Here is a 288358-nt window from a genome sequence, read left to right on the forward strand (position 1 = left end):
GAGTATCTGAGACTGGATAATTTATAAAGAAACGAGGTTTATTTAGCTCACAGTTCTGCAGGCTGTACAAGCATGGCACCAGCATCTGCTCAGCTTCTGGCGTGGCCTCACCAGGGGAAGCTTACAATTATGGTGGAAAGCAAATGAGGGGCCAGAGTATCACAAGGTGAGAGGGAGCAAGAGAGAGGGAGGAGGTTCCAGCCTCTTTTAAACACTTAGATCTTGTGTGGATTCACAGAGTGGGAACTCACTCATTACTGCAAGGACAGTCCCAAGTCCTTCATGAGGGATACTCCCCCCTGACCCAAACACCTCCCATTAGGACCACCTCCAACATAGGAGTTCACATTTCAACATCAGATCTGGAGGGTGAAAAACATCCAAACCCTATCAAACAGCCTTTGACTTTGGATAATAGTAGTATGAACGTTCCTTTGTCTAGACTCAACAGTCTTATTTTGATTACACAAAATAATTGTAGTTTATATAAATAAATAAAAATCCAGAGTTTAACCAATGAAAGCAAAGAAATGGACATTTACAACATTGTACTAGATATCAATGCACATGAGTTCTGTGTGGTAGATAATGTCAGTTTGTTCACATCTCTCTAACTCCCTCCCTTGGGTAGCCACCTCCCTCTCTGACTCTCTGCTTGGCTGTGGGACTATACACATTGTGACTCAAGTAGCGGGTTGAAAAATGCATGTGCATTGAGACTTGCCTTCTCTTGCTGCAGGGAACTCTGGCCACTGTGGGAAAGAGCTTGGGCTAGTCTGCTGGGTCATGAAACTTATGTGGCCATTGCCTAGCTGACATGGAACCAACATTTGTATCTATAAAGGAGGTTCCCCCTTGACTACCTAGCCTGTTATGTCCAGCATATGAGTGAGGCCATCCTGAATCACCAGCCCCATCCTAAACAGCCAAGACTAAGACAACTATTCAGAGATTGTTTTAAATAGCTCTGTTTTGGGGTGGTTCATTAGGCAGCAAAAGCAAACTAATAAAGTCTGCAATATGCATAAAGATTCATTTAGAAAATACAGCTAAGTAAATCTTAGAGATTTTTTTTTTTTTTTTTTTTTTTTGAGACGGAGTCTTGCTCTGCCGCCCAGGCTGGAGTGCAGTGGCCGGCTCTCAGCTCACTGCAAGCTCCGCCTCCCGGGTTCACGCCATTCTCCTGCCTCAGCCTCCCGAGTAGCTGGAACTACAGGCGCCCGCCTCATCGCCCGGCTAGTTTTTTTTTTGTATTTTTTAGTAGAGACGGGGTTTCACCGTATTAGCCAGGATGGTCTCGATCTCCTGACCTCGTGATCCGCCCGTCTCGGCCTCCCAAAGTGCTGGGATTACAGGCTTGAGCCACCGCGCCCGGCCGAGATATTTTAGAAGTTTCTCTTTCACTTAATATGGGGCAGATAGCTTTCCTATCTGTAGAATTACCTCAGTTTTTTAAATGGTCTCATTATATTCCGTGGTAACATGATTTAACATTCACTACTTGATGTATATTGGTTTTATAATTTAAGAGGAATAACCCTGTGTTAAATGTCCCTTAAACCAAAAGCATCCTATATTAAGTTCCTTTCCAGGATAATAAGGAGTGCTAACAATGATTAGCTCACTGCCAGCTCCCCAGTAGGCTCAGTTATGTCTGAATTTCTTGATCACATTTGCAAGCAACATGTTCTCCATACTTCATCAAACCCCTAGCTCTTAAGTTGACTTATTAAAGTTTGTTTCCTCTTATATCCTTACGTTGTACCAGGCCCTTTTTCACTCCAAAACTGCTCCCATCGTTTCCAAAATAGACATATATTCAGGATTCAACTTCAATATTGAGGATTCAATCAAATAGCCAAATTTTGGGCACTGAGCCTTATGATAGCTATAGAACCTAAAAAAGCCATTTCCACATGAAACATCCACCCACACCAGTGTCATCAATTTATTTCCTTGTTTGTTAAACAAGAAAGAACAAGAACAGATGACTCACCTACATGTCATTATTTCTTCAACTGATGATGAAAATTGATCAGTTCTGAACAGAATTTATAGGTTAAAGGAAAGAGAAATTTTCCTTAATTCCCATCTTGCCTCATGTTAAGGAGATATATATCCTGTTTATTTGTATGGCAGTTAAACATTATGTCTTATATCTTACATGAAACTAAATAAAGTGTAGCTGCCCAACTTAAAGGGGCCTGTTTCTTGGCCACTGAGAAGTAGCTTAAACTTTGCTTGATCAGATGGTGCCAGAGAATGTGAAAATATAAATTTTTAGAATTTTTTTCCTCTTTTAACATGTTCCTCTACTTCTAGAAATTCAGCTTCATCGTCATGAGACCATGTGTCACTTTGGAGGAGACAGCGCCTAAATTCATCTCTCTTCTAAGAAAAAAGGAAATGAAGCAGCACAGAAGAAAACTTCTGTTTGCCCCCTCATGTAACACTATATGCAAGAAAATTTTAATTTGAGGGACTGCTGATTTATTTTTACTTCAGAGCCAAAAAGCACAAGAGTTACATCTTTTTTAAATGACACGTGGAGAAAATCAAGCATTCTGAATCATTTTCTTTTAAAGTCTCTTCTGGAGACTTTAAACCAACTGTCAAAGTAGCAACACTTTCTGGTGGATCCTGAAGTTCAGAATCCTATACAGATCACTACTTTTCTCCTCTGGGCTCTGCACAATGGACGATTGTGAAGAGGAATATGTGAGGACAAAGACATAGCTGTCACTGGGACCCAACTGTGGTCAAACAGACCTAGAGTTTATTTAGTTGGAGGTTTACCAACCAGGGAAGGCTCTTGGTTGTTGATACCAATTTTGTTTTTAGCTTATCTGCTTGATTGGAGGTTTTTAATCAACCTCAGGGGCCTATAAGACAATTTTGCTAAAAGTTTTGCTAAAGAAGAGTAGAGTTGGCCAGGCACGGTGGCTCACGCCTGTAATCCCAACACTTTGGGAGGCCGAGGCAGACGGATCACCTGAGGTCGGGAGTTCAAGACCAGCCTGACCAACATGGAGAAATCCTGTCTCTACTAAAAATACAAAATTAGCCAGGCATGGTGTCACATGCTTGTAATCCCAGCTACCCTGGGAGGCTGAGGCAGGATAATTGCTTGAATCCGGGGGCGGAGGTTGTGGTGAGCCAAGATCGCACCATTGCACTCCAGCCTGGGTAACAAGAGCAAAACTCCGTCTCAAATAAAAAAAAAAAAAGAGTTAGAAAGGTTATTTCATGAAGCCCTTTTTCTTGAAAGTGGCAGTTAAATAAGGAAACCCTCCTGAAAGCTCTGAGAGCTCTGAGCAGTGTAGCTCCACCTGAGAGTGGAGGGTGGGGAAGGAAGAGTCAATGTAATAAGGGAAGGAATTCCTCTCTTAGTCTTCACTCGGGCAACTCATTCCACACCACCTTATAAATGATGCCCTTTTCTACATCTTCAACAACTGATATGGACTGAATGATTGTGTCCCTCCAAAGTTCACATGCTGAAATCTAATCCCCAATGTGATGGAAGCCCCACCTCCAGAACTAATCCTCATTCTGAAGGTGGGGCCTTTGGGAGATAATTAGGTCATGAGGGTGAAGCCCTCAGGATTGGGATTAGTGCCCTTATAAGAAGAGGCTGGAGGCTGGGTGCGGTGGCTCACGCCTGTAATCCCAGCACTTCGGGAGGCCGAGGTGGGCAGATTATGAGGTCAGGAGATCCAGACCATCCTGGTTAACACAGTGAAACCCCATCTCTACTAAAGAATACAAAAAATTAGCCGGGCGTAGTGGCGAGCGCCTACAGTCCTAGCTACTCGGGAGGCTGAGGCAGGAGAATGGCGTGAACTCAGGGGGCGGAGGTTGCAGTGAGCCCAGATTGCACCACTGCACTTCAGCCTGGGTGACAGAGCGAGACTCCGTCTCAAAAAAAAAAAAAAAAAAAAGGAAGAGGCTGGAGAGCTAGTTCACTCTCTTTCTACTATGTGAAGATAAAAGAAGTTGGCTGTCTGTAACCTGGAAGAGGGCTCTGACCCCATCCTGGGGCCCTCATCTCAAACTTCCAGCCTCTGGAACTGTGAGAAATAAATTTCTGTTGTTTATAAGCCACCCAGACTACAGTACTTTGTTACAGTCACTTGAATAGATTATGGTAAACATATTTTCAATTGATCATAATTCCAACTTCTTATTTCTTTTTTTTTTTTTTTTTTTTTTTTTTTTTGAGACAGAGTCTTGCTCTGTCGCCCAGGCTGGAGTGCAGTGGCCGGATCTCAGCTCACTGCAAGCTCCGCCTCCCAGGTTCACGCCATTCTCCTGCCTCAGGCTCCCAAGTAGCTGGGACTACAGGCGCCCGCCACTGCGCCCGGCTAGTTTTTTTTTGTATTTTTTAGTAGAGACGGGGTTTCACCGTGTTAGCCAGGATGGTCTCGATCTCCTGACCTCGTGATCCGCCCGTCTCGGCCTCCCAAAGTGCTGGGATTACAGGCTTGAGCCACGGCACCCGGCCCCAACTTCTTATTTCTAAGTGATATTCTGTCTCCTATGCTCACCGCTTCTAAAATACAAGGAATTCCTTTTTTTCTTTTTTTGAGATGGAGTCTTGCTCTGTTGTTGTACAGGCTAGAGTACAGTGGCACAGTCTCAGCTCACTGCAAATTCCGACTCCTGGGTTCAAGCGATTCCCCTGCCTCAGCCTCCCAAGTAGCTGGGATTGCAGGCATGCGCCACCACACCTGGCTAATTTTTGTATTTTTAGTAGACACAGTATTTCACCACGTTGGCCAGACTGGTCTCCAACTCCTGACTTCAGGTGATCCGCCCGCCTCAGTCTCCCAAAGTGCTAGCATTAGAGGCATGAGCCACTGCGCCCAGCTGAAACACAAGGATCTTTAGGACTTTTGCCTAAAATTAAACCTTTTCTCTGTATGTTCCCTCTAAGCAACCTCATCCATTACAAAGGTGTCAGCTACCAGTACTTGGTGGTGTAAGTAGAAGGTTCTCTTAACAGAATTTTTCTGAGTCCCAGACTAAATTACATCAAGTAGATCTAAATTTAAACCAGTAACTTTCTCACCAAATCTGACTTTCTGTTTCTATTTCCTATCTCCTGAGTGGTAACACCAACTACCTACATCACTTAAGCCAGAAAAGCCTAGAATAAGGCCACATTCGCCTTCAACGACATACCCAATATTTCAGAAGTCCAGTGATTTCTTTTTTTATCTTCTCAAGTTCTCTTGTTTGTCACATTTTTATCTCCTCTACTACTGCCACAGTTTAGTCCCGAAATTATTCCTCACTTGGATTTCCAACATAACCTCCTAAGTGATTTTCTTTTATCTTTTCCTAGTCTACCTCTTGGATATAAATCAAGTCCACTCCTTGTAATCACCAAACCCTGCAGCACTTGTAGCCAAATTTCATCATCACGCATACATAGCAGTTCTTCAAAAGCTCAATGGACCCCTGAAATTTTATACAAGAGTATGTATAAATCATAAAATTAAAAATCAGTACACATATAAAAACTATGATCTTTTTAACTCTTCCACTACCACTATGTATCAGGTTCCAGTCTTATTAGAGTTGCTGAAATGAACTGAAATGAACACATTTCTTTTTTTTTTTTTTTGAGATGGAGTCTCGCTCTGTTGCCCAGGCTGGAGTGCAGGGGCGCAAGTGCCGCTCACTGCAAGCTCCATCTCCCAGGTTCAAGCGATTCTCCTGCCTCAGCCTAGAAGTAGCTGGGACTACAGGCGCCCACCACCACGCCTGGCTAAATTTTGTATTTTTAGTAGAGATGTGGTTTCTCCATGTTGGCCAGGCTGATCTCGAACTCCTGACCTGAGGTGATCCACCCGCCTCTGCCTCCCAAAGTGCTGGGATTAGAGGCGTGAGCCACCATGCCCGGCCAAACACATTTCTCTCATTTTTATGCTTTGTGTGCACAGTTCCCTATAACAAAATACCCTCAACTTCTTATCCAAAACACTACTTAGTTCCAGGACGTCCCGTCTGGGATATTTTCGTTCTTATTCTGGTACCCAAAGAACAGCCTGATACCTTCTGCGGATTCTCATAGCACCTATGGCTGTCGTATTATACAATCCGAATATCCCTTACTTGAAATACTTGGGACAATTAGTGTTTCTGATCTCAGATTTTTTTTTTTCTGATTTTGGAATATTTGTATTATATACTTACTGGTTGAGCATCCCTAATCCAAAAATGTTAATCTAAAATGCTCCAATGAGCATTTTTTTCTTTCCTTCTCTCTCTTTTTTTTTTTTTTTTTTTTTTTTTGGTAAGACAAAGTCTCCCTCTGTCACCCAGGCTGGAGAGCAGCGGCGCGATCTCGGCTCACTGCAAGCTCCACCTTCCGGGTTTATGCCATTCTCCTGCCTCAGCCTCCCTAGTAGCTGGGACTACAGGCGCCCACCACCACACCCAGCTGTTTTTTGTATTTTTAGTAGAGAACGGGGTTTCACTGTGTTAGCCAGGATGGTTTCGATCTCCTGACCTCATGACCCTCTCGCCTCGGCCTCTCAAAGTGCTGGGATTACAGGTGTGAGCCACCGTGCCCGGCCATCCAATGAGCATTTCTTTTCAACATTGTGTTGGTGCCCAAAAAGTTTAATATTTTGGAAGCATTTCAGATTTCATGTTTTTGGAATAGGGATACTCCACTGTATAAATCCTCCAAGATTGAGTTGTCTGAAGATAAGGATTTTATCTTCGTGTGAAAGATAAAATAATAGCCTCCCAAAGATGTCTCATGTCTTAGTCTCTGGAGCTGTGAATATGTTACCTTGCATGACAAAATAAACTTTGCCAATGTGACTAACAGAGGTTGGAGTGAGGCAAGGAAGGGGTCCTACACCAGAGAATGAAGGCAGTGTCTAGAAGCTTGAAAAGGCACAAGAACACATGCTCCCTTAGAGCCTCAAGAAGCCTGTTGATGCCTTAAATTTAGAACTTTTGTCCTCCACCTGTAATCGCAGCACTTTGGGAGGCTGAGGTGTGTGGATCACGAGGTCAGGAGTTCAAGACCAGCCTGGCCAACATGGTGAAACCCCATCTCCACTAAAAGTACAAAAAAAATTAGCCTGGCATGGTGGTGGGCACCTGTAATCCCAGCTACTCAGCAGGCTGAGGTAGAGAACTGCTTGAACCTGGGAGGCAGAGGTTGCAGTGAGCTAAGATTGCGCCACTGCACTCCAGCCTGGGTGACAGAGTGAGACTCTGTCTCAAAAAAAACAAAACAAACAGCAAAAAAAAACCTTTGATCCTCTAGAACTGTAAAATACATCTGTCTTAAATCACTACGTTTGTGGCATCAGTAGTAAAATTAATATGCTTAACAATCTTTTTCTTCTAGAACCAACCAGAATACTAAGTTTAGAATAAGTAAACAACCTTGGTCTGGGAGAATTTTTCTCTAAAGCTAAATGTGGCTAAATTTTGACCCACGTCAGTTATTTACTTTATGACTAAACTTGGCCAACTGTAGTAGCTCACGCCTGTAATCCCAGCACTTTGGGATGCCTAGGTGGGGGGATCACCTGAGGTAGGGAGTTCGAGACCAGCCTGGCCAACATACTGAAACTCTGTCTCTACTAAAAATACAAAAATTAGCTAGGTGTGGTGGTGCATGCCTGAAATCCCAGCTACTCGGGAGGCTGAGGCACGAAAATCTCTTGAACTCGGGAAGTGAAGTTGCAGTGAGCTGAGATCCCGCCATTGCAGTCCAGCCTGGGCGACAGAGTGAGACTCTGTCTCAAAGAAAAAAAAAAAAAGAAGCCTAAACTCAGTAGCCACTTAAGTGATTGATAATTTTATCAGTCATCTACTTTTTTCTAATTAATAACAATCTATTCTTGACCCTCTTGGGAGGCAGGAGAGCATTAAGGATGGATTAAGAAAATTGGTGAACTGTGATTCTTTCTCTGAGAAATTGATGTTTAAGGTCTGAACTATAAACAACTTTTAACTAAGCAAAAAGGAAGATTCCTTTCCTAACCCTTTTCCTAATATAACGATTCCTTTATATTAACTCAGCCACTGGAAGTAAAGAGAAGGCTGGTTAATACAAAGGAATAAAAAGAAAGCCAGTTTAGCTGAAGGCTAGAGAGCAAAGAAGAGACAGGATGAGACACTGGAGATACAGTAGATGAAGACCAGGCCCTTAAAGGTCTTGTACGGAGGGATCCCCTTGGCTGAGAACAATGGGAAAGCTTTGAAGGATTTTAGCAAGGGGTGGATTGGGATGGAGAATGACAAGACCAGATTCCACTTTTGAGAAGAGCCCTCTAGCTTTACTTTAAAATGTGAGTGTTGAATTGGGGCAGATGTGCACTGAAGTGAGGGGATCTGAGGAGTTGCTTCTTTGTCTTCAGATTTTTTAATCGAATAAAATAAATGAGCTCAGGTTAAAAAAAAAAAAAATTCTACCTCACCACACCTATGACTGACATTTCAATCAGTAGCCTAAGTAAAAGGACGCATGGATATGACACAATCTTATGAAGGTTCAAGTAGAACACAAAGGTGGAAAGAGGGCAAATTCTTTCTCTTCTTGAGCTGGGACATCAATTTTTTTCTTGCCCTCTCACCTTCCCACAACCTTTTCTAGACTGGGAGTTACACCATCCGTTCCCTTGGCTCTCCAGCCTGAGAATGGAGATTGAGTCTCACCAGATATCCTGGTTCTTCAGCTGGCAGACAGCACATTGTGGGACTTCTTGGTCACCATTATTGTATGAGCCAACTCCCATAATAAATCTCTTTTTGCATATTTACATATGTCCTATTGTTTCTCTGGGGAACCCTGACTAATACGTATAGTTATGTCAAAAACTACATCCATTCAATCCTGGAAGCAAGTGGAGATGGTGATGATGGGAGTGTGCCTAAGAAGTGACAAAATTATAAAACACCTAGGAATAGGTCGGGCGCGGTGGCTCAAGCCTGTAATCCCAGCACTTTGGGAGGCCGAGGCGGGCGGATCACGAGGTCAGGAGATCGAGACCATCCTGGCTAACACTGTGAAACCCCGTCTCTACTAAAAAATACAAAAAACTAGCCGGGCGAGGTGGCGGGCGCCTGTAGTCCCAGCTACTGGGGAGGCTGAGGCAGGAGAATGGCGGGAACCCGGGAGGTGGAGCTTGCAGTGAGCTGAGATCCGGCCACTGCACTCCAGCCCGGGCGACAGAGCAAGACTCCGTCTCAAAAAAAAAAAAAAAAAAAAAAATACCTAGGAATAAATTTAACCAAAGAAGTTAAAGATATCTATGAGAAAAACTATAAAACACTGATGAAATAAATTGAAGAGAAGTGACAACATTAATGTTGGAAGAGGAGGGTAAATCACTATGCATTACAATAAACTTGATGTTTATACTGTTCATCACCATTTTTTTTTTGAGATGGAGTTTCCCTCTTTGTTGCCCAGGCTGGAGGGCAACAGCGCGATCTCAGCTCACCGAAACCTCTGTCTCTTAGGTTCAAGTGATTCTCCTGCCTCAGCCTCCCGAGTAGCTGGGATTACAGGCATGCAAAACCACAACTGGCTAATTTTGTATTTTTAGTGGAGATGGGGTTTCTCCATGTTGGTCAGGCTGGTCTTGAACTCCCGACCTCAGATGATCCGCCCGCCTCGGCCTCCCAAAGCGCTGGGATTACAGGCATGAGCCACCGCACCCGGCCTTCATCACCATTTTTAAAAACTACATTATTTAAGGCCAGGTACGGTGGCTCATGCCTGTAATCCTAGCACTTTGGGAGGCCAAGGTGGGCAGACTACCTGTTGAGAGTTCAAGACCAGCCTAGCCAACATGGTGAAACCAGGTCTCTACTAAAATACAAAAATTAGCCGGGTGTGGTGGTGGGCGCCAGTAATCCCAGCTACTTGGGCTAAGGCAGGAGAATCGCTTGAACCCAGGAGGCAGAGGTTGCAGAGATCACGCCACTGCACTCCAGCCTGGACAACAGAGCGAGACTTCATCTCAAAAGAAAAACAACAACAAAAAAACCCCACTATCTTATCTATATTCTGGCTTATTTTACTGTCTTACTCCATTTATCCTAATCAATGTATTTACCAATTGATATGTCATTTTTCTGAATTTGATTAAATTAGTTGCTACAATATTCCCATGAAAAGTTTTAAAACATGTTCTCATTATAAATCTATTAACCATTATTTAGTTTCAAATGTATTTTATTGAAAAATATAATTTAAAAAATCAGCCAGGTATGGTGGCTCACGCCTGTATTCCTAACACTGTGGGAAGCCAAGAGGGAAGATCATTTGAGGCTAGGAGTCTGAGACCAGCGTTGGAAACACAAGTGAGACCCCGTCAGTATAAGAAAAAATACGAAAATTAGCTAGGTGTGGTGGTGCGTTCCTGTAGTCCTAGCTACTTGGGAGGCTGAGACAGGATTGTTTGAGCCCAGGATTTCAGGCTACAGCGAGCTATGACTACACCATTGCACTCCAGCCGGGGTGACAGAGCCAGACCCCATCTCTAAAAAATGAAATAGGCCTGGCGCAGTGGCTCACACCTGTAATCCTAGCACTTTGGGAGGCCGAGGCGGGCGGATCATGAGATCAAGCATTGGAGACCAGCCTGACCAACATGGTGAAACCCTGTCTCTACTAAAAATACAAAAGTTAGCCAGGAATGGTGGTGCATATCTGTAATCCCAGCTACACAGAAGGCTGAGTCAGGAGAATTGCTTGAACCCAGCAGGCAGAGGTTGTAGTGAGCCGAGATTGCGCCACTGCACTCCAGCCTGGTTGACAGAGCGAGACTCCATCCCAAAAAGACAAAAAATAAAATAAAATAAAATAAAACAACCAGTTATAAGATACAGGAAAAAATAAATATCTATGTACATGTGTGCATATGTATTTACATACATACATATACATATCTATATACTGCAAAAAAATTTTAACATAACAATTTACACAAATACATTCATAGAATACTTCTAAAAATCATAAATGACAATTAGAAAAACACAGGAAGGTATAACATATTCTTGGAAGGAAGACTCCAAGACCTAAACATGTCAAATCTCTCCAAGTTTATCTATTATTTTGATGTTGACCCAATAAGAACTCCCAAAGAATTTTTTTTCTCCTGGGAAGTAACAATTTGATTTCAAAGTTTATATGTAAAAATGGACTAAGTAATAGCTGGGGAAGATATTTTTTTAAATGGATCAGTAAAGGAAAATAGCCCTATTAGATACTTAAATTAATTATTCTTGTTATTATTATTATTTTGAGACAGAGTTTCGCTTTTGTTGCCCAGGCTGCAGTGCAATGGCGCATTCTCAGCTCACCGCGTGTTCTCTGCCTCCCGGGTTCAAGCAATTCTCCTGCCTCAGCCTCCCAAGTAGCTGGGATTACAGCCATGTGCCACCACCCCCGGCTAATTTTGTATTTTTAGTAGAGACGGGGTTTCTCCATGTTGGTCAGGCTGGTCATGAACTCCTGACCTCAGGTGATCTGCTCACCTCAGCTTCCCATACTGCTGGGATTACAGGCATAAGACACTGCACCCAGCCTAAAATTAATTACATATTTATATTAAAAGAACGCCAACTAATGAATATTCACACAAATCAACAGAACAGAATAGAAAGCCCAGATATAGACCCAAACACACAGATGCATTCTGAATATGATAAAAGTAGCATTTCAACTCAGAGTAGAAAAGAGGGATTATTTAAAATGCTGTTGGAGCAGGTGCAGTTGCTCACCCCTGTAATCCCAGCACTCTGGGAGGCCAAGGTGGGAGGAACACTTGAGCCGCAGGGTACGGTGAGCTATGATCATGCCACTGCACTCCAGCCTGGTGACAGAGTGAGATCCTGTCTCTTAATAATATAAATGAAATAAATAAACGTTTTTAAATTATTTATTTATTTATATAGTTTTGGTGTCATGACTTGGATATGAACCAAGAAGTCTCTCTTATAAAGCCTTAGCCCCAGTCACGATGCAGAGTGGGGGGACCTCGTGGCCTAATCGCCTCTCAAAGGCCCCACCTCTTAATACAATCACATTGGCATCAATTTGGCAACACCTGAATTTTAGAAGGGACACATTCAAACCTTAGCAACAATTAATGTTGCTGAGATCCTGGAAGAGAAAAAGTGCAGGTAAAAACTAAAGATATCTGAATAAAGTATGAACCGCAGATAATATATCAACATTGGTTCATTAATTGTAATAAATCTATCACACTAATGTAAGATGTTAATAAGGGAAATTGGGCACAGGGCATATGAAAACTCTGTACTATTTTCACAATATTTTTGTAAATCTAAAACTGCAATAAAAAAGTAAAGTTTATTTTAAAGGAAAAAATCTTATACAAATATGCCATTTCCAATAATTAGAATAACAATGCATACAACTTTATTTTATACTCATTTGATGAGACTGTGAAGAAACAAGCCTTCTTTTTCTTTTTTTTGAGACAGAGTCTTGCTCTGTTGCCCAAGCTGGAATGCAGTGGCGCAATCTCAGCTCATTGCAACTTCCGCCTCCCGGGTTCAAGTGATTCTCTTGCCTCAGCCTCCTGAGTAGCTGGGATTACAGGTGTGCACCACCACACCTGGCTAAATTTTTGCATTTTTAGTAGAGACGGGGTTTCACGATGTTGGTCGGGCTGGTCTCGAACTCCTGACCTTGTGATCCACCCACCTCAGCCTCCCAAAGTGCTGGGATTACAGGCGTGAGCCACTGTACCAGGCTAGAAATAGGCCTTCTTAATCATCATGGGATGCATAGGAATACACACTGAACTAATCTCTATGGAGGGCAATTTGGCAAAAATTTTTCTGTCTGTTGCTCAGGTTGGAGTGCAGTGGTGTGATCATGGCTCACTGTAGTGTCGACCTCCTGGGCACAAGTGGTCTTCCTGCCTCAGCCTCTCAAGTAGCTGGGACTACAGGCACACACTATCACACCTGGCTAACTTTTTTATTTTTTGTAGAGATTGGGGTCTTGCTACATTGCCCAGGCTGGTATTGAACCCTTGGCCTCAAGCAATTGTCCAACCTCAGCCTCTCAAAGTGTTGGGATTACAGGCGTGAGCCACCACACCTAGCCATAAAAAGTTTCAATGACTAATATCCATATTTTGCTTAGCAATTTCATTTCTTGGAATTTATAATAAAAATAGGCTCAGCCGGGTACAGTGGCTCACGCTTGTAATCCCACACTTTGGGAAGCTGATGCAGGCAGATCACCTGAGGTCAGGAGTTCGAGACCAGCCTAACATGGAGAAACCCCATCTCTACTAAAAATACAAAAATTAGCTGGGCATAGTGGTGCATGCCTGTAATCCCAGCTACTCAGGAGGCTGAGGCAGGAGAATCACTTGAACCTGGGAGGCGGAGGTTACAGTGAGCTGAGATCGCACCATCGCACTCCAACTTGGGGAACAAGAGCGAAACTCAGTCTCAAAAAAAAAAAATAGACTCACGGTAGTGCAAAAACACAATACTATTTACTGCATCATTTTCATAAGAATGAAAGATTGAAATAAATTTTCCTAAACATGCATATATTTGATGGGATACACACACAAAAAAACCCTTAAATCCTCATATCCTGAAGGAAGGAGACAAGGAGAAACAGTATACCCTTTCTATAACTCATGAATTTTGAATCACATTATTTCATTATGCACATATACACTCCCAATCTTCAAATAAAATTATGAAAAACGTTCTCATATTTTCTTTCAATGTTTCAGTTATTTTATGTAATATGTTCTGTCCAACATAACCCTAATGATGTAAAATTTATCCCTAATTCTCTTACCTGTACTTTCATTCGTTGTCTCCCTAACCCAAATTGTCTAGTATGTTCATCAGATTTGAAAGCAGATTTCTTCTAGAATATGATTGTTATATAGCCTTTAATGTTCTACTTTTTAATCTATAAAAAGCTAAATATTTCAAATGCATCAATTCAATAATAATTGATTAAATGTCTTACTATGTGTTAGATTTAAGATAGCGTGATAAAAATATAGCCTCTGGGCTGGGTGCGGTGGCTCATGCCTGTAATCCCAACATTTTGGGAGGCCGAGGCGGGTGGATCACCTGAGGTCAGGAGTTCGAGACCAGCTTGACCAACAAGGTGAAACCGCATTTCTACTAAAAATACAAAAATTAGCTGGGCATGGTGGCAGGCGCCTGTAGTCCCAGCTACTCTGGAGGCTGAGACAGAATTGCTCAAACCTGGGAGGTAGAAGTTGCAGTGAGCCGAGATTCAGTCACTGCTTTCCAGCCTGGGCGACGGAGCAGACTCCATCTCTCTCTCTATATATAGCCTCTGGCCTCAAGAAATTTGCTTTCTAGGAAACTGTTAACAATTAAAGAGAACTTATGATTTCTTGAAATCAGGACAACTTAAATTCTGTATTCTAAAAGTATTTTTTCTCTTTGCTTAGGCAAATTATTAGTCTCACTGAATCTGTTTTCTGAATGGCTCCTTTTTCGAGTTCAGATGTGACTTTATTCAGAAAGTCTTTCCCTTACCACACAATGGTAGAAGCACCCCTCTAGTACTGCTTCTTTTTGGCTCCTTGTCTCTTTCTTTGTAAATGTTGGATCTCCGTAGGTACACTGTATAGTATCAGTCTTCCTTACCATCCTTTACATTATATAAGGGCAGGGGCCATTTTCTATTTTTTTTTTTTCACCCACTTCTAACCCAGCCCCTGGCACATAGAAACCACTAACAGATGTAGACGGTTTTTCTTCTCACCCTGGTCTCTAGGGTTAAGTCTAGACAGACCCATTTACTCTTGTCCCTTCCTTGCTTGAGTCTGGCACCTCTCCCTTATCTGTCCTGTCTACAGTGCTTCTCATTTGTGTGTCCCCAACAACAGTCAGTTTGTAACATCAGAGACAGTCTGATTTCTTGATGGATCCTTAACACACACTGAATGAATACAAGGCCAATTGCAGTGACTTTATTTTAATGGGTTTTCAGACTTACAGAAAGGGGTTCTTTAGATGGGGCTGGGTCACTAGTCAACCATCTTCACTGTGGAGTCCTAGTCACTATGATTTTGTTTTGTAGATGATGAGGATTCATTCAGATTGTCTCCTCTTCCATTCCTTCATAATAGGTTACATGGTCTGAAAGTACATCCCTCCTTTAGTACCTAGAAGCAAATTTGAAATGGTATATTTAAGAGCAGCTTTGAGCTATACGCAGAGTTTGGGGTCAAAAGAGTTAGGGTGTTTTAATAGAGAAAGAATGGCAGATGGAAATACTAGACAATAGTGTATAGACAGAACTGGTTTCCTCTGGGTTACTGAATTAGACCCCTTCCTAGTTATTTCAAAGACTAATTATATCATGTTTTCCATTCCTGTGTTGGTCTTCAGGCCAGTCTTTAGACAAGACATGTTTTTACTAGAAGACCACTGATTAGTGATACTTTCAGAAGACAGATGTTATAGCATTTTGCTCTAACTCTATTTTGACCTGAAAGCCTAACTAAGCAGTCAACTGGGATGGCTTCCACGTGGAAATTTTTCTGTTCTATTCTCCCTTAAGTTTGGGCTCATTCTAAAACAGTCTGCCTACCGGACAACTGTGCCATTAGCCATCAATAGGCTGAGTTCAGGATACCTTCGTTGTAATTCCACTGAATATACTGCAGGTTACAAGCACACATATTCTCAAGCTCTCAGAGTTCTAAATGTAAGCAGTTAAGTGTAAAGGGTGAGCTTAAGTGCTTACTTGGACCGTAACATCTTCCTAAACTGTCCTTCTTCCCTTTCTGCACAGAGCTGAAAACTAAGAGGATAAAATTACTAAATTAGCCTTGATTGAGAAGGTTCTGTAAAAAAACTGTTTATTGGCCAGGAACAGTGGCTCACACCTGTAATCTCAGCACTTTGGGAAGCCGAGGTGGGCAGATCACGAGGCCAGGAGTTCAAGAATAGCCTGGCCAATATGGTGAAACCCTGTCTCTACTAAAAATACAAAATTAGTTGGGCATGGTGGCGCATGCCTGTAATCCCAGCTACTTGGGAGGCTGAGGCAAGATAATTGCTTGAACCCAGGAGGCGGAGGTTGCGGTGAGTCAAGAATGAACCACTGTATACCAGCCTGGACAACAAGAGCAAAGCTCCATCTCAAAAAAAAAAAAAAAAACTGTTTATTAGTTTTGATACAAATGTCATAGGTTTTGAAAGCTATTGCCAAATTCAATTCAAATTGAGAACTCCATTCGTTGATCCGTTATAATAATTAAATAATTGTTCACATTAATATTTTAAGTAACAAAATTAAGATTGTTTCCATTTTGTATTTGTACAATTTTCTTTTTGGAGTAAGAACAAATTATTGGCCGGGTGCAGTGGCTCACGCCTGTAATCCCAGCACTGTGGGAGGCTGAGGCAGGCAGATCACCTGTGGTCAGGAGTTCGAGACCAGCCTGGCCAACATGGGGAAACCTCATCTCTACTAAAAGTACAATCGTCTCTACTAAAAATACAGGTGCCCGCCACCACGCCCAGCTAATTTTTGTATTTTTAGTAGAGGTGGGAGTCTCACCGTGTTGGCCAGGCTGGTCTCAAACTCCTGACTTCAAATGATCCACCCACCTCGGTCTCTCAAAGTGCTGGGATTACAGGTGTGAGCCACCATGCCAGGCCCCTGGTTTTCTTTTATACAAGTCTGATTTATAAACATATACATATATGTATATATCTAAATGTATATATCTATATACATAGATACAATATCTATATTTATATATAGATATATAGAGACAAATAGCATATATATACACACACACACAAATATATATAGAGAGAGAAAGAGACAAAAAGCATGATTTGAAGACAAAGGAAGCATCAGATCCCGACTAAGATATGACAGAGACGTCGGAATTACCAGACCAGGCATTTAAAACAGTGTTGATTAATATGCTAAGGGCTCTAACAGAAAAAGTGGACAAGATACAAAACAGATGAGTAATGCAAGTGGGAAGATGGAAATTCTAAGAATCAAAATAAACTGATAGAAATTAGAAGAAAATACTGACAGAAATGAAAACTGCCTTCATGGACTCATCTACAGCTGGACTGCCAACAAAAGAATCAGAGGGCTTAATAAGTATCAATAGGAACCTCCAAAACTGAAAAAGCAAAGTGAAAAAATTTTTCAAAAAGACAGAACTGAATATCTAACATGTGAGGCAATTACAGAAAGGCTTCAACATGTAATGAAAACACCAGAAGAGAGAAAGGAATAGAAAGTTGTGAAGCAATGACTGAAAATATCCCAAAATTAATGACATACAAAACCACAGATCCAGGAGGCTCAGAGACAGGAAGTAGGATAAACACCAAAAATTCAACACGAAGGTATATCATACTCAAACTGCAGAAAAACAAAGACACATAGAAAATCTTTAAGTAAGAGAAAAAAACACCTTAATTGTAAAGGAACAAAGGTGAGAATTACATTGGACTTCTCTTCAGAGACCTTACAAACAAGAAGAGAGTAAAGTGACATTTAAAGAGAAGGAAAGAAAGCCAGACGAGGTGGCTCACGCCTGCAATCCCAGCACTGTGGGAGGCTGAGGCAGATGGATCACCTGAGCTCAGGAGTTTGAGACCAGCCTGACCAACACGGAGAAACACTGTCTCTACTAAGAATAGAAAAATTAGCTGGGCGTGGTGGCACATGCGTGTAATCCCAGCTACTTGGGAGGCTGAGACAGGAGAATTGTTTGAACCCAGGAGGCAGAGGTTGCGGTAAGCCAAGATCGTGCCATTGCACTCCAGTCTGGAAAACAAGAGCAAAAACTCTGTTGTCTCAAAAGTAGGAAAGAAATGAGAAAATTATCTGCCAAAGATATATCTGATAGAGGACTGTTACTCAAAATATACAAAGGCCTCTTAAAACTCAGTAATAAAACAACCCAATTAAAAAATGTGCAAACTGGCCAGGCACGGTGGCTCAAGCCTGTAATCCCAGCACTTTGGGAGGCCGAGACAGGTGGATCACAAGGTCAGGAGATCGAGACCCTCCTGGCTAACACGGTGAAACCCCGTCTCTACTAAAAATACAAACAATTAGCCGGGCGAGGTGGCGGCGCCTGTAGTCCCAGCTACTCGGGAGGCTGAGGCAGGAGAATGGCGGGAACCCGGGAGGCGGAGCTTGCAGTGAGCTGAGATCCGGCCACTGCACTCCAGCCTGGGCGACAGAGCAAGACTCCATCTCAAAAAAAAAAAAAAAAAAAAAAGTGCAAACTGAGGCCTGGCGCGGTGGCTCAAGCCTGTAATCCCAGCACTTTGGGAGGCCGAGACGGGCGGATCACGAGGTCAGGAGATTGAGACCATCCTGGCTAACATGGTGAAACCCCGTCTCTACTAAAAAATACAAAAAAAAAAAACTAGCTGGGTGAGGTGGCGGGCGCCTGTAGTCCCAGCTACTCGGGAGGCTGAAGCAGGAGATTCACTTGAACCCAGGAGGCAAAGGTTGCAGTGAGCTGAGATCGCGCCACTGCACTCCAGCCTGGGCAATTGCACTCTCTGGGAGACTCTGTCTCAATAAAAAAACAAAAAACACCACTATGGCACACCTATTAGAATGGCTAAAATCCAAACAATATGAAATACTAACAAGGATATGGTGCAACAAGAGCTCTCATTCATTGCTGGTAGGAATGCAAAATGCTACAGCCACTTTTACAGTTTGGCAGAAATGAGCTATCAGGCCATGACAACACATGGAGGAAATCTTCACTACATATTGCTATGTGAAAGCCAATATGAAAAGGCTACACACTGTAAAATTCCAACTATACACAACATTCTGGAAATGGCAAAGCTATGATGGGCCAGGCACACTGGCTCATGCCTATAATCCCAGCACTGTGGGAGGCTAAGGCAGAAGGATGGCTTGAGGCCAGAAGTTTGAGACTAGTCTCGCCAACACAGTGAAACCCATCTCTACCAAAAATTAAAAAACAAAACTAGCTAGGTACAGTGGCACACACCTGTAGTCCCAGTGTCTGGGAAGGCTGGGCCAGGAGGATCCCTTGAGCCTAGGAGTTCAAGGCTGCAATGAGCTACGATTGCACCATTGTACTCCAGCCTGGGTGACTGAGCCAAAAAAAAAAAAAAGGCAATGCTATGGCAACAATAAAAGATCTGTGGTTTCCAGTGTATGGGCCTGGGGGGAGGGATGAATTGGTACAACACAAGGGATTTCTAAGGTAGTGAAATTATTCTGTATGATACTATGTTGGATAAATGTCATTTTACATTTGGCAAAACCATAGAATGTACAACATGAATAATAAAACCTAATATGAACTATAGAGTTTAGTTAATAATAAGGTATCCGCTGGGTGTAGAGGTTCCCATCTGTAATCCCAGAACTCGGGGAGCCTGAGGTGGGAGGACTGCTGGAACCCAGCAGTTTGACCAGCCTGGGAAACATGGTGAGACCCCATCTCTATAAAAAAATAATAAAAGAGCCAGGCGTGGTAGCTCACGCCTGTAATCCCAGCCCTTCGGGAAGCCAAGGTGGGTGAATCACAAAGTCAGGAGCTCAAGACCAGCCTGGTCAACATGGTGAAACCCCATCTCTACCAGAAAAATACAAAAAATTAGCTGGGCCTAGTGGCAGACGCCTGTAATCCCAGCTACTCAGGAGGCTGAGGCAGGAGAATCGCTTGAACCTGGAGGCGGAGGTTGCAGTGAGCTGAGATCGGCGCCACTGTACTCCAGCCCGGTGATAGAGTAAGACTGTGTGTGAAAAAAAAAAATAATAATAATAATAATAAAGTAGCCAGGCACAGTGGCTCATGCCTGTAATCCCTGCACTCTGGAAGGCTGAGGCGGATGGATTGCTTGAGCTCAGGAGTTCAATGGTCTTGAACCAGGCTGTTTGCCTGAGCAACATGGTGAAACTCGGCCTCTACCAAAAGTTAAAAAAAATTAGCCAGCCATGATGGTGTATGTCTGTAGTCCCAGCTACTTGGGATGCTGAGGTGAGAGGATGGCTTGAACACGGAAGGTGGAAGTTGCAGTGAGCTGAGATCGTGCCACTGCACTCCAGCCTGGGTGACAGAGGCAGATGCTGTCTCAAAAATAAACGAATTTAAAAAAAAGAAAAAGAGGCCAGGCACGGTGGCTCATGCCTATAATCCCAGCACTGGGAGGCTGAGGCAGGAGGCCTGAGGTCAGGAGTTCGAGACAAGCCTGGCCAAAATGGTGAAACCCTGACTCTACTAAACATACAAAAAAAAAAAAAAATATGCCGGGCGCGGTGGCTCAAGCCTGTAATCCCAGCACTTTGGGAGGCTGAGACGGGCGGATCACGAGGTCAGGAGATCGAGACCATCCTGGCTAACACAGTGAAACCCCGTCTCTACTAAAAATACAAAAAACTAGCCGGGCGAGGTGGCGGGCGCCTGTAGTCCCAGCTACTCCGGAGGCTGAGGCAGGAGAATGGCGTAAACCCGGGAGGCGGAGCGTGCAGTGAGCTGAGATCCGGCCACTGCACTCCAGCCTGGGTGACAGAGCCAGACTCCGTCTCAAAAAAAAAAAAAAAAAAAAAAATATTGGCTGGGGGTCGGGTGTGGTGGCTCACGCCTGTAATCCCAGCACTTTGGGACACCGAGGCGGGTGGATCCCAAAGATTAGGAGTTCAAGACAAGCCTGGCCAATATGGTAAAACCCCGTCTCTACTAAAAATACAAAAAAATTAGCTGGGTATGGTGGCACATGCTTGTAATCTGAGCTACTCGGGAAGCTGAAGCAGAATTGCTTGTACCCGGGAGGCGGAGGTTGCAGTCAGCTGAGATCACCCCACTGCACTCCAGCCTGGGCAACAAAGTGAGACTGTCTCAAAAAAAAAAAAAAAATTTAGCTGGGTGTGGTGGTGTGCACCTGTAATCCCAGCTACTTGGGAGGCTGAGGCAGGAGAACTGCTTGAACCTGGAAGGCAGGAGTTGCAGTGAGCCAAGATCTCATCATTATACTCCAGCCTGGGTGACAAGAATGAGACCCCATCTCAAAAAAAAAAAAAAAAGATAAAGATAAAGTAAAAAGAATATTGTATCAATATTGACTCATTAGTGTTTTTTTTGTTTTTTTGTTTTTTTTTGAGACAGATTTTCGCTCTTGTTGCCCAGGCTGGAATGCAATGGCATGATCTCGGCTCACCGCAACCTCCGCCTCCTGGGTTCAAGCAATTCTCATGCCTCAGCCTCCGGAGTAGCTGGGATTACAGGCATGTGCCACCACACCCAGCTAATTTTGTATTTTTAGTACAGATGGGGTTTCTCCATGTTGCTCAGGCTAGTCTCAAACTTCCTACCTCAGGTGATCTGCCCGCCTCAGCCTCCCAAAGTGCTGGGATTACAGGCGTGAATTTTTTTTTTTTTTTTTTTTGAGACAGAATCTCGCTCTGTCGCCCAGGCTGGAGTGCAGTGGCGCAATCTCAGCTCACTGCAAGCTCTGCTTCGTGGGTTCACACCATTCTCCTGCCTCAGCCTTCCGTGTAGCTGGGTCTACAGGTGCCCGCCACCGCACCCGGCTAATTTTTTGTATTTTTAGTAGAGACGGGGTTTCACCGTGTTAGCCAGGATGGTCTCGATCTCCTGACCTTGTGATCCGCCCATCTCGGCCTCCCAAAGTGCTGGGATTACAGGCGTGAGCCACCGCGCCCGGCCCCCTTTTTTTTTTTTTTTTTTTTTTTTTGAGACTATGTTGCGCAGGCTGGAGTGCAGTGGCAATTCACAGGTGTGGTCACAGAGCACTACAACCTTGAACTCCTCCTGGGTGCAAGTGATCCTCCTGACTTAGCTTCCCAGGGAGCTGGGACTACAGGTGACCACCACCATGCCCAGCCCTGCCTCATCAATTGTAAAAAATGTAGCACACTAATGCAAGTTAGTAACAGAGGAAACTGGAGGGGGTGTGAAGCACCGTGTACATGGGAATGCATGGGAACTCTATACTTTTCACTCAAGTTTTCATTTATATTAATTAAAACAAAACCAAATTGTATTCTGTACAGCTAAATATTTAGTAAGTCAGTACTTAAGGCATTGGGAGGTACCAAGGATGGTCAGGACACAGCACAGCAATGATTGGGATACAAGTCATCTACAGGTGTGCCACCATTTGTGCTTCCTGGTAGACAGCGGACAAGGGACCTTGATACATTTATGTCCTGTTTTTTAGTGAATAGTGGGAAGGCAGAGAGTTTCTCTTGTATGTGACTCTTTTCAACTGCCTTCAAATCAAAATAATACTTATTTTGAGCTGGCATATTCTGGTCTCTTACACTGTATTCAAACAGGTTGCTGCTACTTCTCTACTGTCATTAATCTTCTCATCATCTTCTTATTCCTGTAAGGCAAGTAGAAAAGAACTGTGAAAAATTGCTACAGTAAGATAAACCATTCCACACCAATCCCTTTAAAATGACTAATAAAATAAAGAATGCACTTCTGGGCCGGGCGTGGTGGCTCACGCCTATAATCCCAGCACTATGGGAGGCCGAGGAGGGTGGATCACCTGAGGTCAGGAGTTCAAGACCAGCCTGACCAATATGGTGAAACCCCGTCTCTGCTGAAAATACAAAAATTAGCTGGGTGTGGTGGAACACATCTGTAGTTCTAGCTACTCAGGAGGCCGGGACAGGAGAATTGCTTGAACCTGGGAGGCAGAGGTTGCAGTGAGCTGAGATCATGCCACTGAACTTCAGCCTGGGCAACAGAGCAAGATCAGTCTCAAAGAAAAAAAAAAAAAGAATGCACTTCTGGAGTTCCTGAGTCACTTGCCCTAAAACCTAGGAATGGTGCATAAAAAGACTTTATGTAGTAAATAAAGGAAAAGGGTTGTTCACTTATTCTCAGGGCTCACATTCCACATATTGCAATGGATCTCACTTCTTTTTTTTTTTTTCTGCCCAAGCTGGAGTGCAGTGGTACTATCACAGTTCACTGCAGCCTTGACTTCTAGGGCTGAAGCGATCCTCCCACCTCAGTCTCCCTAGTAGCTGGGACCACAGGTGCATGCCACCACACCTAGCTGATTTTTTTTTTGTAGAGACAGGGTTTCACCATGTTTCTCAGGCCGGTCTCAAACTCCTGAGCTCAAGTGATCCGTCCACCTTGGCCTCCCTAAGTGCTAGGATTGCAGCGTGAGCCACTATGCCCAGCTTCCTTCACCTTTACACTCTCTATTCCCCTCTCTTCATGCAGCTTCTCCCCATTCATAAATGCTTATGGTTTTTTCATTTAAAAAAATTTAAGGCCGGGTGCAGTGGCTCACTCCTGTAATCCTAGCACTTTGGGAGGCCAAGGCGGGTGGATCACTTGAGATCCGGAGTTCCAGACCAGCCTGGCAACATGGTGAAACCCTGTCTCCACTAAAAATACAAAAATTAGCTGGGCGTGGTGGTGCATCCTGTAATCCCAGCTACTCCAGAGGCTGAGGCAGGAGGATTGCTTGAACCTGGGAGGCAGAGGTTGCAGTGAGTGGAGAGAATATAATGAAAACTACATGCTCTCCATGAAAATATACATACACATAAACACTGCTTTAGACTATATAATTGCCGATGTCAGCTTTTGTTGATAAAATTGGGTGGAAGTGAGATGAGAGAGGTGTGGAGAGAAAATAAGTTTTTTTGTTTTTTTTTTTTTTTTTTTTTTTTTGTAAGTGGCCTAAATAGGCTCACGCCTGTAATCCCAGTACTTTGGGAGGCCGAGGCAGGCAGATCATGATCTCAGGAGTTTGACAGCAGCCTGACCAACATGATGAAACCCTGTCTCTACTAAAAATACAAAAATTGGCCGGGCGTGGTGGCATGAGCCTGTAATCCCAGCTACTCGGGAGGCTGAGGCAGGAGAATCGCTTGAATCCGGGAGGCAGAGGTTGCAGTGAGCCGAGATCGCAACACTGCACTCCAGCTTGGGCAACAAGAGTGAAACTCCGTCTCAAAAAAAAAAAAAAAAAAAGAAAGAAAGTGGGCTAAATCTCGTAACAGAATAGATGGGAGTATAAATAAGAGATTAGTAATTCAGGAAAGAGAGAATTCATTACAAGGACAAAGCATTTAAGGAGGAATGAGACAAATGTAAGATGTAGGAGTAAAGAGAACAAGATGCTGTCTTAGAAGTGGGGGAAACATAGAAGTCCTATTCAGTGGAGAAGAATCTATGGTATTTGGGACATGTTCTAGAGTTCTGAGAGAAGTATGAGTTAGACCTAAACATCTTTGGGAGTCATCAGCACATACATGGTGGATAAGAGTGTGTAGGAAGGAACTGAAGGAGGAACCCTAAAGATAATCAGCATATCAGTGGAAGGTGGACAGTGAAGACAGAACACAGAGGTTAGCAGATGAGTGAGTAAAGGGAGCAATGGACAGAGTCTTAGAAGGAAGAAATGGTTGGCAGTGAGATGGTCATGTCAGGTAATGAGGAATGTGGTGCTCTTAGACTGGCTGTTTAGGATACCGCTGATGGCCTTTTTGAGAGCAGATTGAGAGGATCAGTAAAACCCAAAATATGATTGCAGTAACTTAGAGTAGAACATGTGCAGAACTAGAAGCAGGATATATTGATCACCTTCATTAGCTGAGCCTGGCAGGAAGAGAGAGCAGTTAGTTGAGGCAGTAACCTCAAGGGAGGTTCCTTTCTTTTCTGTCTCTCTCTGTCTCTTTCTTTCTTTTCTCTCCCACATTAACTCTCTTCATTCTTCCCTCCTTTTTTCTTCCTTCTTTTTGTTTAAAAAAAATTTTTTTTGAGACGGAGTCTGGCTCTGTCACCCAGGCTGGAGTGTGTCCCAAAAGTTACAGGCATGGTGGCTCATGCCTGTAATACCAGTACTTTGGGAGGCCAAGGTGGGTGGATCACCTGAAGTCAGAAGTTCAAGACCAACCTGGCCAACATACTGAAACCCTGTCTCTATTAAAAATACAAAAATTAGCTGGGCACGGTGGCTCACGCCTGTTATCCCAACACTCTGGGAGGTCGAGGCGGCTGGATCACGAGGTCAGGAGTTTGAAACCAGCCTAACATGGTGAAACCCTGTCTCTACTAAAAATACAAAAATTAGCTGGGCATGGTGGTGTGTGCCTGTAATCCTAGCTACTCAGGAGACTGAGGCAGGAGAATCGCTTGAACCCAGGAGGCAGAGGTTGCAGTGAGCCAAGATCATGCCACTGCACTCCAGCCTGGGTGACAAGAGCAAAACTCCATTTCAAAAAAAAAAAAAAGAACTAGCCACATTTATTGAGTTGTAATCCACTAGTGAGTTCTTTTTGTGTCCTATTTTTGCCTGATCTATGTGGCAAATTAAGAAGACAGCATGTTTGCCCTCTGCTTTCTACTGTTAAATTATTTAGAAATCCATCTATACACCTACTTTTCTTTCTTTTTTTTTTTTTTTTTGAGACGGAGTCTTGCTCTGTCGCCCAGACTGGAGTGCAGTGGCACTATCTCGGCTCACTGCAAGCTCCGCCTCCCAGGTTCACGCCATTCTCCTGCCTCAGCCTCTCGAGAAGCTGGGACTACAGGCACTCGCCACCACGCCTGGCTAAATTTTTGTATTTTTAGTAGAGACGGGGTTTCACCGTGTTAGCCAGGATGGTCTCGATCTCCTAACCTCGTGACCGCCCACCTCAGCCTCCCAAAGTGCTGGGATTACAGGCGTGAGCCACCACGCCCGGCTTATACACCTACTTTTCTGTGTGCCATGCTTAACAAGATACATAAGGGTTACCTCTTAGCACAGTCGGGGCATAACATATTATCTTCTACGCCTGGGGATGGGAAAATGCAGGCAGGTAACAAGAAGAGAGAAATCATCCTCCTGCGAGTGGTAGGCACCCAGGCCTGACCTGCATGAAACTGCAGGCGTACCCAACCCTTTGTGTCTGCCGAGAGAAGTCTGCCATGGACCACACACCACCTGACGCCTGGAAAGGAAAAACAAACACAGACAGCAAAAATCAAGGTAGCACCCCAACACAACCTCTCAGCAAGTCACTCTTGAATTTGCTTTTATATTCTGCTCACAAATCAATTGAATGAGATGCATGAAAATGTAGACCACATGACACTATGATCTAATTTCACAAGTTACATAACACAAAGAATAACTGTTGCCAGCTGGGCATGGTGGCTCACACCTGTAATCTCAGCACTTTGGGAGGCTGAGGCAGGAGGATCACCTGAGATCGGAAGTTCGAGAGCAGCCTGACCAACATGGAGAAACCTCATCTCTACTAAAAATACAAAATTAGCTAGGCGTGGTGGTGCATGCCTGTAATCCCAGCTACTCGGGAGGCTGAGGCACGATAATCGCTTGAACCCGGAAGGCGGAGGTTGTGGTGAGCCGAGATCACACCACTGCACTCCAGCCTGGGTGACGAGAGCAAAACTCCATCTCAAAAAATAAATAAATAAATAAACAAAAAATAATGGTTGCCATTTTGAAATGCTTGCTTTGTGTCCAGTATTTTGCTAGGTGGTTTATATGTATTAATACATTTACTTTTTTTTTTTTTTTTTTTTGAGACGGAGTCTTGCTCTGTCGCCCAGGCTGGAGTGCAGTGGCCGGATCTCAGCTCACGGCAAGCTCCGCCTCCCGGGTTTACGCCATTCTCCTGCCTCAGCCTCCCGAGTAGCTGGGACTACAGGCGCCAGCCACCTCGCCTGGCTAGCTTTTTTTGTATTTTTTAGTAGAGACGGGGTTTCACCGTGTTAGCCAGGATGGTCTCGAACTCCTGACCTCGTGATCCGCCTGTCTCGGCCTCCCAAAGTGCTGGGATTACAGGCTTGAGCCACCGCGCCCGGCCAATACATTTACTATTAAGCTCACTATTAATATTTACCTTCTATTTGCTTTTCTTATCATTTCTTATTCACAGGTGAGATAACTGAAGCTTATGGTGTTAAATATCATACGTTACCCAGAGCCAAGTCATGGATCCAGGTATTCTGACTGACTTGTATTTTTTAGTAGAGACGGGGTTTCACCGTGTTAGCCAGGATGGTCTCGAACTCCTGACCTCGTGATCCGCCTGTCTCAGCCTCCCAAAGTGCTGGGATTACAGGTGTGAGCCACCATACCCGGCCCTCCTCAAGATTTCTTAGAGGGCACTGGGTGCAGTGGCTCATACCTGTAATCCCAGCACTTTAGGAGGCTGAGGCAGGCGGATCACCTAAGGTTGGGAGTTCGAGACCAGCCTGACTAACGTGGAGAAACCTCGTCTCTACTGGGAAAAAAAAAAAAAATTAGCCAGGCGTGGTGGCGCATGACTGTAATCCCAGCTACTCAGGAGGCTGAGGCAGGAGAATCACTTGAACCTGGGAGGCAGAGGTTGCGGTGAGCCAAGATTATGCCATTGCACTCTAGCCTGGGCAACAAGAGTGAAACTCCGTCTCAAAAACAAAAAACAAAAAAAAAAAAAACGCTTTCTTAGAGGGTCAGGTGCAGTGACTCACGCCTGTTATCCCAACACTTTGGAAGGGTGGATCACTTGAGGTCAGGAGTTTGAGACCAGCCTGGCCAACATGGTGAAACCCAATCTCTACTAATAATACAAAAATTAGCCGGGCATGATGGCGTGTGCCTGTAATCCCAGCTACTCAGGAGGCTGAGGCACAAGAATCGCTTGACTACGGGAGGCAGAGGTTGCCGTCAGCCAAGATCGTGCCACTGTACTCTAGCCTGACCAACATGGCAGTGGCTCATGCCTATAATCCCAGCACTTTGGAAGGCCGAGGCGGGCAGATAACAAGATCAGGAGATCGAGACCATCCTGGCTAACACAGTGAAACCCATCTCTACTAAAAATACAAAAATTAGCTGGGCGTGGTGTCTTTGAAACTGTGTCGCAAAAAAGATCTCTTAGAGGACAAGGACCCTAAACTGTTTAATTATTATTGCCTGCTTCCAACATGCCAAGTTCTGTGTCTCATATAAATGTCACGACTTTTTTTTTTTTTTTTTTTGAGATGGAGTTTTGCTCTTGCTGCCCAGGCTGGAATGTGGTGGCACCATCTCAGCTCACTGCAACCTCCGCCTCCTGGGTTCAAGCGATTCTCCTGCCTCAGCCTCCTGAGTAGCTGGGATTACAGCCACCTGCCACCACACCCGGCTAATTTTTGTATTTTTAGTAGAGACGCGGTTTCATCATGTTGGCCAGGCCGATCTTAAACTCCTGACCTCAGGTGATTCACGTTCCTTGGCATCTCAAAGTGCTGGGATTACAGGCATGAGCCAGTGCACCTGGCCAACATTTTTTTTTTTTTTAAAGACAGGGTCTGGATCTGTCTGTCAGGCCAGAGTGCCATGGCACAATCTCAGCTCACCGCAACCTCCACCTTCTGGACTCAAGCCACTCTCCCACACCAGCCTCCTGAGAAGCTGGGACTACAGGCACACACCACCATGCCCAGCTTTTATTTATTTTTTGTATTTTTTGTAGAGAAGGGATTTCGCCATGTTATCCAGGCTGGTCTCTTAACTCATGAGCTCTAGCAATCTTCCCACCTTGGCCTTCCAAAGTGCTGGGCCCGTAGTGAGCCACGACACTCAGCCACTACTATTCTATGACATAGGTATATCTTCATTTTGTAGAATAGAATACTTGGCTGGGAGCAGTGGCTCACGCTTGTAATCCCAGCACTTTGGGAGGCCGAGGCCAGTGGATCGCCTGAGGTCAGGAGTTCGAGATCAGCCTGGCCAACATAGTGAAACCCCGTCTCTACTAAAAATACAAAAAATTAGCTGGGCATGGTGGCAGGTGCCTGTAATCCCAGCTACTTGGGAGGCTGAGGCAGAATTGCTTGAACCTGGGAAGCAGAGGTTGCAGTGAGCCAAGATCGCACCGTTGCATTCCAGCCTGGCCAACAAGAGTGAAACTCCATCTCAAAACAAACAAACAAACAAACAGGATATTAAGGCTTAAAGTAGGTAACTTGCCAATGTCACATATCCAGGAAATGGTAAAGCAAGAATTTGAACCAACACATTCCTCTTACTCACTATGTCATAAATGCCTTAAGGAAGAGAGAAAGAAAAGGGGAAGACCTCAGACTGTTGTCCAAGATTATCGGGTTATGCTTTCTTCTCACCTTGGAATTCTGCTTAGTGATGGAAAAGGGCCACTACTTAGTCACCTGACTTAGAGACCCATCCAGACAAAACATGACTATCCATCAATATGATGGATGAAAGAGAGATGTCCTATGTGAATCCAATTTCTAATCTTCAGATATTTTAGCAAACGCCTTCCCTTTGACCACGTTTCAGTCTTGGACTGATAAAAGTTAACCTTATCCTCTGGAGTGGGACTCACACTTTAAGGTTGATCTTACCAGAAGCTTGCATCAAAAAGGCCTCAACAGAAACAGGAATGGAACATGAATTCAAAGCCTTAGGCTGAACAGCTCTTGCAGCAATTCTTGCCCATGATGCCAACATGGCTCCTGGTGCTGAAGTTATCACTTCAACTGTATTAGTCTCTTCTGCTCTCTCATTCACCTTGTAACATTTCTGAAGCCTTGCTCTCTTGGTCACTGCCTTGCGTTTCCTCGAACATCGCTGTAATCTGGTCTCTTGTGACATTTCAGGCATATCCTGCAAATGAAATTCATGATGAGTATTCAGTAAACCGCTAGGGCTGTAAGGACTTTTGGGTCAATTTTATTATTCTTTTTTTTATTTTTATTTTTAAGACGGAGCTTCGCTCTTGTTGCCCAGGCTGAAGTGCAACGGCACGATCTTGGCTCACTGCAATCTCTACCTCCCAGGTTCAAGCGAGTCTCCTGCCTCAGCCTCCAGAGTAGCTGGGATTATAGGCATATGCCACGATGTCTGGCTAATTTTGTATTTTTAGTAGAAATGGGGTTTCCCCATGTTGGTCAGGCTGGTCTCAAACTCCCAACCTCAGGTAATCTACCCACCTCAGCCTCCCAAAGTGCTGGGATTACAGGCGTGAGCCACTGCACCCAGCCAATTTTAGTATTCTTTGTACTGACCTGAACATGTATGTCAATGTGGAAAGGGTTTAGGAATATTAGTTCCCATAAATCGCAAATTCTCCACTGGGAGAAATTTTTGGTTGTTGAACCTGTGCAGGGGGAGGAAAGGTTGCTACTGACATCCAGTTGGTAGAGGCTGGGGATGCTGCAAAACATCCAACAATGTACAGAGCAGGCCCCAAAACAAACAAAAAATTATTTGTTCCGAAATGTCAATAATGCCACAGTTAAGAAACCCTGCCTTAGGCCGGGCGCGGTGGCTCAAGCCTGTAATCCCAGCACTTTGGGAGGCCGAGACGGGCAGATCACGAGGTCAGGAGATCGAAACCATCCTGCCTAATACGGTGAAACCCTGTCTCTACTTAAAAATACAAAAAACTAGCCGGGCGACGAGGCAGGCGCCTGTAGTCCCAGCTACTCGGGAGGCTGAGGCAGGAGAATGGCGTAAACCCGGGAGGCGGAGCTTGCAGTGAGCTGAGATCCGGCCACTGCACTCCAGCCTGGGCGACAGAGCGGGACTCCGTCTCAAAAAAAAAAAAAAAAAAAAGAAAAAAGAAACCCTGCCTTAGAGGTACGACATACAGAAATGGTGCCTGGGTAGGGACCGGAAAAATCATGATCAGAACCCACCTTCACACCATCAACACACTCATTACTCACTTGCTGTTGTTCAGGGTAAGCATGCCTATGGAGCCTCAGATAAACTTCGATTTTCTTAGGAAATGAAGAGAGAAATAAAGTTAAAAGTTAACCAAGATTCCCACAGTTTTTCCCAGCAGCAGATATTCACCCAAGTGTACTAACCTTGCCATTAGTACTCAAACCGAGTTGTTGACACCAGTCCCGCAAGGTGTCCCGACACACCTTATTAATGGGAGGCAAAATGGTTGGCAAGGGAGGGGCTGGTGTTTTGCATCTAGCTTTTTGTGGAGCTGTAAATTGTTCATTTGTTTGAAGTAGATGACCTAAGAAAAGAATGGAACCAAAGTAGTAATAATTTAAAGTTGGCAAGATTCTTTTAAAATTTTACAAATATCTTTTCACATTTCTCACAACCCAATTTGCATACATACATATCAAATTTTATTTCTCACATTAAAAATGAGGTAACAAGGCCGGGTAACAGGCTCACGCCTATAATCCCAGAACTTTGGGAGGCTGTGAATCACAAGTGATTCGCCCAAATCACTTGAGGTCAGGAGATCGAGACCAGCCTGGCCAACATGGTAAAACCCCATCTCTACTAAAAACAGAAAAGTTAGCTAGGCATGGTGGTGCACCCCTACAATCCCAGCTACTCAGGAGGCTGAGGCAGGAGAATTGCTTGAACCCAGGAGGCGGACGCAGCAGTGAGGTGAGATCGCGCCACTGCACTCCAGCCTGGGAAACACAGTGAGACTCTGTCTCAAAAAAAAAATGAGGTAACAGATTCAGGTATTTAAAGACTTGCCCATTACAACAGCAGACTTGGGACTCAAACCTATGTTTTCTTTTTGTTTTGTTGTTGGTGGTTTTTCTTTGAGATGGAGTCTCGCTCTGTTGCCCAGGCTGGAGTGCAGCGGCACGATCTCAACTCACTGCAATCTCCGCCTCCCAGGTTCAAGCAATTCTCCTGCCTCAGCCTCCCAAGTAGGTGGGACTACAGGCACGCAACACCATGCCCAGCTAATTTTTGTATTTTTAGTAGAGACAGTGTTTCACTATATTGGCCAGGCTGGCCTCAAACTCCTGACCTCAGGTGATCCACCCGCCTTGGCCTCCCAAAGTGCTGGGATTACAGGCGTGAGCCCCTGTGACCAGCCCAAATAAGTATTTTCAGAAGGATTTTATCTTCTGGGTCGATAATGAGGATTTCAAGATGAAGTAAATAATGATGTGTTAGAGCTAAGCAGAGTGAGGTGAGATGGGGGGCTATAGAAAAAAATGATTCAGGCCGACAGAATGATGTGGACCATTGTTGACTGGGGATAGACAACGTGGTGGTTTCTTTGTTTTCTATAGGGAGAGCTGATATTTTGTGGTCCAAAATCTAGACATTTTGGAGGATAAATCCGACATAACGTTCTATTCAGTTGGTTGTTGAGGGCAACAGAAAATAACAGGCTGCTGTATGTAGCATAAAAGAAACATGGAATTTAGAATCCAAACATAGGTTTGAGGCCGGGCGTGATGGCTTACACCGACAATCCCAGTGCTTTGGGAGGCAGAGGAGGGCTGATCACTTGAGGCCAGGAGTTCAAGACCAACCTGGCCAACATGGAGAAACCCTGTCTCTACAAAAAATATAAACATTATCCAGGCACAGTGGCATATGCCTGTAGTCCCAGCTACTCAGGAGGCTGAGGCATGATAATCACTTGAACCTGGGAGGTGGAAGTTGCTGTGAGCTGAGATCGCACCACTGCACTCCAGCCTGGGTGACAGAGCGAGACCCTGTCTCAAAACAAAACAAAACAAGCCATGGGCGCGGTGGCTCATGCCTGTAATCCCAGCACTTTGGGAGGCTAAGGCGGGTGGATCACAAGGTCAAGTGTTTGAGACCAGCCTGGCCAACATAGTGAAACACTGTCTCTACTAAAAATACAAAAATTAGCTGGGCGGCCGGGCGCGGTGGCTCAAGCCTGTAATCCCAGCACTTTGGGAGGCCAAGACGGGTGGATCACGAGGTCAAGAGATCGAGACCATCCTGGCTAACACGGTGAAACCCCGTCTCTACTAAAGAATACAAAAAACTAGCCGGGCGAGGTGGCAGCGCCTGTAGTCCCAGCTACTCGGGAGGCGGAGGCAGGAGAATGGCGTAAACCCGGGAGGCGGAGCTTGCAGTGAGCTGAGATCCGGCCACTGCACTCCAGCCTGGGCGACAGAGCAAGACTCCATCTCAAAAAAAAAAAAAAAAAAAAAAAAATTAGCTGGGCGTGGTGGTGGGTGCCTGTAATCCCAGGTACTAGGGAGGCTGAGGCAGGAGAATCGCATGAACCCAGGAGGCGGAGGTTGCAGTGAGCCAAGACCACACCATTGCATTCCAGCCTGGGCAACAAGAACGAAACCCCATCTCCAGAAAAATTTTAAAAAAAAGAAAGAAAATACTTATTTGATACTTTTATAGGAAGCACTGAGACACTGAGCACAGATACAAAGGGTCATGATTTTAAGAGCTTATATATATATATATATACATATTTGATTCGTAATTACTTGCTAAGCAAAATACCAGACATTTTTCAAAATTATTTAATCTTCGTAGGAGGCAAATATGTATTAATCTCGTTTTTACAGAAGAGGAGATTGAGCTTCATGTGTTGGGAATATGAACTCATGTTGAGCTAGTCCAGAAGAGCACTCTCTGCCCAAAGCGCTCCCCATGCTTATTTTGTGTCTTAAAAATAAGGCAGAACAGGCCAAGTGTGGTGGCTCATGCCTGTAATCACAGCACTTTGGGAGGCTGAGGCGGGCAGATTAACTGAGGTCAGGAATTCGAGACCAGCCTGGCCAACATGGTGAAGGCCCATCTCTACTAAAAATACAAAAATTAGCCGGGCTTGGCGGCCCACGCCTGTAATCCCAGCGACTTGGAAGGTTGAGGCAGGAGAATCGCTTGAACTCGGCAGGCAGAAGTTGCAGTGAGCCAAGATTGCGCCACTGCACTCCAACCTGGGTGACACAGTGAGACTCCATCTCCAATAAATAAAAGTATGGCAGTACAACGGGCTCAGCAAGCGAGAAGTATGAGAGTTTGCACAATTTCTTAACACAGAATAACAAGGTGAGATTTAAGCTGGGTGTTGTACAGTCAGAGGATAGGAAAGACAAACCTTACTTTTTCCTGGGCTTCCCAGAGTTACAGGCGGAACTAACTGAGCAATCCCTGTACCCATACCTTGAGTGTATTTCTTAGGCTTCTCCAGTTTGACATCAGAAGTTGAAGAAACACTTGGTTCCATTTGTTCCATATTTGCGTCATCTTTAACTGGCACCAGTGTCAAAATCACACTTTCCTCATCATCTACTTCCTCCTCAAAGAAATTCTGGAAAGAGAAGTCAGTCACTGATTCTCATTTGATGCAGTACAACTGAACTGCTTGCTTTCAAGGCAAACAAATGAATAAGGAACTGAGAAGACAGTAAGGTGGATGGAGAAAAGAATTACTGAGATTCCTTGAATGTGATGTTGACTAGCAGACCCTTTATTAAATAAAGGAAATATGGGGGAAAAAAATTGGGCAAAAGTCAATTTACATGTAGGTGTTAATGAAAGAGAAAATAGAAGGGTAGGGCTTGGGTTTAGAGAATTATTTCCCTCAGGGCCTTCCTCCTCATCAGTCAAAACACAAAATACTTTCATTAACTCCTAAATCTGTATGGAATGTGTTCCTGGCTTTCCATCTTCTATCACATGATTCCCAAGATTCCCAATTCCCATATCAAATTTCACAGCACAAGCAATAACCTCCTGTTATCCCCAAATCCACTGTAACTCTGCTATTTCTGCACCAATTGTTCCATGCTTGTCAAAAATTCTTCAATGGCTTGTCATTGTTATTCTGGTTAATGACAAAACTCGAATTAGCTCACAGAGCTGTGTAGCTTACAAATTCTCCAACAGTCTGGTCCCTGCCTGCCTCTCCAGCTCATGACCTCCGAGCTTTCTGAGCTCCAGCCACACTGGGCTCATTTCAGCTCCAAGACCTGAGGGGAGGGTATCTGTTTTACTCTCTGATGCCTTCACAGAAACACAGCACCCAACACAGAGTAGGCATTCAATGTTGTTTTTATGATCTGATGAATGAAAGATAAAGTAGGAAAGCAGGTGGACAGAAAGAAACTAACATTTACTGGTTCTCTACAGTACACAGGCACTATGCTAGGTGCTTTCTGTATTTCTCAAATTTAATTCTCATGGTATACTTGTAGTAATTTATTAATTTTCCTGCTTTACAAATGAGAAAACTAAATGAGCAATGCCATAGAGTAACACAGGTTTGAGTATGGTTCTGAAGTTAGCTTTTCTTCTCAAATCCAAGGGTGAATAAACTCCATTCCAGTACTATTGTAATATTCTCTTCTAGTGCTGATGCCACACTCCCGTCTCCTATTTAACCTCTTCAATGACTTCCCATTACTCTTAGTTTACTTCAAAATAACACTGACATTATTTAGGAACATTACTGTATTATAGAGAAAAAAGCAGGGGCTCAAAGCAGCTATGTGACTTCCCCATAATTATATAGCTAATATTGGCCAATTCAGTCCTTTAGCCAGAGGACTGGCACAGTGGCGACTGTAAATACACTATGACACCTTCTCTAGTTTCTCATAGGGCCAGGACTACCCAAGCCTAATCTGGAAACTCATTTGGTACTAAGGCCACTGGGAGTACATTATTTCCTACTCCAAGAGAAAGTAACCAATTGGTCACTTTTATGACTTTATCCACATTACCGCCTTCACTTTCATTTTACTTTAGCTTTTAAAAAAAATTATTTTTTATTTTTAATTATGTTTTCTCTAATATTATTATCCATGCCATATTTATTTACCATTTTTATCTTGTCCAGCTATAGCACTTCTCGTCTTTCCTACCAGAGAAATATTTTCCTTTGGACTAGGTGGAGAAAATCTCACTTTTTACTCTCATCCAAATGCACATAAAAGCATAATCATATGAAAGAAAACTAACAATCCATTTGCAAAGAGGAGGAGGTTTCAAGATGGAGGTTTCTTACATCTAGGAATAAAGATTTGTGGCAAAAGAGCAACAAGGGAGACCTAGAAAGACGTTGAAAAGGGACTGTGAGAAAAGTAAGTCTATTAGAACAAAACTTACCTTCTTGCTGCTATCCAAATTTGCGTCTGACATTTTCAGCAACACCCTGGGGTAGGCAAGGACAGCAATGTTAAGGATATGGTAGTTTACTTCTCTTAACCTGCTTTCTCCTTTTATAAGCAAATGTCTCCTTCTACTTCCTGTTACCCAGATGAGCTCTGTTTTCCTTTCCTCCTCTTTTCCCCCTCCCTCATTTTCTGGTAATGGGATAATTTTATCAATTTTATACCCTGTCTTGTCCATTCGGTGATAATGTTTTTTTAAAAATTAGGCGGGGCGCAATGACTCATGCCTGTAATCCCAGCACTTTGGGAGGCCCAGGGGGACGGATCGCTTGAGTCCAGGAGTTCGAGATCAGCCTGAGAAACATGGCGAGACCCCCGTCTCTACGAAAAAACACAAAAATTAGGCGGCCGTTGTAGCGCGCCTGTAATCCCACCTACTCGGGAGGGGGTGGTGGGAGGACTGTTTGAGCCCAGGAGACGCAGGCTACAGCGATCCGAGATCGCGCCACTGCACTCCAACTTCGCGAGACTCTGTCTCAAAAAGTGAAAGAAGGAAAGAAAGAAGAAAAAAAAAATAGGTGAAACTTGAAAGAAAACTGAAAATGACAAACCCTGTTGACAAGTTCCAATGGAATGAACAGAATGTTTGAGAACAGTTATAGGACGATATTGGTAATAAATTACTTACTATGAAGGGAATGGAAAAAAGATTCAGAGCATTTTAGGCAAGTATTTTATACCTGATTTATGCCTGTGGGTATATTACTCACTGAAAGACCCCAGATTTAAACTGTGGGGGTTGGATAACATAATCTCTTTGATCTAGTTCTACATACAAATATTAAGCCTGCAATAATATTGAGCTGGTTAGAGGAGAAGGATTTGACTGTTCAGAATAGTAACAAGAACCAAAACACTAAGGCAAGTGGTGGAGTAATGAAGGCAGATGGAACGGATGCACTTAGGAATTGCTGGAGCCTAATGTTGGACGCAGAATGTGGCAAAATATGACGCAGATGTTCTCAGAGGTCACTCTAAGAAGCCAGAGCAACTAAAAGAAATTTCATTCACAAATAATATGGCAGCACTGACAACCAAGTACTTCACAATGGGCTTTCTCTGTCCCTGGGAAAATGATTTGGTCCATTAATCTCAGGGCCCAGGGTGACCATGGTCCGTTTTAGTAGTATAATACATTCAAAATATAGTCTGGACCTGGCGTGGTGGCTTACGCCTGTCATCCTTTGGGAGGCCTTTGGGAGGCATAGGAAGGAGGATCACTTGAGTCCAGAAGTTCGAGACCAGCCTGGGCAAAATAGTGAGACTTCGTCTCTATGAAAAAAAAAAAGTAAATAATTTTAAAAAAGAAAAAAAGTGTAGCCTGAAAAGGCTCAGCTTTAGTTTATTGAGGAACTGATTGGAAAAATAAATTATGAGGCCCTACCCCTCCACAGGAGACAACCTGAATCAGATCCTGGAGGGTGTGGCTGAGCAGCTGAGGAATCTGTGCTTCCACAAGCCCTCCACGTAATTTTTTCTTTTTTTCTTTTTTAGACACGCTCCGTAGCCCAGCCTGGAGTGCGGTGGCGCGATCATAGCTCACTGCAGCCTCCACCTCCTCGACTCAAGCGATCTTCCCACCTCAGTCCATGGCGTCCCACCCCTGCCCCTTCCCCCACACTCCAGTAGTTGGAATTACAGGCCCGCGCCACCACGCCCCGCTAACATTTAAATGTTTTGTAGAGATGAGACCTGGGGCGGAAGGGGATTGCGGGGACAGAGAGGATGTGGGTAGGGGGCCTCACTGTGTTGCCCAGACTAGTCTTGAATTCCTGCCTGAGTTCCCAGACTCGAGCAATCCTCCCTCCGCAGCCTTCGGAGTGGGTGGGACTACAGGCCTGCACCACCACGCCCAGCCCTCTGGATGATTCTTGAAGTCTGGAAGCGTTAGCTAGATCAGGATATAAACAAAGGGCTTTGGAGACAGGCAGTCAACGGCAGATAATGATTGGAATTCCGGCTCCTCCCTTCCAGGATGGAACCTGAATGCAGCCCTCTAAGATGCAGCCAGAAAAGCACTCCGCCTACCCGGTTGGGTGTGGCCCCTGTTGCTTTTAATGGGCAATTTAGAGGAAAGCTGACCTAATGGCCTGAGTTGATCCTAATGCCTTAGGTGGAGACAGGATTCCAAGTGGAAAGACCATTTCATTACCATGTTTTCTTTTCTTCATTGCATTTTTTACAATATAATCATCTTAGGCCGGGCGCGTTGGCTCACGCCTGTAATCCCAGCATTTTGGGAGGCTGAGGCAGACAGAACATCTGAGGTCAGGAGTTCAAGACCAGCCTGGCTAACTTGGCAAAACTCCGTCTCTACTAAAAATACAGAAATTCGCCGGGGCATGGTGGTGCATGTCTGTAATTTTAGCTACTCGGGAGTCTGAGGCATGAGAATCGCTTGAACCCAGGAGGTGAAGGTTGCAGTGAGCCAGGATCAAGCCACTGCACTCCAGCCTGGGCGACAGAGAGAGACTGTCACATAAACAAAAACAAAAGACATCTTATTTGTTTTCCTGGGTTTTTTTTCCAGCTTTTTGAGAATGTTTTAGTATGGGAAAGTTCGAACATGTACAAAAGTAGACAATAATAATTTACTTATAGCCAATCTGGTTTCATCTAAATTGCCGTGCATTCCTTTTCCATGGGTTATTTTGAAACAAATAGCAGATCGCCTATGATTTCATTCATAAATTCAGGGAAAAGGCCGGCGCGGTGACTCACACCTGTAATCTCAGCAGGTCAGGAGGCCGAGGTGGCAGGAACACTTGAGCCTGAGAGTATGAAACCAGCCTGGGCAACATAGTGAGATCTCATTGTTACCAAAAAGAAAAAGAAAAGAAAAATAAAATAACCGGGCGTGTGGATGTGGTGGGACATGACTGTGGTCCTAGTTACTCAGGGGGCTGAAGTCAGAGGATCCCTTCAACCTAGGAGCCCGAGGCTGCAGTGAGGCTGTCTCAATAAATAAATACATAAATCCGGAGGGGGAAATACTTTGTTCCTATTATAACTACGATATCCTTTTTACATCTAAACATAATTTTAAAAATCATTATTTAATATTATCAAAGTATTCAAATATATGTTATGTTCAAATATCCAGCAGTAGTCAAAACTCCCATTACTTCCATCCTTTAGAAAACTCGTTTTACTTTTTATTACCAAGATTAGCAATTCTTATACTCTTCTGCAGGACTTGTGATAACACATTGCTGAACCACACCCTGTGTCATTCAGTAGGTCTGAGATGGAGTAACATGCATTTCAAAGTTCCAGACTAATATGGATGCTCCTGGTTTGAGAACTAAATGAGAATCACTCACATTTTATGGAAAACTTAACTTTTTTTTTTTTTTTTTTTGAGGTGGAGCTTCGCTATTTTTGCCCAGGCTGGAGTGCAATGGTGGGATCTTGGCTAACTGCAACCTGCGCCTCCTGGGCTCAAGCGAGTCTCCTGCCTCAGCCTCCCAAGTAGCTGGGATTACAAGTGTGTGCCACCACGCCCGGCTAGTTTGTATTTTTGGTAGAGACAGAGTTTCACCATGTTAGCTAGGCTGGTCTCAAACTCCGGATCTCAGGTGATCCGACCCCTGGGCCTCCCAAATTACTGGGATTACAGGTGTGTGCCACCGCACCTGGCCCTTTTTGTGTGTGTGTGGGACAGAGTCTCACTCTATTGCCCAGGCTGGAGTGCAGAGGCACAATCTTGGCTCACCGCAACCTTCGCCTCCCAGGTTCAAGCGATTCGCCTGCCTCAGCCTCCTAAGTAGCTGGGATTATAGGCATGCGCTACCACGCCCAGCTAATGTTTTTGTTTTTGTTTTGAGGTGGAGTTTTGCTTTTGTTGCCCAGGATGGAGTGCAATGGCATGATCGTGGCTCACCACAACCTCTGCCTCCCAGGTTCAAGCGATTATCCTGCCTCTGCCTCCCGAGTAGCTGGAATTACAGGCATGTGCCACCACGTCCAGCTAATTTTTGTGTTTTTAGTAGAGACAGGGTTTCTCCATGTTGGTCAGGCTGGCCTTGAACTCCCAACCTCAGGTGATCTGCCCCCGCCAGACTCCCAAAATACTGGGATTACAGGCGTGAGCCACCGTGCCTGGCCTAATTTTGTATTTTTAATAGAGACAAGGTTTCACCATGTTGCTCAGGCTGGCCTCGAACTCTTCCTGACCTCAGGTGATCCACACCGCCTGGCCTTTCAAAGTGCTAGGATTACAGGCGTGAGCCACCACACCCGGCCAATTTTAACTTTATTTGAATACAGAGATTGTCCTCTTGTTACTTAACTTTCTTTCCAGACTTTTTTTTTTTTTTTTGAGGCAGGGTCTCTGCTCTGCTGCCCAGGCTGGAAGGGCAGTGGTGCAATCACGACTCACTGCAGCCTCGACCTCCAGCTCAAGCAATCCGGCCATTTTGGCCACCCCAGTAGCTGAGACTACTGGCCACAGGCCGCCACAGCTGGCTAATTTTTGTATTTTGATGAAAGGGTTTCAACATGTTGCCCAGGCTGGTCTTGAACTCCTCAGCTGAAGTCATCTGCCAGCCTCAGTCTCCCAAGTGTTGGGATTACAGGTATGAGCCACCGCCCCTGGCCCCTGTGGCTCTTCACAACTGGCTATGTCTAAGTGTCATTCAAAGCAAGGTAGATTCAATTAGCCTGAGACAACAGGTGTAATCCGGACTAATTGTTTCCTCATGATTAGATTTACATTATCTTTTTGGCAATGATATTGTGTACTTCCCATTGTTTATCAGAAAAGACATTTTAGTTTGTAACATTCCTGGTGGTGCTAAGTTGGAATCCTTGGTTAAGGTAGCTGTAGCTAAACTCCAATTTTTGTGTCCATAAACCCCATCGTGCCTAAATGTAGAAATTGTCTTTGCATCAGCAATGTGTTCAGAGGCCCTGACCAACATTTACCCTTGGAAGCTGCCATGTCCCTTTGGTGCCAAGAGAAATTTGGGAGGCTGGCTCCAGGTTTCCCACACCAGTTACAACGTGGGCACAGACCTATTTGTACAAATGTTACCTTAACATCCAGATGGGAAACTGGGAATACAAACTTCTCTCAGCTCCCCCACAAAACAGCAAGATGTCATGCCTCTGCCAGGGAACTCATCTGAGACACAGGGAGTTTATAGCTCCAACTGTCTTCCTCTTAGTATTCTGGGAGTATAGCAGGCAGACAGGGAGTGGGGAAATGAATGTGGTGATAGGAACTTTGGGGGAGGCCTGTGAAAATAAGGGTGATTTGGCGAGTTATGTAACTTTAAGGTTTTATCTTGCCGGGGCAAGAAGGATGAGTAAATAAACTGTCTTACTGGTAGACTCCAATTATTAATTTATTTTATATAGAGAGAAATTTAAGTTTATTGAAATGTGTTAGAAACAGGGAGGTATCTACAAGCAGAATAATAAAGCAAAGGAAATTTCCAAATTAATAGAAAGGAAGGAAATGGAATAGAAACTTGACCCATCCAAAGAAAGTATAAGTTTAAAAAGGAAACAAAATTAAAACGAACAATACACATAGTATAAGAAAAAATGTTTATTATTTATTACACTAAACAATTCTGACCACCAACAACCAATGGGGTCCAGGAGAGAAGAACATCTTGCTTCTCAACAAACTTTCCTCCCTTGCTTTAACATTTTTGAGGATTCTTTCCCAAACCTATTACATCTGAATTATGATGGTTACAAATTTTCCAACTCTGCCACTCCTTCCAGTGCATTATTTTTAGTGTCTTCATTAAAGGGGCAAAATAAAATAAAATAAAAATAATAAAGATTCCGTACTTGTAATAACAAAACAATGTTGGAAACTGTCATTAAATCAGGACAAGTGAAAAACAGATCTGTTCCCAGACTCACTGGACTATAAATTTAGGAAGTACACAAAAAAATTAAAAATCAATTATACTCAATAGGATACATTAAATATGTACAGTTTTTGTATGTCAATCATACCTAAGTAGTTTTAAAAACAAATGATCCGGCCCATACTGCCAACTAATAAAGAACAAACAAATGAGTCATACAAAAGAAAAATCACACATTTTGGTTTACTCCTACTTTTGAGTTAAGAACACTAACAATAAAATTTGCATGCAACGAATACGGTTCCCTAAACACAACAGATGAATTATTTTATATACACATCTTATTTTTATTTATGGAGAATCGGTTAATAAACACATTTTAAGTTCAACGTATTATGTATTTATGAGTGAGAAGCAACCTTAAACCTTTTAAACACCAGAAATATACAAAACAATTATAAGTGAACTAATACAAAGTCCCTTGTGTTTTGATCCTGGAGTCAAACCATAGAAATCTCAGGTTAAGAGAACTTTGAAAAATATTGTTTCGAATATTAAAAATCATGTGTTTGAGGGAGGGAGAGAACGGCCTTTCTTTGCCTTAAAATACTTTACGTTTTATGAAATTGCAATTGGAATGAAGCAGCTCCTAAAGTAGTCAGTGTTCAGAGGAAGAGAAAATTGAGCACAAGAGCCAACTACCGTTTTACTCAACTCGTTCACAATGCTCAGCTGAAGAACTTCTCACTTGAAAGACCTGTTGAAGGTCAGGCACAGTGGCTCACGTCCATAATCCCAGCATTTTGGGAGGCCAAGGCGGGTGGATCACTTGAGTCCAGGCGTTTGAGACTAGCCTGGCCAAACATGGGGAAACCCCATCTCTACTAAAAAAAAAAAAAAAAAAAAAAAAAAAGCTGGGTGTGGTGGCAGGTGCCTGTAACCCCAGCTACTTGGAAGGCTGAGGTAGGAGAATCACTTGAACTCAGGAGGCAGAGATTGCACTGAACTGAGATTGCACCAAGTGCACTCCGGCCTGGGCAACAGAGTGAGACACTGTCTCAAAAGACAAAACAAAACAAAAAAGAGCTGCTGCTGAAGTCATGTCTATTTTAGAAAAGTAGTATCAATGAGTTTTCTACATATTAACTACAATTTCTGGTAATTTGCGAAATGTTTTTCCCATTTTTAAATCTGAGAGTCTCTATCTCCACTCACAAAGCAACAGGCACTGCTAGGGCTCTTAGGCTAACATCTGCCACCCCACTAATCTGCATGGTCCATAAACAGGTGTGCAGAGGACCAGAGTTCACCAGTCAGCAGCCCCGCGGAATCCAACTCTCCAGACTTTCTGCCATTAATTACCATAGATGTGGCCTTTTTCCTGATATTCTATTCCCATTGGAGGCTTTTTATTAAGACCTTGTTCCTATAAAGCAAATAAAATGTTTATTTTCAAAAAGGTAAGAATCAAGAAATATCAAAAATAGCCAAGAAACCCGCTGCTGGAATGCTGTTGAAATTGCCCTTACAACTTTAAGATCATAGGTAACAAGATTGTGACGCTGTCATTCGAGAATGAAGATCATCAGCCAAGTTATCATGCCTCTGAAATATGTTCCCTGACTTGTGCGAACCATGGACAAGAGGCCTTGGAGGGGCTCTTTGCATCACTTTCCCAAAAACCCAAGTATGTCATTAGAGGACTACCCAAAGTGACCTCCTCACTTCTATTCAACTTGCTTGGCATAGAGAGATTATCAAAATACAGCAAAAAGCAGGATATCCCAAAGGAAAAGCCAATCACACATTCACCCACTTCCTCCTGTGGGAGATGGTCTTGCTATGTTTCCCTGGCTGAGAAATTACGGATCCCTCCTTTCCATCTAGTCCATTCTTCCCTTAACTTAAGGAATCTCTTCTTTGATACTCATCATGTTATTCCAGGTGTTTGTATGTGCACCATCCCTGTTTAGACTGTAGGCTACTTAAAGGAAGAGCTTTTTTACTAGTCATTATTTCTGTGTAGGGCATACACTTTGAATGTAGTAATTACATAATGTTTGTTGCTCCCAGAATTCTGTGTCTCCAGGTAGAAGCGTTAAACCTTGACACAGTTTCTGTTTCCTGGGGATAAACTTAGTTTAACTGAGTAATGATTTTCCTGAAACTCTTTACTGACAATTTGAGCCTGAAATACATGGCTATATAAGATTAATGTATATCTTGACTTTCTGCAATTAAAAATGCAGCATCCACTTTTAGTTTGTAGAAAAGCATCAGGTAATTACCTGTGAACACATTTGGGGCACAACATATTGTCTTCAAGATGCGGGGGTGGAAAATTTGAGGCAGGAAGCAAGAAGAGTGCACTCACTCTCCCTTCTTGCTTTTCTGGAACCCAGGCTTGACCAGCATGAAACTGCAGGTGAACCCAACCATCTGTGTCTGCAGGGAGACTTTTCCCATGGACCACACACCACCTGACACCTGGCGAAGGAGAGAGACAGGTATCCACACACCAGGATGACATACCGATGTAAGACTGCATTATGGCCCATCACCCTTGATTGACCAACTCCAAGATGTGAACCCTGAAATCCTAACTTAACCTCTTCTCTATTCTATTCTCCTTTAGAAAAGCATACAAGACAGTTCCTATTAAAACTTAAAAATCTAGGCGGGACGTGGTGGCTCATGCCTGTAATCCGAGCACTTTGGGAGGCCAAGGCGGGCGGATCATGAGGTCAGGAGATTGAGACCATCCTGGCTAACACGGTGAAACCCCGCCTCTACTAAAAATACAAAAAATTAGCCGGGTGTGGTGGCGGGTGCCTGTAGTCCCAGCTACTTGGGAGGCTGAGGCAGGAGAATGGCGTGAACCCGGGAGGCGGAGCTTGCAGTGAGCCATGATCACGCCACTGCGCTACAGCCTGGGTGACAGAGCAAGACTCTGTCTCAAATAAATAAATAAATCTAGTTGGAAGTAGTATAGTTGTAGGTGGGCAGATGGTAGAAAGACTAACCCAGAGTGTCTGGAAAGGGCTTCATGAAATAAGCTCAGGGGCCTCAGCTCTGAACACACACTGGATTGTACTGAACAGTTTATTGTCTTCTTTTGTTGTAATTTTCTGTAATTCTTACATGTAAGGTAGGTATCACCCATTTTACAATGAAAACACTGGGAAATATTTTAAATAACTTATTAATGCCATTCTGGGGCTCAGCTGCAGGCACTTAATTTTAGATCTTACTTTTAATTTAAATTGCTTAAAGGGAAAAGAAAGAAAACCAAACTGCTATCCCCTTCTGATGCCATCAATCATTTAAAGCAGTGGTTCTCAAACTGTGGTCCCCAGACCAGCATCCTTAGTGCTGCCCGGAAAACTTAGAAATGCAAACTCTCGGCCGGGCGCGGTGGCTCAAGCCTGTAATCCCAGCACTTTGGGAGGCCGAGACGGGCGGATCACGAGGTCAGGAGATCGAGACCATCCTGGCTAACACGGTGAAACCCCGTCTCTACTAAAAAAAAAAATACAAAAAACTAGCCGGGCATGGTGACGGGCGCCTGTAGTCCCAGCTACTCGGGAGGCTGAGGCAGGAGAATAGCGGGAACCCGGGAGGTGGAGCTTGCAGTGAGCTGAGATCCAGCCACAGCACTCCAGCCTGGGCGACAGAGCGAGACTCTGTCTCAAAAAAAAAAAAAAAAAAAAAAAAAAAAGAAATGCAAACTCTCGCCGGGTGTGGTGGCTCACACCTGTAATCCCAGCACTCTGGGAGGCCGAGGCAGGCAGATCATCTGAGGTCGGGAACTTGAGACCAGCCTGACCAACGTGGAGAAAACCTGTCTCCACTAAAAATACAAAACTGGCCGGGCATGGTTGTGCCTGCCTCTAATGGCAGCTACTCAGGAAGGCGGAATGAAGGAGGCGAATCGCTTGAACCCAGGAGGTTGAGGTTGTGGTGAGCCAAGATCGCGCCACTGCACTCTAGCCTGGGAAGTAAGAACGAAACTCTGTCTCAAAAAAAAAAAGAAAAAAGAAAGAAAGAAATGTAAATGCTCAGGTCCTGTCCTAGACCTGAATTAGAAACTCTGTGGGCAGAGTCCAGGAATCGCCGGCCCTCAAAAGCATTTTGATATACCCTAAAATGTATCAGGCATTAATCTCTACTAAGCTTATTTCTCCACTGGACCAGAATAAGCTCTTCATGTTGGGCTTACCACAGGCCTCTTGTGGAGATTCCACTGCCTCTGGCGTCCTCGCCCTGGCCGAAATTCTCGCCCAGGAGGCCAGCAAAGCCTCTGGGGCAGAAGTTGTCACCACAACTGTATTAACTCCCTCAAGCAGAGCAGTGGAATCTTCCAGGGCAGGCGGCCCCTCCGCAGGGGGAAGGGCCACTTCAGGAGGATGTGTCTCAGAACTTTGCAGGGACGTTTCCCCTTTTTCCACCTTTACTTTTTTTTGCAATGATTTCCGGATTTTGGCCTCTTTTGCTGTGCTAGGAAAATCCTACAGAAAGGGTTAAATAATAAAGATAAAAATAAAGATTAAAATTCTAACAAAAATGGCCTCAGAGTTAAGGAGCTCTCGATCAAATGCAAAGTTTCACTTAGGAGGTCTAGGTTCAAGAGATCCATTGTACAACTTGGTAACTATACATAGTTAATAACAATGTACTGTCTTCTTGAAAATTGCTCAGTTGGCTGCACATGGCTCAGGTCTGTAATCCCAGCACTTTGGGAGGCCAAGGTTGGTAAAACACTTGAGGTCAGGAGTTTGAGACCAGCCTGGCCAACGTGGTGAAACCGCGTCTCTACTAAAAATACAAAAATTATCCAGGCGTGGTGGCTCATGCCTGCAATCCCAGCTACTCAGGGGGCTAAGACTGGGATATCACTTGAACCAGGGAGGCCGAGGTTGCAGTGAGCCTGCACTCCAGCTTAGGTGACAGAGGGAGACTGTCTTAAAAAACAAACAAACAAACAAACAAAAAAGTAAGAAAATTGCTGGCCGGGCACAGTGGCTCACACCTGTAATCTCAGCATTTTGGGAGACCAAGGCGAGTGGATCATGAGGTCAGGAGTTCTAGACCAGCCTGGCCAACATGGTGAAACCCTGTCTCTACTAAAAATACAAACATCAGCCAGGCGTGGTGGCCGGTGACTGTAATCCCAGCTACTCTGGAGGCTGAGGCAGGAGAATAGCTTGAACCGAGGAGGTGGAGGCTGCAGTGAGCTGAGATTGCACCACTGCACTCCAGCCTGAGCAACAAGAGCGAAACTTCGTCTTTAAAAAAAAAAAGAAAGAAAGAGAATCTGGGCACGGTGGGGCTCACGCCTGTAATCTCAGCACTTTGGGAGGGGGAGGTGGGGAGGTCACCTGAGGTCAGGAGTTCGAGACCAGCCTGACCAACATGGAGAAATGCCGTCTCTACTAAAAATCCAAATTAGCCAGGTGTGGTGGTGCATACCTGTAATCTCAGCTACTCAGGAGGCTAAGGCAGGAGAATCGTCTGAACCCGGGAGGCAGCAGATGCGTGGAGCGAAATTCTGTCTCAATAATTATAATAATAATGTAGTATGTAAAGTGATGTATGTATTAATTAGCTTGAGTTAGCCATTCCACAATGTATACGTATTTCAAAGCCATGTGCTGTACATGATAAAAATATACAATTTTTGTCAATTAAAAATATTTAAGTGCTGCCTCTTTTTATTTTTTTATTTTTTATTTTATTTTTTTACTAGGTTAGAGTATATATATATTTTTTATTTTATTTATTTTTTTATTATACTTTAAGTTCTAGGGTACATGTGCATAACGTGCAGGTCTGTTACATATGTATACTTGTGCCATGTTGGTGTACTGCACCCATCAACTCGTCAGCACCCATCAATTCATCATTTATATCATGTATAACTCCCAATGCAATCCCTCCCCCCCTTTTTATTTATTTAATTAATTAATTAATTAATTTATTTATTTATTTTTTTGAGACGGAGTCTTGCTCTGCCACCCAGGCTGGAGTGCAGTGGCCGGATCTCGGCTCACTGCAAGCTCCGCCTCCCGGGTTTACGCCATTCTCCTGCCTCAGCCTCCCGAGTAGCTGGCACTACAGGCGCCCGCCTCGTCGCCCTGCTAGTTTTTTGTATTTTTAAGTAGAGGCAGGGTTTCACCGTATTAGCCAGGATGGTCTCGATCTCCTGACCTCGTGATCTGCCCGTCTCGGCCTCCCAAAGTGCTGGGATTACAGGCTTGAGCCACCGCGCCCGGCCCCCCTCTTTTTATTTTTGAGACAGCGTTTCACTCTTGTGCCCAGGCTGGAGTGCAATGGTGCATCTCGGCTCACGGAAACCTCTGCCTCCTGGTTTCAAGCAATTCTCCTGCCTCAGCCTCCTGAATAACTGGGATTACAAGCATGCACCACCACACCTGGCTAATTTTTGTATTTTTAGTAGAGACAGGATTTCACCATGTTGGCCAGGCTGGGCTGCCTCATTTTTATTATTCTTTGCAGACTTGGTGAGAAGTAGGGATGGAAGGCCAGGCACGGTGGCTCACACCTGTAATCCCAGCACTTTGGGAGGCCAAGGTGGGCAGACCACGAGGTCAGGAGTACAAGACCAGCCTGATCAAAATAGTGAAACCCCACCTCTACTAAAAATACAAAAAATTAGCTGGGCGTGGTGGCGGGCGCTTGTAATCTCAGCTACTTGGGAGGCTGAGGTAGGAGAACTGCTTGAATTCGGGAGGTGGAGGTTGCAGTGAGCTGAGGTGGTGCCACAGCACTCCAGTCTGGGTGACAGTGCGAGACTCCATCTCAAGAAAAAAAAAAGGAAAGTAGGCATGGGAAATACTTTGGGAAAGAACATGGTAAGTTCTTTCTTAGAATTAGGGGTGGAGGGACAAGCAGAGGCTACGACAGTTCCTTTACTCACTTTTGAAGCTACAATAGGTAATTAGGATAAGCACTGAAACATACATCCTTTAAAAAGTTACCTTTTGATTTGGGTAGGCAAAGGCACACAGGCGCTTATACGCATCCAATTTCTAAGACAACAGAAAACTGAGTTAGTAAGGCAAGTAAGGTTCCTACCCTTCCTCCCAGCAGTACCATCCCCAGCCTAGGCCCTCACCTGGCCTTTGGAGCTCAGCTTCAATTGCTGGCACCAGGCCCGCAGAATGTCCCGGTGAATCAGATTAACAGGTGGCAGTTTAGAGGGTAATGGAGGGATTGGTATCTTCTTCTGAGGTCTGGGGTTGTCACTGTACTCTGCCTTCTTCTTAGGACAGAGCACTGAAGGAGAATGGAATCAAATTAGTAGTAATTAAGTTTGTGTACCTTTTCAGAATTTCAAAAGTAAAATCACTTTTTTTTTTTTTGGAGAGAGTCTTGCTTTGTCGCCCGACTGGAGTGCAGTGGCGCGATCTTGGCTCCCTGTAACCTCCGCCTCCTGGGTTCAAGCGATTCTCCTGCCTCAGCCTCCTGAGTAGCTGGGATTACAGATGCCCACCACCACGCCCGGCTAATTTTTTTCTATATTTAGTGGAGGTGAAGTTTCACCATGTTGGCCAAGCTGGTCTCAAACTCCTGAACTTGTGATCTGCCCACCTAGGCCTTCCAAAGTGCTGGGATTACAGGCCTAAGCCACCACGCCCAGCCTAAAATCAGTTTTAGTTATTAATAGTTCAATCCCTCTCAAACCTAGGACTTACCACTTCTAAATCCCAGTTTTATTCCTAGATCTCCCCACTACTCAAGTACACGTGCTCCTTTGTGAACCCTTTAATCGACAGAACCCAGGTGGTGGCACCAGAGATGGCACTTCCATCCCAGGGGAATTACCGCTGTCTTAGACTTGAGATAATACTCAGTGGTGTCCTCTATCCACAAAGCAAACTCAACACCTGACAATGCTACACAGGCAACCACTAATATCCCTAATTCTGCCAGCCCACCCTACTCAGGGCAGCACTCTGGTTTCATAGCAGGTATGCTTCCTTAGCTGTGCTGTTTCTGTTCATCCTTCATTCAGTAAAGATATTTGGCCAGGCGCAGTGGCTCACACTGTAATCCCAGCACTCTGGGAGGCCGAGGTGAGGGGATAACCTGAGGTCAGGAGTTTGAGACCAGCATGGCCAACATGGTGAAATGCCGTCTCTACTAAAAAAAAAAAAAAATTCGCTGGGCGTGATGGCACATGCCTGTAATCCCAGTTACTTGGGAGGCTGAGGCTGGATAACTGTTTGAACCCAGGAAGCAGAGGTTTTAGTGGGCCAGGATCGTGCCAAAAAAATGTCTAAGGCTGGGTCTGGTGGCTCACACCTGTAATCCCAGCACTTCAGGAGGCCAAGGCAGATGGGTCACTTGAGGCAAAGAGTTCACAACCAGCCTGGCCAATATGGTAAAACCCCATCTCTACTAAAAATACAAAAATCAGCCAGGCATGGTGGCACACGCCTGCAATCCTAGCTAACTTGGGAGGCTAAGACAGGACAATCTCTTGAACCAGGGAGGCAGAGGTTGCAGGGAACTGAGATGGTGCCACCACACTCCAGCCTGGATGACAGAGCAACACCCTGTCTTGGTGTCTCAAAAAAAAAGACACAGCCTGTAATGACACTTACAGTTAGTAGGGTTTACTCTGTACATATTACGTCTTAGGCATAGTCTAAGTACTTCACTTAATTATTCTATGTACATTTTAACACTCCATTCCCACACCCAAATAAAGGTAGATATTGTTCAAACTTATTTTTAGAATAGGAAGTCCAGTTTCAAGAATGGGTCTTCAAATTTACAGCTGTCTGTTCCCAAATCATTGCACATTGAAATTCTTAACTCCAAGTAGCAAGTGAAGGAAAAAATGATCAACAGAACCAAATATGCTGTGGAAGTCTGAAGATAGGAGGGGATCGGTTAGGGCAATGGTGACCAAAAGATGCTTCAGGAAGGTGCAATTTAAGCTAGACTTCCATGAACTATAGGATTTGCACAATATATGATGGAAATTTCTTCCCTGGCTTTTCTTCTTCAGAAAACTTCCTCAGCTTCTAAGACCTGAGAAAGTGGGATTTGAGGATTTGAAGACCTCTTACCTTTATTGCCTTTGACAGACATTTTTTCTTTGGTTCCCTTTGCTGATGTTCCTGGCAAAGCAATCATGTTTGGTTGATTAGAAGCCTGCTGATCCTCTTCCCTCGACTTCTCTGTGAAGGTCTACTGGGAACAGAGGAGCTGGTCAGTCATTCCTCTAGTGTCCAAACCACACATACACTACCTGCCTCAAGATAACTCGCTTCTGAGGCACCAAGGCAGTCACTGGACTCCACTGGCAGTGTGAATTCTCCTCTGGGTATCATCTTAATACACAGTGTCATGCAGGCCAGGCGTGGTGGCTCATGTCTGTAATCCAAGTGCTTTAGGAGGCCAAGGCAAGAGGATCGCTTGAGTCCAGTAATTGGATACCAGCCTGAGCAACAAGTGAAACCTTGCCTCTACAAAAAGCAAACAAGATTCGCTGAGCATGGTGGTACATGCCTGTAGCCCAAGCTACTCAAGAGACTGAGGTAGGAGAATCACTTGAGCCAGGGAGGTAGGTAGAGGCTGCACTGCTGCACTCCAACCTGGGTGATAAAATGAGACTGTCTCAAAAAAAAAAAAAAAGAAAGAAAGAAAGAAAGAAAGGCCCTTAACTCACCTACTGTATTCCATCATCTCTCACCTGGAAGAATTTTTTCCCCCAATCCTTTATTCTTGACCCCTTCCAAATAAATTATTTTCTAACACTGTTGGCAGAGTGACACTATGAAGTTTACATCGTTTCAGTGGTTTATTGCTCTCAGCATAAAAATAATTGTCTTTAACATTACCTACCAGACTCTTACCTCCTATTTCACACTGCTCTCCCTACCCAAGCTCCAGCCACGTAATTCCTTTCCTTTCCAAAGTTGTTACACATTCCTCAGCCCCAACCTCCACCCTACTTCTGTTTACACTTTAAAATCTTATACCTTAAAACTCTTCCTCTTTTAAGAGTCTCACCTCAAGTGTTATTCGACCTGGGAACCCCCTCTAGTCCTTCCAGACAAATCTACTACATACTGTCTCATTTCTACTACTTGTTAATTGCAATTAAATTGGTTTGTGTGATTTGATTAATGATTGACACTCCTCTTGACTATAAGCTCCACAAGGATAGCATTTCTTTCCTTTTCATCATAGGCACTCAATAAATACTGGTTAATTGAATCAAAGGAAGCAAAGTGGGAGTGGAGAAAAGTTGTTTAATCCAGAGACAGTAACATATATTGATCCCGTCTCATACCAGGCATTCGCTTTGATATGTTCCTTATTTTCATTCTTTTTTTAAAAAATATTTATTTATTAAAGAAAAAGGCTTGCTCTGTCGCCCAGGCTGGAATGCAGTGGCAGGACGGTCACTCGGATCTCTACCTCCTCAAGTGATCCTTTGCCTCAGTCTCCTGAGTAGCTGGGACTACAGGCACCACCACGCCTGGCTAATGTTTTGTAGAGATGGGGTGTTGGGGTTAAAGGCGTGAGCCACCGCGCCCAAGGGCTCCCTATATTCTTTTTATTTGAGAGAAGTCTCGCTCTGTCGTCCAGGCTGGAGCGCAGTGGCACAATCTCAGCTCACTGCAACCTCCACCTCCCAGGTTCAAGCAATTCTCTGCCTCGGCCTCCCAAAGTGCTGGGATTACAGGCATGTGCCACTGTGCCTGGTCTTGGCCTTCCTTATTTTCATTCATTTAATTCTCATAGCAATCTGGCAACAATTTACTTCTCAGACACAAACTGTGGATCAGAGGTAACAAAGACACACAGATTAAGAGTACGTTAGATATAAATGAAAATTTAAATATCAAGGCTAGGCTCCGTGGCTCACGCCTGTAATCCCAGCACTTCGGGAGGCCGAGGTGGGCTGACTGATGGAGGTCAGGAGTTCCAGACCAGCCTGGCCAACATATCGAAACTCAATCACTACCAAAAATACCAAAACTACCTGGGCGTGGTGGTGCGCGCCTGCAATCTCAGCTAATCCGGTGGCTGAGTCAGGAGAGTCGCTTGAACCCGGGAGGCAGAGGCTGCAGTGAGCTGAGATCGGCTACTGCACTCCAGCCTGGGCAACAGAGTGAAACTCGATTCATTAAAAAAAAAAACCACAATAGTAAAATTTCTCCTAAATCTAAATCTTTTTCAGGGTGGATTACTGGACAAATTAACATTTGTATGGCATTTTTACATCTCTACAGAAGTTCTACATTTGGATTTGAAATTTACATTTGCATAACCCTGACATAAAGTCTCACTTTGGACCTCACAAATGACCTAAAACCGAGACGGTTAAAAATGACCCGGTTCAAATCAAGAGGACCTGAGAGCGCTCGGATATGGCCGTTCAGGGCCTGTGCAACGTCTCAAAGCCTCCCTTCCTTCACTTTCTGTCTGCGTTGCTGTCAATGTCTGGCTTCTGATTACTCCTAGGTCCAGGTCCTAAGGACGCTGGGAAAACGGGACGAATTCAGTCTCAGGACCTTTGGTTTGGGATCTGTGTCCGTCTAAAGGAAGTTAAGGGGTTTCATTCTTTTCCAGCCTCAGCTCAATTACTTCTTCCTACCACCCTTTTCTCCCGTTACCATTTCCCTCTAGCCCCGATATTCAATTAATTCTTTCTGACAGGACAAAGCCTCTTCAAAACAGAAAACCCGGCCGGGAGCAGCGGCGCGCGCCTGTAGTCCCAGCAGCACTTTGGAAGGCCAAGGTGGGAAGATCGCTTGAGCCTGGGAGGTCGAGGTTGCAGTGAGCAGTGATGGTGCCACTGCACTCCAGCCCGAGAGACAAAGTGAGAGACCCTGTTCCAAAACTAACCTGAAAGCCTAATTTTTTAACTTTTTCTTTTGAGATAGAGTTTCGCTCTTGTTGCCCAAGCTGGGGGTGCAATGGCGCGATCTCGGCTAACCGCAACCTCCGCCTCCCGGGTTCAAGCGATTCTCCTGCTTCAGCCTCCCGAGTAGCTGGGATTACAGGTGTGCGTCACCACACTCAGCTAATTTTGTATTTTTAGTAGAGACGGGGTTTCTCCATGGTGGTCAGGCTGGTCTCGAACTCCCGACCTCAGGTGATCCGCCCGCCTCGGCTGCCCAAAGTGCTGGGATTACAGGCCTGAGCCACCGCGCCCGGCCTCTTTTTTTCCCCCTATCTTTTGATACCCTCAACCTCCTCAACTAACCCTAGAAAACCTCATTTCTTGTCTCCTCACTCCAATATACCAGGCTGCAATCATGTTCTTGGGCTTTACTCTTAAAAAAAAAAAAAAAAAGTCAAGAGACAATTCGAAGGCACATTCTTTTCTCCTCAAAAGAAAAATCAAGAGTGCCCAGGGAAGACAGAAACACGAAGACAAAGATAGAAAACAAATCCACTAAAACTATACTGACCTCCTTGCCTTTCGCCTTCTCCATACTTGTAGAAGCGGAGCCTCGCAAATGCTTCCAAAATGGCCCCAGCCCTAAGATTGCTGTTTGCAAAGTCTCCTCCCACTTCCTGCCGCCCGAAGACCCTTTTTCTCCCCTCCTCACCTCTTTTTTTCTTCTCCCCGTCTGTTCCCTCCCCCACAATTTGTAAATGCTAAAATTGCATTCTTTCTTATTCATGGGGTGACCTTTGGGTTGAATTACTAATACCATTCCTGGCGCTTTTCTGTGCACTTTAAATGTAATTATCCAAAGTATGGTTCCGGAGACTTTGGGAGGTTCAGGACTCCTTCAGAACGATTCTACCGGGAGAAAAAAAAATGTGGCCAGAGACTTGAGCAGGATGTGTGAAGGGATTTAATAATGGGACTTGTGTAAACAGTAGACTTCAGGGACCAGGCTGGCGGCTTGAAGAAAGCTATTTTCTTGTACCAAATACATTCCATTTCCTAAGTAAATCACTCAACCAACTAAAACTCCAGGTTTCTCTGTACTAATACCGAGCATCATTTCATCTGCCAACGAACTAATAATAGTAGCTTTTAAAGTCTATAGAGTATTTGTTATTTATTTATTTTGTAGAAGGCAAGTTGGATGTGGGTGGGGAATCTCGCTATTTTGACCAGGCTGGTCTCGAACTCCTGCCCTCAAGTGATTTTCCAGCCTTGTCCTCCCAAAGTGTTGGGATTACAGGCGTGAGCCACCACTCCCAGCCCAAGTATTTTTTTATATCTCAAATTGAGGGTTTAAAACTCAGTCATTATTATTCCCTATTTTATATATGACTAAAGTTTGGTATTAAATTTTATTGGTAACTTTTCCAATAGCACAGTAAGTGAACCCCTAACCTACTGACTCCCAAAGAAGTTCAAGTTTTTCTCCTTAAAATAATTTGAAAAATCCTTCCTCAGATCAATGCTCCCTGTCAGGTTGTCAAGAGATGTGAAGTGAAGGAAGCAGTGGCTGTGCGACTGAAATCCTCCCTTGTCAGGGTCCAAAGTCTCCTTCGTTCTTTGGTTTACTTTGTTGTATTTTTTTCCTACATCTCATTGCTTGTCCTAAAATGATAAATAAGAGACCATCTTTAATCCAAATGGTGTTAGTAATCTGCTCACAGGCTAGAAATCCACAGACAGAGAAAGTAAGTAAACGGAGCACAGGAATGGAGAAGGAAGTGCAGGTTGTGGACTGGGCAACCCCCAAGACGGCAAAGAGGAAACCAGGTGAGTTGAGGTCATCGGGGAGATATTAGGGCTTTGATTTAACAATTCTTTACCACAGCCTTTGATAACCACCAGTATGACTTACTAGTTAAGGTTTGTGTATAGAGTGTATAATTGAATCATCTTTCTTTTCTCAGTGTAATTGAATGCAACTTTCAGAATAATTGGAGTTCTGGGCTGGGCGTGGTGGCTCACGCCTGTAATCCCAGCACTTTGGGTGGCTGAGGTGGGCAGGTCACTTGAGTTCAGGAGTTCGAGACCAGCCTGGCCAACAATGGAGAACCCGTTCTCTACTAAAAATACAAAAATTAGCTGGGCATGGTGGTGCGTGCCTGTAATCCCAGCTAGTGAGGAGGCTGAGGCAGGAAAATTGCTTGAGCTGGAGAGGCAGAGGTTGCAGTGAGTCCAGATGGTGCCCCCACACTCCAGCTTGGGTGACAGAGCGACACTCCGTCTCAAAACAAACAAACAAACAAACAGAATAATTGGAGTTCTGAATTTAAAATAAACTGAGGCACTGAAACATCTAATTCTGGGCAAGGTACAAACTAATTTGGTATGAACAGATGGAGTGTATACTGGGATTAATCACTTATAAATTATTGGGTCCACTACTATTTCTGGGAACGCAATTCTAAAAGAATTACACCAACCATTTAAAACATGGGTTAGCTGGCATCCTATACATAAAATAAATTAGTACAATTTAATTTAAAATGTTTGGAAATAACTGGAAATAATATTACTGAGTTCTGGAAATAAGCAAAAAGCCACATATGTTCGGCTCCTGCCTGTAATCTAAGCATTTAGGGGGGCTGAGGTAGAAGGACTGCCAGAACCCGGGAGTTTAAGACCAGCCTGGGCAATTTAGTGAAATCCTGTCTCTACAAAAAATAGAAAAAGAAATTAGCTGGGTGTGGTGGCACGTGCCTGTAGTTCCATCAGGAGACTAAGGTAGAAGGATCACTTGAACCCAGGAATTTGAGGCTGCAGTGAGCTGTGATGATGCCACTGCACCCTAGCCTGGGCAATAGAGCCAGACCTTGTCCCTTCTCCTCATGAAAAAGCAAAAAAAAAAAAAAAAAAAAAAAAGTCAAATATCTTTTTGTCAGGTTTGTTGGAGCTGTAATTTATAGGAAGTTTGGAGCAGAGTGCAACCTATTTGTGCACTGGTTTTTCAAATGTAAAGTAGGAATAACTCCAAGTTTATTGTGTTTTCTGAGAAATAACTAATTTTGTGTGTAAAATTTCCTACAAATATTTGGTAGTCAAAAGAAAAACTTTACTGCTATTTTTAATGTTATAATTCCAGTGCCTACACTTCTATCTTGATTTCAAAAAGTATTCATAATTGAACAACCGAATCTCCCATTCACTTATTGAATAAAAATGTATTAAGTGCAATTTTTTTTTTTTTTTTTGAGAGGAAGTCTCGCTTTGTCACCCAGGCTGGAGTGCAGTGGCACTGCAGCCTCCACCTCCTGTATTTAAGCGATTCTCATGCCTCAGCCTCCAGAGTAGCTGGGACCACTGGCTCATGCCACCACACTCATCTAATTTTTGTACTTTTAGTGGAGATGGGGTTTCCCCATGTTAACCAAGCACTTGAACTCCTGACCTCAAGTGCTCCGCCTGCCTCAGCCTCCCAAAGTGCTGGGATTACAGGCATGAGCCACCACGCCCGGCCCACATGCTTTCAAAATATATTTTATTTATATGTATAATCAAAACAAATGCAAACTGTTCAATTATGACCCTTGCAAAGCAGGATAATTCCCTATGTATGACAGCCTACAATAGAGGTTTTTATTTTGTTTTGTTTATAGAGATAAGGTCTCACTGTTGCCCAGGCTGGTCTCGAATCCCTGGGTTTAAGTGAGCCTCCCTCCTTGGCCTCCCAAAGTGCTTGTATTATAGGCGTGAGCCCCTTGCCCTGCCCTGCAACAGGAGTTTTCAAGTCAGAAAAGTATCAGATCTAAAGGAGGTGGGGAACTGAACTAACTGAATAGGGGAAGGGAAGGATGAGCTCTGGGGAGAAGGCACCCCACTCCTGAGGCAGCTCAGCATGATCAGGGACTGAAAGAAGAGCAGTGGGGCTGGAGCTCAGAGAGGGAGGGGTTAAGTGTGAGCTGAGTAGAATAGGTAGGCCTTCTGATCTTTAGGTTGAGGACCACAGGGAAGCTACTGAAATATTCAAGGTGTGGGTAAGGATGGGCTGACTCTGATGAGCATTTTGTAAAGCTCTCTCAACTTCAATGAGAAAGAAGTGGGGATGATCAGAGGACACAGAGGTGAGTTAGGAGGCTACTGAGCAGCCTTGAGACTGGAGAGGAAGTATGGACTGTGTTTAAGAGCACAGACACCAGGGCCGGGCATGGTGGCTCACGCCTGTAATCTCAGCACTTTGGGAGGCCAAGGCAGGTGGATCACGAGGTCAGGAGTTCAAGACCAGCCTGGCCAATATGGTGAAGCCACGTCTCTACTAAAAATACAAAAATTAGCTGGGCGTGGTGGCACATGTCTGTAATCCCAGCTACTCCGGAGGCTGAGGCAGGAGAATTGCTTGAGCCCAGGAGGTGGAGGTTGCCGTGAGGGGAGATTGCGCCATTGTACTCCAGCCTGGGCGACAGTGTGAGACTCCATCTCAAAATAAAAAATAAAATAAAAATAAAACATAGACGGGCGCAGTGGCTCACGCCTGTAATCCCAGCACTTTGGGAGGCCGAGGCGCACGGATCACGAGGTCAGGAGATCGAGGCCATTCTGGCTAACACGGTGAAACCCCCATCTCTGTTAAAAATACAAAAAATTAGTCGGGCGTGGTAGTGGGCGCCTGTAGTCCCAGCTACTCGGGAGGCTGAGGCAGGAGAATGGCATGAATCCGGGAGGCAGGGTTTGTAGTGAGCCGAGATCGCGCCACTGCACTCCAGCCTGGGCAACAGAGCGAGACTCTGTCTCAAAAAAATAAAAATAAAAATAAAAAATAAAACATAAAAGCACAGACACCAAATCCAGGCCAGACTGACTGATTTTTAAATGTAAGGCTTTAGCAGCTAGCCAGACAGGATTTAAACCCCTGTCTCCCCTTCACTAGCTGTGTGACCTGGGCAATAAACTTTAGGTCTCTTTCTTTTCTCATCTGTAAAATGAGGCTGATGAAAATAATAGCTTTTACTTAGAGGGTTGTGGGCGTGTCTGGAGAACACAGTGTCTGGCACAGCACATGTTGGGATCAGAAGAGCGGGGCGTGGTGGCTTTAGTGGCTCATGCCAGTAATCCCAGCACTTTGGGAGGCAGGAGAATCGCTTGAGCTTAGTTCGAGACCAGCCTGGGCAATATAGTGAAACCCCATTTCTACCAAAAATACAAAAAATTACCAGGCGTGGTGGCACACGCACGGGTGCCAGCTCCTCCAGAGGCTGAAGTGGGAGTATGGCTTGAGTCCAAGAGGTGGAGATTGCAGTGAGCCGAGATCGTGCCACTGTACTCCAGTCTGGGTAACATAGTGAGACCCTGTTTCAAAAAAAAAAAAAAGACCGAAAAAAAGAGAGAGAGAGAAATTTGAAGAGGAATGAATTTGAGAGATGTAGGGGTATTGTGGCTGGGTTGTCTTTCATTTTTCCTTTTCCTTTTTTTTTTTTTTTAAGAGGTCTCCCTATATTGCCCAGGCTGGTCCCAGATGAAACTCCTGGTCTCACGTGATCCTCCCACTTTAGCCTCCCGAGTAGCTAGTTGGGTCTAAAGGCCAATACCCCTAAACCCAGCTTTTTCGTTTTGCTTTTTTTTTTCCTAAAAAAAGTTTTAATTGAATAAAATGAGCTGAATTAATGTGTCCTTTAGTTTACCCGGAGGCAGTGAGTCTTCCAAAATCATTAATCTGCATCTACAGAAAATAAACCAGCATTGATTCATATGTAACACTGTTTCCTGTCTGACTGAATGGAGAGAGGGGGCAGGAGGTGTGGCTGTGGGGAGGAAGGGAACCCTTGTCTGTATCTCTCTGCTGTGTATTCCAGAAGCGCTGAGTCAAAAGCTGGGTTTATTTAATATTTATATAGAGTTCACCAATTTATAACAGTGCATGAAAATACCTCTTTTCCCATGTCCAAGAGACTAGTATTTTAACAAGTACACTAGAACTTGACACACCTAATTTATAATAATTCCACCTTGTAGTATCTCCTATAGTGGATAATCATTGCTGTTTTAGTGGTTATTTTACTTTAGGAAATAAAAAGGAAATAGGTGAGTCAGTTAAAATTAAATTTAGGGAGTAAGACAGACCATGAGGTTAGTTAGTAACTTTTGTTTAAAAAGGGAAAAGTTGTAGGTAGATGATAGAGCTGGTATCATCAAAAACAACAAGAAAACCCAAACCTATTTGTTTATAAACAATTTCCCTCCGTCCCTCCTTTCCTCCCTTCCTTCATACCTTATTTTTATTTTTTTTGAGACAGAGTCTCGCTCTACAGCCTGGGCTGGAGTGCAGTGCCGCGACCTCAGCTCACTGCAGCCTCTGCCTCCTGGGGTTAAGCGATTCTTGTGCCTCAGCTTCCCAAATAGCTGGGATTACAGGCGCCAGCCACCACGCCCGGCCAATTTTTTTTTTTTTTTTTTAATGTTGTGAGACGGAGTTTCGCTCTTGTTGCCCATGCTGGAGTGCAATGGCAAGATACCGGCTCACCGCAACCTCCACCTCCCTGGTTCAAGCGAGTCTCCTGCTTCACCCTCCCGAGTAGCTGGGATTACAGGCATGCGCCACCACACCCGGCTAATTTTTTGTATTTTTAGTAGAGACGGGGTTTCACTCTGTTAGCTAGGGTGGTCTCCATCTCCCGACCTCAAGTGACCCGCCCTCCTCGGCTTCCCAAAGTGTTGGGATTATAGGTATGAGCCACGGCGCCCGGCCATATCTTAAGCACTAAAAAGAAGAAGGTGAGTCTGGGTGTGGTGGCTCACGCCTCTAATCCCAGCACTTTGGGAGGCCGAGGCAGGCGGATCACTCGAGGTCAGGAGTTTGAGACCAGCCTGGCCGACATGGCAAAACTCCGTCTCAACTAAAAATACAAAAAAACAGCCAGGCATGGTAGCGCGTTCCTGTAATCCCAGCTACTCCGGAGGCTGAGGCAGGAGAATTGCTTGAACCTGGGAGGCGGAGTTGAGGTGAGCCAAGATCATGCCATTGGACTCCAGCCTGGGGGACAGAGTGAGACTCCATAAAAAAAAGGTGGCTTTGGTCCTTAATTACCATGAAAATGCCAGTAAACAGTATCATTGACTCAAATACTTGTTTTCTGTAGGCATCCTCTTTTTTTAAAATAAAATAAAATATTGGAGGTGGTTGGGTTGATCTCCTTACATTCCTCCGGCTGGTCTCAAACTCCTGAACTCCAGGAATCAAAAGATCCTCCTGCTTTAGCCTTCTGAGTAGTTAGTTACAGGTGTGCACCACCACATCCTGTTTAGACATTTACTTTAAAGAACAGGACTTTCTAACCAGGGGACAGATTTACCGTGAAGCTAATTAAGTTTCAGGTCCTTTACTTGCACTGGCCCATTCCAAGTTGCTGTCAGGGCCCTGGCAAGCTTGCATTCATAATTACATGTATCTATTTTTTTCTTATAGAGGGACCACCAGAACTGTATAACCTTCAGACCCCACAGATCGGCTTCAGTGACAATGCTTACACTTTGAAATGTTCGTTTAAAACGGTAACACAGGCTGGGTGTGATGGCTCACGCCTGTAATCCCAGGACTTTGGTTGGCTCAGGCAGGCGGATCACTTGAGGTCAGGAGTTTGAGACCAGCCTGGCTAACATGGTGAAACCCCGTCCCTACTAAAAATACAAAAATTAGCCTGGCGTGATGGCGCACGCCTGTCATCTCTGCTACTCAGGAGGCAGGAGAATTGCTTGAACCTGGGAGGAAGAGATTGCAGTGAGCTGAGATTGTGCAATACTCCAACCTAGGTGAAAGAGCCAGACTCCCTCTCAAAACAAAACAAAACAAAAACAGTAATACATCTAGGAAATCCCCTAATATGCTTTCCTTTTTCTTCCGCTACTAGTGCCACGCTCTGAACCCCCAATTAATTGTGCTCCAGCAGGATCATTTCTCGGTTATTAGGTTTTCACTTTTTGACTCTCTTCCTATGCTAAGTGCCAAATGAATTGTGTCCTAGGGCCATCATTAGCACATATGAAATTTTGTATACATTTAAAAAAAAAAAACACTTTGGGACTGACAAACTGCAAAAAGACTTAAGCGCACCAATTAGAAAAAAGTTGCCACTTCCTCCAGGCTGTTGCAATTTGTGAGTGAGGTCACAGAGCTTGGCAAATGGCTCCTGAGCTTTATTTCAGCCCAATTCTTGGCCTTTCTCAAGTCCCTCTCTGAGAGACTACAATCTGTACAACCACTGGGGCAGCCCTGTGTCCCTAGTTTATTTTATTTTATTTTTATTTTGAGACAGAGTCTCGCCCTGTCGCCCAGGCTGGAGTGCAGTGGCGCGGTCTCGGCTCACTGCAAGCTCCGCCTCCCGGGTTCAGGCCATTCTCCTGCCTCAGCCGCCCGAGTAGCTGGAACTACAGGCGCCCGCCACCTCGCCCGGCAAATTTTTTGTATTTTTAGTAGAGACGGGGTTTCACCGTGTTAGCCAGGATGGTCTCGATCTCCTGACCTCGTGATCCGCCCGCCTGGGCCTCCCAAAGTGCTGGGATTACAGGCGTGAGCCACTGCACCCGGCTCTAGTTTATTTCAAGTTTGTTAAACAGATTCAAATGCTTTTTTAAAAATCCATTTTATGGCCGGCCACAATGGCTAACGCCTGTAATCCCAGCACTTTGGGAGGCTGAGGCGGGCAGATCATGAGGTCAGGAGATCGAGAGCATCCTGGCTAATACGGTGAAACCCCGTCTCTACTAAAAATACAAAAACAATTAGCCGGGCGTGGTGGTGGCACCTGTAGTCCCAGCTACTTAGGAGGTTGGGGCAGGAGAATGGTGTGAACCCGGGAGGTGGAGCTTGCAGTGAGCTGAGATGGTACCACTGCACTCAAGGCTGGGCGACAGAGGGAGACTCCATCTAAAACAAACAAACAAACAAAAAATCCATTTTATTATTATTATTATTATTTTTTTTTTTTTTTGAGACGGAGTCTCGCTCTGTCACCCAGGCTGGAGTGCTGTGGCCGGATCTCAGCTCACTGCAAGCTCCGCCTCCTGGGTTCACGCCATTCTCCTGCCTCAGCCTCCCGGGTAGCTGGGACTACAGGCGCCGCCAAGTCGCCCGGCTAGTTTTTTGTAGTTTTTCGTAGAGACGGGGTTTCACGGTGTTAGCCAGGATGGTCGTGATCTCCTGACCTCGTGATCCGCCCGTCTCGGCCTCCCAAAGTGCGGGATTACAGGCTTGAGCCACCGCGCCCGGCCTATTATTATTTTTAATTGACACACAGTAATTACACATATTTATGGGGTACATTGTGATATTTTCATACATGTGTACAACATGTAATGATCAAATCAGGGTGATTATTATAGTATATTTACTGCCTCAAACATTTATCATTTCTTTGTTTTTGTTTTTGTTTTTAGAGACAGGGTCTCCGTCTGTTACCCAGGCTGAAGAGCAATGGGATGATCATAACTCACTGCAGCCTCAGACTCCTGGGCTCAAGTGATGCTCCCACCTCAGCCTCCCAAGTAGCTGGACCTATAGACATGCACCGTCATGCCTGGGTAATTTTTCAAATTTTTGTGGAAATGAGGTCTCACTATCAGTCCAGGCAGGTCTCAGATTCCCGGCCTCACACTATCCTTCTGTCTTAGCCTCCCAAAGCGCTGGGATTATAGGAATGTACCACCACACCTGGCCCTTATCATTTATTTGGGTTGCAAACATTCAAAATTCTCTCTTCCAGCTATTTAAAAATATATGATAAACTGTTGTTAATTATAGTCACCCTGCCCGGTGCGGTGTCCCTTGCCTGTCATCCTAGCACTTTGGGAGACTGAGGAGGGATAATATGATAGAGCCCAGGAGTTTGAGACCAGCCTGGGCAAAATAGTGAGACTTGGACTGCAGCAGCGCCATCACAGCTCACTGCAGCCTAGGCTCAAGCGATCCTCCCACCTCAGCCTTCCAACTAGCTAGGACTCCAGGTGCGTGTCCCGCAAATTTGTTTGCCCATTTTTAATTGCGATTTTTTTTTCTCTTGAGTATTTTGGGTCCTTGTATATTCTAGATATTAGTCCCCTCTTTTTTTTTTTAAGATGGAGTTGCACTCTTGTTGCCCCGGCTGGAGTACAATGGTGCGATCTCGGCTCACCACAACCTCCGCCTCCCGGATTCAAGCGATTCTCCTGCCTCAGCCTCCTGAGTAGCTGGGATTACAAGCGCCTGCCACCACACCCAGCTAACTTTGTATTTTTAATAGAGATGGGATTTCTCCAAGTTGGTCAGGCTTGTCTCGAACTCCTGACTTCAGGTGATTTGCCCACCTTGGCCTCCCAAACTGCTGGGATTACACGCCAGAGCCACCACGCCTGGCCTATTTAGTCCCTTTTTTTGGATAAATTTTGGGTTGTTTCCTGTGCTTTTGAGATCCTATCCATAAAATCTTTGCCCAAACCAGTGTCCTGAAGCAATTCTCTTATGTTTTCTTCCAGTAGTTTTATAATTTCAGTTCTTACATTTAAGCCTTCAATCTATTTAGAGTCAGTTTTTATATAGGGTGACAGATGGCGGTCTAGTGTCATTCTGCCGCATATGCATATCCGGTTTTCCCAGCACCATTTATCGAAGACTGTCCGTTTCCCAGTGTGTGTTCTTGTCACCTTTGTCAAAAGCCAACTGGCTATAAATATGTGGATTAATTCAAGGTTATCTATTCTGTTCTGTTGTTCTATATCTGTTTTTATGCCAGACCATGCTGTTTTGGTTACTATAACTTCTATTTTCTTTTATCTGACAGGGTCTTGCTCTATCACCCAGGCTAGGGTGCAATGGCAAGATCTCAGCTCACTGCAACTTTCACCTCCCAAGTTCAAGCAGTTCTCCTGCCTCAGCCTCCCGAGTAGCTGGGATTACAGGTGCGCACCACCACACCTGGGTAATTTTTGTATTTTCAGTAGAGATGGGGTTTCACCATGTTCGCCAGCCTGGTCTTGAACTCCTGGCCTCCATTGGTCCGCCCGCCTCAGCCTGCCAGAGTGCTGGGATTCCAGGCATGACCCGCTGCACTCAGCCGACTATAGCTTTATTGTATATTTTGTTGATTTTATTTTATTTTATTTTTTTGAGACAGAGTCTTGCTCTCTTGCTCACCCTGGAGGGCAGTGGTGCGATCTTGGTTCGCTGCAACCTCCGCCTCCTGGGTTCAGGTGATTCTCCCACCTCAGCCTCCTGAGTAGCTGGGGCTACAGGCCTGCGCAACCATGCCTGGCTAATTTTTGTATTTTTAGTAGAGATGGGCTTTTGCTATGTTGGCCAGGGAGGTCTTGTATGTTGATTTTGTATCCCACAACTTACTGAATTTGTGTATCAGCTCTAAGAGTTTTTTGGTGACATCTTTAGGTTTTTCCAAATATAAGATCATTTCCAAATCATATATGATTGAAAATTACAACAGTGCAATTTCCTTATTCCTGACAGTTTCCCGTCTCATTTCCAAATGGTCTTGTATTTGACTGGGGCAGTTTGACTTCCTCCTTTCCAATTTGGACACCCTTAAATTTTTCCTCTTGCCTAATTGCTCCAGCTAGGATTTCTTTATGTGCTTTTTTTTTTTTTTTTTTTTTTTTTTTTTTTTTTTTTTTGAGACGGAGTCTCGCTCTGTCGCCTGGGCTGGAGTGCAGTGGCCGGTTCTCAGCTCACTGCAAGCTCTGCCTCCCAGGTTTACGCCATTCTCCTGCCTCAGCCTCCGGAGTAGCTGGGACTACAGGCGCACGCCACCTCGCCCGGCAAATTTTTTGTATTTGTGGTAGAGACGGGGTTTCACCGTGTTAGCCAGGATGGTCTCGATCTCCTGACCTCAAGATCCGCCCGTCTCGGCCTCCCAAAGTGCTGGTATTACAGGCTTGAGCCACCACGCCCGGCTCTTTATGTGCTTTTGAAGCCAAGATATATTACTGTGTATTTATCAACATTCAAGGAGTGTTGTAGAGGACATTGGTAAGTTTCCCAAAGTGTGTTTTTCACCAAGACAACTTTTAGTGTCTGTAGATTGATTAGTGTTGATTTCCCAAGTCATTTGCTGGTACATTGCTGGGGAAGAGAGGCAGTTGTGAGACTGCAGGCCCTAATGAACCGATTTCAGTTGAAAACAGGCTGGCTCTGAACTATTCTTTGTGATCATAAGAACCCACTGAAATATAATGACCTACTTTGAAGTAAAGGAAGGAGCACACAAAGATTTAGGTAAGATGCAGTGACTGAGATAATTTTTTCAGTTCCCTCCGTCAGCATCCTTACTTCCTTCTCCCTGTTACCAGTCAAGCGCTAATGAATCTACTTCCTAAATGTTTCTCAGGGCTGATTCTTCGTTTTCACCCTCTAGGACTATCTGCATTCAGGATCTCATTTCATCTCACCTGCATCATTGTGGTAGCTTCCTTATTGATGCTTTTGTCTTCATCTGGTCTCTCCTTTCAAATCATCCTCCACATGAGCCTGGCTGTGGAAGGCTGTTCTGCCCATCTCTAGGGAACACAGCTCTGGTGTGAATGGCACCCCCTGGAGTTCTTTCATTTCTTGTATCCCAACAACTTGGGGAACAGAAAACATGAGTACATGAGGCTTTTTTACATAGATAATCATCCCAAGGAATTTATGAGTGAGAGTTTCTAAAAGCAGGCTAATTTAATTCTGCAGGATGTTTGCACTTTTGCTCAAAAGCCTTAACTCTTGTTAAATATAATTCATTTTCCTGTGGCTTTAAATTTTACCCAGCTCTGAAATAAGGTGGCTTTTATGATAACAATTGCTTTCCTCCTGAGCTTGAAGCACAGCCATGCATAGAACAGTAAGACTAACTTAAATGAGAATGATTACTAAATAACTGTGGCTTCAAAGAGAAGATAGGTAATAATACTTTGCATTCACACAAGCCTGCCTTTCATCTGAGTATCTCAAAGGAAAGCAAAATGTAGCTGATGTTATGTTATGGTTGAAAATTACAACTGTGCAATTTCCTTATTCCTGTTTCCCCTCTCAAATATTATACTGAGTTAAAGCATCTCTAGAATTCAATGTGTATTGATTTTGAACACAGGCTTTTTCTCTCTTGTTTTCTACCCCTTTAACATCAACCACAAGTTGCAAAGGCATCAGTGAACCACATGCTTTTGTGGTTTTGAAGCATTTACTGTCATTGGAGAAAAATACAATAATAAAGGATAGAAGAAGTTCTTACTCAGCTGTTCTAAACTTACGGTGGAAAAATAAAGAGATGAAGATAGAGACAGAATATTCTCTGCACCCCCAGAATCAATTCATTCATGGTACTAACAAACACTTCAAGAATGTGCCAGAGAACTGGCCTGATTCACTTTACTGAAAGGCAAGATTCACAAGGTATGCTTAGTGGTATAAATGGTAACTGTTTCCATTAAGGCCCTGAATTACAATACTGGGAATGTTCTGAATATTGATAGATCTAGAAATCCCAGAAGTGTATTGGTAGGGACCCTCTTTACATACTTCCTCTTGTGAGGTTGTAAACTTTTTTTTGGAGACGGGATTTCTCCAAGTTCGTCAGGCTGGTCTAGAACTCCCGACCTCAGGTGATCTGCCCGCCTCAGTCTCCCAAAGTGCTGGGATTACAGCCGTGAGCCACTGCACCCAGCCCATAAATCTTTCTTTTTTTTTTTTTTTTTTTTGAGACGAAGTCTCGCTCTGTCACCCAGGCTGGAGTGTAGTGGCCGGATCTCAGCTCACTGCAAGCTCTGCCTCCCGGGTTTACACCATTCTCCTGCCTCGGCCTCCCGAGTAGCTGGGACTACAGGCGCCCGCCACCTCGCCCGGCTAGTTTTTTGTATTTTTTTAGTAGAGAAGGGGTTTCACTGGGTTAGCCAGGATGGTCTCGATCTCCTGACCTTGTGATCCGCCCATCTCGGCCTCCCAAAGTGCTGGGATTATAGGCTTGAGCCACCACGCCCGGCTAAATCTTTCATCTTTTACTAAAACTAAAGATTTTTTTTTGGAGAGGAACAATTCCGAGTTCTTAACCTAATTTTTTTTTGAGGCCCTGCATTTGCAGGGCTACTAAAATATAAAATAAATAAGTAAAACAGGCATATCATATCTCTTTATAGGCACATCTTTTTTTTTTTTTTTGAGACAAGAATCTTGCTCTGTTGCCCAGGCTGGAGTGCAGTGGCAAGAGCTCGGTTCACTGCAACCTCCACCTCCCAGGTTCAAGCGATTCTCCAGCCTCAGCCTCCCGAGTAGCTGGGATTACAGGTGTGCACCACCACATCTGGCTAATTTTTGTGTTTAGCCACTGCACCTGGCCAGCACATCCATTTTTGACCCTTAACATATGGGAAGTTAAACAACTAGCCTGTAAATCTTTAAATAGATAGGAAAAGAAAAACTTTTTTTTTTTTTTTTTTTTTTTTTTTTTTTTGAGACGGAGTCTCGCTCTGTCACCCAGACTGGAGTGCAGTGGCCAGATCTCAGCTCACTGCAAGCTCCGCCTCCCGGGTTCACGCCATTCTCCTGCCTCAGCCTCCCGAGTAGCTGGGACTACAGGCGCCACCACCTCGCCCGGCTAGTTTTTTGTCTTTTTAGTAGAGACGGGGTTTCACCGTGTTAGCCAGGATGGTCTCGATCACCTGACCTCGTGATCCGCCCGTCTCGGCCTCCCAAAGTGCTGGGATTACAGGCTTGAGCCACCGCGCCCGGCCGAAAAACTTTTTTTGATGGTTCATCACTCACAGAAAAAAATTACCCAGACAAAAGATAAATAATATGTTTTTCCCCACCACGGTGAATAAAATTATCAAGAAAAGTAACACCACAGCCTGCCACAAAGAGACCCAGGCTTCACATTCTCAAACAGCCTCACATTGAGATATTTAAAATTATCTCCAGGCTGGGCATGGTGGCTCATGCCTGTAATTCCAGCACTTTGCCATGCCCAGCTAATTTTTACGTTTTTAGTAGAGACGGGATTTCACCATGTTGGCCAGGATGGTCTCAATCGCTTGACCTCATGATCCGCCTGCCTTGGCCTCCCAAAGTGCTGGGATTACAGGTGTGAGCCATCACTCCCGGCTGGGGTACTCATTCTTTCTAGGCAAATGTTCACTGGTAACCAATTTATAATTGTAATTAAATAATTTAATTTGTTGCGGGGCACGGTGGCTCACGCCTGTAATCCCAGCACTTTGTGAGGCCAACGCGGGCTGATCACAAGGTCAGGAGATCGAGACCATCCTGGCTAACACGGTGAAACCTCGTTTGTACTAAAAATACAAAAAACTTAGCCTGGCGTGGTGGCGGGCACCTGTAGTCCCAGCTACTCAGGAGGCTGAGGCAGGAGAATGGCATGAACCCCGGAAGCCGAGCTTGCAGTGAGCCGAGATTGAGCCACTACACTCCAGCCTGGGTGACAGAGCAAGACTCTGTCTCAAAACAAATAAAAAATAAAATAAAATAAAATAAAATAAAATAAAATAAAATAGTACAAAAGTTAGCTGGGTATGGTGGTGCGTGCCTGTAATCCCAGCTTCTTGGGCGGTTGAGGCACGAGAATCACTTGAACCAAGGAGGTGGAGGTTGCAGTGAGCTGAGATGGCTCCACTGCCCTCCAGCCTGGTGACAGAAAGAGACTCTGTCTCAAAAAAAAAAAAAAAAGGAAAAAAAAAAAAGGCCAGGCACGATGGCTCAATCCTGTAATCCCAGCAGTTTGGGAGGCCAAAGCAGGCGGATCACCCGAGGTTGGGAGTTCGAGACCACCCTGACCAACATGGAGAAACCCCGTCACTAGTAAAAATAAAATATTGGCTGGGTGCAGTGGCTCATGCCTGTAATCCCAGCACTTTGGGAGGCTTAGGCGGGCGGATCACCTGAGGTCGGGAGTTCGAGACCAGCCTGAGCAACACGGAGAAACCCTGTCTCTACTAAAAATACAAAATTAGCCGGGCGTGGTGTAACGTGCCTGTAATCCCAGCTACTAGGGAGGCTGAGGCAGGAGAATGGCTTGAACCTGGGAGGCAGAGGTTGTGGTGAGCCAAGATCGCGCCATTGCACTCCAGCCTGGGCAACAAGATCGAAACTTCATCTGAGGAAAAAAAAAAAAGAAAATATAAATAGTTGCAGTTTGAAATAGTGAAAAACTTAAAATAACCCAAATATCCAATTATCCAGCCATAAAAAACTGCATGGGTCAATCTGTGGTCCCTTAATACAATCCGATTCTCTCCAGCCACTAAATGAAATGGAGCAGTGTCTTATCACATAGCAAAGAAAGCTTAGGCATATGTGTATATATATGTGTGTGTGTGTATGTGTGTGTGTGTGTATATATATATATGTGTATATATATATATGTATATATACATATATATACATATATATATATATACACTTTTTTTTTTTTTAGTTGTAGTCTCACGGTCACCCAGGCTGTAGTGCAGTGGCATGATCTCAGCTCACTGCAACCTTTGCCTCCTGGGTTCAAGCAATTCTCCAGGCTCCACCTCTCGAGTAGCTGGGATTACAGGCCCCCACCACCATGCCTGACTAATTTTTGTATTTCTAGTAGAGACGGGGTTTCATCATGTTAGCCAGGCTGCTCTCAAAACTCCTGACCTGATCTGCCCACCTTGGCCTCCCAAAGTTCTGGATTACAGGCTTGAGCCACCACAACCAGCCTAGCTTTCGTATATTTTGAAGTTAAAAAAAATTTCTGAGCAATGTGTATGCTATGAGACATTTTTGATACAGTAATAATGTGAAGAACAGGAGAAGAAATTGTTGGGCATGCCATTTTCTATGTCAGACATTTCTGTAATATTTGAACTTTTTAGCGTGCATTATTATTTTTTAAAATTTAATTTTATTCTGTGTTAAGTTCTGGGATACATGTGTGTGCAGGACATGCAGTTTGTTAGTTACATAGGTAAATGTGTGCCATGGTGGTTTGCTGCACCTATCAACTTATCAGCTAGATATTAAGCCCCGTATGCCTTAGCTATCTGCATTATCATTATCATTATTGTTATTATCATTTTTTTTTGAGACAGAGTCTCACTCTGTTGCCCAGGCTGGAGTGCAATGGCGCGATATCGGCTCAGTGCAACCTCTGTCTCCCGGGTTCAAGAAATTATCCCACCTCAGCCTCCCAAGTAGCTGGGATTACAGGAGCCCGCAACCACGCCTGGCTAATTTTTGTATTTTTAGGAGAGACAGCGTTTCATAATGTTGGCCAGGCTGGTCTTGAACTCCTGACCTCAGGTGATTCACCTACCTCAGCCTCCCAAAGTGCTGGGATTATAGGAGTGAGCCACCGCGTCCGGTCCTGCATTATTTTTATAATTAGAAAAAAACATGGCCGGGCGCGGTGGCTCAAGCCTGTAATCCCAGCACTTTGGGAGGCCGAGACGGGCGGATCACAAGGTCAGGAGTTTGAGACCATCCTGGCTAACACGGTGAAACCCCGTCTCTACTAAAAATACAAAAACTAGCCAGGCGAAGTGGCGGGTGCCTGTAGTCCCAGCTACTCGGGAGGCTGAGGCAGGAGAATGGCATAAACCCGGGAGGCGGAGCTTGCAGTGAGCTGAGATCCGGCCACTGCACTCCAGTCCGGGCGACAGAGCGAGACACCGCCTCAAAAAAAAAAAAAAAAAGAAAGAAAAAAACATTAAAAATAATTAGCCACTCTTGGCCAGGTGAGCTGAGATTGTGCCACTGCACTCTAGCCTGGTGACAGAGTGAGGCTCCATCTCAAAAAGAAAAAAAAAGAATTAGCCATCCTTTCCCGTGTTAACAGATTTTTTTTTTTTTTTTTTTTTTTGAGACGGAGTCTTGCTCTGCTGCCCAGGCTGGAGTGCAGTGGCCGGCTCTCAGCTCACTGCAAGCTCCGCCTCCTGGGTTCACGCCATTCTCCTGTCTCAGCCTCCCGAGTAGCTGGGACTACAGGCGCCCGCCTCGTCGCCCGGCTAGTTTTTTGTATTTTTTAGTAGAGACGGGGTTTCACCGTATTAGCCAGGATGGTCTCGATCTCCTGACCTCATGATCCGCCCGTCTCGGCCTCCCAAAGTGCTGGGATTACAGGCTTGAGCCACCGCGCCCGGCCTTTTTTTTTTTTTTTTTAAGACGGAGTCTCATTCTGTCACCCATGCTGGAGTGCAGTGGTGTCATCTCAGTTCACTGAAATCTCCGCCTCCGGGATTCAAGCAATTCTCCTGCCTCAACCTCCCGAGTAGCTGGGACTACAGGATGCACTCCAGCACGCCTGGCCAATTTTTGTATTTGTAGTAGAGACGGGGGTTTCACCATGTTGGCCAGGCTGGTCTCGAACTCCTGACCTCATGATCTGCCCACCTCAGCCTCCCAAAGTACTGGGATTACAGGCGTGAGCCACCGTGCCTGGCCAAAGATTGTATTTTTAATAATAGCATTTCTTGGCCTAGAAGTATTTTAAGCAACTGACATTCAAACTATACTGAAAAGGGACTTAATTTGTTATTTACAGGATTAATGATTGTGCATCAGGCTGAAAGAGATTCCCATTTTTCTTCTGAGGATGGATTTAGATCAACCAGAAGAAAGAAAAACATAACTTCCCAACTCATCATGCAATGTGTCTAAATGGAGCAGAGAGACCCTCATTTTATTAAAGGTGAGAGGGTCAGGGTATCCTTAGAAAGAGGTGCAACTTGTTAACTTTGTGTTCAGTGTTGCCATACCTGGGGACGTTCTTAGGTTCCTCTGCCCTTCTTTTTGTTGTTTTTGAGACAGGGTCTCGCTCTCTCTCCCAGGCTAGAGTGCAGTGGCACAATCTCAACTCACTGCAGCCTGGGCGAGTGACCTCCTAGAATCAAGTGATCCCCCTGCCTCAGCCTCTCATGTAACTGGGACCACAAGCGTGTGCCACCGTACCCAGCTAATTTTTTGTATTTTTTGTAGAGACGGGGTCGCAGTTTGTTGCCCAGGCTGCTCTCGAACTCCTGGGGTCAAGCAATCCTCCCACCTTAGTCTCCCAAAGTGCTGGGATTATAGGCATGAGCCACCATGCCTGGCCCTCTGATCTTCTTTACTCAGTAACACAGGTGGCACCTCAGGAGCCAAAGATCTTATCCATAGGGACACTCTTCCCAGGAACCTCGCTGTGAACCCTGATGCTGATCTGAGCCCTAGTACTTGCTTCCTACTCGACCATCAAATCCTGATTTTTGATTGATTTCCTCTAGTTGTGCTCTTTGCATGGGAACTGGGTAAATAATACACTTATTCCAGGCAGATATAGATAATTATAACAGTTAACATTTGTTGAGCACATATGTACTAAGCAGTATATTTACATTATCACATTAATTCTCATGATTTTGCCTGTTTTATAGATGAGAAAACTGATGGTCAGAAGATTGCTCAGTGTCATACAGTTAATAAGAGATGAATTAAGATTCCAACACAGATGTTTCTTTTTCAGAAACGTGAGATGTTAACCCCTAAGTCAGTGTTATCAAAATGTGAATCCTGACCAGGAACATCAACATCACCTGGAAATTTGTTAGAAATGCAAATTCTCCAGACCTACTGAATAAGATACTTTGAGACACAGAAAGCTGTTTTTAAACAAGGCCTGAAGGTGATTTTAGTGCAGGCTGATGCCCTAAATTACAGAGTTGTGTTGTGTAATTAAACTTTCTGAGATGGTGGAAATTTTTTTTCCACTTTTATTCTGGGTTCAGAGCTACATGTGCAGGTTTGTAATATAGGTAAATTACGTGTCACAGGGGTTTGGTTCACAGATTGTTTCATCACTCAGGTAATCAGCATAGTTCCCAATAGGTAGTTTTTTGATCCTTACCCTTCTCCTGCCCCCCACCCTCAAGTAGGCCCCATGTCTGTCATTCCCTTCTTTGTGTCCTGGAAAGGTTTCACACTCTCTGCTGTCCAGTAAGGTACCTACTAGCCACATGTGATTACTGAGCATCTGAAATACAGCTAGTGTGACTGAGAAACTAAATTTTAAATTTTATTTAATTTTTTTTAAATGTTATTATTTGAGACAGATCTTGCTCTATCACCCAGGGTGGTGTGCAGTGGCGTGAACCTGGCTCACTGCAGCCTCAACCTCTTGGATTCAAGGGATCCTCCTGCCTCAGCCACCCAAGTAGCTGGAACTATTCCTGGGTTCAAGCGATCATCCTATCTTGGCTTCCTAAAGTCCTGGGATATAGGTATGAGCCACCGAGCTCAACCTTTATTTAATGTCAATTAAAATCTAAATAACCACATATGTTCAGTGGCGTCCATGTTTAGATGGCACAGCTATTGTCTCCTTAACATCCTTGACTGCGGTTCCTGTTTTAGATCATCCCTCGTCTCTAAGGAGAACTACTAATGTAGGCAATTAGCAGCAATTATAGCAGGATAGTGTCAGAAAACCATTGGAATTGGTGCAGTCTTGTGTGGGGCACATTATCTAGGGAGCTTCCCATTTTGTCTATGTATGGAATTGGTTTTAAAGAGAATAGATAAGACCGTTTGTCTTAGTCAGTTTGTGCTGCTATAACAAGATACCACAGACTGGATAATCTATAAACAATAGACATTTATTTCTCATAGATCTGTAGGCAGAGAAGTCCAAGGTCAAGGCGTCAGCTGATGAGGCCCCAGTCTCTCAACTTCTAAGATGGTGCTTTGTTGCTGCATCCCCTGGAAGGGAGGAACCCTCTGTCTTCACAAAGCAGAAGGGACAGAAAGGGTAAAAAGGGGTCAAACTCCCTCCATCAGGGCAGAGTCCAAATGACCTAAACACCTCCCAAAATGCCCTACCTCCCAATACTGTTGCTTTGGTAATTAAGTTACCAAGACATGAATTTTGGGGGACACGTTCAGACCACAGCACCATTCAACCAACATGACCTTTATATTAGGCTAAGTAATACCGAAAGTAGTAATTAGGATGTTTACACAGATTGATTACCCTGTATAGACAGTGAACAATAGCTCTGATGCACAATAGAGATGAAATTCACAAATACTGTCCTAGAGATGACTTTGGTAAAAGGTCATAAAAAACCTTATAAAATGAATTTTTTTTCTCTTTTTTTTTGAGACGCAGTCTTGCTCTGTCACCCAGGTTGGAGGGCAGTGGCGCGATCTCAGCTCACTGCAAGCTCCGCCTCTTGGGTTCATGCCATTCTCCTGCCTCAGCCTCCTGAGTAGCTGGAACTACAGGCATCCACCACCACACCCGGCTAATTTTTTTGTATTTTTAGTAGAGATGGGATTTCACCATATTAGCCAGGATGGTCTCGATCTCCTGACCTCATGATCTGCCCACCTCGGCCTCCCAAAGTGCTGGGATTACAGGTGTGAGCCACCACACCCGGCCTATGAAATGCATTTTTTAAGCATGTTAGAATATTCAGGTATGATACCTCATTTGATGTGATTCAGAGGCAATTTTCAGACAGATGTCCAAAGGAGAGAGAGACTCAGCTAGTGGACATAAGCATTCTTGACACTACAGTGAAGCAGATATTAAGAATATTAAATCCCTTCTGCTCACATGGGGAAGTTCATTAGCAGGAGCCAGGGGTCAATTCCAACAAACATATATTGACTCCTATGGGCCAACACTGATGAGAATTTAATGATAGCACAGTTGTGTTCCTGGCAGATGCATGATGAGAGTTGTGCTTTAGGAAAATTACTTTGATCAGGGGCTATTGTGGGACTTCTTGCTAGGGACAGAGAAAACCAGAATGAGGTGGTTGTTGGTGGGACTGGAAAGGCAAGTTATATGAAGCATTGCAAAGTTAGAATCTCAGGGGAACTTACAAGATATGGGAATTAAACTTTGTTATAATAATGAGGTTTAAATTTGAGTACTAGGAATTGGTGCTATTATTCACATCGCATTAGAACAAAAGAGATACGGAAGAGAGGAAGATGTACTGTGATTCCTCCCTTCTTGGTTTTTGCGGAGCACCTCATATAGCTTGCATAGTTTTTATTCTACAAAATAATGCTTTGCTGGATTGGGAGTTCCTAGATTACAAGGACTACATCTTATTTAACTTTATATTGCTAGCACTAGACTAAAGGCCTAGCACAGAGACATTGACTAAGTCATGAGTAAATGACTGAATAGATGAATAAAGAAAATGCTAGGGGCCGGGTGCGATGATTCACGTCTGTAATCCTAGCACTTTGGGAGGCCGAGGCAGGTGGATCAAAAGGTCAGGAGTTCAAGACCAGCCTGGCCAACATGGTGAAACCCTGTCTCTACTAAAAATACAAAAATCAGCCAGGCGTGGTGATGGGCACCTGTAATCCCAGCTGCTCAGGAGCCTGAGGCAGGAGAATCACTTGAACCTGGGAGGCAGAGGCTGCAGTAAGCTGAGATCGTACCATTGCACTCCAGCCTGGGCGACTGAACAAAACTTCATCTCAAAAAAAAAAAAAAAAAAAAAGGAAATGCTAAGGACTTGGCTTAGTTCTCTTAATTGCTGCCAAGCCTAAGTTTAGGTGTCTCCATAGGAGTCTTGCCATTGGCTCAGATAAGGAATATTGATGTCAAGTACATGTCACAGGTCTGGGTTTTGGTTGGTAAGTGGTAGTGGGTGGTAGTGTGGGTATGTGGTGTGAAGTAAGCAGACGGTATTGTGTGATGGATAGAAGAAAAGACATCTAAGTAGGTACATTTATTTATTTAATGTATTTATTTTAATCTTTTTTGTCTTTCTTTTTAAAAAAATATTTTTTGTAGAGATGCGATCTCACTAAGTTGCTCAGACTAGTCTCGAACTCCTGGGTTCAAGCGATCCTCCTGCCTTGGCCTCCCAAAGGGCTGAGATTACAAGTGGTACATTTATTTTTAGTATGCTCCTACTTCCCTTTCTATTACTATGATTAAATTTTGTTCCTCTATTTCCTAATTCTCAGATATCTATTCATTTATTAACTCAACTAATATGCATTTTCACCTAATGTGTACCAGGCATTGTGTAATGTGCTGGGATACAAAATCCAAAGAGCAATTTCTAGAGTGCAGGTTATCCTAGCCATGAGACTTGTGCTGTTCTGTTACAGTACATGTTAGCATGCCCAGTGAGTCTTTGATAGTCTCTTTGTTTTTTGGTGCAATATGGTATCCCATGTTCATCTTATATTGCATCATTTCTCTTTCAAATACTTCCCCTTACTTCAAAGAAATGCATAGTAAAGTTCATGCTATCTAAAAATGTCTTTTTTTCTGCTTCAAACATCTTTTTTTTTTTGAGACGGAGTCTCGCTCTGTCCCCCAGGCTGGAGTGCAGTGGCCGGATCTCAGCTCACTGCAAGCTCCGCCTCCCGGGTTCACGCCATTCTCCTGCCTCAGCCTCCCGAGTAGCTGGGACTACAGGCGCCCGCTACCTCGCCCGGCTAGTTTTTGTATTTTTTAGTAGAGACGGGGTTTCACTGTGTTAGCCAGGATGGTCTCGATCTCCTAACCTCGTGATCCGCCCGTCTCGGCCTCCCAAAGTGCTGGGATTACAGGCTTGAGCCACCGCGCCCGGCCTCAAACATCTTCTATTTCATAGGGAGAATGTTTCAAACTCAAAAAGTATTATCATTGGGTCTTAATTAGTTGTAAAATACGTATTTACTTTTTTAAGTTTAAAGGCATCTTGATAATTTTCCACGAGACTTAGCAAAATTCCAATATTGATATTTATTTATTTATTTATTTATTTTTTATTTTTTTTTTTTGAGACGGAGTCTCGCTCTGTCGCCCAGGCTGGAGTGCAGTGGCTGGATCTCAGCTCACTGCAAGCTCCGCCTCCCGGGTTTACGCCATTCTCCCGCCTCAGCCTCCCGAGTAGCTGGGACTACAGGCGCCTGCCACCTCGCCCGGCTAGTTTTTTTTTTGTATTTTTAGTAGAGACGGGATTTCACCGTGTTAGCCAGGATGGTCTCGATCTCCTGACCTCGTGATCCGCCCGTCTCGGCCTCCCAAAGTGCTGGGATTACAGGCTTGAGCCACCGCGCCCGGCCCCAATATTGATATTTAATATTTTAAAGTAAGTCTCTTTCTTAGTGATTCCAATATAAATCCATTATCTGCTTTGGATATAATAATCTATAGTATAAATTGGGTAAAAACCATATTTAAATGGCATATCTTCTAAAACACTGACTTTGCTTTGGGAAGCAATAATTTTGCAGTGGCATGATCTTGGCTCACTGCACCCTCCGCCTCCTGGGTTCAAGCAATTCTTCTGCCTCCACCTCCTGACTAGCTGGGACTACAGGCGCCTGCCACCACACCCAACTAATTTTTGTATTTTTAGTAGAGACAGGATTTCACCATGTTGGCCAGGCTAGTCTCAAACTCCTGACCTTGTGATCCGCCCACCTTGACCTCCCAAAGTGCTGGGATTATAGGCATGAGCCACCGAGCCTGGCCCTGGAAAGCAATAATTTTTTTTTTTTTTTTTTAGCACATTGCTAAACAAAGCAACAAAGCAGCCATTACAAATAAACTCTCCCTACTTTTTTGGTCCCTTATCATTCTTCTTGCTTGAGAAATAAATGTATCATGTTTTCCCACATGAGAATTTAATCTTTTTTTTTTTTTGGAAACATCTTGCTCTTTTGACCAGGCTGGAGTGCAGTGGTACAATCACAGTTCACTACAGTCCTAACCTCCCAGGCTCAAGTGATCCTCCTGCCTCAGCCTCTTGAGTAGCGGGGACTATAGGCACACATGCCACTGTGCCTGCTTGACATTTTTAGTTTTTGAGGAGACAGTCTCACAATGCTTCCCAGGCTGGTCTGGAACCCGTGGCTCAAAGATCCTCCTGCCTCAGCCTTCCAAAGTGCTGAGATTACAGGCGTGGAGCCGCTGATCCCAGCCTAGAGTTGTTTACTTTCTTTTCCACTCAGTTTTAACATTTGTATAGGAAAAATAGCTAATACTAAGGATGCTGTCTAAATAATTACTTGGAAAGTGATGAGCTTTTATAGAATATTTGATTTATAAACTTCAAAGATTATATAAATTAATAACATGAGTTAATGACATTGAAATACTTTTTTTTTGTCTTTTTTTTTTTTTTTTTTTTTTTTCCTTTTTGTGGAGAACGGGGTCTCGCTGTATTACCCAGGCAGGTCTCGAACTCCTGGGCTCAAGCTATCCTCCCGCCTCTGCCTCCCTGAGAGCTGGGATTACAGGTGTGAGCCACCGCGCCCGGCCTGAAATACTTTCAATAGGTTTTGGGCATTGGGAAAATGATTTTAAAATGAAAATACTTTCATCATTCATTAATGCTGGTACAGCATGACTTGCTCTTAGTTTGCACAAATAATGTATGTACATTCTTCAGAAAAGGTAACCATCTTTGCTAAAGCTCTTCGTGGTGCCTAGCTGAATTTAGAAGCTATAATCTCAGTTGATATAGTCAGCTTCAGAGCTGTCTTACCCTTACAGATGGAATGTCAATATTGCAACTGTGATGCTTTTATATCATGTGAGAAGAACAATAGAGTCCTGGGAGGCAAGTGCAGATGACCCCAAGGTCCTTGTGGACAAGGAAGTAAAAGCTAAGAAGAAATGGCACGTTTCTTAGAAAACATTTCAATATTGTTATTTATACAAGGATGCAGAGAACAGTGCAGCTGGATAATTAAATGGCGAGATCAGCACACAGATGGGTAAGAAAACACTGTTTTGCCAACTGGATAACATCTGGCACATTAGAGTCAACCTAAATACCTAACAAGCTAAACAAAAGTTCAAGTAGCAGACGATCTCTTTATCTTTCTGCAAGGAGCAGGAACATAGCAGCCAAAAATGAGTCATGTTAGATGTGGAAATCAGAGATACAGTTTAAAAAATAAAATCCTCCTTTAAACAGATATGGAATATGCAGCTGGAATTGTAGCAATCAGGAAAGAAAAAAAGGCAGTTTATAGAAAACCTATAAACTATTAACTCTATTGCAGTGGGTTACTATATAAAATACAGCAAATTTGTCTTCTGCTCAAGATTGCTATCATTTATCAGATTATCAGCAGTGCTTATAAGGCAAAACAAACAATGTTTTCAGAAGTAAAGCAGAGACATATATTGGTAATCAATTACAGGTCCATAACTCTAATAAAGCTTTTTTTGAGATCAACTTATAAAATGTTCTATCCATTATCAATATTTTTAAGATGACTTTCATGTCAGAATTTTTATTCTTGGCCTTTTCTCTATATTTTGCATCACCATGCCTGGGATAGCTTTCTGAGACAGTGAATCCAATCTGAGTTTTCGTCACAGTAACAGAAATTAAAATGGCATCAAAAATCCAATCTATTTTTTGTTATTTTCTGACTTTGGGAGAAAAAAACCCAAGTTGGCAATTCGACCTTCATAGTTGATGTTTCATTATTGAAGAAATGTAATTTTCTTTTTCTTTTTCTTTTTTTTTTTTGAGACGGAGTCTTGCTCTGTCACCCAGGCTGGAGTGCAGTGGCCGGATCTCAGCTCACTGCAACCTCCGCCTCCCGGGTTCTCACCATTCTCCCACCTCAGCCTCCCGAGTAGCTGGGACCACAGGCGCCCGCCACCTCGCCCGGCTAGTTTTTTGTATTTTTAGTGGAGACAGGGTTTCACCATGTTAGCCAGGATGGTCTCGATCTCCTGACCTCGTGATCCGCCCGTCTCGGCCTCCCAAAGTGCTGGGATTACAGGCTTGAGCCACCGCGCCCAGCCTTGTAATTTTCAAGTTTTTATTTTATTTTATTTGTTTATTTTTCTGATTCAGGGTCTCCTATTGCCGAGGCTCTCTGAGGAGGGAACATATAAATGGAGAACTGAATAAAAAGAAGGAGCCAATTACATAAAGAATGAGGCAAGAATATTCTAGACAGCAGACAGAGCTAGTACTAAGGTCCTAAGGCAGGAATAAATGTCATTAGGAACAAAGCATGGAAAATATGATGTGTGTGTGATGAAGTTACTGGTTGCATTAAATATGATGGCAATGACAGTACAAATGGTAGATAACTAACAAATCCTTAGGAGGGGAAATAAATTTAAAGTGTCCAAGAATGGTGCTGATGATTGCAATGTGGTCACAAAAATGAGCCAGACACATTTACAAAGGGCCAGATGTTACAGAATTAGTTAATTTAATTCCTGAATTATTTCCAGTGACTCCTGGCCTAGACTCAAAGCCATCATAAGAACATCATCAGAATAGACCCAAAGAGTAGAATATTTTTCTGCAGTTCGAACTTTAGGAAGAAGTCAGACTATAGCATTACCATTGTAAAAGACAATGACTTGGCCAGGTACAGTGGCTCACGCCTGTAATCCCAGCACTTTGGGAGGCCGAGGCAGGCGGATCACCTGAGGTAAGGAGTTCAAGACCAGTCTGGCCAACGTGGTGAAACCCCATCTCTACTAAAATTACAAAAATTAGCTGGGCGTGGTGGCGGGCGCCTGTAATCCCAGCTATTCGGGATGCTGAGGCAGAAGAATCGCTTGAACCCGGGAGGCACAGGTTGCAGTGAGCCGAGATCTCACCACTACATTGCAGCTTGGGTGACAAGAGCGAAACTCCGTCTCAAAAAAAAAAAAAAAAAAAGAAGGCAGTGGCCTATAACAAACCCAATCCTCACTCTCACCTCCACTTTTAAATCTCTCTTTTAAAAGCACTGTAAAACTATTTTTTACAATCTTTTAGTTCTTTTGCAGTATTGGCCAGTAAATATTACTATTTATCATCAGTAAGGGAAATAAATCTTAGACTTCCATCTCCTCCCAATTTAATACTTTTAAATAAGTTTTCAATGAAATTTGCATTTGCATGAAATTATTTATTCTACTCTGACCCTTCATGAGTAGTTTCAATGCTTTTGCTTACAAGCTGTCAAGCTGCAGATTTAAAATGATAACTACTTGTTGAGGCTCAAAGTTCAGAAAACCTAAACAGAATGAGATACTGTTTTCATAGTTCTCTTAAATAAGTAATGATAAATTATAGAAAGGCAATTTAAACTAAACATTTTGCAACAGTACACGGAAGAGGCTAAATCATTGTGTGATAATTTGGAGTGTCTCCCTTTTCCCTTACATGCAATCTACCCCAATGTCAGAAGTTTAACGTAAAAGAAATAACTTTATTAAGAGAAGGATAGCTGTCATAGACCCTTTCCTGCAACTTAGGAATCATGAGACCTGTGAACTCTTACTGCTCCGTAAGTCAGCCAAGGAAGTGACTTAAAAGGCTGGCAGGAAACACACGGGGGGCTCACTCACTGCTTGGTGAGACCTGGGAGAAATCAGGTCTTCAGAGATGCAAATTAACTGCAGAATACCAACTATTGTTCTATAGATTCAGTTTAAAGAAAAGGCTTTCCTGAATGCAAGACAAAATGGACTTTTGGTATGCTGGGACTGACAGAGAAGTTGAGTTCTTCTTTCTAGGCTTTCCGTATTGAAGGGAAATAGGCATTTTAGACTCAGGATCACACTTTAAGAATACTGTGTGTTGGCTGGGCGCGGCGGCTCAAGCCTGTAATCCCAGCACTTTGGGAGGCCGAGACGGGCGGATCATGAGGTCAGGAGATCGAGACCATCCTGGCTAACACGGTGAAACCCCGTCTCTACTAAAAAATACAAAAAACTAGCTGGGCGAGGTGGTGGCGCCTGTAGTCCCAGCTACTCAGGAGGCTGAGGCAGGAGATTGGCGGGAACCCGGGAGGCGGAGCTTGCAGTGAGCTGAGATCCGGCCACTGCACTCCAGCCTGGGTGACAGAGCAAGACTCCGTCTCAAAAAAAAAAAAAAAAAAGAATACTGTGTGTTTTGCAAGTTCTTCAGGATTGTTTTATTTGACATCTTGTTGTCTACTAATGAGAGCAGTTAACTCAACATTAAAGCCAGTATGTGTGTATTCAGGGCCAACCAGACTGCCTTTCTCAGTCCTGAGAATCCCTGGGGAGAGAAATACTTTTTCTAGTGACCAAAGAAAGGAAAACAAGGTGAGTCCGTGGGAACTGCTACAAGAAGACATAAAGGAAAATGGAGCATGGGCAATCAGCTGAGCATGAAAAACAGCTGCCCGTCACCTACTGTGGCTTTAGGGCAGCGGTTTTTGACCTTTGGAAGATAAGTGGCTTCCAGAATTTCCGATGCACAGGCTGCACCTCAGACCAATTATGCCATTACCCTAGGGTGACCCAGGTAACAGTTTTGCTTTTTAAAAAACAAATTAAGTTCCCAGGTGTTTCCATAATGCAGTCAAAGTTGAGTCCCCTCAAACTTTCAGGTGTTCATGAACCACCTGGGGATTTTATTAAAATGCAAATTCTGATTCAGTAGGTCTGGAGCAGGGCCTGAGTTCTGCATTTTCTTATTTATTTATTTATTTTTTTTTTTTCTTTCTTTCTTTGAGTTCTGCATTTTCAACTCAGCTCCCAGAAGCCAATTACTCTGCTGGGGTGGGGGAATCAAGGTGGGAACGGAGCAATGCAAACCCTTCAGTAGATATTAACTCTGACACAAGTAGATTCTGCATAATGATTTCAATGCCTACCATTAAGCCAGTGCTCGACATTTAAGTGGCAGGCATTTAAAAACATAAATCTTGAAAATCCCATTAAGTTTAGAGTATAATCTAAACACATTACTACTGTTTACAAGTCTTTCAATTTGACAAAGTCTCTGAACTCTCCCCCACTGCTTTCCTCTGGCTCACTCTTCTTCAGGGCACAGTTACTCTTGCTGCTTCTCATACATGCCAGACCCGTCTTCTCTTCATGGCCTTCAAACTTACTGCTCCTTGGAATTCTTGCTTAGATACCTCCCCTTCCATAACCTCATGGCTTGCTCCCTTTTCATTCAGCTCAAATGTCACCTCTTCAACCCTTCCCTGAGCACCCATTCTGGAGAGACCACCTTCCCTCTGCTTCTCTGTCTCCAAGCCCTCTCCCCACATGGCACTGATAGCTATTTGAAATTGGTCTGCTTATTTGTTTGCTTATTGACTAAAGGAAACAAAAAAATATTTTACACCAAATATTCTTATTTGACATATTTAAAGATGGCTATTTAGAGAGCCTGAAAACATAAGAATGGCTAAAAAGCTTTTCCTCTTCTCTCCCTCCCATAACCTGTCTTGCCATGCTCCAAGCCCCTCTTCTTTCTGTAACCTCAGGTGGTATAAAAGCATCAACTATCCGGCCCTTTCTTTTTTTTTCACTCTTGTTGCCCAGGCTGGAGTGGTGCAATGGCTCAATCTCGGCTCACCGCAACCTCCACCTCCTAGGTTCAAGCGATTCTCCTGCCTCAGCCTCCTGAGTAGCTGGGATTACAGGCATACACTACCGTGCCCGGCTAATTTTGTATTTTTAGTAAAGACAGGGTTTCTCTATATTGGTCAGGCTGGTCTCCAACTCCTGACCTCAGGTGATCTACCCACCTCAGCCTCCCAAAGTGCTGAGATTACAGGCGTGAGCCACCGCACCCAGCTTCTCTGGCCCTTTCTTTGAGTTTTTAAAATCTGTATTCCTCCCACGCATGTGAGGAGTGGAAAAATACTGAATATCAGAGGTCAGAAAAGTCAGGAAACTCCCCTTAATGCTAAAACAACAAGGTTATCTGGAAAGTCCCTAGCAGAGCAAGCGGCCGTTTGTGGTTTGGTCAAAGGGCGGGAACCAATGAACAACTGACTAATGTTTAACTTTAAATGTCAGCCAATTGTAAACCTACAACTGTAAAAATCCCCAGTGACTCTGTAACTTGCTGTAACTTGTTTGTGTCTGACTATAAAAGACGGCCGAACACTGAGCTCGGGGTCTCTCCCTAGGATCTGATACCTAGCTGGAGGGAACCAAGTTCGAACTCGAAATAAAGCGATCCCTGCCGCTTGGCTTTGTCTCTGGACTCCGGTGGTTGCTTTCGGGTCATCGCGGGTCTGGGCAATACAATGGTAAGGCCAGGCGTAGTGGCTCACGCCTGTAATCCCAGCACTTTGGGAGGCTGAAGCAGGTGGATCACGAGGTCAGGAGTTCAAGACCAGCCTGGCCAACATGGTGAAACCCTTTCTCTACTAAAATTACAAAAATAAGCTGAGCGTGGTGGCAGCTGCCTGTAATCTCAGCTACTCAGGAGGCTGAGGCAGAGAATTGCTTGAATCCGGGAGGCAGAGGTTACAGTGAGCCGAGATTGCACGCAACTGCCCTCCAGCCTGGGCGACAGATCAAGACTCTGTCTCAAAAAAAAAAAAGAGAGAGAGAAAATGAAACCAGGTGCAGTGGGTTTTCCCAAAGAAAGAGAGACAGAGAGAGAGGTTCAGAAATTGGCTCACATGACTGTGGACACTGACACGTCTAGAATCCATGGGGCAGGCCTCCTAGTTGGAAACTCAGGCTGAATTCTTTCTCTGCTGGAAAACTTCAGGGTTTTTTTGCTTTTCTTTGTTTTTTTTTTTTTTTTTTTTTGAGACGGAGTCTTGCTCTGCTGCCCAGGCTGGAGTGCAGTGGCTGGCTCTCAGCTCACTGCAAGCTCCGCCTCCCCGGTTCACGCCATTCTCCTGTCTCAGCCTCCCGAGTAGCTGGGACTACAGGCGCCCGCCTTGTCGCCCGGCTAGTTTTTTGTATTTTTTAGTAGAGACGGGGTTTCACCGTATTAGCCAGGATGGTCTCGATCTCCTGACCTCGTGATGCGCCCGTCTCGGCCTCCCAAAGTACTGGGATTACAGGCTTGAGCCACCGCGCCCCGCCTCTTTGTTTGTTTTGAGACGAAGCCTCGCTCTTGGCCCCCAGGCTGGAGTGCAATGGCGTGATCTCGGCTCACAGCAACCCCCGCCTCCTGGGTTTAAGTGATTCTCCTGCCTTAGCCTCCCAAGTAGCTGGGATTACAGGCGCCTGCCACCATGCCTGGCTAATTTTTTTTTTTTTTTTCAGTTGAGACGGGGTTTCACCATGTTGGCCAGACTGTTCTCATCCTCCTAACCTCAGGTGATCCACCACCTTGGACTCCCAAAGTGCCAGGATTACACCCGTGAGCCACCACGCCTGGCCAACTTCAGTTTTTTTGTTTGTTCGTTTTTGAGACAAGATCTCATTCTGTTGCCCAGGCTGGAGTGCAGTGGCACAAACATCGCTCATTTCAGCCTTGACCTTTTTGCTCAAGCAAACTTCCTGCCTCATTTTCCCAAGTAGCTGGGACTACAGGTGCAGGCCACCACATCTGGCTAATTTTTACAGTTTTTTTGGTAGAGATAGGGTCTCACCATGCTGCCCAGGCTAGACTCAAATTCCTGGGCTTAAGAGATCCTCCTGCCTCAGTCTCCCAGTGTTGAGATTACAGGCATGAGCCACCGTGTCCAACCAGGATCTTGTTGTTCTTAAGAACCGTATTGGCCGGGCGCGGTGGCTCAAGCCTGTAATCCCAGCACTTTGGGAGGCCGAGACGGGCGGATCACGAGGTCAGGAGATCGAGACCATCCTGGCTAATACGGTGAAACCCCGTCTCTACTAAAAAATACAAAAAACTAGCCGGGCGACGAGGCGGGCGCCTGTAGTCCCAGCTACTCGGGAGGCTGAGACAGGAGAATGGCGTGAACCCGGGAGGCCGAGCTTGCAGTGAGCTGAGAGCCGGCCACTGCACTCCAGCCTGGGCGGCAGAGCAAGACTCCGTCTCAAAAAAAAAAAAAAAAAGAACCGTATTTTTGGCCGGGCGCGGTGGCTCAAGCCTGTAATCCCAGCACTTTGGGAGGCCGAGACGGGCGGATCACAAGGTCAGGAGATCGAGGCCATCCTGGCTAACCCGGTGAAACCCCGTCTCTACTAAAAAATACAAAAAACTAGCCGGGTGAGGTGGTGGGCGCCTGTAGTCCCAGCTACTCGGGAGGCCGAGGCAGGAGAATGGTGTAAACCCGGGAGGCGGAGCTTGCAGTGAGCGGAGATCCAGCCACTGCACTCCAGCCTGGGTGACAGAGCAAGACTCCGTCTCAAAAAAAAAAAAAAAAAAAAAAAAAAAGAACCGTATTTTTGTTGTTGTTGTTGTTTTTAAGATGGAGTTTCACTCTGTCATGCAGGCTGGATTGCAGTGGTGCAATCACAACTCACTGCAACCTCCACCTCCCAGTTTCAAGCAATTCTCCTGCCTCAGGCTCCCAAGTACCTGGGATTACGGGCACCTGCTATCATGCCCGGCTAATTTTTGTGTTTTTAGTAGACACAGGGTTTCACTATGGTGGCCAGGCTGGTCTCAAACTCCTGACCTCAACCGATCCTCCCGTCTCAGCCTCCCAAAGTGCTAGGATTACAGGTGTGAGCCACTGCACCCAGCCTAGGAAACTTATTCTTTTTTTGAGACAGAATCTTACTCTGTTGCCCAGGCTGGAGTGCAGTGGCGTGATCTCAGCTCACTGCAACCTCTGCCTCCCGGGTTCAAGTGATCCTCCTGCCTCAGCCTCCCACATAGCTGGGATTACAGGCATGTGCCACCACGCCCAGCTAATTTTTGTATTTTTAGTAGAGTCGAGGTTCCACCATGTTGGCCAGGCTAGTCTCGAACTCCCGACCTCAGGTGATCCGCTCGCCTCAGGCTCCCAATATCCTGGGATTGCAGGTGTGAGCCACTTCTCCGGCCAGTAACCTTATTCTTAAAACCTTCATCTAGGCCAGGTGCGGTGGCTCACGGCTGTAATCCCAGCACTTTGGGAGGCCGAGGCGGGCGCATCACGAGGTCAGGAGATCGAGACCATCCTGGCTAACAGGGTGAAACCCCATCTCTCTTTTTTTTTTTTTTTTTTTTGAGATGGAGTCTTGCTCCGTCGCCCAGGCTGGAGTACAGTGGCGCGATCTCGGCTCACTGCAAGCTCCGCCTCCTGGGTTTACGCCATTCTCCTGCCTCAGCCTCCCGAGTAGCTGGGACTACAGGCGCCCGCCACATCGCCCGGCTAGTTTTTTTGTATTTTTTTAGTAGAGATGGGGTTTCACCGTGTTAGCCAGGATGGTCTCGATCTCCTGACCTCGTGATCCGCCCATCTCGGCCTCCCAGAGTGCTGGGATTACAGGCTTGAGCCACCGCGCCCGGCCGAAACCCCATCTCTACTGAAAAATAGAAAAACTTAACTAGGCGTGTGGCGGGCCCCTGTAGTCCCAGCTACTCAGGAGGCTGAGGCAGGAGAGTGGCGTGAACCCAGGAGGTGGAGCTTGCAGTGAGCCGAGACCTCCCCACTGCACTCCAGCCTGGGTGAGCGAGACTCCGTCTCAAAAAACAAAAAACAAAAAACAAAAAACAAAAAACTTCATCTAGGCCAGGCGAGTTGGATCACACCTGTAATCCTAGCACTTTGGGAGGCAGTGGCGGGCAGATCACAAGGTCAGAAGTTCGAGACCAGTCTGGCCAATATAGTGGACTCCATCTCTACTAAAAATACAAAAAAATTCGCCAGACGTGGTGGTGGGCACCTGTAGTCTCAGCTACTCAGGAGGCCAAGGCAGGAGAATCGCTTGAACCCAGGAGGTGGAGGTTGCAGTCAGCCGAGATTGTGCCACTGCACTCCAGCCTGGGTGACAGAGCGAGACTCTGTCTCATAAAGAAGAAGAAAAAAAGTGACTATGAAGAGAAAGGATTTGAGCAGGCAAGACTAGAAACCAGAAGAGTCAGGACATTGTTAGCAAAGTTCGGGAAAATGATTGAGAAGAGGGTGGTGGCTGTGGAGGTGAACATGGACAGCAGTGCATAGTTAGATTCCACTAAGCAAGGTCAGGCACAGGTTAGGTGGATGAGGTTGGAAGAGAGGAAAACTAAGTCAGAATTGAAACTCCTTGCCTGGCCTTCGACTGCAGGGTGCCAGGTACTCAAGGAATGTTTGAGGAAACTGAATTAATCTCCATCACATCCTATGAAGTAATAACAAAGAAATAATTTTTATTTTTATTTTTACTTTTGAGATGGGGTCTTGCTCTGTCGCCCAGGCTGGAGTGTAGTGGTATATCTCGGCTCACTGCAGCCTCTGCCTCCCGGGTTCAAGCAATTCTCCTACCTCAACCTTCTGAGTAGCTGGGATTACAGGGACATGCCACCAAGCCTGGCTAATTTTTTGCATTTTTAGTAGAGACAGGGTTTCATCTTGTTGGCCAGGCTGGTCTCAGATTCCTGACCTCAGTAATATTTATTTTTAATTGAACTATTATTAGTCCGATATATATTTTTTTTTTTTTTGAGACGGAGTCTTGCTCTGCTGCCCAGGCTGGAGTGCAGTGGCTGGCTCTCAGCTCACTGCAAGGTCCGCCTCCCGGGTTCACGCCATTCTCCTGTCTCAGCCTCCCGAGTAGCTGGGACTACAGGCGCCCGCCTTGTCGCCCGGCTAGTTTTTTGTATTTTTTAGTAGAGACGGGGTTTCACCGTATTAGCCAGGATGGTCTCGATCTCCTGACCTCGTGATCCGCCCGTCTCGGCCTCCCAAAGTGCTGGGATTACAGGCTTGAGCCACCGTGCCCGGCCAGTCCGATATTTTATATATATTTCATTTTGTCCCACAACAAAAAATGTTTTACCCGAATCCCCACAAAATACTCTAGCAATTTTTATTTTTATTTATGTATTTATTTATTTTGAAACAGAGTCTCACTCTGTCATCCAGGCTGGAGTGCAGTGGCGCGATCTCAGCTCACTGCAACCTCCACCTCCCAGGTTCAAGGAATTCTACTGCCTCAGCCTCCCAAGTAGCTAGAATTACAGGCACCACGCCCAGCTAATTTTTGTTATCTTTAATAAAGACAGGGTTTCACCATCTTGGCCAGGTTGGTCTTGAACTCCTGACCTCAGATGATCCAAAGAGAGGGTTTCACCATGCTGGCCAAGCTGGTCTCGAACTCCTGACCTCTGGTGATCCACCCGCTTTGCCCTCCCAAAGTGCTTGGATTACAGGCATGACCCACCACGCCTGGCCGCAGTTTTTATTTTATAGATGAGGAAACTGAAATTTAGAAAGAAAAATACCCTGTCCTGATGCACACTGCTAAAAAATAAAAAAACTAGGATTCAAACATAGATTTTGGACTATGAGATAGTCAGTCAGTAATATTGTTCTGATAGATTATACTTGTTCTGATTTTATACTTTTGCAGATAAGAACATAAAAGCTCAGAGAAGTAAAAGTACATTTTCGGAGACACATCATACATGTTCGAGCCAGGATTTGAAGACATGTTTGCATGACTTCAAAAATCATACTTTTTCTTCTGTTCACTATGTTAACTATTGGATTACCCTAATAGACTACCCTAAACTACTTCTGGATCTAAAATACAACAATCAACAAAACCATAGATATGTAAATAAAAAATTATCTGCAGCTCATCCTAGTCTTCCATATCCAACAATGCCATTAATTCTTTTTTCTTTCTTTTTTTTTTTTTCCTGAGACAGAGTCTCGCTCTGTCGCCCAGGCTGGAGTGCAGTGGCCGGATCTCAGCTCACTGCAAGCTCCGCCTCCCGGGTTCACACCATTCTCCTGCCTCAGCCTCCCAAGTAGCTGGGACTATAGGCACCCGCCACTGCGCCCGGCTAGTTTTTTGTATTTTTTTTAGTAGAGACGGGGTTTCACCATGTTAGCCAGCATGGTCTCGATCTCCTGACCTCGTGATCTGCCCGTCTCGGCCTCCCAAAGTGCTGGGATTACAGGCTTGAGCCACCGCCCCCGGCCTTTTTTTTTTTTTTTTTTTTTTTTTTTTTTTTTTGAGACAGAGTATCGCTTTGTCACACAGGCTGGAGTGCAGTGGCGAGGTCTCTGCTCACTACAAACTCTGCCTCCCAGGTTCATGCAGTTCTCCTCTCTCAGCCTCCCGAGTAGCTGGGATTACAGGCATGCACCACCACGCTGGCTCATTTTTGTATTTTTTTAGTAGAGATGGGGTTTTGTCTGTGTTGGCCAGGCTGGTCTTGAACTCCTGACCTCAGCTGATCTGCCAGCCTTGGTCTCCCATGCATATATTGCATAATGCTTCTATTTAACCCATCACCCAAACAGTGAGCATAGTATTTTTGTTGTTGTTGTTTTGTTTTGAGACAAAGCCTCGCTCTTGTCGTCCAGGCTGGAGTGCAATGGCACGATCTCGGCTCACTGCAACCTCCGCTTCCTAGGTTCAAGCAATTCTCCTGCCTCAGCTTCCCGAGTAGCTGGGATTACAGGCACCTGCCACCACACCTGGCTAATCTTTGTGTTTTTAGTAGAGACGGGATTTCACCATGTTAGCCAGGCTGGTCTCCAACTCCTGACCTCATGATCCGCCTGCCTCGTCCTCCCAAAGTGCTGGGATTACAGGAGTGAGCCACCATGCCCGGCTGAACATAGTATTTTTAAATATGTTTCTTCTTTTCTTTTCCTTAATTCAGACTGTTATTTAACCAGTTTTCTTCTGAATTACTGTTATTGCTTACTGACTGATGAGGGCTCCCACCTTCCTCTTAGTCCTCACTATTGCCCCTAGTTGAGCTGTCTGAAAAACAGATTTTTAGCTAGTCTTTGGCTAGAAAAATCTTTATTGTTCTCTATTTCCTATAGAATTAAGTAGACTCCTTCCCTGTCAAGGTTTTATGTAATCTGTTCTCAAACTGCTTCCATTTGCCACTACACCTTTCAAGGAACATAGTAAATATATTTTCTTCAGCATAGAGATTGTATTTATTTGTATCAATTAATTAATTAATTTATTTTTTGAGGCAGAGTCTCGCTCTGTCGCCCAGGCTGGAGTGCAGTAGCGTGATCTTGGCTCACTGTAATCTCAGACTCCTGGGTTCAAGCGATTCTCTTGCCTCAGCCTCCTGAGTAGCTGGGACTACAGGTGCCCACTAGCACGCCCGGATAATTTTTGTAATTTTAGTAGACATGGGGTTTCACCATGTTGACCAGGATGGTCTCCATCTCCTGACCTTGTGATCCACCTGCCTCGGCCTCCTAAAGTACTGGGATTACAGGTGTGAGCCACCATGCCTGGCTGTATTTTTAACTTTTATTTTGGAATAATTTTAAGCTTATAGAAATATTGCAAGAATAGTACAAATAACCACTGTGTACTCTTTTTTTTTTTTTTTTTGAGACAGAGTCTCATTCTGTCATCCAGGCTGGGGTGCAGTGGTGAGGTCTCGGCTCACTGTAACCTCTGCCTCCTGGGTTCAAGCAATTCTCTGCCTCAGCCTCCCAAGTAGCTGGGATTACAGGCACCTGCCACCACGCCCAGCTAATTTTTTTGTATTTTTAGTAGAGACAGGGGTTCACCATCTTGGCTAGGCTGGTCTTGAACTCCTGACCTTTTGATCCACTCGCCTTGGCCTCCCAAAGTGCTGGGATTACAGGCGTGAACCACCATGTCTGGGCACGGATTTCCTAATCATTTGCGAGTAGGATGCATAGATCATGTTTCTTTCTTCCTCAGCACTTCATTACTTCCTAAGAACAAGAATGTTCTCTCATGTAACCACGTATCAACCACATATGGTATAGTTATCAAATTCAAATATTGATATAATATTTTTTTCTTATCTACAGTCTATATTTCAATTTTGTAAGTTGTCCCAGCAATGTCCTTTACTGCAATTTTAAAAATAAAGTTTAAGGCCAAGCATGGTGGCTCATGCCTTTAATCCCAGCACTTAGGGAGTCTAAGTCAGGAGGATGGCTTGAGGCCAGGAGTTCAAGACCATCCTAGGCAGCATAGCGAGACCTTGTCTCTACAAAAAATAAATAAATAAATAATTAAATAAAGTTTAAGGGGAAGACATTCTATGACTCAGAATGAGGTGTTGCCTGATGAAAGATAAAATGTCAAGGATTTGGTCTAGGATTATGTGTTGCACTGATTGCCACATCTCTTCAGTCTTCCTTAATCTGCAACAGGTTCTCAGTCTTTCCTTTTTATTTTGAGACAGAGTCTTGCTCTGTCGCAAGGCTGGAGTCAGTGGTGCGATCTCGGCTCACTGCAATCTCTGCCTCCCAGGTTCAAGCAGTTCTCCTGCCTCAGCCTCCCGAGTAGCTGGGATTACAGGTATGTGCAACCACGCCCAGCTAATTTTTGTATTTTTAGTAGAGACAGGGTTTCACCATGTTGGCCAGGATGGTCTCAATCTCTTGACCTAGTGATCCGCCCGCCTCAGCCTCCCAAAGTGCTGGGATTACAGGCATGAGTCACCGCGCCCGGCCCAGTCTTTCCTTTTTTGTTTATTTTGTTTTTCATGACATTGACAATTTTTGAAGAACGTAGTTTAGTTCTTAGAATGACTTTCAATTTGTGGTTGTCTGATGTTTCTTCACAATTAGATTGATTTTTCTGAAAAGGTTTTATTGTGTACAGAGAGGGGGAGGGGGCTCAGTTCTTGGCAATTTCCTCACAGCCGCCAGGCCGGGTCGCAGCTACTCCTGCTTCTTCTTGGCATGGACGTGTGTTCCTACCCTTTTCTTGGTGAACTTGAGGGCCCGTTTGGTGCTTGGAGTCCTTGAGCAGCTCTATGTCAGGTAAGGGTGAGAGCCACACACCTCTTGGATCATGTCCCTTGGATTTTGTATGCTTGGTGAGGCGCCTGCAGTGGTGGCTGTGCTGTGTCCCGCTCACTTTCTTGGTTGCCCTGGTGGAGGCCCTGGGCCATAGGGTAGCGCAAAGCCCTGGCTGCTGCTCTCCAGGGTAGCTGTGGCGGAAGGGCCCGGCCCAGCCACATGGCACTCTAGGATTCACAACTAGAACTAAACTATGCATTTTTGTCTGGAATACTATGCAAGTGATGTTCTAGTAATAATAACCATGGTTCCATAGCTGTAATATGACTATATGCATAAAACAATGAAGCTAGAGTGCTTCATCTTTTAGTCTCCCACATCTCAGCTTATCCCAGTTGAATGCTATTATTTTTAAAGATCAGCCCAAGTTCTGCCTATTCCCCAGCTCCATGCAGCCAACACAGAGTTCTCCTTTTCTGAAGTACTCAATCATTTGTCTAATTCACACATTTAGCTACTACATAATAATAGGTCTCTGTGCATTGCTCATTATCATTGCATAAGTAGACATCTCATTTTCCTGTCCTTGAAGGCAGAAGCTCTGTTTATTTTATTCTCTTGAATACTCCATAGTTCCCACTCAGTGTACATTTTCAGTAACTACAAGCTGTTGCTTAAGAGATCTTAACGAGTTGGGTTTCTCTGATGGTGATTAGGGTAGAAGTGTGGTTGAAACAACAGGATCACCTGTGCACATCCATGCTGAATCTGTCCTCGGCTCAACAGGATTTTTAATCTCTGTTTTTTTTTTTTTTTTTGGAGACAGAGTCTCACTCTGTTGCGCAGGCTGGAGTACAGTGGCACAATCTGGGCTCACAGCAACCTCTGCCTCCTAGGTTCAAGCGATTCTACTGCCTCAGCCTCCCGAGTAGCTGGGATTACAGGTGCACGCTGCCACGCCTGTTAGAAACTAACACACAAGCCGGGCGCGGTGGCTTAAGCGTGTAATCCCAGCACTTTGGGAGGCCGAGACGGGCGGATCACGAGGTCAGGAGATCGAGACCATCCTGGCTAACACGGTGAAACCCTGTCTCTACTAAAAATACAAAAAACTAGCCGGGCGAGGTGGCGGGCGCCTGTAGTCCCAGCTACTTGGGAGGCTGAGGCAGGAGAATGGCATGAGCCCGGGAGGCGGAGCTTGCAGTGAGCTGAGATCTGGCCACTGCACTCCAGCCTGGGTGACAGAGCAAGACTCCGTCTCAAAAAAAAAAAAAAAAAAAAAAAAAAAAAAAAAAAAAGAAACTAACACACAAACACATACATTAGCCTGGCTAATTTTTTTGTATTTTAGGAGAGACGGGGTTTCACTGTGTTGCCCAGGCTGGTCTCGACCTCCGGAGCTCAGACAATCTGCCTGCCTCGGCCTCCCAAAGTGCTGGGATTACAGGAGTGAGCCACCGTGCCTGGCTAATCTCTGTTATTACAAAAATTCTAATGAATCCATATACGGCCATGCATTGCTTAATGACAGGAATACATTCTGAGAAATGCATCATTACATGATTTTTGTCATAGGAACATCATAGAGTGTACTTACATAAACCTGGATGACATAGCCTACTACACACCTAGGCTGTGTGGCATAGCCTATTTACAAACCTGTATGGGATGTTACTATACTGAATACTGTAAGCAGTTGTAACACAGTGGTAAGTATTTGTGTATCTAAATAAAGGGGTGGCCTTCCCCTCCACACCTGTGGGTGTTTCTCGTTAGGTGGAACGAGAGACTTGAGAAAAGAAATGAGACACAGAGACAAAGTATAGAGAAAGAAAAAGTGGGCCCAGGGGACCGGTGCTCAGCATACAGAGGACCCACGCCCCACCAGTCTCTAAGTTCCCTCTGTATTTATTGATCATTATCTTTACCATCTTAGAAAAAGGGAAGTGGCAGGATAATAAGATCATCGTAGGGAAAAGGTCAGCAGTAAGACATGTGAATCAAGATCTCTGTGACCTAAGTTTAAGGAAAAGTGCTGTGCCTTGATATGCATATGTAAACATCTCCATAAACCTTTTTAGTGCATAAAAAGCAGCATTGCGCTAGCAAGTCCCACCTTTTGCCCTAAGGCGGTTTTCTCCTTTCTCAGTAAACAGAACATACAATTGGGTTTTACACCAAGATGTTCCATTGCCCAGGGACAGGTAGGAGACAGATGCTTTTCTCTATCTCAACTGCCAAGAGGCCTTCTTTCCTCTTATACTAGTTCTCCTCAGCACAGACCCTTCACGGGTGTCAGGCTGGGGAACGATCAGGTCTTTCCTTTCCCATGAGGCCATATTTCAGACTATCACGTGGGTAGAAACTTTGGACAATACCTAGCTTTCCTAGGCAGAGGTCTCTGCGACCTTTGGCAGTGTACGTGTCCCTGGGTGATTGAGATTAAGAGAATGGTGATGACTTTTCACAAGCATACTGCCTTCAGGCACTTGTTTAACAAAGCACACCCTGCAGAGCCCTAAATCCATTAAACCTTGAGTCACCACAGCACATGTCTCTTGCAAGGACAAGGTTGGGGGTAGGGTCACAGATTAACAGCATCTCAAATACAGAACAAAATGGAGTCTCTTATGTCTACTTCTTTCTACATAGACACAGTAACAGTCTGATCTTTCTTTTCCCCACATCTAAACACATGTAAACTTAGAAAAGATACAGTAAAAACATGGTATACAAGATAAAAAATGGTATGCCTGTATAGGGCACTTACCATGAATGAAGTTTGCAGGACTGGAAGTTGTTCTGGGTGACTCAGTGAATGAGTGGTGAGTGAATGTAAAGGCCTAGGACATTACTGAACACTACTGTAGACTTTATAAACACTACACTTAAGCTTCACTAAATTTATTAAAATTTTTTTCTTCTTTAATAATACATTAGCTTCCGTAGCTTACTGTAACTTTTTTTCTTTATATATATTTTTTGAGACAGGGTCTCACTCTGTCGCCCAGGCTGGAGTGCAGTGGCACCATCTCGGCTCATTGAAACCTCTGCCTCCTGGATCAAAGCGATTCTCATGAGTCAGCCTCCCAAGTAGTTGAGATTACTGTAACTTTTTTACTTTAAAAACTTATAAATTTTTAAAAACTTCTTGACCCTTTTGTAATAACACTTAACTTAAAACACACGTTGTACATCTGTGCAAAAATGTCTTTATATTTTTTGTATGCTTTTTCTATTTTTAAAATTTTTTATTTTTGACATTTTAAATACTTCTGTGTTAAAAACTAAGACACAAACACATACCTTAGCCAAGGCCTACCCAGGGTCAGGATCATCAATATCACTGTCTTCCACCTCCACATCTTGTCCCACTGGAAAGTCTTCAGAGGCAATAATATGCATGGATCTGTCATTTCCTATACTAAAAATGCCTTCTGGAATATCTCCTAAAGAACTTGCCTTAGGCTGTTTTGCAGTTAGCACTTTTTTTTTTAATAGTAAGAGTACACTCTAAAATAATAATAAAAAGTATAGTATAGTAAATACAGCAGTAACGTGGTCATTTATTATCATTATCAAGTAGTATGTACTGAACATAATTGTACATTCTATATTTTTGTATGACTAGCAGTGCAGTAGGTTTGTTTATACCAGCATCACCAGAAACACAAGCACTGTAACATATGATGGCTACAGTGTTACTAGGCAATAGGAATTTTTCAGCTCCTTTATCATCTTTTTTATTTTTATCTATCTATCTATCTATCTATCTATCTATCTATCTATCTATCTATCTATCTATCTATCTATCTATCTTTTAGACGGAGTCTCCTTCTGTCACCCAGGCTGGAGTGAAGTGGCGTGATCTCTGCTCACTGCAACCTCCACCTCCCAGGTTCAAGTGATTCTCCTGCCTAAGCCTCTGGAGTAGCTGGGATTACAGGCATGCACCACCATGCCTGGCTAATTTTGTATTTTTACTAGAGACAGGGTTTCACCATGTTGGCCAGGATGGTCTCAAACGCCTGACCTCAGGTGATCCACCCACCTAGGCCTCCCAAAGTGCTGGGATTACAGGCATGAGACACTGCACCTGGCCCCATTTCCTTATTATTACTCTGTTTTAAGAAAAACAGGTAATATAAGAGCCAATATATTTTTATATTTAAAAAAATCAAGCCAGGCGCAGTGGCTCACGCCTGTAATCCCAGCACTTTGGGAGGTCGAGGCGGGCGGAGCACCTGAGGTCGGGAGTACAAGACCAGCCAGACCAACATGGAGAAACCCCGTCTCCACAAAAAAAAAAAAAAAAAAAAAAAAAAAAGGGCTAAAAAGGGCTGGGCATGGTGGCGGGCACCTGTAATCTCAGCTACTCGGGAGGCTGAGGCAGGAGAATCGCTAGAACTTGGGAGGCAGAGGTTGTGGTGAGCAGAGATAGCGCCATTGCACTCGAACCTGGGTAACAGAGCAAAACTCCATCTCAAAAAAAAAAAAAAAAAAAAAAAAAAATTAAGGCCGGGCGCGGTGGCTCAAGCCTGTAATCCCAGCACTTTGGGAGGCCGAGACGGGCGGATCATGAGGTCAGGAGATCGAGACCATCCTGGCTAATACGGTGAAACCCCATCTCTACTAAAAAATCCAAAAAAACTAGCCGGGCGACGAGGCGGGCGCCTGTAGTCCCAGCTACTTGGGAGGCTGAGACAGGAGAATGGCGTGAACCCGGGAGGCGGAGCTTGCAGTGAGCTGAGAGCCGGCCACTGCACTCCAGCCTGGGCGGCAGAGCAAGACTCCGTCTCAAAAAAAAAAAAAAAAAAAAAAAAAAAAAAAAAAATTAAAGTGGTAACGTAGACCAGCCTGGCCAACATGGTGAAACCCCGTCTCTACTAAAAATACAAAAAATTAGCCCGGCGTGATGGCGCCTGCTTGTAGTCCCAGCTACTCGGGAGGCTGAGGTAAGAGAATTGCTTGAACCCAGGAGGCGGAGCTTGCAGTGAGCGGAGATCGCGCTTCTGCACTCAAGTCTGGGCGACAGAGTGAGACTTCCTCTCAAACAAAACAAAACAAAACAAAATGGTAAAGTATATTCATTCACATTGTAACAAAATTCAATCTGCACAAAAAGATAAACAGTGAATATCAGTCTCGTTTTTATTCCTGACCTTAATCCCCCAGTTGCTCCTCAAAGGCCACTACTGTTGTCAGTTTCTTGTACATTCTTCCAAATATGTTCTGTGTACCACCTGTGCTTCAGTTTACTCATCTGCAAATCGGGATAATAATGGTGCCTGTCTCACTGGGCTTTTGTGAGGATTAAATGCATTAACATGTGCATAAACACTTAACAACAGTGCCAGTTACAAAGGTGCCAGGTACAAACCACTTGATCATGTTATATGATCATTCGATGTGCTGTTAAATTCATTTTGCTGGATTTTGTTGAAGATTTTTATATTTCTTTTCGCTAGCCTGTAGTTTTCTTTCCTTATAGTGTTTCTATCTGGCTTTGGTATGAGAGTAATGCTGGTTGCTTAAAATGAGTTTAGAAGTATTCCTTTCTTTTAAATTTTTTAGAAGATTTTGAAGAGGATTGGTGTTAATTCTTCTTTAAATGCTTGTTAGAATTCACCTGTGAAACCGTCTGGTCCTGGGCTTTTCTTTATTGGGATTTTTTTTTTTTTGATTATTTCTTCAATCTTCTTTCTCATTATTTTACTGTTAAAAATGTTTATTTCTTCATGACTCAGTCTTTTTTTTTTTTTTTTTTTTTTTGAGACGGAGTTTCGCTCTGTCACCCAGGCTGGAGTGCAGTGGCCGGATCTCTGCTCACTGCAAGCTCTACCTCCCGGGTTTACGCCATTCTCCTGCCTCAGCCTCCCAAGTAGCTGGGACTACAGGCGCCCGCCACCTCGCCCGGCTAGTTTTTTGTATTTTTTAGTAGAGACGGGGTTTCACCGTGTTAGCCAGGATGGTCTCGATCTCCTGACCTCGTGATCCGCCCGTCTCGGCCTCCCAAAGTGCTGGGATTACAGGCTTGAGCCACCGCGCCCGGCCTGACTCAGTCTTATTAAGTTGTATGCTAGAAATTTATTCATTTCTTCTAAATTATCCAATTTGTTGGCATAGTTATTCATAGTAGTCCCTCATGATCCTTTGCATTTCTGTAGCACCAGTCATACATACCTCATGTTTTAAAAGTTTTAAAAATTATTATGCATGTACTAGTATGAAGATTATATATTGGCCTGTCCAATAGAAATATAATGTAAGCCATATATGTAATATTAAATTTTCTAGCAGCCACATTTTTTAAAAAGTAAAAAAAGGAAAATGTTTTAATAATATATTTTATTAAGCACAGTATATTCAAAATAATATTATTTAAACATGTAATCAATAAAATATATTTCAATAAGATATATTCTTTTTTGGTATTAAGTCTTTGAAATTTAGGGTGTATTTTACGCTTACAAAACATCTCAACTGAGACCATTTCTGATTTAAGTGCCTAATATCTACATACCGATAGTAGCTACTGTATTTTTTTTTTTCGAGATAGAGTCTTGCTCCATTGCCCAGGCTGGAGTGCAGTGGCCACAATCTCTGCTCACTGCAGCCTCCGTTTCCTGGGTTCAAGCGATTCTCCTGCCTCAGCCTCCTAAGTAGCTGGGATTACAGGCACGCACCACCACGCCCATCTAATATTTGTATTCTTAGTAGAGATGGGTTTCACCATGTTGGCCAGGCTGGTCTCAAACCCTTGACTTCATGATCCACCTGCCTCAGCCTCCCAAAATGCTGGGATTACAGGCGTGAGCCACCGCGCCTGGTAGTAGCTACTGTATTTTATAGAGAAAGTCCATGAATTGCAGGTAGAATATTTTTTTTCCTCTGTCATCTTAGGTCCAGCGCTGGATCTCTGCAAAGTAAATTGACAAAAGACAGATTAATACACAAATACAACAATTTAATTGTATGCATGCACAGGAGTTCACAAAACATGTGATTCATGGATGTGGTGGCTGGGTGTGGTGGCTCAGGCCTGTAATTCCAGCTGTTTGGGAGGTCGGGGTGGGCGGATCGCCTGAGGTCAGGAGTTTGAGACCAGCCTGACCAGCAAAGTGAAACCCCATCTCTACTAAAAATATTTTTTAAAAAATTAGCCAAGTGCGGTGGCATGTGCCTATAATCCCAGCTACTCAGGAAGCTGAGGCGGGAGAATCGCTTGAACCCAGGAGGCAGAGGTTGCAGTGAGCTGAGATCGCGCCATTGCACTCCAGCCTGGGCAACAGAGTTAGATGCCATCTCAAAAAAAAAAAAAAAAGTTATCTTAGAACTTTAAATGCCACAACGGAAATAGATTTCTAGAATGGTTAATGTAATGTAAGGAACAAGGGCTTCTCATTGTTCTTAGGGAAAAGGCTAAATTCCTCTTAGTAGCCCATGTCAGCAACTGGCCTGCCCTGTCTGCCCTCTGCTGGTTCTGCACCAACCATGCTCAGGGCTACTTATTGAGTTCTCCCTAGGTCCCCTGTGAACCTTTTTAATTCTGCTGGATGCTTCCTCCCACTGACCCTCCAATACATGTGCACACACCTGCCCCCTTGTCTAGTGAGTAATGTATGAATCAGTTTATTATTTACTTTTTCATTTATTTTTGAGACAGGGTGTGACTCTATTGCCCAGTCTGGAGTAGAATGGTGTGATCATGGCTCACCACAACCTTGAATTCCTGGGCTGCAGTGATCCTCATGCCTCAGCCTCCAGAGTAATTAGGACTACAGGTGTGCACCACCACACCCAGCTAATACATTTTTTTTTAGAGATGGGGTCTTGCTATGTTGTCCAGGCCCAGTCTTGAACTCCTGGCCTTAAGTGATCCTCCTGCCTTGGCCTCCCAAACACTGAGATTATAGATGTAAGCACCCAGCCGGAATCAGTTTAAAGAAAAATATATATATATCTTCTTGGGTCCAAATATTGGTTTATTTTATTTTATTACAACATAAAATATATACAAACATAAAATTTATTTATTTATTTTTTTGAGACAGAGTCTCACTGTTGCCCAGGCTGGAGTGCAGTGGTACAATCTTAGTTTACTGCCACCTCTGCCTCCCAGGTTCAAGTGATTCTCCTGCCTCAGCCTCCCAAGTAGCTAGGCTTATAGGTGGATGCCACCATGCCCGGATAATTTTTGTATTTTTAGTAGAGACAGGGTTTTGCCATGTTGGCCAGGCTGGTTTCGAACTCCTGACCTCAAGTGATCCACCCTCCTCAGCCTCTCAAAGTGCTGGGATTACAGACGTGAACCACCACGCCCGGCTGGATAGAAATATAAAATTGTAACTCCTATGTTTACAGTTCATATACAACATCACACCCAAAATAAATTTTAGTTAATGGCTATTAACTAAAAAGAAAGAGACCATGTGGCCAGGTGTGGTGGCTCACACCTGTAACCCCAGCACTTTGGGATTACAGGTCTTTTTGAGCTCGACATGACTGGTCTATAGGTGCTGTGTCATGACACACACCATTCACCACTCTCCTCTGTGTGAACTACTGTGAAACCCTCTTTCTTTTTTTTTTTTTTTTTTTTTTTTTGAGACGGAGTCTTGCTCTGCCACCCAGGCTGGAGTGCAGTGGCTGGATCTCAGCTCACTGCAAGCTCCACCTCCCGGGTTTACGCCATTCTCCTGCCTCAGCCTCCCGAGTAGCTGGGACTACAGGCGCCCGCCTCGTCGCCCGGCTAGTGTTTTGTATTTTTAAGTAGAGACGGGGTTTCACCGTATTAGCCAGGATGGTCTCGATCTCCTGACCTCATGATCCGCCCGTCTCGGCCTCCCAAAGTGCTGGGATTACAGGCTTGAGCCACCACGCCTGGCCAACCCTCTTTCTTTCAGCATTCATGATGCACGTTTGATCTTCACTTGGCAGGAATGCAACATGTATGTATTAAGTTGGTCTCTATTTTTCTTTCTTTCTTTTTGTTGTTTTCTGAGATGGAGTCTTGCTCTGTTACCCAGGCTGAAGTGCAGCGGCATGATCTTGGCTCACTGCAACCTCTGCCTCCAAGGTTCAAGCAATTCTTCTGCCTCAGCCTCCCAAGTAGCTGAGCATTATAGGTGTGCACCACCACACCTGGCTAAGTTTTGTATTTTCAGTAGAAATGGGGTTTCACCATGTTAGCCAGGGTGGTCTTGAACTCCTGACCTCATGATCTGTCTGCCTCAGCCTTCCAAAGTACTGGGATTACAGGCATGAGCCATGTGCCTGGCCTAAGTTGCTATCTTCTTTTCACCTTAGGCTAAGATTACTACAATTGTACTACTTGTGGCCAACTCAGTAAAAAACACACGTGTTCGATATGGGCTTCGGGCAGAACTCAGTTATAAAAAAAGGATCCAGAAAGGGTTTCTGTTAAATTTTAAGGTTGTCATCACAATGAAAACAGAAAATTAAAAGATGTCTCATAGAGAACCTATGGGCCCAAGATTATCTTGAGATAATATTTTTTATTTATTTCTGTATGTTCTCTCGAGAGCTCATCTCAAGTAAGATTATGTGACTACCCTCAACCCCCAAAAGTAAGGCAGGTCCCCCAGTTATATATATATGCTTTATTCCACCAGGTACTCTTTTATTTATTTATTTATTTATTTATTTGAGACCGAGTCTGGCTCTGTTGCCCAGGCTGGAGTGCAGTGACGTGATTTTGGCTCACTGCAACCTCTGCCTCCTGGGTTCAAGCGATTCTCCTGCCTCAGCCTCCCGAGTAGCTGGGACTACAGGCGTCTGCCACCACGGCTGGCTAATTTTTGTATTTTTAGTAGAGACAGGGTTTAACCATTTTGGCCAGGCTCGTCTCGAACTCCTGACCTTGTTATCCGCCTGCCTCGACCTCCCAAAGTGCTGGGATTACAGGCATGAGCCACTGCGCCCGGCCCACCACCAGGTACTCTCTCAATGCAATACAAGTTAAACAATTAATTATATGGTCATGTGTTTAATGCTGTGCTATCTTTGCCATTACAACACAAGCTCTGGTACAGTTACTAAGTCTGGTTTATTCACTGCTATATCTTCAGTGCTCAGTACAATACTTTTCACATAAAAGATATACATATATACACACATATATATATACATATATATATATACACACATATATACACACACACACATATATTTTTTTTTTGAGACGGAGTCTCACTTTGTTGCCTAGGCTGGAGTGCAGTGGCACAATCTTGGCTCACTGCAACCTTGGCCTCCCAGGTTCAAATGATTCTTCTGCCTCGGCCTCCCGCATAGCTGGGACTACAGGTACGCGCAACCATGCATGGCTAATTTTTGTATTTTTAGTAGAGATGGCGTTTCACCATTTTGGCCAGGTTGGTGTCGAACTGCTGACCTCGTGATCCATCCACCTCAGCCTCCCAAAGTGATGGGGTTACAGGTGTGAGCCACTGTGCCTGGCCAAAGATATTTAATAAATAGTTTTTGAGTGATTAAATGAAGCAGCTATAAATCAAGAGACTGGAGTGCAAGTCCTATCTTTACTTCTGCTTGTGACATTGGCCAGTTATTTATCCTCTTGATCTCAATCTTCATATTCCATAAAATGAGACAAGTAGAGTAGATCAGAGATTCCCAAGCTTGGCATCAACTGGAAGGCCATTTAAACAATATGGATTGTGGATTTCCACCTGTAGATACTCTGATTTATTAAGTCTAGGGTAAGCCAGATAATCTATTTTTAAAGCTCCTGAGGTTACAGTGTGCAGCTGAGGTTGGAAACCACTGCAGTAGCTCCAACATTCTATGATTCTTTGTATATATTACTCCTTAAGTCGAATTAAGCATATAGTGATTGAGGCTAAATATTACTAGCTAAATAAATGTGCTAAATATTACAAATATAGGGACTAGTAATATGAGGAATATTTAGATTTTTCTGACCCTAAAAATGTGTCATTTGGCTGGGAGACATACAAGTGATCTGATATGTTAATGAACACATTGGTAGCACAGAATGCTGCAAAAGCAGACAGAAGGCTTTCAACTAAGTCTGATGCTTAGGGAAAGATTGCAAGAGATCAAACCTGACCACTGAAGGAAAGGTAGGGATTAATCAAGAGGGGAAGGCTTGTAATCAGAAAAGACAAAATGTGCAAAAGTCCAAGGACATGGGAAAATCTAGTTCACCAGAGTCCTGCAAGTGATTCACTAAAGTTGTAGCACAGCCAGAGGTAGGAGAGTTTAGCATTTTCTGGAGACAGAGCAGTTACTACAGTTCAGTGGCTGAGAGCAAGGATTTTTGAGCCAGAAAAATCTGGTTTAAATTCTGGTTTTGTCACACACAGCCTCTCTCTGCGACTTGAGAAAATAACTTGTTCACACTCAATTTTCTTATCTGTAAAGTAGGGACAATACCTGTCTTATAAAATAACTATGAAGATTAAGTGAGGCAAAATGAGACAACATACATACAGCTCTTTTTTTTTTTCACCCAGGCTGGAGTGCAGTGGCCGGATCTCAGCTCACTGCAAGCTCCGCCTCCCGGGTTCACGCCATTCTCCTGCCTCAGCCTCCCGAATAGCTGGGACTACAGGCGCCACCACCTCGCCCGGCTAGTTTTTTGTAGTTTTTAGTAGAGACGGGGTTTCACCGTATTAGCCAGGATGGTCTTGATCTCCTGACCTCGTGATCCGCCCGTCTCGGCCTCCCAAAGTGCTGGGATTACAGGCTTGAGCCACCGCGCCCGGCCACATACAGCTCTTAACACAGTGCCTGGTAGATTGCAACCAAAAAATACATCCAACAGAGCAAGTTCATTGCAGCCTTTCTTTGTGTATTTCAATTTTAATGGCTATACAGTACTGACATTGTATTTAAACCTTTTTTAATGTAATTATTATTTTCACAAGAAAAAATTCAAATAGTAAAACAGGTTATTCAGGGAAAAGTGAAGAGATCTTCCTCAAACCCTTGTGTCTTTTATACTATTTGTTTTTCCTAGAGGCAACCAGGATATACCATTTTTTAACATGCCCTCTAGAGATATTCTGAAGTACATTTGATATAGCAATAAATTAGAAACAATAAAAATGTTCATTACTTTGGGAAATGTCTGTGGAATAGCCACCCTTTGGATATTATGTGGCAATTTAAAAAAACAGGCTGCAGGCCGGGCGCGGTGGCTCAAGCCTGTAATCCCAGCACTTTGGGAGGCCGAGACGGGCGGATCACGAGGTCAGGAGTTTGAGACCATCCTGGCTAACACCGTGAAACCCCATCTCTACTAAAAAATACAAAAAGCTAGCCGGGCGAGGTGGCTGGCACCTGTAGTCCCAGCTACTTGGGAGGCTGAGGCAGGAGAATGGCGTAAACCCGGGAGGCGGAGCTTGCAGTGAGCTGAGATCTGGCCACTGCACTCCAGCCCGGGCGACAGAGCGAGACTCCGTCTCAAAAAAAAAAAAAACAGGCTGCAAAATGTGTGTTCATTGTGATATCTACCTTTTAAACAAACACAAAAATACAACATGCAAAATATAATTTTATATTTATAATATTATCTAATTATTAAGAATTAGGTGCACTTTGTTTTGGTATTTTTACAGTCTAACTTGACCTTTTTCTATTTATATCTTAATGATATAACAGTTTGCTTAATGCATAAATGTATTTTCTGGTCTGCTAAATTGAGGGAGTTACTCCCAAAAGTAATTTAGTCATAGTGAAAGGATTGCTGAACAGGTCTGTATGGCTCCAATTTAAAGCCTTACACACTAACACATTGCTTAGAATTCTATGATTGTCTTTCCTCTGAAGGCCTTGTAATTTTATTATTATAGCTTTCTAGTAGAAACAGCTAGGTGAATGCCTTAGTGTGATGGGACGTAATATATATCCTGAGGTATCAATGTCTATAAGGCTCATTACTGATTTAGTCATAGATGTTTTACTTATATACCACATGCATACACATTAATTGAATGGTACATTTGGATTTCAGAAGTGATCAAATGGAAAAAATCCTGTAGTCAAGTATACGTGATATTTAAATGACATTTCTGTATACTTTGTTAGAGACAGGTGAAAGAGGCAGCTTGTTATACTACAGGACTACGGAGACTTTCCATTAAGTATGGTTTTTGTTTTCAAATGTCTCATTCCTCATTCCTCATGTAACTCATGGTTACAGTAGTTCAACAGTCTCAATTTCCTTCAGTTTTTTTTTTTTTTTTTTTTGCTTTTTTCTTTTTTTGAAATGGAGTCTCACTCTATCACCCAGGCTGGCGTGCAATGTTGCAGTCTCGGCTCACTGCACCTTCTGCCTCCCGGGTTCAAGCGATTCTCCCAACTCAGCCTCCCGAGTAGCTGGGACTGCAAGTGCCCGCCACCATGCCCGGCCAGTTTTTATATTTTTGGAAGAGATGGGGTTTCACTATGTTGGCCAGGCTGGTCTCGAACTCCTGACCTCATGATCCATCCGCCTCGGCCTCCCAAAGTGCTGGGATTACAGGCGTGAGTCACTGCGCCTGGCCTTTTTTCCCCCCCTTTTTTGAGAGAGAGTCTTTTTTTTTTTTTTTTTTTTTTTTTTTGAGGCGGAGTCTCGCTCTGTCGCCCGGACTGGAGTGCAGTGGCCGGATCTCAGCTCACTGCAAGCTCCGCCTCCCGAGTTTACGCCATTCTCCTGCCTCAGCCTCCCGAGTAGCTGGGACTACAGGCGCCCGCCACCTCGCCCGGCTAGTTTTTTTTTGTATTTTTAGTAGAGACGGGGTTTCACCGTGTTAGCCAGGATGGTCTCGATCTCCTGACCTCGTGATCCGCCCGTCTCGGCCTCCCAAAGTGCTGGGATTACAGGCTTGAGCCACCGCGCCCGGCCAAGAGAGAGAGTCTTACTCTGTCACCCAGGCTGAAGTGTAGTGGCGCTATTTTGGCTCACTACAACTTCTCTGTATCCTGGGTTGAAGAGATTCTCCTGCCTCAGCCTCCCAATTAGCTAGGACTACAGGCATGTGCCACCACACTTGGCTAATTCTTGTATTTTTAGTGGAGATGGGGTTTCTTTTTTTTCTTTTTTTTTTTTTTTGAGACGGAGTCTCGCTCTGTCGTCCGGGCTGGAGTGCAGTGGCCGGATCTCAGCTCACTGCAAGCTCCGCCTCCCGGGTTCACGCCATTCTCCTGCCTCAGCCTCCCGAGTAGCTGGGGCTACAGGCGCCCGCCACCTCGCCCGGCTAATTTTTTGTATTTTTAGTAGAGACGGGGTTTCACCATGTTAGCCAGGATGGTCTCGATCTCCTGACCTCGTGATCCGCCCGTCTCGGCCTCCCAAAGTGCTGGGATTACAGGCTTGAGCCACCGCGCCCGGCGATGGGGTTTCATCATATTGGCCAGGCTAGTCTCAAACTCCTGATCTCAAGAGATCCGCCCACCTGGGCCTCCCAACAGTTTTGTTTTTTTTTTTTTTTTGAGACGGAGTCTTGCTCTGTCGCCCGGGCTGGAGTGCAGTGGCCGGATCTCAGCTCACCGGGTTTACGCCATTCTCCTGCCTCAGCCTCCCGAGTAGCTGGGACTACAGGCGCCAGCCACCTCGCCCAGCTAGCTTTTTGTATTTTTTAGTAGAGACGGGGTTTCACCGTGTTCGTCAGGATGGTCTCGATTTCCTGACCTCGTGATCCGCCCGTCTCGGCCTCCAAAAGTGCTGGGATTACAGGCGTGAGCCACCGCGCCCGGCCCAGATTTCTTTTCTGTTTTCTTTTTCTGTTTTTTTGAGACGGAGTTTTACTTTTGTCACCAGGGCTGGAGTGCAATGGCTCAATCTCAACTCACTGTAGCCTCTGCCTTCTGAGTTCGAGCAATTCTCCTGCCTCAGCCTTCCAAGTAGTTAGGATTACAGGTGCCCACCACCAAGTCCAGCTAATTTTTTTGTATTTTTAGTAGAGATGGTGTTTCACCACGTTGGCCAGGCTGTTCTCAAACTCATGACCTCAGGTGATCCGCTTACTTCGACCTCCCAAACTGCTGGGATTATAACCGTGAGCCACCACGCCCGGCCTTCTGCTTTCTTTTTTTTGTTTGAGGTGGGTAGTAATGGAAGAGAATGCATACTTGTCACACTAATGATACTAATGATATCTAAATCAGATAATATAATACATATGCCATGTTACATGACACGCCTAGTGAAGTTCAGGATGGTATAAGTTGTCTAAACATGTTAATATTTGATCATAAAGATATATTTGTGTATTATATTTATATAATAAATTATATTGTCATAATAAACATTCTATATTTAGTTTCATATAGGTTCAGGGCAGGTTGTGCTACCAAATGAGTTTATGCCAAACTTACAGAAAGATATTTTATTGGCCGGGCGCAGTGGCTCACACCTGTAATCCCAGCACTTTGGGAGGCCGAGACGGGCAGATCACGAGGTCAGGAGATCGAGACCATCCTGGCTAACATGGTGAAACCCCATCTCTACTAAAAATACAAAAAACTACCTGGGCCTGGTGGCAGGCCCCTGTAGTCCCAGCTATTCTGGAGGCTAAGGCAGGACAATGGCGTGAACCTGGGAGGCGGAGCTTGCAGTGAGCCAAGATCCAGCCTGGGAGACAGAGCGAGACTCACTCTCAAAAACAAAAAAACAAAGATATTTTATTACACACATTTGGTCGTGGACTCTTATTCTCTCTCTCTCTCTCTCTCTAATACACGTAAATGTGTATGTGTTTGTATATTGTATGTATATATATCATATACATATGTATATATAAACATACACACACACTTACGTACAGTTCTTATATCCTATATATGTTTCCTATGTCTAGCCAAAGGTGTTAGTCAGTAATTTTATTATTTAATAAACAATTGAATTTAATGTCCTTTTTCATTCACATGTTTTGTTTGGCTGTGAAGGGCATTTTTCTCTTCTGTCAAGGTGCAGTGTGGGAACATCGGTGATTTGAAGAAATAATTAGGCTTTCTTTTTCTTAGCAATTCTGCTGTATCAGTGGGGAATGGAAACGACCATTAAGAACACTCCCAAAGCATAAACTTTACAAACAGACAGAGTCTAATTTGAATCCCAGCTCTACTGTTAGTTGGCACACTAATGACATGTCAACAGGGGCTCATGTAAGTCCACCTTGGATACAAGTAGATTGTCAATTGTAGAAGCTGGTTAGTGATTAACTGGGAAAGAGGAAAAGAATAGTGGCTGGAAGAGCAAAATTCGGAAAGTAGCCAGATTGTAATATTTTATTTCTTTTTCTTTTTCTTTTCTTTTCTTTCTTTCTTTTTTTTTTGAGACGGAGTCTCGCTCTGTTGCCCAGGCTGGAGTGCAGTGGCCCGATCTCTGCTCACTGCAAGCTCTGCCTCCCGGGTTCACGCCATTCTCCTGCCTCAGCCTCCCAAGTAACTGGGACCACAAGCACCCACCACCACGCTCAGCTAATTTTTTGTATTTTTAGTAGAGACGGGGTTTCGCCATGTTAACCAAGATGGTCTCGATCTCCTGACCTCGTGATCTGCCTGCCTCGGCCTCCCAAAGTGCTGGGATTACAGGCATGAGCCACTGTGCCCCACCTGTAATACTTTGTTTCTTGATTTTGGTGGTTGTTGCACCAGTATGTGAAGTGTGATTATTCATCAGGCTATATAACCTATGCACAGTGTCTTTCTGGGTGTACTATTTATGTATGTATTATTTAATAAAATGTTTATAAGAGTGATAGTCTGAATCTTTGTGTCCCCCACAAACTGATATGTTGAAACCTAATCCCCAGGCAAATGGTATTAAGAGGTGTGGCCTTTGAAAGACAATTAGGTCAGGAGGGCTCCATGCTCGGGAATGGGATCGTAATCCTTACAAAAAGGGCTTGAGGGAGCTTGTTTGCCCCTTCTGTCACATGAGGATACAGAGAAGGAACCATCTTTGAAGCACAGAGGAAGCCCTCACGAGACACTGAATCTGCTGGCACTTTGACCTTAAACTTCCCACCCTCTAGATCCATGACCAATAAATTTATGTTGTTTAAAAATTACCCAGCCTAGGCCAGGCACGGTGGCTCATGCCTGTAATCCCAGCACTCTGAGAGGCTGAGGTGGGCAGAACATTTGAGGCCAGGAGTTTGAGACCAGCCTGGTCAATAAGGTGAAACCTCATCTCTACTAAAAATACAAAAATTAGCCAGGTGTGATGGCAGGAGCCTGTAATCCCAGCGGCTCGGGAGGCTGAGGCACAAGAATCGCTTGGATCCTGGAGGCAGAGGTTGCAGTGAGCCAAGATAGTGCCACTGCACTCCAGCCTGGGTGACAGAGTGAGACGCTGTCATGCTACTTTTGAAGTTCTGGGGTGTAAGTCACCACTACTTAGATGTGATTACCATGAAATAGTAAAAACAACTGCATAAATGGTTTAGTTTTTTATTACATGAATGTATTAAAAACAACTCAAAAGAAAAATTACCAGCATCATATATACACATTTTTTACTCTGAAGACTAGTGTTTTATGAAACACAGTTTAAGAAATGTTGGTTTAGGCCAGGCGTGGTGGCTCATGCCTGTAATCCCAGCACTCTGGGAGGCTGAGGTGGGCAGATCACCTGAGGTCAGGAGTTCAAGACCAGCCTGGCCAATATGGTGGAACTCTGTCTCTACTAAAAATACAAAAATTAGCCGGGTGTGGTGGTGCACACCTGTAATCCCAGCTATTTGGGAGGCTGAGGCAGGAGAATTGCTCCAACCCAAGGCACAGAGGTTGCAGTGAGCCAAGATTATGCCACTGCACTCCAGCCTGGGTGACAGAGTGAGACTCAGTCTCAAAGAAAAAAAAGAAAAGAAGAAATGTTGGTTTAGATTTCAATCTTTTGGGTAAAAGGAAGCCATTTAGTATTTTAAGAATGAGAATGACAGTCTCTTGTTTTTTTTTTTTTTTTTTTTTTTGAGACGGAGTCTGGTTCTGTCGCCCAGGCTGGAGTGCGGTGGCCGGATCTCAGCTCACTGCAAGCTCCGCCTCCCAGGTTTAGGCCATTCTCCTGCCTCCGCCTCCCAAGTAGCTGGGACTACAGGCGCCCGCCTCGTCGCCCGGCTAGTTTTTTGTATTCTTTAGTCGAGACGGGGTTTCACGGTGTTAGCCAGGATGGTCTCGATCTCCTGACCTTGTGATCCGCCCGTCTCGGCCTCCCAAAGTGCTGGGATTACAGGCTTGAGCCACCGCGCCCGGCCGAGAATGACAGTCTCATTTTCAGTAGGGGGAATGTGAAGTCTAGAATAGAAGTAGAGAAATAATAGATATGGGAATATTTCAGTAGTTAATGCGAGGTATGATGAGAATCTTAACCAAGACCAGCAGGGTCAATTGAGAAGAGAGAATTGATCCAAGAAATTTCAAGGTGGTAAAATTGACAGGCTTAATGACATGGTGGACACCTGAAAGGAAGACCCATGCCTAGATCTCTCTTCAAGGATATTCAGTTACTCCATTTTCTGGGAGTGCCAGTTTCTGAAAATTATTATTATTATTTTCGAGATGGAGTCTCATTCTGTCACCCAGGTGTGATCTCGGCTCATTGCAACCTCTGCCTCCCGGGTTCAAGTGATTCTTCTGCCTCAGCCTCCCAAGTAGCTGGGACTACAGGCGCATGTCATCACACCCGGCTAATTTTTGTATTTTTAGTAGAGACAGGGTTTCACCATATTGGCCAGGCTGGTCTCGAACTCCTGACCTCATGATCCACCCACCTCAGCCTCCCAAAGTCCTGGGATTACAGGCCTGAGCCATTGTGCCCAGCCTAAAAATTATTTTAAAAATATTTATGTAATAAGATACTAAACCATTTACGCAGGGTTTTTTTTTTTTTTTTTTTTTTTTTTTTTCCCAAGAGATCTTGCTTTTTTGCCCAGGCTGCAGTGCAGTGGCTCTCAGCTCACTGCAACCTCTGCCTCCCAGATTCATGTGATTTTCCTGCTTCAGCCTACCAAGTAGCTGGGAGTATAGACACGCGCCACCACGGCTAGCTAATTTTTTGTATTTTTATTTATTTTTTTTTTTTATTTTTATTTTTTTTTGAGACGGAGTCCCACTGTGTCGCCCAGGCTGGAGTGCAGTGGCCGGATCTCAGCTCACTGCAGGCTCTGCCTCCCGGGTTCACGCCATTCTCCTGCCTCAGCCTCCCGAGTAGCTGGGACTGCAGGCGCCCGCCAGGTCGCCCGGCTAGTTTTTTGTATTTTTAGTAGAGACGGGGTTTCACCATGTTAGCCAGGATGGTCTTGATCTCCTGACCTCGTGATCCGCCCGTCTCGGCCTCCCAAAGTGCTGGGATTACAGGCTTGAGCCACCGCGCCCGGCTGTATTTTTAAAGTAGAGACAGGGTTTCACCACGTTGGCCAGGCTGGTCTTGAACTCCTGATCTCAAGTGATCCACCCACCTTGGCCTCCCAAAGTGCTGGGATTACAGGTGTGAGCCACTGCACTTGGCCTATGCAATTCTCTTCAATATTTCATGATAACCACTTCTAAGTATTGGTGACCTATATCTCAGGACTTCAGAAGTAGCATCAGAGACCTCCTAATAAAAAACATGGCATCTTCATTTTGCACACTGACTCCTGCTATTCCCAGCTTCTGGGAGTGCCATTGGCAAATCGTCTTCAGTTACCAGCCTCTTCATGGATTGCCTGAATTGCAGAGAAACCTTTCCCATATCTAATGAGTGGTCAGGAGGGCTTCATGGCTCCGTGGCTCCAGAGCTAAGCTCCATAGGTTTAGCTTCATGTGTGCGCGACCTGTGCAGTCACACAGAAGGGGGCCAGTGCATGGTGTAATGTTTCCTGTCACCTTCTTACAATTTGTAATTTTTAAACAAGGAGTTCTGCATCTTCGTTTCGCCCTGGGCCCTGGAGATCATATAGCCATTACTAATATGGTAGTATAAAGGCCTTGCCATATGAGCTCATCTCAGAGTAACTCTGAAAAGTCACTCCAGCTTCGGAGCTCTCCATGGAGTCAGGTGAGGCAGTTATTGGACCTTCATTACAGTTTGACTCCATTTCTCTTCCTGTCCAGTCCTGCCTGTTTCCTCTTCCCTCTTCAGGTATTGGTCCCAAGGACTCTCCTTAATAAACTGCCTGCTCACAAACCTCCATTTCAGAGTTTGCTTCCTTGGGAACTCAGCGTGCAACCGTGACATTTGGCTGTGGAAGCTGACCGTGAAAGAGGAGTCAAGGACACCCCTGACATGTTTTGTTTTGACTTAGTGGATGATGGTGCCATTCACAGATGAGGGGGCCCAAAAGAGGAAACATTTTGGAAGGAAAAAATAATGAAGTTGTTGTATTAGAATTTAATACTTCAGTTTTGTATGTTTAATTTTGATATGACTGAAGGCCATCCAGGTAGGGACGGGATATTAATCTGGAGTTCCACAGAGACATTTGGGCTGGGGTCTTGAGCTTATTCTAAAGAGTAAATGTCATTGTTTACGAATGATAAACAAAGAGGGGCTAAGAAGAGACAATCTTGTGGCCGGGCGCGGTGGCTCAAGCCTGTAATCCCAGCACTATGGGAGGCCGAGACGGGCGGATCACGATGTCAGGAGATCGAGACCCTCCTGGCTAACACGGTGAAACCCCGTCTCTACTAAAAAATACAAAAAAACTAGCCAGGCGAGGTGGCGGGCGCCTGTCGTCCCAGCTACTCGGGAGGCTGAGGCAGGAGAATGGCATAAACCCGGGAGGCAGAGCTTGCAGTGAGCTGAGATCCGGCCACTGCACTCCAGCCTGGGCGACAGAGCGAGACTCCGTCTCAAAAAAAAAAAAAAAAAAAAAAAAAAGAGACAATCTCCATCTAAGAACTGAGCAAAAGGATCCAGCAAAAGGATGGAGAAGGAATAGCTTGGGAGAAAGAAAGAGAGTCAGGAGAGAATGTGCATGGATGGAAGCCTGAGTGAAGTGAACTAAAATGAATGATATTTGGAGGTAAGAAAGGGGAGACCAATGACCCATGGCATTTTATCCTGAAATGTGGCCATGAAAGGAAGGCAAGGGACTGGGGCAACTGGAAAGGTGATAAGGTCAAGGAAGAGAGTTTTAAAATTATTTTTGTTAAGATGGAAGACATCTGAGAGTGCTTATTTTGTAAAATAAGACAAAACTGTACACTTTTCATAGAAGAGGACTGATTAGATTCAGAATGACTGACAAAATTAAGTGATAGCTCTTCTGTTAGTCTTCAAATCAAGCCTTCACAATTTTCTCCCTCTCTCCCCTTAAAATAGCGGTCTTGGCTGGGCGCAGTGCTTCACGCCTGTAATTCCAGCACTTTGGGAGGCCGAGGCAGGTGGATCACCAGGGCAGAAGATCGAGACCATCCTGGCCAACATGGTGAAACCCCATCTCTACTAAAAATACAAAAATTAGCTTGGTGTGGTGGCACATGCCTGTAATCCCAGCTACTTGGGAGGCTGAAGCAGGAGAATCTCTTGAACCAGGGAGTTGGAGGTTGCAGTGAGCCAAGATTGTACCACTGCACTCTAGCCTGATGATAGAGCGAGACTCCGTATCAAAAAAGAAAAAAAAAAAGTAGTCTTCAGTTATAATGTTTTCTATGTGGAAATTTTCTGAAAATTCTTCAAAAAGAAGTGCTTCTTTTATGCCATAGGAAATGGTGAGACCAGTATACCCAATTCATCCTGGTTTCACAGACTTGCAGAGTGGCAAATCACTAGAGGGCAAACATCACACTGCCTTAGAAATGGAGCTGGTATTGGTGAATTCAAGAAGAGCAAAGAAGAGGACCAAAAGGAGGGGGAAGAGGGAAGATTTCAATGCTGTGCAGTGGTGCTCAGGTCTAGGTCAAGAACAATGAGTCTCATATGGTCGTCTCTTGACTTTGGCTATCATGGTAGGGCTTTACTGACAAGCTGGGTAATAACAGGGAAATCCTATTCCTTTTGCCTTCAAAATTTATTTTGTCTGTATTTCACTTGACTCAATTCATTTCTTATTTCAGCAATATTTGTTGAACACTGTCATGATTAATCAGGCACACCGGGTGCTGGTGACAAGAACAGTGAACAAAACGGACAAAAATTCTTATAATCATGGAGCATATATTATAGTATGCAGATAAAAAATAAGTGAAATAAGCTAACACATACAGTATGCTGCAAGCTGTAAGCTGTTGTATGTTGTGGAGAAAATAAAGCAGGGAAAAAGGAGTCAGAGAATGGTGGAGGGGGTTGCAGTCAGACTACCTGCTTAGCTGTGTCCTGCAGAAGGATATTTGGGCAGAGATAAGTATGAGCTGACATCCAGCCATCTTCTGGTGAGAAAGTGCCTTTTTCTGAGTAATGACAGGGCTCCAAAAGCCTCAGGTAGTGAGCAAAATGCTAATCTCTGCCTTTAAATGGGACACTTTCGAAATGTCCTTCTGGAGATATTGAGTTCTTAAGCTTTTGAATGCATTGGATATAAGCTTTTGCCAAGATTTTAAATTTTTTTTTTTTTTTTTTTTTTTTTGAGACGGAGTCTCGCTCTGTCGCCCGGGCTGGAGTGCAGTGGCCGGATCTCAGCTCACTGCAAGCTCCGCCTCCCGGGTTCCCGCCATTCTCCTGCCTCAGCCTCCCAAGTAGCTGGGACTACAGGCGCCCGCTTCCTCACCCGGCTAGTTTTTTGTATTTTTTTTTAGTAGAGACGGGGTTTCACCGTGTTAGCCAGGATGGTCTCGGTCTCCTGACCTCGTGATCCGCCCGTCTCGGCCTCCCAAAGTACTGGGATTACAGGCTTGAGCCACCGCGCCTGGCCCGATTTTAAAATTTTATACTATAACTTTAAACCTTTTTGTAGATGAGAAAATCACGTATTATAGAATTAAAATCTTGGCCGGGCGCGGTGGCTCAAGCCTGTAATCCCAGCACTTTGGGAGGCCGAGACGGGCGGATCACGAGGTCAGGAGATCGAGACCATCCTGGCTAACACGGTGAAACCCCATCTCTACTAAAAAAAATACAAAAATCTAGCCGGGCGAGGTGGCGGGCGCCTGTCATCCCAGCTACTCTGGAGGCTGAGGCAGGAGAATGGCGTGAACCCGGGAGGCGGAGCTTGCAGTGAGCTGAGATCCGGCCACTGCACTCCAGCCCGGGCGACAGAGCGAGACTCCGTCTCAAAAAAAAAAAAAAAAAAAAAGAATTAAAATCTTATTCAAGTCTAACAACATTCCATCAGTCGTATTTACTTTGTCTATATGGCCTGGTAGGCTCTTACAGGAGAGTAGCAAATGGGTTGATGAGATTCTCTTCAGAGAATCAGAGTCAGGCTGAGCATTCTTCCATACGTGGCACTGTTGGTGTCTTTGGACTGATTATGTGAAGAGTAAACCCAGCATCTTCCTAGGACTCCAAGGAAAGTTGCATATTCTATAATTTATAGGGCCTCACAATTTTTCTAATTAAAAATGAATATAACTTCTGCCCTTTTTAAGCATAGCACATATGTTCTGTCTCCCAACGTTCCTTAGTAAGAGATAATGGCCTGGCAGTATAGGCTAATTTCTTGAGTATTTTAAGTTGGAAGCCAATTAGCCCTCCCTATCTAAAGCACATTTTGACATTTTCTTCCCAAGACAAGCCAGTCTTGACTTTCTGCCCCTCTCTTGGTACAGATGGTGCATATTACATGTATTAAATTATAATTATTTTAATAAAAAATTAAGATTACAGTTTGAAAACATAGTCTACTTACAGATACCAAGTTGTGGAGTGTGCTATGTAAAATGAGTACAAAATTTTCACTGAACATCTTCTTTCCCTTGATACCACTAATTTTTTTTTTTTTTTTTTTGAGATAAGAGTTTCACTTTTTCATCCAAGCTGGAGTGCAGTGGCACAATCTCAGCTCACTGCAACCTTCACCTTCTGGGTTCAAGTGATCCTCCTGCCTCAGCCTCCCCAGTAGCTGGGATTACAAACATGTGTCACCATGCCTGGCTATTTGTTTTATATTTTTTATTTATTGTATTTTATTTATTTATTATTTATTATTTTTTGAGACAGAGTTTCACTCTTGTCACCCAGGCTGGAGTGCAATGGCATGATCTCAGCACACTGCAACCTCCAACATCTGGGTTCAAGCGATCCTCCTGCCTTAGCCTCCTGAGTAGCTGGTACTATAGGTGTGCACCACTAGGCCAAGCTAATTTTTTTTTTTTTTTTTGAGACAGAGTCTCGCTCTGTTGCCAGGCTGGAGTGCAGTGGCGTGATCTTGGCTCACTGTAACCTCTGCCTCCCAAATTCAAGCGATTCTCCTGCCTCAGCCTCTCACATAGCTGGGATTACAGGCTCATGCCACTATGCCTGGCTAATTTTTGTATTTTTCGTGGAGACGGGGTTTCACCATGTTGGCCAGGATGGTCTTGATCTCTTGACCTCGTGATCCACCCGCCTCAGCCTCCCAAAGTGCTAGGATTGCAGGCATGAGCCACTGCGCCTGCCATTTTTTTTTTTTTTTTTTTTTTTTTGTATTTTTAGTAGAGATGGGGTTTCACCACTTTAGCCAGGCTGGTCTCGAACTCCTGACCTCAGGTGATCTGCCCACAATGGCCTCCCAAAGTGCTGTGGTTATAGGCATGAACCACCACGCCAAGCCTGTATTTTTGGTAGAAATGGGGTTTCACCATGTTGGCCAGGCTGGTCTCAAACTCCTGACCTCAAGTGACCTGCCGCCTCTGCCTCCCAAAGTGTTGGGATTACAGGTGTGAGCCACCGTGCCTGGCCAATGTTTGATTCCTACCTTTTATTTCCCTTGCAATTTCTGTTTTGCTTTGATCAACTGATTTTGTCCTATAAATTTCTGTGCTCTCTTTTAGTGAGGATGAGACTATGGCGTTAGCCTCAGAATTATAGACAAACTCAATTTAGAATTGTTAAAGGAGAAGATAGAAAGGACACTAGCTTGTATGGAAGAAGACGGTTTGTCATTCTAACCATTCTGGAGTGGATGAAAGTTAAATGTTAATTAGAATTATTGAGTCTCGGTGTCTTTTTTCTATTTGTGCTATTTCTCTCTTCCCTTGTCTCTCTTCATCACCTTGTTGAGCATTCCCCATGGCTTTGCTTGGGTAAAAGCCAGACAACCAGTCACTGCAAGAGCACCCAACCCCTCCCTTGATTCTACCCTTCATTTGTGTCTAGATTTCACTTCCCTGTATCTATCTCCATTACATTTTATTTGTATCTACTGACTAAGGGATACAGATCTTCTTCCAATACAGAGTGTGATTGCAGCACAATTACAATGGAAACAAAAAGGAGAAGCTGACTTTGCTGAAAATATGCCATATTCATTCTGAATTCCTTTAAACTGCAGCACATATGCTTATAATCATGACAATACGAATTTGTAAGAAAAGGAAGAGAAAAAAGATCTGCCTTCCTTCCCTGCAAAATGGCATCACACATGATGATCAGAGACTGAATGTACAAATAAATGAACAATGGTTGGACCATATATTAAAAAAATAGAACTCGGAATTATGCAGCAACCTGCTTTGGAAACTAACTTCTTCATCTACAATAAATAGTTCAGGATGCCAGCCTGCTACAAGTTGCGGGGACTCACTTGAAACACGAGAGTTGATATGAAGATTATTTTAAACTGAAGATATCTGAGATTCAACAGATGCAGAGGATAGCATCCTTGGAGCTTATCTTAGCTGACTAACAGCAGCAACTTCTGAAAAATGAGGCTACATAAATCCCCTCTCCTGGGGAGTTTCATGGCCATGAAGAAGGTGGAAAGACCACCCACATCTGCATAAACAAACATTATAGCAAATTTTCTTAACTCCTGTTTGTTCTCCTAAAAACTCATTTGTTTTCCTAAAGAAACCTATTTGTTCTATGAGAGCCATTTCTGCCCTCTCCCTTTTCTCTACTAAATTAGGTATATGAACCTCTAACTTCAATTAGCAAGCTACTTCTACGTTGTATGCGAAGAAAACTTTTTTTTTTTTTCCTTTTTAATCTTTCTTTCGTCAGTATAGGCCCCGGGTACTGAAGATAAGAAAAGAATATAGAGAAGTTTTTCTTCTGACAGACTTGCTGGAAGCCAGGTTGCTATCGCTAGTAACAATCCAGGAAGCTAACGGATAACTTCTGTAACAACTGGCCCCACATGGCCAGGACTTGATTAATAACTGACATCTACCCTAATTTTTGTGCCTATATCCAATTTAAGACCAAACAGAGAAAGCGAAACATGCACCCCTAACCGTTCATGCAGTATGCCCCTACTTCTGTTTAGCCCGCTTACAGCTTCTCCATGGCAACAGCCTCCAATCAGGATACACCTGAACCCTTCCCTCCCCACCCACCACCCCACTATAAAGCCTTCTCATTTCTCTGCCTTTGAATCACTGCCAAAACACAGCGACAGTGGCTGACTCCCTTGCAGTATAGCAGGCTGTGAAAAAATAGCACTTGCATTTCTCATTTGATTGGTCATCATTTATTTCTATAACCATGTGTTTCATTCATGCAATTCAGAAGTTTCTTTGAAATAACTTGCAGAGTAAACTAAAAAATATTTATTTACTATGATGCTTTCTTTATATATTTTCTGCTTATTTAAGTTCCTTACTGAGGTTTTGAAATTCTCCCTGATGTTGGTAGTACAAAAATCTTATTTGAAGCAAATCAATCCTGAAGATGACTGAAAGATCAATATGAGATAGCTGCAGATAAACCAACTAGTCTCTAAGCTCTAGGACACCTTTGAACCACACAAACATTCTGCATTTTAATACAAGTATTTACACACTGATTTCAGTTGTAAAGAAATGAGAAACTTCAAGTATAAAAAGCTTGGGACTATGAAAACCAAGCATTTTGTCTAAACATCTTTTGTTGTTGTTCTTGTTAAAAAAAAGAAGGTTGGCCGGGCGCGGTGGCTCAAGCCTGTAATCCCAGCACTTTGGGAGGCCGAGACGGGCGGATCACAAGGTCAGGAGATCGAGACCATCCTGGCTAACCCGGTGAAACCCCCGTCTCTACTAAAAAATACAAAAAACTAGCCGGGCGAGGTGGTGGGCGCCTGTAGTCCCAGCTACTCGGGAGGCTGAGGCAGGAGAATGGCGTAAACCCGGGAGGCGGAGCTTGCAGTGAGCGGAGATCCAGCCACTGCACTCCAGCCTGGGTGACAGAGCAAGACTCCGTCTCAAAAAAAAAAAAAAAAAAAAAAAAAAAAAAAAGAAGGCTTTGGGCCTGGTGGTGCCTGCCTGTAGTCCCAGCTACTTGGGAGGCTGAGGCAGGAGAATCGCTCGAATCCAGGAGGTGGAGGTTGCAGTGAGCCAAGATCGTGTCACTGCACTCCAACCTGGGCGACAGAGTGAGACTCCATCTCCGGGTGGGCGGGGGTGGTGTGGGGTGGGGAAAGGCTTTCAGACATTTCATAAAGTTTTAAATTTGAAGCATCCTTTGTCAATAGCTCCCCTATCCTCCCCCCACACACAGGTGCACACACCCTACCGCCACCGCCACTAAAAATTGAATAGAGAGTAAATGTCCCAGCTTAGCTAGGCTAGAGCAATTAAAATGTCATTAGATACTAGACAGATTAATGTTTATGCTAATGATCAACACAAAGAGATTTGGGAATCAAGCCTTGCCCTCAACTATTCTGAAGTGGGCTAGTGCAAATGGACTCAGGCCCTGGAGCAAAAGTTGGGGCCGGGGGCCATGGTGAGTGCTGGAATACATCACAGATATTATATTTTATTGTATAATTAAGTTGCTAGTTCAGTGGTGAGAGCCTGAGGCATGAATTAGAGTAACTGGTGATAGTTCTCCCTGGGAATGCTCCAGCCTTAGCTAACCTGGGGCATTTACTTTCTATTCACTTTCAGTGGTGGTGATGGGGTGTGTGTGCTGTAGAAGAAACTGATAATTTGGTAAATAGATAATTTTTGTAGAAAGCCACAAAATGACCTTGTGAATTTCTTCTAATTTCCAAATGCTTCTGATTTGCTTTCATTCCTGGACGTCTAGTCATATCTCCTTTGTTATTAGTACTTCTATTGTTTATTTAGAACTGAAATACATTTAAGTATAACTAAACATATGTAAAATATTATTCATGCTGGCTATTTTTTTTTCTCCTAGAATAGTAATTAAAAAAACAAACTCAAAAAGCAAAGGGAAAACAGCATAGGCTTTGTAGCCAGACAGACCTGAGTTTAATTCTCCACTCCACCTGCATGTCATGATTATTTATGGTTCTGGGGCAGGTCAGCTTTATGTTGGCATGTCAGCAAGTTCAGAGTCTCTGTGCACCTTATTTTCATATGTATGTGTGTGTGTGTGTGTGTGTGAGAGAGAGAGAGAGAGAGAGAGAGACAGACAGACAGACAGTGTCTTGCTCTGTTGCCCAGGCTAGTGATGGTGTGATCTCGGCTCACTACAGTCTCAACCTCCAGGTCTCAAGCAGTCCATCCGACCTCAGCCTTCGACCTCAGCCTCCTGAGTAGTTGGGACTACAGGTGCATGCTACAGCACCCAGTTGATTCTTTTCTTTTCTTTTCTTTTCTTTTTTTTTTGTAGAGATAAGGTCTCACGATGTTGTCCAGGCTAATCTTGAACTCTTGAGCTCAAGCTATCCACCAACATTGGCCTCCCAAAGTGCTGGGATTATAGGCCAGAGCCACCACACCAGGCATTTTTATCATCTTTTAAGTCGCTATAAAAATATTTATCTTGGCCGGGCGCGGTGGCTCAAGCCTGTAATCCCAGCACTTTGGGAGGCCGAGACGGGTGGATCACGAGGTCAGGAGATCGAGACCATCTTGGCGAACACGGTGAAACCCCGTCTCTACTAAAAAAATACAAAAAAACTAGCTGGGTGAGGTGGCGGGCGCCTGTAATCCCAGCTACTTGGGAGGCTGAGGCAGGAGAATGGCGTAAACCCAGGAGGCGGAGCTGGCAGTGAGCTGAGATCCGGCCACTGCACTCCAGCCTGGGCGACAGAGCGAGACTCCGTCTCAAAAAAAAAAAAAAAAAAAAAAAAAAATTTATCTTCCAAAGGTTTTGATAAAAATTAAAACACATAGAATTGTTCACAGCAAATAGTAGAAGAGAAGTTTAGTTTTCTCATGTCCCTCTCTAACTCTATCTTTTGGTCTTACAAAAGATGCCCTGCTAACTTTCAAACTTTTCCTGGTGAGTTCAAGTCTCAAACATCATTGCCTCATTATAATTAGGCCCTCATAACCATTTATTCTTTGGGAAACTCAAGGTCACTCTTTTGAGGTTTGGTTATTTATTTATTTTTTTCACTGCGGCTTTCTTTTCATTTCTACTGCCCAGCAGGACTGGGAGGAGATGGCAGTACCCAGTTACATGCTTCACATCCACTGGTCACAGTATAGGCTTGTTCGTAATGGATTATACTGCGAAATATAGCAAATGACTCTGTGTTCTGTGACTCCTGTCCCTCCATACACCCACCTGCTTACTTCCTGCCACGGCTATGAACTATGAAACTTGGTGGGCTATGAGTTTATAGGTTTCTTTCTTTCCTTTTTTTTGAGACAGGGTCTTAATCTGTCACTCAGGCGGGAGTGCAATGGTGCAATCACGGCTCACTGCAGGCTTGACTTCCTGGGCTCAGGTGATTCTCCCATCCTAGCCCCCTGAGTAGCTGGACTACAGAAGTGCACTTGGTTGATTTTTTCGTATTTTTGGTAGAGAGAGGGTTTTGCTGTGTTGCCCAGGCTGATCTTGAACTTCTAGGCTCAAGTGTTCTGCCCATCTCGGCTTCCCACAGTGCTGGGATTACAGGTGAGCCACCACGTCCTTTTGTGATAAAGCTAATTAAGCGAGAGCAATAGAAAAAGCAATAGAGGCCAGGCGCGGTGGCTCAAGCCTGTAATCCCAGCACTTTGGGAGGCCGAGGCGGGCGGATCACAAGGTCAGGAGATCGAGACCATCCTGGCTAACACGGTGAAACCCCGTCTCTACTAAAAAAATACAAAAAACTCCGGAGTAGTCCCAGCTACTCCGGAGGCTGAGGCAGGAGAATGGCGTAAACCCGGGAGGCAGAGCTTGCAGTTAGCTGAGATCTGACCACTGCACTCCAGCCTGGGTGGCAGAGCAAGACTCCGTCTCAAAAAAAAAAAAAAAAAAAAAAAAAGAAAAAGCAATAGAGAAAGCATTCTCTCCCCTGCCCCCATTAATTATCACTTAATTAAAACTATTCCCATTTTCTAGATGAATAAATTGAACCTGTTGACAAACGTGTACGGCTGCTTTGAAAGGCATGGGAATGCCTTTAAACCTTAAGCACATGCTCCATTTTTTTGGTGTTAAAACATAGTGCTCATGCCTGTAATCCCAGCACTTTGGGAGGCCGAGGTAGGCAGATTGCTTGAGGTCAGGAGTTCAAGACCAGCCTGACCAACACGGTGAAACCCTGTCTCTACTAAAAATACAAAAGTTAGCTAGGCGTGGTGGTGGGTGCCTGTAATCCCAGCTACTCGGGAGGCTGAGGCAGGAGAATCGCTTGAACCCAGGAGGGGGAGGTTGCAGTGAGCCGAGACTGGGCCATTGCACTCTAGTCTAGGCAACAAGAGTGAAACTCCGTCTCAAGAAAACAAAAACAAAAACATAGCTACTTATCTGCATTATCACAACATGAAGCTGTGTACACTCCAGCTAGCACAGCCATTTTTAGTGAACAGTTTCAGCCTGGATCATAATTCCCTCAGGCTCAATTCTTTAGGTTTTAGCAGCTTAAGTGTACACAGTATAGAGAAGGGCTTTGTTTGGGGCTTGGAAAACAGGAAATCATTAGGCATCTTTAAAATGTTCAGAATATTTGAATGAATGCAACTGCACTGCAACTTGCTAATGTAAAATATTAGATGAACCCTAAGTAACAACAACAGCTTGGAGAGACTCTAATAGTCCCTCTTTAATTTTGTTGCTGACACCTGGCAACATTTGGAACTATAAATAGAGTAGCAGGGACAGGGAAGAAAGCCAAAGAGATTTCCTGTTGCTGTCTCAATACATAAAATGAGGTCTTTAAAGAAAGAAGAAGAAAAATCACACCTGGAAAAAAATCAGGGGCCCATTCTACTGAAAAATGCACCTGCTATAGGCTCTAGCAGAGTATATTGTAGTTTAAACACTCTGAATTCTGGTTAGATTTGTAGGACTTGCCATAATTATGGGTGAAGCTGCAGGAAGCTGCTTAATCGTTCCAATATTAAAACTTGATTTAGAGCCCCAAGACTCCAGGCTATAAAATTAGGGTGCAGGAGCACTGCCTCCTCTGTTTGGGTTTCCATCCCAATTATCCAACATTGGATAAAGCAGAGGGAGTATAACAAAGAAGGGAGGTAGAGGGTTACAAAATGGACTTGACTGGGCCCTGGGTAAGGATCTAATTAGTGGTGTCAGCAAAGTAACCTATAGCCAGAGGGTATTCTAAAAATTCTGCTTAATAGATAGACTATTAAATTTACTACCAGGCAGACAGAAACAGAATCTCTGCCTCTGTCTCATGTGAATTGGCTTCTTCCTTAATTCTCCCTCTTTCAGAAATCTATGAATATATGAAGCAGAAATCATGACTTTTGGTAGACTGAATCATCTGTTAGCAATTGTGAAGGTGTCAAGAGCATAAACCGAGAACGTTAAGCAGACTGGGCTTCAGTCTCAGCCCTGCTTCCACTAGCCTTGTGATTTTTTTTTTTTTTTTTTTTGATGGAGTTTCACTCTTGTCTCCCAGGCTGGAGTATAGTGGCGAGATCTTGGCTCACTGCAACCTCCACCTCCTAGGTTCAAGCAATTCTCCTGGCTCAGCCTCCGGAGTAGCTGGGATTACAGGTGCGCACCACCATATCTGGCTGGCTAATTTTTTGTAATTTTAGTAGAGACGGGGTTTTGCCATGTTGGGCAGGCTGGTCTTGAACTCCTGACCTCAGGTGATCTGCCCACCTTGGCCTCCCAAAGTGCTGGGATTACAGGAGTGAGCCACCGCGCCCGGCCTAGCCTCATGATCTTACTTAGGCTTGCCAAGTCTTGGTTTCCAAAAATCCTCACCTCATAAATACGCTGTGAGAATTAAATAAGATGATCCCCATCAAGAGCCTAGTGTAGTGCTGATGCTTAACCCCTTTTAGTTTCTTCCCTTTGCCTGAATATTGAGACATTTATTTTTTGGATAAATTTATTTAAGTTTTTTTTCTTTATTATTTTAACATTGCTGTAATGCTGGAAGAGAAAAAAAAATCACAATGTTTTCTTACACAGGGGAAACTCCAGCCATCTCAAATTTAGGAGTAAATTTAATGATGCACAAGTCTAAAACGTTTCTCTATAGCCAAGTTTCTAATCCTTGTCTTGTACCAAAGGAGTCTAAGAGATTCGAGCATAATATTCAGCTATTTTAATAGGATTTCTAAGACTGTGAATTGGCTTATTACACAGGAAGCTCCTTTTCTGTTGGGTTGAAAGTCAACAATTTTTCCTGAGGATTATAGGATTACCTTTTATACTGTATTTCATAAACTGTTATAAGAACTAAGGAACTCAATAAATGTTAAATATTGATATCAAATGTGAGTTTTCTTCTTCTTCTTTTTTTTTTTTAGCACAAATGTATTAAACTGTGAATCTTTAAGTTTCTCTATCCAAGTCATCTATCCCAACTTAGTCTAGCAAAAAAAAAAAAAAAAAAAAAAAAGAAAAACTCACAAAATCCTTTATTTGCAAGTGGTCAAGCAAAACCAAATTGACACAGAAGAGGGATACCCTCTTCTTTGCGACATTTTCTCTGCACGTGACCCAGCCTGAGCAGGACTCTAGCTTTTATCAGTTTTCTTTTATTAACCTCTGATAGCAGCCTCCACACTAGTTGCTCCAAATGAAATCTTTCCATGCTATGGAGCAGTAAAAGATTCTGTGTGTCACAGAACTTTGCAGGGAAAGTTTCGGTGCATCCATACCAGAAGAAAAGTGATGTTTATTACCACATGTTATCAGTGTTGAGACACACATTTAACATTTCTGAAACTGGGATGTGTCTAGGGCATCATACATGAACGATCTTACTGTCTAGGACATCTTACGTTAATTGTCAGCTGAGGTAGATGTGACTAGTTGCCATTGCCCAGGTATGAGAGTCCTACATTGTTAGGATTTGTTTCGCTCTTGTTGCCCAGGCTGGAGTGCAGTGGTGCAATCTTGGCTCACTGCAACCTCTGCCTCCTGGGTTGAAGTGATCCTTCTGCCTCAGCATCCTGAATAGCTGGGATTACATACCTGTGCCATCACGCTTTGCTAATTTTTTTGTATTTTTAGTAGAGACAGGGTTTCTCCATGTTGGTCAGGCTGGTCTCGAACCCCAACTTCAGGTGATCTGCCCACCTTGGCCTCCCAAAGTGCTGGGATTACAGGCGTGAGCCACTGCGCCTGGCCGAGTCCCACATTATTATTCCTGGTGGAGTGACTGGGAAACTGCAACTCCTCAGCATTGCAACCAATGGATCATTTCAGGAACATTTGAGAAAGACTATAAATCCTGGTTGTGGATTAGAAATCTTATACTGACACTTTATAGTGAGATGAGAGAAGTCCCCAGAGATCACAGTGTTCTTTTGCTCTGATGGTATAATGGACAAGATTGGTGGAAAAGCTTGGGCATCAGTAATACTGAGTTGAAAAGTAATTCAGAAAATCCAACCTGTGAATGTGAGGAAATATTAGGAATATCTTGACCAATTTATTTTACTTATATCTTCCTTTTAATAAAAGCACAAGAATGCATGTAGATGGTATTTAAAGCCGTGAGATAGCATGAGATCACCAAAGGAGTGAAGACAAAGGAGGAGGCGGGTGCAGTGGCTCACGCCGGTAATCTCAGCACTTTGGGAAGGTGAGGCTGGCGAATTGCTTGAGCTCTAGAGTTTAAGATCACTCTGGGCATGAACTGGTGAAATTCACATGGTGAAACACCATCTCTACAAAAAATACAAAAACATTAGCCAGGTGAGATGGCGTGTGCTTGTAATCCCATCCACCTGGGAGGCTGAAATGGGAGGATTGATAGAGCACGTGAGGTCAAGGCTGCAGTGAGCCATGATCCAGCCCTTGTACTCCAGCCTGGGAGACAGTGTGAGACCTTCTCTCAAAACAAAACAAAACAAAACACCAGAAAAAAACCAAAAAACCAAAGGAGTTAGGTATCCTGAAAGCTAGGACAGAAAGCATTTCAAGAAGGGGAGAGGCATCAAGTTAGTCAAATGCTTCAAAGAGGTCAAATATGATGGCTGAGGATTGACTAGTGAATTTAGCTATATGGATGTTACTGAAGACCTGATAGGTGCAGTTTGGTGTTTGCTGTGGGGTTGGCCTGATTGTAGTGGGATCTAAAGAGAATTCTAGGGGAGGAATAGCGGACTGGGAGTATAGATAATTATTTCAAGGAATTTTCCTGTTTTTTATTTGTTTATTTATTTTATTTTATTTTTTTCTGAGACAGAGTCTCTCTCTGTCGCCCAGGCTGGAGTGTAATGACACGATCTCGGCTCACTGCAACCTCCGCCTCCCGGGTTCAAGCGATTCTCCTGCCTCAGCCTCCCGAGTAGCTGGGACTACAAAAGACTGCCACTACGCCCAAGTAATTGTTTTTGTATTTTTAGTAGAGACGGGGTTTCACCATATTGACCAGGCTGGTCTTGAACTCCTGACCTTGTGATCTGCCTGCCTTGGCCTCCCAAAGTGCTGGGATTATAGGCGCAAGCTACCGCCCCCGGCTAGAATTTTCTTGTGTTTTTAAAAAAGAAGCCTGGGCACAGTGGCTTATGCCGGTAATCCCAGCACTTTGGGAGGCCGAAGGGTGGGGGGTCAGATCACAAGGTCAAGAGATCGAGACCATCCTGGCCAACATGGTGAAACCCCATCTCTACTAAAAATACAAAAATTAGCTGGGCATGCTGGCTCATGCCTGTAGTCCCAGCTACTCGAGAGGCTGAGGCAGGAGAATTGCTTGAACACAGGAAGTGGACGTTCCAGTGAGCCAAGGTCGTGCCACTGCACTCCAGCCTGGTGACAGAGCGAGTCTCCGTCTGAAAAAAAAAAAAAAAAAAAGAAAGAAAGAAAAAGAAGAGAAAAGAGAACATAGCTAGAACAGAAGTAGTTTTGTTTTTGTGTATTGATAGCAAAACAGAGTGTTGATAAAATTGTCCAACTGAGGCTGGGTGTGGTGGCTCACTCCAGTAATCTCAGCACTTCTGGAGGCCGAGGCAGGCAGATCACCTGAGGTCAGGAGTTGGAGACCGGCTTGGCCAACATGGCAAAACCCCATCTCTACTAAAACTACAAAAATTAGCCGGATATGGTGGTGGGAACCTATAATCCCAGCTATTCCAGAGGCTGAGACAGGAGAATCACTTGAACCCAGGAGGTGGAGATTGCACTGAACTGAGATTGCATCACTACACTCCAGCCTGGGTGACAGAGCGAGACACTGTCTCAAAAACAAAACAAAACAAAACAGAGCTGCTGAAGTCATTTCTATTTTAGAAAGGTTGTAGGCATGAGTTTTTCTACATATTAACGACAATTTATGGTGATTTGTGAAATGTTTTTCTGTTTCCAGGCTGCGGAGATTGCACTGAACTGAGATGGTGCCACTGCACCCTAGCCTGGGAAATAGAGCAAGACTCCATCTCAAAAAACTAAAGAAAAAAATTGTCCAACTGAAAGAGGAGAAAAAAAATTAGAGAGGAGAGAATTGCCTAGGCTGGTGCAGGTTGTAGTGGGCAAGTGGAAAAATTGGGTTTCGTAAGGAGCTACTGAAAACGCATTTTTCAGACTTGCCAATCATGTTTTGTGCCATTCTCTCCTGTTCTTCTCTTTGCCCGAGTCCATTCTGTCTTTCATTGATAGCAACTCCCATTTTTATCTATTCAGTAAAGTGTTTTCTTTTTATCCCAGCTCTTGAATTCACAGAGATCTCCCTCTCCTCTGAATTCATTGCTCTTGTAATCTGTTCCATTAAATTGATTATTAGTCATTTTTTCTATGCACAGCTGTCTCTTCCATTAAATTGTAAGCCCCTTGATAGTAGAAATCATGCCCCGCCTATGGTAAGTACCCAGTAAAGCTCACTGACTCTGTCTCTGCCACTTTCACTGAGAATGATTTCCTTCCTTATAATCCCCTAAGGAGAAAAGCCTATTATTACTCTCCAGGTGAAGGTCCTTCATGTGTTAAAAAGTACTATTGGACTGCTGCTTGGTCTTATCTATTCCATTCTTTTTTTAAATTCTCTGTTTTCTTTTCTTCTTTTTTTATTGAGACGGAGCCTATATCTGTCGCCCAGGCTGGAGCGCAGGGGTGCGATCTCGACTCACTGCAACCTCCGCTCCTGGGTTCACTCCATTCTCCTGCCGAGTAGCTGGGACTACAGGTGCCCGCCACAACGCCCGGTTAATTTTTTGTGTTTTTGGGAGAGACGGGGTTTCACCGTGTTAGCCAGGATGGTCTCGATCTGCTGACCTCGTGATCCGCCTGTCTCGGCCTCCCAAAGTGCTGGGATTACAGGCTTGAGCCACCGCGCCCGGCCTATTTATTTACTTTTAAGGAAGCTTTAGGGGATTTGGGATAGCCCTTACTTTTTTTTTTTTTTTTTTTTTGAGACGGAGTTTCGCTCTGTCACCCAGGCTGGAGTGCAGTGGTCAGATCTCAGCTCACTGCAAGCTCCGCTTCCCGGGTTTACGCCATTCTCCTGCCTCAGCCTCCCGAGTAGCTGGGACTACAGGCACCTGCCCCCTCGCCCAGCTAGTTTTTTGTATTTTTAGTAGTGACGGGGTTTCACCATGTTAGCCAGGACGGTCTCGATCTCCTGACCTCGTGATCCACCCGCCGTGGCCTCCTAAAGTGCTGGGATTACAGGCGTGAGCCACCACATCTGGCCTAAATCAATATAAATCTTAATCTTAATTTTTTAAAAAGATGAGTTAACTGAGGTTTAGAGAAGTTAAACAGCTTCCCTACAGCTATCCAGCTAGTAAACAGTTAGGGTTTGGTTCATCTTTACTACATAATCTGTCCACTGTACTGGTAGGAAAGACCTAGACAATAAAATAAGTTGTCTCTACTAATGCTTTTTTTTTTTTTTTTTATGGAGTTTCATTCTTGTTACCAAGGCTGGAGTGCAACGGTGCAATCTTGGCTTACTGCAATCTCTGCCTCCATGGATTCAAGCGATTCTCCTGCCTCAGCCTCAACAGTAGCTGGGACTACAGGCGCCCACCAGCACGCCTGACTAATGTTTTGTATTTAATAGAGACTGGGTTTCTCATTGCTAGTCAGGCTGGTCTCGAACTCCTGACCTCAGGTGATCAATTCGCCTCGGCCTCCAAAAGTGCTGGGATCACAGGCATGCTCCACCGCCCCGGGCCTAAAGGCCTTTTTTTTTAACGTAAAAAAGGAAAGCTGGAACTGAGGACCATAGCTGGTGGAAGTAAAGTGGTGTTCTTGAGGAAATGACTGTGGGGAGCGAATCTGAGGAGAGAGGAAGTTAACGGAGAAGTAAGTAGAATGCCTAAAGGTTGGTGTTCACACAAGCTAAGGAAAAGAGGCAATTGTCAAGAAAGAGGAGGGTGGTGAATGTTCCTCCACTCTGGACTCAACCCAGTTCTACTTCCAGAGCTTGTTCTTAGATGCACTGTCAACTGGGTGCAGTGGCTCAGGCCTGTAATCCCCACACTTTGGGAGGCCGAGGCGGGCGGATCTCGTGAGGTCAGGAATTCGAGACCAGCGTGGTTAACATGGTGAAACACGGTTTCTACTAAAAATACAAAAAATTAGCCAGGCGTGGTGGCACGCCTGTAATCCCAGGTACTCTGGAGGCTGAGGCAGGAGAATCGCTTGAACCCCGGAGGTGGAGGTTGCAGTGAACCGAGATCTTGCCATTGCACTCCAGCCTGGGCAACAGGAGTGAAACTCCATCTCGAAAATAAATAAATAGATAGATAGATAGATGCACGGTCTTGGAAAACCTAAAGATCGTATTCCCGTTAGAAAATAAAAATTATTTCCAGACTCTCCTTGCCAAGTTACGACGCGGACATTACCTGAGGAAACAAAGCAGGATGGGTGGCCTTGTTTCTAAGCCCCATTTCCAATCTTCATTTCCAAGGATTTATTGCCATCATTTTTCTTGCAAATGACCAAATTATTTAATCATGCTAAGAATGGCAGAGCTATAAACCTTAATTATTCAACAATTTACCCCTTTAAAGTTGTTACTGGGACAATAGTTTGAAAATTTTCAGGAGCTATTCTGGTATTTCTACCATTCCCATATTCTTTTTTTTTTTTTTTTTGAGACAGAGTCTCGCTCTGTTGCCCAGGCTGGAGTGCAGTGGCCGGATCTCAGCTCACTACAAGCTCCGCCTCCAGGGTTCACGCCATTCTCCTGGCTCAGCCTCCCGAGTAGCTGGGACTACAGGCGCCCGCCACCTCACCCGGCTAATTTTTTGTATTTTTTTTTTTCGTAGAGACGGAGTTTCACCGTGTTAGCCAGGATGGTCTCGATCTGCTGACCTCGTGATCCGCCCGTCTCGGCCTCCCGAAGTGCTGGGATTACAGGCTTAAGCCACCGCGCCCGGCCTTATTCCCATATTCTTTTTTTCTTTTTCTTTTTCTTTTTGAGATGGAGTCTTACTCTGTCGCCCTGGCTGGAGTGCAGTGGCGCGATCTCAGCTCACTGCAAGCTCCGCCTCCCAGGTTCAGGCGATTCTCCTGCTTCAGCCTCCTGGGACTACAGGCACATGCCACCACACCTGGCTAATTTTTGTATTTTTAATGTAATGTAATTTTAATGGAGACGGGGTTTCACCATGTTGGCCAGCCTGATTTCAAACTCCTGGCCTCAAGTGATCCGTCCGCCTCGAACTCCCAAAGTGCTGGGATTACAGTCGTGTGCCACCATGCCCAACGGGGTTTTGCCATATTGGCCAGGCTGGTCTCGAACTCCTGACCTCAAGTGGTCTGGCCGCTTTGGCCTCCCAAAGTGTTGGGATTACAGGCGTGAGCAACCGCGCCCGGCCTCTATTCCCATATTCCTCTCCCTTTTCATCATAATCCTGAAGGAAGAAGTCTAGAAAGAAAAAAAAAATGGAAGTAAGGTTTTGGGGGCGCGGGCTGCAGCTTTCGCTGGGCATGTGGTGTGAGCAGCCTGAGCCCTGGGCTTACTTGCGCAGGGCTTTCTTCCCGCCTGTACTTGGCGCTGCTCAGAAATGCGCTTTACTCTTGCACCGCCTGCTGGGCTCACCACTAGGCGCCTCGGCTCCGAGGAGCGGAAAATGCCGTGTGTTTCTAGGGAGGTGAAAATGGAACCCTCCACCGAAAGGCAACATTAGTCATTTAACGTTTTGGCAACGAAAACTGTAAGTCATGAGGCATTAGGTGGAGGTATACACAGTGCAATTCCAACAGAAAAAGTGGACGGAACATGTTGTTACGTTGCTACTTACAGAGATACCTTTGGGCTTGATTAGATAGAAAACCTAACAAACAACCTGTTAAAAGATTTTAAAATTTTCTACATTCAAAAGAAAACTTCAAAGAATTTTCCTGGAATGTTGAGGAGTACTTCAAAGCTACTCCAGAGTGCTGGATAGCAGCAAAGGAAACAGAAAAATTAAATAGGAATCTGGTCCATGATGAAACATGGACATATTCCTGGTTGGGCACAAGAAGAGAAAAATTACAAATAGCATTACTGTCATTCCTCTGTGGTTAATTATGAATTTGCAATTGCTCTGGTACTAAAGCATCATCCTGAGGATCCTAGGCGTTTGGAAATTAGTGTAGTGCCACTATCAGGTCTCTTGGAACAAATATTGCAGCTTATAGGAATAAATATCAACGGAAACCCATATGAGTTAGGAAGGAAGAAGCATCCACAATATGTTAGACCACATGGACCATTTCAAATAAGAAACCTGCCTACATTGGGCCGGGTGTGGTGGCTCACGCCTGCAATCCCAGCACTTTGGAAGGCTGAGGTTGGAGGATCACTTGAGGTCAGGAGTTCGAGACCAGCCTGGCCAACGTGGCGAAACTCCGTTTCCATTAAAAATACAAAAATTAGCTGAGGGTGGTAGCAGGCTCTTGTAATCCCAGCTACTCAGGAGGCTAAGCCAGGAGAATCACTTAAACCCAGGAGGCAGAGGCTGCAGAGAGCAGAGTTGCACTACTACACTACAGCCTGGGTGACAGAGCGAGACACCGACTCAAAAAAAAAAAAAAAAAAAAAAAACCTGCCTCCATTGAAGCACAATGATCTGTTGTCCTGGTTTGAAAGTCACAGAGTAGGTAAAGTGGAAGGAATAGTATGGGATTGCAGTCATGGCTGTTTAATTAAGGTCCATTACCATCGTCTATCGTCTTTGTTTACACTGGCCAAATGGAGATGTTTATATGAATTCAAAACCAGTTCTTATCAATATGAAATTTAACAAATATGACTATGCTTTTAGTACTGTTTGATAATTTTTTTAAATCAGAAATTTAGTAGGCTTAAAGATACAATACTTGTCATATAAAGTGCAATTAAAATTAGTTTTATTTATTTATTTTATGGAGACAGGGTCATCCACGCTGGAGTGTAGTGGTGTACTCACAGTTCACTGCAGCCTCGACTTCCCAGGCTTAAATGATCCTCTCACCTCAGCCTCCTGAGCAGCTGGGATTACAGGAGCGTGCCACCATGCCTGGCTAATGTTTTTAATTTTTAAATTTTTTTGTAGAGACAGTGTCTCAGTGTGTTGCCTAGTCTGGCCCTGAACTCCTGGACTCAAGTGATCCTCCTGCTTTGGCCTTCCAAAGTGATGGGATTACAGGGGTGAGCTACCTCGCCTGGCCAGAATTAGTTTATTATTAAAAAAAAAAAAAAAAGAAGACAAGCTGCGAAACAGAAAAAAGAATACATCTGTTAAAAACTGCAAAAGACGACTGGGTGCGGGGAATCGTTTGAACTCAGGAGTTCAAGACAAGCCTGAGCAACATGGAGAAACCCCGTCTCTACCAAAAATACAAAAATTAGCTGGGCATGTTGGTGTGCCTGTGGTCCCGGATACTTGGGAGGCTGAGGCTGGAGGATGGCTTGAGCCCAGGAGGTGGAGGTTACAGTGAGCTGAGATCATGCCACTGCACTCCAGCCTGGGCAACACAGTGAGAACCCATTTCAAAAAAAATTACAAAAGACTGGGAGAAAGCAGAAACAAGAATTGGGAAGACTGTGCTATGTGTAGAATCTTCCTGTTCCACTAATAAGGGAATGTGATCTTTGATCGATTGAGGATAGGGAACATATAATGGAAGCATTAAAGGGGTGTGTTTTCCTTACTTTTTGCCTCCACTCTACACTTTTAGGTCAGACATTCCCCGAGAGGGGTATTATCAGGCCTAGAGTAGAGACAGATGAGAGGTGGTTGAAATTACTCTATTGTATAACATAATTAATATAAGCAGTGACTCTATGGGATCCTTTAAAACTTTTATTTTCTCGGTAAACATTTGTATCTGGGCCAGTGCTGGAAGTAGTGACTGCTTCCCACTCTTTCTGCTTTTCTTCTCTTGATCACCAGTGGCAGGAGGGTGAGGCTAGGTAGGAAGGAAAGGTTGATGTAGACTCTGGACGTGCCCAGGGAGGGTTTGGGTTGTAGCTGGTCCTCTAATTCCACCTAGAGGTAAGAACTGGATGTGGTCAAGGAGAATCCTCTCGCTACTGCTCTCTTGGCCACAAGCTGGCAGGCTCCTGTTTTACTAAGGAACACGAAAAAGTCCAGAAGAAGGCTTATACACACACACACACGATCATATTTTTTGGTTCATTTAAAAATTTTTTATTGTCATATAATATACACAATAAAGTATACCAACCTCAAGTGCTCCATGAACTTTTACATGTGAAAATACCTTTTAACCACAATTCGGTTAAAATTATCTGAATATACGCAGCAGCCCAGAAGGTAATATGAGGTGTGTTTTCAGTAAATACTATCATCCAAAGTAACTAATATTTATTTTTCTACCCAAATATAGATGTACATTGGATTAACTTCTGGTATGGACTATTATAAAGTTACTTTAAATATTCTTGCATATATATATATATATATATATATTTTTTTTTTTTTTGAGATGGAGTCTCGCCCTGTCACCCAGGCTGGAGTGCAGTGACATGATCGTGGCTCACTGCAATCTCTGCCTCCCAGGTTCAAGCGATTCTCCTGCCTCAGTCTCCCAAATAGCTGGGATTATAGGCACGTGCCACCACACCCAGCTATTTTTTTGTAGTTTTAGTAGAGACAGGGTTTCACTGTGCTGGCCAGGATGGTCTTGATCTCCTGACTTCGTGATCCACCCACCTTTGCCTCCCAAAGTGCTGGGATTACAGGTGTGAGTCACCCGGCCTGGCCCACAATATACATATTTTTCCCCTACCTGCTTTTTAAATTTTTCCATGTGTCATGAATATCGTGTCATGGCATACTCTGAAAACAAAATTCAGATTCCTGGCATCTACAGAAAAACCTCATGAACAAAAACCTTTAAGAGTAAAACTTAGAAATCCGTATTTTTTAAAAGGACCCCAGGGAATTTTGCTGTAAAAACTAGATTTGAAGCACAGGCCATGATTAACTCCCGGAGAGCAGAGACTAGATTCACACATATTTTGGCTGAACGACTCCTGTGTACTCTTGACTCTGTTAAGTGAATTTTAATGGTTCTGCTTTCTCCTCCATATTGATTTTCTAGACCAGATTTTATGTTTGACCCCTCCGGAGAAATGAGGAGGAAAATCTTGGTCAAAGATAACTTCATTGATACCATTTTAAACACAAAATAACTCAGGGATCAATTGAGTGTCCCTAGAAAGTGTGTTGATACCTTTTTCTCTCCTGCTGTCTTTGTCAGATCATTTAGTTATAAGGTATTAATAATCGAAGCTGGATTGATCAAAACAGAGACATTAGATTTAGTTTTTCACTGGGAAAACTAAGTGTGTGTCGGGATAGGGACTGTTAAAAAATAAAACCCTATTATCAGGAAACTTAAAAAGCACATAGCAAAGAGAATTTCAGTGGCCCAGAAAGCCTGGAAAGAAGTAAAAGCACTGGCAAAGATTTACTTTGCAATTTATAGTAAATATGGGATTTTTTTTTTTTTTTTTTTTGAGACAGAGTCTTGCTCTGTTGCCCAGGCTGGAGTGCAATGGCATGATCTTGGCTCATTGCAACCTCTACCTCCCAAGCTCAAGTGATTCTCCTGCTTCAGCCTCCTGAGTAGCTGGGATTACAGGTGCTTGCCAACACACCTGGTTATTTTTGTGTTTTTAGTAGAGACGGGGTTTCACCATATTGGCCAGGCTGGTCTGAAACTCCTGACTTCAAGTGATCCGCTCACGTTGGCCTGCCAAAGTGCTGGGATTATAGGCGTGAGCCTCTGCCCTGGCCAAATATGGGATTGTTGATGTAACTTTTTTTTTTGAGACAGAGTCTTGCTCTGTCGCCCAGGCTGGAGTGCAGTGGCCGGATCTCAGCTCACTGCAAGCTCCGCCTCCCGGGTTTAAGCCATTCTCCTGCCTCAGCCTCCCGAGTAGCTGGGGCTACAGGCGTCCGCCACCTCGCCCGGCTAGTTTTTTGTATTTTTTAGTAGAGACAGGGTTTCACCGTGTTAGCCAGGATGGTCTCGATCTCCTGACCTCGTGATCCGCCCGTCTCGGCCTCCCAAAGTGCTGGGATTACAGGCTTGAGCCACCGCGCCCGGCCGATGTAACTTTTTTTGAGACCGAGTTTCACTCTTGTTGCCTAGGCTGGAGTGCAATGGCGCGATCTCAGCTCACTGCAACCTCCGCCTCCCTTGTTCAAGCGATTCTCCTGCCTCAGCCTCCCGAGCAGCTGGAAATACAGGCATGCGCCACCATGCCCGGCTACCTTTGTATTTTTAGTAGAGACGGGGTTTCGCCATGTTGGTCAGACTGGTCTCGTACTCCTGACCTCAGGTGATCCGCCTTCCTGGGCCTCCCAAAGTGCTGGGATTACAGGCATGAGCCACCATGCCTGGCTTGCATTACTTTCTTTGGACTGCGGTAAGAAATTACCACAAGCTCAGCAGCTTAAAGCAACCGAAATTTATTCTCTCACAGTTCTGGAGGTTAGAAGTCTGAAGTCAAGATGTTGGCAGGGGTGGTTCCTCCTGAGGGCTTTGAAAAGGATCTGTTCCATGCCTCTTTTCTAGCTTCTGGTGGTTGCAGGCAATTCTTGGAGTTCCTTGGCTTGTAGATGCATCACTCCTATCTCTGCCTTTGTCTTCACGAAGCATGCTCCCCATGTGTCTGTGTGCCTCTGTGTCTTTACAGGGCCTTCTTAAAAGGACACCAGTCATTGGCTTATGGACTACCCTACTCCAGCATGATGTCATCTTAACTAATTACATCTGCAAAAATCCTACTTCCAAACAAGGTCACATTCTGAGATTCATGATGTGAATGAATCATCTCAGACATGAATTATGTCTGAGATTCATGACATGAATTTTGGGGAGACACTATTATTGTCATTATTATTTTAGAGATGGGGTCTTACTATGTTGCCCAGTCTGGATTACAGTGATATGACCATGGTGCACTGCAGCCTTGAACTCCTGGGCTCAAGCCATCCTCCTGTCTAAGCCTCCTGATAGGTGGGACTACAGGCACATGCCATTGTGCCAGACTGGGTGGGCACTGTTGAACCCAATACATTACCTACTTTAGCAGACAATCCTACTATAGGCTGAACTAGAGAAACTGGAGCTGATGTTTCTGTACATTCTTTTTTTTTTTTTTTGAGATGGAGTCTCTACTCTGTTGCCCAGGCTGGAGTGCAGTGGTGTGATCTCGGCTCACTGCAACCTCTGCCTCCCAGGTTCAAGTGATTCTCCTGTCTCAGCCTCCCTAGTAGCTGGGATTACAGGCATGCACTACCACGCCCAGCTAATTTTTTGTATTTTAGTAGAGACGGGGTTTTGCCGTGTTGCCCAGACTGGTCTCGAACTCCGGAGCTCAGGCAATCCACCTGCTTTGGCCTTCCCAAGTGCTAGGATTACAGGCGTGAGCCACCACACCTGGCCTGTTTCTGCATATTCTTACCAGAAGTTTTAAAAAGGGGAGAGAATATTGTTAGATCCTTTCCTTCTTCTTTTTCCAGAAATGAAGCGTTTGGCCTTCCCTCTGTCTTTGTTACTTTGTTAAGGGAAGAGCAGAAATAGGTGCCTGAGAGACAGCGGCAGCCCTGGCACCGTCTTTCAGGTCTCCACAAGCTCTGTGCTCATAGTTTCTAGTGGCCCTGCTTGGTTTCTCAGCCACCCCTTCCCTAGAATGCTAACCAATACAATTTTTGGGGGGGCACCTTTAATTCTCAGTGTGGCCCTGGTAGCGGAGGAAGATAATATGAATTTTTCTTCTTCCTTAAAGAGTTACAGTTAGTTCCTGTTTTGACTTTTAATTTTTCTTTTTGGAGTTGCAATCCATATCTTTTCTTTTTTCTTTCCGCTGGTTCCTCCGGGCAAATGTCAGGGCAAGAGTAGCTCCTCTTGCCAAGGATAGCTTCCAGAAGCTGCTTTTGTTGGCTCCTGTATAAGCCAGTTACATAGGTACTTCAAGTTTTTGTTTTTCTCAGCATCATTTCTAGACATCAGCTTGTTATTATGTTCCTACTGGGCTATTGCTGATGGTATTCATACTATTCCACAGATCATCCAAGGAAAAACTTCACCAGCCTGTGTAACCTTATAGAGTGTCATACGCCCAACTGCTCCAGCTAAACAATTCTTGGAAAATTTGACATCTGTATGTATGACACTGTGTGTGTGTGTGTGTCTGTGTGTGTGTAAAAGAGAGAAGCACAGGGCTTGTCTGAGTTTGGGCTGCTATAACAAAATGTCATAGACTGAGTGGTGTAAACAACAGACATTTATTTCTCACAGTTCTGGACGCTGAGAAGTCCAATATCAAGGTGTTGGCAGATTCAGTTCCTGGTGAGGGCCCTTTTACTGACTTACAAATGAACACTTTCTATGTTCTCACATGGTTGAGAGGGAGAACAAGGAAAATCTCTGTTGCTTCTTGTAAGGGCATCTCTCCCATCATGAGGACCTACACTCCTTGCCCCATGTAAACCTGATTATGTCTCCAAATCCCCATCTCCAGTGGGATCACACTGGCGGTGAGGGCCTCAACACATGGATTTTGAGGGGACACAATTTAGTTCATAGCAGGGCAGTTTAATATAAAGTGGATGTCATCTTCCGGACTCAGAAAACTTGAAGGCAATAATAAATTTAATGTCGATAGGAAATTATTTCAGTTTTCCTTATTTCCTTAAAAGACTTTTAGGAGATGTTTAATGTTCTATTCCTCACATTTTTACTTTTGATGATTTTTAATGAATGGGGAAGAATCACGGCGACCTTCTCTTTTTCCTCCCAATCCATTGAGATAGGGCATTTCAATTTTTAAGCCCAAGACAAACATATTTATTTTGTCTTCCTCTCCTGCCCAGATGGTTAAAGATCATTAGCTTTAGGCCATTCAAACATTTTCAGTCAGGACTCTTTTTTTTTCTTTTTTTTTTTTGAGGTAGGGTCTCACTCTGTCGCCCAGGCTAGAGTGCAGTGGCGCAGTCTTGGCTCACTGCAGCCTCTGCCTCCTGGGCTCAAGTGATTCTCGTGCCTCAGCCTCAACCAAGTAGCGGGGATTACAGGTATGTGCCACCACATCTGGTTCATTTTCCTATTTGTAGTGGAGACAGGATTTTGCCATATTGGCCAGGCTGGTCTCAAACTCCTGGCCTCAAGTGACCCACACGCCTCAGTCTCCAAAAGTGTTAGGATTACAGGCGTTAGCCACCGCGCCTGACTCGTCTTCTAAAAATTTTTGTTGTTGATTTGAGACGGGGTCTTGCTCTGTTGCCCAGGCTGGAGTACAGTGGGACGATCACTGCTCACTGCAGCCTCAACCTCCCCAGGCTCAGGTGATCCTCTGACCTTAGCCTTCTGAGTAGCTGGACTATAGGTGTGAGACACCACACACAGCAAATTTTTTTTTTTTTTTTTTAGACGGAGTCTCACTCTGTCACCCTGGCTGGAGGGCAGTGTCACCCTGTCGGCTCATTGCAACCTCTGTCTCCTGGATTCAAGCAATTCTCCTGCCTCAACCTCCCGAGTAGTTGGGATTACAGGCACCCACCACCATTCCCAGCTAATTTTTATATTTTTAGTAGAGACGGGGTTTCACCATGTTTGCCAGACTGGTCTCCAACTCCTGACCTCAGGTGATCTGCCTGCCTTGGCCTCCCAAAGTGCTGGGATTACAGGCGTGAGCCACCATTCCCAGTCAATTTTTATTTATTTTGTTATTTTTATTTTCATTATATATATATATATATATATATATGGTTTTTTTTTTCTTTTCTTTTCTTTTCAGACAGAGTCTTGCTCTGTTGCCCTGGCTAGAGTGCAGTGGTGTGATCTTGGTTCACTGCAACCTCTGCCTCCCGGGTTCAAGCAATTCTCCTGCCTCAGCCTCCCGAGTAACTGGGATACAGGCATGCGCCACCATGCCCGGCTAATTTTGTATTTTCAGTAGAGCGGGGTTTCTCCATGTTGGTCAGGTTGGTCTTGAACTCCCAACCTCAGGTGATATGCCCACCTCGGCCTCCCAAAGTGCTAGGATTACAGGTGTGAGCCACTGTGCTGGCTTTATTTTTTCTATTTTTTATAACCATTGTGTTTTATTTTCTGGGAAGCGTTACCCATTTTACTATTAAGTCATAGGTTTATTTATTTTTATTTTATTATACTTTAAGTTCTGGGATACATGTGCAGAAAGTGCAGGTTTGTTACATAGGTATACATGTGCCATGGTGGTTTGCAGCATCCATCAACCCATCATCTACATTAGATATTTCTCCTAATGCTATCCGTCCCGTTGCCCCCCACCGCCTGACAGTCCGCCTTGTGTGATGTTCTCTTCCCTGTATCCATGTGTTCTCATTGTTCAACTCCCACTTATGAGTAAGAACATGCAGTGTTTGGTTTTCTGTTTCTGTGTTAGTTTGCTGAGAATGATGGTTTCCAGCTTCATCCATGTCCCTGCAAAGGATATGAACTCATTCCTTTTTATGGCTGCATAGTACGGTGTATGTGTGCCATATTTTCTTTATCCAGTCTATCATTGATGGGCATTTGGGTTGGTTCCAAGTCTTTGCTATTGTAAATAGTGCTGCAATAAACATACATGTGCATGTGTCTTTATAGTATAATGATTTCTAATCCTTTGGGTATATACCCAGTAATGGGATTGCTGGGTCAAATGGTATTTCTGGTTCTAGATCCTTGAGGAATCGCCACACCGTTTTCCACAATGGTTGAAGTAGTTTACAATCCCACCAACAGTGTAAAAGCGTTCCTATTTCTCCACATCCTCTCCAGCATCTGTTGTTTACTGACTTTTTAATGATCACCATTCTAACTGGTGTGAGATGGTATCTCATTGTGGTTTTGATTTGCATTTCTCTAATGACCAGTGATGGTGAGCTTTTTTTCATATGTTTGTTGGCTGCATAAATGTCTTCTTTTGAGAATTGTCTGTTTATATCCTTTGCCCACTTTTTGATTGATTGTTTTTTTCTTGTAAATTTGTTTAAGTTCCTTGTAGATTCTGGATATTAGCCCTTTGCCAGATGGATAGATTGCAAAAATTTTCTCCCATTCTATAGGTTGCCTATTCACTCTGATGATAGTTTATTTTGCTGTGCAGAAGTTCTTTAGTTTAATTAGATCCCATATGTCAATCTTTGCTTCTGTTGCCATTGCTTTTGGTGTTTTAGTCATGAAGTCTTTGCCCATGCCAATGTCCTGAATGGTATTGCCTAGGTTTTCTTCTAGGGCTTTTATGGTTTTAGGTCTTACATTTAAATCTTTAATCTATCTTGAGTTAATTTTTGTATAAGGTGTAAGGAAGGGGTCCAGTTTCAGTTTTCTGCATATGGCTAGCCAGTTTTCCCAACACCATTTATTAAATAGGGAATCCTTTCCCCATTGCTTGTTTTTGTGAGGTTTGTCAAAGATCAGGTGATTGCAGATGTGTGGTGTTATTTCTGAGGCCTCTGTTCTGTTCCATTGGTTTATATATCTGTTTTGGTACCAGTATCATGCTGTTTTGGTTACTGTTGCCTTGTAGTATAGTTTGAAGTTAGGTAGTGTGATGCCTCCAGCTTTGTTCTTTTTGCTCAGAATTATCTTAGCTATGTGGGCTCTTTTTTTGGCTCTTTTTTTTTTTTTTTTTTTTTTGAGACGGAGTCTCGCTCTGCCGCCCAGGCTGGAGTGCAGTGGCCGGATCTCAGCTCACTGCAAGCTCCGCCTCCTGGGTTTACGCCATTCTCCTGCCTCAGCTTCCCGAGTAGCTGGGACTACAGGCGCCCGCCACCTCGCCCGGCTAGTTTTTTGTATTTTTTAGTAGAGACGGGGTTTCACCGTGTTAGCCAGGATGGTCTCGATCTCCTGACCTCGTGATCCGCCCGTCTCGGCCTCCCAAAGTGCTGGGATTACAGGCTTGAGCCACCGCGCCCGGCCGTGGCTCTTTTTTTTTTAAAAGTAGTTTTTTTTTTTTTCCAATTCTGTAAAGAAAGTCAATGGTAGCTTGATGGGAATAGCATTGAATCTACAAATTACTTTGGGCAGTATGGCCATTTTCATGATACTGGCTCTTCCTATCCATGAACATGGAATGTTTTTCCATTTGTTTGTGTCCTCTCTTATTTCCTTGAATAGTGGTTTGTAGTTCTCCTTGAAGAGGTCCTTCACATCTCTAGGTATTTTATTCTCTTTGTAGCAATTGTAAATGGAAGTTCACTCATGATTTGGCTCTCTGTCTGTTATCGGTGTATAGGAATGCTTGTGATTTTTGCACATTGATTTTGAATCCTGAGACTTTGCTGAAGTTGCTAATCAGCTTAAGGAGATTTTGGACTGAGATGAGTTTTTGGGGTTTTATAAATATACAATCATGTCATCTGCAAACAGAGACAATTTGACTTCCTCTCTTTCTATTTGAATACCCTTTTTTCTTTCTCTTGCCCGATTGCCCTGGCCAGAACTTCCAACACTATATTAAATAGGAGTGGGGAGAGCAGGCATCCTCATCTTGTGTTGGTTTTCAAAGGGAATACGTCCAGCTTTTGCCCATTCAGTATGATATTGGCTGTGGGTTTGTCATAAAAAGCTCTTATTATTCTGAAATATGTTCCATCAGTACCTACTTAATTGAGAGTTTTTAGCATGAAGGGGTGTTGAAGTTTATTGAAGGCCTTTTCTGCATCTATTGAGATAATCATGTGATTTTTGTCATTGGTTCTGTTTATGTGATGGATTACATTTATTGATTTGTGTATGTTGAACCAGCCTTGCATCGCAGGGATGAAGCCGACTTGATTGTGGTGGATAAGCTTTTTGATGTGCTGCTGGATTTGGTTTGCCAGTATTTTATTGAGGATTATCACATTGATATTCATCAGGGATATTGGCTTCAAGTTTTCTTTTCTTGTTGTGTCTCTGCTATGTTTTGATATCAGGATGATGCTGACCTCATAAAATGAGTTAGAGAGGAGTCCCTCTTTTTCTATTGTTTGGAATAGTTTCAGAAGGAATGGTACCAGCTCCTCTTTGTACCTCTGGTAGAATTCGGCTGTGAATCTGTCTAGTCCTGGACTTTTTTTGGTTGGTAGGCTGTTAATTACTGCCTCAATTTACTGGTGTATTCAGGGATTTGACTTCTTCCTGGTTTAGTCTTGGGAGGGTGTATGTGTCTGGGAATTTATCCATTTCTTCTAAATTTTCTAGTTTATTTGCCTAGAGGTGTTTATAGTATTCTCTGATGGTAGTTTGCATTTTTGTGGGATCAGTGGTGATATCCCCTTTATAATTTTTTATTGTGTCTATTTGATTCTTCTCTATTTTCTTCATTATTAGTCTGGCTAGTGGTCTATTTTGTTAATCTTTTCAAAAAACCAACTCAAGGATTCATTGATTTTTTAAAGGGCTTTTTTGTGTCTCTATCTCCTTCTGTTCTGCTCTGATCTTAGTTATTTCTTGTCTTCTCCTAGCTTTTGAATTTGTTTGCTCTTGCTTGTCTAGTTCTTTTAATTGTGGTTGATAGGGTGTTGATTTTAGATCTTTCCCACTTTCTCCTGTAGGCTTTTAGTGCTATAAATTTCCCTCTAAACACTGCTTTAGCTGTGTCCCAGAGATTCTGGTATGTTGTGTCATTGTTCTCATTGATTTCAAAGAACTTATTTATTTCTGCCTTAATTTTGTTATTTACCCAGCAGTCATTCAGGAGAAGGTTGTTCAGTTTCCATGTAGTTGTGTAGTTTTGAATAAATTTCTTTTTTTTAATAGTTTAATATATTTTAATAGCATACTTCCAGGAACAGCACAGCAGACAGACAACATTAAAAACATGTACTTGCCTGGGTGCAGTGGCTCAGGCCTGTAATCCAACCACTTTGGGAGGCTGAGGCAGGCGGATCATGAGGTCAGGAGATAGAGATCATCCTGGCTAACACGGTGAAACTCCATTTGTAATAAAAATACAAAAAATTAGCCAGTGTGGTGGCACATGCCTTTAGTCCCAGCTACTTAGGAGGCTGAGGCAGGAGAATCGCTTGAACCCAGGAGGTGGAGGTTGCAGTGAGCCAAGATCTTGCCACTGTACTCCAGCATGGGCGATAGAGCAAGACTCCATCTCCAAAAAAAAAAAAAAAAAAAAGGAAAACAAACAAACATGTACTTGCATGAGACAACTCAGAAAAATATAGTAAATGGATGGAATCTACTGTATGATAAAAATGCTACAAATACCATTTAGTTGCTGTCAATAAGAAATTTACTTGTTTTAAAAAAATGCTAATGCTGGCATTGTCTAGAAAAATTTAACAGGTTTGTTTATAATTATTATAAAATTGAACCACTGAAACCTGTTCACTGAAACATTTTAACTTGCATTAATGCTTTACATCTCCACATTTATATTAAAAATTTACACACAAATGAAAATTGAAAAACCACCATTACCTGATTTCTGTCCCCTATTTTTCCACTTGCAATCATATACTTCGGTATCTTTTTACCCCATGGAGAAAAATCTAACCTTCAGAACTACCAATAATAGGAAGAAGATAATTGTTTTCTTTTTGAGAATTAAATGTTTCCCATCATAGTGGATTCTTAGGCACGTTTTCCATTTATGTGGCCTGCTAGCTGGATGTCTTTTGGCATAATCGTTACACGTTTGGCATGGATAGCACACAGGTTGCTGTCTTCAAAAAGGCCAACCAGATAGGCGGCACTTGCCTCCTGCAAAGCACGGAAAGCTGCACTCTGGAAGCCTAGATCTGTTTTCAAGTCCTGAGCAATTTCTCTCAACACAGGCGGGAGGCGAAGTTTGCGAATCAGTAGTTCGGGGGACTTCTGGTAATGTCTGATTTCCCGGAGTGCCACAGTACCAGGCCTGTAACGATGAGGTTTCCTCACCCCTCCAGTAGAGGGTGTACTCTTGCCAACGGCTTTTGTAGCCGGCTGCTTCCTGGCTGCTTTACGGGTCCATTTGCAGGCAGTCCGCTTTGTAGGAGCCATGGTATAGAGACCTCTTGACTTACCTCCCTTATCCTTCCACTGGAGCTCTGCGAGCGAGAGGCGGCGCTGGCCTTGGAGAGTGATGGCAGCATGACGGCGGCTGCAAACACCTTTGAGTGAGTTCTTAATTCTCAGTTCTAATTTGATTGCAATATGGTCTGAGAAACTTTGTTATGATTTCCGTTCTTTCGCATTTGAGGAGTGTTTTACTTCCAATTATGTGGTCAATTTTAGAATAAGTTCTATGTGGTGCTGAGAAGAATGTATATTCTGTTGATTTGGCGTGGAGAGTTCTGTAGATGTATATTAGGTCTGCTTGGTCCAGAGCTGAGTTCAAGTCGTGAATATCCTTGCTAATTTTCTGTCTCGTTGATCTGTCTAACATTGACAGTGGGGTGTTGAAGTCTTCCATTATTATTGTGTGGGAGTCTAAGTCTCTTTGTAGGTCTCAAAGGCCTTGCTTTATGAATCTGGGTGCTCTTGTATTATTTTATTTTGTTTATTTATTTTTTGAGACGGAGTCTCGCTCTGTCGCCCAGACTGAAGTGCAATGGCAGGATCCTGACTCACTGCAATCTGTGCCTACCGGTTGTGAGCGATTCTTCCACCTCAGCCTCCCAAGTAGCTGTGACTACAGAGGTGCGTCACCATGCTGGCTAATTTTTTTTTTTCTTTTTTAGAGACAAGGTTTCATCATGTTGGCCAGGCTGGTCTTGAACTCCTGACCTCAAGTGATTCTCCCACCTCAGCTTCCCAAAGTGCTAGGATTACAGGCGTGAGCCACTGCGCTCAGCCTAACTTTTATATTTTTTGTAGAGATGGGGTTTCACTATGTTGTCCAGGCTGAGGGCTCATCTTTTAAGGAAGTATAGCTATTTGTTTCTGATTAAATATTTTGAATTAAAAGATTACTTTTTTTTATATCAATGGCTTTTTGTAAATCCATGCCTCTATTTAACCAAGAGGACAGTACTAAGAGTTCATACTAAGTTATAAACGGTCCGGGTGCAGTGGCTAACTCCTGTACTCCCAGCACTTTGGAAGGCTGAGAGGGGAGGATTGCTTGAGTCAAGCAGTTTGAGACCAATTTGGACAACATATGGAGACTCCCATCTCTACAAAAAATAAAAAGAAAATTAGCTGGGCTTGGTGGCATGTGCCAGTGATCCCAGCTACTCAGGAGGCTGAGCTGGGAGGATCACTTGAGCCCAGGAAGTTGAGGCTTCTATGAGCTGTGATCAAGCCACTGCACTCCAGCCTGCATGACAGAGTGAGACCCTGTCTCAAAAAATTATATGTATTAATTAATATATAATAATATATTAAATATGCATATTAAATATTATAATAATATATAATACATAATTTATATATAATATGTATATTTATATATAATATATATAAATGAAGGGAAAAAGACTATACAGTTCCAATTTCCTGACACATTACCTCACTCTGGGTCACTTTTAGATAGCTTTGGATGGTCTCAGGGGTTAGGCATTTCTGGGATTCAAAAAGATCACTTTTTTCTGTTATTTGTCATATTTACAACTTTAATAGCAACATGATCATTACTACCGTTTTCCACATGTTAGATTCTAGGGTCTGATTTCCAGGTTATAAGCGACCTAGAAAATGATAATACTTAGAGTCGATGTGATAATCAGCTTTTGTGTATTTTGTATATTGGGGAGTAAAATCTTGAGTTAGCCATAAAGTACAGTCTAGGACTACCGTTTTGTCATCATTTTTTGATCCTTCTCAGTTCTCTTTGTTTTGCTACACTAGTGTAAATGTATTCCCTTGTTTCAATATAATAACCCCACATGGCCATAGGCCCCTGAAAACACACAACAAGCAGCAATGTAGAGTTTACTATTCTAAAGTGTTTAAGATTTCTACTCAGATGCTCTGATTTGCTTCCGCAATCAGATACTGAATATATCCCCTGTTTAAAGAATAGAGATGAGGAAAACAGCACTCTGTGTGTGTGTGTGTGAAATAGACTGAAGTGATGGATTGGGACAACAGGTTGGGTTAATGACATCCTCTTTTTGTAAGGACACCAGTCATATCGAATTAAGGCCCATTCTAATGACATTGTTTTAACTTACTTCTGAAAGACCCAATCTCCAAATACAGTTACCTTGTGAAGTACTGGGGGTTAGAACTTAAGTGTATGAATTTTGAGAGAACACAATTCAGCCCATGACGCATCCATAATGGTGGAGAAACAAAAGGAAGAATTTGAAATTACCAACCATTAAAGGCTTACAATAAGGGCCCTGCAGATCTAATACTCAGACCTTTGAGAAAAAGGGGGAGTTGGTCTGGTGCTTGTATCTCAGAGCTGAAAAACCTATACCACAGCACAAATTTAAGATACAAATATCTGACTACCAAGATGGAATAAGAAGTACTGGAGTTTACTGTCTTCTATGAAAAACCAAAGGAAAAAAACCCAAATAATAGACAAAAATATATAAAACCAGTTTTTAAGACATCAAGCAATGAAGGGCAGTAATCTTGGACAATGGGAAACAAATGAGCCCTGCGATTACACAGCCTCCTGAACTGAGAGAGATCCCAGGCTGTGACAAAGAAAGGGGGAATCCAGGCGGGTCTGGTAGGCTGTATGTTAAGGAGACGGAGTTGAGAGTCTGGGGAAACGGAGGCAGGTAGCATTCTCAGGACAGAGTGCCGCAAGTGAAGGGGCTGCCCCAGAGAGAACTCTGGAGATCTGTAGAGGGTGTCCCTTAGTATTCAGGAGAAAGCCGGTCAGCACATCCATGAGAGGAAATGACTCAAAGCTGGGGAAAAACCACTGAGAGGATTAGAGAGAAGAGCATATAACACTCACACAAGGCCAGGGAAACTGCTGTCTTACTAGCTAGACTGGAGAAGCTCACAATTCATAGGATACTGGGGACAATACTGAGAAGGGCCTTGACTCAGTAGTGCGGAATAGTTAAGTTAACCCAAGACTAATCATGGCTCTGGTCATTCCTAATTTTTTTTTTTTTTTTGAGTCTTATTCTGTTGCCCAGGCTTGTGTGCAGTGGTGTGATCTCAGCTCACTGCAGCCTCCACCTCCTAGGTTCAAGTGATTCTTGTGCCTCAGCCTCCCTAGTAGCTGGGATTACAGGCATGCACCACCATGCCTGGCTAATTATTGTATTTTTAGTAGAGATGGGATTTCATCATGTTGGCCAGTCTGGTCTTGAACCCTTGACCTCAAGTGATCTGCCTGCCTTGTCCTAACAAAGTGCTGGTATTACAGACATGAGCCCACACACCCGGCCCATTCCTAATAAGTCTTAAAAGCAAGACCAAAAGAGGATCCAACCATTTCCAAGTAACTTAACTATATCTGAAAACAAAGCTTAAGAATATTTATTGAGATACAGAAAAGATGCAGAACTCATCAAGATGAAATTCACAATTTTACTAGGCATGAAAAAAGGCAAAAAAAAAAAAAAAAAAAAAAAGCCAAAAAACAAAAACCTGATGCATGATGAAGAGAAAATCAATCCATTGAGTTGGAATAAGAAGTGATACAGAGGCCGGGCACGGTGGTTCACGCTATAGTCCCAGCACTTTGGGAGGCAAGGTAGGTGGATCACCTGAAGTCAGGAGTTTGAGACCAGCCTGGCCAACATGGTGAAACCCCGTCTCTACTAAAAATACAAAAATTAGTACCGGGTGTGGTGGTGGGTGCCTGTAATTCCAACAACTTGGGAGACTGAGGCAGGAGGATCACTTGAACCTGGTGGGTGGAGGTTCAAGTGAGTGGGGAGATCACGCCATTGCACTCCAGTCTGGTGACAAGAGTGAAACTCTGTCAAAAAAAAAAAACAACAAAAAAAATTCAGATGTTGGAAGTAAAAGTAAAGAACATTAAAGCCAGTTATTATAACTCTATTTCATATGCTCAAAAAGTTATTTTTTTGTAAAGACCTAAAGTGAGTTTCTACAGGTAAAAATGCCAATGCCGTCACAACAGCTTTATTTGTAATAACCAAAAAAATGGGAAATAATTCATATGCCACGAACAGGTGAATGGTAAACTGTGGTATAGCTGTACAATGAAATACTGCTCAGCAATAAAAGGGGCAAACTATTGATACATACAACAACATGGATGAGTCTCAAAATAATTATGCTAAGTGAAAGAAACTGAGCAAAAGGAGAACACACAAAATGTGAATTCACCTACAGTGATAGAAAGTAGATTAGTAGTTGCCTGGAGATGGGAGTGGGTAGGGATTACAAAAGGTTATGAGAAACTTTCAGGGGATGGTTGGATTTGTTCATTGTCTGGATTATGATGATGGTTTCATGAATATACATACATCTGTCAAAACTTATAAAATTGTATACTTTGAATATGTGATGTGTAGCTTATGGCATGTCAATTGGTAAAGCTGTGTGTGTGTGTGTGTGTGTGTTTAAATAATGATTGACATGAATATTTAAGGTCTGTCTTAAAACTGATCTCTTCTGGAGGTTGCTACACACCAACCTGTACTTGTACTTTATACTTGGAAGCACTAATGTGCAGTTGCCCTATCAGTAACTTGCTTTGATGGGTAGTTCTACCCACAGACTCTTAGTAGGAACATTAGCTAGCCTTTGCCTTCAGCTTTGCTTCCAGTGACTCTTCCTGACAGGATTTTTGCAGCCCCAATAACCTCATATGATGTTTAGAGGGTGAGACATTTAATATTAACTCACAGCGTTCTCACTAACTGGGTGAATGGAAAGAAGTATGGACAAGGAATAGAGTCTTGCTGAAATTATGCTGCCACTAAGTAGACACACAGAGGTAAAGCGTTCACTGCATGATGATGGTCTGTTCTCAGCTTTCTAGTATTGTATTGTCTTCTGCAATTGGGCAGCGTCTTCTGCCTGGAAATCTTCCAACTGGTCCCACAAGATATTTGATTTTACAAGATCCATGTGAAGAAAAGTTACAATAATCAAGACTTGCTAACCTCAACAAGGTCAACAACAGGTTTTTAAAATCTTTCTTTTGCCTTATCTCCGCTGTTGTTAAATAATTCAGGAAATACCTAGTAAGGGCTTAGTGCGGGGCATGCTTAGCTGTCATGTACGTCTACAGTCTTGTTATTCAAAGGGTATTTAGTGGAGGACAGTCTCCGCATCAGCTGGGAACTGATTAGAAATGCAGAGTCTTAGTCCTCCTCCAGACATACAGGAACAGTTTCTGCATTTTAACAAGATCCCTCGGTGATTTGTATGTACATTTAAGAAGCTGTGTTCTGGAGAATTCTCCTTAGCTCTGCCACTTAAATTCTGACGTGACTTTGAGAAAGAGGCTTCACTTCTTTAAGTCATTAACAAATGAGGGGTGTGGGAATAATAGTAGAACCCACCTCATATTTGTTGGGAGGATTTAGTGAGACAAACCTTCTAAAACTCTTAATATACTAGTTGCTAAGTGCTTTTAAAAAATTACCCTTTATTGTTATTACTATTATTATTTTGTAGTTGAAAGAAAAAACACTTTTTTTTTTTTTTTTTTGAGACGGAGTCTCGCTCTGTCGCCCAGGCTGGAGTGCAGTGACCGGATCTTGGCTCACTGCAAGCTCCGCCTCCCGTGTTTACGCCGTTCTCCTGCCTCAGCCTCCCCAGTAGCTGGGACTACAGGCGCCCGCCACCTTGCCCTGCTAGTTTTTTTGTATTTTTTAGTAGAGACAGGGTTTCACTGTGTTAGCCAGGATGGTCTCGATCTCCTGACCTCGTGATCCGCCCGTCTCGGCCTCCCAAAGTGCTGGGATTACAGGCTTGAGCCACCGCGCCCGGCCTGAAAAAACACTTTTTAAATAAAACATCTGTCATAGGCACTTACTCTCTTTTTTTTTTTTTGAGACAGAGTCTCGCTCTGTCCCCCAGGCTGGAGTGCAGTGGCACGATCTCGGCTCGCTGCAAGCTCCGCCTCCTGGGATCACGCCATTCTCCTGCCTCAGCCTCCTGAGTAGCTGGGACTACAGGCGCCCGCCACCGCGTCCGGCTAATTTTTTTTTGTGTTTTTAGTAGAGACGAGGTTTCACCATGGTCTCAATCTCCTGACCTTGTGTTCCACCCGCCTCGGCCTCCCAAAGTGCTGGGATTACAGGCGTGAGCCGCCGCACCCGGCCATCTAGTTCATTTATGTATTCACAATGATGACAGAGAGACATTATTGCAACAAACATGAAAAATAAATATGACACTTGATCCTGAATTAGAACTTGAAGAAGAAAGGAAATGAAAAGGAATGTCTTAGCTTGAACTCTCATAACAAAATACCACACACTTGGTGGCTTAAACAACAGATGTGTATTTTATTTATTTATTTTTTTTTTGAGATGGAGTCTCGCTCTGTCGCTCAGGCTGGAGTGCAATGACGTGATCTCGGCTCACTGCAACCTCCAGCTCCCTGGTTCGAGTGATTCCAGAGTAGCTGGGACTATAGGCATGTGCCACCACGGCTGGCTAAATTTTGTATTTTTAGTAGAGATGGGGTTTCATCATATTGTCAGGCTGGTCTCAAACTCCTGACCTCAAGTGATCTGCCCGCCTTGGCCTCCCAAAGTCCTGGGATTACAGGCATGAGCCACCGTGCCTGGTCTCTTCCTCCTATAAAGCACTAAGCCCATCAGGAGGGCCCCACCCTCAACCATAATTGCCCTCAGAGGCCTCCTCTCCAAATACCATTACGCTGGGAGTTAGAATTTCAACATATAAATTTTGGAGGCACACAAACATTCTGTCCATAGATGAATGTTATTCTCTAATTCTTTTTTTCCCTTTTTTGAGATGGAGTCTCACTGTGTTGCTGAGGGTGGAGTGCAGTGGCACAATCTCAGCTCACTGCAACCTCCGCCTCCTGGGTTCAAGTGATTCTCCTGCCTCAGCCTCCTGAATAGCTGGGATTACAGGCACCTGTCACCATGCCTGGCTACTTTTTGTATTTTTAGTAGAGATGGGGTTTCACCATGTTGACCAGGCTTGTCTCAAACTCCTGGCCTTAAGTGATCTGCCTGTCTCAGCCACCCAAAGTGCTGGGATTACAGGCGTGAGCCACCACGCCCGGCCTTGTTATTTTTTAATTCGGCCATTTCTTGTACATTTATTAGTTGGCATTGTACTGTAAGATAGATCTTTTTTTGAATATCAGTTTGGTCTCATGGATTCTTATTTTGTTGAATCAGTTATACTCTATTATTATCCTTAACTATTATTACAGCTTTATTGACATATATTTGACATATAAGAAATTGCATATATATAAAGTGCACAGTTTGAAGAATTTTCTGTACTTATAGAGTGAGTAAACCACCACTGTAATCAATGAAGTAAACATTTTCATTAACCTCCAAAAGTTTCTTTGTCCTTCTTAGTAATCCAATCTCCCTTCCTCTCTCTCCATCCTCTGGAAAGCACTAATTTGATTTCTGACACTGTAGATTAATTTCCATTTTCTCTAGAATTTCATGTAAATGGAATTCTACAGTATGCATTTTTGGAGTGAGGGTTCCGACTTCTTTCACATGGTGTAAGTATTTTGAGATTAATCCATGTCGTTGAATCTATCAGTAGTTTCTTATTTTTATTGGTGAGGAGTATTCCATTGTATTGATTTACCACGGTGTGTTCACCCGTTCACTTATTGTTGGGTATTTATTTTTTTCTAGTTTGTGACTCTTACTAATGAAATTGCTATGAACAAGTAGAAGTCTCTGTACAAGTCTATGTCTGTGTCTTTGTATGGATATATTCTTTGATTCTCTTGGTAAAACATCTAGAGTTGGAATGGCTGTTATACAGTCGATCTATGTTGAACTTCTATGAAGCTGCTAAGTTATCAAAGTGTTTGTACCACTTTACAGTCTCCCCAGCAATATATGAACATGTTCATTGTTTGATGTCTGCACCAATGCTTTTTATGGTCATTCTCTTTAATTTTATCCATTATACGATGGGTGTACTGGTACTACATCATTTTGATTTTCATTTTCCCAGTAACTAGTGATGTTAAACATTTTTTTTTTTTTTTTGAGATGGAGTCTCGCTCTGTTGCCCAGGCTGGAGTGCAGTGACCGGATCTCAGCTCACTGCAAGCTCTGCCACCCGGGTTTATGCTATTCTCCTGCCTCAGCCTCCCAAGTAGCTGGGACTACAGGCGCCCGCCACCTCGCCCGGCTAGTTTTTTGTATTTTTAGTAGAGACGGGGTTTCACTGTGTTAGCCAGGATGGTCTCGATCTCCTGACCTTGTGATCCGCCCGTCTCGGCCTCCCAAAGTGCTGGGATTACAGGCTTGAGCCACCGCGCCGGGCTATGTTAAACATTTTTAAATGTACTTATTTACCATTCATATATCTTCTTCAGTGAAGTGTCTGTTCAAATCTTCTGCCCATTTTTACTGGGTCATTTGTCTTCTTCTTGTTGAGTTGTAAGAATTTTTATTTTTTATTTTTGTTTATTTATTTATTTATTTTGAGAGGCAGTCTCGCTCGGTTGCCCAGGCTGGAGTGCAGTGGCGCAATCTCAGCTCACTGCAAGCTCCGCCTCCCGAGTTCTCGCCATTCTCCTGCCTCAGCCTCCCACGCCTGGCAAATTTTTTTGTATTTTTAGTAGAGACGGGTTTCACCATGTTGGCCAGGATGGTCTCAATCTCCCAACCTTGTGATCCACCCGCCTCGGCCTCCCAAAGTGTTGGGATTACAGCCATGAGCCACTGCGCCCGGCGTGAGTTGTAAGAATTTTTCTTGTATTCTAGAAGTAAGTAATTTATCAGATTGTATGTTTTGCAAATATTTTCTCCACTCCTGCCTTTTCATTTTCTTTTCTTTCTTTCTTTTTTTTTGGAGACAGAATTTCACTCTTGTTGCCCAGGCTGGAGTGCAATGGCATGATCTCAGCTCATTACAACCTCCACCTCCCGGGTTCAAGCAATTTTCCTGCCTCAGCGTCTCGAGTAGCTGGGATTACAGGCATGCGCCACCACACCCGGCTAATTGTGTATTTTTAGTAGAGATGGGGTTTCTTAATAGTGTTATTGGAAGAGCAAAGGTTTTTTGATTTTGATGAAGTCAGCTTAGAAGTAGATCCTCCAGTCGCAGATGACTACATCCCAGGCCAACAGTTTGCCTGAAACCCTGTGAGAAAACCTGAGCCAAAACCACCCAGCTAAGCCACTCCTGGCTTTCTGACCCTCAGAAACTATGTGGAATCATAAATATTTGTTGTTTTTAGCTACTGAGTTTTGGATAAAATGATATGCTGTGATAGATAACTAATATACACTGGTTTAAAGTGAATATGCCTTGTAATTTTCTTCATATAGAAATTTTTAATAATTTCAACTATTATTTTATATTCAGAGGGTGCATGTGTAGGTTTGTTAGCTGGGTATATTGCATGATGCTGAGGTTTGAGGCATGTATGATTGATTCTATCACCCAGGTACTGAGCATAGTACCCAATAATTAATTTTTCAACCCTCCCCTCCAATAGTCCTTAGCGTATATTGTTACCATCTTTATGTCCGTGAGTACCCATCATTTAGCACACACAAGTGATAACATACTGTATTTGGCTTTCTGTTTCTGTGTTAATTCACTTAGTGTAAAGCCTCCAGATGCATCCATGTTGCTGCAAGGGAAATGATTTTCTTCTTTTTTATGGCTGTGTAGTATTCCATGGTGTATGTATACCACATTTTCTTATTCCATTCCATCACTGATGGGAACCTAGGTTGATTCCATGTCTTCACTATTGTGAGTAGTGCTGCAATTAACATACAAGTGCATGTGTCTTTTTGGTAGAATGAGTTATTTTCTTTTGGATACATACCTAGTAATGGGATTGCTAGGTTGGCTGGTATAGTTCTAAGTTCTTTGAGAAATCTACAAACTGCTTTACACAGTGACTGAACTAATTTATATTCCCACCAACAGTGCATAAGCATTCTCTTCACTGTAGGCTCACCAGCATCTGTTATTTTTTGATATTTTAGTAATAGCCATTCTGACTGGTATAAGATGGTATCTGGTGTGGTTTTGATTTGTATTGATTTGTATTTCTCTGATGACTAGTGATGTCGATCATTTTTCTTTAGTGACAGTGAGCATTTTTAATTATTTCAGTATATATGTTATATAAAATACATATTTTTTTGTTTGGTGTTCATTGAGCTCCTTTGATCTGTGGGTCTTTTTTTTTTTTTTTTGAGACGGAGTCTTGCTGTGTCACCCGGGCTGGAGTGCAGTGGCCGGATCTCAGCTCACCGCAAGCTCTGCCTCCCGGGTTTATGCCATTCTCCTGCCTCAGCCTCCTGAGTAGCTGGGACTACAGGCACCCGCCACCTCGCCTGGCTAGTTTTTTGTATTTTTTTTAGTGGAGATGGGGTTTCACCGTGTTAGCCAGGATGGTCTCGATCTCCTGACCTCGTGATCCGCCCGTCTCGGCCTCCCAAAGTGCTGGGATTACAGGCTTGAGCCACCGCACCCGGCCGGGTCTTTTTTTTTTTTTCCCATTGCTTTCTTCAAGTTCACTAACTTTTTCTTCTGCAGTGTCTGGTGTTAATTTAATCTGGAACATTTTTTCCAGATACTGCGTTTATTATCTCCTGAAATCAGTTTGTGCCTTTTAAGTATTTTAGCATGCTTACCATTTACCATGCTCTTTACCATACTTACCATTTACATTCTTTTATATGGAGTATGTTTACAGTAGCTGTTTTAATAACTATTAATTTTATTAGCTGTGTCATTTCTGTGTCTCTTTCCAATCATTAATTTAGTCTTTATTATAAATTACATTTTCTTGCTTTTTGCGTGCCTTTTAAATTTTATTGGATGCCAGATATTTTGAATTTTATGTTGTTTGCTGGGGTTGTTTGCATTCCTTTAAATAGTTTTGGTCTTTTTTTTTTTTTCTGGCAGGCAGATATCTGGAAACAATTTTATTTTTTTAAGGTTTGCTTTTAAATTTGTCAGGTGGGTCCTAGGGCTAATTGGGCTCTAATACTGAGGCAACACCTTCTGAAAATTCTGCTTGATGCACCATGTGTTAACAGGCCTTCCCACACTGGCCAGTGGCAATATGAACTCTTGACCTGTGTGAGCTCTGGTGATTGTTCCACTTGTTTCTTTCTGAAGTTCTTTCCCTGGCCCTGGGACGTTTCCTCAGACACATGTGCTAATAATCACTGGGCAGGTGAAGAATCAAGGGCAGTTGTCTATAGATCTCTGGAGCTTTTGCTCTATCAGCTCTCTCTTCTCTGGTCATCTGGTCTGTAAATTCTACCTGTCTTGGAGTCCCCAAGCTCTAAACTTTGTTTCCTCACCTCAGGGAACCCTCATGAATTCCCTTTAGGAGCTTCCTTCCTGAGCTGTACCCTGTAAACTCTCTCTAGGCAGTGAAGCAATTTTAGGGCTCACATTGTTTGCTTTCTTTCAAGAATCGTGTCCCTGTGCTGTTTTCACATATCTGAAAACCATTGTTTCATATATTTCTCATTTTTAAATACTATATATTATATATATACACACACACACAACATGTGTGTGTATGTATGTATATGTGTGTGTGTATATATATATTTATTTTAAGACAGAGTCTCACTCTGTCGCCCAGACTGGAGTGTAGTGGCGCAGTCTCGGCTCACTGCATCCACAGCCTCCCGGGTTCAAGCGATTCTCCTGCCTCAGCCTCCTGAGTAGTTGGGATTACAGGCGCCCGCTACTACACCTGGCTAGTTTTTGTACTTTTAGTAGAGACGGGGTTTTACCATGTTGGCTAGGCTGGTCTCGAACTCCTGGCCTCTAGTGATCCACCCTCCTCGGCCTTCCAAAGTACTGGGATTACAGGTGTGAGCCACTGTGCCTGGCTCAGGTTTTAATTTTCATAGCGGTTTTAGATTTTCAGAACAATTGCCGGGCGCGGTGGCTCAAGCCTGTAATCCCAGCACTTTGGGAGGCCGAGACGGGTGGATCACGAGGTCAGGAGATCGAGACCATCCTGGTGGCGGGTGCCTATAGTCCCAGCTACTCGGGAGGCTGAGGCAGGAGAATGGCGTAAACCCGGGAGGCAGAGCTTGCAGTGAGCTGAGATCCGGCCACTGCACTCCAGCCTGGGCAATATATTGAGCGAGACTCCATTTCAAAAAAAAAAAAAAAAAAAAAAAAAGATTTTCAGAACAATTAAGAAAGTAGTACAGAGTTCCTATATACCCCACACCCAGTTTTTCCTCTTATTGTCTTACATTTGTATGATACATGTCATAATTAATGAAACAATATTGACACATTATTATTAACTAAAGTCCATAGTTCTTTTTGTTTCCTTAGTTTCTACCTTTTTTTTTCTTCTTTTCTTTTCTTTCTTTTATTTTTTTGAGACGGGTCTTGTTCTGTCATCCAGGCTGGAGTGCAGTGGCATGATGATGGCTCACTGCAGCCTCGACCTCCCAGGTTCAGGTGATCCTCCCACCTCATCCTCCTGAGTAGCTGGGACCATAGGCACACACCACCACACCTAGCTAATTTTTAAATTTTTAGTAGGGACAGGGTTTTGCCATATTGTACAGGCCAGTCTTGAACCCCTGGGCTCAAGTGATCCACCCACTTTGGGTTCCCAAAGTGCTGGGGTTACAGGCGTGAGCCACCACGCCCAGCCCCTAATGTTCCTTTCTATTTTAGAATCCCATCCTGGATACTGCATCACTTTTAGTTGTATCTCTCTAGGCTTCTCCTGGCTGTGACAGTTTTTCAGACTTTCCCATGGTTCTTATGGCCTTTACAGTTTTAAGAAGTACTAGTCACGTGTTTTACAGGATGTCCTGCTATTTGACATACAGACCAATAGAATAAAATGGAGAATGCAGAAATTCATTCACATATTTATAGCTAACTATTTTTTTTTTTTTATTTCCATAGGTTATGGGGAACAGGTGGTGTTTGGTTACATGAGTAAGTTCTTTAGTGGTGATTTGTGAAACTTTGGTGCATCCGTCACCCAAGCAGTATACACTCTACCCTATTTGTAGTCTTTTATCCCTCACCCCCTACTCCTCCTTCCCCCAGAGTCCCCAAAGTCCATTATGTAATTCTTATGCCTTTGCATCCTCATGGCTTAGCTCCCACTTATGAAAGAGAAGATACGTTGTTTGATTTTCCATTCCTGAGTTACTTCACTTAGAATAATTGTCACCAGTCTCATCCAGGTTGCTGCAAATGCCATCAACTCATTCTTTTTTATGGCTGAGTAGTATTCCATGATATATATGTAGATATATATACACACACACAATATATATATACCACAAGTCTTTCTCTCTCTCTATATACCATATATACCACAATTATATATATATATATGTAAACACACACACACACATACCACAATTTCTTTATCCACTTGTTGTTTGATGGCTATTTGGGTTGGTTCCACATTTTTGCAATTGCGAATTGTGCTGCTATAAACGTATGTGCAAGTATCATTTTTGTGTAATGACTTCTTTTCCTCTAGGTAGATACCCAGTAATGGGGTTGCTGGATCAAATGATGGTTCTACTTTTAGTTCTTTAAGGAATCTCCACGCTGTTTTCCATAGTGGTTGTACTAGCTTACATTATCATTAGCAGTGTACAGGTGTTCCCCGTTCACCACATCCACACCAATATCTATTTTTTTTTATTTTTTTGATTATGACCATTATTGCAGGAGTAAGGTGGAATTGCATTGTGGTTTTGATTTGCATTTCCTTGATAACTAATGATATTGAGCATTTTTTCATATGTTTCTTGGCCATTTGGATATCTTTTTTTTTTTTGAGACGGAGTCTCGCTCTGTCACCCGGACTAGAGTGCAGTGGCCGGATCTTAGCTCACTGCAAGCTCCGCCTCCCGGGTTTACGCCATTCTCCTGCCTCAGCCTCCCGAGTAGCTGGGACTACAGGCGCCAGCCACCTCGCCCGGCTAGCTGTTTGTATTTTTTAGTAGAGACGGGGTTTCACTGTGTTAGCCAGGATGGTCTCGAACTCCTGACCTTGTGATCCGCCGTCTCGGCCTCCCAAAGTGCTGGGATTACAGGCTTGAGCCACCGCGCCCGGCCTTGGATATCTTTTTTTGAGAATTGTCTATTTATGTCCTTGGCCCACTTTTTGATGGGATCATTTGATTTTTTTTATTGCTAATTTGTTTGAGTTTGTTGTAGATTCTGGATATTAGTCCTTTGTCAGATGTATAGATTGTGAAGATTTTCTCCCACTCTGTGGGTTGTCTGTTTACTCTGCTGACTGTTCCTTTTGCTGTGCAAAAGCTTTTTAGTTTAATTAAGTCCCAGCAATTTATCTTTGATTTACTGCATTTGCTTTTGTGTTCTTGGTCATGAAACCCTTGCCTAAGCCAATGTCTGGAGGGATTTTTCTGATGCTATCTTCTATAATTTTTATAGGTTGAGGTCTTAGATTTAAGTCCTTGATGCATTTTGAGTTAGTTTTTGTATAAAGTGAGAGACGAGGATCCAGTTTCATTCTCCTACATGTGGCTTGCCAATTATCCCAGCACCACTTGTTGAATACGGTGTCATTTCCGCATTTTATGTTTTTGTTTACTTTGTTGAAAGTCAGTTGGCTGTAAGTATTTGGCTTTATTTCTGGGTTCTCTATTCTATTCCATTGGTCTATGTGCCTATTTTTGTATCAGTACCATGATGTTTTGGTGACTATGTCTTTATAGTGTAGTTTGAAATCAGGTAATGTGATGCCTCCAGATTTGTTCTTTTTGCTTAGTCTTACTTTGGCTATGTGGGCTTGTTTTTTGTTCCAAATGAATTTTAGGATTGTTTTTTTCTAGTTCTGTGAAGAATGATGGTGGTGTTTTGATGGAAATTGCATTGAATATGTAGATTGCTTTTGGCAGTATGGTTATTTTCATAATATTTGCCATGAGCATGGCCTGTGTTTCCACTTGTTCATGTTGTCTATGATTTCTTTGAACAGTGTTTTGTTGTTTTCCTTGTACAGGATGTCTTTTACCTCCTTGGTTAGGTATGTTCCTGATTATTGTATTGTATTGTATTGTATTGTATTGTGTTGTATTGTATTGTATTGTATTGTATTTTTACAGCTATTTTAAAAGGGGTTGAGTTTTTTTTTTTTTTTTTTTTTTTTTTTTTTTTTTTTTTGAGACAGAGTCTCGCTCTGTCGCCCAGGCTGGAGTGCAGTGGCCGGATCTCAGCTCACTGCAAGCTCCGCCTCCCGGGTTTACGCCATTCTCCTGCCTCAGCCTCCCGAGTAGCTGGGACTACAGGCGCCCGCCACCTCGCCCGGCTAGTTTTTTGTATTTTTTTAGTAGAGACGGGGTTTCACCATGTTCGCCAGGATGGTCTCGATCTCCTGACCTCGTGATCTGCCCGTCTCGGCCTCCCAAAGTGCTGGGATTACAGGCTTGAGCCACTGCGCCCGGCAAGGGGTTGAGTTTTTGATTTGATTCTCAGCTTGCTTGCTGTTGGTGTACAGCAGAGCTACTGATTTGTGTACATTAATTTTATATTCGGATACTTTGCTGAATTCTTTTAACAGTTCTAGGAGCTTTTTTGAAAAGTCTTTAGGGTTTTCTAGATGTACAATCATATAAGCAGCAAACAGTGACAATTTGACTTCCTCTTTACCGATTTGGATGCTCTTTCTTTCTCTTGTCTGATTGCTCTGGCTAGGATTTCCAGTATTATGTTGAAGAGGAGTGGTGAGAGTGGGCATCCTTGTCTTGTTCCAGTTCTCAGAGGGAATGCTTTCAACTTTTCCCCATTCAGTATTATGTTGGCTGCGGGTTTGTTATCGATGGCTTTTATTATATTGAGGTATGCCCCCTTTTTTTTTATTATTATACTTTAAGTTCTAGGGTACACGTGCATAACGTGCAGGTTTGTTACATATGTGTACATGTGCCATGTTGGTGTGCTGCACCCATTAACTCCTCATTTACATTAGGTATATCTCTTAATGCTATCCTTCCCCCGTCCCCTGTCCCCACAATAGGCCCTGGTGTGTGATGTTTCCCACCCTGTGTCCAAGTGATCTCATTGTTCAATTCCCACCTATGAGTGAGAACATGTGGTGTTTGGTTTTCTGTCCTTGTGATAGTCTGCTGAGAATGATGGTTTCCAGCTGCATCCATGTCCCTACAAAGGACACAAACTCATCCTTTTTTATGGCTGCATAGTATTCCATGGTGTATATGTGCCACATTTTCTTAATCCAGTCTGTCACTGATGGACATTTGGGTTGATTCCAAGTTTTTGCTATTGTGAATAGCACCACAATAAACAGACATGTGCATGTGTCTTTATAGCAGCATGATTTATAATCCTTTGGGTATATATCCAGTAATGGGATGGCTGGGTCAAATGATATTTCTAGTTCTAGATCCTTAAGGAATTGCTACACTGTCTTCCATAATGGTTGAACTAGTTTACAGTTCCACCAACTGTGTAAAAGTGTTCCTATTTCTCCACATCCTCTCCAGCACCTGTTGTTTCCTGTTTTTTTAATGATTGCCATTCTAACTGGTGTGAGATGGTATCTCATTGTGGTTTTGATTTGCATTTCTCTGATGGCCAGTGATGAGCATTTTTTCATGTGTCTGTTGGCTTTATGAATGTCTTCTTTTGAGAAGTGTCTGTTCATATCCTTTGCCCACTTTTTGATGGGGTGGTTTGTTTTTTTCTTGTAAATTTGTTTGAGTTCTTTGTAGGTTCTGGATATTAGCTCTTTGTCAGAGGAGTAGATTGCCAAAATTTTCTCCCATTCTCTAGGTTGCCTGTTCACTCTGATGGTAGTTTCTTTTGCTGTGCAGAAGCTCTTTAGTTTAATTGGATCCCGTTTGTCAATTTTGGCTTTTGTTGCCATTGCTTTTGGTGTTTTAGACGTGAAGTCTTTGCCCATGCCTATGTCCTGAATGGTATTGCCTAGGTTTTCTTCTAGGGTTTTTATGGTATTAGGTCTAACATTTAAGTCTCTAATCCATCTTGAATTAATTTTCATTTAAGGAGTAATGAAAGGATCCAGTTTGAGCTTTCTGCTTATGTCTAGCCAATTTTCCCAGCACCATTTATTAAATAGGGAATCCTTTCCCCATTTCTTGTTTTTGTCAGGTTTGTCAAAGATCAGATGGCTGTAGATGTGTGGTATTATTTCTGAGGGCTCTGTTCTGTTCCATTGGTCTATATCTCTGTTTTGGTACCAGTACCATGCTGTTTTGGTTACTGTAGCCTTGTAGTATAGTTTGAAGTCAGGTAGCGTGATGCCTCCAGCTTTGTTCTTTTGGCTTAGGATTGTCTTGGCAATGTGGGGTCTTTTTTTGTTCCATATGAACTTTAAAGCAGTTTTTTCCAATTTTGTGAAGAAAGTCATTGGTAGCTTAATGGGGATGGCATTGAATCTATAAATTACCTTGGACAGTATGGCCATTTTCACAATATTGATTCTTCCTGTCCATGAGCATGGTATGTTCTTCCATTTGTTTGTGTCCTCTTTTATTTCACTGAGCAGTGGTTTGTAGTTCTCCTTGAAGAGGTCCTTTACATCCCTTGTAAGTTGGATTCCCAGGTATTTTATTCTCTTTGAAGCTATTGTGAATGGGAGTTCATTCATGATTTGGCTCTCTGTTTGTCTCCTACTGGTGTATAAGAATGCTTGTGATTTTCGCACATTGATTTTGTATCCTGAGACTTTGCTGAAGTTGCTTATCAGCTTAAGGAGATTTTGGGCTGAGACAATGGGGTTTTCTAAATATACAATCATGTCATCTGCAAACAGGGACAATTTGACTTCTTCTTTTCCTAACTGAATACCCTTGATTTCTTTCTCTTGCCTGATTGCCCTAGCCAGAACTTCCAACACTATGTTGAATAGGGGTGGTGAGAGAGGGCATCCCTGTCTTGTGCCAGTTTTCAAAGGGAATGCTTCCAGTTTTTGCCCATTCAGTATGATATTGGCTGTGGATTTGTCATAAATAGCTCTTATTATTTTGAGATATGTTCCATCAATACCGAATTTATTGAGAGTTTTTAGCATGAAGGGCTGTTGAATTTTGTCAAAGGCCTTTTCTGCATCTATTGAAATAATCATGTGGTTTTGTCTTTGGTTCTGTTTATATGCTGAACGTTTATTGATTTGCGTATGTTGAACCAGCCTTGCATCCCAGGGATGAAGCCCACTTGATCATGGTGGATAAGCTTTTTGATGTGCTGCTGGATTCGGTTTGCCAGTATTTTATTGAGTATTTTTGCATCGATGTTCATCATGGATATTGGTCTAAAATTCTCTTTTTTTTGTTGTGTCCCTGCCAGATTTTGATATCAGGATGATGTTGACCTCATAAAATGAGTTAGGGAGGGTTCCTTCTTTTTCTATTGATTGGAATAATTTCAGATGGAATGGTACCAGCTCCTCATTGTACCTCTGGTAGAATTCGGCTGTGAGTCCATCTGGTCCTGGACTTTTTTTGGTTGGTAGGCTATTAATTATTGCCTCAATTTCAGAGCCTGCTATTGGTCTATTCAGGGATTCAACTTCTTCCTGGTTTAGTCTTGGGAGAGTGTAAGTCTCCAGGAAATTATCCATTTCTTCTAGGTCTTCTAGTTTATTTGCATAGAGGTGTTTATAGTATTCTCTGATGGTAGTTTGTATTTCTGTGGGGTCAGTAGTGATATCCCCTTTATCTTTTTTTTATTGCATCCATTTGATTCTTCTCTCTTTTCTTCATTATTAGTCTTGATAGCGGTCTATCAATATTGTTGATGTTTTCAAAAAAGCAGCTCAAGGATTCATTGATGTTTTGGAGCGTTTTTTGTGTCTCTATCTCCTTCAGTTCTGCTCTGATCTTAGTTATTTCTTGCCTTCTGCTAGCTTTTGAATGTGTTTGCTCTTGCTTCTCTAGTTCTTTTAATTGTGATGTTAGGGTGTTAGTTTTAGATCTTTCCTGCTTTTTCTTGTGGGCATTTAGTGCTATAAATTTCCCTCTACACACTGCTTTAAATGTGTCCCAGAGATTCTGGTATGTTGTATCTTTGTTCTCATTCGTTTCAGAGAACATCTTTATTTCTGCCTTCATTTCTGTATGTACCCAGTAGTCATTCAGGAGTATGTTGTTCAGTTTCCATGTAGTTGAGCGGTTTTGATTGATTTTCTTAGTCCTGAGTTCTAGTTTGATTGCACTGTGGTCTGAGAGACAGTTTCTTATAATTTCTGTTCTTTTACATTTACTGAGGAGTGCTTTACTTCCAACTATGTGGTCAATTTTGGAATAAGTGTGATGTGGTGCTGAGAAGAATGTATATTCTGTTGATTTGAGGTGGAGAGTTCTATAGATGTCTATTAGGTCCGCTTGGTGCAGAGTTAAGTTCAATTCCTGGATATCCTTGTTAACTTTCTGTCTCGTTGATCTGTCTAATGTTGACAGTGGGGTGTTAAAGTCTCCCATTATTGTATGGGAGTCTAAGTCTCTCTGTAAGTCTCTACGGACTTGCTTTATGAATCTGGGTGCTCCTTTATTGGGTGCTTATATATTTAGGATAGTTAGCTCTTCCTGTTGAATTGATCCCTTTACCATTATGTAATGGCCTTCTTTGTCTCTTTTGATCTTTGATGGTTTAAAGTCTGTTTTATCAGAGATTAGTATTGCAACCCCTGCTTTTTTTTGTTTTCCATTTGCTTGGTAGATCTTCCTCCATCCCTTTATTTTGAGCCTATGTGTGTTTCTGCATCTGAGATGGGTCTCCTGAATACAGCAAACTGATGGGTCTTGACTATCCAATTTGCCAGTCTGTGTCTTTTAATTGGACCATTTAGTTCATTTACATTTAAGGTTAATATTGTGATGTGTGAACTTGATCCTGTCATTGTGATATTAGCTGGTTATTTTGCTCATTAGTTGATGTGGTTTCTTCCTAGCCTCGATGGTCTTTACATTTTGGCATGTTTTTGCAATGGCTGGTACCGGTTGTTCCTTTCCATGTCTAGTGCTTCCTTCAGGGTCTCTTGTAGGGCAGGCCTGGTGATGACAAAATCTCTAAGCATTTGCTTGTCTGTAAAGGATTTTATTTCTCCTTCACTTATGAAACTTAGTTTGGCTGGATATGAAATTCTGGGTTTAAAATTCTTTTCTTTAAGAATGTTGAATGTTGCCCCCCACTCTCTTCTGTCTTGGAGAGTTTCTGCGGAGAGATCTGCTGTTAGTCTGATGGGCTTCCCTTTGTGGGTAACCCTACCTTTCTCTCTGGCTGCCCTTAACATTTTTTCCTTCATTTCAACTTTGGTGAATCTGACAATTAAGTGTCTTGGAGTTGCTCTTCTCGAGGAGTATCTTTGTGGTATTCTCTGTATTTCCTGAATTTGAATGTTGGCCTGCCCTACTAGGTTGGGGAAGTTCTCCTGGATAGTATCCTGCAGAGTGTTTTCCAACTTGGTTCCATTTTCCCCATCACTTTCAGGCACAGCCATCAGATGTAGATTTGGTCTTTTCACATAATCCCATATTTCTTGGAGGCTTTCTTCATTTCTTTTTACTCTTTTTTCTCTACACTTCTCTTCTCACTTCATTTCATTCATTTGATCTTCAATCACTGATATTCTTTCTTCCAGTTGATTGAGTCGGTTACTGAAGCTTGTGCATTTGTCACATAGTTCTCGTGTCATGGTTTTCATCTCTATCAGTTCTTTTATGGTCTTCTCTGCATTGATTATTCTAGTTATCCATTCTTCCATTCTTTTTTCAAGGTTTTTAGTTTCTTTGCACTGGGTACGTAGTTCCTCCTTTAGCTCTGAGAAGTTTGATCGACTGAAGCCTTCTTCTCTCAACTCGTCAAAGTCATTCTCTGTCCAGCTTTGTTCCGTTGCTGGCAATGAGCTGTGCTCCTTTGGAGGGGGAGATGCGCTCTGCTTTTTTGAATTTCCAGCTTTTCTGCCCTGCTCTTTCCCCATCTTTGTGGGTTTATCTGCCTTTGGTCATTGATGATGGTGGCGTACTGATGGGGTTTTGTTGTGGGTGTCCTTTCTGTTTTTTAGTTTTACTTCTAACAGTCAGGACCCTCAGCTGCAGCTCTGTTGGAGTTTGCTTGAGGTCCACTCCAGACACTGTTTGCCTGGGTATCAACAGCGGAGGCTGCAGAAGATAGAATATTCCTGAACAGTGAGTGTTGCTGTCTGATTCTTGCTCTGTAAGCTTCGTCTCAGAGGTGTACCCAGCCGTGTGAGGTATGAGGTGTCGGTCTGCACTTAGTGGAGGAGGTCTCCCATTTAGGCTACTCAGCAGTCAGGGAACCACTTGAGCAGGCAGTCTGTCCGTTCTCAGATCTCAACCTCCATGCTGGGAGAACCACTGCTGTCTTCAGAGCTGCCAGACAGTAACATTTACATCTGCAGAGGTTTCTGCTGCTTTTTGTTTAGCTATGCCCTGTCCGTGGAGGTGGAGTCTACAGAGGCAGGCAGGCCTTCTTGAGCTGCGGTGGGCTCCACTCAATTTGAACTTCCCGGCGGCTTTGTTTACCTACTTAATCCTCTGCAATGGTGGACGCCCCTCCCCCAGCCTTGCTGTTGCCTTGCGGTTAGATCTCAGACTGCTGTCCTAGCAATGAGGGAGGCTCCGTGGGCGTGGGACCCTCTGGGGCAGTGTAGGATATAATCTCCTGGTGTGCCATTTGCTAAGACCCTTGGTAAAGCACAGTATTAGGGTGGGAGTTACCAGATTTTCCAGGTGTTGTGTGTCTGAGTTTCCCTTGGCTAAGGAAAGGAATTACCTTCCCCTTTGTGCTTTCCAGGTGAGGCGATGCCTCGCCCTGCTTCAGCTCTTGCTGGGCTGCACCTGCTGACAAGCACCAACTGTCCTACACACCCCAGTGAGATGAACCCGATACCTCAGTTGAAAATGCAGAAATCACCAGTCTTCTGTGTCGCTCACGCTGGGAGCTGGAGGCTGGAGCTGTTCCTATTCAGCCATCTTGGGCACCCCCCTCGAGGTATGTCCCTTGTATGTTGATTTTGCTGAGAGTTTTAATCATAAAGGGAAGCTGGATTTTGTCGAATGCTTTTTCTGTGTCTACTGAGATGATCATGTGATTTTTTGCTTTTAATTCAGTTTATGTGGTATCACATTTACTGATTTGCATATGTTAATCTTACATCCCTGGTATGAAACTCACTTGATCTTGGTGTATTACGTTTGATATCTTATTGGATTTGGTTAGCTAGTATTTTGTTAAGGATTTTAGCATCTATGTTCATCATGGATAATTGGTCTGTAGTTTTCTTTTTTAGTTATGTCCTTTCCGGGTTTTGGTATTAGGGTGATACTGGCTTCATAGAATGATTTAGAAAGGGTTCCTTCTTTCTCTATCTTGTGGAATGGTGTCAAAAGGATTGGTACAAATTCTTCTTTGGATGTCTGGTACAATTCAGCTGTGAATTTATCTGGTCCTGGCCTTTTTTTTCTTGGTAATTTTTAAATTACTATTTCAATTTTGCTGCTTGTTATTGGCCTGTTCATGGTATCTAATTCTTCCTGATTTAAGCTAGGAGGGTTGTATCTTTCCAGGAATTTATCCATCTCCTCTAGGTTTTGTTGTTTCTGTGCACAAAAGTATTCATAGTAGTCTTGAATAATCTTTTTTGTTTATATGTTCTTAGTTGCAATAGCTCCCATTTTATATCTAATTGAGCTTATTTGGGTTTTCTCTCTTCTTGGTTAACCTTGCTAATGGTCTATCAATTTTATTTATCTTTTCAAAGAATCAGCTTTTTGTTTCATTTATCTTTTGAATTTTTTTTGTTTCAATTTCATTTAGTTCTGCTCTGATGTTGGTTGTTTCCTTTCTTCTGCTAGGGTTGGGTTTGGTTTGTTCTTGTTTCTCCAGTTCCTTGAGGTGTGACTTTAGATTGTCTGTGGTCTTTCAGATTTTTCGATGTAGGCATTTAGAGTGATAAACTTTTCTCTTAGCATCACCTTTGTGGTATCCCAGAGGTTTTGATAGGTTATGTGACTATTGTCATTCAGTTCAAAGAGTTTTTAATTTCCCGCTGGGCTTAGTGGCTCACGCCTGTAATCCCAGCACTCTGAGAGGCCAAGGCAGGCAGATCAACTGAGGTCAGGAGTTCAAGATCAGCCTGGCCAACATGACGAAACCCTGTCTCTACTAAAACTACAAAAATTAGCCAGGCATGGTGGCGGGCGCCTGTAATCCCAGCTACCCAGGAGGCTGAGGCAGGGAGAATTGTTTGAACCTGGGAGGTGGAGGTTGCAGGTAGCCAAGATTATGCCACTGCACTCCAACTTGGGCAGCAGAGTGAGACTCCATCTCAAAAAAGAAAGAATTTTTAAATTTCCATCTTGATTTCGTTGTTGAACCAATGATCATTCAAAAGCAGGTTATTTGATTTCCATGTATTTGCATGGTTTTGAAGGTTCCTTTTGGTGTTGATTTCCAGTTTTATTCCCCTGTGGTGTGAGAGAGTGCTTGATATAATTTCAATTTTCTTAAATTTATTGAGGCTTGTTTTGTGGCCTATCATATGGTCTATCTTGGAGAAAGTTCCATGAACTGATGAATAGAATGTATATTCTGTGGTTGTTGGCTAGAATGTTCTGTTAATATCTGTTAAGTCCATTTGTTCTAGGGTATAGTTTAAATCCATTGTTTCCTTGTTGACTTTCTGTCTTGATGACCTATCTAGAGCTGTCAGTGAAGTACTGAAGTCCCCCACTATTATTGTGTTGTTGTCTATCTCATTTCTTAGGTCTAGTAGTAATTGTTTTATAAATTTGGGACACATTTATTAAAAAACTGTGGCTATAAATGTTATGATTAGGGAAATTTGTAGAAAAATTATTATGGAGAGATAAAGTTTTTTTCGTAAAGGACCTTCATTATGTAGATGATATTGGCTTGCTATAATTATGAGGGGTAAGAGTCAGGCGGTTAACGTTAGAAGAGGTGTTGCTAATGGGTCGGAAGACAAATAGGTTGAATAGCTAATGAGGTTGTTGCTAGTTTGATTGAAGAATAGAAGGGGGATGAGACTGATAATTAAGCTGTGTGTGGTTAAGTTAATTCAGATTATATTGTTTTTGGAAAATCATGTTGTTGGTAATAGCATAAATGTGGGAAAAATTATTTTTAACATTGAAGTAAGCTTAGGTTGTGGATATGGTCTAGGCCATATGTGTTTGAGATTGAAATTAGTAAGGCAAGGCCTACTGCTGCTTCACAAGCAGCGAATACTAGTAGGGCAATAGGTACAATATTAGCTAGGGGGAAGTGTATGTTTAAGGCCATGAGGGTACTTATGATAAATAGTGAGAGTATTATTCCCTTTAGGCATAGTAGGGATGATATTAGGTGTGAGCGATAGGTTAATATGCCTAGGAGTGAAATGGTGAATGCTAACACAATATTTATGTAAATAACGGGCATTTGGTTAGTATGATTATCATAATCTAATGAGTCGAAATCATTTGGTTTATTTAAACTACTTACCAATTCAGTTCAGTCCAGTCCCTTTTGAGTTCATTCATAGGCTAGGCTGAGGGTTAGAATAGTGATTAATATAGTTGATGATTTGATTATTACGGGAAGATTTGTTGTTTGGAGAGCCCATGGCAGGGGTAATAGCAGGGCAATTTCTAAGTCGAATAGTAGGAAAGTGATGGCTACTAGAAAAAATTTTATGGAGAAAGGCATGCGAGCGGAGTTTAGTGGGTCAAATCCACATTCGTAAGGGTTGGCTTTTTCTGCGTAGGAGTTGAGTTGGGGTAGCCAAAATATAATGATGATCAGTAGTAGGGTTAGGAGGGTATTAATTGTTAGAGCTAATACTAGGTTAATTATTCTTTTTCGAATATTATCGAAGCTAGCTGATTGGAAGTCAGCTGTACTAGTTATACTAAAAGAATAGGAACCTCATCAGTAAATGGAGATATAGAGAAAGAGTCAGACGACGTCTACAAAGTGTCAATATCAAGCGGCGGCTTCAAAGCCAAAATGGTGATTTGATGTGAAGTGATATAATAGTTGGCGAATAAGGCAGACAGTAAGAAATGTAGATCTGATAATAACGTGAAGTCCATGGAAGCCGGTGGCAACAAAAAATGTTGAGCCACAAATGCCGTCAGAGATAGTGAAGGGTGTTTCATAGTATTCTGAGGTTTGTAATAGGGTGAAGTAGATGCCTAATAAAATTGTAGTGAGTAGGGCTTGGATTATTTGTTTTCGGTTATTTTCTATTAAGCTGTGATGGGCCCAAGTGATTGTAACTCCTGATGCAAGTAATACGGAAGTATTTAGAAGGGGTACTTCTAGAGGATTCAGGGGGGTAATACCTGTTGGTGGTCAGTGTCCTCCTAAGTGTGGGGTAGGGGCGAGGCTTGAGTGATAGAATGCTCAGAAGAAGCCAGCAAAGAAGAAAATTTCTGAGATGATAAATAAAACTATTCTGTAACGGAGGCCTTTTTGAACTGGTGTTGTATGGTGGCCTTGATAAGTACTTTCTCGGATAATATCACGTCACCACTGATATATCGTTAATATGTTGGTTAATAATCCCAGTATTAGTAGAGTTGTGGAGTAAAAGTGGAATCATATAATTAGGCCAGACGTTATTAGGAGAGCTGAGAAGGCTCCTGTCAGCCGTCATGGGCTAGGTTTAACTATGTGATAAGGGTGGGTTTGGTGAGTCATTAAGTATTATCATGTAAATAAAGGCTTACCAAGAGTGTGAAAACATAGGCCTGGATTAGGGCAACTGCAATTTCTAGAATTGTTAGTGATATTAGGAGCACTAAAGTTAGTGAAGTTGCAAGGAAATTAATGGTTGATAATGCTAGTGCGGCATTTCCGATTAAGTGTATAAGACACAGTGTTTTATAAATTTTATAACACTGGGAGCTCCAGTGTTAGGTGCATATATATTTAAGATAGTGATATTTTCATGTTAGACAGGGCCTTTTATCATTATATAGTGCCCCTCTTTGTCTTTTTTAACTGCTGTTGCTTTAAAGTTTATGTCTGATATAAAAATAGTGAATCCTGCTTGCTCTTGATATCCATTGGCATGGAATATCTTTTTCCACCCTTTTACCTTAAGTTTATGTGAGTCCTTATGTGTTAGATTAGTCTCTTGAGGGCAGCAGATGGTTAGTGAATTCTTATCCATTCTGCAATTCTGTATCTTTTAAGTGTAGCATTTAGGCTATTTACATTCAATGTTAGTATTAAAATATGAGGTACTATTCCATTCATCGTGCTATTTGTTGCCTGTATACCTTGTTTTTAATTTTTTTTTTTTTTGTTTTGTAGGTCCTGGGAGGTTTATGCTTTAAAGAGGTTCTGTTTCCATATGTTTCAGGATTCATTTCAAGATTTAGAGCTTCTTTTAGTAGTTCTTGTAGTGTTGGCTTGGTAGTGGTGAATTCTTTTAGCATTTGTTTGTCTGAAAAAGACTGTGTCTTTGCTTCATTTATTAAGCTTTGTTTAGCTGGATACGAAATTCTTGACTGATAATTGTTTTGTTTGAGAAGGCTGAAGATAGGGCCCCAATCCCTTCTAGCTTGCAGGCTTTCTGTTGAGAAATCTGCTGTTAATATGATAGGTTTTCCTTTATAGGTTACCTGGTGCTATTGGACTCACAGTTTCTAAGATTCTTTCCTTCATCTTAACTTTAGATAACCTGATGACAATGTGCCTAGGCGGTGATTTTTTTAAGATGAATTTCCCAGGTGTTCTTTGTGCCTCTTGTATTTGGATGTCTAGGTCTCTAGCAAGGCTCGGAAAGTTCTCCTTGATTATTCCCCCAAATATGTTTTCCAGACTTTTAGATTTCTCTTCTTTCTTGGGAACTCTGATTATTCTTAGGTTTGGTTGTTTAACATCATCCCAGGCTTCTTGGAGGCTTTGCTCATATTTTCTTTCTTTCTTTGTCTTTGTTAGATTAGATTAATTTGAAAACCTTGTCTTCAAGCTCTGAAGTTCTTTCTTCTGCTTGTTTGATTGTGTTGCTGAGACTTTACAGGGCATTTTGCATTTCTATAAGTGTGTCTGTTGTTTCCTGAAGCTTTGATAGTTTTTTATTTATGCTATCTATTTCATTGAAGATTTCCCCTCTCATTTCTTGTATCATTTTACAAAATTTCCTTATATTGGGCTTCGCCTTTCTCTGGTGCCTCCTTAATTAGCTTAATAATTGCCTTCTTGAATTTTTTTTTCGGGTAAATCAGGGATTTCTTCTTGGTTTGGATCCATTGTTGGTGAGCTAGTGTGATTTTTTTTGGGGTGTTAATGAACCTTGTTTTGTTATATTACCAGAGTTGGTTTTCTGGTTTCTTCTCATTTTGGTAGGCTCTGTCAGATGACTGAAGGCTGTTGTTCAGATTCTTTTGTCCCACAGGTGTTCCCTTGATGTAGTACTCGTCTTCTTTTCCTAGGGATGTGGCTTCCTGGGATCCAAGCTATAGTGATCGTCATCTCTCTTCTGGATCTAGCCACCCAGCAGGTCTACCAGGCTCTGGGCTGGGACTGGGGGTTGCCTGTACAGAGTCCTGTGATGTGAACCATCTATGGGTCTCTCAGCTGTGGACACCAGCACCTGCTCTGGTGGAAGTGACAGGGAGGTGAAACGGACTCTGTGAGGGTCCTTAGTTTTGGCTATTTAATTCACTATTTTTGTGCTGGTGGGCCTCCTGTCAGGAGATGGTGCATTCAACAGAGCATTAGCTGTGGTAGTATGGGGAGGATCAGGTAGTGGGTGTGGCCCTATAACTCCCAAGAGTATATGCCCTTTGTCTTCCGCTACTAAGGTGGGTAGGGGAGGACCATCAGGTGGGGGCAGGGCTAGGTGTGTCTGAGCTCAGACTCTCCTTGAGCGGGTCTTGCTCGGGCTGCTGTGTGGGATGAGGGTGTGGTTCCCAGGTCAATGCAGTTATATTCCCAAGAGGCTTATCGCAGGCTCTGCTGTGTCATGCAGGTTGTCATGGAAGTGGGGGAAAGCCAGCAGTCACAGGCCTTACCCTGTTCCCTTGCAATTCAAAAGGCTGATCTCACTTCCGCTGTTTACTGTACCCCCACAACAGCACTGAGTCTGTTTTCAGGCAGTGGGTAAGCAGGGCTGAGAACTTGCCCCAGGCTACCAGTCTCCCAGCTGCAAAAGCAAGTAGGGCTTTCGTACTTTCCCGCCTGTGGAGTCTGCACACCAGATTTGCACCCTCCCCTGAGTTCAGGCCAGGGGACTTCTCATTTGGCTGAAATTGTTACAAAGTTCAGCTGGAGGTTTCCTTCTCCCTGTGGCCTTTTCCTAGTACCCGGAGGCAGCCTGCTCCAGGGACCCCTGTGAGGCAAAGCAGACATGGTTTCTTAGGAGACCCAGAAAGCCCACAAGGCTTGTCCTGCTGCTTCTTCTATGCCTGTGTTTTGCTCAGCTCTCTAAATTCACTCAACTCCAGGTGAGGTCAGAATCTTCTCCCATTCGCTAGACCTTGAGGTTCCCCAGTGAGGGTGTATGTTCGAGCGCAGACGATCCCCCTTTCCCATTTCCACCATTTGGACACTCACAGTATTTGCAGTGTCTCCCGGGTCCTGCAGGAGCAATTCGCCTCCTTCAGTGGGTCTTTGGGTTCTCTTGGCTTTCCTGATTTATTCCTGCAGCAGTTCTAGAGCAAAAGTTCATGATGTGAGCCTACACATGCTGCTCTGTCCATCTGAGTGGGAGTTGCAATCCAGTCCCGCCTCCCGTCCACCATGATTCTCTCTAGCCCCCACTGTTTGAATTTGACTGATGTTTTCCTCATGATAAGACAGGCTTGTGAGTTATTGGGAGGAAGACCACCGAGGTAAAGTGCCATTTTCATCTCATCATATCAAGGATACGTATTATAAACACAGTTTATGGTTGCTGATGTTCACCAAAATCTCCTTATTTATGTTTGCAGGGACTAGGATATTTATTTTATACTTTGAGTTATAATCCAGTACAACTTTATTTATTTATTTATTTTTGCTTAACTCCTTCCATTTTTGGGTACTGAGAGCTCTTTTTTTTTTTTTTTTTTTTTTTTTTTTGAGACGGAGTGTCGCTCTGTCCCCCAGGCTGGAGTGCAGTGGCACGATCTCGGCTCACTGCAAGCTCCGCCTCCTGGGATGACGCCATTCTCCTGCCTCAGCCTCCCAAGTAGCTGGGACTATAGGCGCCCGCCACCGTGCCCGGCTAATTTTTTTTGTATTTTTAGTAGAGACGAGGTTTCACCGTGGTCTCGATCTCCTGACTTTGTGATCCTCCCACCTCGGCCTCCCAAAGTGCTGGGATTACAAGCGTGAGCCACCGCGCCCAGCCTGAGAGCTCTTTCAGTGGCTCCTGTTGTTATAGAACTGAACTGGGGTCCACTCTCCTGGCACAGTAAAAACAGATGCCTGCACTGAAGTTTTTGCAGTGCTAGAAAGGAAGACGTTTATTGCATAGTACTACACAAGGAAGATCAGACAGCTAAATGCCCAAGTCTAGACTCCCCAATGAGTTTTTTAAGGCAAGGGTAAATTTCAGAAAAGCAGAAGTTACAGGCAAAATAATAATATGGTGTTTACATATTGGTTTGTGCTTAAAAGGGCAGGATATCTTGCAGTGGGGATTTACAGGTTGTAAGTAGATTCAAGAGCTTCTGATTTGCCATTGGTTAAGGAAGAGAAGCTTTGTTTAAAAATTTGGGGTCAGTGGAAAAATGTTAACTGGCCTGGCTAGGGAGACTTTTTTTCTTCAAGCCCCTCAGAAGGAAACAGAATAAAGGGTGAATGAAGTTTAGTCTTCACGTCCTCTTTATTGGGGGTATACATGCCAGTGGATCCATTTGTAGGGGTCCGAAGTGGGAGTACAAGCTCATGAAAGATAACTCAGTAACATACCTTGTTATTCTTAGTTTCTATAGGGAAAGCAAACATCTCTGGAACTTTAATTTCCTTGGCTATTGTTTTAGGCTACGATTTGTTTACTTCTGGGGCTAGCTAGATGCCTGGAATTTCACTTGAAGGAATTTCAGGATTCTCCTTTATGTTCATGCTTGAGATTCACAGGACCCCCAAAAGAGACCCCCTGCTGTGTCTCACTGTGTCTTTAGCAATGTGGCTTTTTGTTTTTATTTTCAGCTCTTCCTTACTTTTTGACACAAGATACTTCAGGCTCATCTTGTGTATTTCCTCCCCCAGGCTTAAGCCAGCCATTTCTTCAAAGATCCCTTATTCCTTTTGTTGGAAATGATTGGCACTTCCCTGTAATCCCAACTACTTGGGAGGCTGAGGAGGGAGAATCGCTTGAACCCAGGAGGTGGAGGTTGCAGTGAGTCAAGTTTGCCCCGTTGGACTCCTGCCTGAGCAACAGAGCAAGACTCCGTCTCAAAAAAAAAAAAGAAACCAAGTTCTGGGACCTGATGAGTTTTTGTTGCTATAGGATATTGTTATTTCTTTAGGCCTGCAGAGCAAAAAGTATATGTGCATATACTAGCCCATGCATACATAGGTATCTGTACATATTTGTATCTATTTTAAGCTAAACATGAATTTAGATTGATATATAGAACTGAAATCCATTATTACTACACAGGTTACTCTTGATTTTTTTCTAGTTTTATTGAAATATAACTGCAAATAAAAATGTATATATTCAGGATTTACAACATGATGATTTGATGTATGTATACATTGTGAAATAGTTGCTACCACCAAATTAACACATTTATCATCATCCATAATTACTTCTGTGTAAGTGCTGTGTGTGTGTGTGTGTGTGTGTATGGAGAAGACACTGAAAAACAGTTCTTTTATCAAATTTTAAGTAAACAACACAGTATTATTAACCATGGCCACTTTCCTGTACATTAATCCTCGGAACTTATTCACTTTGTAACTGAAAATTTGTACCCATTGACCAACATCTCTTCAGCTCCTCCACCTCCAAGCCCTTGGCAGCCACTGTTCTAGTCTCTACTTCTATAAGTTTGACTTTTAGGGAAATGAAATCAGTATCTAAAAGAGATATCTGGCTCACGCCTGTAATCCCAGCACTCTGGGAGTCTGAGAGGGGCGGATTGCTTGAGTCCAGGAGTTTGAGACCAGCCTAGGCAACATAGTGAAATCCTGTCTTTACTAAAACTACAAAATGTTAGCCTGGCGTGGTGGCATGTGCCTGTAATCCCAGTTACTCCAGAGGCTGAGGTAGGAGAATCACTTGAGCCCAGGAGGTTGAGGTTGCAGTGAGCCGAGATCACGCCACTGCATTCCAGCTTAGGTGACAGAGTGAAACCCTGTCTCAAAATAAAAAAAAAAAAAAAGAGATGTCTGGAGATACCTGTACTCCCATTTTCATTGCAGCATTATTCACAATAGCCCAGATATGGAAACAACCTAAGTGTCTATGAACAGATGAATATTTATAGAAAATGTGCTGTATAGATTCAATGGAGTATTATTCAGCTCTGAAACAAGGAAATCCTGCCATTTGTAACAACATGGATGAAACTGGAAGAAATTATGTTAAATGAAATAAGACAGACACAGAAAAACAGATACTATATGATCTCACTTATATGTAGAGTCTAGAAAATTATTTTTAAAAATTAAATTTTATTTATTTCTTTAATCAGTTAATTTAGTTACATGACTAAAAAAGTAAAAGGGACATGTGGTGAAAATTCTCCCTCTCTTTCCTTTCCTACAATCACACTGATTGCCTTCTGAAGGTGACTAACATTACCAGTTTCTACAGGGGAATTGAGATGAGAAGATCATCTTTCTTTCTTTGTTTTTTCAGAGGTAAACTCTCACTTTGTTGTCCAGGCTGGAGTGCAGTGTTGCGATCCTAACTTACTGCAGCTTTATACTCCTGGGCTCAAGCAATCCTCTTGCCCCAACCTCCCTGAAAGCTCACTACAGGCGCGTGCACCATGCCTGGCTAATTAAATTTTTTTTTTTTTTTTTTTTTTTTTTTTGTAGAGATGATATCTTGCTGTGTTGCTCAGGCTGGTCTCGAATTCCTGGCCTCAAGTGATCCTCTCACCTTAGCCTTCCAAAGTGCTGGGTTCACAGACTTGAGCCACTACACGCTCTACTTTAGTAGAGCTATCAGTTGAAGAAGATAGTACCAATCAGTTGAAGTACTATCAGTTGAAGAAGATAGTACCAATACCATTTTAAGAGTAAGGAGAATGGGAAATAAAAATTTGTTTTTCTTCTACATAAGAAAATTGTATAAATTCATAATGTGGACAATTCGAGAAGCACTATGGAAACACTCAAACTTTAGAATCAGGATTTGACTGTAGTATAAATCCCATCTCTGCTGGTTCATAACTATTTAAACCTGATATATCTTTTAAACAATCTGAGTCTCAGTATTTTCATCTGAACATTGGACTAAAAGTACCTATTTAATAGAGTTGTTAATTATATTTATAATGTGCTGAAGCTAGTGCCTGCTACAAACAAATCACTCAATGAATGGTAGCTATTATAATTTTAAGTTGTTTTAGTGGTTGACCATGAAAACAATTGTTTTATTGTATGTCAGTAATATTTATGTATGTTAGCCTCAAATATTGGATGGAGAGAGATCGCTAGCTATTTTTTTCCTTAGCCATCTAGTGAGGGCCATTGCTGGAAAGTGGCATGTTCCTTATTTTAACAGCAAATCTTTGAAGGACAATTCTGACTTCTTCCTCTCCATAGAAATGCAAAGTCAAATTTTTGGAAAATAAATGTTAAAATTGTCTTTTTTCCTCCAGTAACTATATATTGGAACTCTCTTCAAGTATATAAAGCATTTTTGGGATGCCTTTATAAAACAGATAATTTATGCCCTGAGAGAAAAACCTTAAACATGGATAAGATTCTAAATAAGTCTATGGGGCAGTTTGGCAGTAAGAGAGGACATTTCTATCTACCTAAGCTGCTCTCGACAATGGATGTTTAAGCAGGCTAATCAAATGTGACTTCTATCATCAAAATTGGTAGGGCATGAAAAATTTTTATGAGATCATTCATTACATTGCCTGTTTGAAAATATGATCTTATGTGCCTTCTTAAGAGTGGTCACTTTGGGCTCCCTCTGCAAGGTGAGGGTTTCAGATCTTCAGGATGTTGCTAAGCAGACCAGGATTTGCTAATCCCTATGAAAGTTATTTAATGTTTTTTGTTTGTTTGTTTTGTTTATTTTTTGAGACAGGGTCTCACTCTGTTGCCCAGGCTGGAGTGCAGTGGTACCATCATGGCTCACTGGAGCCTCTACCTCCTGGGCTCAGGTGGTCCTCCCATCCCAGTCTCTTGAGTAGCTGGGACTACAGCTGTGCACCACCATGCTCAGCTAATTTTTGTATTTTTTTGTAGAGATAGAGTTTCACCATGTTGCCCAGGCTCAGACTCCTCAGCTCAAGCAGTCTGCCCATCTTGGCTTCCCAAAGTGTTGGGATTACAGGTGTGAGCCATCATGCCCTGCAATGTTTGTGTTTTTGAAGGAGCAATAGACTTCTTGCATTTGGATAGTCCCATTATTAGAACTCTTTCTCTTTTACTCTTTTTAACTTGGGCAGTTTGTAAATAATTAGTGCTATTTTTACCAAAGGTCATATTCTTTTCCAAGTTTATCTTCTTGATTTTATATTACTGCTATCTAGAAGAGGGAAATCTCTAATTCAGTAGGAATAAGTTAAGTAAGACAAAGAATGTATGCAAGTATTTCCAAATTTATTCATATCTAATAATCTTTTTTTTTTTTGTATTCTACAAATATAGCCATCAAGTCTTAGATGTTATAGCACACCTAGGGACACATATATAACATAATAACACATGTACATTTGTTTTATTTTTCATCCCCAGGAATTTTCACTTCAACCTCTAATTTGGTCAAAAAGTCATTCATTTTTCTAATTACTCATCATGCAATGGTGTTTCCCCTGTTTATGTCTTACTTTTAAACAATAATTTAACAAGGGATTTCTAGCTAAATAAACCTCAATGAGCTTGTTTTTGATTTAGGAAGGTGCAAATTTTATTTAATTGGTGAATCAATCTTTGTCTATTAGATATCCTCCTGAAGTGCAAAGTCTAGGGAATAATTTAATACCAGAGACTTGTCAGTTTGGGTACACATGCTTCTGTGGACCTTTAGAAATAAGATGCATATTTATCTGGCTAATTGTGGCTTGGCAGATGTGCTGCTGAGGTCTAGGACATAGTCAATTCTAAAGGTGAATTGTCAAGACTTTCAACCAATGCCCATCAGAGGAATGCACAAGTCCACAAATGCCAGGGGTTAACAGATATAACCTGAAGAGAGAGTCTCGGGCTTTGAAGGACTGAATAAAAAGAAGTGGTTGATGATGTCAGATGGTGCTGGGGTTTCTCAGTGGTTGCTAGACTTTAAATAAACACAATTATTTGTACTAAATAAATGAAAACATTTGGGAGAAAGTGAGATCAGAGAAAATATTGATTTGGTCACTCTAGATGATGGGTTGATATGGAGCACTTTATATAACAGTGTGTGTGTGAGCTTGTGTCTTATTTCTCTAACTTGTAAAATTCTGGCTGCTTCTATGTTATAATGCATCATAGTATGAACCAGAGTCATAAAATAGGATTTTCTATGATGATGGACATGTTCTACATCTGCACTGCCTAATATGATAGCCACTAGACTCATGTGGCTGTTGAGCACTTCAAATGTGGCTAATGCAAATGAGTGATACAATTTTTAATTTAGTTGCAATGAAAAGAACCACATATGGCAAGTGGCTACTATATTGGACAGTGCAGTTCTAGTCATTGACATACGATAAATACTCCTTTTCTAAGCCCAAGTGAAAAAAATTGCTGGTTTCACATGCGTTGTAGAGGAGTAGCTACTAAATACTTGTATTTCAAATGTAAAATCACAGAATTTTCTCCTCTCTTACACCAGAGTAAACTATATCACTGATCTGTAGCTGTATCACTTATTTGATTAGTATCATGTGTTTTTTCAGCTCTTTCTTTTTCTATGTCTTTTCTCCATGACAAAAATTAATAGCCTGTGGTTTCTTTATATTTCTCCTTGATTTAACACATGTTTATTGAGCATCTTCTATGTGTCAGCCACTGTCTTGGTAATGGATATGTGGTAGTGAATAAGACTGATCTCACTGAAATTACTTTAACACATAATTATGTAAAAATTATTTGAGAACAATTATGGTAAGGTTTTAGTGTATTTACCTAGAAATAGCTAAAAATCTGTTGATTGAGAATTGTCACTGTCTACAAACTCTGTTTCTATTAGGCATTGATCTTGACTACTTTTTTTTTTTGAGACAGAGTCTCACTCTGTCTCCAGCATGTAATACAGTGGCATGATCTTGGCTCATTGCAACCTCTGCCTCCCGGGTACAAGTGATTCTCCTGCCTCAGCCTCCTGAGTAGCTGGGACTACAGGCGTGCCCCACCACGCCCAGCTAATTTTTGCATTTTTAGTAGAGATGGGGTTTTACCATATTGGCCAGGTGACCTTGACTACTTTAAAAGGGCTCTCAGTTTATTTTATTTTTTTTAGAGAGGAGGTCTTGCTTTATCACCCAGGCTGGAGTGCAGTGGTGTGATTGTAGATCACTGCAGCCTTGAATGTCTGGGCTCAAGTGATCTTCTTGTCTCAGCCGCCTGGTAGCTGGGGCTCCTCAGTTTAAATCAGGTATGTAGGAGTGGGGAAAAGATGAATGGTAGAGCGGGGGAGAGAAAAAAAGGAATAACATTTCTTCTTTAGTCCTATGTAACTCCACTTGAATGTAACCTTCTTGCAGGAGGAATTAGCCTATTCCCTTCCATAATCCTCCACTAGCCTGTGTCTCCAGCACCTGAGCTAGCGTCTAGTGAGCATTACTAAAACAAAACCAAACACCATATAAAATGTTTCTGGATTTTCCTTTTAGATTGTTTATAATTTTGTGAGGAACTTAATGATTTCTTAAATCGTTCTTCTACAGTCATTTTTGTTTTGTTGCCTTTTTTCCTTCAACTGATTAAATGCTTCAGGTGTCCAAATTGGAGTGGCTGAAAATTATTATAGCACTGCCCTTTGATCATCCCATTTCCTTCTTTCTTCCCGTTTTGGTCTTTGCTATGGTGTGAATGTTGGAGTCCTTCAAAAATTCCTATGTTGGAACCTAATACTCAGTGTGATAGTATTAAGAGGTGGTCCTTTTGGGAAGCGATGAAGTAGTAAAGCCTCAGTTCTCATGAATGGGATTGGTACCCTTATAAAAGAGTTAATAGGGAATTGCCTTGCCCCTTCTGCCATGTATGGACACAGCAAGAGGTGCAATCTGTGAGGAATAGGCTCTCACCTGACATCGAATCTTTGGCACCTCGATCTTGGACCTCCCAGCCTTCAGAACTACGAAAAATAAATTTCTATGGTTTACAAATTACCCAGTCTAAGGTATTTTGTTATAGTAGGCTGAACAGGCTGAGACAGTCTTTTTCCTTATTTTCCCCATTAAGTTTGAAGTAGGAGATGAAGAAGGAAGCAGATAAATGGTCAAGGTTCTGAAGTTAATAATTCCAGTTCTTTTTTCTTTAGTTTCCTTTCTCTTCCTTTCAAGCTATGAATCCACAGCTGACTTTTTCCTTCATTTGCGTTTCTTATATTTTAAGGCTATTTCCAAATTCTCAATATCTATCTCCTTCTACTCTAAAATTTTGGCTCACTCTTCTTTGAAGAGCAGGTCAACATAAAAGAAAACTAAAAGTCAACCTTGATGTCATTGATTGCAAAGTGTGTGTCCTCCTTGATTCACATCATATTCTTATCACATTCTTTTAATCAACTTAACATTTTGAGGAAATGTCCCTATAGGAATTTTCTTCTGTACTTTTCAGCTTTGTGGTAATTATCAGTGTAGACATTAAACTAGATTTACAGAAAATCTATATTTATTCCAATAAGAACACCTTTATTTTGTTTGGATAAGCCAATACTCTCTGGTGTGAAAATATACTCAAAGTAATTACACCATTAAAAGTTAATTTTGGCTCTACTTTAGAATCAAATCTGAGATTGGATTCATGTTTTCAATAACTTCACTCCTAAAGCTTTGCATTTTTTAGTAATTGTGGAGATCCATTTAGGTGGTTGAGCTTCTTGTTATAACTGGTTTTGAATTGTTCATGGGAACTATAATCATTAGGAACAATAATCATAAGCAGTTGTAAGTGCCAGAATCATAACTGCTTCCTTTCCTATTGCTGTTGTAACAAAATATTATGAACTGAGTTGCTCATCGCAACACAAATTTTTTTTTCTCACAATTCTGGAGTCAAAAATCCAAAAATCAAGCTGGGTAGGCTAAAGTGAGCAGGGCCATGTTCCTTTCTGAGGCTTTGGGGGAGAATTTGTTTCCTTGTCTTTTCCATCTTTTATTGGCTGCCCGCATCCCTTGGCTCCTGCCCCTTTCCCTGCATCCCTCTGACCTCTATTTCTGTTGTCGCTTCTTATCTCTGACTTCGACCTCTTTCCTCTGTCTTTTGAGAATCCTTGTGATTACACTGGGCCGTCTGGATAATCCAGGATAATCTCTCCCTGCCAAGATGCTTAGCTTAATCACCTCTGCACAGTTCCTTTTACCATGTAAGGTAACATTCATAGGTTCTGGGGATGCAGAAGTGGGCATCTTTGGGGACCATTATTGTGCCTGCCACACCAACTCTAATTTAAACAAGAAAATAGCACCTCTAGTTCAGAGCCCCACGTGGTGTCACTAGGGCTCCCTCTCTCTCATTTCTGTTCTTTTGTGTTGGTCTCCTTTTCAGGCAAGATCTTCCTATAAAGTGAAAAACATGGTCACTGGAAAACATGACCTAAAATTCTGTCAGTACCTCATTCTCAAAAGTTTCAGGGATGACTCTCTTTGACAGAGTTTATATTTTCATGCTTCTTCCGTAGCCAATCTGCAGTCTCTGACTCTTATTTGGCTGTCTGAATTGAGGAGGGGAACAAGTTTATCCTTACTTAAGCCTCATGAACTTAATTGTGAAGAAAGGGTGGTTTGCCTAATGAAAATTGAGCTGCTTTTACCAGAAGAAGAGAAAATGGGATATTGTGTAGAAAAACTAATATTCGTTCACTACATACTCCTTAGGATGTAGGAATCTATGTGTTTTCTTTGAAAGGTTTATGATTCACAGAACACTTTAAAGCCCAAGAAACTTTATTATCAGGCTCACATAGTTGATCTAATTCCTCTACAAAGACTCAGCATGGATTCCTCTGGGTGAAAGGCACTAATTCATTATCAATCATCATTATCAGAGTGCACACATGATTTAGGTGCTTTGCCATTCCCCTGCTAGGCAGTAATGAAAGTAGCTAAACATGGGAATTTCTCTGTGCCTTGTCTATAAAGCATTGCTCAGAAGAGAAGGGTTACTTCAAAAAAGGTTTCTTTTTATTCACAGTAACAAAAATACATTCCCCTCACACCTCCCCCATATAAAAAGTGAATAATAAAAATGAAACTTTATAGAGAAGGCCAAATTTCAATAGATGACCCTCTCCTACTTCATAATGGTCCCCTTCTGATTCCACAGACAACAGCTGGGTTTTCAGACATTGGTCTGAACATATAAACTAGGTTATATGTAGGTTACTTTGAAAGCTTTAAATGACATGGTGTTTAGCCTACATTAGAAGTTGTAATTTATTTGATTCTAATTGATTCAATCTTCTATTAGAAGTTGTAATCAATCCTATTACCTATTCTATTCTATCATGCAAATTTTTACAATGAAGAAAAGTTTTCTTGTCTTCAGTTACTTGGGGAATGAGAAAGAAAACAAAGTTTGTTTATTATATAACCATTCCAGATACTTGATCAGATTGACTTTCACTTGCATCTGGACAAAGCTGATACTAATTCTTTCAGTTTTTCCCTCTAGGTCAACTTTCTAATTCTTTCATTATCTTTGGTTGGGGAAATGTCAAAGATGCTTTTAGACAAGTAGATAATTTTTTTTTTTTTTTTTTTTTTTTTTTTTTGAGACGGAGTCTTGCTCTGCCGCCCAGGCTGGAGTGCAGTGGCCAGATCTCAGCTCACTGCAAGCTCCGCCTCCCGGTTTTATGCCATTCTCCTGCCTCAACCTCCCGAGTAGCTGGGACTACAGGCGCCCGCCACGTCGCCCGGCTAGTTTTTTGTATTTTTTGGTAGAGACGGGGTTTCACCGTGTTAGCCAGGATGGTCTCGATCTCCTGACCTCGTGATCCTCCCGTCTCGGCCTCCCAAAGTGCTGGGATTACAGGCTTGAGCCACCGCGCCCGGCGACAAGTAGATAATTTATTAAAACATCATTTCTGAAAATTTAACCATGTACAAACCCACATATAAGCTACAAAGATGACTCTTGGCCGGGCACCGTGGCTCAAGCCTGTAATCCCAGCACTTTGGGAGGCCGAGAGGGGCGGATCACGAGGTCAGGAGATCGAGACCATCCTGGCTAACTCGGTGAAACCCCGTCTCTACTAAAAAAATGCAAAAAACTAGCTGGGCGAGGTGGCGGACGCCTGAAGTCCCAGCTACTCGGGAGGCTGAGGCAGGAGAATGGCGTGAACCCGGGAGGCGGAGCTTGCAGTGAGCTGAGATCCGGCCACTGCACTCCAGCCTGGGCGACACAGTGGGACTCCGTCTCAAAAAAAAAAAAAAAAAAAAGAAAAAGATGACTCTTACATATTTATTCTTCAATTTCAGTACTTACCAACTCATGACTAAATTATTTTAAAACAAATCTCAGACAAAAATTTAATTATAAAGATAATTATTTATTAAAAAAATACTATTGACCAAGGAGGTGGAGCAATATGGCTGCATAGAAGCCTCCACTGATTACCCTCCTGACAAAAACACCAAATTTAACAACTATCTCCACAAAAAAACACCTTTGTAAGAGCCAACAATCAGGTGAATGATCACAATACCTGGCTTTAACATCATATCACTGAAAGGTACTGAAAAGGGTAGGAAAGACAGTCTTGAATTGCCTGCACAACCCCTTCCTCATCTCTTGGCAGTGGCAATGTGGCATAAAGATGGGTGCCACACGGGGTGTGCTTGGCGGAGGGAGACTACAGCAATTGTGGGACTTTGCATTGGAACTCAGGACTGCCAACACCAGGCAGAACTCAGCCAAAACCCACAGAGGAAGCATTTAGACTAGCCCTAGCCAGAGGGGAATCGCCCGTTCCAATAGTCAGAACTTGAGTTTCAGCAAGCTTTGCCACTGTGGGCTAAGAGGCTCTGGGGTCCCAAATAAACCTGAAAGGTAGTCTAGGTTGTAATTCCAGGCAAGACTATAATTCCTAGGCAAACTCCAGTGCTGTGCTGGACTTGGAGCCAGTGGACTTGGGGGACACCCAGCTTGTGAGTCACAAACTAGAGTGGATAAGGGAGTACTTGCATCACCCCTCCCCTCAACCCCAGGCAGCACAGCTCACAGCTCCAAAAGAGACCTCTTCCTTGCACTTGAGGAGAGGAGAGGGAAGAGTAAAGAGGACTTTGTCTTGCAACATGGAAACCAATTCAGCCATAGTAGGACAGGACATCAAGCAGAGTTGTGAGGTTCCCCATTCCAGGCCCTAGCTCCCAGATAACTTAACTTTTCTTTTCTTCTCCTTTCATTTATTTTTTTTCTTTCTCTTTCCTTTTTCTTTCTTCCTCCTTCCTTTCTTTCTTTTTGAATATACCATTGAGCTTTTTTTTTTTGAACAGAGTCGGGCTCTCTGGCTCTGTCACTCTCCCCTAGGCTGGCGTGCGGTGGCACGATCTCAGCTCACTGCAGCCTCCACCTCCCAGGTTCAAGTGATTCTCCTGTCTCATCTTCCCAATTAGCTGGGATTACAGGTGCCCACCACCACAAAAAAATGCAATTGTTTTGAACTTTTAGTAGAGACGGGGTTTCACCATGTTGGTCAGGCTGGTCTCGAACTCCTGACCTCAAGTTATCCACCTGCCTCGGCCTCCCAGAGTGCTGGGATTACAGATGTGAGCCACTGATCCCAGCCACCATAGAGCTTTAATTATGATTCAGCATACAAAATTGCATTTACAGCCAAATGTTCAGTTATTAATGGAAGGAATGTGTCTATAATTATGGGCCCAAGGTTCTGAAAACTTCATACCCTGCCCCACCAGCAGCAAGCAAAATGGAACAGGTGGTTTTTGTTAAGGAAAAAGTTCTTTTTTAACATTTATTTATTTATTTATTTATTTATTTATTTATTTATTTAGAGATAGCATTTCGCTCTTTCGCCCAGGTTGGAGTGCGGTGTCATGATCTCAGCTCACTGCAGCCTCCACCTCCCAGGTTCAAGTGATTCTCCTGCCTCAGCCTCCTGAGTAGTTGAGATTACAGGCATGTGCCACCACGCCTGGCTAATTTTTGTATTTTCAGTAGAGACAGGGTTTCACCATGTTGATCGGGCTAGTCTTAAACTCCTGACCTCGTGATCCATCCGCCTTGGCCTCCCAAAGTGCTGAGATTACAGGCTTGAGCCACTGTGCCTGGCCAAAAATTCATTTTTTGTTTCAATAGATTTTTACAGAGCAGGTGGAATTTGGTTGCATGAATAAGGTTTTTGGTGATAGTTTCTGAGATTTTTTTAGTGCACCCATCACCTGAGTAGTGTACACTGTACCGAGTGTGTAGTCTCTGATGACATTTCTAGACACACCTTGTGCTAGAAGGAAACTCGCTGCCTTAAAGGGAAGGACCCAGTTGTGGCAGAATTCATCACCTGCTGACTAAAGAGCTCTTGAGTCCTGAATAATCAGCAGCAGTAACCAGGTAGTGCATAATGTGAGCCTTGGGTGATACTCTGAGATGTGCTGGCTTCAGGTGTGACCCAGCATATTCACAACTGTGGTGGCTATGAGGAAAAACTCCTTCTGAGAAAAGTAGAGGGAAGAATAAAGGGGACTTTGTCTTGCAGCTTAGGTACCAGCTCAGTCACAATGGGGAAGAACACCAAGTGGGCCCTTGGGGTCCCCGATTCCAGGCCTTGGCTCTTGGATGGCATTTCTAGACCTACCTTGGGCCAGAGGGCAGTCCACTGCACTGAAGAGTGAGTCCCAGGCCTGGTAGCATTTCACACAAGCTGATTGAAGAGCCCTTGAGCCTTAAATGAACTTCAGCAGTACTGTCCATGGCCTCGGGTGGTGGTGGATATGGAGACAGACATCCCTGGTTGGAGAAACAGGAGTGGGGAGGCAAAGGGACTTTGTCTTGCAGTTTTGGTGCCAACTTAGCTACAACAGAATAGAGTACCAGGTAGACTTTTAAAGTTTACAGCACAAGGCCTTGGATCCTGGACAGCAACTCTGGACCTGCCAGGGCCCAGGGGAACTTAGCATGCTGAAGAGAAGAACACAGACTGGCTGGTTTTACCATCAGCTGATTGTAGAGCCCTAGGGCCTTGAGCAAACATAGGCAGTAGCCAGGTAGTGGTTGCATTGGGCCTTGGGAAGATCTAGTACCATGCTGGCTTCAGGTCAGATCCAGCATCGTCCCAGTGGTGGTGGCCCCAGGGGTGCTTATGTCAGTGCTCCCCCAGCCTCAGGCAGCTCAGCACAGAGAGAGGGACTCCATTAGTTTGAGAGAAATAAGGGAAGAGAACAAGAGTCTCTGCTTGGTAACCCAGCGAATTCTCTTTTAAAAAAATTATTTTTTATTTGTTTGAGACAGAGTCTCACTGTATCTCCCAGGCTGGAGTATAATGACATGATCTCAGTTCATTGCAACCTCCATCTCCTGGGCTCAAGTTATCTTTCTGCCTCAACCTTCCAAGTAGATAGGACTTACGGGTGCACACTACCATGCCTGGCTAATTTTTGTATTTTTTGTAGAGATGAGGTTTTGCTATGTTGCTCAGGCTGGTCTTGAACTCTTGGGCTCAAGCAATCCACCTGCTCAGTCTCCCAAAGTGTTGGAATTGCAGGTGTGAGCTACTGAACATAGCCTCAGAGAATTCTTCTGGCTCTTATCCAATACCATCAAGGCAGTACCTCTATAAATCTGTAAGAACCACAGCATTCCTGGGCTTGCAGTGCCCTCTAATGTGGACACAGCTACACTAACTAGAAACTTAGATTACAAAAGCAAAGTCCCTTTGAATAGATGAAAAGCCTTCCCAAGAAGGAAGGGTACAAACAAGCCCAGACCGTGAAGACTACAATACCTAACTTTTCAATGTCTAGAAACTGACAAACATCCACAGACATCAAGATTATCTAGCAAAACGTGACCTCACCAAATGAACTAAATAAGGCACCAGGAGCCAGCCCTGGAGAGAGAGAGAGAGACATATGTGACTTTTAAGACAGGTAATTCAAAATAACTTTTGAGGAAACTAAGAAATTCAAGATAACACAGAGAAAAAATTCAGAATCCTATGAGATAGATTTAACAAAGAAATTACAGTAATAAAAATAATCAAACAAATTCTGGAGTGGAAAAATGCAGTTGACTTACTGGAGGATGCATCAGAGTCTCTTAATAGCAGAATGGATCAAACAGAAGAGAGAATTAGTGAGCTTGAAAGCTGGCTACTTGAAAGTACATGGGCAGAGGAGACAAAAGACAAAAAAATAAAAAACAATGAAGCACAGTTAAAAGATCTAGAAAATAGCTTCAAAATGGCAAATCTGATAATTATTGAACTTATAGAGGAAGAAGAGAGAGAGAGAGATAGGGGTAGAACATTTATTCAGAGAGATAATAACAGAGAACTTCCCAAACCTAGAGAAAGATATCAATATCCTAGTACAAGAAGGTTATCGAACACCAAGCAGATTTAACCCAAAGAAGACTACCTCAAGAGATTAAAAAAACTCCCAAATACTAATTGTAAATATATATGCAGCCAACACTAGGGCACACAGATATATAAAACAAATGTTATTAGAGCTAAAGAGAGACACAGACCCCAGTACAATAATAGCTGGAGACTTTAATGTTCCACTTTCATCACTGGACAGATCTTCCAGACAGAAAATCAACAAAGAAACATCAGACTTAATCTGCACTATAGACCAAATGGACCTAATAGATATTTACATACTGTTTCATTCAGTGGCTGCAGAATACACATTCTTCTCAGCACATGGATCATTCTCAAGGATAGACCATATGTTAGGCCATAAACAAAGCTTAAAATATTCAAAAAATTTTAAAATAATATCAAGCATCTTCTCTGACCACAATGGAATAAAACTTGAAATCAATAACAAGAGGAATTTTTTGAAACTGTTGAAAAACATGGAAATTAAATAATATGCTTCTGATGACCAGCAGGTCAGAGAGGAGATTAGGAAGGAAATTGAAAAGTTTCTTGAAACAAATGATAATGGGAACACAATATACCAAAACCTTTGAGATACAGCAAAAGCAGTGCTAAGAGGGAGCTATAAGTGCCTATATCAAAAAGGAATAAAAACTTCAAGTAAACAACCTAATAATGCATCTCAAAGAACCAGAAAAGCAAGAGCAAACCAAACCCAAAGTTAGTAGAATAAGAGAAATAATGAAGATCAGAACAGAAATAAATGAAATTAAAATGAAGAAAACCATATAAAAGATGAATGAAATGAAAGTTTTTTTTAAAGATAAAGAAAATTAACAAACCTTCAGCCCAACTAAGAGAAAAAGAAAGAAGATCCAAATAAATAAAATCAGAGATGAAAGAGGAGACATTCCAGCTGATAACACAGAAATTCAAAGGATCGTTAGAAACTACTGTAACTATATACCAATTAATTTTAAAACCTAGAAGAAATGGTCAACTTCCTAGACCCATACAACATACCAAGACTGAAGCATAAAGAATTATAAAACCTGAACAGGCCAATAATAAGTAGTGAGATACAAGCTGTATCTGTTATCCCCTTGAATAAATGTTATACCCCTATCTCTCTCTCTTCTTCCTCTTTAAGGCCAATAGTTCTTACATTTGCCATCTAATTCCTAGATCCTGTAAGCATATTTTATTGTTTTTTTTTTCTTTTGTCTACTCTGGCTGTGTATTTTCAAATAGTCTGCCTTCAAGCTCACTATTTTTTTCGTCTGTTTGATTCATTCTGCTATTAAGAGACTCTAATGCAGTCTTCAGTATGTCAACTGCATTTTTTCCACTCCAGAATTTCTATTTGATTATTTTTATTATTGCAATTTCTTTGTTAAGGCTCCCAGTGAAGAAAAGCTCAAGACCCAATGGTTTCACTGCTGAATTTCACCAAACATTTAAAGAAGAGCCAGTACCAATCCTACTGAAACTATTCCAAAAAATAGAAGTGGAAAGAGTAGCTTCTTTTTTTTTGGAGATGGAGTCTCGCTCTGTTGCCCAGGCTGGAGGGCGGAGTGCAGTGGTGCAATCTCGGCTCACTACACCTCCACCTCCTGGGTTCAAGCAATTCTCCTGCCTCAGCCTCCCAAGTATCTGGGACTACAGGCCGTATGCCACCACTCCCAGCTATTTTTTTTTTTTTTTTTTTTGTATTTTTAGTAGAGACAGGGTTTTGTCGTGTTGCTCAGGCTGGTTTTGAACTCCTGAGCTCAGGCAATCCACCCACCTCGGCCTCCCAAAGTGCTAGGATTACAGATGTGAGCCACTGCACCTCGCTGAATATTTTCAAACTCATTCTCTGAGTCCAGTATTACCCTGATACCAAAACTAGATAAAAATACATCCAAAAAAAAAAAAAAAAAAAAGAGAAAAGAAAACTCTGCTTGGTGTAGTGGCTCATGCCTGTAATCCCAACAATTTGGTAGGCCAAGGCAGTAGGATCACTTGAGCTTAGGAATTTGAGATCAGCCTGGGAAGCATGGTGTAACTCTGTCTCTACCCAAAAATACAAAAATTAGCTAGATTTGGTGGCATGTGCCTGTAGTCCCAGCTACTCTGGAGGCTGAAGTGGAAGGATCACTTGAGCCTGTGAGATTGAGGCTGCAGTGAACCATGATTATGTTACTGCACTCCAGCCCGGGTGACAGAGTGAGACCCTCTCTCAAAATAAGAAAACAAGAGAAAATAAAAAAAGAAAAGAAAGAAAGAGAGAAAGAAAGAGGGCGATATCACTGATGAACATTGAGGGAAAAAATCCTCAATAAAATACTAGCAAGCCAAATTCAACAATGCATTAAAAAGATCATTTATCACCACCAAGTGGGATTTGTCCCAGTATGCATGGATGGTTCAACATATGCAAATCAATCAATGTTATACATCATATCAGCAGAATGAAGGACAAAAACCATATGATCATTTCAATTGGTGCTGAAAAGCATTTGAGAAAATTTAACATCCTTTCATGATAAAAATCTTTAAAAAATTGGGTATAGAAGGAACATACCTCAACATAAGTCATATATAACAGACTCACAGCTAGTATGATACTGAATGGGGAAAAATGGAAGCCTTTCCTCTTAGACTAGAACACAACAAGAATGCCCATTTTCACCACTGTTATTTGATATTGTATGGGAAGTCCTAGCTACAGAAATCAAACAAGAGTAAAAAATAAAGGGCATCCAAATTGGAAAGGCAGAAGTCAAATTATCCTTGTTTGCAGATTATATGATCTTATATTTACAAAAATCCAAAGACTCCACAAAAGAACTATTGGAACTGATAAATTTAGTAAAATCAATTGGATTCAAAATCAACATACGAAAGTCAGTAGCATTTCTATGTGCCAACAGCAAACAATCTGAAAAAAAAAAATCAGGAAAGTAACCCCATTTACAATAGCTACATATAAAATTAAATATTTAGGAATTAACCAAAGAAGTGACAGATCTCTACAATAAAAACTATAAAACACTGATGAAAAAATTGAAGAGGACACCAGAAAAGTGGAAAGAGATTCCACGTTCATGAATTGGAAAAATCAATATTGTTAAAATGTTCATACTACCCAGAGCAATCTATATATTCAATGCAATCTGTATCAAAATACCAATGACATTCTTCACAGAAATAGAAAAAAATCCTAAAATTTATGTGGAACCACAAAAGACCCCAAATAGCCAATGCTATCCTAAGCAAAAAGAACAAAACTGGAGGAATCACATTACCTGACTTCAAATTATACTATAGAGCTATAGTAACCAAAACAGCATGCTACTGGCATAAAAACAGACACATAGACCAATGGAGCAGAATAGAGAACCCAGAAACAAATTTGTACATCTACAACAAACTAATTTTCAACAAAGATGTCAAGACACACATTGGAGAAAAGACAGTCTCTTCAATAAATCATGCTGGGAAAAAACATACGTTCATGTTTGCATTATTATTGCATGCACGCATTATTCACATGCGGAAGAATGAAACATAGACCCCCATCTCTTGTCATACACAAAAGTAAAATCAAAGTGGATTAAAAACTTAAATCTAAGACCCCAACTATGAAACTACTAAAAGAAAACTTTGGGGAAAATCTCCAGAACATTGGTCTGGTGAAAGATTACTTCAGTAATACCCCGTAAGTGTAGGCAGCCAAAGCAAAAGTGGACAAATGGGATCACATCAAGAAAAAACGCTGCACAGCAAAGGAAACAATCAACTAAGTGAAAAGACAACCCACAGAATGGGAGAAAATATTTGCAAAGTACCCAACTAACAAAGTTTTTTTCTTTTTTTTTTGTTGTTGCTTTTTTTTTTTTTTTTTTTTTTTTTTTTTTTTTTTTTTTTTTTGTGACGGAGTTTTGCTCTTGTTGCACAGGCTGGAGTGCAATGGCATGATCTCTGCTCACGGCAACCTCCGCCTCCCAGCTTCAAGCGATTCTCCTGCCTCAGCCTCCTGAGTAGCTGGGATTACAGGCACGTGCCATCATGCCCAGCTAATTTTGTATTTTTAGTAGAGACGTGGTTTCTCCATGTTGGACAGGCTGGTCTTGAACTCCCGACCTCAGGCGATCCGCCCACCTCGGCCTCCCAAAGTGCTGGGATTATAGGCGTGAACTGCCGCTCCCGCCCCTAACAAAGTATTAATAACCAGAATATATAAGAAGTTCAAACAACTGTACAGGAAAAAATAAAATTGAATAATTTGATTTAAAAATGGGCAACAGATTTGAATAGACATTTCTCAAAAGAAGACATACAAATGGTGAACCGGTATGTGAAAAGGTGATCATTATCATTGATCATTAGAGAAATACAAGTTGAAACTACAATGAGATATAATTTCACTCCAGTTAAAATGGCTTTTACTGAAGGGAAGCATGTTTTGGTCTGGATAGGAGTATTAAAAGATGTTAAATTGGGACTTTATTTTGGGTATTTGTTTTGAAAGACATCACAAAAGTGAAGAATAATATAACAGATATCAAGTGTCCTCTAATGAAATTCTTTATTTTCTCTCCTCCCCTACATTTTTGGGGATGGTGGTAGTATTGGAGAATTTTCAGAAGAAACAAGCTAACCCTATTGCCATTTGTCTTGTGTCACAAAAGAAGGGTGGGCCGGGGAGTGTACTGATTAACCCTATAACTTAGAAACACGGATTCCTGTGGAGGACAAACCCTAATATGTCTTGATGAATAACAGAATAGAAAAAAGAGAGCTCAATCTGGTCATAAATCCCTTGACCAGTGCCATCAATTGCCATGAGAAATTCCCTGATAAGGCACCTGCTTCTTTTCCAGACAATTCTGTTTCCTGGATTCTGGAGGTTTTCTACCACTGAAGAACTCTGCCTCGTTGTTGGATAGCGCATTGGTCAGGGTTTTTGTTGTACGTAACAGAAGCCAGCTCTAACAGATACAAGCAAAAAAGAATTTATAGAAATATGTCAGGAAGGGCCGGGCGCGGTGGCTCAAGCCTGTAATCCCAGCACTTTGGGAGGCCGAGTCGGGCGGATCACGAGGTCAGGAGATCGAGACCATCCTGGCTAACACGGTGAAACCCCGTCTCTACTAAAAACTACAAAAAACTAGCCGGGCGACGTGGCGGCGCCTGTAGTCCCAGCTACCCGGGAGGCTGAGACAGGAGAATGGCGTGAACCCAGGAGGCGGAGCTTGCAGTGAGCTGAGATCCGGCCACAGCACTCCAGCCTGGGTGACAGAGCGAGACTCCGTCTCAAAAAAAAAAAAAAAAAAAAGAAATATGTCAGGAAAAGAAAAGAAGTTATGCTGGGTAGTTCACAGAGACACCGGGAAGCCAGGAGAACTAGGCTGGGGCTGTGCAGGTGGAAAATGTGCCCTTGATTATGCCACTGAACTAGTCCAGGGATATGCCTGGGACATCCTTGGGAGCTTGAGGCTTGCAGTGTGTGCTGGTGACACTGCTGCTTGTGGACTCTGGTGTCACACCTTATGGTGCCATTGGAAGAAGGTGTTTTCTTTATTGCTTTTCTCAAATTTGGATGAGGTGAATCTAACTCCACAAGGTGGTGTAACAGGGGCAATGTAATGCCATTGAACATCTCATTGAACATCTTTCTGAAGTGTCCATTTTACTTGAATGTTTCATGCAAAAAATTATATTAAAAAATTAATATACACACTAGAAATGGCTTTTATTCAAAAGTCAAACAATAACAAATGCTGGCAAGGATGCAGAGAAAAGGGAACTCTTGTACATCTTTCGTGAGAATGTAAATTAGTACAACCACTATGGAGAACAGTTTAGAGGTTTCTCAAAAACCTAAAAAGTGAGCTAACATATGATCCTGCCATTCCACTGCTAGGTATATACCCAAAAGAAACGAAATCAGTATATCAAAGAGATGTCTGCGCTCCTGTGTTTATCGCAGCACTATTCACAATAGCTAAGATTTGGAAGTGACCTGTGTCCATCAACAGACAAATGGATAAAGAAAATTTGGTACTTATACACAGTGTAGTACTTTTCAGCCATAAAAAAGAATGAGATTCTGTCATTTGCCATCACACGGTAGGAACTGGAGTTCATTATGTAAGCGAAATAAGACTGTCATAGAAAGACAAACTTCACATTTTCTCGCTTATTTGTGTGAACTAAACAAAACAATATGACTCATGGAGATACAGAGTAGAAGGATGGTTACCAGAGGCTGTGAAGGGTAGTGGGAGGGTGTGTGTAGGAGGAAGTGGGAATGGTTAATGGGCACAAAAAAATAGAAAGAATGAGTTAGACAGTATTTGCTAGCACAACAGAGTGACTATAGTCAATAATTTAATTATACATTTATAAATAATTAAAAGAGTCTATTTGGACTGACACTAAGAATAAATGCTTGAAGGGCTGGATACCCCTTTTACCCTGATGTGATTGTCACACATTGTATTTCTGTATCAAAATAGCTCATATAGCCCATAAATAATATGCACCTACTTTGTACCCACAAAAATTAAAAATAAAAATTAAAAATATAAAATATTATCCCTCTCACAAAACACTATTATCACTGTATTAGTCTGTTTTCATGCTGCTGGTAAAGACATACCCAAGACTGGGCAATTTACAAAAGAAAGAGATTTAACAGACTCACAGTTCCACGTGGCTGGGGAGGCCTCATAGACATTTTGGAAGGCAAAAGGCACATCTTACATGGCAGCAGACGAGAAGAGAGCTTGTGTAGGGAGACTCCCATTTTTAAAACCATCAGATCTCGTGAGACCCACTCACCATCACGAGAACAGCTCAGGAAAGACCTGACTCTGAGAAAGAGTTCTTTGGTGGATTCAACCACCTCCCACCGGGTCCCTCCCACAACACGTGGGAATTCAAGATGAGATTTGGGTGGGGACACAGCCAAACCACATCAATTACTAATAAAAATAACTCCTTGAAGCAATAATTTATCTAGTAAGTATTTAAAATTTCTTTCTTATCTCCTTTTTAAAATAATTTTTTGAACAAATAAGGTTGCTCTCCCTTAGTTGATCTAACTCTTACATGTCTTTTGACCAATAGATTCCCCTCTTCTTCATCTTCCTTTTTCGCCTCCCTGTCATTCATTCATTCATTCATTTATTTATTTATTTCCTTGCAAATTATTTGTGGAAGCAAGTGGTTGTTTGTGCTGCAGAGATTCTGAGAGATTATACTTTGCTGATTGTATCACCTGTTTGACTTATTCTTTGATCTACATGTTTTCTCTGCATGGATTATTAGAGCTATGTTCCGTTTATTATTTTTCTTTTGGCAAGACAAAATTGTCTTACCAAAACCTTCTGGGGACTTACCAATATAGTAAAAAAAAATTACTGTTATTTACTTTGCCACAAGCAGAAATATTGAGGAAAAATATTTAGAAATATGAATACAACCATTCTACTTGCAAGGTAAATACATTTATCTCAAAGTGGACACAGCCTGCACAAGTTGATCTTGGAAATGTTCCTTGCCTTTAATTATTTCCTGTTTATTCTAAAGACCTGTTCTTAATATATTCTTCTTCTAAAAAACCTATATAAAAATCAGTCATACAAAAGAACACATATGTTTACATAATAAACTTTAATAAAGAATAATAAAACATCCACCCCTACGCTTATCTTCCCGTTAAGGAACTAGAATGTTGCCAGTGTCTTTGATTAAAGACAGGCCAGGCACAGTGGCTCATGCCTGTAATCCCAACACTTTGGAAGTTTGAGGTGGGCAGATACTTGAGCCCAAGAGTTCAAAACCAGCCTGGGTAAAATGGCAAAATCCTGTCTCTACAAAAAAATACAAAAATTAGCCAGGCATGGCAGTGGCATGCACCTGTAGTCCCAGCCACTCAGGAGGCTGAGGTGGGGGGATTTCTTGAGCCCAGGAGGTCAAGGCTGCAGTGAGCCGTGAAGCCATGATCATGCCACTGCACTCCAGCCTGGGCAATGGAGTGAGACCCTGTCTCAAAAAAAAAAAAAAAAAAAAAAGATTAGACACTTAATAGCGAAATACAAATGGTAGACCTCATTTATATATTCATTTGAATACATCAATCAGTTGAAAAATTAGTAGAGACAGTGTGTTAAATTTGAATATGGGTTGGCTATTGAATGTTGCAAGGAAATTTCATTAAATTTGGCAAATGTGATAATGATGTTATAGTTATATTTTCAAAAATTCATGTAACTCTAGAAATATACTCTGAGATATGTTAGAGAAATTACATAATGTCTGAGATTTGCTTTAAATATTTTAGCAAAAAAGGAGGAGGAGGAGAAGAAAGGAGGATAGAAGAAGGAAGGGGGCAAATTCTTGATAATTATAATATCTAGGTAATTGAGATACAGGGGTTCAGTATAGTATTTCCTCTACTTTTGTGGCATGTTTGAAGGTTTTTTTTTTTTAATCATAATCATTCTATATCCCATCTCCTCTTTCAATCCCATCTCTTCTCCCAGAAAACCCTTCCTATCCTTTGCCTTTTCCACATGCCTGAGAAGCTAGAACAACCCCCTATTCCTTACTCTTGGATACTCTGTGCTTCTACATGGTATTCCTGCTGCCAGTATTCCCTACAACCACCACAAAAACTCCTAGAGACCCTTCAAAGCCCAGCTCTCCTATTAACCTTCCTATTCCCCAAGCATGCCAAGCTGAGTTCTACCTCAGAGTGTCTGCATTTCCTGTTCCTTTTGCCTAGTATACTTTTTCTCTAGACTTTCACATTACCCTCACTCCATTCATGAACCTGTTTAAATATCACCCCAGCAAAAATGTTGGGCCTGCCCCTGTCTTCTTCCCTCCATAAACCTCTCTATCCTACCTTATTATAACCAACTGGAATCATACATATTGATTTGTGTTTGTTTATTGTCTGTCTCCCCCCACTAGAAAGCCCCATGAGAGTGCGACTGCTTTGTTGACTTGGTAGCATATTCACAGTCCCAAAACAGTGCCAGGAGCACAGTAAGAACACAATAAATATGTGTTGAATGAATGAATGAATGAATGCCATTCTTCTGTGAAGTTATTCTTGACCCTTTTAACTGAATTTGGCACATCATTTGTACCCTTCTGGCCCTTTTTCTTTGTTCATATCTTGCTATTTTGAATTTAGTTGTTAATATATCTCTAGCTGACTAATACGAGTTTCTTGAGGAAGGAATGGTGTTTTATTCATCATGATGACTCTGACAGTGCCAAGCAGATAGTAAAGGATCAGCAATTACATAATGAATAAAAGAAGGAAAATTTTAGAGCTTCACAATTCTGGTTTGCTTCATCCTCAGTATTATTTCCTACACCACAATTGTGGGAAGATAGACGTGAGATTTTGTGTTCTAGAAATGCTAAACTAAACTGATCATCTTCTAGCATCTTAGAAAAGAAACTTTGACTTTACCATCATGTTTGTTTCTATTGGGTGCATGCATACTATGGTCCTGTGTTATAATATTTACAAAACAAGAGACTAGGAAATGTGTGCATGTGTGTCATTTTCCTGAGGCCTCCTCTGCCATGCAGAACTGTGAGTCAATTAAACCTCTTTTCTTTATAAATTACCCAGTCTCAGGTAGTTCTTTATAGCTGTGTGAAAACAGACTATTAATAAGTGACACTTCATAAGTGGTCTTGGATGCTGCGTATGTTTCATGTCATGAAGCATATATTTTTGGTTGTCCTACTTTAATGATGCAAAGATTCCTCATTGAAATTTACATGACACTGTTTCCCTCATATATAAGTTCACCATGAAACTTTCATTTATTTTTTTCACCAGCTGTTTTATTAAAAGTTGTAAATGCTTTTCTTATTTTTCCTTCCACATTTTAAGCTATAAACATTTTGTAGAGAAGTTTCATTCTTTAGTTGTACCCCTTTGGTTATCCAAAATAAACTTCACAAAAAAGGTTAGATAATTTCTCAATTCTTTCCCTAAAATTCTGCCTTAGAAAGAGTGTTTGGGGAACACCGCATGTTCTCACTCATAGGTGGGAATTGAACAATGAGAACACTTGGACACAGGATGGGGAACATCACACACCGATGCCTGTCATGGGGTGGGGCGGGAGGAGGGATAACATTAGGAAATATATCCAATATAAAATATGAGGTAATGGATGCAGCACACCAACATGGCACATGTATGCATATGTAACACACCTGCCCGTTGTGCACGTGTACCCTAGAACTTAAAGTTTAATAACAAAAAAAAGAAAGAGTGTTTGGGGTCTCAGTTACTGCCAGTGGTGACCAGTGTTCTGTCTTCTCTCTCATACACATTAAAAACTCATGTGTTTTTATATATCCATGTGTATGAACCAATACAGTTATTATCAAACTGTTTTTCAATGGTGATAATAATGAGCTTCTCTGGGATTTAAAAAAAGAATGATATGGATTTCGAGGAAATAGGAAATTACGAGGTAGAAGAAGTTAAAATTCTGCATACAAAAATGCTGAGATGGCATGGAGGGAATTGGTCGTCTCTCTTTATTACCAATAGAACTGCATTGAGACTCTCTATACGATCAAAGATGTTTAAACTCCAGGTAATGCCTAGTTGCTTTCACAGGTGATTTAATGCAACATGGATAAATCATAAGAGAAACATAACATTGTCCTTTGGGGCTGATTCTGAGGAAGAAATAGGGAAAACAGTAAAGATAGTGAAGGGAAAGCTGAAGTGCTATATACCAAAAAAATGGAGATTAAAGTTCTGCTCACATATTGTACCATCTACCACAGTCTGGAACAAAATTCCATTTCCGAATGAAGTGATCCATATATAGGCCTTTAGAGTTATGAAGAATATTTCCTTTGAATAATACAACATAGACCATTGGATCCTAGACATCATGTCCTGAATTTCTCATTTCACCATTGTGGAAACTGAGGCTACAAGATATTACTAATAATAATTCACACAATAAAAGGACAATTTTCCTGAAAAAATTATCTCCTCTACTAGATTTTTCCCATCAGCATAAAAGGTGCTGTTATTTCCCTTCTTTTAAAACACATACACATACCTCTTGATTCTAGTTCTCCCCATAGGTTTATAGATAAACTGGAAATAGTTCCTGGGCTCTGACCTTCTTATTCTATACCTAATATGCCACCTATTTCACCACTTGTCTGTCTAATGCAAACCTCAAACTTAACATGGCCATAACAGAACTCTTAATTTTTCTCCTCAGTCTTCACCTCCAGCTCTTCACATCCTAGCAATAACATCATTTTTGCAGTTGCTTAGCCCAAATACATTTGGGTTATCCTTGGCTCTTTCCCACTTCATGTCCTTTCCACTGGGCAACCCTGCACTATGTACCTTTCCAATATTCTAGAAACTTTTTGCCACCTTTGCTGTTCCCATCATGGTCTGAGCCACCATCATTTCTCACTGCAATTGAAAAACCTGTTAATACATTCTCTCTATCCATTACATTCTACTCTCAACACAGCTGTCAATGATCTTTACAAAAGTCATATTCTTTCACTGCTTTGCTCAAGAGTCTCTAATGGTCTCTTACCTCACACTGAGTAAAAGGCAAAGTCATTATAATGATCCACAAGGCCCTGTTTTATCTGACTCCTGTTACTTTTCTGACCTCATCTGCTCCTCTTCCCGTCTGATTACTGTCCTTTGGTCACACTTACCTCCCTACTTATCCTAGACTGCTTGCTCCTTCTTCTTGCACACATTCACTCCTCTATCTCTGGTTCTTTTTCTCCAAATACCTGGTTAAATGTCTTCCATATTTCTCTTGTCCTCATCCATCACCTATTCAGTGAAGCCCTACTTGATTGCTCTGTTTAAAATCTTCATCCCTATCCCCTATCAATAATTAGCTCTCTCTTCCACTTTAGTTTTTCTTCCATTAAATTTATCATCTTCTGCTACATAAAACTCAAACAAATGAAATCAATAATCTACTGAAAAAAATCCACTGATATGGCAGCTTTATGTGGTTAAATAAATAATTTGTTTACTTGCTGTATTTCCCACTGGAATGTAAACTCTGTACTACTCATTAGTGTCTGGTATAAAATAAGCATTCAATAATTGTTGGCTGAATTAAATACCTAGGAATACATTAAACAAAGGAGGTGAAAGATATCTACAAGGACAACTACAAAACACTGATGAAAGAAATCATAGGTGACACAAACAAATAGAAAAAATCCCATGCTCATGAATTGGAAGCATCAATATCATTAAAGTGACAATAGTGCCCAATGCAGTCTACAGATTCAATGCAATCCCTATAAAGTTACCAATGTCATTCTTCATAGAATTAGAAAAAATAATTCTAAAGTTCATGTGAAACCAAAAAAGGGCCAGAATAGCAAAAGCAATCCTAAGCAAAAAGAATAAAGCCAAATGCATCACATTACCTGACTTCAGATTATACTACAAGGCTGTAGTAACTAAAACAGCATGGTACTATTACAAAAATAGACACATAGATCAGTGAAACAGAATAGAGAACTCGGAAATAAAGCCACATAACTACAACCAGCTGATTTTTGACAGTGTCAACAAAAATAAACAATTATGAAAGGACACCCTATTCAATAAATGGTGCTGGGAAGATTGGCAGAAGAATAAAACTGGACCCCTACCTCCCACCATATACAAAAATTAATTCAAGATGGATTAAAGGCCTAAATGTAAGATCTGAAACTATAAAAATTCTAGAAGAAAACCTAGGAAAAACTCCTAGACATTGGCCTGTGCAAAGAATTTATGACTAAGATCCCCAAAACAAATGCAACAAAACAGAAAGAGAAATGGAATTCAATTAAACTAAAAAGCTTCTGCACAGCAAAATAAATAACCAACAGAGTAAACAGACAACCTACAGAATTGGAGAAAATATTTGCAAATTATGCCTCTGACAAAGTACTAATATGCAGAGTCTACAAGGAATTCAGTGAATTCAGTTAACAACAACAACAACAACAAAACCAATAATCCCCTTAAAAAAGAGCAAGGGATGGGAATAGACATTTCTTGAAAGAAGACATACAAACGTCCAACAAACATATGAAAAAATACTCAACATTAATCATCAGAGAAATGCAAATTAAAACCACAATGAGATATCATCTCACATCGGTCAGAATGACTACTAATAAAAAGTCAAAAAACAACAGATGTTGGCATGGATGCAGAAAAAAACCTTATACACTGTTAATGAGAATGTAAATTGGTACAACATCTGTGGAAAACAGGATGGCAATTTCTCAAAGAACTAAATGTAGAACTCCATTTGACCTAGCAATCCCACTGGATATCTACCCAAAGAAAAAGAAATTATTATATAAGAAAACACCTGCACTTTTATGTTTACTGTGGTACTATTCACAACAGCAAAGTCATGGAATCAACCTAAGGGTCCATCAACATATGATTGGGTAAAGAAAATTTTATATATATAAATACGTAAAATTTATGTTATGTAATATTTATAATTTATGTAATGTAATATATATATATACACACACACACACACCATGGGATACTACGTATGTGTCAAAAAGAATGAAATCGTGTTCTTTGCAGCAACATGGATGGAGCTAGAGGCCATTATCCTGTGTGAATTGATATGGAAACAGAAGATCAAACACTACACATTCTCACTTTTAAGTGGGAGCTAAACAATGGGCACATAAATAATAGATACTGGGGACTCCAAAAAGGGAAGAGGTTGAGAGTTGGGGTGAGGGTTAAAAGATTACTTATTGTGTACAATGTTCACTATTTGGTTGAGGGGTATACTGGAAGCCCAAACCTCATCATTATGTAGTAATATACATGTAACAGATTTGCACGTGTACCCCAGAATCCAAATTAAAAAAAAATCAAAAACCAAATTATTGGCTAAATGACTGAATGAATAAATGGTCAATCTGGAGACTTCTATTATGTAGAAAAGAAAGAAAATAAACTCAATAGTAAAGCTGGACATAATTAATATTGAGACTTTACCTTGGAAAGAAGAGATTCTTGTCCTGAAATAACCTATTTTATTTCCTTCAAGACTATGGCATCTTTCTCATTTTCTGACTTTTAAAGAATTCTCCAAAGTTTATGGGTTTAGATATCAGTGAGGGATGCATTTCAGATGTCAGGGCAGAGTGCTGGTTAGCTTATTAAATCCATTCACTTCTTGTTCCATTGCAATGAGCCCTGATTTTAAACAGTGAGGCAAAGTGTACAGCTAAGACACCAAATTTTATAGCTTTTGATAACTAGACTTGGCCAATGAAATGTAAGTGGAAGATGTTTCCAAGAGCTCTTTAAATCAAGCTACCTTGATTGGAAACAATCTGTTTGCATTTCTCCTCCCCTCCCCCTTTTTTCCAATCTAAAGTTCAAAAAATATTTCCAGGAGTTTCAGCAATCCTGTTGAGTTAGGAGGTAACCTGATGATGAAAGCCTTTTCTCAAGAGGCAAAATACAAAGATGAAGGATATATGGCCTAATGATTGATGTCACAGAGCTGCCATTCATATTCTGGACTGTACATCTGGGCATCTCTTATATGCAAAAAAAAGCCATATGTTTTTTCTTAGCTACTGTTTTTGATTTTTGTTTTGAGACAGGGTCTCACTCTGTCACACAGGCTGGAGTGCAGTGGCATGATCACAGCTCACTGCGGCCTTGATGCCCCAGGCTCAGGTGATACTCCTGCTTCAGTCTTCTGAGTAGTTGGCACTACAGGTGCACACCACCACATCTGGTGATTGGTTTGGCTGTGGTCCCCCGCTTCCCAAGGCACATCTTGAACTGTAGTTCCCATAATCCCCAAGTGTTGTGGGAGGGACCCTGTGGGAGGTAATTGAATCATGCTGGTGTTTTTACCCATGCTGTTCTCATGATAGTGAAAAAGTCTCATGAAATCTGATGATTTTATAAAGGGCAGTTCCCCTGCACATGCTCTCTTGCCTGCTGCCATGTAAGATGTGCCTTTCTTCCTTCTTTGCCTTCCACTGTGATTGTGAGGCCTTCCTAGCCATGTGGAACTGTGAGTCCATTAAATCTCGTTTTCCTTATAAATTACCCAGTCTTGGGTATTTCTTCATAGCAGTATGAAAATGGACCGATACAGTAAATTGGTACTGGTAGAGTTGGGGTGCTGCTATAAAGATACATAACAATGTGGAAATGACTTTGGAATTGTGTGACAGGCAGAGGTTGGAGCAATTTGGAGGACTCAGTAGAAGACAGGAAAATGTGGGAAAGTGGAACTTTCCAGAGTCTTGGAGGACTCAGAAGACAGGAAGATGTGGGAAAGTATGGAACTTCCTAGAGACTTGTTGAGTAGCTTTGACCAAAATGCTGATAGTGATATGAACAATAAAGTCCAGGCTGAGTGGTCTCAGATGGAGATGAAGAACTTTTTGGGAACTAGAGTAAAGGTCACTCTTGATATGCAAAGAGACTAGTGTTATTTTGCCCCTGCCCTAGAGATCTGTGGAACTTTGAACTTGAGAGAGATGATTTGGGGTATCTGATGGAAGAAATGTCTAAGCGGAAAGTGTTCGAGAGGAAGCAGAACATAAAAGTTTGAAAAATTTGCAGCCTGATGATGCAGTAGAAAAGAAAAACCCATTTTCTGGGGAGAAATTCAAGCTGGCAGCAGAAATTTGCGTAAGTAATGAGAAGCCAGATGCTAATCACCAAGACAATGGGGAAAATGTCTGCAGGACATGTCAGAGACTTTCCTGGCAGTCCCTTCCATTACAGGTCCAGAGGTCTAGGAGGAAAAAAAGGGTTTCCTGGGCTGGGTCTGGGGCTCCCCTGCTACATGCAGTCTCAGGACTTGGTGCCCTGTGTCCCAGCTGCTTCTGCTGTGGTTAAAAGGGGCAAAAGTACAGCTCAGGCTGTGGCTTTGGAGGGTGCAAGCCTCAAGCCTTGGCAGCTTCCACATGGTGCTGGTCCTGTGGATGGGCAGAAGACAAGAATTGAGGTTTGGGAACCTCCACCTAGATTTCAGAGGAAGTATGGAAATGCCTGAATCTTGAGGCAGAAATTTGCTGCAGGGGCAGGGCAATCCTGGAGAACCTCTTCTAAGACAGTGTGCAGAAGGGAAGTATGGGGTGGGAGCCCCCACACAGAGTCCCTACTGGGGCACTGCCTAGTGGAGCTGTGAGAAGAGGGTCACCGTTCTCCAGACCCCAGAATGGTAGATCCTCCCACAGCTTGCACTGTGCACCTGGAAAAGCTGCAAACACTGAATGCCAGTCCATGAAAGCAACCAGGAGGGAGACTGTGCCCTGCAAAGCTACAGGGGTGGAGCTGCCCAAGACCATGGAAATCCACCTCTTGCATCAGCATGACCTGGATGTGAGACACAGAGTCAAAGGAGATCATTTTGGAGCTTTACGATTTGACTGCTCCTCTGGATTTCAGACTTGCATGGGACCTGTAAAAACCTTTGTTTTTACCAATTTCTCCCATTTGGAATGGCTGTATTTACCCAATGTTTGTACCCCCATTGTATCTAGGAAGTAACTAACTTGCTTTGATTTTACAGGCTCATAGGTGGAAGAGATTTGCCTTGTCTCAGATGAGACTTTGGATTGTGGACTTTTGAGTTAATGCTGAAATGGGAAGGGCCAGGGGTAGAATGATATGGTTTGGCTGTGTCCCACCCAAATCTCATTTTGAATTGTAGCTCCAGTAATCCCTACATGTTGTAGGAGGGTCCTGGTGGGAGGTAACTGAATCATGAGGGTAGGTTTTTCCATGTTGTTCTTGTGATAGTAAATAAGTCTCATGAGATCTGATAGTTTTATGAAGGGCAGTTCTCCTGCCCACACTCTTTTGCCTGCTGTCATGTAAGACATGCCTTTCCTCCTTCTTTGCCTTCCACTATGATCATGAGGCCTTCCCAGCCATGTTGAACTGTGAATATATTAAACCTCTTTTTCTTTATAAATTATTCACTCTTGGGCATTTCCTCATAGCAGTATGAAAATGGACTAATACACCTGGCTATTTTTTTGTGTGTTTTTTTGTAGAGATGGGGTTTCTCCATGTTGCCCAGGCTGGTCTGTAACTCCTGGGCTCAGCGATCAGCCTGCCTTAGCCTCCCAAAGTGCTAGGATTACAGGAGTGAACCACCACTGGTTTAATTTGTATATTGCCTTTCTTTCTTTTTTTTTTTTTTTTTGTGCGAGGCAGTTCTGTTACTCATAGCTGATTGCAGCTCTTTATTTATTTTACTTTTTAATTTTTTTGTTATTTGGTTTTATTTCATAATCATAAAGTTAACTCTACAATCCAGCTAGGCATGGAAGGGAACAAGGAAAACATAGAACCCAAAGGGAGCTGAAGCGAGAGCACAAATATTCTAGGATACTGTGAACAAATGGGGTGGAGAGGTGCTCACCTGAAAGAAAGGATGGTCTGATGGTTAAGATAAAACACAAGTCAAACTTATTAGAATTGTCCATAGTCTGCAATGGTAATCTTCTTGCTGGTATTGCCATTTCTGAACCCAAAGCGCTCCATGGCTTCCACAATATTCTTGCCGCCTTTTACCTTGCCAAAGACCACGTGCTTGCCATCCAGCCACTCAGTCTTAGCAGTGCAGATGAAAAACCAGAAACCGTTTGTGTTGGGTACAGCATTTGCCGTGGACAAGATGCCAGGACCTGTATGCTCTAGGATGAAGTTCTCGTATCAAATTTCTCACCACAGTCATCAAATTTCTCCCCACAGATGGATTTGCCACCAGTGCCATTATGGCATGTGAACTTGCCACACTGACACATAAACCCTGGAATAATTCTGTGAAAGCAGGAACCCTCATAACCAAATCCTTTCTCTCCAGGGCACAAAAGTTTTCTACTGTCTTTGGAATCTTGTCTGCAAACGGCTTGAAGGAGATGCAGCCCAAGGGCTCGCCATTGATGGCAGTGTCGAAGAACACGGTGAGGTTGACCATGGCTGATAGTATGGAGTTCCCAGTGGTGGTGGCATCTGCAAAGCCTGCAGTTCTTAACAAAAAGAATGGTGTTGTCATGTTAACAAGAAAATTCAGAAAGTGTACCAAAAGAAAATATGAAACATTTAGAAGAAATTCTACCTTATCTATTTGTGTACGTAAGTCATACCCAGTACTAAAATATCTCAAGAAAATGGTTGGAGAAACTCCTGATTACAGATAAGTTTCTAACTTACATATGAAAAGGTAAATTTATGGCATAGCTTCTATTCTTTTTCTTTTCACAGCTTTATTGATGTATGTTTTATATAGCATAAAATTCATCCATTTTAAGTGTACCATTCAATTTAGTATATTCACAGAGTTGTGCAACCATTTCCAATTTAACTTTAGAACTTTTTTTTTTTTGAGATGGAGTTTCACTCTTGTTGCCCAGGCTGGAGTGCAATGGCATGATCATGGCTCGCCACACCCTCCGCCTTCTGGGTTCAAGTGATTCTCCTGCCTCAGCCTCCTGAGTAGCTGGGATTACATGCATGTGCTACCACGCCTGGCTAATTTTGTATTTTTAGTAGAGACGGGATTTCTCCAACACTCTAAAGAGAAACCTTACACCCTTTACAAACCTGTTTTCCATTTCTCACCCTTACCTTAAAACCCTTTGCCTCAAGCCCTGGACCTAGCCATAGCTCCTGACGAGGACTAATTTACTTTCCATCTCTATGGATTTGCCTATTCTGGACATTTTACATACATGAATCCATATCATATGTAGTATTTTTGTGTCTGACTTCTTTTTCTTAGAATACATTTTCAAGGTTTATCCATGTAGAATGTAATAATACTTCATTTTATTATTATTATTATTTTTTTATTTTTATTATACTTTAAGTTCTAGGGTACTTGTGCACCACGTGCACGTTTGTTACATATGTATACATGTGCCAGGTTGGTGTGTTGCACCCATTAACTCGTCATTGACATTAGGTATATCTCCTAATGCTATCCCTCCCCATCCCTCTTCCCCACTACAGGCCCTGGTGTGTGATGTTCCCCACCCTGTGTCCAAGTGTTCTCATTGTTCAGTTCCCACCTATGAGTGAGCACATGCGGTGTTTGATTTTCTGTCCTTGTGATAGTTTGCTGAGAATGATGGTTTCCAGCTTCATCCATGTCCCTACAAAGCACATGAACTCATCCTTTTTTATGGCTGCGTAGTATTCCATGGTGTATATGTACCACCTTTTCTTAATGCAGTCTATCATCGATGGACATTTGGGTTGGTTCCAAGTCTTTGCTATTGTGAGTAGTGCCGTGATAAATGTACGTGTGCATGTGTCTTTATAGCAGCATGATTTATAATCCTTGGGGTATATACCCAGGAATGGGATAGGTGGGTCAAATGGCATTTCTAGTTCTAGATCCTTGAGGAATCACCACACTGTCTTCCACAATGGTTGAACTAGTTTACAGTGCCACCAACGGTGTAAAAGTGTTCCTGTTTCTCCACATCCTCTCTAGCACCTGTTATTTCCTGATTTTTTAATGATTGCCATTCTGACTGGTGTGAGATGGTATCTCATTGTGGCTTTGATTTGCATTTCTCTGATGGCAAGTGATGATGAGCATTTTTTTCTTGTGTCTGTTGGCTGCATAAATGTCTTCTTTTGAGAAGTGTCTGTTCATATCCTTCACTCACTTTTTGATGGGTTTGTTTGATTTTCTTTTGTAAATTTGTTTAAGTTCTTTGTAGATTCTGGATATTAGCCCTTTGTCAGATGGGTAGATTGCCAAAATTTTCTCCCATTCTGTAGGTTGCCTGTTCACTCTGATGGTAGTTTCTTTTGCTGTGCAGAAGCTCTTTAGTTTAATGAGATCCCATTTGACAATTTTGGCTTTTATTGCCATTGCTTTTGGTGTTTTAGTCACGAAGTCCTTGTCCATGCCTGTGTTCTGAATGGTATTGCCTAGGTTTTCTTCTAGGGTTTGTATGGTTTTAGGTCTAACATTTAAGTCTTTAATCCATCTTGAATTAATTTTTGTATAAGATGTAAGGAAGGGATCCAGTTTCAGCTTTCTACGTATGGCTAGCCAATTTTCCCAGCACCATTTATTAAATTGGGAATCCTTTCCCCATTTCTTGTTTTTGTCAGGTTTGTCGAAGATCAGATGGTTGTAGATGTGTGGTATTATTTCTGAGGGCTCTGTTTTGTTCCATTGGTCTATATCTCTCCATTTTGGTACCAGTACCATGCTGTTTTGGTTACTATAACCTTGTAGTATACTTTGAAGTCAGGTAGTATGATGCCTCCAGGTTTGTTCTTTTTGCTTAGGATTGTCTTGGCAATGCAGGCTCTTTGAAGTTTAAAGTAATTTTTTCCAATTCTCTGAAGAAAGTCATTGATAGCTTGATGGGGATGGCATTGAATCTATAAATTACCTTGGGCACTATGGTCATTTTCACGATATTGATTCTTCCTTTCCTTGAGCATGGTATATTCTTCCATTTGTTTGTGTCCTCTTTTATTTCACTGAGCAGCGGTTTGTAGTTCTCCTTGAAGAGGTCCTTTACATCCCTTGTCAGTTGGATTCCTAGGTATTTTATTCTCTTTGAAGCAATTGTGAATGGGAGTTGATTCATGATTTGGCTCTCTGTTTGTCTGTTATTGGTGTACAGGAATATTTGTGATTTTTGCACATTGATTTTGTATCCTGAGACTTTGCTGAAGTTGCTTATCAGTTTAAGGAGATTTTGGGCTGAGACGATGGGGTTTTCTAAATACACAATCATGTCATCTGCAAACAGGGACAATTTGACTTCCTCTTTTCCTAATTGAATACCCTTTATTTCTTTCTCCTGCTTGATTGCCCTGGCCAGAATTTCCAACACTATGTTGAATAGGAATGGTGAGAGAGGGCATCCCTGTCTTGTGCCAGTTTTCAAAGGGAATGCTTCCAGTTTTTGCCTATTCAGTATGATACTGACTGTGGGTTTGTCATAAATAGCTCTTACAATTTTGAGATACATCCATTCAATACCTAGTTTATTGGGAGTTTTTAGCATGAAGGGCTGTTGAATTTTGTCAAAGCCCTTTTCTCAATCTTTTGAGATAATCATGTGGTGTTTGTCTTTGCTTCTGTTTATATGATGGATTACATTTATTGATTTGAGTGTGTTGAACCAGCCTTGCATCTCAGGGATGAAGCCAAATTGATCGTGATGGATAAGCTTTTTTGATGTGCTGCTGGTTTCGGTTTGCCAGTATTTTATTGAGAATTTTTGCATCGATGTTCATCACGGAATCACGGATATGGGTCTTAAATTATCTTTTATTTGTGCCTCTACCAGGCTTTGGTACCAGCATGATGCTGGCCTCATAAAATGAGTTCAGGAGGATTACCTCTTTTTCTATTGATTGGAATAATTTCAGAAGGAATGGTACCAGCTCCTCTTTGTACCTCTAGTAGAATTCGGCTGTGAATCTGTCTGGTCCTGGACTTTTTTTGGTTGGTAGGCTATTAATTACTGCCTCAATTTCAGAGCCTGTTATTGGTCTATTCAGGGATTCAGCTTCTTCTTGGTTTAGTCTTGGGAAGGTGTATGTGTCCAGGAATTTATTCATTTCTTCTAGGTTTTCTAGTTTATTTGTGTAGAGGTGTTTATAGTATTCTCTGATGGTGGTTTGTATTTCTGTGGGATCGGTGGTGATATCCCCTTTATCATTTTTTATTGCATCTATTTCATTCTAGTCTCTTTTCTTCTTTATTAGTCTTGCTAGCAGTCTATCAATTTTGTTGATCTTTTCAGGCTACCAGCTGCTGGATTCATTGATTTTTTTGAAGGGTTTTTTGCGTCTCTATCTCCTTCAGTTCTGCTCCGATCTTAGTTATTTCTTGCCTTCTGCTAGCTTTTGAATGTGTTTGCTCTTGCTTCTCTGGTTCTTTTAATTGTGATGTTAGGTTGTCAATTTTAGATCTTTCCTGCTTTCTCTTGTGGGCATTTAGTGCTATAAATTTCCCTCTACACACTGCTTTAAATGTTTCCCAGAGATTCTGGTACGTTGTGTCTTTGTCTTCATTGGCTTCAAAGAACATCTTTGTTTCTGCCTTCATTTCGTTATGTGCCCAGTAGTCATTGAGGAGCCGGTTGTTCAGTTTCCATGTGGTTGAGCAGTTTTGATTGAGTTTCTTAATCCAGAGTTCTAGTTTGATTGCACTGTGGTCTGATAGACAGTTTGTTATAATTTCTGTTCTTTTACATTTGCTGAGGAGTGCTTTACTTCCAACTATGTGGTCAATTTTGGAATAAGTGCGATGTGGTGCTGAGAAGAATGTATATTCTGTTGATTTGGGGTGGAGAGTTCTGTAGATGTATATTAGGTCTGCTTGGTGCAGAGCTGAGTTCAATTCCTGGATATCCTTGTTAACTTTCAGTCTCTTTGATCTGTCTACTGTTGACAGTGGGATGTTAAAGTCTCCCATTATTATTGTGTGGGAGTCTACGTCTCTTTGTAGGTCTCTAACGACTTGCTTTATGAATCTGATGTTCCTGTATTGGGTGCATATATATTTAGGATAGTTAGTTCTTCTTTTTGAAGTGATCCCTTTACCATTATGTAATGGCCTTCTTTATCTCTTTTGATCTTTGTTGGTTCAAAGTCTGTTTTTTCAGAGACTAGGATTGCAATGCCTGCTTTTTTTTTTTTTGTTTTGTTTTCCATTTGCTTGATAGATCTTCTTCCATCCCTTTATTTTGAGCCTATGTGTGTCTGTGCACATGAGATGGTCTTCTGAATACAGCATACTGATGGGTCTTGATTATTTATCCAATTTGCCAGTCTGTGTCTTTTAATTGGAACATTTAGCCCATTTACATTTAAGGTTAATATTGTTATGTGTGAATTTGATCCTGTCATTATGATGTTAGCTGGTTATTTTGCTCATTAGTTGATGCAGTTTCTTCCTAGCATTGATGGTCTTTACAATTTGGCATGTTTTTGCAGTGGCTGGTACCGGTCGTTCCTTTCCATTTTTAGTGCTTCCTTCAGGAGCTTTTGTGAGGCAGGCTTGGTGGTGACAAAATCCCTCAGCATTTGTTTGTCTGTAAGGAATTTTATTTCTCCTTCACTTATGAAGCTTGGTTTGGCTGGATATGAAATTCTGGGTTGAAAATTCTTTTCTTTAAGAATGTTGAATGTTGCCCCTCACTCTCTTCTGGCTTGCAGAGTTTCTGCCAAGAGATCCGCTGTTAATCTGATGGGCTTCCCTTTGTGGGTAACCTGACCTTTCTCTCTTTCTGCCCTTAACATTTTTTCCTTCATTTCAACTTTGGTGAATCTGACAAGTATATGTCTTGGAGTTGCTCCTCTCGAGGAGTATCTTTGTGGTGTTCTGTGTATTTCCTGAATTTGAATGTTGTCCTGCCTTGCTAGGTTGGGGAATTTCTCCTGGATGATATCCTGCAGAGTATTTTCCAACTTGGTTCCATTTTCCCCATCACTTTCAGGTACACCAATCAGATGTAGATTTGGTCTTTTCACATAATTCCGTATTTCTTGGAGGCTTTGTTCATTTCTTTTTACTCTTTTTTCTGTAAATTTCTCTTCTCACTTCATTTCATTAATTTGATCTTCAGTCACCGATATCCTTTCTTCCACTCGATCGAATCTGCTGCTCAAGCTTGTGCATGCATCACGTAGTTCTCGTGCCATGGTTTTCAGCTCCATCAGGTCATTTAAGGTCTTCTCTATACTGTTTATTCTAGTTAGCCATTCATCTAGTCTTTTTTCAAGGTTTTTAGCTTCTTTTTTTTTTTTTTTTTTTTTTTTTGAGACGAAGTCTTGCTCTGCCGCCCAGGCTGGAGTGCAGTGGCCGGCTCTCAGCTCACTGCAAGCTCCGCCTCCCAGGTTCACGCCATTCTCCTGTCTCAGCCTCCCGAGTAGCTGGGACTACAGGCGCCCGCCTCGTCGCCCGGCTAGTTTTTTGTATTTTTTAGTAGAGACGGGGTTTCACCGTATTAGCCAGGATGGTCTCGATCTCCTGACCTCATGATCCGCCCGTCTCGGCCTCCCAAAGTGCTGGGATTACAGGCTTGAGCCACTGCGCCCGGCCAGTTTTTAGCTTCTTTACGATGGATTCTAACATCCTCCTTTAGCTCAAAGAAGTTCGTTATTACTGATTGTCTGAAGCCTTCTTCTCTCAACTCATCAAAGTCACTCTCCATCCAGCTTTGTTCCATTGCTGGTGAGAAGCTGCATTCTTTTGGAGGAGAAGAGGCGCTCTGGTTTTCAGAATTTTCAGCTTTTCTGCTCTGGTTTCTCCCCCATCTTTGTGGTTTTATCTATCTTTGGTCTTTGATGATGGTGACATATAGATGGGGTTTGGTGTGGATGTTCTTTGTGTTTGTTAGTTTTCCTTCTAACAGTGAGGACCCTCAGCTGCAGGTCTGTTGGAGTTTGCTGGAGGTCCACTCCATACCCTGTTTGTCTGGGCATCATCAGTGGAGGCTGCAGAACAGCAAATATTATAGAATGGCCAATGTTGCTGCCTCATCCTTCTTCTGTAAGCTTCACCTCAGAGGGACACCCAGGTGTATGAGATGTCAGTCGGTCCTTACTGGCAGGTGTCTCCCAGTTAGGCTACTCAGGAGTCAGGGACCCACTTGAGGAGGCAGTCTGTCCATTCTCAGATCTCAAACTCCATGTTGGGAGAACCACTACTCTCTTCAAAGCTGTCAGGGACGTTTAAGTCTGCAGAAGTTTCTGCTGCCTTTTGTTCAGCTATGCCCTGTCCCCAGAGGTGGAGTCTACAGAGGCAGGCAGACCTCCTTGAGCTGCGGTGGGCTCCACCCAGTTTGAGCTTCCTGGCTGCTTTGTTTACCTACTCAAGACTCAGCAATGGTGGAGTCCCTTCCTGCAGCCTCATTGCTGCCTTGCAGTTCGATCTCAGACTGTTGTGCTAGCAGTGAGCGAGGCTCTGTGGGTGTGGGACCCTCTGAGGCAGGCACAGGATATAATTTCCTTCTGTGCCATTTGCTATGACCTTTGGAAAAGTGCAGTATTAGGATGGGAGTGTCCCGATTTTCCAGGTACCATCTGTCATGGCTTCCCTTGGCTAGGATTGGGAACTGCCCAACCCCTTGTGCTTCCTGGGTGAGGCGATGCCTTGCCCTGCTTTGGCTTATACTCCGTGGGCTGCACCCACTGTCTGACAAGCCCCAGTGAGATGAACCCAGTACCTTAGTTGGGAATGCAGAAATCACCTGTCTTCTGCGTCACTCACGCTGGGAGCTGTAGACTGGAGCTGTTCCTATTCGGCCATCTTGGAACCTCCTTCAATACTTCATTTTTTATGGCCAAATAATATTCCACTGTATGGATGTATGACATTTTGTTTGCCTGTTCACCTGCTGATGGATAGATTGTTTCTGCATTTTGGCTATTATGAATAATGCTTCTGTGATTGTTCATGCATAAGTCTCTATGTGGACAAATGCTTTCATTTCTCTTGGGAGTTTTCATCTCTTAGGAGTGGATTTGCTGGTCATATGGTTACTTTACGTTTAACACCTGAAAAATTTCCAAATTGTTTTCCAAAGTGGCTTTGCTGTTTTACAATCTCAACAGCAATATATGAGGATTCTAATTTTCTACATTCTCTACAATGCTTGTTATTATTTTTCTCTCTTTTTTTTAAACAGTCATCCTAGTGAGATGGAAATGTAATCCCACTGTGGTTTTGATTTGCATTTATCTAATGACTCATGATAGTGAGCATCTTTTCATGTGTTTATTGGCCAGTTATGTATGTTCTTTGGAGAAATGTTTATTTAATCCCTTGCTCAATTTTTAAATTGGGTTATTTATTTTGTTATTATTGAGTTCCATTTTTATTTATTCTAGATGATTGCATTATCAGATATATGATTTAGAAGTATATTCTTTGGTTCTGTGGGTTGTCTTTTCAATTTTTTTTTCTGTCTCATCTTTTATTTTAAGTTCAAGGGGGTACATATGCAGGTCTATTACATGGGTAATTTGTGTGTCATGGGGGTTTAGTGTACAGATAATTTTGTCACCCAGGTAATCAGCGTAATACCCGATAATTGGTTTTTCAGTCTTCTGCCTCCTCCCACACTGCACCCTCAAATAGGTCCTGGTGTCTATTGTTCACTTCTTTGTGCCCATGTGTACTCAGTGTTTGCATTGTACTCATAAATGAGAATATGTGGTATTTTGTTTTCTATTCCTGCAATTATTCACTTAGGATTACAGCCTCCATCTCCGTCTAAGTTGCCAAGAAAGCCATGATCTAATTTTTATAGCTGCATAGTATTCCATGGTGTATATGTACCACATTTGCTTTATCTAGTTCACTGTTGATGGGCATCTAGGTGGATTCCATGTCTTTGCTATTGTGAGTAATGCTGCAATGAATATATACATGCATGTGTCTTTATGGTAGAACAATTTATATTCCTTTGGGTATATACCCAATAATGGAGTTGCTGGGTCAAATGGTACTTCTATTTTAAGTTCTTTGAAAAATCCCCAGACTGTTTTCCACAGTGGCTGAACTAATTTACATTCCCACCAGTGGTATATAAGCATTCCCTTTTCTCCTAGGATCTTTATAGTTTTAGGTTTTGCGTTTAAGTCTTTAATCCAGTTTGAGTTGATTTTTTATATGGTGAAAGGTAGGGGTCCAGTTTCAATCTTCTGCATATTCTTAGCCATTTATCCCAGCGGCATTCATTAAATAGGGAATCCTTTCCCAATTGCTTTTGTTGGCTTTGTTCAAGATCAGATAGTTTTAGGTGTGTGGCCTTATTTCTGGGGTTTCTAGTCTGTTCCTTTGGTCTATGTGTTTATTTTTGTACCACTACCATGCTGTTTTAGTTACTGTAGCCTTGTAGTATAGTTTGAAGTTGAGTAGTGTGATGCCTCTGGCTTTGTTCTTTTTTCTTAGGATTGCTTTGGCTATTCAGGCTCTATTTTGGTCACAAATGAATGTTAGAATTTTTTTCCCCCTAATTCTGTGAACATGTCATTGGTAGTTTGATAAGAATAGCATTGAATCTGTAAATAGCTTTGGTCAGTATGGCCATTTTAACAATAGTGATTCTCCTATCCATGAGTATGGATTGTTTTTCGATTTGCTTGGGTAATTTCTGATTTCTTTAAGCAGTGTTTTGTAATTTTCATTGTAGAGATCTTTCACCTCTCTGGTTAGCAGTATTGCTAGATATTTTATTCTTTTGTGGCTACTGTGAATGGGATTGCATTCTTTTGTTGTTTTTTTGAGATGGAATCCCACTCTGTCACCCAAGTTGAAGTGCAGTGGTGCAGTCTCAGCTCACTGCAAACTCCGACTCCTGGGTTCAAGCGATTCTTTTGCTTCAGCCTCCTGAGCAGCTGGGATTACAGGCAGACTACCATACCTAGCTAATTTTTTTGTGTTTTTACTAGAGATGGGGTTTCATCATGTTGGCCAGGCTGGTCTCTAACTCCTGACCTCAGGTGATCCACCCGCCTCGGCCTCACAACATGCTGGGATTATAGGCATGAGGCTCCACGCCTGGCCAGGGATTGCATTCTTGATTTGGCTCTCAATTTGGATGTTATTGATTGGTGTACAGAAATGCTACTGATTTTTGTACATCAATTTTGTATCTTAAAACTTTACTGAGGTCGGTTACAAGATCTAGAAGCCTGTGGGCAGAGACCATCAGGTTTTCTAGGTATAGCATCATATTGTTTGACTTCCTGTGTTCCTATTTGGATGCCTTTTGTTTGTTTGTTTTTTGTTTTCTGAGATGGAGTTTCACTCTTGTTACCCAGGCTGCAGTGCAATGGCATGATCTTGGCTCACTGCAATCTCTGACCCCCAGGTTCAAGAGATTCTCCTACTTCAGCCTCCCAAGTAGCTGGGATTACAGGCATCCACCACCATGCCTGGCTACTTTTGTACTTTTGGTAGAGATGGGGTTTCACCATGTTGACCAGGCTGGTCTTGAACTCCAGACCTCAGGTAATCCATCTGCCTCGGCATCTCAAAGTGCTGGGATTACATGCGTGAGCCACCACACCTGGAATGAGTGCCTTTTATTTCTTTTTCTTGCCTGATTGCTCTGACAAGGACTTCTATTCTTTTCTTCTCTTTTTTACATTTTTTTAATTAAAAAAAAAATAGAGACAAGATCTCACTGTGTTGCCCAGGCTGGTCTCAAACTCCTGAGCTCAAGTGATCCTTCTGCCTTAGCCTCCCAAAATGTTGGGATTACAGTATCAGCCAGTGTAACTGGTCAGGAGTTCCTTTTTTCAGTTTTGTATGCGCAAAAGTTCTACATCTTAATGAAGCTTAATTTATCTATTTTTTTTGTTTCATGTGCTTTTGGTGTTTTATCTAAGAAATCAGCCATTGCCTAATCCAGTGTCTCAAAGATTTACTCCTATGTTTTCCTTTTGGTGTTTTATAATTTTACCTCTTACACTTAGATCTGTTAGCCATTTTGCATTAATGTTTGTATATATTGTGAGGCAGAGATGTCCAGACTTACTCTTTTTCACATCGTCTGAACACCATTTTTGAAAATACTATTCTTTTCCACTGAATTGTTTTTATATTCTTGTCAGAAATCAATTGACAATAAATGTGAGAGTTTATGTATGGACTCCTAATTCTATTCCATTGATTTATATGTCTATTTCTTTGTCAGTTTTGCACCATCTTGGTTACTGTAGCTTTATATTGTCCAAAAGTAATTGCAGTTTTTGCCATTATTTTCCATTGTAAAACCCGCAGTTACTTTTGCGTCAACCTAATAGTAGGTTTGGAAATCAGGAAGTGTGTCTTCCAACTTTTTATTTTTCAGTATTCTTTTGGCTATTCTTGATCCCTTGCATTCCCATATAAATTTTAGTGACAGCCTGTCAATTTTTGAATTGAAAAAAACAGTTGGAATTTTGATAGATATTTTGTTGAATTTGTAGATTTGGGGAGTATTGCTATCTTAACAATTTAAGTTTTCTGATTCATGAATATGGAATGTCTTTCTATTTATTTAGATTCTTCTTTAGTTTCTTTCAACAATATTTGCAGTGTTCAGTGTAGAAGGCCTGTGATCCTGTGATTTATTCGGCTAAAATTTTCCTAGGTATTTTATTTGCTGCTAATAAAGATGGGATCATTTCTTAATTTCATTTTCAGATTGTTCATTACTTGTAGATAGAAATGCAATTGATTTTTGTATATTGACCTTGTATCCTGGCAAGTTTTTGAACTCATTTGTTAGTTCTACAAGTTTTAAAATCTCATTCCTTAGAGTTTTCTATGTACAAATATAGGTAGCTTGCAAATAAAGATAATTTCCTATCTTCTTTTTCAATCTTTTTTCTTGCGCAGTTGCTTCCCTAAAACCTCAAGAGCAATGTGGATTCAAGTGGTGAGTGCAGACATCCTTATCTTGTTCTTGTTCTTAGAGAAATGGCACTCAGTTTTCCTTCATTAAGCATGTTAGCTGTGGTTTTCCACAGATACCCCTAATCAGACTGAGAACATTCCTTTTTATTTCTAATTTTTAAAAAGTGTTTTTATCATGAAAGTGTGTTGGATTTTTTTCAGCTGTGGTTTCTTTTTTCTTCTCGAGACAGGGTCTTGTTCTGTCACCTAGGTTGGAGTGCAGTGGCTTGATTATGACTCACTGCAGCTTCAGTGCCTGAGTAAACTTCGAACTTTAGGCACATGTCCCCACGTCTGGTTAATTTTTGTATTTTTTGTAGAGACAGGGTCTTGCCATGGTTGCCCAGGCTGGTCATGAACTCCTGGGCTCAAGTTGTGTACTGACTTTGGCCTCTCAAAGGGCTGGGATTATAGGCATGAGCCACTGCACCCAGCTCAACTGCTTTTTCTGTCTATTATCGGGGGAACCCACCCCCAATATTTCAGCATAGGTTCTTTCTATTTTCTGTAGGCGTCGGCCAGCTGAGAAATAAATTGAAAGAGTACAAAGAGAGGAATTTTACAGCTGGGCCTCTGGAAGTGACATCACATATCAGTAGGACTGTGATGCCCACCTGAGCCTTAAAGCCAGCAAGTTTTATTAAGGATTTCAAAAGGGGAGCGGGTGCAAGAACTGGGAGTAGGTCACAAAGATCACATGCTTCAAAGGGCAAAAAGGAGAACAAAGATCACATGCTTCTAAGGGCAAAATCAGAAACTCCTGATAAGGGTCCAACAAAGATCACAAGGCAAAGGGCAAAAGCAAAATTATTGATAAGGATCTATGTTCAGCAGTGCATGTATTGTCTTGATAGACATCTTTAACAACAGAAAACAAGGTTCGAGAGCAGAGAACCAGTCTGACCTCAAATTTACCAGGGTGGGGTTTTTCCCCACCCTAGTAAGCCTGAGGGTACTGCAGGAGACCAGGGCGTATTTCAGTCCTTATCGCAACCACATAGGATGGACACTCCCAGAGTGGCCATTTATAGACCTCTTCCCAGGAATGCATTCCTTCCCTAGGGTATTAATTATTAATATTCCTTGCTAGGAAAAGAATTTAGTGATCTCTTCCCTACTTGTATGTCCATTTATAGGCTCTCTGCAAGAAGAAAAATATGGCTCTATTTTGCTTGACCCCACAGGCAGTCAGACCTTATGGTTGTCTTCCCTTGTTCCCTGAAAATTGCTGTTATTCTGTTCTTTTTCGAGGTGCACTGATTTCATATTGTTCAAACACACATGTTTTACAATCAATTTGTACAGTTAAGACAATTATCATAGTGGCCCTAAGGTGATGTACATCCTCAGTTTACGAAGATAACAGGATTAAGAGATGAAAGTAAGACAGATGTAAGAAATTGTGTGAAAGTGTTATTTGGGAACTGATAAATGTCCATGAAATCTTCACAGTTTATGTTCCTCTGCCTCTGCTTCAGCTGGTCCCTCTGTTTGGGGTCCCTGACTTCCTGCAACAGTCTATTGAGAAAATAATGTTTTTTATTTTCTATTTTTCTACTAATATGGTATATTACATTGATTGATTTTTGAAGCCTAAACCACCAACCTTACATTCCCGGAATAAATCCACCTTGGTCATGATGGACTTTTATATTTTGTTGAATATAGTTTGCTAGTATTTTGGTGATAATTTTTGTGTCTATATTTATAGGGATATTGGTTCATTGCTTTCATAATCCTTTTTGTAAAACATTATTTTTTTTTCTTTATGAGACAGGGTCTCCCTTCCTCACCCAGGCTGAAAGTGCAGTGGTGTGATTTTGGCTCATTGCAACTTCTGCCTCCTGGGTTCAAGTGATTCTCTTGCTTCAGCATCCCGTGTAGCTGGGACTACAGGTGTGTGCCACCACGCCTGGCTAATTTTTGCATTTTTAGTAGAGATACATTTTTTCAATGTTGACAAGGCTGGTCTTAAACTCCTGGCTTCAAGTGATCTGTCCGCCTTATCCTCTCAAAGTGTTGGGATTACAGGAGTGAGCCACTGCGCCCAGTGGGAAACATTAAAAAAACTTTTTGAAAAAATTTCAGACTTAATAAAAGGACATAGAATCCCCCTACACTTGTCATGCAGATCTATCAAATGTTAGCACCTAAACATACCTGCTTTAGCATTATCTATCTATCTATCTATCTATCTATCTATCTATCTATCTATCTATCTACTTTATGTGTGTGTGTAATTTTTTTCTCTCAAATCACAATTTGAGCCAATTGGGCCACCTTTAATGTTCCAGATATGCCCAGCTATCTTCCGCATTGGGAACATCTATTTATATAGGCATGTTTCTTTTTCTGAAGATCTTTTACTTCCTATATTCAAGAAGTAACCTCTTCTCATCTTCCCAGTTTCAGTCAAAGTGATACCTCGTCAGTGTAATCTTCCAATACCCCACCTGTGTAAGGCCCACCGTTCTTTTCTGTTCCTGTACCCTGACAATTTCTTCTATGAAGATTTTTGCAATTTGAAAATCTGTATTTATTTGTTACCTTGATTGTTGTTCTCACTGGTTTTTAAACTCTGAGAGGAGGGTGTCATGTTTCTTTTATCCACCATGGCATAATCAATGTTTAGCACAGTGCCTTGCATGCAGTAATTATTCAAGAGATATTTATTGAAAAATAAATTAATAAAATAGGGAATAAATGCTTAGATAACTAGTATATGTTTTCAGGGCTTGATTTTTGTGTGAATTGGTTCAAGCAGTATGTGTTTCTCTCTGGAAGGAGAGTGAAAAAACAATTAAATGTTATTCAATATAGTTTGATATGCTTTTAAATTAAATATTAGATGCCATTACTGCTGTAGTTTGGATCTTTGTCCCCTCCAAATCTCATGTTGAAATTTGATCCGCAGTGGTAGAAGTGATGCCTAATGGGAGTGTTTGGGTCATGGGAGCAGATCCCTTATGAATGGCTTGATGCTATAGTAGTGGTAATGAGCAGCATGCTGTCATTCTATTAGTTTCCTCAAGAGCTGATTGTTAAAAAGAGTGTGGCACCTCCCTCCTCTCTCTTGCTTCCTCTCACCATGTGATCTCTGCACACTTGGGCTCCCCTTCACTTTCTGCTATGAGTGGAAGCAGCCTGTGGCCCTTACCGGATGCAGATGCTCAACCTTGAACTTTCCCAGCCATGAAAATCATGACCCACATAAACCTGTTTTCTTTCAGATTATTCGGTCTCAGGTATTTCTTAATAACAACCCTAAATAGACTTAGACAATGACTTATTTCACTTTGAAAGAAATCAAAGTAGGGAGTAAGAGTTTGTTTACAAATGAAATAATACAAAAAGGATACTTGTGATTTAAAATTTGAGGAAGTGAGAAAATAACATATACTAAAACTAAGATATTTAAAGGTACTATATAAAAAATGCAAATAAATAACATGAGTCAACAAAGGAAAGAAACAAAACCAAAACCAAAAGCCCTCTATTAACAAAAGGGGATGGGGGAGGGGTGCACTTTGTTCCTCTAAACTTCTAAACTTAGTGTCTAACTTTAAGGAAAGCATATTTACTAAAGATTTTTCAGGGCCTATATTAAGGATTCAATAATATCGACAAAGAGTGGCAAATGTGTTTATTTTGTTTTGGTCTCCTGATTATTTTAGCAGGTGTGATTTTTAGAAAATTGTAAGTCACTTTGAGGTAGGCAGTTAGAGGTCTGGGTACCAACTGGTATTTTACAGAAACAGAACATTACATACAGCAGGAAAAGTTATTCTTTGGTATAGCTTCAGGTTAAACTAGAGTTGGAATATATATAGAAAAGTCCAGTTTGCAAAACCAAAAATGATGACTATGGTGCAATAATCATTGAACATCTGACAAAAAGAAAGCTAAAAAAGTCATACCTATAGGTGGTTAATTGCTTCTTAATTATCAAGACTAATCAATAAGTATATATCTTATAGCAATAATTGCAACTTTAAAGGGATGGTAGCAGCTTTATTACAAATGCAATTAGGGGATTGAGGAGATTGGAGCTTAAAAACATTGGATCTGTTGATTAATGCTAATTTTTGGTATAAAGTCGTACCCAGTGTGGTTGCTTAAACAAATTCATATTCTTACAATTGGTAAGTTTTTTTCCAATAAAATGATGTATCTTGAAATGTGCATGCTTAAAGGGTAAAGTGAAAATAAATATAAGCCATTCCTTGGACAAATGTATTTTAGGTGTTTCATGGGACTTTGTATATGTGGAGACTGTATCCAGCCAAGAGCAAAATAGCCTTTGAGGCACATGTTGGGAATCTTAAGTGCAAAATTGATTGCCTTCCAAAGCATAGAATGTATATACTATCTGTCATGAAACCTTATTTGATATTCAAACATTTACTATGTATTCTCTACTCACCCCTCCGGACTGTTCTGTTAAGACAAACTTCCTATGAAGATTTTGTTTTTGTTTTTAATGCTACTTGTGACAAATACAGTGGTAAATAATCATTGCTGGGGAAGTTATTTGTAGTCTTAGAAATGTAATATATTAAAAATATTTTCGAAGGGTTATATCTTCATTACTTCAGCTGTGCCTCAAACTTCAATTTCAAGCAGGATAAAGAAAAATCAAGTAGAGAAGAAACAAAAGACAACTAAATGATGATGAGCTGTTGAATATTTGGGAGATATAAATTTATGAGAATTTCAGAAATAGAAATAAAAACAACAGCCCAGCTCTTCATGGTTGAATAAACAAGGTGGGAACTGCCTCTTCCCAAATTGTATTTTAATCTTTTTCAATTTTTCTGCTGTCTCGTCATATAATTAGTGGTCGATAGTTATTAATTTATTTGGCATTTATTATGCCAATGTTAATTCATGCATATCTAATATGCCTTGATTGGAATTGGGAGGAATTTTCTGATATGATGGAGTAATTCTAATGGACTATTTATTGAGAGAAAATAAATATTTTCAAATGGATCCCACTGTAGTTTATTAATTAATTAGTCTTATACTTCAGTATACAGAGTGACATTGAAATATATACTAAATGAAATAGCAGCAGTTTGAAAATTGGTCAATATTTATGTTGCTATTTAATGCATCTCTTGGCAACCACATGTAAGAACAAATCATCCAGCAATCAAGTTATCCTATGAACTATATTTCTATTTTGTGCTTTGTAGACTGGAACTCTTACAAGCTGAGCTACGCCTCTGTTAGTGAGGAGCTGATGGCTGAAATGAACCCATTTTTTTGGTAATCATTGTTACCTGATCCCTGCTCCTTCCAGAGCCCATTCCTGTGCACCAGCAGCCTGCCTCTTGCTTCTCTTCCTTGTTTGGATTTATGTTTAGCCTTTCTTTTGCTTGAAATTTAGTGTCCGGTCTAAGGCCGAGTTCTGGAGAATCAGGCTATGAGAATTGAGTTCTAAAGATCATGGAGCCCACGTTTTTCTGTAAATGTCGTGTAAAGGTTGGCAAAAGCAATATCTTTTACTGCCTTTGATACAAATAAGTACTTACTCTGTGATTTCTGTGAGTTAACTCCATTTTTAACGTGTGGAAAGAATTGCTTAATACTGGTGTTTCCATGGGCATGTTTCTCATCTGTATTAGGTACTTTTACCTTTACTACTGCTAATGAAACTTCTTATTTTCTTTGTTCTTTTACAAAAAGCATTCTGATCACTTGAATGGGCTACAGGTTTAAGGATGTAGAATCAATTTAAAATCAAGAACATTGAAAATTAAATGCATTGAGTACCAAACATTTGTAGGCAGGTATCAGTGAGATGATCTACATTTTAAAATTCAGCACTTTATTACTCAGAAAAGAAAGAGATATTTAAACAAACTACGTGAATTTTACAAACAAATTTGTAAAACATGATGTAACTATGTGGAAATATAAATTTGCTATTAAACATATTATATGATTATAAACATCTTTAGAGTAGAGACTGTCTTTTTCATGTTTGCATTGGCTGAACCTACCACATAGTATGCACTTGGTAAATTTTTTAATGAAAATGAATAAGTAACTTTAAAATTTTTTGTTAAGAGTAAAACATATATAAATATGTGATTCATTTCCAGTATATTCTCTAATTTTCTCAATGTGAAGACTTAGTAATTTCTGATTGCAAATATTTTAAAATGATAGCAAATTTGACTCTACAGTTTTAGATAATATATTTGTTAATAACAATAGCTTTAGCTAAGAGTGGAACAGCGAGCAAACCTATCACGTTAATGTTTAAGTAGACTTATCCAATAATCTCAAACCAGAAACTACTTTTCCAGGTATTCATAAAAAATACATCACAAACTGCATATAAGGTTGAATAGCTATTATGTTGCCCTTTAAAGACAATTAAGTCGTGGTTCAATAATATTAAATGCCTGCCAAGGTTATAGTAAATAGCATATACATACTTAGTATCTCATTTTTTTAGATTTTAACCAATACTTGTATCATAGAGACTGTCTTTATACTTAGAAAACAATGATTTTTATTACCCAAAAACATTACTCTTAATTTTTTTCATTCATTTAGAATTAGAGATTAAAGTCAAAGTCAGAAAATAAATCAGATAGTCCTTTCTAAGTACCGAGAATACCGCTGCTGGAGAAACTGTCCTGTTTTTCTCTAGTTCCAACATGGCAGACTTAATTAGGTCCATCTCTGGCCTCCCAGAATAAGATGTTTATTTTCCTCAAACAATTAAATTGATAGTAATCTTAGCTACCATTTATTTAGTAGTCAGTAGTGCTGCAAACTTTACTAATTATTTTAATGTATTACCCCACTTAATCTCCACAGGCAGGTTTTATTATTCCATTTTACAGACGAGGAAATAGTTTCAGGGTGGTCAAGCAACCTAGCCAGTTTGCTCAGCCCTCAAGAGTAAGAGCTGGAATTTAAACTCAAGTCTGGGCGCTCCAAAGCCTGCATTCCTACTGCTTCCTAGGCTATGGTAACCATCATCATATTGTTTTGTTGTGGAATCTCTAATACCCAGAAACTTGATTTCCTCAGCTATGTTTCTTGTGTTACAAGTACTGAGTCCAATTATTGTGTGGTGAATTAAGACTTAACAGTTAGGGACAAATGAGGTGAGGGGGAAAGTATTGCTTCCCTCTCAGTCCTATTCCTGGCTCTGAACGAGAAATTTTGTGCTTGCAGGGATTCTTTTTTAAAAAATTTTAACTTTTCCATAGGTTACTGGGTAACAAGTGGTGTTTGGTTACATGTGTAAGTTCTTTAGTGGTGATTTGTGAAATTTTGGTGCACCCATCACCTGAGCAGTATACACTGCACCCTATTATGTAGTCTTTTCTCTTTCACCCCCACCCCTTCCCCCTGAGTCCCCAAAGTCCATCGTGTCATTCTTAGGCATTTGCATCCTCAAAGCTTAGCTCCCACTTATGAATGAGAACATACGATGTTTGGTTTTCCATTCCTGAGTTACTTCACTTAGAATAATAGTCTCCAATCTCATTCAGGTCGTTGCAAATGCCATCAGCTTATTCCTTTTTATGGCTGAGTAGTATTCTCTCATGTATATACACCACAGTTTCTTTATCCACTGGTTGATTGATGGGCATTTGGGTTGGTTCCACATTTTTGCAGTTGTGAATTGTGCTGCTCTACACATGCATGTGCAAGTACCTTTTTTGTATAATGACTTCTTTTCCTCTGGGTAGATACCAAGTGGTGGAACTGCTGGAGCAAATGGTAGTTCTACTTTTAGTTCTCTAAGGAATCTCCACATTGTTTTTCATAGTTGCTGTACTAGTTTACATTCCCATTAGCAGTGTAGAAGTGTTCCCCATTCACCGCATCCATGCCAACATCTACTATTTTTTGATTTTTTGATTATGGCCATTCTTTTTTTTTGAGATAGAATTTCACTCTTGTCACCCAGACTGGAGTGCAATGGCATAATCTTGGCTCATTGCAAACTCTGCCTCCTGGATTCAAGTGATTCTCCTGCCTCAGCCTCCTGAGTAGCTGGGATTACAGGCACTCACCACCACACCTGGCTAATTTTTGTATTTTTCGTAAAGATAGGGTTTCACCATGTTGACCAGGCTGGCCTTGAACTCCTGACTTCAGGTTTCCCGCTCACCTTGGCCCACTCACCAAAGTGCTGGGATTACAGGCGTGAGCCACCGTGCCCAGCCTGATTATGGCCATTCTTGTAGGAGTAAGGTGGTATCGCATTGTGGTTTTGATTTGCATTTCCCTGATCATTAGTGATGTTGAGCATTTTTTCATATGTTTGTTGGCCATTTGTGTATCTTCTTTGAGGTGGATGATGTTCCTGCTGATAATGATGGGAGCATTATACAGTAGAAGTTTTGGGGGGCAAAAGTAACCTAATAGTAAATTGAAGTTTTGCCACTTAGTAGCTGTGACAAGGTGTCTTCAAAGATGTTCCCAAAGTGAACCATACCTTCTTTTATTTATGCTTTTGGCTGTTCCCATGTGCACTGAAGCTGGGGTGATTGATGGGCATTTGGGTTGGTTCCACATTGACAAAGAAAATGAGGTAAAGTGACACAGCTATATCTGGGCTTAGTTTTTAAGAGACCTGGCAGCTTCTGCTTCCTCTCTCTTGGAATGTTTGCTTATGAGATCCCTTGGGTGATAAATAAAACATCTATTTTTTTTGGTAAATTCTCCCACTGAGGGACAATGCAATTCCCATCACGACAAACAATGCTGAATGGAACAACTCAACATCCTCATGAAAATCCCCATAGAGATATTTAAGGATTTGTTTAAAATACTCATGAATAGAAGTGCTGAGTTGATGCTAATTTTGACCAGGTATTCCAGATTGCCACCAGATTGAGGACAACTGGTCACCCAGTATCTAGTTTCAATAAATGTGCACCTCATAGGGCTTTTTGTGCTAACTTAATTTTTGCTTACCAATACAGGTAGTCTGCAACCTGCGTCATTGTTCCTAATATTTAAGAAGAAAGACTGGGCAATGAAAAACCTAAGGCAAAACAACAGACAGGCAAGAAGAGGAAAAGTTTTCCTCCAACTTCTGTTCTTACCAACACCCCTCACTACTTTCCATCCTAGGGTGGGAGTCACACAACAGTCTTCTTTTCCCCACGCTTCTACTCCATACTCTAGACCAGGGATCCCCAGTCCCCAGGCAATGGACTGGTAGCAGTCCATGGCCTGTTAGGAACTGGGCCGCACAAAAGGAAGTGAACAGTGGGCAAGTGAGCATTGCCACCTGAACTCTGTCTCCTGTCAGATCAGTGGTGCCATTAGGTTCTCATAGGAGCACAAACGCTGTTGTGAAACTGTGCATGTGAGGGATCTAGGTTTTGCGCGCCTTCTGAGAATCTAATGCCTGATGATCTGAGGTGGAACAGTTTCATCCCAAAGTCATTCCCCACAACCCCTGTCTGTGCAAAAATTGTCTTCCGTGAAAATGGTTCCTGGTGCCAAAAAGGTTGGGCATCACTGCTTTAGACAATCTTTGCTCTCCTTAGAGTCTCTTACATTATTTTTCTAGTTTTTGTTATTTTTACTTTTGTCTCTTTATAGTTTTCTTCTAAGGTTGATTTAGGAAAATCTGAGCATGCTATTTCACCATCTTTCCAAGATCTAAAGAGACCCAAGATTATTATCCAATTACATCAGATCTTAGTTTTATTATCATCCACTAAAGAAAGCTGTGTCAGGGCAGGGGGTAGGCCAGTGGAGCTGCTCATTGCATGAGGGTCTGATGAAATTTTTTTTTAATTAATAATTTCTTTTTAGCAACAAATTCTTACTCTGTCACCCAGGCTGGAGTTCAGTAGTGCAATCATAGCTCACTGTAACCTCAAACTCCTGGGCCAAGCCATCCTCTCACCTCAGCCTGCCTAGTAGCTGGGACTACAAGTATGCATCACCACATCTGGCTAATTTTTTTATTTTTTATTTTGAAGAGACAGGGTCTCACTATGCTGCTCAGACTAGTCTTGAACTCTTGACCTCAAGGGATCCTCCTACTTCAGCTTCCCAAAGTGCTAAGATTACAGTGGTGAGCCATGGCACCTGGCTGAGTCTGATGAAATTCTTGAGAAAGGTAATGACTGGATGTGTTCAGAATAATGCTCAGATCTCTGAAAACTAAGGCGTCTTAAGCAATCCGGAAAGAACCGTTCTTTAACCTTGGTGACAGCATAAATTTTCTTTTTTTTCCTAATAATTTCAACTTTTATTTTAGGTTCGGGGATACGTATGCAGGTTTGTTACATGGGTGTATTACATGATGATGAGGTTTGAGGTATGACTGATTCTGTCACCTAAGTACTGAGCATAGTACCTAATAGTTTTTCAGCCTTTGCCCCCTTATTCCCTCCCCTGCTAGTAGCCCCCAATGTCTATTGTATCCATTTTTATGCCCATGAGTACTCATTGTTTAGTTTCCACTTATAAGTCAGAGCATTCTGTATTTGGTTTTCTGTTCCTGTGTTAATTTGCTAAGGATAATGGCCTCCAGATGTATTCGTGTTGCTGCAAAAGACATGCTTTAGTTTTTTTTAATTGCTGAATAGTATTCTATGGTGTACGTGTGCCACATTTTTTCTTTTTTTTGAAGACATGTTTTATTTTTATTTTACCAACAATTTTCAAACCACCATATGGATTAATGACTGACTTAGGTCATGTAAATTAAAAGGTATTTAGGTTAATTACTATACATTTCTTATTTTATATGAGTACTCATTTATCTTTGAGGAATTTCTGGTTGATATATCAGGTTTTACCATGTAGACACAACATATAATATAATACATGTACATATGCATAAATACATCCAAGCATATATATATACACATATATATACACATACACCAAAATACAGACCTTATAGCTTTCATTTTAGAATCTAATTCATGAGGTAATAACACAAACTCACTAGCTTATAAAATACAGTTGGATCCAAATTATGTTTCTGACAAAACTGGGAAGTATTCATATAGCTAAATGTTATTTGCCCTGATAGGTAACCTAATGAAGGCTACGGACCAAAATTTTGGGTAAAGAAGTTTCCATGGCAGTTTGATTTTTTAACAAACAGTCTCTTTAGTCTCTTTTGCTTTCCTTTTTTTCCTTTTTATAGTTTCAAATTATTTTAAGGTTAATTTTGAATTATTTACATTTTAATAGGAACTGGCTAAATTTTATAAGAAAAAGAAAATCTCCAAACAACCTTGAATTAATAAGTTTATCTCCTCTTTGCCAGTCTAGTTTGTTTCATTAGCAAATCAAATGCAAGTAAAAAACAATCTTAGCAGTTGTGTCTGTGTTTTTTTTTTTTTTTTGCTGTTTTTATTTTATTTTATTTTATTTTTTAATTTTTAAATTTTTATTTATTTTTTATTTATTTATTTATTTATTTATTTATTTATTTATTTATTTATTTTTGAGACGGAGTCTCGCTCTGTCGCCCAGGCTGGAGTGCAGTGGCCGGAGCTCAGCTCGCTGCAAGCTCCGCCTCCCGGGTTCACGCCATTCTCCTGCCTCAGCCTCCCTAGTAGCTGGGACTACAGGCGCCCGCCAGGTCGCCGGCTAGTTTTTTGTATTTTTAGTAGAGACGGGGTTTCACCATGTTAGCCAGGGTGGTCTTGATCTCCTGACCTCGTGATCCGCCCGTCTTGGCCTCCCAAAGTGCTGGGATTACAGGCTTGAGCCACCGCGCCGCGCCGGCCTATTTTATTTTTAAAAGTCAACTTTTATTTTAGATAGTAGGTACATGTGAAGGCTTGTTACATGGGACATATCGTGCCCACATAGTGAGCATAGTACCCAATAGGTAGATTTTCAACACACATTCCTCTCCTGCTTCTTCCCTCTGGTAGTCCACAGTGTCTATTCCCATGCTTATGTTGATGTATGCTCACTGTTTAGCTCCCACTTATAAGTGAGAACATGTGGCATTTGGTTTTCTATTCCTGTGTTAATTTGCTTAGGACTGTGGCCTCCAAATTCATCCATGTTGCTCCAAAGGACATGATTTTGTTCTTTTTTTATGGCTGTGTAGTATTCCATGGTGTATATGTAGCACATTTTCTTTATCCAATCCATCACTGAGGGGCCACCTAGGTTGATTCCATATCTTTGCTATTGTGAATAGCATTGCAATGAACATATGAGTGCATGTCTTTTTGGTAGAACAATTTATTTTCTTTTGCATATGTAACTAGGAATGGGATTGTTAGATCAAAATGTAGTTCTGTTTTAAGTTCTTTGAGAGATCTCCAAACTGCTTTCCAGAGTGGTGGCTGAACTAGTTTATATTCCCACCAACAGTGTATAAGTGTTCCCTTTTCACTATAGCCTCACCAGCATATGTTGTTTTTTGACTTTTTAAATAATAGCCTTTCTGACTGGTGTAAGATGGTATCTCATTGTAGTTTTGATTAGCGTTTCTCTGATGATTAGTGATGTGGAGCATTTTTTCATTATGTTTGTTGGTTGCTTGTATGTCTTCTTTTGAGAATTGTCTGTTCATGTCTTTTACCTATTTTTTAATGGAGTTATTTGTTTTTTGCTTGTTGAATTACTTAAGTTCCCTGTAGATTCTGGCTATTAGGCCTTTGTCAGATGCATAGTTTGCAAATATCTTCTCCCATTCTGTGGGTTGTCTTCTGTGTCTTCTTTTGCTGTGCAGAAGCTCTTTAGTTTAATTAGGTCCCATTCAATTTTTGTTTTTGTTGCAATTGACAGCACACATTTTGAAGAAGAAATAGCCCTTTATGAAAAAAGTCAAGACATGTAATCTTGATCCACAGATAATGATTTGAAATTGGAAGAAAGAAAATCATTGAATGTAGTATATAGGGTAAAAAATAAAAATAAATAAAGCCAGAATATACCATCAAGTTTAAGAGTCTCATCCATAGCTACTGTTGTAAACCAAGGAGCCCCCTAATTTAGTAGTACTGTGGAGAAACAGAACATGAATCCTTGGGGATGGTAGAGTATTTGGAAATGGATTTTGTTAATGAAGAAGTCCACTAATAACATTTGGTAGCTTATGTCAACCTATTTCATCCTAGGATCTCAACTTTCTTTATAAATATAGCTTTCAATAAAGTAATCAGCCATAGTTTACAAGTGTATAACCCAAGTTGTAGCAATGAAGTCATATATATAATTAGCCATTGAATGCAAGATTGAGAATGGCCACTTACCCAGTGCCTAATTACTTACCTACAATGTTCCATTTTGTTTATGTCCAACTTTTTTTTTTTTTTTTTTTTTTTTTCTGTTTTGGGATATCTGAAGGGTTAAGCTTGGCAGGGGATGAGAGTTTCAAGCTTTTTTTGTATATGTATATCTGCATATGGCTGTATATATACATCTATATCTTCACTCTGTTCTATTTACCATAATATGTTTTGTGAAAAAAATCACTATTAACAAATGATTTCACAGAAAATGTCTAAGGCTGATACTTTAGAGTATTTTATTATAAAGCAAACTTTAGTAACATTTGAGTTTGAGATGAAGTGGCTGATTAGAGGTAGAATTCAGAAAGATTTCCAGATGGGAAGCTAAGATGAAGCCATGAGATTTGGTATATATTTATTTCCATTTGTTTTCTTTGGTGGTGGAAGCAAATGTCTGGTGAAATCGTTCTGTAAAGACCAGAGACAAACCAGAACATTAAAAAAAAAAAAAAAAATCAAGTTCCTAGACTGTTTTTTTCCTTTGTCAAAGATGATCACAGAATATTGTCAGACATATTTTTTTCTTAAAATTATGTATTTTTGATCGCGCCACTGCACTCCAGCCTGGGCAACAGAGCGAGACTCTGTCTCAAAAAAAAAAAAAAAAAAAAAAAAAAAAAAAAAAAAAATTATGTATTTTCAAATACGAAGCCAGAAGGAGTATCCATCCTTTAGATATATTCTGTGTAACACTAAGTGGTGTACTAACAAAACTGACAAAATGTGTTTTTTGAAGCACACTGACAGGCACAGAGTTTTTTTTTTTTTGAGATAGAGTCTGGCGCTGTTGCCCAGGCTGGAGTGCAATGGTGTGATCTCAGCTCCATGCAACCTCCGCCTGCTTGGTTAAAGTGATTCTTCTGCCTCAGCTTCCCAAGTCTCTGGGATTACAGGCATGCACCAGCACGCCTGGCTAATTTTTTTTATTTTTAGTAGAGATGGGGTTTCACCATATTGGCCAGGCTGGTCTCGAACTTGTGACCTCAAGTGACCCACCCATCTCGGCCTCCCAAAGTGCTGGCATTACAGGCTTGAGCCACTACGCCCGGCCTAAAGTTTAATAATATTGGAGGCCAGGCACGGTGGCTCAAGCCTGTAATCCCAGCACTTTGGGAGGCCGAGACGGGCGGATCACGAGGTCAGGAGATCGAGACCATCCTGGCTAACACGGTGAAACCCCATCTCTACTAAAAAATACAAAAAAACTAGCCGGGCGAGGTGGCGGGCGCCTGTGGTCCCAGCTATGTGGGAGGCTGAGGCAGGAGAATGGCGTAAACCTGGGAGGCGGAGCTTGCAATGAGCTGAGATCGCGCCACTGCACTCCCGCCTGGTGGACAGAGCCAGACTCCGTCTCAAAAAAAAAAAAAAAATAATAATAATAATAATATTGGAAGCTGGAAGCAACAACAAAAACCAGTTGAGCTTTCAGTATAAAGCTGCCTGTCAGACTTATAATCAAAATGCAAATATCAATACATTAAATACTTTTGCTGCAGCACAGCAAAAGAGAGAAACAGCTCAGTGATGTACACTGCAGGAAACTGGGTTGAAAAATGCTGTTTCAATTTTCTGAAAGTAACGTAAGACTATAACATACTCCAGTAAATTAGGCTTTTACTTTAACAGGTTTGGTTTTTCATTTAGGGAGGAAAAAGGAGATTAAACTCCAAAATCTCTTCCCATTCCATCCATTTTGACAGCTTTAAATGAAGAAAAGTAGTTTTTTGGTTATTACCTTCCATCATAATAATATTTTTTCTCATACTTCTCTGGCACATATGACATATCCTTTGCTGTTGTCAATGTGTCATAGCATTTTCCCTTCATATTTAACTTGCTTTGTTCTAAACCAACTGTATCAAGTAGATATAATTTTTTGATGTAACTTTTCTAGCACCACAACCTGCCATTTGAGTGGAAATGCCTGGTAAACAGTATTTAATTTTCCAAAGTGTTTGTTCTTGGACTTTGTGGAAATTCAAGCTTTGCACTTTTTTCATTTTCTACCGAGTTCTGTGCTCACAAGATAAGTGATTCTTTCTGGGAACTTAGTTTATCTAGAGTACAGGAGCACCCTAGTCTATTAAAAAACGTAGAAACATTTATATGCAAAAAGAAGTTGGGGGAGTTTTTCATAAGTGATCTTTAGCTTACTGAAAAGATCTGTCAAGGGGTTACTTCTAGAAGCCAGCTGTTAAAGTACATCTGCTTATTTTACACATAATTAACTACTTTATAAAGATACCAGGGCAGAGAAAATTAAAGAATTAGGAATTCACTGCCAATTATAGAGCAATTAAAAATTAAGACATGCTTATCTAAAATCATCGTGGAAACCAACATGAAAACATAGTCTCTGTGCCCAATGGGAGCACATGTTACAGAGTAGTCTGCTTGAGAAGCTGACATTCTTGATATTCATTGAATCGTCTCCTATCCTGGACTGTGCTTCGTTTGAAGGCTGCAAAAGTTGTTTTAGTTTAAATATATATCAGCTTTGTTCTCAAGGGACTTATAGTCTAATGAGAAGGATCAAATTGATGAATGCTTGACTCTTGCACATTAGGGAGGAGTGACTTGCTCTGGAATTGAGATTAAATGCTATAGTTAGTGGTTCTCGGTTAATCAGAAAAATCTTCCAGTAAACAGCTTTAGATTTATGACCTAACTATCAAAGGGAAATATTTCAAATCCTATGGAGCAAGCTAACAATTTAGTGAGGTAGGAAAAAGGTATAGTTTAGATCTGGAAATCTGATTTATCTCAACTATGTGAGTTGGGGGAAGTTACTTTCTCTAAGCTTCAGTTTTCTTCATCTTAAGACTAACAGTCTTTATCTACTTCATAGCATTGCTGTGGAAACTAACTGAAATATACTTGGAATGTGATTTGCACAGTCCTTGGCATAATTTCTCTAACTGACTTTCTATATGTTCTCAGTCTGCACCCATCAAGGTGTCATGCATTCTAGATTCACATCTGCCTCTGAGTTACAACACCTCATCCCGGATAGTGGACAATCTGCCCAAAGTGGAAAAGTGGGTAGTGAAGAGAGGTTGGGGGAAGAGTCTCTGAGGACATGGTTGACACTAATAAAGAGCAGCCTGTTGGCTGGACTGCTCAGCTTAGAGACACTAAGTCTGTAAGATTGGAAATTTGAAACACTTAAGCAACAAATGGAGAAAAAACAAAAACAAAGGTCAAAATGAAAGAGGATTTAAACAGAGGAAGAATTAGAGAATTCCTTTGATGAATGATAATTTTCTTGAGAGCAGGGATCAATGTTCTGCAACATAAAAATTGGTTTGTATTTTTTTTTTTTTTTTAAGACAGAGACTTGCTCTGTCACCCAGGCTGGAATCCAGTCAATGGTGTGATCTCAGCTCGCTGAAACTCCTGCCTCCTGGGTTCAAGAGATTCTCCTGCCTAGACCTCCCAGGTAGCTGGGACTACAGGCACATGCCACCATGCCCAGCTAATTTTTGTATTTTTAGTGGAGATGGGGTTTCAGTATGTTGGTCAGGCTGCTCTCAAACTCCTGACGTCAAGTGATCCATCCACCTCAGCCTCCTGAAGTGCTGGGAACACAGGTGTGAGCCACTGCGCCCCACCTATAATTGTTTAATGAATGCACAAATAGGAAATCCCTGTTTACTGGGCACTATCAGGGTTTTCTGCATACATGGGCCTCGACATTGACACACTGTCGAGATAGATTAGGAATGGTGAGTGCCTGTGACTTTCCCTGTCAGTGCCTGATACAAATTCAAAGAAGAGATGATAACCATTATGAAATTTAGGCTGCTGGTATCTGGAACTCAATTTCCTCTTTGGTTCAAGCAGAAAAGACTAGAAATCCAGAGAGTCAGTGGTTAATGCAGTGTTAGAGTGGAACAGGAGAAATAATTCTAGACAATGATTCTTCTACCGATGGCTAACAGGTGCCCATGGGACAGCATGGGGGTGGGAACACTCAGCAGCTTAGGGAAATACTCATACCCTGTCACTGGTAATAACAAGATCCAAAAGTAAGATGATATATAAAATAATTTTTACATTTCTGGACCACTATTTTTTTAAAGAAAGGATTATATCAGGAGGTTTTCTGCTTCAAAAGTTCCCCATTCTGTCTGGTTAGGTACAAGATATTGGCTAAAATATCCAATGGATACAGGTAGACCAGAGATACCCAGCTGTTCTCCTCTTGGCATGAAAAAGACTTTTTTCATGCTAGTTATTTATTATTTTACTAAATGCCCAAAGGCTGTCAGATGGTGACATTTTTTTCATTCACAGATAATCTAATAGACTATTAGAAGTAACCACTTATATAACAGTGGACACCTGAGCCTCTCCTGTATTAACTTTTCTTCAGTATTACCTTTAGACGTGGGCCTGTCACCAGAGAGACGGATGTTAGCTAGAGGTCAAATTTTAATGCATCAAGTCAGGTTTGTTTCTGAGAAGCCACCTGTTCCACAGAAACAGAAATGGTAGGGTGGAAGGGTAGAGTGAGAGGTCACCCAGTTTATCCCCCTATCTCTATGCAGTACATGGAGTGACCCAAATATTACATTAATTTTAATTGTACTTGTGCTGAGCTTGATGATGTGTCATTTCCTGCCTCTGTTCCTCGGAGTGTAGGATTTGTTTCGCTGATAACACTGATAACTGCTGCCATAATGTAATCAAATCAAACATGAATTGATTTTGTGATTGAACCTGCAGATGCCACTATTATCTGATTTCTTTAAATGCCTTTCTAAAGATACATTTAGCCTCTGTCTAATTCTCTCTGTTTTGATTTTCCTAATATCCTCAGGGTTGACTTGTTATTGAAGGGTGAGTGCATCCTGTCAATATATAAATGATTCTCAGGGACTGGGGAAGAAACAGGAACCCTAGACTTCTGGACCACAGAGCCTCCTTTTTGATTCCTTTTAATTACATGTCCTTTAGATAATACTATTTTCGTAGGAGAAGACAAAATGAAGCTGAGAGTTCAGTTCTTTTTTCTAAGAAGAAACTCACCCAAGCTTAAGTATCCTAAGTTATATTGAAAGTGAGCTGACAACCCAGGCCCCTCCAGTATATCTGTAACCTCCACCAAGATCCAAGAAAATCCAGTGCAACACTCTGTCTCTGATACCTTACACAACTCACCTAGTTTTCAACATGGTGCAATCTAGCTGCAAATAGATGACAGATGGGATTTTTTTTGTTGTTGTTGATTAAGTATGAGACTCTCCTGTAGCTGCAGGAGATCCTTAAACTTTTTATTTTGGTCAGTAGACTAACGACAAATAGCTTGATACAAAAGCATTCAGAAATTAGTCAGGCTTTTTATTGAGATTCTCCTATGTCATCTAACTTTTCCAGAATTTAAAATTAGCTTGTCTGTACCTGTATGTTTGCCTCTGTGTGTGTGTGTGTGTGTGTGTGTGTGTGTGTGTGTGTGAGAGAGAGAGAGAGAGAGGAGAGAAATTGATTTTTCATACGCTACCTTATAATTTAATAATTAATTAGCATCTTCTCCAGTGATGGAATGGAGAGATTGTTCATTAAGTCTGCAGATGGAACTATGCTGGGCAAGCTAACAACATGTAAAGTTAGTTAATTTCAGAGTGCACAAAGCAATGGAGAAGTAGATGAGACTGTCACGAAGTGTGGAAATTGGAGTGGGTCGTGAATGAGAAATAAAAGAACCATAGCTTTGTAGAGAGAAGACCAGGAAAATTAAAATAGCACAGTGGAAAAAATTTTCAGAAATATAAAATTTAGGACAATACTCTTCAGTGAAAATTGAGAAGAGGTGCAAGAAAAACCTTTATAACTTGTAGATATAAGGCTGCATACTTGCTAAATATTATTATAGAATAATATAGTAATATAAATTTATATTATTATAGAATGTCTGAATAATAAAAGACTAGTTAAAATTAGATGACTGCATTGCATTTTATAGTAGTAAGGTAGAAGTCAACTAGATCAAGTGATAATGTGCTTTATTTGTATAAAAAAATTAGATAAATTTATTAATTAAAAATGTTTCGCTCACTTTATATGTGACCTCCTTTAAACCATTTTCCATATTGCCAACACAGTACTTTTTAAGTTTTTTTGGAATAATTTTAGATTTACATAAGTTTCAAAAATAAATTCCATATACTCTTTATATAGATTTCCCAAATGTTAACATTTTACCACATTTATCTCTCTCGTTTCCTTTCTCTCTTTCTTCCTTCCCCTTTCCCTTCCTTCCTTCTTTCCTTTTTTTCTCTCTCTATAGTTGTATATTTTGAACTGTTTGAGAGTACATTGGAAACACGATACTTCTTTATATTGAAATACTTCAGTGTGTATTTATTTAAAATAAGTAGTTTTTTTATATGGCCAAAGTACAGTGATCAGCATCAAAAAATTAACAATATAAGACTATTATATAATTATAAATTTTGATCACATTTTCAGATTTCCCCACTAATATCATCGTCGTACAATAATTTTTTTCTCTGATTCAGACATGTATCCACGTTCACAAATTACATTTAGTTGTCATCAGAATAATCGTCTAAAAAAACCCAGATCTGCTAGTACCACCCCCTAGCTAAACATTTTATGATGATTTTGTTGTCTTCTTAAAGTATCCCAGGCTATGTGTGATATTCAGCTGGTATGAAGCTCTAAAACCATATTGACTTGTTAATGGCTTGTCCAATTGTCTTGAGTTCATTCATTCACATTGGTTAGTGCCTGTGTTAGAATGGTTGTTCAATATTTGCAATATTACTTCTGCCCATGTCTCATAAAATCCTGCTTTCTTTTCCAGATTTATATTTTGAAATTCTCTCCCAAGCTGTCTTTGCTGTGTTCCTACTTGTCACAAACTCCAGAGGGGAAAAGATTTTATGCTACTCGAAAGCTAACAGTGTAGCTGCCACAGTTTCACAGATGCTGCCAGAAGACACAAAACCCCTGGGTCAGAGACAAAGAATATTAGTTTGCACGGTACAAGAGGGAGATTAATGTTCACATGGCTCTCTTGACCCTCAAGTCCCATGAGGATGATGTGGAGGAAGACTCAGGTGGATTCCATAGGAATGTTAGAATTTTATGTTCATCAAGGATATTGGTCTATACTTTTCTTTTTTTGCTATGTCCTTTTCCGATTTTCGTATTATGGTGATACTGGCTTCATAGAATGATTTAGGGAGGGTTCCCCCTTTCTCTATCTTGTGGAATAGTGTCAAATGGATTGGTACCAATTCTTTGACTGTCTGGGAGAATTCTGCTGTGAATCCATCTGGTCCTGGACTTTTTTTTTTTTGGTAATTTTAAAATTACCATTTCAATCTCACTGCTTGTTATTGGTCTGTTAAGGGTGTCTAATTTTTCCTGGTTTCAGCTAGGAGGATTGTATCTTTCCCATAATTTGTCTATCTATTCTAGGTTTTCTAGTTCATGTGAATAATTGTGTTCATAGTAGCCTTGAATAATCTTTTTTATTTCTGTGGTGTTAGTTGTAATATCTCCCATTTTATTTCTAATTGAGCTTATTTGGATTTTCTGTCTTCTTTTCTTGGTTAATTTTGCTAATGGTCTATCCATTTTATTGGTTCTTTCAAAGAACCAACTTTTTGTTTCATTTATCTTTTGTATTTTTTTGTTTCAATTTCATTCAGTCTGCTCTGATCTTGGTTATTTCCTTCTGCTGAGTTTGGGTTTGGTTTGGTTTTGTTTCTCTAGTTCCTTAAGGTGTGAACTCAGATTGTCTGTTTGTGCTCTTTTGGACTTTTTGACGCAGGCGTTTAGGGTTATGAACTTTCCTCTTAGCACTGCCTTTGCTGTGTCACAGAGGTTATGGTAGGTTGTGTTACAATTGTTTCATTCCAAGAATTTTTAAATTTTCATCTTGATTTCATTTTAGACCCAATGATCATTCAGGAGCAGGTTATTTAATTTCCATGTATTTGCATTGTTTTAAAGGTTTCTTTTGGAGTTGATTTTTAGTTTTATTCCACTGTGGTCTGAGAGAGTGGTTGATATAATTTCAATTTTTTTTTGAATTTATTGAGGCTTGTTTTGTGGCCTATCATATAGTCTATCTTGGAGAAAGTTCCATGTGCTGTTGAATAGAGTGTATATTCTACAGTTGATGGATGGAATGTTCTGTATATTGCTATTAAGCTTGTTTGTTCCAGGGTATAGTTTACATCCATTGTTGGTCTTTGTTGACTTCCTGTCTTGATGAGCTGTCTGGTGCTGTGAGTGGAGTATTAAAGTTTCCCACTATTATTGTGGTGCTGTCTATCTCATTTCTTTGGTCTATTAGTAATTGTTTTATAAATTTGGGAGCTCCAGTGTTAGGTGAATGTATGTTTAGGATTGTGATATTTTCCTGTTGGACAAGGCCTTTTATCCTTATATAATGCCCCTTTTTGTCTTTTTAAACTGCTGTTACTTTAAAGTTTGTTTTGTCTGATATAAGAATAGTTACTCCTGCTTGCTTTTGTTGTGCATTTACCTGAAATGTCTTTTTCCACCCCTTTACCTTAAGTTTGTATGAGTCCTTATGTGTTAGGTGAGTCTCTTGAAGGCATCAGACAGTTGGTTGGTAAATTCTTATCCATTCTGCTGTTTTGTATCTTTTAAGTGGAGCCTTTAGGCCATTTACATTCAATGTTAGTATTGAGATGTAAGGTTCCATTCCATTCACTGTGCTATTTGTTGCCTGTATACCTTGTTTTTTGTTTTTTGTTTTTGCTTTTTAAATTGTATTTTTGCTTTATATGTTCTGTGAAATTTATGCTTTAAAGAGGTTCTGTTTTGATGTGTTTCCAGGATTTGTTTCAAGATTTAGAGCTCTTTTTCGCAGTTCTTATTGTGGTGGCTTGTTAGTGGTGAATTCCTTCATCATTTGTTAGTTTGAAAAAGACTTCATCTTTCCTTTATATGTGAAGCTTAGTTTTGCTGGATACAAAATTATTGGCTGATAATTGCTTTGTTTGAGGAGGCTGAAGATAGGGCCCCGATCCCTTCCAGCTTGTAGGGTTTCTGCTAAGAAATCTGCTGTTAATCTGATAGGTTTTCCTTTATAAGTTAACTGGTACTTTTTTCTCACAGTTTTTAAGATTCTTTCCTTCATCTTAACTTAGATAACCAGACAATGTGCCTAGGTGATGTTCTTTTAGCAATGAATTTCCCAGGTATTCTTTGAGCTTCTTGTATTTGGATGTGTAGGTCTCTAGCAAGGCTGGGGAATTTTCTTCAATTATTCCACCAAATATGTTTTCCAGACTTATAGATTCTGTTCTTCCTCAGGAACACTGATTATTCTTAGGTTTGGTTGTTTAACAAAATCCCAGCTTTCTTCATATTTTCTTATTCTTTTCTCTTTGTCTTTGTTGGATTGGGTTAATGTGAAGACCTTGTCTTCTAGCTCTGAGTTTCTTTCTTCTGCTTCTTCAATGCTATTGCTGAGACTTTCCAGAGCATTTTGCATTTCTATAATTGTGTCCATTGTTTCCTGAAGTTTTGACTGTTTTTTATTTATGCTATCTATTTTCTTGAATATTACTCCCCTCACTTCTTGTATTGCTTTTTGGATTTCCTTGCATAGGACTTCGCCTTTCTCTGGTGTCTCCCTGATTAGCTTAATACCTAACCTCCTGATTTCCTTTTCAGGTAAATCAGGGATTTCTTCTTGGTTTGGGTTAATTGCTGGTGAGCTAGTATGATTTTTTTAGAGGTATTTAAGAACCTTGTTTTGTCATATTACCAGAGTTGGTTTTCTGGTTCCTTCTCATTTGGTAGGCTTTGTCAGAGGGAAGTTCTAGGGCTGAAGGCTGTTGTTCAGATTCTTTTGTCTTACAGGGTGTTCTCTTGATTTAGTATTATCCCCCTTTTCCTGTGGATGTGGCTTCCTGTGAGCCGAGCTGTAGTGATTGTTATCTATCTTCTGGATCTAGCCACCCAGCAAGTCTACCCAGCTCCAGGCTGGTACTGAAGGTTGTCTTCCCAGAGTCCTGTGATGTGAATCATCTGTGGATCTCTCAACTGTGGAATCTCAACCAGCACATTATTTGGGGTGTCTCCTGGGTCCTGCCGGAGCAATCTGCTTCCTTCGGGAGGTCTATGGGTCCTCTCTGGCTTTCAGATTTATTTCTACAGCTGTTCTGGAGCAAAAATTCACAATGCAAACCTCCATACACTGCTCTGTTTGTCCAAGTTGGAGCTGCAATCTAGTCCTGCCTCCCATCCACGGTAATCTCTCCACCTGTTTTTTTCTTTACGGAGGTGATTTAGTTACAACTGATTTTGATAGAAGCACCAAGAACACTCATTGGGGAAAATACAGTTTCTTCAATAAATGTTGCTTGGAAAACTGAATATACATATGCAGAAGAAGGAAACTAGACTCCCACCTCTCATTCCAAAGAAAACTCAAAATGAATCAAAGTCCTAGATGTAAGACCAAAAACTATAAAACTGCTAGTAGAAAACATAGGGGAAATGCTTCAGGACATTGGCCTGGGAAAATATTTTGTGAATAAGACCTCAAAAGCACAGGTTGGAGAAGCAAAAATAAACAAATGGGATTATATAAAACTGAAAAGCTTCTTTAGAGCAAGTGAAGCAACCAACAGAGTGAAAAGACAACTCATTGAATGAGAAAAAAATATTTGCAAACTATTTATCCAACAAGGATTAGTGTCCAGAATATATAAGAACGCAAACTTCTCAACAGTAAAAAACAAAACAAAGCAAAAACAAACAACACACACACACACACACACACACACACACATAATTCTATTAAAAGAAGGGCAAATGATCTGAACAGACATTTCTCAGAAGAAGGAAGGTATATGAACGGCCAAAAAAATATGAAAAATGCTCAGCATTATTAATCTTCAGGGAAATGTTAGTCAAAACCACAATAAGCTCTCATCTCATCCCAGTTCGGGTGGCTATCATAAAAAATACAAAAATAACAAATGCTGGCAAGGATGTGAGAAAAGGTAACTCTTATTCACTGTTGGTGGGAATGTATACTACTATAGCCACTATGGAGAGCAGTGTGGAGGTTCCTTAAGAATCTATTAAATAGAACTACAGCAGTCTCACTTCTGGGCATTTATCTGAAGGAAAGGAAATCCTGCACTCTCATGTATATTGTAGCACCATTTATAATAGCCAAGATATGGAATCAACCTAGGTATCCAATAACAGATGAATACATAAAGAAAATGCAATATATATACATATATATATATAGTTAATGAACTACTATCAGCTATGAAAAAGAATAAAATCCTGTCATTTGTGGCAACGTGGATGTTCTTATTCATATGTAGAAGCTAAAAAATGATCTCATAAAAGTAAAAATTAGAACAGAGCATACTGGAGACTGGGAAGTAAAGGGGGAAGGGAAGGATAGGGGAAGATTTGTTAAAGGATACAAACTTACAGCTAAATATGAGAAATAAGTTCTAGTGCTCTATAGCACTGTAGGATGACTATAGTTAGCAATAATATATTATGTAGTTTCAAATAGCTAAAGGAGGATATTGAACATTCCCAACACAAATAAATGATAAATGAGAAGATGTATGTGCTAATTACCCTGATCTGATCACTATACTTTGTGTGTATCATAACATCACTACATATTCCATATATGTATAATTATATGTCAATTAAAACAAATTAAAAAATAAAAAATGTTAGTAAATTATTACATTCAATATTGTTTAAATTTATTTAACTTTGTGAAATCTGGAATTTTAGCCTCTGGTTGTATGGAGGTCTAGATAACCTGGATGCCTTTCATATTAGAGTAAAACTATTTGTTAAACTAAAAAAAAAAGTTTAAGAAAGACTTGACAATGAACCAAATAGTTTTAGAAATTATTTTGACCATTAGTGAAAATAGTTAAAATTTGTAATCAATATATAAAAATAAAACTTGTAGAAACAGTAATATTGAAGAAAAACAACTTTGTAAGGTATGAGAGTAAAGTACAATGTGTTTTTATATGAAAAGTATGCAAGGAATGTAGAATGTATTTTTGTTAAGGAAAAAAGCAAAATAATTTTGTCTTAAAATGAGAAAAAGGGAAAGCATAGGACAGAACCCAAATGAATCTAGAAAGTTGTAGAAAGTTTGCAAAAAGGGAATTTAATTTTGTGAGGTCAAAACTAGCTAAGATTAAATGGCTTTATTTATAAGACTTTTTTTTTTTTTCCTCAGAGGTAGGGTCTCTCTCTGTCACCTAGGCTGGAGTACAGTGATGTGATCAAAGCTTCCTGCAGCCTTGAACTCCTGCCTCCAAGTGATCCTCCTGCTTTGGCCTCTCAAATTGCTGAGATTACCAGTGTGAGCCATTGTGCCTGGCCAGATTCTTTGGTTGGTTTGTTTTTCTTGAGATGGAATCTTCCTCTGTCACTCAAGGTTGGAGTGCAGTGGTGTGATTTCAGCTCACTGCATGCCTCCCGCTCCCGGGTTCAAGCAGTTCTCCTGCCTCAGCCTCCTGAGTAGGCACACAGGTGTGTGCCACCATGCTTACATAATTTTTTTGTGTTCTTTGTAGAGACAGGGTTTCGCTATGTTGGCCAGGCTGGTCTTGAACTCCTGACCTCAGGTGTTCTGCCTTTCTTGGCTTCCCAAAGTGCTGGAATTACAAGGGTAAGCCACCATGCCCAGTCTTTTTTTTTTAAGTTAGGAAAATAATGTCTTGACACAAGACTAGATTTTGATTTTCTCTTTGTTAAAATGATAAAGTTTCTTGGCTTATCAATCTGTTCTTAATAAGAGATTATAGCTGGGCATGGAGGCTCATGCCTATTACTCCTAGCACTTTGGGAGGCCGAGGTGGGTGGATCACTTGAGCACAGGAGTTCTAGACCAGTGTGGGCAACATGGTGAAGCCCCATCTTAAAAAAAAAAAAAAAGAGAGATGATAAAATGTTTCTGTTTAGTCTGGAAAACAAAGATTCTGTGTCTTTTCAAAATAGTTTTCTGTGCTGTGTTGTTTTTATCATGTCTTCGATTTTTTAAGAGAACAGATTCTTTCATGTTATCTCCCATATTTATATTTGAGATATTTTATGACCGTTACTGTTAAATAGATAATTAAGTGTTTTTTCACAATTACCTATGATCTTATGTAATTGAATATTCAAACCTTTTGACATGTTGTACAACTTTTCTTGACCTTGAAGTGAACTTGAGGTTTCCCAGAGAGCCCCTGGAAAACATCAAAGGATTTGTTTCCTTACCTTGTTAAAAGAGAGATGCTGGACTAGTTAGGTTTATTATTATTATTTTTTTCACTAAATTACATGGGAAGCATTGTCAAAGAAGATATATTGTTTCAGAAGGAATATACAGTTCCTATAAATTATCAATGCTCTTACTGTTTAATATATGTCCTCATATAATGTTATTGGTTAAAAGTTCAGTTATTATTTAAAATGTCATGTAATAAAGCAACCAAATTTCCTCATCAATTGTGTTTTTATAATGAACTTTCATTAGATCTTTAACTATAGCCATCTTGTCTTCTCATTCATAGTTATTTTACTCTTATGCTTTCCTAAGAGCTCTTACAGCTACAGAACACTTGTCTTTTTTTTTTTTTTTTTATACTTTAAGTTATAGGGTACATGTGCACAACGTGCAGGTTTGTTACATATATATACATGTGCCATGTTGGTGTACTGCACCCATCAACTCATCAGCACCCATCAACTCGTCATTTACATCAGTTGTAACTCCCAATGCCATCCCTCCCCACTCCCCCCTCGCCATAATAGGCCCCGGTGTGTGATGTTCTCCTTCACATGTCCAAGTGATCTCATTGTTCAATTCCCACCTATGAGTGAGAACATGCAGTGTTTGGTTTTCTGTTTTTGCGATAGTTTGCTGAGAATGATGGTTTCCAACTGCACCCATGTCCCTACAAATGACACGAACTCATCCTTTTTTATGGCTGCATAGTATTCCATGGTGTATGTGCCACATTTTCTTAATCCAGTCTGTCACTGATGGTCATTTGGGTTGATTCCAAGTCTTTGCTATTGTGAATAGTGACGCAATAAACATATGTGTGAAACGTGTGCATGTGTCTTTATAGCAACATGATTTATAATCCTTTGGGTATATACCCAGTAATGTGATGGCTGGGTCATATGGTATTTCTAGTTCTAGATCCTTGAGGAATCACCATACTGTTTTCCAAAATGGTTGAAGTAGTTTACAATCCCACCAATAGTGTAAAAGTGTTCCTATTTCTCCACATCCTCTCCAGCACCTGTTATTTCCTGACTTTTTAATGATTGCCATTCTAACTGGTGTGAGATGGTATCTCACTGTGGTTTTGATTTGCATTTCTCTGATGGCCAGTGATGACAAGCATTTTTTCATGTGTCTGTTGGCTGCCTTCTTTTGAGAAGTGTCTGTTCATATCCTTTGCCCACTTTTTGATGGGGTTGTTTGTTTTTTTCTTGTAAATTTGTCTGAATTCTTTGTAGGTTCTGGATATTAGCCCTTTGTCAGATGAGTAGATTGCCAAAATTTCCTCCCATTCTGTAGGTTGCCTGTTCACTCTGATGGTAGTTTCTTTTGGTGTGCAGAAGCTCTTTAGTTTAATTAGATCCCATTTGTCAATTTTGGCTTTTGTTGCCATTGCTTTTGATGTTTTAGACATGAAGTCCTTACCCACGTCTATGTCCTGAATGGTATTACCTAGGTTTTCTTCTAGGGTTTTTATGGTATTAGGTCTAACATTTAAGTCTCTAATCCATCTTGAATTAATTTTCATTTAAGGAGTAAGGAAAGGATCCAGTTTCAGCTTTCTGCTTATGGCTAGCCAATTTTCCCAGCACCATTTATTAAATAGGGAATCCTTTCTCCATTTCTTGTTTTTCTCAGGTTTGTCAAAGATCAGATGGCTGTAGAAGTGTGGTATTATTTCTGAGGGCTCTGTTCTGTTCCATTGGTCTATATCTCTGTTTTGGTACCAGTACCATGCTGTTTTGGTTACTGTAGCCTTGTAGTATAGTTTGAAGTCAGGTAGCGTGACGCCTCCAGCTTTGTCCTTTTGACTTAGGATTGTCTTGGCAATGCGGGCTCTTTTTTGGTTCCATATGAACTTTAAAGCAGTTTTTTCCAATTCTGTGAAGAAACTCATTGGTAGCTTGATGGGGATGGCATTGAATCTATAAATAACCTTGGGCAGTATGGCCATTTTCACGATATTGATTCTTCCTATCCATGAGCATGGTATGTTCTTCCATTTGTTAGTGTCCTCTTTTATTTCACTGAGCAGTGGTTTGTAGTTCTCCTTGAAGAGGTCCTTCACATCCCTTGTAAGTTGGATTCCTAGGTATTCTCTTTGAAGCAATTGTGAATGGAAGTTCATTCATGATTTGGCTCTCTGTTTGTCTGTTACTGGTGTATAAGAATGCTTGTGATTTTTCAATAGCAAAGACTTGGAATCAACCCAAATGTCCATCTGTGACAGACTGGACTAAGAAAATGTGGCACATATACACCATGGAATACTATGCAGCCACAAAAAAGGATGAGTTTGCGTCCTTTGTAGGGACATGGATGCAGCTGGAAACCATCATTCTTAGCAAACTATCACAAGAAGAGAAAACCAAACACCACATGTTCTCACTCATAGGTGCGAACTGAACAATGAGATCACTTGGACTCGGGAAGGGGAACATCACACACCGGGGCCTATCATGGGGAGGGGGGAGGGGGGAGGGATTGCATTGGGGAGTTAAACATGATATAAATGATGAATTGATGGGTGCTGATGAGTTGATGGGTGCAGCACACCAACATGGCACAAATATACATATGTAACAAACCTGCACATTATGCACATGTACCCTAGAACTTAAAGTATAATAATAATAATAAAAAAAAGAATGCTTGTGATTTTTGCACATTAATTTTGTATCCTGAGACTTTGCTGAAGTTGCCTATCAGCTTAAGGAGATTTTGGGCTGAGACGATGGGGTTTTCTAAATATATAATCATGTCGTCTGCAAACAGGGACAATTTGACTTCTTCTTTTCCTAACTGAATACCTTTTATTTCTTTGTCTTGCCTGATTGCCCTAGCCAGAACTTCCAACACTATGTTGAATAGGAGTTGAGAGAGGGCATCCCTGTCTTGTGCCAGTTTTCAAAGGGAATGCTTCCAGTTTTTGCCCATTCAGTATGATACTGGCTGTGGGTTTGTCATAAATAGCTCTTACTATTTTGAGATACGTTCCATCAATACCAAATTTATTGAGCGTTTTTAGCATGAAGGGCTGTTGAATTTTGTCAAAGGCATTTCCTGCATCTATTGAGATAATCATGTTGTTTTTGTCTTTGGTTCTGTTTATATGCTGGATTACGTTTATTGATTTGCATATGTTGAACCAGCCTTGCATCCCAGGGATGAAGCCCACTTGATCGTGGTGGATAAGCTTTTTGATGTGCTGCTGGATTCGGTTTGCCAGTATTTTATTGAGGATTTTACTTGTCTTTAAGCTAAAAAAAACTGTCTCAGAAACCCATGGAAAAGGACTATGGTAGGTATTTTGAGATATAGAGTTCTGATGTCATTGCCTAAGTAATTTTGAGATCATACCAATGATCAAGATTTCCAAAACTCTAAGAAAAATCTGATGAACTCATAAAATTGCTGTTTTAGTCAGTTTGGGCTGCTATAACAAATTACAATAGACTTGGCTGGGTGTGACGGCTCATGCCTGTAATCCCAGCAGTTTGAGGGGTCAAGGTGGGTGGATCACCTGAGGTCAGGAGTTTTGAGACCAGCCTGGCCAATGTGGAGAAACTCCGTCTCTACTAAAAATAAAAAACAATTAGCCAGGCCTGGTGGTGTGTGCCTGTAGTCCCAGCTACTCAGAAGGCTGAGGCAGGAGAATTGCTTGAACACAGGAGACAGAAGTTGTGCCACTGCACTCCAGCCTGGAGTATCAAAAAAAAGACTGTCTCAAAAAAGACAATATTTACCATAGACTGGATGTCTTACACTATATAAGCATTTATTTCTCACAGTTCTGGATGCTGGGAAGACCAAGACAAAGGTGCTGGCAGACTCAGTGTCTGGTTATGGCACTCTTCCTGGTTTGTAGGTGATCATTTTTTTTGTCATATCCTCACATGGCAGAGACAGAGGAGAGAGAGAGAGAGAAAGAGAATGTTTTCCCACAGCTTTCAAACCCCTTGCAGGAGGGGATGCATACAGGCAGACGGGTGCAGGAACCAGAGCAAATGAACGCTGGGACTGGCTGGTTCCTCCTCTCTGTGGAGAGCAGGCTTTGTGCGGGCCCGGCAGCAGCGTCCAAGCATGTGACAATGCTCTTTTAGCTCTGCTGTCCAGGAGGGATTGTCTGCCACCCCTGGAGCCCCAGAGGTGTCACAATCAGTGCTCTTTTAGTATTTGCCATCCATGGACGGCTAAGTGTTAACCAGCTCAGTGGAGGGTCAGGTTGACAGGTTTTACACCATACCCTCTTAGTACCTGAGTTCCTTCTCAGCATTCAGGAAGAATCAGGTCACATGAATGAATTGAAGGGTGGTGAATGTGGAAGACTTTATTGAGCAGTGGAAGTAGCTCCAGAGGGAAGGGGAGCTTTAAAGGGGGTGGAGTGGGAAGAAAATCTTCCCCTGGAGTCCCATCGTCCCCAGCCGAACTCCTCTTTGCTAGAGACTCTAACGTCCAGCTGCTTCTTCTCCTCTTGATGTCCAGATAATTCTCTCTTCTGTGTGTGTATATGCTCTGAGTCTGGGGTTTGGGGCTCTTATGGGCACAGGATAGGCGGTGGGGCTGGCCAAAAGGCAACATTTGCACAGGAAAACAGAACTAGTTCTCACTTTGGGTGGTGGGTCCAGGATTGATGGTGGAGCCCTCGCCAGGGATCATGCCCTCTTCCACCCAGCATTTCCCTGCATCCTGTCATATCATCATCACACAGTTTTAAGGAACTACGGTTAACTTTATTAAGTCAGTGCTTACAAGGCACTCTCAACAAACAAACAAACAAACAAAAAACAAACGAGGCTGGTACCTGGCTTACAGGTTTCCTAGCCTTATAGGTGAGTAAGAAGGCTCACCTTCTGGCAGGCCCAAGAACCTTAGGATATCCACTCAAGAAGATTGAGATTCACTCAAATCTATAGATACTACAGATGAAGACTAATGGTAAATTCCTGGCTTGGCTTCATAGCCTCAAGAGGATTTTAAACGTCCAGCCTAAGATTTTTTAAAATAAAAAGTTTCATAAAGCATATCTAAAAAGGCCTGTATGGTCAATTACTATTCTTGCTGAACTTACCTAAATAATCAGGCCAAATTTAATGAGAAAAATATTTTATACTCAATAATAATGCTACTTTGATTATCTCTAATCAAAAAGGAAGTTAACTGTAGAGAAAAATATGTTTCAGTGAAATAATATAACATGCCCTTATGGTTATCAGATTATACTTCTACTTATTGCCTTTAAGGTTTTATTATCTACCGGTAAATTGAACTGATCCAGCCATTTTACATGTTTTTTTTCAGGCCTAACCAAATTCTCAATTTTTCTGGTTTCCTTCAATACCCAGTTATAATTCTCCAAATTGACATTTCCAATTTTTCTCCCTCCCTCCTGACTTGGCATCACTGAGAACTAAAACTTGACTGCCCAGATCATTGTAAGGACTCAGTTTGGCATGTATCTACCCTTTCCCCAGGATCTGAAAAAGCCCTCGCACAGAAGTCAGGCAAAGTGGTATAAACTTTAAAGACCTCATCACTACAACAAACCGTGTATGAGCAACCTTTGTTCCTGGAGCTGTTACTCTGTGGGCCACTCAGAAATGTCACAAGAACTCCCACATCTTCCACACTCTGCTCCAGAAAATAGCTATAACTGTGATTCTGATGTCTATGCCATTATCACAAACATTCAAACTGTAAACTGGGAAGTCCATTGGGCGGCCCCTGCTGTCTTCACTCCACCATCTAAAAACACTGAGAGCTCAATGTCTAGAAATCTTCTCAATTCACTATCTTCTGGACTAAAAAACTGGGTTTATAGTCTGTTCTAAGCATTAATCTTTGTTTTTGTTTCCATAAAGATACCCCTCATTAAATGCCTGATTGCTCACACCATCCAGCAAATATCCTCTACTACTATGCCTCAGCAGATAATTCAGCCGTTCTTGAATAAACAAAAGGCAATTCTTTCTTCTCTCCTCAAACAACCTTTATGATGAATTTAGTGTATACCCTATTAGTTCATTTTGCTACATTTATATGCAGCCTAAAACCTTAAATTCCTTATTTTTTAAACAATGTATGTATTATACTACACATATCTTTTTGCTGCCATTTATTTTTCTTAGATCCGTTGTGTAGATTACCTCCCTGCTGATACATATACATCAATTTCATTCATGGAACTACTTTGAATATATATCATATTTTATTTGTCCACTACTGAGATATCTTCTTTATTAAATCATTATTAACTGTTAGTTATTAGAGAAATTTTATCAAAATGATAGGTACTTATGTTTTATTGAAAATGCACTCCAATCCCTTTTTAAACACATCCTACCAGCATATCTTTCTGACAGCCATTTCAAGATGCTGACATATAATGATGAAGTCTACTCTCCCCTCCCTACTGAGTATCATGAGGTCTACGTCAATGTCAGAAGGCTTCAATTCCCCTGAAAACCCAAGGACATTCTTGGAAGACTTTTTTAGGAAGTGCTCGTGTACTGAAGGAAGTCTATGATTTTGATACACTAAGGAACTGAGGTGTATAGTGTTTGCTCAGTGTCTGCATAGTAAATATTTCCCCCCTTCCTTCCTGCAATGAGATATTTAGTAAATAACCAAGTTTAATTTAAAATTATAAATCTGTGGTCCTCTTTGTCTTAACACCATTCTTTGATCAATCAATCATTGCATTTTCTTTTTTCTTTTTTTTTTTTTGAGACAGAGTCTCGCTGTGTCGCCCAGGCTGGAGTGCAGTGGCTAGATCTCAGCTCACTGCAAGCTCCGCCTCCCGGGTTCACGCCATTCTCCTGGCTCAGCCTCCTGAGTAGCTGGGACTACAGGCGCCAGCCACCTCGCCCTGCTAGATTTTTGTATTTTTTAGTAGAGACGGGGTTTCACCGTGTTAGCCAGGATGGTCTCGATCTCCTGACCTCGTGATCCGCCCGTCTCGGCCTCCCAAAGTGCTGGGATTACAGGCTTGAACCACTGCGCCCGGCCAATCATTGCATTTTCTTAATGCCTTGTGGTTATAAGAGTGATGAATTGAGCATATTTTTATGTCTCTTTGTGCAGAGTTTCACTGTGAGGAACTGTGTGAAAGTTTTACAGGATAAATACTGAGAAGTTGAATTGTTGGGTCATATGGTTTGAGTATTTTCAGTTTTTCCAAATACTGCCAACTTGCTCTTCTAGAGGCTATTATAATTTGTTCTACTTCCTATGTGTAAGCATTTCCTTTCTTACCATTTTTGCCAACAGTTGGCATTATCAAGCACTTAATCTGTGTGGTAAAAGTGATATGTTCTTGCTATTTTTATTCATTTGATTTGATTACTTGTGACATTGTTCTCTATTCTGCACCACTGATCTATTTGGCTAGTCTTGCATAAATAACACACTATTTTAATTATTATAGTTTTATAACAAATGTTGATATCAGTACGAGCCTATGCTCTATCATGCAATACTGCATAATATCAATGCATCGATATCCTACTTTTTACTTTTACTTAGTTAATTCCAGTATCTTATCTTTTTTAATTCTTGTAAGCTTTTGGAAGTCAAGAAATGTTTATTAGGCATCACCTGTATACTGTAATAGGCTAAATGCTGTTGCGTATTTCTCAGTACTTAAAAGTACTTGGGGGGGGCGCCCAAGATGGCCGAATGGGAACAGCTCCAGCCTCTAGTTCCCAGCGTGAGAGACACAGAAGACAGGAGATTTCTGCATTTTCAACTGAGGTGCAGACCGACACATCACACCTCACACAGCTGGGTACACCTCTGAGACGAAGCTTCCAGAGCAAGAATCAGACAGCAACACTCACTGATCAGCAATATTCTATCTTCTGCAGCCTCAGCTGCTGATACCTAGGCAAACAGGGTCTGGAGTGGACCTTAAGCAAACACCAACAGACCTGCAGCTGAGGGTCCTGACTGTTAGAAGGAAAACTAACAAACAGAAAGGACACCCACACCAAAACCCCATTAGTGTGTCACCATCATCAAAGACCAAAGGCAGATAAAACCACAAAGACGGGGAAAAAGCAGTGTAGAAAAGCTGGAAATTCAAAAAATCAGAGCACATCTCCCCCTCCAAAGGAGCGCAGCTCATCGCCAGCAACAGAACAAAGCTGGACAGAGAATGACTTTGACGAGCTGAGAGAAGAAGGCTTCAGTCGATCAAACTTCTCAGAGCTAAAGAAGGAACTATGTACCCTGTGCAAAGAAACTAAAAATCTTGAAAAAAAGAATGGAAGAATGGATAACTCGAATAATCAATGCAGAGAAGACCATAAACGAACTGATAGAGATGAAAACCATGACACGAGAACTATGTGACAAATGCACAAGCTTCAGTAACCGATTCGATCAACTGGAAGAAAGAGTGTCAGTGACTGAAGATCAAATGAATGAAATGAAGCGAGAAGAGAAGTGTAGAGAAAAAAGAGTAAAAAGAAATGAACAAAGCCTCCAAAAAATGTGGGATTATGTGAAAAGACCAAATCTACGTCTGATTGGGGTGCCTGAAAGTGAGGGGGAAAATGGAACCAAGTTGGAAAACACTCTTCAGGATATCATCCAGGAGAACTTCCCCAACCTAGTAAGGCAGGCCAACATTCAAATTCAGGAAATACAGAGAACGCCACAAAGACACTCCTCGAGAAGAGCAACTCCAAGACACGTAATTGCCAGATTCACCAAAGTTGAAATGAAGGAAAAAATGTTAAGGGCAGCCAGAGAGAAAGGTCGGGTTACCCACAAAGGGAAGCCCATCAGACTAACAGCAGGTCTCTCGGCAGAAACTCTACAAGCCAGAAGAGAGTGGGGGCCAATATTCAACATTCTTAAAGAAAAGAATTTTAAACCCAGAATTTCATATCCAGCCAAACTAAGTTTCAAAAGTGAAGGAGAAATAAAATCCTTTACAGATAAGCAAATGCTTAGAGATTTTGTCACCCCCAGGCCTGTTTTACAAGAGACCCTGAAGGAAGCCCTAAACATGGAAAGGAACAACCGGTACCAGCCATTGCAAAAACATGCCAAAATGTAAAGACCATTGAGGCTAGGAAGAAACTGCATCAAGTAACGAGCAAAATAACCAGTTAATATCATAATGGCAGGATCAAGTTCACACATAACAATAGTAACCTTAAATGTAAATGGACTAAATAGTCCAATTAAAAGACACAGACTGGCAAACTGGATAAAGAGTCAAGACCCTTCAGTCTGCTGTATTCAGGAGACCCATCTCACATGCAGAGACATACATAGGCTCAAAATAAAGGGACGGAGGAAGATCTACCAAGCAAATGGAGAACAAAAGAAAGCAGGGGTTGCAATACTAATCTCTGATAAAACAGACTTTAAACCATCAAAGATCAAAAGAGACAAAGAAGGCCATTACATAATGGTAAAGGGATCAATTCAACAGGAAGAGCTAACTATCCTAAATATATATGCACCCAATACAGGAGCACCCAGATTCATAAAGCAAGTCCTTAGAGACTTACAAAGAGACTTAGACTCCCATACAATAATAATGGGAGACTTCAACACTCCACTGTCAACATTAGACAGATCAACGAGACAGAAAGTTAACAAGGATATCCAGGAATTGAACTCATCTCTGCACCAAGCGGACCTAATAGACATCTATAGAACTCTCCACCCCAAATCAACAGAATATACATTCTTCTCAGCACCACATCGCACTTATTCCAAAATTGACCACATAATTGGAAGTAAAGCACTCCTCAGCAAATGTACAAGAACAGAAATTATAACAAACTGTCTCTCAGACCACAGTGCAATCAAACTAGAACTCAGGACTAAGAAACTCAATCAAAACCGCTCAACTACATGGAAACTGAACAACCTGCTCCTGAATGACTACTGGGTATATAACGAAATGAAGGCAGAAATAAAGATGTTCTTTGAAACCAATGAGAACAAAGATACAACATACCAGAATCTCTGGGACACATTTAAAGCAGTGTGTAGAGGGAAATTTATAGCACTAAATGCCCACAAGAGAAAGCTGGAAAGATCTAAAATTGACACTCTAACATCACAATTAAAAGAACTAGAGAGGCAAGAGCAAACACATTCAAAAGCTAGCAGAAGGCAAGAAATAACTAAGATCAGAGCAGAACTGAAGGAGATAGAGACACAAAAAACCCTCCAAAAAATCAATGAATCCAGGAGTTTGTTTTTTGAAAAGATCAACAAAATTGACAGACCGCTAGCAAGACTAATAAAGAAGAAAAGAGAGAAGAATCAAATAGACGCAATAAAAAATGATAAAGGGGATATCACCACCGACCCCACAGAAATACAAACTACCATCAGAGAATGCTATAAACACCTCTACGCAAATCAACTAGAAAATCTAGAAGAAATGGATAATTTCCTGGACACTTACACTCTCCCAAGACTAAACCAGGAAGAAGTTGAATCCCTAAATAGACCAATAGCAGGCTCTGAAATTGAGGCAATAATTAATAGCCTACCAACCAAGAAAAGTCCAGGACCAGATGGATTCACAGCTGAATTCTACCAGAGGTATAAGGAGGAGCTGGTACCATTCCTTCTGAAACTATTCCAATCAATAGAAAAAGAGGGAATCCTCCCTAACTCATTTTATGAGGCCAACATCATCCTGATACCAAAGCTTGGCAGAGACACAACAAAAAAAGAGAATTTTAGACCAATATCCTTGATGAACATCAATGCAAAAATCCTCAATAAAATGCTGGGAAAATGGATTCAGCAGCACATCAAAAAGCTTATCCACCATGATCAAGTGGGCTTCATCCCTGGGATGCAAGGCTGGTTCAACATATGCAAATCAATAAACATAATCCAGCATATAAACAGAACCAAAGACAAGAATCACATGATTATCTCAATAGATGCAGAAAAGGCTTTTGACAAAATTCAACAGCCCTTCATGCTAAAAACGCTCAATAAATTTGGTATTGGTGGAACGTACCTGAAAATAATAAGAGGTATTTATGACAGATCCACAGCCAATATCATACTGAATGGGCAAAAACTGGAAAAATTCCCTTTGAAAGGTGGCACAAGACAGGGATGCCCTCTCTCACCACTCCTATTCAGCATAGTGTTGGAAGTTCTGGCTAGGGCAATCAGGGAAGACAAAGAAATCAAGGGTATCCAGTTAGGAAAAGAAGAAGTCAAATTGTCCCTGTTTGCAGATGACATGATTGTATATTTAGAAAACCCCATTGTCTCAGCCCAAAATCTCCTTAAGCTGATAAGCAACTTCAGCAAAGTCTCAGGATACAAAATTAATGTGCAAAAATCACAAGCATTCTTATACACCAGTAACAGACAAACAGAGAGCCAAATCATGAATGAACTTCCATTCACAATTGCTTCAAAGAGAATAAAATACCTAGGAATCCAACTTACAAGGGATGTAAAGGACCTCTTCAAGGAGAACTACAAACCACTGCTCAGTGAAATAAAGAGGACACAAACAAATGGAAGAACATACCATGTTTATGGATAGGAAGAATCAATATCATGAAAATGGCCATATTGCCCAAGGTTATTTATAGGTTCAATGCCATCCCCATCAAGCTACCAATGAGTTTCTTCACAGAATTGGAAAAAACTGCTTTAAAGTTCATATGGAACCAAAAAAGAGCCCACATTGCCAAGACAATCCTAAGTCAAAAGAACAAAGCTGGAGGCATCACGCTACCTGACTTCAAACTATACTACAAGGCTACAGTAACCAAAACAGCATGGTACTGGTACCAAAACAGAGATATAGACCAATGGAACAGAACAGAGTCCTCAGAAATAATACCACACATCTACAGCCATCTGATCTTTGACAAACCTGAGAGAAACAAGAAATGGAGAAAGGATTCCCTATTTAATAAATGGTGCTGGGAAAATTGTCTAGCCATAAGTAGAAAGCTGAAACTGGATCCTTTCCTTACTCCTTATACGAAAATTAATTCAAGATGGATTAGAGACTTAAATGTTAGACCTAATACCATAAAAACCCTAGAAGAAAACCTAGGTAGTACCATTCAGGACATAGGCATCGGCAAGGACTTCACGTCTAAAACACCAAAAGCAACGGCAACAAAAGCCCAAATTGACAAATGGGATCTAATTAAACTAAAGAGCTTCTGCACAGCAAAAGAAACTACCATCAGAGTGAACAGGCAACCTACAGAATGGGAGAAAATTTTGGCAATCTACTCATCTGACAAAGGGCTGATATCCAGAACCTACAAAGAACTCAAACAAATATACAAGAAAAAAACAAACAACCCCATCAAAAAGTGGGCAAAGGATATGAACAGACATTTCTGAAAAGAAGACATTCATACAGCCAACAGACACATGAAAAAATGCTCATCATCACTGGCCATCAGAGAAATGCAAATCAAAACCACAATGAGATACCATCTCACACCAGTTAGAATGACAATCATTAAAAAGTCAGGAAACAACAGTTGTTCGAGAGGATGTGGAGAAATCAGAACACTTTTACACTGTTGGTGGAACTGTAAGGTCGTTCAACCATTGTGGAAGACAGTGTAGCAATTCCTTAAGGATCTAGAACTAGAAATATCATTTGACCCAGCCATCCCACTACTGGATATATACCCAAAGGATTATAAATCATGCTGTTATAAAGACACATGCACACATCTGTTTATTTAATCTTTTATAGAGAAGAGAAGATTGAGACTCAGATGGCTGTGTGATTTTCCCCATGGTCACATGACTAGGTAGTCGCGGATTCAGGGAGGAGAAAAGCCACATGTTTTGCTTCCTGGTTTTTCCATACTGCATGTTTTTGTGGGGGTAGGGGGTGTGTTTTGAAAAATCCCTGTACATTAAAGATAACAAAGAGAAAAAATTCAGAATTCTATCAGATGTATTAAACAAAGAGATTGAAATAATTAAAAAGAATCAGGCAGACATTCTAGAGTTGAAAAATGCACTTGATATACTGAAGAATGCATCAGAGTCTTTTAATAGCATAATTGATCAAGCAGAAGAAAGAATTAGTGAGCCTGAAGACAGGCTATTTAAAAATACACAGAGAAGACAAAAGAAAAATAATAAAGTAACAGTAAAGCATGCCTACAGGGTTTAGAAAGTAGTCTCAAAAGGGCAAATTTAAAAATTACTGACCTTAAAGAGGAGGTACAGCCAGAGATAGGAGTAGAAAGTCTATTCAAAGGGATAATAATAAATTTTGGAGGGGTTTCATTTTTCATGAAAGAAGACAAAATATACAAAGGTACACATAGTGTGTATTAATAATAATGATTTTAGTGTTAGAAACAAAGAGGATTTTTGAGTATTTTTAGTTTTTTACAGTGACAAATATGATACATAATTTTGAGATATGAAATGTATTCCTCCTTAAAACCCTGCTATATACCCGGCAGCTGAGTTTTAGGCATATTATTTGGCAAAATAATCCCACTCTTCATATCACTTGCTGAGATAAAGATAAAAATAGTTGTTTATAAGTAGTTTTCTTCGTCACAAAGACAATCTCTATTTCTTAAAAATCTATTAAGTCCTTTTAAAGCTCTGCCTTCTGTGCTCTGAGTCGACAGATGTCTCCTGAATTTTTTATTTTTATTTTTATTTTTTATTTTTGAGACAGAGTCTTGTTATGTTGCCCAGGCTGGAGTGCAGTGGTGAAATCCGGCTCACTGCAACCTCTGCCTCCTGGAGTTTCCTCAGCACAGCTGTTTTGGATTTTCTGTCTGAAAGATCATATATCTCTGTTTCTCCAGGAGTGGTCCCTGATGCCTTATTTAGTTCATTTGGTGAAGTTATGTTTTCCTGGGTGGTCGTGGTGCTAGTAGATGTTCTTTGGTCATTGGAGAGTTAGGTATTTACTGTAGTTTTCACTGTCTGGGCTTATTTGTAGCTGTCCTTCTTGGGAAGGCTTTCTAGATACTTGAAAGAATGTAGGTGTTGTGATCTATGCTGTATATGCTTTAGGCGGCACCCCAAGCCTAGTAATACTGTCATTCTTGCAGACTCATAGAGGTACCTCCTTGATGGTCTTGCACAAGATCTGGGAGAATTCTCTGGATTACCAGGCAGAAATTTGTATTCTTTTCCCTTACTTCCTCCCAAACAAACAGAGTCTCTCCCTCTCTCTCTATGTTCTGAGCCAGCTAGAGCTGGGGAGAAGTGACACAAGCATCCCTGTGGCCACCACCACTGTCACTTTGCTGGGTCAGACCTGAGGCCATCACAGCGTTGGGTCTTGCCCAAGTCCTGCTATAACCACTGCTGGATACTTGCCTATATTTCTCAAGGCCCTGGGGCTCTACAATCTGCAGGTGGCAAAGCCAGTCAGGCCTCTGTCTTTCCCTTCAGGATGGCAAGTTCCCCCAGGTCCCTGGTGGGTTCAGAGGTAAATGTCCAGGAGTCAGGGACTAGAGCCAAAAACCTTAGATGTCTACCCGGTGTTCCACTGTACTGTGGCTGAGCTGACACTCAAACCCAAGACACAGTCCTTCCCACTCTTCCTTCCCCTTTCCAAAGGCAGAGGAGCCTCACCCCATAGCCACCGCCACCACAGGCCACAGAGTGTACTGCCAGACTACCTATGATGTTTACTGAAGGCCCAAGGGCTCTTAAGTCAGCTTGTGGTGTATGCTGCCTGGCCTGGGACTCACTCTTTAGGGCTGTGCTCTTCCCTCTGGCTTAGGGAAAGTCTAGAAATACCATCCGAGAGTCAAATCTTGGAATCAGGGACCCTAAGAGCCCGCTTGGTGCTCTACCGCCCTATGTCTGAGCTGGTATCTAAGGTGCAAGAAAAAGTCCCATTTGCTTTTCCTTCTGCTTTTCTCAAGCAAAGGAGTTTCATCCCACAGCCACCACAGTTAGTAATGTGCTGAGTCTCACCTGAAGCCCGTAAGTCTCAGAGCTTTACCCAAGGCCCTTGACATGGTACCTGGGTGTCACTGCTGATCAGTTAGGGCCCAAGGGCTCTTCAGTTAGCAGGCAATGAATGCTGCCAGGACGGGATCCTTTTCTTCAAGGCAGAGGATTCTCTTCTGGCCCAGCTTGTGTCTAGAAATATCATCTGGGAGAGAGGGCCTGGAATTGGGCCTCACAACTCTGACCAGTGCTTTATCCTGCTGAGGCTGAACTGGTATCCAACATGCAAGATGAAGTTCTCCCCAATCTTCCTTCTCCTCTCTTCAAGTGGAAGGAAGGGGTCCAGTTTGGAGCTGTAAGCTGTGCAGCCTGGGGTTAGAGGAGGGGTGATGACATACCACATTGCAGCTGCCAGAGGTGAGAAAGGGGTGGCATAAGGAATTCAGGGCTGTTTTTTCTATCTCTTCGGTGCCCCTTTGAGCAATATGAAGTTAAAACCAGGTACTATGAAGGCTCACCTAATTTTTGATTCTTATAAAGTTTTTTTTATTTTTTTATTTTTTAGATGGAGTTTTGCTTTGTTGCCCAGGCTGGAGTGTGGGGGCACATTGTCAACTCACTGCAACCTCTACCTCCCAGATTCAAGTCATTCTCCTGTCTCAGCGCCCCACCATGCCCAGCTAACTTTTTGTATTTTTAGTAGAGATGGGGTTTCACGATATTGGCCAGGCTGGTCTGGCCTATGTCTGTACTATCTCAGACATAGGGTAGTAGACACCAGGCGGGCTCTTAGGGTCATATTGGCCAGAACTCCTGATCTGAGGTGATTCACCCATCTCAGCCTCCCAAAATGCTGGGATTACAGGCATGAGCCACTGCACCCGGCCTTAGATAGTTGTTGACTTGTTGTCCATGTCGGAGAGAAAATCAGTGGAGCCTTCTACTCCTCCATCTTGCTGTGCCTCTCTCCCAAAGGAATTTAAGAAGTGATTTTGTATTCATTTTCTATTGCCGTGTAACAAATGACCACAAAGTTAAAACTCACCAAGTTGTCTCCTGGTTTCTGTAGATCACAAATCCCAGTGTGGCATCACTGAATTCTCTGCTCCAGGTCTCATAAGACTGGAAGTAAGGTCTCAGCCAGTACTGTGTTCTCATTTGTAGCTTGGGGATGCTCTTCCAAGCTCATTTAGGTTTTGAACAGAATTCAGTGTCTTGTGGTTGTAATAAGACTGAGGTCCTAATTTTCTTGCTGACTGTTGGCTGGGAGTTGATCTTAGCTGTTAGGGGCCATCCTCATGTCCTAATCACATGGCCCCATCCAAAGGCAATTCATAATGTGGCTATTTATTTTCTTTAAGGACAGCAGAAGAGCTCACTGATGATGCTTCCAGTATCTTTCAAAGGGCTCATCTATTAGGTCAGTCCCACCCAGAGTAATCTCCCCTTTGATTAGCTTAAAGTCACCTGACGAGGGGATTTCATTATATCTGCAAAAATCTCTTTTGCCACATAATGCAATGTAATCCTGGGTATAAAATCTTATATTCACAGGTTCTGGTGACATTTCAAGATTATGCATAATGGGTACTCTAGAGAGCAGGAAGTTTATGGGCAATTTAGAAGGCTGTGTGATCCAGATGTATACTCACTAGAAAGGATATTGCTGTCTATTTTTAGTTCTTATTCTTAAAAAATGGCTCTAATCTTGTTACAGCATTCTGTGGGTGTTTTTTCTCTTTCCTACTTCTCATCCTCTATCAAGTTTGTAGTGATCTTGCCTTCCTTCCTTCATTCCAAATGTAGAAAGTGACAGTCCTGCCCGACCAGCATGTTTTATCCCATCACTAGTGACTTATTTGGAGATGAATACGTGACAAGACCAAATCACTTAGAGAGATTTCTGGGAGTTTGGTTTGGTTGGAATTATTGAAAATTAGAAGCTCTGTTTTTTCACTGGGAGTGTTAGATATAGGATAAGACAACGCTGGAATTACCTGGGATACCACATTAGAGACCTTTCTAAGAATAAGTTCTACACTGGAGAAATCAGTCAAGGATGGTGAAGGAGTCCTGATGACATTGTTGGAGGTCATTCAGGTTTGAAGCCAGGTCTACTTGTACTGCTTTCAGTTGTGCAAATCAATATTACAATAACTACTACTACCATTACTACTGCCACCACTACTATCACCACCACCATTATTATTTCTATTATCATTTGGATTAAAGTCTGTTTCTATCAAATGAACTCAACAACTCTAAAATTTTTCTTAAATTTTCTTAGGAAAGTCCAGTCTAGGGATGCTATATATTAGAGATCCAGAAACAGTATTTTTTTTTTTTTTTGAGACAGAGTCTCTCTCTGTTGCCCAGGCTGGATTGCAGTGGTGCAATCTCGGCTCACTGTAACCTCTGCCTCCTGGGTTCAAGCGACCAGAAACAGTATGTTCAAGCAGCATCATGAATTTCAGCTGGAATGGCTGAGCACAGCATGCTTATTTGGTGTGTCTTTTCCCCCTAGAATATTCCCCCCAAATATTCCAAATAAGGAATCATATTTGGCGAACAACCAAAACCAAAGTATTTATGATAACGTTAAGGTGAGGGGCTGATGACTCTGAAATTTGCAGGGCAGGCTTGCGGGCTGGAAATTCAGGCAGGGTTTTCATGTGGTAGTCTTGTGGAGAATTCCTTTTGTGTCAGGGAACCTCAGTTTTTGCTCATAAGGTTTCCAACGGATTGGATGAGGCCAGGAGATTAATCTTTTTCTCTTAAGGCAGGTGGATCACTTAAGCCCTGGAGTTTGAGAGCAGCTCGGACAACATAGCGAGACCTTGTCACTACAAAAATTTAACAAGTTTTGCCAAGCATCACGAGATGTGCCTGTAGTCCCAGCTACTCAGGAAGCTGAGGTGGGAGGATTGCTTAATCCCAGGAGGTTGAGGCTGCAGTGACCAAATTGCACCACTGCACCCCAGCCTGGGTGACAGAGTGAGACCTTGTCTCAAATAAATAAATAAACAAACAAACAAATAAACAGATGGAACATTCTATTAAACAAATACCTTCACAGCAACATTTGGACTGGTGAAGAACTGTGTACTTATAGCTTAGCCAAGTTGATAAATAAAGTTAATAATCACAATAGTAAACAAGGTACTTAATATTATTTTATCTTTTCTTATCTGTACTTTAAAACAAGAATGGTTGAAAAACTGAGAAGTTTTGATTGTTCTCATTGTCTGAATTTATTCATCTCATACTTGCTGACGATGTCCTAGTATTATTTATGAGAAAACTTTTTCTCTTTTTATCTTCTCTAAGTACGTTTTGTTCATCTCTCCAGTAGTAAACCTGACAGCTACAGATGCAAAGATAATCTGAGATATTACAAAATCTGAGATACCTTACCTAATTCTATTAGAGCAGTAAGCCAAAACGATGCAGGTAGAATCTAAGAAAATAGTAATGAAGACTCTTAGCATTTTTTTCTAATCCTCATTTTATAGGTGAGGAAATTGAGTCTGAGGAAATTGAGTCCCAGGAAATTAAATCATTGGTCCGTGGTTACCCAGTTTTTTTTTTTTTTTTTGAGACGGAGTATTGCTGTCTCCCAGGCTGAAGTGCGGTGGTGCCATCTCAGCTCACTGCAGCCTCCGCCTCCCAGGTTCATACCATTCTCCTGCCTCAGCCTCCTGAGTAGCTGGGCCTACAGGTGCCTGCCACCACACCTGGCTAATTTTTTGTAGTTTTAGTAAAGATGAGGTTTCACTGTGTTAGCCAGGATGGTCTCGATCTCCTGACCTCATGATCCGCCTGCCTCAGCCTCCCAAACTGCTGTGATTACAGGCGTGAGCTACCGCGACTGGCCTATTACCCAGTTTTAAGTGATGAACTTAGGGCTACCATTCAGCTCATCTGTCCTCGGCTATATTTTTAAAACATTACATTGTATCTCTACAACAAATATTTTCCATTTTTACATTCTAATGTATATTTTGTTCCTAACTGATGTTTTTATAGGCTTTCTCTTTTTCCAGATTATTCATGGAAGTTTTTTAGAAGACAGAGGCGTTAAGTTAGGTGTCATATTCTTTATAGTGTAGGTGCCCCAAAATATTTGTTTTGTTGAAGAATATATTTTTATGCAAATACTCTATGTCAGGCCTACTGCTAAGAGCTGAGACCCTAATTGGGAGCAGAGTAATGGCAGAGTTGATTGCTCTCACAGCATTCTGTGAGAATCTTCATTAGAGCCCTTAATCAAGTCATGGTGTTATTTTCTCTTCACTCCCTCGTCTCATACTAAATTATAGGTCTGTGTGCCCTTTAAGAGAACCTCTTCTATCTTAGAAATCACAATAAAATCTTTGTGTTTACAGCATTTAGAATCTGACACTGAGTAGGTACTTAACATGTGGTTGGTGAAGAAAGGAAAGAAGAAACGAAGGGGAGGGTGAATATATACTTTTTTCTTAATGAAGAATTGATACCTAGGTGGTAGAATAAGCCTGTGAAGCAATCATCCTGAGCGAGTTTCTCAATCTTAGCTCTAGTTTCTTCATTTATACAATAGGGATACAAATGCTTATATTACTTACATCACTGAGTTGTGATAATAAAACAATGTGGAAGAAAGCACTTTGAAAAGCAAACAAGGAAAACTTTTATCAATGCTTTTATGATTTAGCAAACAATGAAAACTTTTATATCAAACAATGCAAACTTTTATCGAAGAAATTAAAAGTGTTTATTTCCTGAAGAGACCTCTTGAAATGTCAATATCAACTCCCTGAGACTTCTCTAAAGATTTTCTTAATGATTAAACTGACAATAAAATTGGAATGGGATGATGCATGTGCTGCAAGGAGGGCCTCACTCCACCCAGTCAATTAATAGATTTTGTTTTTAAAATCCATTTCTGTTCTACTTGCGTATAAAATATTAGGAATCTTTGTTCCTAATATTTTCTTTTTGGGAAATAAATTCCTGAATTAATTATCTCAAAATATATTTTGTGGCTTTATTTTTGATTATAGAAAGAAAATGTTAACTGTAAAAAGCTTAGAAATTATAGAAGAGATTAAATCCAATGAGTCTATTTCCTGAAAACCAGTTTATATTTTATAATATTTTTGCATTATGTATGTAAGTGTGTCTGTATATGTCTGTGTGTATCTATGTGTGTGTGTGTATATATATGTATATATGTATACATGATTCAGACCATACTTTTTATTGTAGAAGTTTGGAAACTACAAAAAGGATGAAAGAAAGATAATAGTGATTTATTTACTTAAAATTTTTTCAACTTTTATTTTAGATACAGGGGTACATGTGCATATTTATTACATGGGAATGTTGTGTGGTGCTCAGGTTTGGAGTACAAATCCTTTCATCCTGGTAGTGAGCATAGTATCTGATAGGTATTTTTTAAACCTGCCTTCTAGTAGTCTACAGTGTCTATTGTTCCCACATTTATGTCCATGTGTGCTCAGTGCTTAGCTCTCACTTATAAGTGAGAACATGCAGCATTTGATTTTCTGTTCCTGCACTAATTTGTTTAGGATGATGACCTCCAGCTCCATTCATATTGCTGCAAAGCACATGATTTCATTCTTTCTTTATGGCTGTGTAGTATTCCCTGGTGTGTATGTAGCATATTTTCTTTATCAAATTCACCATTGAGGGCCAGGTTGATTCCGTATCTTCAGGATGATTGCTTCACAGGCTTATTCTACCACCTAGGTATCAATTCTTCATTAAGAAAAAAGTATATATTCACCCTCCCCTTCGTTTCTTCTTTCCTTTCTTCACCAACCACATGTTAAGTACCTACTCAGTGTCAGATTCTAAATGCTGTAAACACAAAGATTTTATTGTGATTTCTAAGATAGAAGAGGTTCTCTTAAAGGGCACACATACAATAGGGATACAAATGCTTATATTACTTACATCACTGAGTTGTGATAATAAAACAATGTGGAAGAAAGCACTTTGAAAAGCAAACAAGGAAAACTTTTATCAATGCTTTTATGATTTAGCAAACAATGAAAACTTTTATATCAAACAATGCAAACTTTTATCGAAGAAATTAAAAGTGTTTATTTCCTGAAGAGACCTCTTGAAATGTCAATATCAACTCCCTGAGACTTCTCTAAAGATTTTCTTAATGATTAAACTGACAATAAAATTGGAATGGGATGATGCATGTGCTGCAAGGAGGGCCTCACTCCACCCAGTCAATTATTGTGAATAACACAGCCACGAATATACAAGTGCATGTGTTTTTTGGCAGAATGATTTATATTACTTTGGGTATATACCCAGTAGTGGATTGCTGGGTTGAAAGGTAGCACTCTTTTAAGTTCTTTTTTTTTTTTTTTTTGAGATGGAGTCTCAAGCTCTGTTGTCTGGGCTGGAGTGCAGTAGCGCGATCTTGACTCACTGCAACCTCTGCCTCCCAGGTCAAGCGATTCTCCTGCCTCAACCTCCTGAGTAGCTGAGATCACAGGCATGCGCTACCATGCCCGGCTAGTTTTTTTGTATTTTTAGTAGAGAGGGGGGTTTCACCATGTTGGCCAGGCTGGTTTTGAACTCCTGACCTCCAATAATTGGCCTGCCTCGGCCTCCCAAAGTGTTGGGATTACAGGTGTGAGCCACCTCACCTGGCCTGTTTTAAGTTCTTTGAGAAGAATCCAGACTACTTTCCACAGTGGTTGGACTAATTTACATTCCTACCAACAATTTATAAGCATTCCCTTTTCTCCGCATCCTTGCCAACATCTGCTGTTTTCTGACTTTTTAATAATAGCAATTCTGACTGGTGTGGAAATTGTATCTTATTGTGGTTTTGACTGGCATTTCTCTGATGATTAGCGGTGCTGAGCATTTTTTTCACGTTTGTTGGCCACTTGTATGTTTTTTTTGTCCTTTGTGCTTTTTTTTTTTAACGGGGTTGTTTTTTGCTTGTTGATTTGTTTAAGTTCCGTATAGTTCTATGTGCCCAAAGATTTTATGTCTTTGTCAGATACATAGTTTGTGACTATCTTCTCCAATTCTGTAGGTTGTCTGTTTGCTCTGTTGAGAGTTTCTTTTGCTGTGCAGCAGCTCTTTAGTTTAATTAAGTCTCACTTCTCTATTTTCATTTTTGTTGCAATTGCTTTTCGTGACTTAGCCAAAAATTCCTTGCCAAGGCTGATGTTAAGAAGAGTATTTCCTAGATTGTTTTCAAGAATTTTTATAGTTTGAGGTGTTACATTTAAATAATTCTATTAAAAACTTTTTAAATTTTAGATTCAGGAGGTACTTGTGTAGGTTTGTTACATGAATACGTTGCATAAGGCTGGGGTTTGGGCTCCTATTGAACCTATCATTCAAATAGTGAACATAGTATCCAATAGTTAATTGTTCAACTCTTGCCCCAACCCTCTCTTTCTTTTTTTGAAGTCCCCAGTGTCTATCGTTTTCATCTTTGTGTCCATATGTACCCCCTTTTTAGCTCCCACTTATAAGAGAACTTGCAGTATTTAATTTGATTTTCTGTTTCTGCATTGATTCACTTATGATAATGGCCTCCAGCTGTATTCATGTTGCTGCAAAGGACATGACTTTATTCTTTTTTATGACTGTGTAGTAGTCTATGGTGTATATGTCCCACATTGAAAGAAAATAATTCTTTCTTTTTTTATTATACTTTAAGTTCTATGGTACATATGCACAACGTGCAGGTTTGTTACATATGTATACATGTGACATGTTGGTGTGCTGCACCCATTAACTCGTCATTTACATTAAGTATATCTCCTAATGCTATCCCTCCCCCCTCCCCCCTCCCCACAATAGGACCCGGTGTATGATGATCCCCTTCCTGTGTCCAAGTGATCTCATTGTTCAGTTCCCACCTATGAGTGAGAACATGTGGTATTTGGTTTTCTGTTCTTGCGATAGTTTGCTGAGAATGATGGTTTCCAGCTGCATCCATGTCCCTACAAAGGACACGAACTCATCCTTTTTTATGGCTGCATAGTATTGCATGGTGTATATGTGCCACATTTTCTTAATCCAGTCTGTCACTGATGGACATTTGGGTTGATTCCAAGTCTTTGCTATTGCGAATAGTGCCGCAATAAACATACGTGTGCATGTGTCTTTATAGCAGCATGACTTATAATCCTTTGGGTATATCCCCAGTAATGGGATGGCTGGGTCAAATGGTATTTCTAGTTCTAGATCCTTGAGGAATCGCCACACCGTTTTCCACAATGGTTGAAGTAGTTTACAATCCCACCAACAGTGTAAAAGTGTTCCTATTTCTCCACATCCTCTCCAGCACCTGTTGTTTCCTGACTTTTTAATGATTGCCATTCTAACTGGTGTGAGATGATATCTCATTGTGGTTTTGATTTGCATTTCTCTGATGGCCAGTGATGACGAGCATTTTTTCATGTGTCTGTTGGCTTTATGAATGTCTTCTTTTGAGAAGTGTCTGTTCATATCCTTTGCTCACTTTTTGATGGGGTTGTTTGTTTTTTTCTTGTAAATTTGTCTGAGTTCTTTGTAGGTTCTGGATATTAGCCCTTTGTCAGATGAGTAGATTGCCAAAATTTTCTCCCATTCTGTAGGTTGCCTGTTCACTCTGATGGTAGTGTGCAGAAGCTCTTTAGTTTAATTAGATCCTATTTGTCAATTTTGGGAAAGAAAATAATTCTTAATCTCTCCTACCAAAGGTTTTTAATCTTACCTATGAAAATTCTTCCAGGCTTTTTCTTTTTAATATACATACCATATGAGTAAGTGTTTAGAATCCTTGAAGGAATATTCAGTATTTGTGACTTTACTCTGCATTCACATTTCCAGGAGGAAAAGTTTGAAAACCTTCATCTTAGATTGGCAAGAGAAGGGAGATAATAGTCTCAACAAAAGGAATAGAACTGTAAGTCCTGAAAAAAAAAAAGTGATTTTATCAGAAGAAGGAGAAGATAGTGTAGTGGACAATCACAGACAATAGATGCTCACTTCAGTACCTAGGTATGTATATATTTTAAATGATATTCTAGTGTTCCATATTTTGTTCTTTTTGTTTTCTTCTTAGTAATTTTTCTATTGTGGCAATATATAATAATATAAAATTTACCATTTTGAACATTTTAGAGCCATTAAGTACATTCACATTGTTGAGTAACCATTACCACTATTTATCTGCAGAACTTTCAAATCATCCATACTGGAATTGTATACTTATTAAATAAAAATGCCCTCTTTGCCCCTACTTTCTTTATGAATTTGACTATTCTAGGTATATCTTATGAGTGAAACCATGAATATTTACTTTGTGTCTGTCTCATTTCACTTCACTTAATATCTTCAAGATTCATCCTTGTTGTATGTACCTAAATTTCACTTTTTTTTTTCTTTTTTTAAGAGACAGAGTCTTGCTGTTTTGCCCAGGCTGGTCTTGAACTCCTGGACTCAAGCAATCCTCCTGCCTTGACCTCCCAAAGTGCTGGGATTACAGGTATAAGCCACCATGCCTGGCCTAAATTTCACTTTTTATCTTTTCTACAGTAAGATAATATTGTGTGTGTGTGTATATATACATACATATACATGTATACGTGGGTGTGTGTGTGTGTGTGCGTGTGTGTGTGTGTGTATATATATATATATATATATATATATATATATATATATATGCCATGCCATATTTTCTTTATTCATCTGGTACAATTTAGTATGTTTTTGTCCTTTGGCTATTGTGAGTAATGCTGCTATGAACATTGCTGCACAAAGATCTGTTTGAGTCCCTGCTTACAGTTTCATGATATATATACCCGGAAGTAGAGTTATTGTATCATATTACAATTCTATGTTTAATTTTTGAGAGAACATCATTTTCTGCAGCAGCTGCATCATTTTACATTTCTAACAGCAATGCATAAAAATTCTAATTTTCTACACATCTTTGCTAACACTTGTTGTTTTCTGTTTTTTGATAATAGCCATCCTAATGAGTATAAGGTGGTACCACATTTGTTTTATATTTTATTCACTTTTTAATATGTCATACCTTATAATTACATGTTACTTAACTTTTCTAAACAAGTTAGTTTTCATTTGTGGAATGGTATTTTATCATATAGATACAAATAATGTATTTAATTAATCATTTATTTGCTGATATGTATATTATACATATTCTAGATTCTTTCTATTCTGATTTTTTTTTTTAGTCTTAAATCTGATTTTGTAAGAAAGCCCAATGTTCTGTCCTTTTGTGTTCCAAGGAATGAGTAGTATATGTGTGTGGGTATGTCTGTGAGTGTATGTCTGTATGGTTGGCAGGTGCGGGGTGGGTGGTGGTGATAATTTTAGCCACTTGCTTCGATCTTCTTTAAAATGTTCATGCTCAAGTCTTAAAATATACATTTTATGATGAAAGTGTTAATTATCTGTCACATAAAATTTCCATTGTCTTTCCTTTTAAGCTATACATGTTTTGTTGGGCCCTTTCTTGGACTGGATTTTTTGAGAAACAGAAAATCTCTCTCTCACTCAGAGAGAGATCTGCACACAGGAGATTTATAGGGAAGTACCCTCAGCAACAAAATTTGTGAGTGAGTCTGAGGAGAGTAGGACTGTTTTTCACATTGAGCAGGCCAGTATGAAGGATGCTTCAGGGGATCATCTGTGTGTCAGATTACAGAATGATTCACAAGCATATTATCATGCAATACAAAGAGTTTCACACATTATGTTCATTCCTCTGTGTCAATCCACATGCCTCTTTTCCAGACTTCCTGTGCCAGACCTCCCAGGGTTTTTTCCTTCTGTGTATTGATTAACCAGTAAAGTCCTTTGCCATTGCTCATGAAACTAATGTGTACATATGTATATGGGCCGCTTTTCATTCCACACAAAGCAGATGGCTGGGTACACCTGCTGAAGCTCTGCCCATTGTGAGAAATTTTCTTTTTGCTTTTTTTTCCCCAAAGTCATCTCTGAGTGAGATGTAGCAGATGTCAGTTTTCAACTTGTACTCACATACTGAGTCAGTCCATTCATGAAGAATTTCTAGTATTTCTAATTCATCTAATGTATTGCTTTCTTGTGCATCTCAGGCCATCTGAGTGGCATGTTAGACCATCTCCCAGTGTTCTTGCAGGATGTTAAATCCTGCGTCACAGGATAGTACTCCCATATTGATAAACCCTCTCTTACCCAGCTGTATGTTCCAACACTCCTTGTTCTAGCCCCTTTAGATCCAGTTCTACATACGCTCTCCACGCTCCTGCTATTGAATGTGTCATATAACCCGTATTCTAGGCAACCTACTTCAAGAGCGCCTTGGTCCTGAAGGGGATCTGAGCTGCATGCCACAGGACCTGCTATAGGCTCTCTTTTATATGAGGGTCATCTTTCATTGATCATTATTTTTCTGCATAAAGAAGCACATTTATATTATAATAATCGTAGTTTCCCTTTACCGAGAACCTACTATATACTACATGATGTGTCTATTAATTAATGATTTACTAACTTTACTAATTTTTGCACACACACTTGCAGGTAAGTGTGCTATAATTTTACAAATGTGGTAACTAAAGTTCAGTGAAATAGTCATTTACTCATGGTCACAGACATAGCTAGTATTTAAACTGAGGTCAAAATAACTTCAAAACCTATACTTGTGCCCTACATTGCTTGAGATAAAGTTTCACCATTTTAAAACAAATTAATTGTGGGTCTAGTCTTCAATTAACAGGGCAGTAAGGAAAACAGTATTAGTTTTTATTTGGGGGTCCTCTATATGATTCTATAAGACTTGAGTTGGGGCAAGTTGTGATGAGTAAGTGGTCTGATCCATAGCCCAGTGTGTCTTGATATTACCACAGTTTATTCTGCTGCACAATACTTTGCACAGACTTGTCTTCTGTTATTTTTCTGGTAGAGTTGTACTGGGCCATCTCAGATATGTCTGAGTGGTCCTACTCATTGGTACACAGAGGCCCCTGATGCTGCTCTCAAGGCCTAGGTCCTTAGAGGCCAACATCAGTTACTCCTCCCCATCCTCAATCTGTGGTCCTGGGTGCAGCTGAAACATGGGTCTCCTCCACTTGCTGAAAATTCAACCCTATTCAACTCTAAGTCTGCGGGATGCTCACCCTCTCGTTTCTTCCAGGCCACATTCTCATCTTTCATCTTTTTGCCCTCTTCCCCCACCTTTCTTAATGAAATTTAGCCATGTTCCTTTATGAAAATGTTTGGAAAACAGAGGCTGTTGATTCTAATTTCTCTCAAAAGAAATACTTGCACCCTAGGACTCAAAATCTTGGATCTTTTCTTGAGAAAGGAAAGAAAAATATAGTAGCTTTGAGTTGCATCAAAGAGAAAAACAACACATACACTAATATTTTAAAATATCTTGCTACAGTTTTAACATCTTGAAATTTGGTTATAATTATATTAGCTAACTTCTACTGAGTGCATAAAATGTACCAGGAACTGTTCAAAGTTTCTTTCTTTTAAAATTTCTTTATCCTTACAACAACTTGTGAGGTAGATACTCCCCTTGCCCACATTTTATAGATAAGGAGTTTGAGGCATAAAAGGTTAAATGTTGTGTTAAATCACAGAGCTACCCAGTGGTAGAGTCAAGAATTGAACCCCAGGCAGTTGATTCAAGTATTTGTAGTCATAAACATTTTTGTGTATTTTCTCTCATACCAGCTACTAAAATCAAAGGTAGTTTGTGATTTAGCAAGAAATGTTTTTGGGCATACATATGAAACATTTTAGATATGGATCAGAAATTGGGAATTAAGTCCAATTCTCACTTGAGCCTGCACTGGACACTTGGAAAGTGTTCTAATTTCTTCACTCTGCTAGAGAAATGTATTTTAATTTCAAGTTTAACCTTCCATTGGAACCTTTGAAAGAGAAAACCTTTGCCTCACTTTAATGTTTCCTACATTTACATTTAGATAGAAATGTTTAGATAGAAAAAAAGAGGATTGAAAGTAGAAATTATTTATTATCTATCTGTTTATCCATCTATCATGTATCTATTATATCTATCATCTGTGTTTATCTGTCTATTCATCTATTCTTCCATCATCTATAATTATTCCATTGACATTGTTTGTGCTATTGGCAGCCTAGTTCTTTCTCCATTACTGAAGTTACCATGAGCTGAGTAAAAGTCCTTGATAAAAATCACAGACCCTTATTCTCAAAATTCTTTTCAGAATGGACTAAAGCCACCACATTAAAAAGAAAACTGTCAGGATCAGGAATGACTGGTACTGCCCTTTTACTCTGCTTACAGTTATGCAACAGTTCATCTGATAATTTCTGCTTCCAGGAAGGAACAGTGGATTATAAAAGAGGAAAAGTACTAAAAGGTTTATTGAGAACACGTGTTTCTATTTATAATTCATATAAGTTGCCTGGCACAGTGAAGGAACTCATAAACATTAGTTAACTTCTGTGCTTCCCTAAGAATGTGGAGGAGGAAAAATGAATAGAAGGTAAAAGCAAGACTCTAGTGCAATAATTTAAAACTTTTCCAGAAATGCTTTCTTAACATTAAAAATGAAGAACTTAAAGGAACCCCACATGATAGAAACTTTGGAGAAGTATCAATAACGGCAACATATTTTTGGGCTTCAGAGAACTGGGGCTTTGTTCTATTGGGTCTTGTCATTTGTCTTCTTCCTCGATGCTCTATTTCTTCACCTACAAGGTGGTTTTCTGTCACCTTGCTAGAGGCTGTGTAAAGATAAGATCATGTTTGTAAAGCAATCTGCAGTGCCTATTTGGGTTTTCTCACATAATTTATTGCTTCCACAGGTGATTGAAGTCTGCGGCTGGTAACAGGGATTCTTCAAGGTTACTGGGATGTCATTCACTCATCTGGGAGGTCTTTGTGCCCCCCGACTTTGGCTGTTTATGTCACCTTATTGCTGGGAGCATGTCTTATTCTATCCATTAGCATAAAGGTGTTCAGAGTTAATGATGAGTAAACAATATATATTTTATGTGTTTTACAGGTAATTACTTTTCCTTTGCATCTTAGGTGGAACAATTTGACTGTGTTCACAACTATTATTTGAACACATTTTAAAAATTGCTTTGGTCATTATTTCAGGCACTTGTAAAGTTACCCCCTAAGATTTCTGCTAAAAGTCCTATGCATTTAGATTCATGGCTATGCTTGTGGGCATTCTCCTGTTTGAGAAAAACATAAATATCTGCCAAAGTGCAATGGGTAGTTTTGGAAAAGAGATGATCACTCTATTCCTATCAATCTTATGGAAGTCCATTGTTTAATTCTTGGATCAGAGGCATTCACATACAGAAGACACAGATAATCCCTTAGGCATGAAAGGTTACTTCCTAAGTTACTCATTCAGTAGATTCCATCTGCATGAAAAGACAGGTCCTCAGTTTCCTCTGTATTGTTTGTATTGCTTTATTAGGAAAGTAGCATAGAAGTTTAGGTGAGAACAAGTGATTTTAACTTTTCATAGAACTGAGTCAAATCATGACTTTGCTGCCCTTGAATTGTACGATGACAGTCAAACCCCTTATGTTCTTTGAGTTTCAGCTTCCTCACCTATGCCATTCTTTTTTTTTTTTTTTTTTTTTTTTTTTTTGAGATAGAGTCTTGCTCTGTCAGCAAGGCTGGAATGCAGTGGTGCCTTCTCGGCTCACTACAACCTCCACCTCCCAGGTTCACGCCATTCTCCTGCCTCAGCCTCCTGAGTAGCTGGGACTACAGGTGCCTGCCATCATGCCCCACTAATTTTTTGTATTTTTAGTAGAGATGGGGTTTCACCGTGTTAGCCAGCATGGTCTCGATCTCCTGACCTCATGATCCACCCGCCTCGGCCTCCCAAAGTGCTGGGACTACAGGCGTGAGCCACCGCACCCGGCCCGCCTATGCCATTCTTAACTCAGTGTTGTCTTGCAAGTTAAATGACTGAGCACTTAGACATAAATGTTCACATACTAAATTTTTAATAAGTCTTGATTATTGAAATAATTTTTAATTACTAGCTTACTTACATTTAGTAGGTAAGAGATCTAGGATTTTATTGTGACTTTATCCAAATTCAAAACCTATAGAAGAACATGATATTGTCCCAGGATAATATATTTTGCACAAATACACACAAACTCAAATTTATATAGACGCACACAAATGTATATACACACATGCTCATCCACACATAGAAACACACATGTGTACACATGCATGGATAAAAGAATACAAACTATTACATATGAATTATTGAGAGTAATATATGCAATGAGCATAATATACAGATGTATATGTATGGGGTACTAGAAGTGGAACTGAAAGACCCGTTGCAGAGATGTGGATACTGAGACTTATAGAGGTTAAATAATTTGCCTGCCCAAGAAATCTCATTGAGTAAATGAGGAAGCTAAAATGTAATGCTAAGTCTTTATTCTGGTAAAGTATATGCTTTTAATTCATACGCTATACAGCTTCACAAACTAGCATTTGGATTGGTGAATTTTATCTAGTCCAGGGTTTGGTTCTCAGTTCTATACACTCAAAAACACAAGCTGTTAGCACACCAAGAATAAGCTTACTAACTAGGTTCACAGAGACCAATGCATAAGCCAGAAGAAATTGACCTGTGTAGGCTCAGGCTTTATTTTTTAAATTTTCCATTTGCATGATTCAGATATTTTTCTATGGAAAATTACAAGATCCCAACTCAGGCTGGCTTATGCAAAACAAAATAAAGCAAGATAAAAGTGGCTGGCTTTCATAATGAGAAAGAGCAGTGCTATCTTTAGAGACAAATCGTCTCAGATATTTAGATTAGGTGGCACAGATTCTAACCTGTCTTCTGGCATTGTTTTCACCTGCATTAGCTTTACACTTAGGCAACCAAATATGGCAAAATTGGCCATATAGAACTTCAGGCTTATATTCTAGCAGTTTAGCAACTCTGTCAGGACGAGCACGTCTCACTTCAAATATTTGCAAATGGTTCCAGCAAAACTCCTGTGGCTGATTCTCATTGATCTAGATTTGATCACATCCATCATGAAACCAATCAGAGTAGCTTTGCCTTATCTAGGCCTAAATCACATTCCTATTCCTATATCTGGAAAGATGAATAATATTCACAAACATGAACTGAGGGAAATGAAAATGTTCTCTTCAAAAGAAGGCTGAATGATTGCCCGCTAGCAAAAGTAACAGGTATCTACATAATCTGATACACAGCCTAAAATACTTAGCCTGAAGAGGGAGCATTTTTCAAGGTGAGAAGTTGTACCTGGAAAGTTAAATTAAAACCAGAAGTTGTTTGGTGAGTGCCTTTGTTTGTTCAGGCAGCTATGATGAAAAAAACCGTAGACAGGGAGGCTTATAAACAACTGAAATTTATTTCTCACAGTTCCAGAGACACAGAAGTCCAAGATCAAGGCACCAGAAGATTGTGTGTGGTGAGGGCCAGCTTTCTCAGCTCCAGTCATCTCACTCTAACCTTGCAAGATGGAAAGGCAAGGGGTCTCCTTTGGGCCTGTTTCATAAGGATAGTAGTTGTATTCTCTCCTATGCAGAGGAGCATCAGACTTTTTGTTTTATTTGGGCCTTCGACTGATGGGATGAGGGCTCTCCTCCTACCACGTTAGGGGGTAAGGTGGTATCACATTGTGGTTTTGATTTATTTGCATTTCCCTGATTATTAGTGATGTTGAGCATGTTTTCATATGTTTGTTGGCCATTTGTGTATCTTCTTTTGACAATTGTCTATTCATGTCCTTTGCCCACTTTTTAAGGGATTATTTGCTTTTTTCTTGTTGATTAGTTTGAATTCCTTGTAGACTCTGGATATTAATCCTTTGTCAGATGCATAGTTTGTAAATATTTTCTCCCACTCTGTGGGTTGTCTGTTTATTCTGCTGGTTATTTCTTTTGCTGTGCAGAAGCTTTTTAGTTTAATTAGGTCTCATTTATTTATTGATTTTGCATTTGCTTTTGGGTTCTTGGTCATGAAGTCTTTTCCTAAGCCAATGTCTAGAATAGTTTTTCTGGTGTTACCTTCTATAATTTTTAAGTTTTCAAGTCTTAGATTTAAGTCTTTGATCCATTTTGAGTTGATCTTTGTATAAGGTGAGAGATGAGGATTCAGTTTCATTCTTCTGTATGTGGCTTTCCAATTATCCCACCACCATTTATTGAAGAGGGTGTCCTTTCCTCACTTTGTGTTTTTGTATGGTTTATTGAAGATCAGTTGGCTGTAAGTATTTGAGTTTATTTCTGAGTTCTCTATTCTGTTCCATTGGTCTTCATGTCTTTTTTTTTTTTTTTTTTTAATACCAGTACCATACTGCTTTTGTAACTATAGTCTTGTAGTATAGTTTGAAGTCTATCACATAAGCTAATATGATGCCTCCAAATTTATTCTTTTTGCTTAGTCTTGCTTTGGCTATGCAGGCTCTTTTTTGGTTCAATATTAATTTTAGGATTTTTTTTCTAGTTTGTTGAAAATGATGGTGGTATTTTGATGCAAATTACATTGAATCTGTAGATTGCTTTTGGCATTAAGGTTATTTTCACAATAATTCTACCCATTCAGGAGTGTGGGATGTGTTTCCATTGCTTTGTGTCTTCTATGATTTCTTTCAGCAGTGTATTGTAGTTTTCCTTGTAGAGATCTCTCACCTCCTTGGTTAAGTATATTCCTAAATACTTTATTTTATTTTATTTTACTTGCAGTTGTAATAAAGATTGAGTTCTTTGTTTGATTTTCAGCTTGGTTGTTGTTGGTGTAGAAGTGCTACTGATTTGTGTACACTGATTTTGTATCTTGAAACTTTACTGAATTCATTTATCAGATCTAGGAGCTTTTTGGATGAGTCATTAGCATTTTCTAGGTATATGATCATATCTGAGAACAGTGACAGTGACAGTGTGACTTTCTCTTTTCCAATTTGGATGCCCTTTATTTCTTTCTCTTGCCTGATTGCTCTGGCTAGGACTTCCAGTACTATGTTGAATACAAGTGGCGAAAGTGGGCATCCTTGTTTTTTTCCAGTTCTCAAGGGGATTGCTTTCAACTTTTCCCTCTTCCATATGATGTTGGCTATGGGGTTGTCATAGATGGCTTTTATTACTTTGAGATATGCTTCTTCTATGCCAATTTTGCTGAGGATTTTAATCATAAAGGGATGCTGGATTTTGTCAAATGCTTTTTCTGCTTCTTAGAGATGATTATATAATTTTTGCTTTTAATTCTGTTTATGTAATATACCACATTTATTGACTTGTGTATGTTAAACTATCCCTGGACCCCTGGTATGAAATCCACTTGCTCATAATGTATTATCTTTTTGATATGCTGTTGGATTTTGTTAGCTAGTATTTTGTTGAGGATTTTTGAATTTATGTTCATTAGGGATATTGGTGTGTAGTTTTTGTTGTTGTTGTTGTTATATTCTTTCCTGGTTTTGGTATTTGGGAGATACTGGCTTCACAGAATGATTTAGGGAGGATTCCCTCATTTCTATCTTTTAGAATAGTTTCAGTAGGATTGGTAGCAATTCTTCTTTAAATGTCTAATAGGATTTAGCTGTGAATCCATCTGGTCCTGGACATTTTTTTGTTGGCAATTTTTTTTATTAGTTTCAATCCCTCTACTTGTTCTTGATTTGTTCAGTTTCTACTTCTTCATGATTTAATTTAATCTAGGAGGGATGAATATTTACAGCAAGTTATCCATATCCTCTAGATTTTCTACTTTGTACACATAAAGATGTTCATAGTAATCTTGAATTATCTTTTGTATTTCTGTGCTATTGGTTGTATTATCTACTGTTTCATTTTGAATTAAGCTTATTTGGATCTTCTCTCTTCTTGGTTAATCTCACTAACAGTCTATCAATTTTATTTATTTTTTCAAAGAACTAGCTTTTCATTTCATTTATCTTTTGTATTTTTTAGTTTCAATTTCATTTAGTTCTGCTCTGATCTTTGTTATTTTTTTCTTCTGCTGGGTTTGGGTTTGATTTGTTCTTGTTTCTGTAGTTCCTTGAGGTGTGCCCTTAGATTGTCTATTTGTGCTCTTTTAGACTTTTTGATATAGGCATTTAATGCCCTGGGCTTTCGCCTTAGCACCTGTAGATTTTGCTGTAGATTTTGATTTGAGGTTTTGATAAGTTGTGTCACTATTATTATTCAGTTCAAAAAATTTTCTAATTTTCATCTTGATTTCTTTGTTGACTCAAAGATCATTCAAGAGCAGATTATTTAATTTCCATGTGTTTGTATAGTTTTGAGGTTTCGTTTTGGAGTTAATTTCCAGTTTTATTTCATGGTGGCTTGAGAAGATACTTGATATAGTTTTGGTTTTCTTAAATTTATTGAGACTTGTTTTGTGGCCTATCATAAGTACCCCACTGATATCATGTTGCTGTCTACCTCATTTCTTGGGTCTAGTAGTAATTGTTTTATAAATTTGGGAACCCCAGTGTTAGGTGCATATATATTTAAAATGGTGATATTTTCCAGTTGGACTAATCCTTTTATCATGATATAATGTCCCTCTTTGTTTTTTAAACTATTGTTACTTTGAAGTTTGTTTTGTCTGATATAAGAATAGCTACTCCTCCTCACTTTTGGTTTCTATTTGCATGGAACATATTTTTTAACCCTTTACCTTGAGTTTATATAAGTCCTTATTAATTAGATGAGTCTCTTGAAGACAGCAGATGCTTGGTTGGTGGATTTTTATCCATTCTGCCATTCTGTATCTTTCCAGTGGTGCATTTACGCCATTTACTTTCAACGCTAGTATTGAGATGTGAGTTCCTGATCTGTTCATCATGCTAGTTGTTGCCTGAATACCTTATTTTTTTCTATTGTATTATTGTTTTATAGGACCTGTGAGATTTATGCTTTAAGATTTATGCTATTTTGGTGTATTTCGTGGTTTTGTTTCAAAATGTAGAACTCCTTTTAGTATTTCTTGTAGTACTGGTTTTGTAGTGGTAAATTGATATGGTTTGGCTGTGTTCCCATCTAAATCTCAACTTGAATTGTATCTCCCAGAATTCCTACATTTTGTGGGAGGGGACTGGGGGAGGTGATTGAATCATGGGGGCCAGTCTATCCATGTTATTCCTGTGATAGTGAATAAGTCTCACAAGATCTGATGGGTTTATCAGGCATTTCTGCTTTTATTTCTTCCTCATTTTCTCTTGCCATCGCCATGTAAGAAGAGCCTTTCACCTCCTGCCATGATTCTGAGGCCTCCCCCACCATGTGGACCTGTAAGTCCAGTTAAACCTTTTTCTGTTCCCAGTTTCGGGTACGTCTTTATCAGCAGCGTGAAAATGAACTAATACAAAAATTATCTCAGCGTTTGTTTGTCTGAAAAAGACTTTCTCTCTCCCTCATTTATGAAGCTTAGTTTTGCTGGAAACGTAATGCTTGGCTGACAATTACTTTGTTTAAGGAGGCTAAAGGTTAAGACCCCACTGCCATCCGGCTTGTAAAGTTTCTTCTGAGAAATCAGCTGTTAATCTGATACGTTTTCCTTTATAGGTTGCTTTTGTCTCACAGCTGTTAAGCTTCTTTCCTTCATCTTGACTTTACATAACCTGATGACTACGTGGCTAGGTGATGAACTTTTTGTGATGAGTTTACCAGGAGTCCTTTGAGCTTCTTGTATTTGGATAGCTAGAACTTTAGCAAGGCTCAGGAAGTTTTCCTCAATTATTCCCTCAGATAAGTTTCCCAGACTTTTAGATTTCTGTTCCTTCTCAGAAGCAACAAGTATTCTTAGGTTTGGTCATTTAACATAATTGCAGATTTCTTGGAGGTTTTAATTTTTTAAATTCTTTTTTAAAACATGTTTGATTGGGTTAATTTGAAACCCTTGACTGTGAGCTCTGAAGTTCTTTCTTTTACTTGTTCTAGTCTATTGTTGAAACTTTCCATTGCATTTTATGTTTCCCTAAGTTTGTTTTTCATTTCTAGAAGTTGTAATTGTTTTTTCTTTATGATATCAATTTCTCTGGAGCATTTTTCATCCATATCCTGTATTGTTCTTAAAATTTCTTTAAGGGCCGGGCACGGTGGCTCAAGCCTGTAATCCCAGCACTTTAGGAGGCCGAGATGGGCGGATCATGAGGTCAGGAGATCGAAACCATCCTGGCTAACATGGTGAAACCCCGTCTCTACTAAAAAATACAAAAAAAAAAAAAAAAAAAAAAAAAAAAAAACTAGCCAGGCGAGGTGGTGGGCGCCTGTAGTCCCAGCTACTCGGGAGGCTGAGACAGGAGAATGGCATGAACCCAGGAGGCGGAGGTTGCAGTGAGCCGAGATCCAGCCACTGCACTCCAGCCTGGGTGACAGAGCGAGACTCTGTCTCAAAAAAAAAAAAAAAAAATTTCTTTAAGTTGATTTTCACCTTTCTTTGGTATTTCCTTTAGTAGCTTAATAGTCAACCTTCTGAATTCTTTTTCTGGTAATTCAGAGTTTTCTTCTTGGTTTGGATCCATTGCTGGAGAGTTAGTGTGATCTTTGCGGGTGTTATAGAACACTGTTTTGTCGTATTACCAGAATTACTTTTCTGGTCCTTTCTCATTTGGGTAGAGTATTTCTTCAAATTCTTCTTGAATTTATTTTTGATTGAATTGTGTTTTTTTAATTTAAATTTCTTTTTTTTTTCCCTCTTAAGGATCAGACTTTAAAGTTCATTTTAGCCTAATTTGATTCTTGGTGTCAGTATGTGTGAAAACTCTGTATGAGATCCTTTGTTATAGAGAGTCTTTGTGCCTTGACTTTCCCCAATGGTGATGGTAATAGTTATATTCTTAGTGTGTGGATGAGTTCATTGTCTCCTATGGAGTTGAATGGCAGGGATCTCGTGAAGCTTATCTCATTCTCTTGTGGTGTACACTTTATTTATTTAATTTGTCCCCGGTGTTTCGTTTACTGAGTTGATGATTCAGGCTTCAGGCCAGTAGGGGAGGTATCCCTAGGTAGGCACAAGCTGTGGCTAAGGCAGGTGTGTAGATGCAATACCTAACGCTGGGCTTAGGTCCCAGTCTTGATGAGGGTGCCTGGAGGGGCTCTCAGAAATATTGGGGTTTTATCAGAGTGAAGAGTAGGAGTTACCTCAGCTTCTCTGCCAGGTCAGCAGGAAAGCTATCACCTCACAACCTCACTCCTCTCTTAGTGTTTCAGCTATTCAGATCAGAGAGGAACCTCTTTTTATCTATATGAATGTTGATATTTCAAGTAGGGAGGAATTGTAACTTTGCCTCTAATGCAGACCTGACTCTGGGGTGTGCTCCTCCTGTGTGGCTGCACTCACCCTGGATTGTTCCAGAAAGGCTGTCTATAGGTGTCTCCATGCTGCATTCCTAAGAAGGAAACTCCAGCTGTGTCTATGTGGGAGTGCTAGGGGGTACAAGGACCCCTTCCCCAAGGTCCTTCATGATCACAGAGACTGCCCGCCTGTTGAAGTATAGGTACAGATACTCGCTACTGCCTCTAGCACTGCAATTTTGTTTCTGCTGTGAGAAACTTCCCACTAGCTGAAAGGTCTGGAACACAAGACCTGCTGCTGTTCAAATTCTTTTGTCCTGTTGGATGATCCCTTGATGTGGTGCTCTCCCACTTCCCCTAGGGATGGGGCTTCCTGAGAGCCAGACTGGAATGATTGTTATTGCTCTTCTGGGTCCAGCCTCCCAGTGGGGCTACCAGGTTCTGGGCTGGTGCTGGGGAATGTCTGCAAAGAGTCCTGTGATGTGATCAGTCTTCAGGTCTCCCAAATGTAGATACCAGCACCTGCTCTGGTGGAGGTGACAGGGGACTGGTGTAAACTCTGAGGATCCTTGGTCATAGGTTTAATGTGCTTTCTTGAATGCTGGTTATGCTAGCAGTGAAGTTGTCATGTGGACAGACTCAGGACCTCTGGTTGGCCAGGATGTTGCAGACAGTTGTATTAGCTGTTGTTTTCTCCTTCCTGGGAGCAGGTTATTCTGTCATGAGTTGCTGTAATGGCCTAGATTGGTTAACCTCCAGCCAGGAGGTAGCACTTTCAAGAGAGCACCAGCTGTGGTATTAGCAGTGGAATTTAAGGTTGCCCTAAATTGGCCAGTGGAAGTATTCTGGTTTCTCAGGGGATGGGCAGGGCCATTAACCTCCCAAGAGTGTATGTCTTTTGTGTTCAGCTACTGGGGTACGTAGAGAAATACCATAAGGTGGGGATAGGGTTACATGAGCCTGAGCTCAGACTCTCCATAGGCTGGGCTTGCTGCAGCCACTGTAGGGCATGGGGAGTGGTTCTCAGGCCAATGGGGTTATGTTATAGAGGGGATTATGGCTGCCTCTGCTGTGCAGTATAGTTCGCCAAAGAAGTGGGGGGATAGCTGGTAGTGAAAGGCCTCACCCAGTTCCAATGCAGTTGGTGAGACTGGTCTCACTCCTGCATGCCTGCAAACAGCATCAAGTTTAGATTCAGGAAGCCCGGGTACAGAAGTCAGACCTGTCCCACCATAAGCTTCCTGACCAAGAAAGTAAGCACAGCTTTCAGGCCATGCGCCTGTCTGTCTGCCCACAACATTGGCAGCTTCTGTGCTCTTATCTGGAGCAGTTTCTGTTTGCTCCCTGGATTCTGCTCAAGGAAGTTTGTGCCTACTCGAAATTATCACAAAATTCAGTTGAATGCTTCTTTCATCCTGTGACCCCTTCCTAATTCTGCTGGCTGCCTTCTCTGAGGGCCTCTGTGGGATATAGTCAAGGATGGCTTCCCTGGGCTCAAGCCGGAGACTGGGAGTACCTATAAGGCTCTTCCCACTGCTGCTTCTACTTTTGTATTTCACATAGCTTTCTAAATTTATTCCAGCTCTAGGTAAGGTCAAATTCTTCTCCTGTGATTTGGATTTTCAGATTCGCCAGTAGGGAATATGTATTCAGAGGCAAACGTTTCCTCCTCTCACGCTTCAGGAACTCACAGTTTTTCGTTTGTCTTGTGAAGTTTGCAGTGACATGCTACTCCTTTCAAAGGATCTGTGAATTCTTTTGATTTTCCTCGTCCATTCCTGCAGTGGTTCTTGGAAGAAAAGTTCACAGTGAGACTCTCTACACTCTGTTCTGTCCATCCAAATGGGAGATGCACATTAGCCCTGCCTCCTGTCCACCATCTTGCTCCTAAAGTATTATGTTTTTTAATTAGATTGTACTATCTTTTTCTCTTATAAATAGAAATAAAAATAGCTTATTTGTACAGAATCAAACATATTAAGAATTCTTAATTTTATTAACTTTATGGATGTACCAAGTTATTTTAGACTTCCAAAATCTCAATTTTCGTATTTTTATAATGAGTATAATAATATATCTCTCACAACATTGTTGGAAAACTTAAATAATAAATGAGAAAGAAGCTAGCAGTATGTATATGACTTACTCATAATAGACATAAAGTCATGTTATTCATTTTCCCAGGGTTGATGTTTTAATTAATTAAAAACTGATTACAATATTTTGGACCAGGTGCTGTGAGTGGAAGTTACTGAAGGAGGTAAGTAAACATAAATTATATTTTTGGTCATTTAATCGTATTGCTAATATCTTTTAGTTGGATTGTGGTGGTACTCTATTTCACTTTTCTCTCCATTTCTTATAAAGGGGGTTTAATTAAAGTGTTATTGTATTTACCTTTTTTTTTTTTTGAGACAAAGTCTTGCTCTGTCACCCAGGCTGGAGTGCAGTGGCGTGATCTCAGCTCCTGGCAAGCTCTGCCTTCCGGGTTCACATCATTCTCCTGCCTCAGCCTCCTGAATAGCTGGGACTACAGGTGCCCGCCACCACCCCTGGCTAATTTTGTTTTTGTATTTTTAGTAGAAATGGTGTTTCACCGGGTTAGCCAGGATGGTCTTGATCTCCTGAGCCTGCCTTGGCCTCCCAAAGTGCTGGGATTACAGGCATGCGCCACCACGCCCAGCCATATTTGCCTTTTATAGATCCTCTTTGGTGAAATGTCTCTTCATGTCTTTTGCCATTTTCTTTTTGAATTTTTTTTAACTGAGGAGTTTTGAGAGTTCTTTATATATTCTGGATTTATCTTTTGTTAATATTTGCAAATATTTGTATTTTTTTTTCACCCTCTCCTCTGGATCTCTCACAGAATAAAAATTTTTAACTGTGATGATGAAACTCTACCATTTTTTTTCTCGTTTATGAATCATGCTTTTGATGTCATTGAAAACTCTTTACCAAGACTTAGGTCCTGAAGATTTTATTCTAAGTTATCTTCTATATTTTTATACATTTTACACTTAAATCTAAGACCTTTTAAATTTTTGTATAAGGTGTGAAGTTTAGGTCAAGGTTTGTTATTATTATTTTGCTTATGAATATCCAATTGCTCCAGCACCACTTGTTGAAAATACTCTTCTTTTTCCATTTAATTCTTTGTGCACCTTTTGATAGGGTTGGCTGTGTGTCTCCTCCCACATCTCATCTCCAATTGTAATCACCATGTGTTGGGGGAGGGGCCTGGTGGGATGTGGTCGAATCATGGGGGTGGACTTCCCTGTTGCTGTTGTCATGACAGTGAGTGGGTTTTCACCACTTCTGGTTGTTTGAAAGCATATGACACTTCCCCCTTTGCTCTCTCTGTCTCCTCCATCCCTGTGAAGATGTGCGTGCTTGCGCTTCATCTTCTTGATTTTCAGTTTCCTGAGGCCTCCCAGTCATGTTTCCTGTTAAGTCTGGAGAAGTGTGAGTAAATTACACGTCTTTTCTTTACAAATTACACAGTTGCAGGTAGTTCTTTATAGCAGTGTGAAAACAAATTAATACCCCTTTGTATATCATCAGTATGCTGTACTTGTATGGGTCTATTTCTGGGTTTTCTATGATGGTCCCTTGATCTGTGTGTTTATACATCTGTGAAAACCACATAGTATTGATTATTGTGGCTATATAATAAACCTTGATAAAATAATTCTTCCCACCTTATTCTTTTTCAAAATTGTTTTATATATCCAAGTTCCACTACCATTCCACATATTTTAGAATAATCTTCTATGTATCCACAAAAAATCCTGCTGAGACTTTGACAGGAATAGTGATAAACATTTATCAGTATGTATATCTTTACTATGTTGTCTTCCAACCATGATACAGTGTGATGGTTACTTTTATGTGTCCACTTTACTGGGCTAAAGAATACCCAGATAGCTGCTGAAATATTATTTCTAGGCGTGTTTGTAGGATGTTTCTGGAAGAGACTAACATTAAAATAGGCAGAATGAGTAAAAAAAATTATTGTCACCAATGTGGATGGGCATTGTCCAATCTATTGAGTGCCTGAGTAAAGCAAAAAAGTGGAGGGAGAGTGGATTCACTACTCTATTGAAGCTGGATTATCTACTTTCTCCTGCCCTCAGGCATCTATTCTCCTGGTTCTCAGATCTTCAGAACTGGATTGAAACTTACACTAATGGCTTTCATGGTTCTCCAGCTTGCAAATAATGGAACTTCTCAGCCTTTATAATTATGTGAGCTAATTTACATAACAGATCTCCTCTTAAATATATACTTAAATCTCTATCTATCTAATCTATCAGTCGATCTCTATATCTCTATCTATTTATCTATTCTATTCTATATTCATTTTGCTTATCTGGAGAACCTGATTAATACATACAGTATGCTTTCCCATTTATTTAGGTCTTGGTTGGTTTTTTTTTCATTGGAATTTTGTGATTTTTCTGGATCTAGATCCTGTGTGTGTTTTGTTAAATATATGTCTAAGAATTTATTTTTTTAAAAGAAATTGTAAGTTTCAATTTTGATGTCCATGTGTTCACTGCTAGTATATAAAAATACAATTAATTTTTATATGTTGATGTTACATCTGTATGTTGATCTGACCTTGCTGAAATCACTAAAGTAGTCAATAGATTCCTTTAAGTTTTATACATAGATGATATGTCATCTGTAAATAGGGACAATTTTGTTTTTTCCTTTTCAATCTGTATGTCTTTTCCTTCATTTACTTGCCTTATTACATGAATGAGAATTTCATAATTATGATGACTAGAAGTGATGAGAGCAAACATCCTTGCCTTGTTGCAGTCTTAGAGGAAAGCTTTCAGTCTTTCATGATTAAATGTGATGTTAGCTGTAGATGCCCTTTATTAAACTGGGGAAGGTCTCCTCTATGCTTAATTTTTCTCAAAGCTTTAATTTTGAATAGATGTTGAATTTTAAATTTTGTCAAATGCTTTTTCTCCAGCAATTGATAATGATTGTGCAGTTTTTCTTTATAGCCTCTTAATATGGTGGATTACACTTTTTTTTTTTGTGCAGTCTCGCTCTTTCACCCAGGTTGGAGTGCAGTGGTGTGATCTCGGCTCACTGCAACTTCCGCCTCCTAGGTTCAAGCAATCCTCCTGCCTCAGCCTCCTGAATAGCTAGGACTATAAGCATGCGCCACCATGCCCGGCTAATTT

General features: G+C 41.6%; 3 protein-coding genes, 1 long non-coding RNA gene and 1 pseudogene across 7 annotated transcripts; 2 read left to right on the forward strand and 3 right to left on the reverse strand.

The window, feature by feature from the left end:
- Window positions 1–14980: 14980 nt before the first annotated feature.
- On the reverse strand, window positions 14981–36347 carry DPPA2 (developmental pluripotency associated 2). Of its 2 annotated transcripts, none has more exons than XM_030939121.1 (9): window positions 36341–36347; window positions 35902–35947; window positions 33955–34102; window positions 30882–31042; window positions 30738–30791; window positions 29412–29673; window positions 25807–26002; window positions 22358–22422; window positions 14981–15197 (listed from the first exon to the last, which is right to left on the reverse strand). In XM_030939121.1, the coding sequence occupies exons 2-8, from the start codon at window positions 35932–35934 to the stop codon at window positions 22380–22382; spliced, it is 897 nt and encodes a 298-aa protein (XP_030794981.1). In that variant the 5' UTR covers window positions 35935–35947; window positions 36341–36347; the 3' UTR covers window positions 14981–15197; window positions 22358–22379. The 2 variants fall into 2 exon arrangements, with proteins under 2 accessions (XP_030794981.1, XP_030794975.1); XM_030939115.1 differs by lacking the exon at window positions 36341–36347 and adding an exon at window positions 36131–36248.
- A 4950-nt stretch (window positions 36348–41297) lies between these two features.
- DPPA4 (developmental pluripotency associated 4) lies at window positions 41298–54357 on the reverse strand. Of its 3 annotated transcripts, none has more exons than XM_030938255.1 (7): window positions 54253–54294; window positions 50893–50943; window positions 48930–49090; window positions 48793–48843; window positions 46014–46302; window positions 44083–44281; window positions 41298–43220 (listed from the first exon to the last, which is right to left on the reverse strand). In XM_030938255.1, exons 2-7 carry the CDS (start codon window positions 50912–50914, stop codon window positions 43184–43186), a joined length of 759 nt encoding a protein of 252 aa, XP_030794115.1. In that variant the 5' UTR covers window positions 50915–50943; window positions 54253–54294; the 3' UTR covers window positions 41298–43183. The 3 variants fall into 3 exon arrangements, with proteins under 3 accessions (XP_030794115.1, XP_010384897.2, XP_030794120.1); XM_010386595.2 differs by having other exon boundaries at window positions 42841–43220; window positions 50893–51016; window positions 54253–54357; XM_030938260.1 differs by lacking the exon at window positions 46014–46302 and having other exon boundaries at window positions 42932–43220; window positions 44083–44274; window positions 50893–51016; window positions 54253–54307.
- A 244-nt stretch (window positions 54358–54601) lies between these two features.
- LOC104680576 lies at window positions 54602–119787 on the forward strand. The gene is made up of 3 exons (XR_750474.1): window positions 54602–54741; window positions 63105–63248; window positions 119239–119787. It is a non-coding gene; the product is annotated as an uncharacterized LOC104680576 (long non-coding RNA).
- Window positions 119788–120891: 1104 nt separating this feature from the next.
- LOC104680596 lies at window positions 120892–133759 on the forward strand (annotated as a pseudogene).
- Window positions 133760–145543: 11784 nt separating this feature from the next.
- On the reverse strand, window positions 145544–145951 carry LOC104680575 (histone H3.3-like). The gene has a single exon (XM_010386593.2). It carries the CDS (start codon window positions 145949–145951, stop codon window positions 145544–145546), a length of 408 nt encoding a protein of 135 aa, XP_010384895.2.
- Window positions 145952–288358: the final 142407 nt, after the last annotated feature.

Source organism: Rhinopithecus roxellana, chromosome 1 (genome assembly GCF_007565055.1).
Source record: "Rhinopithecus roxellana isolate Shanxi Qingling chromosome 1, ASM756505v1, whole genome shotgun sequence".
Lineage (NCBI taxonomy): Eukaryota > Metazoa > Chordata > Mammalia > Primates > Cercopithecidae > Rhinopithecus > Rhinopithecus roxellana.

Excerpts from the sequence above, each read along its gene's own strand:
- DPPA4 (XM_010386595.2), bottom strand. The coding sequence starts at position 50,959 with ATGATTGCTTTGCCAGGAACATCAGCAAAGGGAACCAAAGAAAAAATG. Across the intron at positions 44,282-46,013 it reads ATCTCCACAAGAGGCCTGTG|GTGTCAGGTGGTGTGTGGTC; the intron begins GTAAGCCCAACA and ends CTCCTTCGCCAG. Across the intron at positions 43,221-44,082 it reads TGCCCCAAATGTGTTCACAG|GAACAAGGTCTTAATAAAAA; the intron begins GTAATTACCTGA and ends TTTGCTTTATAG.
- DPPA2 (XM_030939115.1), bottom strand. Across the intron at positions 30,792-30,881 it reads GTTTGAGTACTAATGGCAAG|AAAATCGAAGTTTATCTGAG; the intron begins GTTAGTACACTT and ends TCATTTCCTAAG. Across the intron at positions 29,674-30,737 it reads CTTACCCTGAACAACAGCAA|GATATGCCTGAAATGTCACA; the intron begins GTGAGTAATGAG and ends TTTCATTTGCAG.
- LOC104680575 (XM_010386593.2), bottom strand. The coding sequence starts at position 145,951 with ATGGCTCCTACAAAGCGGACTGCCTGCAAATGGACCCGTAAAGCAGCC.